The sequence below is a fragment of the Lagenorhynchus albirostris genome, chromosome 2, assembly GCF_949774975.1.
Source record: "Lagenorhynchus albirostris chromosome 2, mLagAlb1.1, whole genome shotgun sequence".
Lineage (NCBI taxonomy): Eukaryota > Metazoa > Chordata > Mammalia > Artiodactyla > Delphinidae > Lagenorhynchus > Lagenorhynchus albirostris.
Window position 1 is genome coordinate 48,874,119 of NC_083096.1, and position 248,249 is coordinate 49,122,367.

General features: G+C 47.9%; 4 protein-coding genes and 1 non-coding gene across 18 annotated transcripts; 1 reads left to right on the forward strand and 4 right to left on the reverse strand.

Moving 5' to 3' along the window:
• Window positions 1-95,758: 95,758 nt before the first annotated feature.
• Window positions 95,759-97,922, reverse strand: IER5 (immediate early response 5). Its single transcript, XM_060142156.1, has one exon. The coding sequence runs from the start codon at window positions 97,695-97,697 to the stop codon at window positions 96,720-96,722; it is 978 nt and encodes a 325-aa protein (XP_059998139.1). The 5' UTR covers window positions 97,698-97,922; the 3' UTR covers window positions 95,759-96,719.
• A 24,904-nt stretch (window positions 97,923-122,826) lies between these two features.
• On the reverse strand, window positions 122,827-134,022 carry LOC132515805 (major histocompatibility complex class I-related gene protein). The gene is given in 4 exon segments (XM_060142157.1): window positions 122,827-122,867; window positions 124,090-124,191; window positions 125,407-125,682; window positions 133,968-134,022. Coding segments are annotated over 4 exon segments (474 nt in total).
• Window positions 134,023-140,995: 6,973 nt separating this feature from the next.
• STX6 (syntaxin 6) lies at window positions 140,996-238,861 on the forward strand. Of its 11 annotated transcripts, none has more exons than XM_060132107.1 (8): window positions 140,996-141,216; window positions 157,845-158,014; window positions 159,180-159,274; window positions 167,566-167,628; window positions 170,789-170,914; window positions 172,140-172,246; window positions 176,188-176,282; window positions 238,699-238,861. In XM_060132107.1, exons 1-8 carry the CDS (start codon window positions 141,182-141,184, stop codon window positions 238,833-238,835), a joined length of 828 nt encoding a protein of 275 aa, XP_059988090.1. In that variant the 5' UTR covers window positions 140,996-141,181; the 3' UTR covers window positions 238,836-238,861. The 11 variants fall into 11 exon arrangements, with proteins under 11 accessions (XP_059988090.1, XP_059988094.1, XP_059988140.1 ...); XM_060132111.1 differs by lacking the exon at window positions 238,699-238,861 and adding an exon at window positions 180,080-180,285; XM_060132157.1 differs by lacking the exon at window positions 238,699-238,861 and adding an exon at window positions 180,149-180,171.
• TRNAE-CUC (transfer RNA glutamic acid (anticodon CUC)) lies at window positions 148,757-148,829 on the reverse strand. Its single transcript has one exon. It is a non-coding gene; the product is annotated as a tRNA-Glu (tRNA).
• KIAA1614 (KIAA1614 ortholog) lies at window positions 193,995-230,484 on the reverse strand. Of its 4 annotated transcripts, XM_060132080.1 has the most exons (11): window positions 230,155-230,173; window positions 229,774-230,039; window positions 227,499-228,445; window positions 226,764-226,827; window positions 216,494-216,637; window positions 207,627-209,137; window positions 205,630-205,786; window positions 203,778-204,039; window positions 200,693-200,820; window positions 199,816-200,000; window positions 193,995-195,198 (listed from the first exon to the last, which is right to left on the reverse strand). In XM_060132080.1, the coding sequence occupies exons 3-11, from the start codon at window positions 228,409-228,411 to the stop codon at window positions 195,005-195,007; spliced, it is 3,558 nt and encodes a 1,185-aa protein (XP_059988063.1). In that variant the 5' UTR covers window positions 228,412-228,445; window positions 229,774-230,039; window positions 230,155-230,173; the 3' UTR covers window positions 193,995-195,004. The 4 variants fall into 4 exon arrangements, with proteins under 4 accessions (XP_059988063.1, XP_059988050.1, XP_059988055.1 ...); XM_060132067.1 differs by lacking the exon at window positions 229,774-230,039 and having other exon boundaries at window positions 230,155-230,484; XM_060132072.1 differs by lacking the exon at window positions 230,155-230,173 and having other exon boundaries at window positions 229,774-230,046.
• Window positions 238,862-248,249: the final 9,388 nt, after the last annotated feature.

Below are 248,249 nucleotides of genomic sequence, written 5' to 3' on the forward strand. Positions count from 1 at the left end.
CAAATAAATAAAATCAGAAATGAAATGGAAGAACTTATGACCAATACCAGAGAAATACAAAGACTCATAAGAGACTACTGTGAAAATTATATGCCAACAAATTGGACAACCCAGACTAAATAAATTCCTAGACATACAATCTTCCAAGACTGAATCAGGAAGAAATAGAAAATCTGAACAGACTTATTACTAGTAGTAAAATTGAATCGGTAATCAAAAACTTCCCAAGAAACCAAAGTTCAGGACCAGATGGCTTCACAGGGGAATTCTACCAAACATTTAAAGAAGACTTAATACCTATTCTTCTCAAAGTATTCTGAAAAATTGAAAGGAAGACACACTTCCAAACTCATCCTATGAGGCCAGCATTACCCTGATACTAAAACCAGACACCTACAAAAAAAGAAAGTTACAGCCCAGTATCCCTGATGAACATAGATGCAAAAGTCCTCAACAAAATATTAGCAAACTGAATTCAATACACATTAAAAGGATCATACACCATGATCAAATGGAATTTATTCCAGGGATGCAAGGATTGTTCAATATCTACAAATCAATCAACATGACACACCACATTAACAAAATGAAGATAGAAAGCATATGATCATCTCAATAGATGCAGAAAAAGCATTTGACAAACTCTCAACATAGTGGGTATAGAGGGCATATCTCACACAATAAAGGCCATGTATGCCAAACCCACAGCTAACCTCATACTCAGTGGTGAAAAGCTGACAGCTTTTCCTCTAAGATCAAAAACAAGACAATGATACCAACTATCACCACTTTTATTCAATACAATATCAAAACTCCTAGCCATAGCAATCAGACAAGCAAAAGAAATAAAAGGCATCCAAATTAGAAGGGAAAAAGTAAAAATGTCACTATCTGCAGTTGACATAATACTGTATAAAGAAAACCCTGAAGACTCCATCAAAAATAATTAGAATAATTCAATAAAATTTCAGGACACTAGGGAATTCCCTGGCAGTCCAGTGGTTAGGACTCCGTGCTTTCACTGCCAAGGGCATGGGTTCAACCCCTGGTCAGGAACTAAGATCCCTCAAGCCATGCAGTGCAGCCAAAAAATAAAAATAAATAAATAAAAAATAAATAAATTTGCAGGATACTAAATTAATATATAGAAATGTACTGCATTTCTATCCACTAATAATGAATTATCAGAAAGAGAAATTAATAAAATAATCCCATTTACAATTGCATCAAAAAGAACAAAATACCTAGGAATAACTCTAACAAGGGAGGTGAAAGACCTATTCTCTGAAAACCATAAGACACTGATAAAATAAATTGAAGACAACACAAATAAATGGAAAAATATACCACGCTCATAGACTGGAAGAATTAATATTGTTAAACTGTCCATACTACACAAAGCCATCTACAGATTCAATGCAATCCTTATGAAAATACCAAAGGTATTTTTCACAGAACAAGAACAAATAATCTTAAAATTTGTACAGAACTACAAAAGGCCCTGAATAGCCAAAGCAATCTTGAGGAAGAAGGAAAAAGCTGGAGGTATCACACTTTTTGGTTTCAAATTACACTACAAAACTACAGTAATCAAAAGAGTATGGTACTGGCACAAAAACAGACATATAGATCAATGGAACAGAATAGGGAGCCCAGAAATAAACTCTTGCTTATATGGTCAGGTAATCTATGACAAAGGAGGCAAGAATATACAATGGGGAAATGACAGTCTCCTCAAAAATGGTGTTAGGAAAACTCAACAGTTACATGCAAAAGAAAGAAACAGACTACTTCCTTGGACTAAAGACTTAAATGTAAGACCTGAAACGATGAAACTCCTAGAAGAAAACAAATGCAGTATGCTCTTTGACATTTGTCTTAGCAACACTTTTTTGGATCTGTCTTTTGAGGCAAGGACAACAAAAGCAAAAATAAATGGGACCTAATCAAACCAAAACTTTTTTGCACAGTGAAGGAAACCATCAATAAAATGAAAAGGCAACCTACTGAATGGGAGGAGATATTTGCAAATCATATATTCAATAAGGGGTTAATATCCAAAATATATAAACAACTCATACATCTCAATATCAAAAATAATATCTGATTTAAAAATGGGCAAAGGGGCTTCCCTGGTGGTGCAGTTGTTGGGAGTCTGCCTGCCGATGCAGGGGACACGAGTTTGTACCCTGGTCCGGGAGGATCCCACATGCCGCAGAGCGGCTGGACACGTGAGCTATGGCCGCTGAGTCTGTGCATCTGGAGCCTGTGCTCCACAACGGGAGAGGCCACAACAGTGAGAGGCCCGCGTACTGCAAAAGAAAAAAATGAATAAATAAATAAAAATGCGCAAAGGACCTGAATAGACATTTCTCCAAAGAAGACATACAAATGGCTAACAGGTATATGAAAAGATGCTCAACATCACTAATAATCAGGGAAGTACAAATCAAAACCACAATGAGATATCACCTGACACCTGTCAGAATGGCTATTACCAAAAAGACAACACGTAACAAGTGTTGGTCAGGATGTGGAGAAACGGGAACCCAGGAAGACACTGGAACTGACCAAAAAAGATACCCCACATACAAAGACAAAGAAGAAGCTACAATAAGATGGTAGGAGGGGCACAATCACAATAAAATCAAATCCTATAACCACTGGGTGGGTGACTCACAAACTGGAGAACAATTATACCACAGAAGTCCACCCACTGGAGGAAGGTTCTGAGCCCCACATCAGGCTTCCCAACCTGGGGGTCCGGCAACAGGAGGAGGAATTCCCAGAGAATCAGACTTTGAAGGCTAGCAGGATTTGATTGCAGGACTTCAACAGGACTGGGGGAAACAGAGACTCCACTCTTGGAGGGCACACACAAAGTAGTGTGCGCATCAGGACCCAGAGGGAAGAAGCAGACCCCATAGGAGACTGAACCAGACCTACCTGCTATTGTTGGAGGGTCTCCTGCAGAGGCGGGGGGTGGTTGTGTCTTACTGCGGGGACAAGGACACTAGCAGCAGAAGTTCTGGGAAGTACTCCTTGGGATGAGCCCTCCCAGAGTCTGCCTTTAGCCCCACCAAAGACCCTCTAGCCTCCAGTGCTGAGTCCCCTCAGGCCAAACAACCAACAGGGAGGGAACTCAGTCCCACCCATCAGCAGACAAGCAGATTAAAGTTTTACTGAGCTCTTCCCACCAGATCAACACCCAGCTCTACCCACCACGAGTTCCTCCCATCAGGAAGCTTGCACAAGCCTCTTAGATAGCCTCATCCACAAGAGGGCAGACAGCAGAAGCAAGAAGAACTACAATCCTGCAGCCTGAGGAACAAAAAACACATTTACAGAAAGATAGACAAGATGAAAAGGCAGAGGGCTATGTACCAGATGAAGGAACAAGATAAAATCCCAGAAAAATAACTAAATGAAGTGGAGATAGGCACCCTTCCAGAAAAAGAATTCAGAATAATGATAGTGAAGATGATCCAGGACCTTGGAAAAAAGAATGGAGGCAAAGATCAAGAAGATGAAAGAAATGTTTAACAAAGACCTAGAAGAATTAAAGAACAAACAAACAGAGAATGAACAATACAATAAGTGAAATGAAGAATATACTAGAAGGAATCACTGGACATTTACCCCAGAGAAATGAAAACTTATTTTCACACAGAAACTTGTACACAAATGTTCACTGCAGCTTTATTTGTAATAGCACAGAAACTTGTACACAAATATTCACTGCAGCTTTATTTGTAATAGCCCATAGCTAGAAACCACTTCAATGTCCTTCAATGAGTGAATGGGTAAATAAACTGTGGCTCATCTAGATCATAGAATACTACTCAGCAGTGAAAAGAAAAAAGTAGAAACAACCCAAGTGTCCATCAACTGATGATTAGATAAACAAAATATGATATTACCCATACAATGGTATATTATTTGCCAATAAAAAGAAATGAAGTGTTAAAAAAAAATACACTAGAAGGAATCAATAGCAGAATAACTGAGGCAGAAGAACAGATAAGTGACCTGGAAAACAGAATGGTAGAAATCACTGCTGTGGAGCAGAAAAAAGAAAAAGAATGAAAAGAAATGAAGAGAGCCTAAGACACCACTGGGACAACATTCAACACATCAACATTTGCGTTATAGGGGTCTCAGAAGGAGAAGAGAGAGAGAAAGGACCTGAGAAAATATTTGAAGAGATTATAGTCGAAAACTTCCCTAACATGGGAAAGGAAATAGCCACCCAAGTCCAGGAAGCGCAGAGAGTCCCAGGCAGGATAAACCCAAGGAGAAACATGCCAAGACACATAGTAATCAAACTGACAAAAATTAAGACAAAGCAAAATTATTAAAAGCAACAAGGGAAAAACGACAAATAACATACAAGGGAACCCCATAAGGTTAACAGCTGAGTTCTCAGCAGAAACTCTATAAGCCAGAACGGAGTGGCTCGATATATTGAAAGTGATGAAAAGGAAGAAACTACAACCAAGATTACTCTACCCAGCAAGGATCTCATTCAGATTTGATGGAGAAATCAAAAGCTTTACAGACAAGCAAAAGCTAAGAGAATTCAGCACCACCAAACCAGCTCTACAACAAATGCTAAAGGAACTTCTCTAAGTGGGAAACACAAGAGGAGAAAAGGACCTACAAAAACAAACCCAAAACAATTAAGAAAATGTTAATAGGAACATACGTATCGAATATTACCTTAAATGTGAATGGATTCAATGTTCCAACCAAAAGACACAGGCTGATTGAATGGATACAAAAACAAAACCCATCTATATGCTGTCTACAAGAGACCCACTTCAGACCTAGGGACACAACAGACTGAAAGTGTGGGGTTGGAAAAAGATATTCCATGCAAATGGAAATCAAAAGAAAGCTGGAGTAGCAATACTCATAACAGTTAAAATAGACTTTAAAATAAAGAATGTTACAAGAGACAAGAAAGGACACTACATAATGATCAAGGGATCAATCCAAATATAAGATATAACAATTATAAATATATATGTACCCAACATAGGAGCACCTCAATACATTAGGCAAATGCTAACAGCTATAAAAGAGGAAATCGACAGTAACACAATAATAGTGGGTGATTTTAACACCTCACTTACACCAATGGACAGATCATCCAGACAGAAAACTAATGAGGAAACACAAGCGTTAAATGACACAACAGACCAGATAGATTTAATGGATATCTATAGGACATTCCATCCAAAAACAGCAGACTACACTTTCTTCTCAAGTGCACACAGAACATTCTCCAGGATAGATCACATCTTGGGTCACAAATCAAGCCTTGGTAAATTTAAGAAAATTGAAATCATATCAAGCATTTTTTCCAACCACAATGCTATAAGATTAGAAATAAATTACAGGGAAAAAACATAAAACATACAAACACATGGAGGCTAAATAATACATCACTAAATAACCAAGAGATCACTGAAGAAATCAAACAAGAAATCAGAACATACCTAGAGACAAATGACAACGAAAACACAACAATCCAAAACCTATGGGATGCAGCAAAAGCAGTTCTAAGAGGGAAGTTTATAGCAATATGATCCTTCCTCAAGAAACAAGAAAAATCTCAAACAATCTAACCTTACAACTAAAGGAACTCAAGAAAGAAGAACAAACAAAACCCAAAGTTAGTAGAAGGAAAGAAATCATAAAGATCAGAGCAGAAATAAATGAAATAGAAACAAAGAAAACAATAGCAAAGATCAATAAAACTAAAAGCTGGTTCTTTGAGAAGATAAACAAAATTGATAAGCCTTTAGCCAGACTCATCAAGAGAAAGAGGGAGGGCTTCCCTGGTGGCGCAGTGGTTGAGAGTCCACCTGCTGAAGCAGGGGACACGGGTTCGTGCCCCGGTCTGGGAAGATCCCACATGCTGTGGAGCGGCTGGGCCCATGAGCCATGGCTGCTGAGCCTGCATGTCCAGAGCCTGTGCTCTGCAACAGGAGAGGCCACAACAGTGAGAGGCCCACGTACAGCAAAAAAAAAGAAAAAAAGAAAGAAAAAGAGGGAGAGGACTCAAATCAGTAAAATTAGAAATGAAAAAGGAGAAGTTACAATGGACACCGCACAAATACAAAGCATCGTAAGAGACTACTACAGGCAACTCTAGGCCAATAAAATGGACAACCTGGAAGAAATGGAAAAATTCTTAGGAAGGTGTAACCTTCCAAGACTGAACCAGGAAGAAACAGAAAATATGAATAGACCAATCACAAGTAATGAAATTGAAACTGAGAGTTAAACTCTTCCAGCAAACAGAAGTCCAGGACCAGATAGCTTCACAGGTAAATTCTATCAAATATTTAGAGAAGAGTTAACAGCCATCCTTCTCAAACTTTTGCAAAAAATTGCAGAGGAAGGAACACTCCCAAACTCATTCTACGACGCCACAATCACCCTGATACCAAAACCAGACAAAGATACTACACAAAAAGAAAATTACAGACCAATATCACTGATGAATATAGATGCAAAAATCCTCAACAAAATACTAGCAAACAGAATTCAACAGCACATTAAAAGGATCATACACCGTGATCAAGTGGGATTTATCCCAGGGATGCAAGGATCCTTCAATATACACAAATCAATCAATGTGATATACCATATTAACAAATTGAAGAATAAAACCCATATGATCAACTCAATAGATGCAGAAAAAGCTTTTGACAAAATTCAATACCCATTTATGATAAAAAAAAAACTCTCCAGAATGTGGGCATAGAGGGAACCTACCTCAACATAATAAACTGCATATATGACAAACCCACAGCAAACATCATTCCCAATGCTTAAAAACTGAAAGTATTTCCTCTAAGATCAGGAACAGGACAAGGATGTCCACTCTCACCACTATTATTCAACATAGTTTTGGAAGTCCTAGCCATGGCAATCAGAGAAGAAAAAGAAATAAAAGGAATCCAAGTTGGAAAAGAAGAAGTAAGACTGTCACTGTTTGCAGATGACATGATACTATACATAGATAATCCTAAAGATGCCACCAGAAAACTACTAGAGCTAATCAATGAATTTGGTAAAGTTGCAGGATACAAAATTAATGCACAGAAATCTCTTGCATTCTTATACACTAACAACGAAAGATCAGAAAGAGAAATTAAGGAAACAATCCCATTCACCCCTGCAACAAAAAGAATGAAAAACCTAGGAATAAACCTACCTAAGGAGGTAAAAGACCTGTACCTGGAAAACTATAAGACACTGATGAAAGAAATCAAAGATTTCTTTGACACAAACAGATGGAGAGATATACCATGTACTTGGGTTGGAAGAATCAACACTGTGAAAATGAGTATACTACTCAAAGCAATCTACAGATTCAGTGCAAGCCCTATCAAATTACCAATGGCAGTTTTTACAGAAGTAGAACCAAAAAATCTTAAAATTTGTATGGAGACACAAAAGACCCCAAATAGCCAAAGCAATCTTGAGGGGAAAAAAATGGAGCTGGAGGAATCAGACTCCCTGACTTCAGACTATACTACAAAGCTACAGTAATCAAGACAATATGGTACTGGCACAAAAACAGAAATACAGATCAATGGAACAAGATAGAAAGCCCAGGGATAAACCCACGCACCTATAGTCAACTAATCTATAACAAAGGAGGCAAGGATATACAATGGGGAAAAGGCAGTCTCTTCAATAAGTGGTGCTGGGAAAACTGGGCAGCTACATGTAAAAGAATGACATTAGAACACTCCCTAACACCATACACAAAAATAAACTCAAAATGGATTAAAGACCTAAATGTAAGACCAGACACTATCAAACTCTTAGAGAAAAACATAGGAAGAACACTCTTTGACATAAATCACAACAAGGTCTTTTATGACCCACCTCCTAGAGCAATGGAAATAAAAGCAAAAATAAACAAATGGGACCTAATGAAACTTAAAAGCTTTGGCACAGCACAGGAAACTATAAACAAGATGAAAAGACAACCCTCAGAATGGGAGAAAATATTTGCAAATGTATCAACGGACAAAGGATCAATCTCTAAAATATATAAACAGCTCATGAACCTCAATGTTAAAAAAATAAACAACCCAATCCAAAAATGGGCCGAAGACCTAAATAGACATTTCTCCAAAGAAAACATACAGATGGCCAAGAGGCACATGAAAAGTTGCTCAACATCACTAATTATTAGAGAAATGCAAATCAAAACTACAGTGAGGTATCATCTCACACCGGTTAGAATGGGCATCATCAGAAAATCTACAAACAACAGATGCTGGAGAGGGTGTGGAGAAAAGGGAACCCTCTTGCACTGTTGGTGGGAACATAAACTGATACAGCCACCATGGAAGACAGTCTGGAGGTTCCTTAAAAAACTAAAAATAGAATTACCATATGACCCAGCAATCCCATTAGTGGGCATATACCCAGAGAAAACCATAATTCAAAAAGACACATGCACCCCAATGTTCATTGCAGCACTATTTACAATAGCCAGGTCATGGAAGCAACCTAAACGCCCATCGACAGACAAATGGATAAAGAAGATGTTGTACATATATGCAATGGAATATTACTCAGCCATAAAAAGGAATGAAATTGGGTCATTTGTAGAGATGTGGATGGACCTAGAGACTGTCATACAGAGTGAATAAGTCAGAAAGAGAAAAACAAATATCATATATTAACGCATATATGTGGAACCTAGAAAAATGGTAAAGATGAACCAGTTTGCAAGGCAGAAATAGAGACACGGATGTAGAGAACAAATGTATGGACACCAAATGGGGAAAGTGATGGGGGGGACGGGGTATGAATTGGGAGGTTGGGATTGACATGTATACACTAATATGTATAAAATAGGTGACTAATAAGAACCTGCTGTATAAAAAAATAAATAAATAAAATTAAAAGAAAATAGAACTACCGTATGGTTCAGCAATTCCACTTCTGGGTATTTTTCCAAGGAAAATGAAAACACTAAATCAAAAAGATGTATGTACCCCAATGTTCACTGCAGCATTATTTACAATAGCCAAGATATGGAAGCAACCTAAGTGTCCATAGATAGGTGAATGGATAAAGACAATGTGGTATATATATATACAGTAGAATATTAATCAGCCATAAAAAAGAATGGAATCTTGCCATTTGCAATAACAAGGGTGGACCTAGAGGGAATTATGTTAAGTGAAATAAGTCAGACAAAGAAAGACAAATACCACGTGATTTCACTTACATGTGGAATCTAAAAAACAAAATAAATGAACAAACATAAAACAGAAACATACTCATGGACACATAGAACAAACAGGTGGCTGCCAGAAGGGAGGGATGGGGGGAGGGGTGGACAAAATAGGTGAAGGGGATTAAGTACAGACTCCCAGTTACAAAATAAATAAGTCACAGGGATGTAAAGTACAGCATAGGGAATATAGTCAATAATATTGTAATAACTTTGTATGATGATAGATGATAACTAGACTTATCATGGTGATTACTTTGTAATGGATAAAAACTATTGACTCACTATGTTGTACACCTGAAACTAATGTAATATTGTAAGTCAGTTATACCTCGATTTTTTTTGAAAGGCAAAAAATAGGACAAAACAACAACTATAATAACAACAACAAAAAAATGAGTGTGACATGGTCCCTACTTTTAAGGAGTTCATAGTCTATTGGAAAAATAGACATGGACCCAAGTAAGTAGAATGAGTAAGGGCATCATAAGGATTCGATGAGATAGGTAGGGATAACTTAATCTACACACCAATACTCTGGGAGAGGTATCGCTAGCCCATTTTACAGATGAGGAAACTGAAGTTACAACGGTTAAAGCACTTGCCCCAGTTCATACAGCTAGTAAGAGACACCACGACCAGTGGGCTGGTGCATGCTCACACAGGCTATGAAAGTCAGTTTTGTGCATCTCTTCCCAATTCCTTATTCAGTGACATCACATTGGTAACTTGAAATCCACCAACAGATGGACCACAGAAATTGGCAAACACTACAAATCAGGTGACAGTCTGGATTCAAACCCAAGTCGGAAACCAAAGACTTTTTCCAGTCTCGCCCAGAATTTTTTCTGGATTAAAGCATCCCTTTCTAAAAAGCCTGGCTCCCCAAGAGAATCACGCCAGGCAATCCTGGATAAGGCCAAACAAGATAATGGATGTGAGCTGCCTTCTAAGTCACAAAGGGCTGTGCAACTAAGTTTAGTCACCATCTGTCCCCTTAGCTCCTGAGCAGACACATAGGGGCTCAGACATGCCCAGCAGGCCTCAGGTAGGGGGCAAGGAGGGGGGCCAGGAGGAAAAAGGAGCCTTCTCTAGAATACTGATCTCCGTAAGTGTCATTGGTATGATTATTTAATTAATCTCTGTCTCCCCGACTAGTTCCACAGGGATAAGGTCTCCACAAGGACAAGGATTGTGGCTGGTTTTGCTGACCACTGTAGCCCCAGTGCCAAGCAGCATGCTTGGCAAACAGGAAGCCCTACATCCACATTGGTTGAAAGAATGAATTAATAAAGCAGGAGGGCATCAGAGCTAAACTATACACAGAGCCCAGGCATGCCTCCTTAGAGTCTGCGAGGAGAAGGGGGTCTGATGCCCACCCCAGCCCTGAGAGGAGACTGCAGGAGAGCCAGACTGCCTGGGTGGGACCCCCGTTATGCCACTTACTAACTGGGGAAGCTGTGCCTCAGTGTCCTCAGCTGCAAAATGAGATGTGGGGTTGTTCTGAGAATTAAAGGCGTTAACATTTGTAAAGCGCCTGGCATATAGTAAGTGTTGTGTGCTTGTTAATAGGTTAAGAAACCCCCCTCCCCAAATCACGTGCATTGCTATTTTCTCCTCTGCTCTTGGAATGCAATTATCTGGCCTATTCTAATCCTGAGAAGGCTTGCCTGGGGAAAAAGAAGTTCCAGCAAGTCCTCCTCTCCCCACCCCTTCCTACCCTACGCTGCCCCACCCCGGGCATCCAGACCCGCCCACTTCTCCTTAAACGACCCTGAGCCTTGTTCAGCTCCACCTGGCCCCAAAGCCTGGTAGCCGCGCCCAGGCTCCGGGTAGGCACCCCCTTCCCTTTGCCTCCTCTCTCCAGCGCCCCTAGGAGCCCGGCTCCCAGCTGGGGTTGGAGGAGATGGAAGGCAGGATGCGCCATCTACAGCCAGAGCCGTGACCCGAGCCCGCACACTGTGGGCGGCTGCGCCACCCAGTGGCGACCTGCGGGATCGGCGGTGGGGAGGCCGGTGGAGTTGAAGGTCCAGAGCGTCGGGGTCTAGCTGTCCTGGGCCTCTGCAGGGACAAAGGGAAGAGAAGGCAAAAGAAAGGGAAGGTTGGTGGGTGGAGAGAATGTCATCAAAAGGACTGGTAGGATCTAGCTCACAGGAAATTAATTCAGTTGGAAAAGCAGGGCTGTCTGCAGGGGCTCTTTTCTCCCTTGTCTGTTCCTACTGGGCTCCTCAGGCTTCTCCTCCCATAAGAGAGTATTTGGCTGGGGGTGGAGGCTCCTGTCCCCGGAAATCCCTGACTACCCTGCACTGCCCTGGGCTGATGAGGAGACAAAGATAGAGGGCGTCTGCAGCCCTGAGGCCAGGAGCAGCCTCCTCGCCTTGTGGGTGGCATCTAGGGAACAGGACCCAGGGAGAGTCCAGATTCCAACCGCAGCTCCGCCCTGGTTCCTTGCGGCCCGGCCCCCATCAGCCAGTGCCTGGAGAGATGATAAAAATAAACACCTACCCAACTTCCCTCACAGAGGGGTGGTGAGACTCAAACAAGATAACACTGGGGAAAGCGTTTGCAAGAACAATAGCCATCGCTATTCGGAGTTCCTGATCCTTCATAACTTTAACGGCCATGTGACGAGGGGCAAATACAAACACACTTGCTTCAAAAGTAAGACCCTCAAGTCCTCACTATTAAAAACTCCTCAAACAAGAGATTTTTATTTGGAGGTGCAGGAAAGGAACATGCAGTTGAGATCCAAAACCACGAAGTTCCATATGGGAAATTTAAATGATCAAGAATGTCTTGTGGATTTTTTCCACATTGAATTTAGAAGGCAGCTTGCTCTTTAGGAAACCTGTGGAATAGACACTATGATCCCCCAAAACATTTGGAGGATGAAGAAGCAGCCAAGAGAGTTATCTAGGATCCTACTCAGAACCACCGCAAAGGCAGAATCACAGAAGCCCTGGCTTCCACCTTGGCCTGGGACACTGCTGGCAGCTGCAGGCACCTCTATTCAGAACGTGAGTGAACACCTCCACTAGGCAGCCGCATCGTCCTCGGAGGAGAACAAATCCGCGTGCTGGTCCCATTCTGATCTCCCTAGATGTGGAGTCCAGGCCCCCCGACCACTGGCCCAGTATCACAAGAATAAGGCTGCCCCCACCTCAGAGTCCAGGACTGGGAACCTCTAGACAGGATGGGAGTTGACAGCAGAGTAAGGGAGAGAAATAAGAGGCAGCCCTGACCCCAAATCCCACCCGCAGTGAAGCAGTGAGCCAACCAGCATCACCCACTGCCTGCACACGATAGGCAGAGCCAGAAGACCCGCTTTAGGAGAGAGGATTGGGGCAAGTTGACCAGAGCCCCAGCACCTGGCAGGGCAGACACGAGTTTGGGATTTCAGTTCCCTGGTTGACGCATCTCTTAAAAGTTCCCTCTGATACAGGGTCCCTATGCAGGTCCCCATGGCCCCTTCCTCCCCTCTGTCCTCTCTCCCTAACCAGAGAGGGTCACATTCACTCTCACAGCCCATGTATTTCCACTGCCCAGGGGTTTTGTCCTGCCTTGTTCTGCTTCTTAGACTTTCCTTAATCTTGGCTCCATGTCGTCATGCAATATCTATTTCCTCTGTGATGGTCTCCCAAAGAGAGCCAGGATCTTTGGGTGTAAACCTTCACATACACCTCTTCTGAATCCTCCTAGCCCAGGGGGCCATGGGCACTTACTGTGCACCACTGTATGGGTACTCGTGGGGAGGCAGGGAGAGGGCTCACTCTGATGTCAGTTCCATCCTGTCTAGAGATTCCAGGTCTGTACCCTGACGGGAGGGCAGGCCCAGACCATCACTCACTCTGGCAGCACTGGTTTCAAATTCAACCAACTGGTCCCTGTTGTTCCCACTCTGTCTCCAGTGCTATGCTGGGTGTTGCGGGGGAGGACTCCAGAGGTAAGAGGAGACATCTCAGGGCTCCCCATCTCTGCATACCTCCCGTCATTCTGTCCCGAGGAGGGAGAACGCTCATCTGATTGGTCAGACTGCAGGTCACCGATTGGCCCATATTTGCAGGTGGATGTGGCCACTGTTCCTGAAACATGGGCTGGGGTGGGGCAGTGACTGGCCCATCCGTCTCCTCTGTTCCTGCAGCAGATCAGTTCACTGGCCCAGGCTGATGCCCTCTCCCTGTCTTTCCATGAAGCTGCCCAGAGCACAGGAGGAGCAGAGATTCGGGGAGAACAAGGCCCACAGGCTCAGCCCAGCTGGCCCCAGTTTGCTGTGTGAGGCGTGGGGACCCAAACCCAGCTGCGTCCAATTTGACTCTTCTTTCGTCTCTGCTCTTCCTCTAACTGTCCCTCTGGGACTTTGTGGGTAGTGGATGCTAGGGTTTGGGATCTCCCTGGGTCCTCTGGCCATCAGGCATGTATTAGCCCCTCACTGCTGCCAACCTTGGTGACGACCCCTCAGGCTCCAGGAGAAGCAGTTCAGCGGGAAGTTTAGAACTGTGCCGTGACACGAGGTAAGAGCTAGACAATCAAGTTTACTGGGGAGCGGCGAAAGGCTTCACGGGGAGAGCGGAGCTGGAGACTGGCCTTGAAAGATGTATAGGATCCCACTGACATTTGGGGACGTGGGGACAGACAGTCCAGGCAGAAGGAACTCAGGCACGTTTGGAGAAGAGTAAAGAGTCCAGTGTGGTGCTGGCCACATGAATGTGGACAATGGAAGAAGATTCTAGAAGGTTAGGTAGACCTACAGGTTGGAGTCCCGGCATGCTTAGTCCAGAAGTTTTCACCTAATTTAGTGGACACCTGCGAGCCACTGAAAGCTACCAAGCAGGGAGGACTGCCATCAGGACTGAGCTCTAGAAAGAATTTGGCGGAACCGTATGGGGGTGGATTGGAGCCAAACAAGACAAGGGCAGAAGGACCAGTTCGGCAGCCTGCACAGTAACCCAGGCAAGCAGAACATAAACGCAGGGCGGTGGGACCAGGACGGAGGCCCCAGGGGGAAGGGCGAGCACAGAACCCAGAGAACAAGAGTCCCAAGGAAGACAGAAGAGGGGCTGTGGAGGGTTGCCGGAAAAGTCTCCAGGAGAACAGAGAGAACAGGTCTTGGGTGCCTCCACAGAAACTGGGGGGTCAGGGCAGGCGGGGCTGATTCGCAGAAAGATGAGCTTGTCCACCTGCCCTGGGCCTGCTACCCTGCCGCCTTCCACTGCCCCAGAATACCATCAGCTGGTGCCCTGCGCTGCTTTGTCAGTGTCTTCTCCTCTCTCCGCTTCCCCTTTCTCCCACTTATTCTTCAGTCCTCAGCTCAAGATCGCCTCCCCCTGCAAGCTGTCCCTGAGCGCCACCCCGGGGACATAGTTAAGTGCCCCCCTCCTGCTCCCCTCCACCCTAACACGTGTGCGGGGTGCACCACAACTGCTGGTTCCCTTCTCGGCTTCCCCCATCAGGTGTTTCATTTATTTGACAGGTAGGAACAAGTGTTTATTGAGCACCTACTACTCTGTGCTAACCCCCCAGGTGCTGAGAACTTCACACCGGGGAGCAAAAGCAGCACCTGCTCTCAAGGAATGCTTGGTCCAGTGGAGGAAGGAGGAGACCAGATCAACAGAGACTAGGGCTTCCCTGGTGGCGCAGTGGTTAAGAATCCTCCTGCCAATGCAGGGGACATGGGTTCAAGCCCTGGTCCGGGAAGATCCCACAGGCCGCGGAGCAATCAAGTCCATGTGCCACAACTACTGAGCCTGTGCTCTAGAGCCCACGAGCCACAACTACTGAGCCCGTGTGCGATAACTACTGAAGCCCGCGAGCCTAGAGCTCTGCTCCGCAATAAGGGAAGCCACTGTAATGAGAAGCCCGTGTGCCGCAACAAAGGATAGCCCCTGCTCACCGCAACTAAAGAAAAGCCCACGCGCAGCAACGAAGACCCAACACAGCCATAAATAAATAAATAAATAACAACCAAAAAACAGAGACTGGCCACTTAATAGGGGGTCATCTCTTCTCTGACTCTTTATCTCCACCCCTAGTGGGCCTGGCATGCAGAAGACTCTAGAAATGATGCTTGAGGGAAGGAAGACACATTGACTTTGAAGTGTGGCAGGACGTCCAGAGAGCAGCTGGGAATGGGGTGTGCGTGGCGGGGGGCTGGAGGTCAGGAGAGATGACCGGAAAAGGGCTATTTTGGGAATTCTGCCCTCTCACCTGTAAGTTACCGTGAGTGTCACTAAACCTGGCATGCAGAGTATGTGGGGTCCAAGCGCTTACCTGGAACATGAAGAGAGTCGGCAGGCTCCGCACTCCTGACGCAGCTTAGATCAACAGGGGGCCTATTCTTGAGCCCAGGCTGCTCCCACTCAGAACTCATCCCGTTTAAGGAATCGGGACATCAAGTCGCCTGCTCCGGAGGGCCAGACAGCCATCAAAGGGAAAACGCTTACACTATGGAATGTTCCTAACTCAGGGAAGCGCTAGTGTCAGTGGGGAGAAGGGAGGCTGCCTCTGCGCAGTGCCCCAGACAGCAAGTCGCGTCTCCAGACTCCAGACCAACCAATGATTAGGTTTTTCCTCATCTGACACAAGACTTCGGCTCCGTCTGAATGCCTGTGGCACTGAGCAAATCAAATGTAGATCCCAAAGTGCTATCAGAAATGGAAAGGGCCTGTTCTGGGCATGGTTCCTGCTGGTCCTAGAAAAGAATTATCCACATTGCCACCCGAGAGCTCCCCTTCTGGCTCCCTGAGGGCAGCCAGCCCCCTAAGGGCTCCTTCCCCCTCCCTCCCTCACCTCTGAAATGCACTGTATCTACCAATGGCTTCTAGCTGTCTGGAAACACTTGCAGGTAAACAAGCCTGTCCCAGTCACACTGTATGACTTAGCTTTGCAGGCTGCTGGACTCCCCGTCCTGAGTTTTTCCCCACCCCACCCCAACTCTGTGGTGCCTGTGACCTCCAGCTGGTCCTCCAGTGAAACATCCGTCATCTAGAATCCAGACGGAAAGCTCCATGTGGGCAGGGCCGTGTCCCTCTGCTCACTAGTGCATCCCCAGGTCTAGGACATTGCCTAGCACACAGCAGGCCCTTAGTTATGTAGATTCAATAAACTTTGGTCAAGCACCTCTCCTGTGTAAGGTACCTGCAGGCCTGTCCTTCTTCTCAGGACACAGAGCAGAAAGGGCGACCAGGGCTCTTCCCACCAAGAGCCCCCTCTGCAGATGAGCTAGCATGTTCCCGAGGGGTCCCGGGGTCAGAGTGAAATGGAGCAGGACCCTGTGGTCCTAGCCCCCATGTCCTCTGCCTGCCTTTTGTCTGCGGAAAAACTTTAGCCAAAGAATAAGTTTAATGAGAGAAGTGAGAAAATGCAGAAGCAAAAGAATCCAACAAGACTAAATAATAGTTTAGCCGTTAAACGAAGTCAAGGACCTTTTAGTTCCTCCTCAAGGGCTACAGATAATATTCTGAGCCATGTGAGCTGTCTTATAGACACTGAAACCCCCGCCAGGTGGAAGATGTTAACTACATGATGACCAGACTGCAGCCATGACATAAGCTGCCACAATTCCAAGAATTGGCCTCAAGGAAATAGGAACAAACCGACCCTGGAACTGAAGATTAACTGTACCTAAAACAATTAAGACGACACTGGTCAGACCACCGCATGACCAATTGCAAGATGACCGTCAGAGCCGACTGTGCTGTTTCTGCACGTAGCCCCCTCCCTCTGTCTATAAAAGCTCTTGCCCACTGATTATCAGTGGGGGGAGGGGGGAGTCAGCCTTTGGACAGGAATCCACCCTCCCCTCCCCGCCCCCGCAGTTGCCAGCAACGAAAATAAAGCAAACTCCTTTCCACCAACCTTGCCTCTTTCATGGCTTTTGAGCGGCGAGCAGCTCGACCCCACTTGAGGTGACGAGAGGACACATGTCCAGCCCCTGTGGCTCCCTCTGCCTGAGCACAGGTCTACATACGCCCCTCGCTTTAAACCTACAGTGAATACGGGCCAGCCTCCCCCCTTCCCACTGTCTTCCTCCCCATCACCCCAGCACTCCTGTTCCCTCCGGGATGTTTCCAGGAACATTCGGCACCATTTCAGAGAAGTTCAAATAGCATGGCTTCCTTAGCAATCTGGGACACTTAAGCCACCCAAATTACTTCTGCCTTTGCTTCGGACAACAGAGTAAGAGAGCTGAATCCTGTCCTCATGAAAAAGGGTCAATGCACATTCCACAGAGATAGACATCGCAGGTAAGAGGCAGGCTTCATAGCCAACATACCTGCGTTCCAATCCCAGCTCTGCCATGGACTTTCCGGTGACAGGGGAATTTCCTTGTCTCAGTTTCCTCACCTGTCAGGTGGGGATGACATTAGTAGTTCCTACCTCATTGGGATATTATGAAGGGTAAATGAGAAAATCCATGTAAAGCACTTAGAAAAGTGAGTCTGCAATAAAAGTTAACTTTTATTTTTATTATCCTTATTATTATTATCTTTAACTACAGTTCAGGAAGGATCCCACTAGAGGGTGTTTACTGCAATTTTTACACATTTTCTCCTAGTTTAGGGTGGCTAATGAAACCTCACCCCTCTGACGCTAGGAGGCTCCTCCCCACCTCCTCATGGAAACACCTCTGCCAAATATCTCTCTCTCAGCCCCAACAAAAGGGATCTTATCACCTACCCTCATGTATGCTCTGTACAAGTCAGCACAGCCTAACCGCTGTAACAAACACCCCCAAAGCCAAGGGCTTGACACAACAAAGGCTTTTCTCACTCGTGATCCAGTATCATCAAGGGTAGGAGATATTCTGCTCCACAAAGTCATTCGGGCACCCAGGCTCCTTCCCATGGGCTCCACTATCTTGCAGGGCCATGGACCCCCACCCTGGGTCCTCTGCATCCACCAGCAGGTGGGAAGAAAGCACATGGAGATCACATGCAGGTTTGGGGACCATACTGGGTGGGGGAGTTTATTCCTTTAGCCACATCCATTAGCCAGAAACTCAGTCCCATGACACCACCTCACTGTAGTAGAAGCTCTGAAACAGTCTTTCCACGTGTTCAAGAGGAAAATAAAATCAATTCAATGATCACATAGTATTTTTTCTGCTACCTACTCCTTCTGAGGCTTCTCTAGGAGGGAACTTGCGTTTCGTGCTTCCCCTCAAATCCTATAGCAGATGATGTCATTCCACCTGGGCAGCAGACATGGGAGAAAGAAGGCGATCTTCAGAATGGGACAGAGCTGGGCCTACATCGCAGCTTTGTCACTCTCTAGGACAGCTCAGCCCTCTGAGTCAGCTTCCTTTTTTACAAAGTAGAAGCGGTAACACAGGGTGGTTACCAATTGGAGACGATACATATAAAGGGCGGCCACGAGCGCAATTTTCTTTGGCCCTCTTCTGTTCTCCCATCCCCCAACCAACACCACACCATCCTCTCCAGGCTAATTAACGTTCCTCCAAGCCAACAAAGTGAGAGTCAGGGCCACAACGGGGGAGGGTGTCCTGGTTTGTTTTTCAACCAGTCAACCTGACTGACTCGGCCCTAACTACTGGATAGAAGACGGAGGTCAGAATGGTCTGTGAATGTAATTAAGTGAACGTAAAATCTGGAAACCCAAATCCCTCTCGGCCCCAACCAATGCCAGTTTGATCCGTTGGTGTTTAGACCCCGCCCCCCATCCACCCGCACACTTTACGCTCTGATCCAGATGGCCTACGGATGCTGGAAGCCAGCCAGCACGGGGAACTGGTTGCTTCATAAGCTCCTACAGACTCTGTCCCTAATTGCAAACCCATTTGGGACATTTTCTGAAACAAGAGGCTCTGCACGAACCACTAGCTCCTAAACAAACATACTAACAAACAAACAAACATCAGGGTTTATGCGTTTCCCCCTCGTTCTCCCACTCACCTGGGTCCTCCTGCACACCTTGCTGTAAAACAATTACTGGGGAAACAAAAGGCACCACCCAGTCCATGCCCCTGGTAGCACCACGGCAGTCAGGAGTCCCTGTTCTCCTAGGAACGCGAACGGCCCCAGCTGTGCGTATTTGCTGCTTGGATTACACGAGCCAGCAGCCGGGGGTGGGCATGTTGCTAGGAGAACCTGAACTTGAGTTTAAATTTGCAACCTTTCTTCACTGTCACAGCTTTTTCTCAGCTGCAAATAGACGCACACACTCAAGAGTAGGACCCACAACCCTGGGCTCCCCTGGGAAATCCCAGCTCAGATAAGCCTGTTGTGGGTCTTTTTTTTCCCTTGATTTTTCAAGCCGAGCCAACAACCACACAAATAAACAAGAATTATAAAGAACTATCCATTGGGCAATACTGACTGAGCCCCTACCACTGCCAGGCACTGTGCTAGGCCCTGGGACACCTCTGTGAAGGAAACAGGCATCTGGGGGAGGGGACGGTAAATAGACAAACAGAACCCATAGGAGATATATATAAGTGTGTGTGTGTGTGTGTGTGTGTGTGTGTGTGTGTGTGTGTGTGTCTACATATGTGTGTGTATAGAAGTAGATATAGAAAGAGATTTATTTCAAGGAATTGATGCATGTGGTTGTGGGGACTGGCAAGTCTGAAGTCTGCAGGGCAGGCAGACAGCCTGGAAACAGACAGGAGGCTGCCGTCTTGAGGCAGAATCTCTTCCTCCACAGGGAAACTTCAGTTCTGTAGTTAAGGCCTTTCCACCGATTAGATGCTATCAAGAGTAAGCTCCTTTCCTAAACGTCAACTGATTGTAGATGTGTACCATATCCTCAGAATACCTTCACAGCAGCATGAAGTTGGTGTGTGATTGAATAATTGGGTACTGTAGCCTGGCCCAGAGGACACAGAAATTAACCACACAGCGGTATATACCTGCCTGAGTAGTGAGAAGTAGGCGCAGTGGAAAAGAAGAAAGCAGGGTGAGGGGATCAGGGAACCCCGTGGAAGGCGGACAACAACAGGAGACCCACCTGTGTGAAATACAGTATGTCATTCAATGCAACCTAAGTGAAAAATAAATGAACATACCTAGGCATTGAGCTCAAAAAGCAAGACAAAAATCCTCACCTAGTTACACACCTGCTTAATCTTGACCGTGTTGCGTGGTAACCGAGACCAGAGGTAAGTCGTCTGAATAACTCTCATTAGTATTACTTGACACAGCCAAAGCCAGGCTGTCCAGTCTCCTCGACCTGTTCATTAGGCAGCCGTGAATCCCTGTGACCGCAGCCTCCTGGCCGCGCCTCTGTGCATGCTCCCTCCCCTGCGCTCCTCTGCCCCGCCCCTCAGGGTTCCCAGGGCTCCTGGTCCACGAGACTCCCTGGGCAGCCTCCTGCCTCTTCTGCCCTGACCTCTTCCCCTGCAGGCCCTCTTCCCGCAGCTCCATCCCGCTAGCCTCTTGCCGGTTCCCCATCACTCCAGCCTGCTTCTGCCTCAGTGTCTTGGTCTTTTCTGCTCCCTCTTCCTGGAAGGGTCCCCTCTCAGCCATCTCCTGGGCTCTCCCCCTCACATACTGCTCAGAAGGGCAAACAGTGAACACCCTGTAAAACAACACCTCCCCGTCACTCTCTGTCCCCTTAGCCTGTCTTGTCTTCACAGCACTTGTGTTAAATGTATACTTCTTTGTTAATTGTCTGTCTCCTCTCACTTGAATGCAGAAGGGCAGGGACTCTGGGTTTTGTGTGTCTGTGTAGTACAATAACATAAAATGTACTGTTTTAAAATGTACAACTCAGTGACATTTAGTGCATTCACAGTGTTGTGCAGCCAGCACCACTACCTAGTTCCAGAACACGTACATCACCCCAAAAGGGAACCCCACACCCGTTATGCAGTTGCTTCCTTTCTTCCCTCCTCCAACCTGTGACCATGGATCTACCTATCCTGAATGTTTCATATAATTGCAATCGTACAATAGGCGGCCTTTTGTGTCTGACTGCTTTCACTTACCATGATGTCTTTGCGGTTCCTCTCACCGCATCGGATAGCTGTCCTTCTTTTTTCTTTTTTCTGGCTGAATGACATTCCATGGTGTGGATATGCTGCGTTTTGCTTGTCCGTTGGTCAGCCGATGGACGTTTGGATTGTTTGTACCTTTTGCTGCCGTGAGTAACGCTGCAGTGAACATTTGCGTACGAGTGTTTGTTTGAAGGGAGCTCTGTTTTGATCACTCTGTATCTCCGGCCCATGAACAGACCTGCACAGGGAAAGGCTCAGTAATTACCAGCTATGGATAGTTTAATCCTCAGACAAATAAATAGTAGTCAAGGTTTGAGCATCTAATGTCCTTGGGCTCCAGGCCCCCTTCATCCGGCCTCTGCAACACTGCAGGACTGAGACCCCCATGTCTTCCTCTTCCCAAACCCACACTCTCAGTGTCCTGGAGCCAAACTCTACCCAGCAGTGGGGCAGCGGTCCAGCTGCCCCACTCCCCAAACATAAGCACCTCCAGGCAGTGGAGAGAAATGGGCCCTTTTGAATTCTCGTGGAGCCCTGGGATTCCCCCCAAAAACAAAGCCTTATTGCCTTCAGGGAAGGTCTGATTGGTAGGCTAATAGAATGCAGAAATCTTCTTTGGAGAGGATAAAATCTTAAATTTCACAATTAGGCATAAGATCCTAAAAAAGATAACACCCCTGTATTGGTTTCCTAGGGGTGCCATGACAAAGTACTACAAACTGGGTGGCTTAAAACAATGGAGACGGAAATTCATTCTCTCACACTTCTGGAGGCTAGAAGTCTGAAATCAAGGTGTTGGCAGGGCCACTCTCCCTCTGAAGTTTCTACGGAAGGATCCTTCCTTGCCTCTTCCTAGCTTTGGGTGGTTTCCAGCAATCTTTGGCAGTCTTCAGCTCACAGCTTCATCCCCCCAATCTCTGCCTCTGTCTTCATTTGACATTCCTTTCTCATATCTTCACATCAGTTTCTTATGACACCAGTCACATTGAACTAAGGGCCCTCCCTGCTCCAGTATGACCTCATCTTAAGTAATCACATCTGCAATGACCTTATTTCCAAATAGCATCGCATTCTGAGGCACTGAAGATGAGGACTTCAACATGTCTTCTGGGGGATACAATTCAATCCACAGCCTTGGAGAAGGTAACGGGATACATATCCTTGATTTCACTAAAGTGTAAATGACTGATAGGGTATTGGGGGGCAGGGAGCTGTTGTGCAAATGAAGAGAGGAGAGGACCATGCATAGGTCAGTGGGTCCACTAATGAGGAGAAATGGGGTAAGGAAGAGGAGGATGGAGCCATGAAGAGTGGTTTCTTTGTCTTTCTAGTGACGTAGCTGAGGGCCAGCCCTTCAGCGGGCCCAGTAGCAGAACAGGGAAAGGAGGTGTCTCGGGTCTCCTAGAGGGACTCTTTTAACACTCACACCAGCTCACTCCTCTGCTAAAAATCCTCCAGGGGCTCCCTTGTCCTGAGGGCCCACACCATCCACCCTCTGCTTCTGCACACACTCCACGTGCTGTCGCTGCCCCACTGTTCACTCTGCCACGCTGGGTTCCTTGCTACCCTTGAAAGTGCCTGGCATGCTCCTGCCCCAGCCTGGGTCCGGCTATTCCCTTCCTTCAGAGAGCTCTGTGACTCAAACTGCATCTTACCAGGCCCCCACTGAGCACCCCATCCCCACTCCACCCAGCACTTTCTATGCCCTCACCTTGTTAGTTTTCCCCACAGTGCTTATCGCCACCTGATACACAAGTACTGGCCTATTTCCTGCCTGTCTTCCTCCGCTAGACTATGAACACCGTGAGGACAGGGATTTTTGTGTTAGTCGCTGCTGTATTCCGGGTCTGCAGAGCAGTCCCTGGCACGCATTAGGCGTTCGATAAGTTTTCATCAGCTATATCCCTTATACGCAGAATCTTAAAAAAGGCTACAAATGAAATTGTCTACAAAACAGAAATCGAGTTACAGATGTAAAACATAAACTTATGGTTACCGGGGGGGTAAGGGTGGAGAGGGATAAATCAGAAGATTGGGATTGACACATACACACTACTATATATAAAAAAGATAACTAATAAGGACCCACTGTATAGCAGAGGGAACTCTACTCAATACTCTGTAATGACCTATATGGGAAAAGGATCTAAAAAGGAGTGGATGTGTGTATATGTATAACGGATTCACTTTGCTGTACGGCAGAAACTATCACAACATTGTAAATCAATTATACCCCAATAAAAATTAAAGAAAATTTTTTTCATCCGATGAACGAAACTTCTGCTACACTACATGCTTGGGGAGGCTTGCAGCTACCGAGAGGACCTCTGTGATTAGCTGGGGCCCACCTGGATGATCCAGGATAATCGCCAAGATCCTTAACTTAATTGCACCTGTGAAGTCTCTTTTGACGTGTAAGGCAGCATTCACAGGTTCAGGGGGCTAGGATGGGGACGTATCTGGAGGCCGTTATTCAGCCTCCCACAGGCAGGCGAGGCAGGCCTGCTTCTTATCTGTTGTCATGACATCCATCGGCTGCCATGTCTGCAGTGCCAGGCCACCCGCCCCACCCACCCTGAGGTGGAGCCCCGCCTCCCAGACTCCTTCCATCAGCCTCTCCCAAGCCCAGCTTCTGGGACCTGTGACCCGATGCCCTCACTCCCACCCCAGGCTTTCACACCGTCCCTGACCAGCTGCAGGCCCCTGGTCATGCCTGCTTTCTCCTGTTAAAGACACAACAAGGCCGGGCAGTCCTGGGAACCAGTGTCATGGAGGCCAGGACAGTGGTACCTTCTTTGAATTGTTTTTTGGGGAGAGAGGGGACAGTTAGGGTGTGTGTGTGTGAGGGGGGGTGTCCCTCTGTCTCTTCTGCACTTTTCTTTCCTTCTGTTCTTTCACCTGCTTCTTCTCTACCCCGGGACACACTCTGACTTTTCTGCCTCTTATTCTCCATCCTTCCTACCTCAGCTGGTGACATCCAGTGGCATCAGGCGCACCTGCCATACTCAGTGCACCCAGGAGAGTTCACTGAGCCTTTGCTGGGTGTCTCTTTCTCAACACAGGGATCGCATTCTGAGTCACCTCCTAAACAACGCTTAATGACCAAAGAGGCAAGGGCATGGACCCTGCCCCGCCTCAGCCCAGTGTGACGACAGGAGCTATGGAGCCAGAAGGGCCTGCCCCCAGTGCCATCCCTGACTGGCTGGGAGACCTGACCCCACTGACACTCAAGGTCCACATCTTCAAAATGGGTATAATAGCCCTCTTGGGATGGCCCCCCATTCGTGGTCCCCAAGATCCTGGCATAGCTTTACAAAATATCCTTGATGTGGAAGAATCTTTGTAACAATTGAACAAGGAAGAAACAGATCATGGCTGCAGGAACCTCAGGAGGTGCACTAGGCACCTGGTGTCAGAGGTCGCGGGGATCCACGGCACCCAGCCAAGCCTTGACCAGAACTGGCTCCAGCTGTCGTGACACCACTACAGGCTGGAACAGTCCCAGGCCTCCCTCCGCCCTCCCCTCCTCGCCCCCGTACAGCCCAGAGGGGCAACAGAAGGGGTCTCTAGAGCAATCTGTCTCATTTCACCACGCACCGGTAAGCCCAGCATCGTCCTTCGAGGAAAACAGCTTCCCCAGGCGGTCCAGTCAGTACCGGCTGGTTCCAATCAAGGCCGTGAAAAGCTGTAGGTATCTGACCTCCTTCGTATGGTTCTGCCTTGAGAAGCTAAGTAAAGACCGGAGAGAGAGGTGAGAAGAGAGCGTCCTTCCTACATTCAGAGTTATCTGATTAGAATGACTGTCCAGCAACGAACCTCAGGTTGGTTATGGGTAGGGGGCTGTCCTGAGGTAATGTGAGGAAAGCACAGAATAAGCCCCTGGTAGCACTAGTCTACCCCCTGCCTCACTACTTTGTGGGGGGACCTCGTGCAGGTCCCCCAAAGTCTCTGAGCCTCAGTCTCGGGTTAAATGAGCTGCCCGCTGGCTTGACTACCTCACAAGACCCGAACACAGTAATGTGTGTGAGGGTCACCTTGAAATGAGTGGAACACACATACAAATACATTACATAAACGAACAATGAGGAATAAAGGAAACAAAACAAAATAATTGGCTAGGTGGTGTATTAGTTTCCTAGGCTGTCATAACAAAGTCCCACAAACCGAGTGACTTAAAACAACAGAAATTTATTGTCTCACCTTCTGAAAGCCAGAAGTCCAAACTCGAGGAGTCAGCAGGGAGGGAACTGTTCCCAGTCTTTCTTCTACCTCCTGTAGCCTCAGGTGTTCTTTGGCTTATAAATACATCACTCCAATCTTCCATCTTCACATGACACTCCCCCTATGTCTTCACACTATTTTCCCTCTGTGTGTGTCTATCTCTGTGTTTTAAAATGTACCTGGTGCTTTGTGACCACCTAGAGGGGTGGGATAGGGAGGGTGGGAGGGAGACGCAAGAGGGAGGGGATATGGGGTTATATGTATACGTATAGCTGATTCACTTTGTTATAAAGCAGAAACTAACACACCATTGTAAAGCAATGATACTCCAATACAGGGGTTAAAAAAAAAAACGCACCTGGGATTTCCATTTTTTTCAGGTGTGGTGAGACCAAGCGCTCAGAAGATGATTGCCATTGAAAAGAGAGTTTGTTCCTCGTAGGCTCAAAAGGAGGGGGCAACCCACATCACACAGGGCACACGGGGAAGCACCAGGATTGGTCAGGAGGCAGAGGAGAGGAGAAAGTGTGGGCAGGGTCCTTATTGTGGTTTTCGAGGGAGGGAATGAGGATGGCATAGTAAGCAAGCTGAATAGGTTTAGGATTGGATGGTTCAAATAATTTCAGCAGGCTCTGGGCTGTGGGGTGGTCCCTAGTTGTCCAGGACGTGGCCCTACGTTGATTAGGAATATTGCCTCCTGAGTGGAAGAGCCAGATAGAGGAGATGCTTTGGAGTGTGGGCTCTGGATTGGTTAGTTTGCGTACGAAAGACATGCTTCTGTGCAGGTCCTTTGCTACTTCTGGGAACCGTTTAGCCCTGGGAGAGACAGTCTCACCCCAGTCACTGAAGCCCCAGATACCAGAGGATCAAGAATACAGAAAATAGGGCTTCCCTGGTGGCGCAGTGGTTGAGAGTCTGCCTGCCAAAGCAGGGAACACGGGTTCGTGCCCTGGTCCGGGAAGATCCCACATGCTGCGGAGCTGCTGGGCCCGTGAGCCATGGCCGCTGAGCCTGCGCGTCTGGAGCCTGTGCTCCACAACGGGAGAGGCCGCAACAGTGAGAGGCCCGCGTACCACAAAAAAAGAATACAGAAAATAAATAACCAACAAGGACCTACGGTATATAGCACAGGGAACTCTGCTCAATATTCTGTAATAACCTAAATGGTAAAATGATTTGAAAAAGAATAGATATAACTGAATCACTTTGCTGTACACCTGAAACTAACACAACATTATTAATCAACTATACTCCAATATAAAATAAAAATTAAAGAATAGAGAAAATAAGAAAATAGAGTTAATAAACTGAGAGTCCAAATTTCCCGTTTATAAGGACAACAGTTATCTTGGATTAGGGCTCACCCTAATACCCTCATTTTAACAACTTGATTACCTATAAAGACCCTATTTCCAAATAAGGCCACATGCTGAAGTACTGTGGGTCAGGACCTCAACATATCTTCTTCACAGGACATAATTCAATCCATTCAGACAAGGAAGAGTAAACTTTTTCAGTAAAAGGCCAGATAGTGAATGTTTTAGACTGTCACGGGAGAGCAGCCACAGACAATAGGTAAATGAGTGAGCATGGCTATGTTCCAATAAAACTTTATTAACAAACTAGGCAGTGGGCCAGACATGGCTCACAGGCCACAGTTTGCCAACCCCTAAGTTAGGAGACAGATTTCCAAAATAAGAAAAAAAAGAAAGGGTTGGTGCAGCCTTTCTGAAAGAGGGAATTCCGCCCAGGAAATAAAAGTCAGGAGCAAATTTTGAGTCCCCAGAAGCGCTAGGGGTAGAGTCAATGCAGGTCTAGCCCAGGGTCTGGGCTCAGAGACTTGGATTCACAATGAGGGACGGCAGAGGGCCGGGGAGGATCCCTCACAGGCCCTGGAGGGGCCCATCTTACAGAAAGACCCAGTGACTTGCCTCACAGCCACTAGAGGTGGGAAGCAAACGCAGTTGTTCTGATTGGAGGCTGAGTTTGTAACCGCACGCCTCCCGGGGGGGCGGGGCCTGGCTACTCTAGATGACAAGGGCCGGAGAGCCTGGAAGGAGCTGGTGGCGAGCCGAAGTGGGCGGGTCATTAGAGTCATGGACGTCAGGCTCACCCCTGAAACGTCTTTAGGGAGGGTCCTTATTAACACCCCACCCACAAAAGCGGCTGAGATGGGACAGCTTTGCTCTGAATTGGCAAAGGCTCTATGAATTCTGTTAAACATACGTTAATAATTAAACATCCAGGGAATCAGTTCACCAGGACCCTAAGGAAATAAAAGCAGAAACAAGGTCAGGAGACTAAGGGCAAGACACTAATTGTGCCTATTTAGCTGCGTCATAGAATTTCACCCTTATTGGTCCGTCATCTTCACACCTCATTGAAAATCCGTTAAACCAATGGCTGGGCCCTTAACCCTGACTTTCAGGCAGAAGTTTCCCTTGGGCACAGTTTTTGACTAGGGTCCCTTCGTTAATACTGGCGTAATTGCTTGTAGCTGGAGGATTGTGATTACATACCACTATTTAAATATGGAGGAGGCGCACTAGAGGCTTAATCTTTGCATCGTTTTAATTTTTTAATACGAATGGACTTACCTCCCTCGGGCAAGATAATATATTAAAACTTGAATTTTTAAAACAGAGGGTGATGACTCAATTTACAAGAGAATTCACTATAGGATTTCTTAAATAGTGAGTTCCCAGAGCAATAAAAATTCTTTGATTTACAAATTTTCAATTTGCCAGCATCTTTTTCATATTATAACTCGAGTGTAGAGGCTGTATTTGAAAAAGAAACACAGTTGCTAATGAGTACCCTAGTGACAGCAGCTGAGCAAGAAAGAAACATTTGCATTTATAAACAGGGTGGCTAGAAGGCATATTTTAAGGACTACTTGCAGATGTCTCAAAGCCTGGGATAGGGCTCTGACCTGCTAGGACACACAAGGCAGACAGGTGAACCAAAGAGGGAACATCAGTCAGAGAAGAGGAGACCCAGAGACCAGACTGCAGTTTGGAGCTACTGCAATTAGAAGCTCTTTATGTGTGTACAGACGATAAAGGCCCAGGTTCCCGGAAAAGGAGCTCTTACCCCTCCATCCCTCAGCCACACTCAGTGAGACAAATTTACCCAGCACCACTTCAGATACTGCCTGTTATAAAGCCTGGGAGAATATTAAAGACCTTTCCCATAAAACAGTGGCTTCTCTTAGCATTTCATTACCTCCATTGCTCTGCATTTAAAACCAGCCATGTGACATTGCAATGCCATCTTCCAGATGCGTGGCAACCAAGTCTGTAGACTCAACTGAGTAGTAATTGTTGCTAATTATTGCTAAGGTCCGGATTTGACTAATGACTTACTCTTTTAGTTGTGGTTTTTAGAGTAAATTCAAGGTCACCCCTATATTCGCATCACGCTCACTCTCTTGCATTTCCTTACGTTTTCGTGAGGCAGAGAGAAAGGTGTAGAGTTGACACGCTGAGAATTGCCCAGTAGCCTCGCCACACAGACGTGTGTCCCATTTGTAACCATCAATTGTCCAAGCTGGGGCAGGGCAGGGTAAGGGGGTGCCTGGCATGTGGTTCCCAGAATTTAATACATCACACACCAGTAAAATGTGCACACCAAGTGTGGGCTCCTGGAGAGAATTGAGAATTTTCATTTACAAAATAGGAACACTTAATCAATAATCTATCATTTGCTATGACCATCACTCCATAAAAGAATAAATACATTAACAGCAACAAAGTCAGAAGGACAAGCTCCAAGCATTCCCTCAAGCAAGATAGGCGATAATCTGACATTGATTTTATATATTAAAAAACATGATTCATATTTGTCTCATTCTGCTGCACATGGGTGGAAATGTTCCTCATGGACGTACAAACATCAGTGCAATAACAAGGACAGACAGTGTGGAAACCACTGCCCCAGACCTTTGCTGTCCAATTCAGTGGCCACTAATCACATGTGGCTATTAAGCACATGCAGTGTGGTTGGTCTGAACTGAGATGTGCTGTAATTGTAAAATTCACACCAAATTTCAGAAACTTGGTACAAGAAAAAAAAAGTATATCTCTTGGTAATTTTTATATTGAATGTCTTAAAATGATAATATTCTGGATATATTAATATATCATTAAAATGAATTTAACAGTTTTTTCACTCTTTGAAAAATGATGCTACTAGGAAATTTTAAATTACTTTGTGACTCACATTGTATTTCTACTGGACAGTGCTGCTTCGATGAGCAGCACCCACCTGAAAATGTTAGATGCCATCGAGGTAGTTTATAGCTTTTGATTCTATTCTTATATATTTTATATACTTGGCATTGAAATACCAAATAAATAGGACTTGAATTTATGTTTCCATGCAGGGCAGGGAAGTTATGACTATGAGAACCTTAATGTGTTTAAGACGAACTGACTGGTCTTGGGGCAACTTAAACTTGCTATTCCAGGGGACTTCCCTGGTGGGGCCGTGGTTGGGAATCTGCCTGTCAATGTAGGGGACACAGGTTCAAGCCCTGGTCCGGGAAGATCCCACATGCCCGGAGCGACTAAGCCCGTGAGCCACAACTACTGAGCCTGCGCTCTAGAGCCTGCAGGCCAAAACCACTGAGCCAACGTGCCACAACTACTGAAGCCCGCGCACTCTAGGGCCCGTGCTCCGCAACAAAGAGAGGCCACCGCAATGAGAAGCTTGCGCACCGCAACGAAGAGTGGCGCCCGCTCTCCACAACTAGAGGGGGCCCGCGCGCAGCAACGAAGACCCAACGCAGCCAAAAATAAATAAATAAATTTATAAAAAAACAACCAAAAAAAATCTTGCTGTTCCGGACTATACAAGTTGATGCCCATTGTGGCCACTAGAGGGCAGTAGCGTATATAAAATGTGAACTTCCGCACAAATATTACCTGAGAAGACGCTGCAGGCAAAGCCATTACAAGGGAGACACTCAGTAATTAGAGCTGATCCTCTTTCCCTTGCTCTTAAGTGCCATATGCCTCTAGAGGAGCGAGAGGCCGCAGAGGACTGGGTAGAGCTTGAGTTGGCCCTTAAACCGTGAGTGAGGTTCAGACAGCATCAAAACAGAAAAGCCATTCTGTATGAGAGAAAGCATGTTCAAGGGCAGGTGTTCCAAGACCCAAGCTGTAGAGTCAGGTTAACCTTCCTGGATCTGCTACTAACAATGTGTGGAGCCCAAAGCAAGGCACTGGGCCTCAGTTTCTTCCTCTGTGAAATGAGGAGGCAGAGAGAGGTGAACTTTTTTTTTTTTTTGCGGTACGCGGGCCTCTCACTGTTGTGGCCTCTCCCGTTGTGGAGCACAGGCTCTGGATGCGCAGGCTCAGCGGCCATGGCTCACGGGCCCAGCCGCTCCGCGGCATGTGGGATCTTCCCGGACTGGGGCACGAACCCGTGTCCCCTGCATGGGCAGGCTGATTCTCAACCACTGCGCCACCAGGGAAGCCCCGAGAGAGGTGAACTGTAAGGCAACCTCCAACCTCAGCATTCATTCCATACTTTCAAGTGTAAACCCTGTGGGCCTGGTGTTATCACAGGCTTGGTGAAAAGAGTAGTAATTATAGGACTTACACACAGGCACAATAGTGCTGTAAATTCATGCTTTAAGGTCCCCTCTGCTCCAAACACTTAACAATAACAGATAAAATACAAAAAATTAAAAGTCAAAGAATTACTCAAGAAGATCAGCATCTCCAAGGGTTACAGCAGAGACAGAGCGCTGTAAACTGGGATGGTGCTTGGGATTGTGGGTCTCCAGGGCGGGGAACAGGCAGAGGTAGTGAGGAGCTTTTCTCCTGTGGTGAGATGGGGAATACCACATGAGGAGAGGTCCCCAACTCAGGGACTGTGTGGGGCTCCCACACCCAACAACCAGGGGTATAAAACACATAACAAACTGCTTCCAGGGCTGAGGCTTATACAAAGCTTCATACCCCCAAATGAGGAGGAACCTGGTCCCTAGCCCAATGACAGGATCAGAAATATCCCCAAATTATGACAGCATGGATACCTGAGCTGATGATAGAAATCTGGTTCTGAACTGGGGGCTATGGAAGCCAAGAGGAAGTAACTTCAAAACCACTAGGTTGGGAAGGGGTGAGCACCAGAGAGATCAAATTACTAATAATAAGTCCCCCCAAGAGAAAGACTAAGAGAAGCAGTCCAAAATTGCAATTAAAAAATGTAATTAATACATGCAATAAAAGAAGATGCGGTACATATATACAACGGAATATTACTCAGCCATAAAAAGAATGAAATAGGGCTTCCCTGGTGGCACAGTGGTTGAGAGTCCGCCTGCCGATGCAGGGGACATGGGTTCGTGCCCCGGTCCGGGAGGATCCCACGTGCCGCGGAGCGGCTGGGCCTGTGAGCCAGGGCCACTGAGCCTGTGCATCCGGAGCCTGTGCTCCGCAACGGGAGAGGCCACAACAGTGAGAGGCCCGCGTACCAGAAAAAAAAAAAAAAAAAAAGAATTCATTATTTATTCAGCAAATATTTTAAGTACCTACAATTCTCAGATATTGTTTTAAGTGTTGAAGATATAATAATATATAATAACTGCCCTCATGGACCACATTCTAATGGAAGAGCCAGGCAGTTTTTCAAAATTGCATAATATGCCAAGCAGTAACAAGTGCTGTGAAGAAATGTTTAGGATCCTCAAAGATCCTATATATAAACATACAACCGTATATAAAAACATAAATTATAAAACAACAAATAAGCAAAATTAAACAAAAGCAAGTTAGGAAAAAGAACCAATAAAATGAAAAATATAGTCATTGAAATACATAAACTCAGTAGTGGTAGATAAATGCTATGAAGTCACAGTGGAAGAGAGACTAATTAGAAGGCAGTACTGAAGAAATCACCCATAAAACAGCACAAAGAGAGAAAATGTATTTTTAAAAACATGAAAGAACAGTTAACAGCCTTGGAAGGTAGACTGACAGGCACCAACATACAGTTAATAGGGATTCTAGAAGAAAAGAACAGAAGGAATGAGAGAAAAGTGATGTCCAAAGAGATAACATCTGAAGTTTTCCAGTATTAGAGTTAGAATTCAGTAAGAACTCTAAATATGGATATACAGGAACTTGTATTTTCACAATGATGTGTCCAAGTGCCCATACGTCATAGTGAAACTGCAACACATGTAAGGATAGAGAAATAAATCATAACCGAAAAAATAAGACTACCTACAAAAAAGAACGAAAAACTGATGGTAGCAACAGATGCCAGAAGACATGGGAGGAGCTCCTGAAAAGTGCTGAGAGAAACTTACTAATTGACATAGAATTCTATACCCAGATTAACTACTGTTCATTCAAGAGTGAGAAGAAAAAATATATATATGTACATTTTCAGGCACACAATAATAATTCTTTCAGTACAGCCCTAGGGCCCATGGGCTGTACTAAAAGAAATTACAACCCATGGGCCCCAGGTAAAAGAAGTACTAAGGAGTGAAATCACAATGGAAATTACAAAAATTGAGAAGTAAGCAACAGGGGCTTCCCTGGTGGCGCAGTGGTTGAGAGTCTGCCTGCCAATGCAGGGGACATGGGTTTGAGCCCTGGTCTGGGAGGATCCCACATGCCGCGGAGCAACTGGGCCCGTGGGCCACAACTACTGAGCCTGCGCGTCTGGAGCCCGTGCTCCACGACAAGAAAGGCCGCGATGGTGAGAGGCCCGTGCACCGCGATGAAGAGTGGCTCCCGCTTGCCACAGCTAGAGAAAGCCCTCGTGCAGAAACGAAGACCCAACACAGCCATAAATAAATAAATTTTTAAAAAAGAAGTAAGCAACAAAAGTACAACATATCTGAACAGTCATAGCAATAACAGCTTTGATATGTTGCTTTCAGCAATAAGCCAGGAATTATATTAGACATTTCATAAGTAGTATATCTCTCAGCCCTCAAGGTCAGGTTAAGACCTAGGCATTGTTAACTCTTTTGTAAGGATGAGAAAACTTTCTGGTAGAACAAGATAATCATGCTGTTATGGACTAAATGTTTATGTCCCCCCAAAATTCACATGGTGAAGGCCTAATCCCCAATGTGATGGTATGAGAGGTGGGCCCTTTGAGGGATAATTAGATTTAGATGAAGTTCTGAGGGTGGAGCCCCCATGATGGGATTAGTGCCTTTATAAGAAGAGGAAGAGCCACCAGAGCCTCCTCTCTCTGCCCTGTGAGATTATAATAAGAAGGTGACCACCTGCAAACCAGGAAGAGGGCTCTCACCAGAACCCCACCATGCTGGCACCCCAATCTCAGATTTCCCAGCCTCCAGAACTGTGAGAAATAAACGTTTGTCATTTAATCCACCCAGTCTTAGTAACCCAAGACAACCAAGACACATGCATGGTAGTCTGGGTCTGTACAAGATAGGGAGCCAATGAAGCAAGGAGGGAGGTGTGGGTGGAGTTTTACTGACCCTTGGGAACAAGAATAGGGGGCCTATGTCAGGTACAAACATCTGTTCGACAGTGAGGAGGTAAATGGCAATCTACTCAGAAGCCGTTCACGCTGGTGATTACCCTTTGCCCTACTCACCTTTCCCCTAGGCCCACGTTGATTTGCCTCAGCGTTCAACACTGTAACATCAGGAACACCTGCCCAGCTTTTAGCCAGACTGGGTTACAAGCTGTAAATAAAGAGGCATTTACAGGAACCACACACAAGGACTGAGGTTCCCAAGCCCAGCGTCACCCAGGAATCCCCCGGGGAGCTTTCAAGCACACAGTTGCCCTTCCCCCAGTCCTATTCGTGTTCAGCTGACTTCAGCTGCTACCGGGCAATAGGATTTTTTAAAGCTCCTGGGGAAATACTGTTGTTCAGTCACAGCTGAGGATCACTGGCCTAGAACAGGGTAAGATGAAGGAATACGTTCTTTCTGCCCCAACCGGCTGAATCTGGGGACGGGGGCCTGGTAGCCCCTCTCAACAGCCAGCACCAGCGCTTGAGCAAACTTCAGAGACAGCTGTTCTGACAGCTTTGGGAACTGGTTCCCCTTTCCCTGAAATCAGAGAAGAGGAAGCATAGTGTGCTTGTCCGCAAAAGTAATGATTCTCCCGGAGCGGAGGAGGGGACATTTCTCTTCCTTTGACGTGGACAAAATCACAGGCCAGCAGCTGAGGCTTATTCTACGGGAATGTGCTGACAGTACTTAGGGTTTTCTGTTCAACAGTTTGCTGCCCCTTTAGGAAAGCGGTTTTCAGAAGGCCAGAGCCTCCTTTCCCAGACGAACCAGAGCAAGTGGGCTGCTGGAATGAGAGGAAAGCCCGCCTGCTTGTCCCATCCTCAGAGAGGGTCATCTATGCTCAGAGCCCCGCGCTGAGCATCACAGGGCATCCCCCGGGAGGGAAGCTGGAAAGAGGCTCCCTCCTCTGGGGCTTAGAGCCAAGGAGACTCTCGCGTCCTCAAAGACCACGCCTGCCCTCGGGAAAGGGGGAGGCAGTGTCCTGAGCCCAACCCAACCTGATCTGAAGGCCCACCTCTCAGCCCAGAGAAGTCACCCAGCCCCCGGACCTCGGCTGCTCTGTGCCCGCCGCCTTCAGCAGCCCCCGGACCTCGGCTGCTCTGTGCCCGCCGCCTTCAGCAGCCCCCGGACCTCGGCTGCTCTGTGCCCGCCGCCTTCAGAGACCTCCGTTTCACGAGGTCCGAGCAGAACACGTGTTGGATCGGGGGCAGCTGATGCTGTGGCTGTGCTGATTGCTGTGGTTACAGCTGGGTTGGTTGTGGAGTTTGTGGTCGTTGCGGTCGCGTGGTTGTTGTGGGCATGAGGTGGCTACAGTTCCTGCGCTTGCGTTTGCTGTGCTTGTGTGGTGACGGCAGGTATTCTAGCTCCTTCGGCACCACAGCCTGAGGAGCAGGCCAGCCGCCGGGGAGAGGTGGCCTCCCGATCCATGTCCTCTCAGGCGGTGCCCAGGCAAACAGACGAAGGGCAGGCAGAGAGAGGGGGTGTCGCCGGGGCGCAGATGACGGGGCACAAGCTTCCCCAGCCCCACAGCCCTCTCTCTTTGGCTGTCGGGGACCCCCCAGCACAGTCGCGAAGGCCGCTTATCTGGAGCTGGAGCCGGAGCCGCGTCCAAGTGCTTGAAACCCTGAAGGTTCTCCTGCGCGTAGCACAACCTCCGTTTGCAAGCACACCCTCCTGTGCAGAAACCCTTTCACCCAGAATGGACCCTGCCCATCCCGCTGCCCTGAGGTGCTCCAAGCAAGCCAGCTAGACAGTGCTTATAGCCTGGGGGGCAACGAGCAAGCAGGCTTCTACTGGAAGCAGTGGGGGGCGTGATGACAAGACAGATCACAGCAGAGGCCCGAGCAGAGGGCCTGGCCTGACGCCCACCTCCTTGACCCTGGACCCGGAGTCAGCATGAAGCCAGGGGGCTGGGTCAGCCCTCCAATGGGCAAGGCCTGGGCATCTCCTAGCTCACCTCCACCCATCACTCTTACAAGGACCCCATGAGAGGATCAGAGCTGTGGTGAGGCCACGGTTTCCCCAGCATGGTAGGCAGAGACCCTTGGGCCCTGGTACCCGGGATGGAGTTTTACACCTGCCTCGGGGAATCTGCATCCTGTACCATATACCCCTCTCCTGAACCCTGCTCCCAATCAGAAATGTATGTTTGTTCTAAATGTATTAATAGATACTTCACATGGTCCATAATCAAATGTACAAAAGGGAATGCGGTGAAATATGCTCTCCCATACCTTTCCCTTAGCCACCCAGAGATAGTTGATGAATTTGCAAGCAAATACGCATGTGTAAGCAAACAAAGGAACACAGCATGGTGGGAAGAGTACAAACTCTGAGCCAGTCTGTCTGAGCTCAAGACCCAGTACTGCCCCTTTCCAGCCGGGGACTTTGAGCATTTCTCTGTGCCCCGGTTCCTCCCAGCGGCACAATAGGATATAATCACATTACCTACCTCATAGGAGGGGGACGGGGTTAAACAACACATATTAGCGCTCAATGTAATGGATGGTCTTTTCCATCTTATAGAAGTGATATCACACTGTTTCACACATACTGTTCTACATCTAATTTCTTTCTCTTTCAAGTGGATCTCGGAGCTCATTCAGTCTCTTGTAGAGCTGCATGGCATTGCGTTGCCTCAGTGCACCTAATTTATTTAAGCCAGTCTTTTTTAAATAGACATCTTGGTAGTTTCCAGTCTTTTACAAGCAATGCTGCAATGAATAATTTTGTACATACTATATAATTTTTACGCCCCTATCATGTCACATAATTATCTTTTTGGGGATAAGAATGATTAAGATCTAGTCTCTTAGCACCTCTGAAGTTTATAATACGATATTGTTGTCTCTAATTGCTATGCTGTGCATTAGGTCTCCAGGACTTATTTACCGACTGGGTGCAAGTTTGTACCCTTAAATAACATCTCCCCAAATAGATATACTATATTTTGTCCAAAATGATTAGGATAAATTCCTAGAAGTAGCATGCTGGTCAACAGATATGTGTGTTTGTTACTTTTTGCCCTCCAGAGAGGCTGTACAGATTCAGTTCTCCATTGGCAACATGTAAGAGTTTCTGTTCTCCATAGTTTACCAACAGTTTATAAACACATCTTTTATCTTTGTCAGTTTGGTAAGTGAAAAATGGTAAATGCTACCTCTCTGTAGTTTTGTTCTACAATTTCTCTTAGTATGAGTAATGGGAAGCATCTTCGTATGTTTATAAATCATTTGTGTTTCCTGTTTTGTGAACTTGCCATTCATATCTTTTGCCAATTTTATCATAGTCATTTTTCTTCTTGATTCGTAAGAAGTCTCTATGTTTTAAGAATATTACCGTATTTTTCCTGGTTTGATGGTACTCTAGAATTTCCTTTTACTAGTTTTGCCAAACATGATTTTTTTTTTTAATATTTATTTGGCTGCGCCAGGTCTTAGTTACAGCATGTGGGATCTTCATTGCAGCATGCGGGATCTACTGACCAGGGATCGAACCCAGGCCCCGTGCATTGGGACCACGGAGTCCTAACTGCTGGACCACCAGGGAAGTCCCATTGCCCTACATAGTTTTAATGCAATAGAAGTTATTTTTTTCTTCATGGTGTCTGTATCTTGTGTCATCTTTAAAAGTTCTTCCCCTTAAAAAATAGTCGTTAGATTAGTTTTTAATCTCCCATAGTTTCTTGTAGCAATTTTTTTTTTTTTTTTTTTTGCGGTACGCGGGCCTCTCACTGTTGTGGCCTCTCCTGTTGCGGAGCACAGGCTCCGGACGCGCAGGCTCAGCGGCCATGGCTCACGGGCCCAGCCGCTCCGCGGCATGTGGGATCTTCCCGGACCGGGGCACGAACCCGTGTCCCCTGCATCGGCAGGCGGACTCTCAACCACTGCGCCACCAGGGAAGCCCTCTTCTAGCATTTTTAAAATTTTAAATCACTTATTTCTCCTGGTATGTATCTGATATTAAAAAAATGAGGTATGGATACAACTTAATTTTTTTCCAGATAGCGACCCAGTTGTCTCAACACAATTTATTGAATAGTTCATCTTTTTCCCAGTGATCTGCAATGCCATCATTATAAACTAAATTCCCAATAAATTTTGGTCTATTTCTGGACTTCCTATTTTATTCCAGCTACAAGATGTCCTACACTATTTTAATTATTCAAGTTTTATAATATGCATTACATCTTATAGGGCTAGTTACTATTCATTTTTCAGCTTCTTTTTCCATATGAGCTGTTAGTTTTATTGGGATTTCTTTTATAAGTTAACTAAGGCAAGCTGACATTGAATATGATGTTGGGTCAGTTTTGGGTGAACTATATTTTCCCAGAGAAGTATCCAATATATTAGGTTTTGCAAAGTTAGGGGGTTCCCAAGACCATCCTCAGGTTCAAAAATTTGCTAGAAGGACTCACAGAACTCACTAAAAGCTGTTGTATTTGTGGTTACAGTTTATTACAGTGACAGGACATGGATTGGCACCAGCCAAGGAAAGAGGTGCAGAGGGCAGAGTCCAGGGAACGTCCAGGCACAGAGTTTCACTTGTCCTCTCCCAGTGGAGCCATGGACAGTGCTCCTATCCCCCCAGCAATATGCACTGGTACACACAGAGTATTGCCAACCAGGGAAGCTCACCTGAGCTTTAGTGTCCAGAGTTTCTATGGGGGTTCAATCACACAGTCACTGACTGCCCACATGGCTGACTTTTAGTCTCCAGGTGCCCCAGAGATAGAGCAAATACTGTATGGCCCAAAGATCCCATCATAAACCATATTGTTAGACTGTGGGGTGTTGCCCAAGGTAAACAAAGACACTCCTAGGCCTAGAAGTTACCTCCCAGGAGCCAAAGAACAAGGCCAGATCTCTCCTGGGGTAAGGTTAATGTTTTTACTACCTAAATTTTTAAATTTATTTGCATGGAGTTGACCCAATTGTCCCTAAGGATTCTCTTCATTCCCTCCACCTGGGGTTCTTTTCCCCTTGGCATTTCTTATTTGTGCCTCCTTCCTCTTTTCTCTTGACAATTTATCAATTGACAATTTATCAATCTTATTCTATTTTCAAAGAATTAGATTTACTATTTACTTGTAATTTATTAATTATAAAACTTTTCGTTTTACAAGTCGTCCACGTTTGCTTTAACATTTATTCATTCCTTCCTCCTGCTTTTCTTATGTTTATTACCTTTTTCTAACTACTTTAGTTGGATGCTTAGTTCATTTGTCATTCCTGTGTAATTTTTTATTAGCTCATTATAAGACTATCTATATTAGTCAGGGTTCTCCAGAGAAGCAGAATCAATAGGCTATAAAAAGAAATTTATTATAAGGAAATGGCACACATGATTATGGAGGCTGAGAGGTCCCAAGATCTGCAGACAGCAGGCTGGAGACCCAGGAGAGTCAAAGGTGTAAGTTCTAGTCTGAGTCCAAGTCCAAAGGCAGAAGAAGACCAATGTCCCAGCTCAAAGACAGAGAGAAAGAATTCTTTCCTACGCAGATTTTGTCCTAGGCAGGCCTTCAACAGATTGGATGAGGCCCACCCACACTGGGAGGGCAATCTGCTTTACCCAGTCTGTCAATCCAAATGTTAATCCCATCCAGAAACACCTTCACAGACACACCCAGAATAATGTTTGACCAAGTATCTGGGCGCCCCGTGGCCCAGTCCAACTGACACATAAAATCTCACTATACTATTTTCTCTGGGCACTGCTTTAAGTGTACCTCCTAAGTTTTGATAAGTTTTGTTACTTTAGAGGTAATCATTCCTTCTAGAAAGCGCTTTGTGGCTTACAGAAGGAATGTTTTGCTACTAAATTTTGACCAGGCAATAAGTACAACCAGTTGCCTTTTCACATAAGGTTGATCTGATTCTCTTGAGGCCAACACGAAGGTGAACCAGGACCTCCTCAGGGCCCAGAAGTTGCTTCGAAAGGATTCTCTCAGAACCTCACATTTAAGTACCAATGGAGCACGCACCTACTTACCTAGACGAACTTCTTAACAACCAACATCAAGAGTTCCCCTGTTAAATCTCAAATCCAAGAGGGAAAAAAGGAGCTACCATCCCTCTCCCATCCAAATCATCATAAATAATAATATTATTAACAAAATTATAACAGCTACCATAATACGGCTTCAGTGCTTTATATATGTCATCTTTTGTAATTTTTACGTGAGTTCTGAGATAGCATTCTTTACATCTTAAAGATGAGAAAACTAAGCCTCATAGGGGTTACGTAACTTGCTAAGATCACACCTCTTTTTAAGTGGAGGGGCTAGGACTTCACAGTGGCTCTTTCTGACTTAAGCCTTTGTATGTTTTCAGGATGCCTCTCTTGTCTCTCCTCTGCCCTGACTTGCAGCAATAAGGTGGGTCTGCCTCCCTCGGCAAAACTTCTTTTCCGGGCGGAGAGAATACATCTGCTACAGTCCACTGTCGATTAAGGAGGAGTCCAGCCCACAATTCCGGAACTGAGACGCAGCAGGCCACCAGCCAGGGAAGGCCTTTGCCTGCTGAAGCCATATGGAATGAAGACTCTGAGCCAGGCGCTCAGAAAGAGAAAGGGGAGGGAAGTCGGGGTGGGGGCTGAGAGAGTAGGGGGCAGGCAGCGCCGCTTCAGGAGGGGAACACGGACCGCAGCGCCTGCACGCGCCAGACACACCCATCACCCGTGCCAGGCCCGTCAGGTTTGCCTCAGCTGTCTGGCAACTGCCCTCTCATGAAATGAGCCAACGATTTCCTATAGGGAAGGTTTCAGTGTCATTGGCCAGGTCTCAGTGGGAACAAGAGAAGACGACCCCAAGGGGGCTGGAGGCCCTGGTAGCAACAGCCAGAGCCCGCTGGTACATCTCCGAGCGCCTGCCAACCGGGCACATGATCAGAACCCTGCTGCAAAGAGATAAGGAGTGGCCTGGTCCAGCTCCTAGAAGGGCAGGGCTTTATATAGCAGCCTGAGTAGGCTGCAAGGGAATGTCCTGGCTGAAGGCCCTGCTCTAGCCCAGGCAGAGAGGGGAGTGGGTGGGTGGGAAGGAGGGAGCTTATAAATAACCCCCTGTGTACTGATCTGCTCAGCAGCCTTGTCTTAGCAAGGCCTGGGATCTCAGGAGGGGGGTCATTTATAGATAATTTTAATTTTTTTATACTTCTATTTTCCAAGTTTTCTACAGTGAACTTGAACTCCTTTTATAGTCAGTAAATATGAATACAGTTTTAAAGAAAGTAAAAAAGAGAGGCACAGAAGGAAATCCTTCCGTTGGGAATCCTTCCCCTGCTCACGGGTCCCCCAATCATGGACCAGTCCCCTCCCCTCTTCTCTGGTCTCTCTTGGAGGAGCCCTCCCCTGTGCTTGCCTTTGCCTACGGTGCACGGTGCACGAAAGGACCAGTTTTCCCAGCTCCTGCGTTCCTCATACTCTCCCCGCCCCCATCAATTCAAGTGTCACAGTTCTTGGGTTTGATGTCTTTAGATAAAGCACCCAGGCCCCTCTTCTCTGCTGGGGTGCAGAAGGGTCACTTTGGTACGTCTGTCCTGTGCACTTCCCAGCCCCTAACGGTAGCTTAGTAATGGAAAAAGGAGCAGTGGAGCCCCTTATAGAGAGTGTGTTTTGCACTCTTTGAGCCTCAGGCTCCTTGTCTGTAAAATGGGGATAATAATAGCACCTGCCTCATAGAGATGATATTAAGATGAAAATAAGACAGTGAGTGTAAAGTGCCTGACACACTGGAAATGCCCAGTTAAATATTTACTAACCATCATGCCTCCTGCTCCACAGCCACCTGCCCCCTGAAGGACCACACCTACCAAATTTGGCCAAAATGACTTTCGCTGTGTCCAAAAACAGCTCCTCCCAGGTGTGAGGATTCGCCACCCAACTCAAAGCAGCAATTCCACAAATGCTTTGAGAGGCGATAGGCTCCTTGGAATCCTTGAGAGGGCCCCCTTACAAGGCACTGCCCTCATTTGGATGTGTGTCAATGTAGGGCAGCTGGATACATAGATAAATGAATAAACATATTTCTTTGTAGTAATGACCTTACGTAGGCTGAGTTCAGCTTATGACTCTGGAGCAATTTTTAGGAGATGAAAGTAGGGAACATATCAACTGATCTCTGTTTTCTGAGCAAGTGCTAGGTGCAAAAAGGCACTGTGCTAAGATTCCAAAATGGAACATTAAAAAAGATGAAAGCCTCAGCTCTCAAAGAGATTACAGTCTAGTTGAGCAAGTAAACTGCAGATACAGAAATAGAAAGCTCGCTCAGCAAAGCAGGATAGGGCCCATGCAGGTGATAGGGTAGAGAGTTTGGAAGAGAGTTTCCTCTGGGTTCTGGAGGTCAGAGCAGGCCTCGTGGAGGAAATAAATATAATTGGTAAGTGGGCACCAGTCCTGGTAGTATCCAATGCAATCAGGATAGCCTGAGAAAGGGTCTCAGGCGTTCATGTCAACAAGACAAGGTGTGGGTTCGTACAGGTGGAAGAACACCATCTTTTTTGATCCTGACCACAGCATTGTGTGGTGTCATCATTCCTGTTTTACAGGTAAGAAAACACTGGCTCAGAGAAGCTCAGAGAGGTTAAGTTATATGCCTAAAGTCACACAGCAGAGGCAGAATTCAAACCAAGTTCTACCTGCTCCAGAGTCCACATTCTCGCTTCTATCACCTGGCACTGCTAAGATCTCCCTTATATCTGGCTCCCAGAACAGACCTAGGCTGTCTGTGACTAGTAACGGGGCTCTCATTCCATGGCTGCGGCCCTCCAGTAGAGAGGGTGCCTCCCAGAGTGGCTGGCAAATTCTTTGGAGATATATAGACCTTATATTGCCTGCCAGTATCATGGGATAAGGTGCGATGACTTCTAAAGCCTAGATCAAAGTAAGAATTTTGACTACATCTTGTAGTTTTAAATATTTAAGCCCCTCCTTCTACTCTGTAGTATTTCCCCCAGTTCAGCAATGTGTGCTGCTGGCATATGGCAGGCCTAAACCAGCTATTTGTCCAGGCCAGACACCTGCCCATCATCCTTTACTCCTCCCATCCCTCAACGCCCTTATCCAGTCAGCCACCAGGTCCTGACCTTCTACCCTGGACGCATCTAAAACCCCTCTACTTCCTTCCATTCCCTCTGCCATTTCCATGTTCTTTTCTTGGATTTCTGCAGCAACGACCAAATGGGTTTCCCTGCTTCCAGACTTGCTCTCATTCAGTGTAATTGCCAGACCACAGAGCATAGTAAGAAACTTGGCCTCACGCAGGGCGAGATCTGGCCTTTGTGTGGGCTCCTGGGGTAACCTCTAAACTCTTGCAATTTCTGCATTGAGAGGAGTACCTTTGCTATTCAAGGTGGGCCCTTCACGTATGCTAATGAGATGATTCAGGCTAGGGGCTGCCATGCCAAAAGACCAACACGACACATATGACTGGGGTTGGGGCTTTGGGCCATGACATCAGCCTGACCCACCAGGGAGGGGAGGGGCCTGGAGATGAATTCAAACGTGTGGGCAGCTATTCCATCAGTTGTGCCTGGGTAAGGAAGCTTCAGTAAAAACTCTGGACCCTGAAGCTTGGATGAACTTCCCTGGTTGCAAGACTCGTGTGTATTGTCACATAGAGATGCTGGGGAGGAAATGCAGCCTAAGGATACAGAAGCTTCCTGCTAGGAACCTTCTCAGGTTCCACCCTACGATTCTAGTTTATACCATTTATATATTTTTATTATAATAAAACTCTACTCCTAAGTATAACACTTTCCTGAATTCCATGGGTTGTTCTAGCAAATTACCAAGTCTGAGGGTAGTCTTGGGAACCCCTGAATTTATAGCCAGCTGCTCTGAAGAGACGGTGATTCTGGGGACCCCCAAACTGGGGGCTGGTGTCTGAAGTGAGGGCAGCCTTGTGGATACTGTGCCCTGAACCTCGACTTTGGCTAACTCACTATACACAGCAAGAGGGGTTTTCTAAAATGGGACTGTGATCATATCACACATCTGCCTAAAACACTCTCCCTAGGATGAAGTCCACATGACTAAATATGGCATCCAAGACCTGGAATGATCCAGACCCTGCAGAGGTCTCCAGTCTCATATCCTCCCAGGCCCCTTCAGATTTGCCATTCCAACCACACTGAGCCGCTTGCCACTCCCTGAGCGCTCCAGGCGCTCTCATATTTCCAGACCTTGGAACATGTGGCCACTCATTCTATAGTATTCTCTCCTCTCTACCTTTCTCCCATGCCTCGTCTCTTGGCTAACTCCCACTGGTCCTTGAGGCCTCAGCTTAGATGTCACCTCTTCTGGGAATCCTTGCCATGCACACTACGTCAGGTCAGGGCCGGGCACTCGCTCCTCTCGAAGGCACTTGGCATGTGTATTGAAACGGCCTGGTCGCCGGTCCGTCCCTCCAACCAGACTACAAACTTTCTGAATATGAGGACGGTGTTTTCTCCCCCATTATATCCCTCCAGTGCTTAGAAGACTAACACATAATTTCAAAGCGAGAAATGATAACTTTGCTGGGGAAAAACCTGGCAGGCACCAACATGACTAGGGTTGAATGAATGAATGACTGTGTAGATAGGTTTTGGAAGGCTCACCAGTCGCCTTGATGGAAATTTGGAAAGCACCCTGGTTGTATCCGGTAGCCAATTACAAGTCATCTTTCAAGATGGTTCCACCCACAAATGGTTAATCTCATTCATTTGAGGCTGATTTGGTTGGCTTCAACTTCAGAGGATGGATTTTTGGTAACTTTGCGAAGTTCTGAGACGTGTCCCTATTGTGAGGCATGTATCAACTGTGACTTGTCCTTTGGACATTTCTGTGACCCTATCACTGCTATTTTATATTTCCCACCCTACCCCTTATGGCATTTGCGAAGAGAGGGACTTCAACAATGCATTATATTTTAAACATAAGTAACTGGATAATTTATTAAAACAATATTAATTACCAATTCATACCTGTGTGTGCCTATATCTATACTTTCTTATTAATTAATACTTGATTAGCACTTACTGGTTAGGTGAAATGGCATCTCCTTTTCCTTCCTTTTAGCTTTTAGTTAAAACAGTCTGCACAGCCTTCTTCTTTCTTTTTTTCCTCTTCCCTTTCTTTCTTCTTTCTTTCCCTTCCCTTCCCGGCATGGAAGAGTGGGCATCAGGCGCCCATGGGGTACTGACACAGAGAGAAGGCTGCCATGTGGAAGTGCTTTGGTGGTGCACCAGTTGGCGTCCAGGTACACAGGGCGCCGGAGGGTGGGAACAGGGAGTGGAGGTAAAAGGCACAGCTGGGGCTTCTCTGTTGGCGCAGTGGTTGAGAGTCCGCCTGCCGATGCAGGGGACACGGGTTCGTGCCCCGGTCCGGAAAGATCCCACATGCCGCGGAGCGGCTGGGCCCGTGAGCCATGGCCGCTGGGCCTGCGCGTCCGGAGCCTGTGCTCCGCAACGGGAGAGGCCACAACAGTGAGACGCCCGCGTACCGCAAAAAAAAAAAAAAAAAAAAAAAAAAAAAAGGCATAGCTGGTGTGATCGGGAGAGTGGAATTGGTTACGTTAAACAAATAAGTAAACATATTGAGCAAATTGGTACATATATTGAGGATAATGAGAGTCAGGTTGGAGAAGGGAGTTACATATATGGAGAGGAAGAGAGTTATAATGAGCCTTGAAGGAGGATTGGGGGTATAGGACCAATTTATGTTTTTTTTAATATATAGACACAGGTAGATATAGAAATAGTTATAGATTTAAGTGTGTGTATATGCAGGTGTGTGTATATATATATTTCCTAAATCTCTCCAATGAAAGGGCCTAGAACTCCAGCAACAATAAACACACTAAGTGCCCAGATCTTGATTTCTAAATACCATCCTCCACTGAAAAAATAGCAGGGCTCCTTGGAGAAAGGGCTAATTCCAAGCTGGGGCAGAAAAGGTATAAGGTGAAACTGGGACAAATTGTGGTGCCAGAAAGTAAGAAAGGGTTGAGAATGAAGGGGACATGTCAGAAGGATGCAGGGACTACCTGAAGGAACCACTTAAATATATAAACAAACGCAGAAAATGGGAAAGCTCGCTATTTCAGTAGCCTTTCAACTAATAAAAGAAGAAGGAATGATGAAAACAGAAAACAATCATTTGGCAACTGTCAGAGCGGTGGTTGTTTCCAGTGGGAGACTTCAATGGAGACCAAGATTGATGGATGGGAGGTTGATAAAGAACAGGAATATCTCCCCTCAAATGCCAATCAGTATAAAAGGGGGAAATGGTAGCTTTATATGGGAGCAACCTGACAGACACCAACATGACTAGTAATCAAGATTAATATCACCAAATGGGTGAAGGTGGTCAAAGTACCAAAAAAAAGAGATAAATATCACCAGTTGTAGGATAGGCTGACATCATATGTTTCCCCCAGCCCACCCCCATATAATCCACTGAGAAAACACAATTCTGTGGTATTCTTATCAAGAAAGCATGACCCAAGTCTGGTCATGAGAAGACACCAGACAGACCCAGGGACATCCTACAGAATGAAAGGTCTGTACTCTTTAATTAAAAAGAACTGAGAACACGAAAGACAAGGAAAGACTAAGGAACCCTTCCAGGTTGAAGAAGACTGAAGAAGCATGAGAACGATGCAACATGTATTCCTGGATATAATCTTGGACCAGAAAGGAAAAAGAGACATTGTTGGGATGTCTTGAAAATGTTAAAGGGGGGTGGAGGGTCTGTGAACTGGGCAGTAATGATGTGTCAAAGTTCATTCCCTAATTTGGAGGGGTGTATGGAGGGTATATAAACCCTTGTTTGGTGGAAATACACACTGGAGTATGTATAAATGGTAGGGGATCGTATCAACAGCTTGTTCTTAAAAGGTTCAGAAAGAGATAAATGGTTCAGACATATATATACATGTACATATATGTGTAGGCGCACACAGAGAAACTGAGAGAGAGAGGTTAATAGGGTAAATTCGGTGAAGCATTGAATTGGGAAATTTGGGTGTGGGATATGGGAATTCATTATACTGTTCTTGCAACTTTTCCAAAAGTTTCAAATTATTTCAAAATAAATTATTAAAAGTTTTATATATATATGTAAATATATAAATATAAATATATATAATAAAGCCACACATCTCTCCCTTTTATGGCTGGCCAGGGCATCCTTTCAGACATGTGGCTCTTTCTACAGCAGTGAGCCGTTCTGGCTTCCTGAAGTTTCTATTCCTAACATCTTCAGCCAAAACCTGCTACCACCTCTTCTCCTAATCCGTGTCTCTGTCTTCCGCTGACAGAGTTATTGAGGAAGTGTGCTGTACTGGTTTACCAGGGCCGTCACAGCAAAATGCCACAGGCTGGGAGGCTTCAACAACAGACATCTATTTTCGCATAGTTCTGGGGGCTGGAAGTCCCAGATCAAGGTGTCAGAAGGGTTGGCTTCTCCTGAGGCCTCTCTCCTTGACTTGCAGATGGTACCGTCTCACTGAGTCCTCATAGGGTCTCTCCTCTGTGCATGCACATCCCTGATGTCTCTCGTGTGTCCAAATTTCCTCTTTTTATAAGGACTCCAGTAAAGTTGGATGAGGGCCCATCCTAACGGCCTCCTTTTAACTTAACCACCTCTTAAAAGGCCTGTCTGGGAATTCCCTGGCAATCCTGTGGTTAGTACTCTCACTGCCAGGGGCCCAGGTTCGATCCCTGGTGGGGAAACTGGGAGACACGACTCAGCTCCTAATATGCTCTATGCCAGACACCACACTGGGTGTCGAGGTTTAAAGATGGTGAGACAAGGGCGCTGTCCTCACGTGGGTCACAGTCCAGCCATGGCCGACATGAGAACAAGCAGGATCGATTGATGTACCGAGCAGAGGGAAGAGGAAATTGTTATCCCTGTGTTGAGAGTCGCGAAAGACTTCATTCACTCGGTGCTGCCATTTGAACTGGCCCTTGAAAGGACAGGTTTTCAGCAGGCAGGGAAGGTCATTCTCTACAGATCAGAATTGGAAGACCTTAGTTCTAGTTCTGCAATAAATGATGAACACGTTGCTAAGGTCCAAGGGTCCAGTTTCCTCCAGCCCTGAACATTCCTTTTGATATTCCATCACTTCACACAACAGGATTCCCTCCTCACATTCTTTAAGGTGATGATATATTTGAAACATCTTCATCCACTGCTTATTTTCTGATAATATCCAACATCATGTCAGGGCTCCAGCAACCTCTTTCTCCTTTTGTCTTTCAGTCCATCGCTAAGAATTTATCTTCTTCCTGACCTGCTACTTCCTGTTTTCCTAACTTCAAGGGTTTTTTGTTCATCGGGGGTGCAAGGTTTTATTCTGCCTTGAAGCACTCTTCCTATTAGCTAGGGGATTTTTTGACAAGCAGGGTGTGTCTAAGCCCTTTTTCTGTAAAATCTGTCACTGCCTAAGTGGTACCCTGCTGCTTGACTCCTCATTCGTCTCCATGGCAACATTCTGAAACTATTCTGCTTGTGCAAGTAAGTTCAAGGCCCATCAAATTATTTATCACAACAGAGCCAGCATACCCCACCAATGCGCACACATACACATTCGGCGCATCACAGCACCATTTGTAAATGCAGCCACGGTTTGGTCTGCATTCATTTCAAAAAACAGCAGCACATCCTGTGAAACAGATAGCCCACTCATCAGCTGACTTCATTTACTCATCCTTCATTCATTCATTTACGCACCCAGGCTTAGTGGGGGAGACAGAGACTTAAATTTTTACCTCCTCCTTGGAGGATGGAGATGGGAATCAGGAATGGCTTCACCGAGGAGTAGCCAACTGACCACCAAAGGGAAGGGCTTTTCTGACAAAACCAACACATGGGCAAAGGCATGGAGATGTGAAGGAACATTCGAGATAACAAAGGAAAAGTGTCTGCCAGTCAGGCTGGGAATAGGATGGAGGAGGGTGATGGAGGGAGGCACAGAGGGAGACAGAGTTGGAGCTAGAGAGAGGGGTAGCAATGAGGTCCTGAGGGACCTGTAATAAAATCCTAAGGAGTCTGCACTCCTGGAGCAATGAGGAGGATCTTAAGAGGAAATGCAGCATTATCTCGTTTACATTCTAGAAAGTCTTCTGCTGCTGCTGCCCTGGGGTTTGATTGAACAGTGAAGGCCCAGAGCTAGAAAGAAGCTGGCTCATGAGGACCTGAGAGGACCAGAGGCCAGAGGTGTGCATGGGAAAGATTCAAGCACCACTTTAGAGGCAGGCCAGGTGAGACTTCATGACCAATTAGCTGGAGGAGTGAAGGAGAACCTGAAGATTTCTGGTCCTGTTTGATGTCCAAGAAAGAGCAGTGTGGGGGAGAAGATGAAGCATTTAGTTTGGGACAGTTTCAGTCTGGGGAGTCTCTGGACATCCAGGAAAACAATCAGAGGCACCCCAGTCCACCACTTTCCCCACATCCTTAATTCTCCGCCACAGGGATGAAGCAATACAACAAGCTCATCCCCACTGAGGTAGAATTACGATGTAAGGGTAAACATGTGACTTCCCCTTAGGAATCGTATTTCTAGTTAGCATGAGAGTACCACCTAGCCAATGTTAATCAAGGGAATGGCTTTCCTATAGTGAAATTCCAAGCAATGGGATGGGCAACTTGGGGGCATATTTCCAGGTAGGGAGATCTTCCCAGCATCCCTAAAATCACATCACAGAGGCTACAGCTAAAACTCTCAGTGAAGAGAATGCTGTTGAAAAGTCACCTTCATTCCACAGAACACTGTTCACACCATAGATAAAGGGATCTTCCTCTTGGGCAGGATTCTGTTCTCTTAGCACGGGGTGATGGACAGCAGATGTCACGAAGCTCTGGGGTCACTGAGTTCAAGTCCTGGCTCCAGCATTTACTGGATATATAACCTTGGGCACATCATTTAACCTTTCTAAGACTGGTTCTGTCATTCATTAGACAGGGACTCAGAACACCTGCCTCTCCTCTGGGGTGTTGGTGAGCTTGGATTTAAATGAGATGGCTGCCGTAGACACGACACCATCCATCATTCGCATTACCTCCACCATTTATCTCAGTGTCTTTCAACACCCAATTCACTTAGAGAAGCCTATTTTTCTCCATGTTCATGGGCTATTAGCTGCTCTGACAACTTTAGGTGATGAAAAGCTACCTTTCCGGCGGCACAGGCTCAGAGCCTGCAAACCCGGTGGTGAGGGGCTGTGCCCCCTAACCGCCTGCAGGGGGCAGCATCGGGCAGCGTACGGCCACGCCGGGGCCTCCCTTGTCAAACGCTGGGAAAGGACCGCGGAGACGGCTTTGAATTCAGACTCCGGCTGACAAAGGACCCGTGTTATTCCACGTGGGTCTGACGTGCGGCCTCCCGGAAAGTCGAGTCTTTGGTGAACAAGGGATCAGGCAGCGCTTTTCTGAAAGCATCCCCGGCCCCGCGACAAATCCAGCCGGGTTTTTCCCAAGCCCACACCAGGACTGAGTACAGTTACCTTTCAATTTAGCGCTGGTCTGACCTCGGAGAAGCAAGACGTGGGCCTCTTACCTACCCATAGGGGCCCTGCTGCGGATGCCTCCAACCCCCATGAGGTAAAAGGAGGGAGCGCCTGACAAGGGCAACATGGGGTGCTTACCACCCCTCCCCCGCCAAGCGTTTTTTTAGTTCCCCACACCTTCAGCCCCTTGGGGGAGTCCGGAGAAGACAAAAGAAGTAAAGGGACACAGCTCAGACTCTTTGGAGCTATTAATATTGTTGAAAAGACATGCAGATGTGAAACCAGAGAAAGACACAAGGATACCCAGGATCCCGCGTTCTGGTTGTGATCCAGCCTGGTGGCTCCTGTTCCCAAAGCCCCAGGAGGCATGCGCAGACCTAGGATGATTTTTCTATGATTTGTGAATGTGTTTACGTGGGAAAACAAAGAGGCAGAATGTTTAAAATCAATCCAGACTGCCCCGAACATGGGATCACTGTAGGGACAGATGATCCAAGCTGTGGGAATTTGGAGAAGGGAGCTACCGATGGAGGCAGCGTGAAGTGGCCCGCAAGGGGACATGGTCACTCCTAAGAGCGCCTCAGGCCTTGGTGCCCAGGAGACACACTCGTCCCTCACTCTCCTATTGCCTTTGCTGGGGAGGGAACCGCTATGTCACCATGACATCACCTCCTTCCAGGAATCGCTGACTCAGCTTGGGGCCTCAGGAAGGACCACTCACTTCCTCCAACCAGGCAGAGGGGGAGCAGTCCCCCACCCCAGGCGAAGCTGGGCCTGTTCCTTCATCACCGTCCACCGGGACTCAAGAGGAGGTCAGCTTTGCAAGAAGACACCGCCTGGTGCCAGCTGTGCCTACTCCCGCCGGTACTCCTGTGCCGTGGAAGAGGGGCCCCCAGTGGAACGCCACACCTGGCTTAGAGCTGAAATGCAGCATCCCTGGGAGAGGTAGCATGTTTCGCTTTGTCGGTCACTTACAGCTCCTTGTGAAGGAGAAACATTGTGACAGAGGAATCAGGACGGATTAAGTAAGAGGGAGTTGGGGCTAGCTGAGGTGGGAGGGTTAAAAGAAACCCTGTGCCCCGTCACAGCTGAAGGTTGCCGCAGATGGTGCTACACCACAGACAGTCAGGGGGGTCTTGTCCAAGACCACTCCTTTTTCAAAAGAGAGTGGGTACCCACACAGGCAGACTCATCCGTGGCCAGAAAGCCAGGAACAGGGCCAGAGGGTGTCTGTCTGTAGCCCTCAGAGGATGACTTTCTCTTGCCCCTCCCCCAGTGCAGTCTCAGCCCTGCCCTCTTCCCCTTGGCCGACCCTTCCCTTCCCCGTTAAGAGGATTCAAGCCAGAATCTGTCCACACCACGTCAGAGTCTCTTTCGTCTTGGCATTAAACCTGATGCTCTGTAAGCTGGTCTTATGAAGAAGAAAATTAACCAGTAGGCAGTAATGCAATTTACAGCACTGCAAAGGTCCTATAGTCGCCCTGCTCCCACTAATACACACACACACACGCACGCACGCACGTACACACACAGTCTGCTTTGATTTTTTTTTTTCATCTTTTACTATATTGTTTCACTTAAGGCCAACAAAACCCTGCCAGGTAAGTATCGCCATCTTATAGATGAAAAAACTGAGATTGAGAAAGGTGAAGGAAGTCCTCCAGGGTCACACAGCTAGTGAGTGACGCTGCCAGTCTTGGAAACCAGATCTGTCTGACGCCAAGACGCCAACTGATGACCCAAAGTAAGCGCCTCTTCTGAGCCAGAAATTATCAAATTAGAATTTCATTCAGCAATCCACAAAATCTTAAGGTTGGGAGACATTTTGAAGGTTGTCCAGGCCTATGACCCAGACAGACGTCTGAATCTCCTGCATGATGTCTTGGCTTTGGCTTAGATACACCAGCTCCAGGAAAGGCATTATGTCCTGAGTCAGGCCATGCCAGCTGAGAATCACTGGACAGTTGTTTTAGGTTTAGGGCTGGAATCTCTCTCCCTGTAATGTCCACACATCAAGGCTGCCCTTGGGACCACAGAGGAACTAAGCAGTGAGTCACCCCTGAATTGTCTGTCTCCCGACTACACTTTTTTTTTTCTTTTTTTTTTTTTTTTGCGGTACGTGTGCCTCTCACTGTTGTGGCCTCTCCCGCTGCGGAGCACAGGCTCCGGACGCGCAGGCTCAGCGGCCATGGCTCACGGGCCCAGCCGCTCCGCGGCATGTGGGATCTTCCCGGACCGGGGCACGAACCCGTGTCCCCTGCATCGGCAGGCGGACTCTCAACCCCTGCGCCACCAGGGAAGCCCCCGACTACACATTCTTGATTCCTTTCAACCTACTCTCACATGGCAGTCTCTCACCACTCTCCTGGGAATGCGGTCTGCTTTGTCTCTTCAGTTTCAAGGTGGGACACCAGGGTGACTACGGTGCTCCATAAGTGAGCTGACCAGCCGGAGAAGAATGAGACCAGACTATATAACCCCTTCATTTTTTTCCGTGAGTCTTAATATTTCACACTGGGAACTCACTTTGATTTTATCATGAATGAAAACCCCTAAGTGCTTTCCCCATGAGCTGTCCCAAAGCCACATCCTCTCCTGCCCCTTGTCTGGCTGGGTTTGGGATGCTCATGTCCTATCCTCTCCAGGAGGCTAGACCTAACAAGTACCCAGGCAGTGTGGCCCTCCTCCTGCTGCGTGGACCCCCACTCTGTGCTCCCTGGCACCACTGACCCACTAGGGCTCAACCACATCCTCCCTCTGGTCCCAGCTCCGGCTGTCCACACCAAGACTCTCCACGGGTCCCACTGACCCAGTCACTTGGGTGAGGCTCTCAATTCCCAGGCATGCTGGCTCTTAATTCCCAGCTTCCTGATGTATCTCTAGGGGTCATCTGGGAGGTTCTGGACACATCCTCATGCAGGGCTCGTGGAAGCAAGGGCCACTGTCTCAGGCCCTCCCTCTGCTGAAACACAACACAACAGTATTTCTACCGTACTGTGACTGCCCTACCCAGACATCTGCAAGGGATTCTCCTCCCAGTGATCCAAAAGTGAAGTGGACATAAGCCCCTCTCCTCCCCACTTCCTGTCACCCAATCTGGGCTGATTCTACCGTCTTGCCCACTCCACCCTGAATCTGTGGGTAGTGGGAGGGCACACAGCATCTTACCCTATGTCCTCATCCCTCTGAGTCTCACTCCAAGCTTCTCCCAACACCAGATAGGTTTTTCATCCATCCTGCGAGGCCAGAGCTTCCTTTGTGTTGAGCCCTCTGTTCTCTGCACCCCGGCTTAACACATCACTCTGTGCTTAGAGTCCCACACGGTGCTCTAGTTACAGAAAAGCCATCTTCTTGGAAAGTAGAAAACTGTCTCCCTTTCAACAACCAGGCTTTTTTTTCTTTTGGCTGTGCCTCGTGGCTTGTGGGATCTTAGTTCCCCGACCAGGGATTGAACCTGGGCCCTCAGCAGTGAAAGTGTGGTGTCCTAACCACTGGACTGCCAGGGAATTCCTGAGGCTTTCAAGATTATTGATTATTGGCCTCCTATGGACTTGTAATATTCTAATTAGAAATGTAAAGCTGAGTAAGACGTCTTTGTCCTAGGATGTGTGAGTCTCCCCTGAAGCCACAAACCCATTGATTTAGTGGATAGGAGCATCTTGATTACTGAACCTGACAATCCATTATTCTAATATCTCAAAACTAATATCTCACTTCTCTCTCATGGCCCAAGACCAATATCTAAAAGAACTCACTTCTTTTGCCTCCTCTATTCATACATTCAGCTCTCCTCACCACCAAATTCTTCACACATCCCCAATTCTCTTCTCCCAGATCTGGACTTGACTCGTCATAAATACATCCCGAAGTTATCTCTGCAGTGTCTGCCTCACTCATCAGTCATCCCACTGTGTGGCATAAAGGTCACACCCCCAAAGGTGTGCTCACATCACTGTGTTTCCAACACAGGTATTAGCCTACTTAAAACCAATTAAACTGCGATTATTTTCACCCCAGCCTCATCACTCTCAATCTACTTAATATGGATGGGAGGATGGGGCTTGGAACCACATATCCCAATTCGTTATAAGCATAGATGCAACAAGGTCCTGACCAGCGGCTACTATACGCCCTCCCCACATGACCCTCCTGGAAGCATCAGTCCCTACACCACTCCAGTCCGGGACTGACCCCAGGTCTGTGCTTCTCAGCCTCATCCTCACCAACCCAGCAGATGCCCTCCAACCACTGAGGCCTCACACAACTCCGCCTTGACCTCGACTTTGAGCCAGTCCCCAAGCAGCAGGATTCTGTGGGTTTACACAGCGACCACCTTCCAAAATCCCTTCTGTAAAATTTCCCTGTTGTGGGAACATTTTTTCATTTGCCCTCTCTAAAGCACTCTAGATTCATTCATTCATTCATTCATCAAACATTTAGGAACACCTTCACTGTCAGGCACTGTTCTAGGTGCCGCAGCGACGGTGATCAAAAGGCTGGACAGAGCTGGGCTTTCAAAACGACATTCTGGTTGAGGAGACACGCAGTATACAAGAACACACATAAACAAATGAGCACAGCAGATTGTGACTGCCTTCTTCGAAGGAAAGAAAGAGAATCAAGCAAGAGAGCACAGGAGAAGGAAGCCCTTTAGAAAGGGAGATCAAGGAAGGCTTCTCCGAGCAGGGGGGCTAATATTTCTGTGGACACCTGCCAGATGAGAAGAGGCAGGGGGAGGAAAAGCGTTCCAGACTGAGGGGAAAGCAAGAGCAAAAGCCCAGAGCCTAGGGGCAAGCCTGGTGTCTGCCCGCAATCGGGTGGGCGGGGGTGGCTGAGAAAACAGAAAGGAGGTGAGAGGCAGGGAGGCCACGGCAGGCCTGCCAGGGTCAGGGTAGGAGGTGGATTTCACTCAATGTGCTGCGAGGTGACATGAACTGATGACAGTTTTCAAAGATCGCTCTCGCTGCTGTGTGGAAAATGGAAGCGGGGATTGGGGCAGGGGAGGCAGTGGGAAGTAAAGAAGCCAGCTGGGCCATCGCCCTTGTCTCCCTGAGAAACGACGACCAGGGTGTTGGTAATGAGGATGGAGCCAACAGAAGGATGGAGGTACGATCTGGAGGGAGCTCTGTGTTGGAGGCGGGACTGACCTTTGTCACATGGTTGTCGGCAGACTTTAGGAAAGTGCATGAGGAAGCATCTCACACCGGGAGTCGGAGACACAGGCTGTGGTGAGGCCGGACACACGTGCATCATTGGCCGGGGCGTGAGAGGCAGCCCGCTACCTGTGTGAGTGCGCATGGGCGCACAGGCACACACCTGCAAATGATTTGGGAGAGAACTGAAAGCCTTCTAGAAAGATGCAGTGGGGTGGGGGTAGGAAGAAGCGGAGGCGCACCGAGTACTAACAACCTGAAAATTGAAAGAAGCTGTGCTTCTGGCCATGACATCATCGCTTCCCTCGTAAAGTATCCGACGGCATATTTACCGGTCATAACACAGGAATGGTGAAAATCAACTGCACATCCAAGCCGAATTGCTTTCTCCTGTTGTCCCGTCAGAAGAAGGAGGTGTCGAGTCACAGGTGGGCCTTTCTAAACTAGCTTCAGAACTTCGCCTCCATGCATAACGGTTGTTCTGCGAGGGAAGCGGTTCCCAGTTCCTAAAAGTGACCTATAAATAGATCCCTGGAGCCCAGTTCACGAGGAAGTTGCCCCACTGAGGGAGGGTAACACACATCACACTGCCACAAATCAGGTTTTTCTCACCAATCAGTATCTCTGCTGCTTACTCATGCTCAGTTTGTGGCCAACTGTGACACTCCAGGATTTATTTTCTTCTGTAGTTTTGCCCAGAAGGGTTTAAGCTGTTAGTTCTTGTGCCAATTCATAGTAAAATGGCCCAGAGGAGTCATAGCAGGAAGCATTTTTAAGAGTCTTTTAAAGACAGCCATTCCTCCTTATGAGCAAAGGCTAGAGAAAGTATATTATTTTAGAGTCAAGGGTGAAAATAATTCCGCTTTTGAAAACCTATAAATGTAACCGAAGATGGCCCAGACCCTGCCAGTCGGAGACACAAGAACAAGAGGAACCCATATTGGGCTGGTTCTGAGCCACACCTGCTCTAGGCTCCCCTGCAGCCCCCCACCCAGTATTTCTGAAGGGCTCCAGGGAGGGCAGTACTCAGGAGCTCAGACAGACGGGGGCTCCACTGGTGGCCGGAGGTTTGAGCCTTGGTGTTCCCATCTGTAAACTGCAAAATGTAAAATCTGAAAGTGGGAGTAACTCTAGCCTCAAGGTAATTTGTAAGGAGAAAATGAACTAATACCTATAAAGGACTAAAGCACGGCACCCAGCATCTAAGCAGTGCTGAGAAAATGACACCCACCTCCATCGACCACCATCATCACATCATCATCATCAATATCCGTCTCTCCGCCCCCCCAGAGGGGATCTCCCCTCCCCTCCCCTCCCCTCCCCTGACTAAGGCTTTCTTTCCAGGCCTGGTTTAACCATGCCTCAGAGTCCAGTCGAGGTTCCCAAGGATGTCTGCAGTCTTCACGCAATCGGGCTCTCGGCCAGCCTGCCCCACCAGACATGCCCAGGCATGTCTGCCTCCCCCACAGCCTCAGGCTGAGCTGCCGCCACACAAACTCAGAGGTCCAGGTACACACGGGCAGAGACACACCACTAGCAACCCTGCTCCTGCCAGGCCCCGGCTGCCCCCCCCCCCCCGCAAGGAGTGCCAGCCCCAGGCTCCCAGGCCAGGGAGACCAAGGCTCTGAAGAAACTGGTTCCTGGCAGGGATGCAAATAAAACGAGAGCTTTCCAGAGAGTGTCTGAAATTGGCAGTGGGCCCTCGGAGCCATCAGTGGTGAAAGCCAAAGATAAATCATCTCTGATAAAATCAGGCAAATGGGAGAAAATAGCTGGGGGCACAAGGACACTTGGAGGAGCAGAGGAAAGGCAGGGATGACACAGCAGCGTCCCCAGTTCCTCCCCCACGAAAGCCCAGCATTGTCAACGCAAAGCCAGAGAAACACTGACGTAGCATTTCCCCAACTGAGGGTTAAATGCCAGCTCTGTCAGATGTTGAGTGACCTTTGACAAGATTCACATCTCTTGGGGGAACCACAACTTCCTCATTTAAAACTAGGAGAGCCACCTAAATTGCATGCCCACCTGCAGCGAGGCCACTGCCATCACCTTTACCTGGTCCATGCTCAGTGGGCTCACCTTCGTCTTCTCTCAGCACCTGCTGTGTGCTGGGGGCCACTAGGCCTGGGGTAGCAGAATACACCACCCCCAAATATGCCACTTCAGCATAAGGACTATTTTGAGCTGAAGGCAACTGAGAAGAACATACAAGAAAAGCTCTCTGCCCGCCCCCTCTTTACCTAAAAGCAGAACATAAATTTGTAAAGATGCTCCCCCTCCCCTCTCTACCAGGAAGGTCAGGAGTTAATCACCAGAGACAACTCTAGACCCTTATCAGCCCAGAGAAGACACCAGAGCAATCTCCATCAGAAACTCCACTAACCAGCCCTTATCTTCCATTGGTTTCCCCGTAGAGTTACATTCCCACAGTTTGACATCTTGGGAAGCCTACAACCCCTTCCCTCTGTCTTGTCACTTTTCTACGAAGGCATTGTTCTTTTGTTAAAATGCTATGTAAGTCCGAGGTCTAACCACCCTTTGAGTTACTCAACACTGAGTGTTCCCTGTGTCTGCATGAGGCCTAATGAACTTCCGTTTGTTTTTGTCTAGTTAATCTGTCTTTGTCAGTCAAATATGCAGGGTTCAAGTCAACAGCACCTAAGGCAGGTAGAGGAAAAAGAAGAGTGTTTCCTCTCCTACAGGAGCAAAGGCCTGTGGTTGCAGGAGGTGTCCTCATTCCCACACTGCTCTGCAAACAAACCAGTTGGTGGGTCAGTGGCCTTCAGCCCTGACTTTGAGTTAGAATCACCTGGGAAGGTTTTAAAATGCCAGTGCCCGAGCCAACCTCCAGACCCACAAAATTAGAAACTCTGGGGGTCCTCCTGCTCTTCCCGTTTCAGAGAACAGGTTCCCTTCTCCCTTTACGGGACAGTTTCCTGCTTACCTCCGTCTTAGATGAAACGTTCTTTCTCTGTGAGGACATCTTGATTCCCCTGAATCTGGGTTATGGGTCCCACCTGTGCTGTCCTTGCCCATTTGTGTGTCTATACCCCCAACTCTCAGCTCCTCAGTAGTGGGGCCTTTAATTTATCTATCCTTTATTTGACTCGGAGTAGACGCTAGATACATACTTATTGGATGAAAAAAAAATGAACGAATGGATCTTATTTACATTATAATTTGCTCTTCACAGAGCTCTACCTTCTCACTAAGAATTGGAATTAACCCAAATCCAAAATTTGAGTTCAGAAGGTTTTTTGCCCCCCTCACAGGTGGAGTGTCTGAGAGGAGGCCAAGAATTGGTGAAATGAGGGAAAAGGAGTCGTTGACAGCCAGGATGGCGGCTCTTTTCCCGCTCCTGCAGAGGTAAAGCCAGCAGAAGGAAGCCGTCTCCTCCCTCCTCATCCAGGCAGGGTCGTTGCCCTGGAGCCAAAGTGCCGTCCCCTGCCACGCTGCCAGGCTCCGTGCTCCCGCAGAAGAGGTGGGCAAGGTCTTCCCTGGAAAAAACAGAGGGACTAGGCCTTGCAGGAACACCCCTCTAGGGAAATTCTTCATCTGTAACTTCCCTGAAGGTCTGAGGGGTCACAGCCAGGGCAGGAACTGCAGAGCTTTGACCCTAAGCAGCAGCTGGTGACTGGGCCGCACAGTTCCTAGGGCATCAATGGTTTGGTGCCCCCGGGAGGGCACGAAATGTAAAGCCAATCTGTGAGCTCGGCACCTCCGGGGAGAATGAAGAAGCTAAATGTTCCAGATGAGGTTTTAGGGTTGATTATCTGGGAGCCCCCTGCTGTTCACGGTGGCCACCTGGAGGTCCAGCCAACCACTGACCTCACCGGGTTCAAGATGATCTCCTTTCAGTCCGCTCCCCCAACCCCCAAAGCGCCTTCTCTCTGTGACTTCCCCATTTCTATAAATAACCCCACCATCCTCCTGGCCGACATTTTGGTCATTTTTTATTCCTCCCAGGCCCACAACTCTCTGGCCCACACATCTCCCCTCCCCTCACCCAGCCTCCCTGTAGACGCAACCTCCCCACCGCCAACACAGAGGCCTCCTACGTTGGCCCCTGCCGCTCTCCCTTCCCCTGTTACCCCCCTTAGACCACTGCCAGGACAACCCTGCCCCTGTGACGCCCCCCATCAAAACTCTCACGGGACCCCACCCTCTACTGAAGAAAACACACCCTCCACGGTGGCATTAAGACTCCACAGCATGGCCCCAACTTGCCTCCCTGGCCAGATGTCCTTCCAAATGCCCCCCCATAGTCTGCACTCTGCCCAAATCTCCCAATACACTTCTGCGTGCTTCTGCGTCTGCTACTTCCTCCATTTAGAAGAAGCATCACCCTTCCAAACGTCCCAGTCCTGCTCATTCTTTGGGGCCATTTCAAAAGCCTTCTCCGCGAAGCCCCTCCTCCCCCTGGGAGGGGGGGCAGGGGGGTGAGGGGGCGGTGGGGAGGGTGGGTCCTTGGCCTCTGCTGTCCCCTGGCCACAGCTTGAACAGTGGCTTTGCCCTGTACTAGCTGAGTGAGAGTGGGAGAGACCCTTAGCCTCTCTGAGCCGAGGACAGCACAGCATAATTGTGCAGCGCATCATAAGCGCTCAGGAAATAGCGGTGGATACAAATTCGCTTCTATTCTTTCTTCAGGGGGCTCAGCTGAGCCAGCGGGAGGGAGCCCGCCTGCAGATACACGTGAACGGGCATCTCCCGTCGAACTCTGCTGGCTTCAGCTGTCCATCGGCGGCGTCCGGTGACTTCCTGGCCGGGGGCTTCCTCGAGGGGCACCAGCGTCTCTGGCTTGAGCACTCCCTCCCTGTTCCTCACAGCCCCTCACAGAGCCCGTCGGAGCCCAGCAGGGCCAGCTCTATGACACACACATCCACTCGGGGTACCCCCCCCCCCAGAGCTGCAAAGTGCTTCCAGAGCCGCCAACGGGTGATCTTCAAGTGACTTTAGCGAGGAGAAAAAAACCATGACACGTTGGTGGATGCTAAATGGACCTCTTTGCACTAAATCAATCTCACTTAGCTAATATGGTCTCCTGGTGCCTCAGTCACGAATTAGCTCCGTGCAGATTTCCCGCTTCAAGGAGGTAATGGTGATTAGTTCCACTTTCCAGGTGGGACAGGAAGACAGCTGCTGATAAGGCCTTATGCAGAAATCTGACAGAACAGATTTCTGGGAGAGCAAGTGGGGGGATGCACATCTCAGGGTCCAGAGAAGGGGGCAGCGTTGCCTGGAAGAAGCCCGGGAGGGGACGCAAGCTGAATTCTGACAGGGCTCCCGGAACGGAGTGTGACAGGAGAAGTGCCAGGGGGAGAGACGCTTCCAACCCAAGGCCAGCTTGTATCGTCCCCAGCAGAGCAAACAGACCATTCTCTGTGTCCTTCGTGACTTCACCGAGCGCAGAATATGAGTCCAAAGGAACACCAGAGAAACGCAAAGCCGCACGCTCATCATTGTTATTTCTGTCTGCTCCACGTACGCCCTGCGGCCTGGGGGCCTGCATGGAGGAGGAGGGATATTCTGCCACCTGACAGCGGACGGTTCCATCAAAGCCACTATAAATTCCCCAATGTGAGATTCTTTGAGTTCACTTCCATGATGGCTCCAGGAATGCACACTTGTGCTCCCCAGGCGCACCACGTCAAAGCACATATTTGTCAACACAACTTTTCTCCCCAGCTCTAGAGACCAACCATCACACTTCTTTCCAAAAGTCTGCGGTCGGTGGCGGTTCAGACAGGGACCCAACCTTCACAGCTGCTGGGCAGGGATGGGCTGGACCCCAGATTGCTGTGACCGGAAACCCAGCCTGCTCTCTCAGCCACCCCCTCCCTTCAGCTACGGCCCCCACACCCTCACTTCCTCTTTCCTAGAACAGAAATACGGCGACAGCTTCACACATTGAGATATTCTGTACACCTTTGCCTGCTCCCGGCTTTCATTCTTTTCTGCATACTTTCATTCCCACTTCCATACCACTCGGGTCTTCCTCTCCACAGTTTTCTGTCTCCTCCTCTCTCCTCCCGTTTTAGCTTTCCTACCAAGACCCTGAGAGCACCCATTCCTTCCGCACTTCTTCCCTCCTCCCCCCACCCCCTTTCAGGCCTCTGTCTCCCTCTGTCCTCTTCTTCCCCTTCTTCCACCTCCACTCCACGCCAGCTCATGTCTCCCCAGTTCTGAAGAAAGCTGACCAGAGAAATCTGTCTCCTCCCCTTTGCCTCCCTCCCTGGCCCCCAGGCACACAAAAGGAAACAGAGGCACCAGATGGCCTGGTGCTAGCAGAGGGGCTCGGGGAAGCTGCTGCCCCACAGAGGTCCCCGCTGGGCCTGCGAGCTAGTCCAAGCTGCCACCCGGCCCAGCCGCCCAGCTGGCAGAGGAGCAGGGCACAGGGCCAGCCTCCTCCTGCCAGCTCCCTCTGCCCAGCCTGCCCCCGGGCCAGCCGTGAAGGGGGGCAGGCTCACCAGCTGAAAAGCAGAGAGTGTCCCCACGTTTCTGAGCCTCAATACCAGGGCCCAGGGCCCAATGGCCTGTGGGGACACTGGGGTTTCCCAGGAGGGAGGAAGAGAGCCTGGCAGTCTGCTCTTTCTGTGGAACAGGCTTGTGCCAAGGAGGGGCCTCAGCGATGGCTGAGTGGGCTGCAGAGGAGCTAACTGTCCCCCAACTCACTGCCCCCCCAAAAATGCTTTGATGATGCAGTGAATAGTGTTAATGGCTACCATTCATTCAATGGTTAGTTGAGCCAGGCATTAAGCTAAGTCATTACTGCAATATCCCCAATCCTTCAGTAGTCCTGCAAGGTTAAGTATTTGGATCCCCATTTTACAGACAAAGAAACTGAGGCTCAGAGAAGTTCAGTAACTCCTCCCAAGCAGAGCCAGAAAGCCAGTTAACACCACTTAGTTTCTTTCCCAGTTGAGAGTCTGTAAGTCTTGCTAAGGTGATATTCCAAACATGGGTACCTACTCTTTCTCTTTGCTCCATTTGCCCCACTAAGGCCTTCAGGAAAGCCACGGGGTGGAGGGCGGAAGTTTCCAATCCTGGCTGGCCATGGCAAGTGCCCAAGGGACTTTTTTTTAAAAAATCAAGATCCCAGGACCCCTCCAGAGGGGGCCCAGCCTCTCCGGGAGACACTTGTGCAGGACCAGGAGCTGTGGAATAAGCAGCCTCGGTCTCCTGTTACCGGTCATGTGACTTTGGGAAAAGATGCTTTTCTCTCTCCGAGCCTCAGTTTCCTGGTGTGAAAAACATGGAGATAATGTTTACTTCACCAACACTTCGTGAGTAGCGTATGGTGCCTGGCATCCCGTAGATGAACAGTTGCCGGCAGCTCCCTTTCACTTCCCTCCAGAAACCTGAGGTTCCAGAGTCCAGACTTCAGAAGGCTCAGGAGAAAGGGTCGAAGCCCATGAGTATTGCTCATGTGACCCTGACCTTTGATTTGTGCCTTAATAAAGGTCCGTGCCCCCTGCTCCCGGGTCAGCCAGCTCCCGCAGGGCCGCAGGCGGTCTTGACAACAAGCCAGTGTGGGATAGGTGATTTCCAAGGGTGGGATCTCTGCTCTCAGGACTTACGCGGAAAGGGCTCAAAACTGACCTACTCCACCCGCGAAAGGTCAAAACCCAGCCTTGCTGAGAGTTTCTGTCAGACCATCAAAGTGTTCCCTGGCCTTCCTTCTCTCACCGACCAAAGCACGTACGGCCAGAGCCACCGTCACTGGCTGCCCCCCTCTGGAGAGTGACAGGCTCGCCCCAGGTCCCGCCCTCCCACACTGTCCAGCCACCATCAGCCCCTCAGGCTACTCTCTCCTGCCAGCCCGGGGCTCCTCCTAGCCCCTGCCTAGACCCACTTTCCCCCTTTGAAAGGCGACGATCCCCAAATATTCCCTTCACTGTCGACACTGAGCTAGCTGTGACTTACCTTGAGGGTGGGCCTACTGCCAGCAGCCTGGGTAAGAATATGTCCTTTTCACCCTTTTAACAGGGAAGAACTCCCAGGAATACTGAGCTACCTCTCTAGAGTATACTCAACCCAACATTCAGCATCGCAAGCCACGTGGAGGAGCCCTGTCCCACAGGTGGCACGCCGGGTGCATTCATCTTCTCCTCCTCCCACCCGAGAAGTGAGGGAGGCAGCTGCCTTTCTCCTCATTGTATAGACGAAGGTCATTCACGTGAGCTCTCACCGTTCGTGGGTAGTGAGCTCAGGATTCAATTCCAGGATTTCTGAGTCCCAGATCAGAGCATCTTCTACTCCACTGTGGGCTACCTCTCTGCAACCTGTCTTGAATCTATTGATTTTTCTCCCCCTTTGCTGCCCTCAACTGAACCCACCATCCCAGCTCACCTGGGTCACGATAACAGCCTCCAACTTGGTCTCCTCGTGCCCATTCTTGGTCCCTAAAATCTGCTTTCCACAACAGCCAGAGTAGAGTGGTCCTTTTCAAAAAGTGATCGTGTTGGGGCTTCCCTGGTGGTGCAGTGGTTGAGGGTCCGCCTGCCGATGCAGGGGACACGGGTTCGTGCCCCGGTCCAGGAAGATCCCACATGCCGCGGAGCGGCTGGGCCCGTGAGCCATGGCCGCTGAGCCTGCGCGTCCGGAGCCTGTGCTCCGCAACGGGAGAGGCCACAACAGTGAGAGGCCCGCGTACCGCAAAAACAAAAACAAAAAGTGATCGTGTTACTCCCCCACCACGTGTGAAAGAAAATCTACCTCCTCACTGTGGCACGTGGGGCCCTCGGTGACCTCAGCCCTGCCCCCCTGCCCCCAGCTCATGTGCTCCCCCTTCCCCTCAGACTCTGCATTCCAGCCACACTGGCCTCCTTTCCGGTCCTCAAGCTTTTGCCAAGGCCTGGGGGCTTTGCCCTTGCTGTTTCTTCTCCTCTCCTCTTGTCACTCTATCTATTACCCTATTTTAGTTTCTTCATAGCACTTATAACTATTTGAAAGTATATTATTTATTTACTTCATGGGGGGTTTTTGTTCTGTTTTCAATCCACCTCTACTGCCCAACCCTCCCCAACAATGTAAGCTTCGAAAGGGTTGCCACAGCATCCCCTCTGCTGGAACAGCGCCTGAACAGCAGTAGGTCCTCATCGGTAAGTCTCCACTGTTGAGTAGGTGAACGCTAAGGAGGCCGCAGAGATGACCGGCAGCGGGGCAGGCCATCAGAGGGGAGGAGGCTGGGGCCGTTTCCTCCACAGTATAGAAATGGCCCTATACAGAGCCTCGCCGTCGGCCATGCAAGAAGCACATCAGGTCCGAAACGTAAAGAAGGCAGCCAACTGTTAGGCCAAGGAGGGAGAACTCTTTGGAAATTGGGAGGGTAAAGAAAGGAGAACTGGGGCTTCCCTGGTGGCGCAGTGGTTGAGAGTCCGCCTGCCGATGCAGGGGACACGGGTTCGTCCCCCGGTCCGGGAAGATCCCACATGCTGCGGAGCGGCTGGGCCCGTGAGCCATGGCCGCTGAGCCTGCGCGTCCGGAGCCTGTGCTCCACAACGGGAGAGGCCACAACAGTGAGAGGCCCGCGTACCGCAAAAAAGAAAGGAGAACTGAAATGCTGGGTTTGTGCTGGTAGCTGTGATTTTTTTTTAAGGCCATGCAAGGGGGTTCCTGCAGTGGTTCACCATGAGCAAAGACAAAAACCTCTAGAAAAGAAAGGAACTGGGAGAATGGTGAGAACTAAGTGCTGCGGACTAAGATGGAAGAGGCTCCCCAGAGCTTGTGCTCACGTGTGTGGGTTCACGTGACCTTCAGGGAGGCCTCCTCCAGAAGAGAAGAAAAAAGAAGAAGAGGAAGGAGCAGGAGGAGGAGAGGAGGAGGAGGGGGGAGAGGAGGAGGAGGGGGGAGAGGAGGGGGGAGAGGTGAGGAGGAACAGGAGGAAGAGCAGTTGTAAACAAGGTAGCCCAGTGACCACAAGGAGTGAATAACTAGGTCCCAGATGACCTTGGCAGTGAGGATCACGTGGGGAAGTCCAAGGGTGCGCCCTGACTTCAGACAGTGAGAGGTGGAGGGAGGGAAGCAGTGCAGCGCTGCTGGGAAATGCTCAAGTTCCTCCTTGTCCAGCTCCTCTAACCGGGCCAAGCGCTTCCTGCTCTGAAACTTGTGCTGGCTGTACCTCTCCCACTACAGACTGTCCCTGGGGATACTCAGTGCTTTGGGATAAATGTGGCACATCTCTCTGGAGCATTGATTTTACTCGATTATTTGGTGGGAGGCATTGCTTGATTAAACACATAGGGATTTTATTTTGCAATAGGTACAAGATGTATGTGAATTTTTAAGATAACATGGGAGTCTTTCAAAAATGTCATACCTGTAGCTGTCTTTATAAACAGCCCACGGGGTCTCTACTCTCTCCCGTTGTTCAGAGGCATCACTAGGAAGGGTAGAACAGTCAGTGGCTCAATGCACAGGCTCTAGCACCAGACTGCCTGAGTTCACATCCAGGTACTGCCTGTATGACCTTGAACAAGTTACTCAACCGCTCTGTGCCTCAGTTTCCCCATCTGTGGAACTGGGCTGAGAGTAATGGTACCTACTTCATAGGACATGTGCGTGAAGTGCACAGGGTAAGCACTAGGTACATGTCAGCTGTTTCACTGCCCAGGACACTTGATTCCATGCCACCTCGAACTACCTTCTCTCCCCAGCAAGAGCATTGGCCACATTGGGAGTGGGATAGTGGTCTGGCTCTTGGGCATGACCCGTGAGCTGCAGGCACCAGCAACTTTCCCCCCATACCCTGCCCCCTCCAGAGAGGATCTTGGGAGGCCCTCACCTCAGGGCTCCGCCCCTTGCTGCCTGATTCCCTTACTTGAAAGGTGCTTTATTCACAGTCACTATCTTCCCTTTCCTACTAACTCCTCAGGGCTGGGGCTGGAACTAAAATAAGACAAAGCAGAGGCTTAGATGGGAATAAAGACACAGACCTACTAGAGACTGGACTTGAGGCTATGGGGAGGGGGAAGGGTAAGCTGGGACAAAGTGAGAGAGTGGCATGGACATATATACACTACCAAACGTAAGGTAGATAGCTAGTGGGAAGCAGCCGCATAGCACAGGGAGATCAGCTCAGTGCTTTGTGACCACCTAGAGGGGTGGGATAGGGAGGGTGGGAGGGAGGGAGACACAAGAGAGAGGAGATATGGGGATGTATGTATATGTATAACTGATTCACTTTGTTATAAAGCAGAAACTAACACACCATTGTAAAGCACTTATACTCCAGTAAAGATGCTTAAAAAAAGTAGAGCTTAGCGTACAAAATTTAAGGAGACTCGCTCTCGGAGTTGTGCAAGTGTTCCTGGCTCAGTTCAGATAGCACGTCCCCCAAGAAGCCCTGCCTGAACACCCTCATCCAAGTCTTCTTGGATGTCCCTCACTGCCCTCCCCTCTCATCAGACTCCATTGCAACTGCCTGTTGACCAGCAGGCTCCCGCGCCGGCCTGCGCTCCAAAAGGTCGGGCACGTAGCATCATCCTTTCTACTCCGGCAGAGCCTCACACTTGCTGAGCAAGGGAAGGAACACCGTGAATGTCTGGTGGATCGAGGTTGAAGGAATCGTTCTAGAGGAGACCCTGAAGCCTGGCAAAGGTAAAGTAATATGCTAATCGCCCAGGTCGGGTAGTGAGACTAGAAAAGAGAAGTGAGGGAGGAGGAGGGGAGAAGGGGAGAGCAGAGGGAGCTTTGGGATGGCTTATGGCAGAAATGCCCCCAGCTGAGGGGCAGACGCCCAGGAAAGAGGGAAAATACCTTCTCCTACCTGACAAACGTGGAACTCACTCCATCATTCCTTCATTCATGCACAGGGTGCTGACACCAGGCTCTCTTCTCGAGAGTGAAGAGACAGAGGTGGGCAGCAGGCCCCTCCCCCAGGGCTCCCGGAGGCCCTCCCCCCCCACCCCCCACCATGGGCTCTGCTCTGTTTCTCCCTCTTCCCGTGCTGATTATGCACCACTCAGGCCTGTGCCCCACGTGCCTGATGCTGACATATAAGTCACAGCAACCTCAGTCTTCAGGGCCACCTGTGACAATCCCACTGTAGGAACTGTGCTTCTGGGGAGACTCGGTGAGGTGCGATGAATACACACGAGAAAAATCAGAAGGTTGAGTGCTGGGGCCTCAGGCACTGCTGATCCTCTCACCCCTGGTCCCTTATCCCTATCGCCTCCCTTGCGACAGTCCTGATAGGCCCACGAATGGCCAAAAGACAATCCCCACGCTGGAAAACCTGCCTCCAAAAAGGAGGGGCCACAGGAGGCCGTGGAAGGAGCAGAGTATTTGCCCACAGGTTTGGCAGGGAACCGCTGAGTGACGGTGCTGTACCATCTAGGCTGTCTGTGCCCCATCCCAGCCCTGCTGATTCGATGACATGACATGTGCAAAGGCCCGGCACCACCCACAGGGGGCTTCAACACATGCTAACGCTGTTCCTTTGAATAATGAACTCCACGATTTATCCAGATAGTTTTATAAAACTTCTTTGTGTAATTGGTATGTTGCAGGGTCTCCCCCACTGAAAACATTATTTTCTAAGGCTGTTCATTCGTCAGATACCCACTACAGTGGTCAAGCACCAGATGGTTCTGCTTCTGGGCGGCAGAGACCCGAGCTCCATTCTGGGGACAGGTAGCACAAGGGAGGGGCAACCATCTCCACCCCGGGCATCTGGAAACGCTAACCAAAACGGGGGAAGCTCAGGTTAGGACAGAAGACATAAATGGGAGGTGGGGCGGTGACTGGAGTTGGCTGAGAACGAAGGGCAGTCCGGGGAGAAAGGCCAGCTTGAGAAAACCTGCGGACAGGGGAGCGTGTTGCACACGAGGGAACTGCAAACGGGTCCCAGGCCTGGGGACCTGGAGAGGAGACGTGGCACCACAGGTGGTCAAGGTCCAGTCCGAAAAGGCCTTTTATTCAAAATAATGGGTTTGCCTTTATCCTGAAAGCTACAGAGAGGTACACTTCAGCAGAAGGTTGGACGGGAAAGGGTGGGAATGGCTCGAGGCAGAGGCCAATGTGATGAATTATCTGATGAATTATCAGAGCCTGGATTAGCACAGTGGACCCAGGAACGGAAAAGAGGAAGTGGAGTCAAGAGCTGTTTAGATGGTAAGAAAAACAAATACAGACATTAGGGATGAGAGAAAGGGAGTTATCTAGGCTAACCTCCGTATTCCAGGCAGCTAGACCAGTGGCGATTTACTTAGGCAGGGAACCCAGGAGGAGACGATAATAGTGAACTGGGTTTTGGATAAAATGAGTTTGAAATATTTGAAGGACATCTAGGTGGTGTCCTATAGCACTTGTAAGCAACACTGTTCACTGAGTCTGGTGAGTACTCTTAGGCCTCCCAGGTCCTGTGTTCTCATCTGTAAAATGGGGTTGATACCTACTTCCTAGAATTATTGAGAGAATGTTCACTAAATAAGATAGCCATGGGAAAGCGCCAAGTCCTCTAGCTGGTACACAGTGGGAATTCCTTGAATAGTCACTGAACCTGAAGGTGATGGTGACCATAGATGTTTCTTTGTTTGAATACCTTTACTGCAGGTGTTCATCATGGTCTCCTCAGGGCAGTTCTGGCTATGTGGAGAGGACCGTGTTCAGGGTTGCCAGGAGACCAGCCGCTGAGAGAGGAGCTCTTTGCGTCCACCTCATCAGCTCCCACGTCAGGGATGTACCTCGCCTCTTCTTGCGCCCTGACAGCCTCCCTGCCCCAACGAGATTCCAGAGACAGGGAGGTGCTCCTGTCTGACTCAGGTAAACTGACATGCAGGGGCCCTGAGGCACATCTTGCCCTGCGAAGACAAACAGGTTTTTATTACCTCCACCTTAGGACAAAGCCCCAACCTCTCGCTGCTAGGAGGTTTCATTCCCAGGAAGAAAAAATCACCTCTAGTTGCAGTCTGCATGGGGCACCTCCCTGGCTAGACTGTGAGCTCCTTGAGGGGAAGGAGCTGGCTCCCTCAGGTCCCCATTTCCTCCTGGTACTCAGCACCATTCGCATCTGAGCACGTGGTCAAGGAAGGTTTGTTGAATTTTCATTCCTTTGTGATTTGTTTCTGCTTCTGAGCCAGGGGCTCCCTCCAGGTAAGCAGAGTTAAACGCACTCCGCAGAATTCTACAGGAAAATGTCATACACACTGGGTCAAGGTTATGGGGGCTCGGAGCCAATAGTCCCTGCTGCTTCTTCCCCTCCTTCCCCGCTCTGCACCTGTCTCAGCCTATGATGCTGAGGGTCTCGGAGGTGGATTCCTAAGTCATGCCAAAGACAATGCATTAGGTCCTTTAACAGAGAAAATTCAGTTTGCTGGCCACCAAATGATATCACCTTTAGCAAGAAATTGAGGCAACTCCAAGAGCTTTCTCCTCCCCTATGATCTCAAACTCTGGTCTATGGAGGGAATTCCCTGACAGTCCAGTGACTAAGACTCTGTGCTTCCACTGCAAGGGGCTCGGGTTCGATCCCTGGTCAGGGAACTAAGATCCCACATGCTGTGAGGCATGGACAAAAAACAAACAAACAAACAACTCTGTTCTATGGAGCACTGGAATGGAGCAAAAGACGCTAGGGCCTACTACCTAACACACCCACGGGGACTTGCCCCTAAAACAAGCCGACTGACACGAACCCACCTTCCTCCCCATCTTTATCTTCTCCTCTGCTGGGTCACCTCTTAGACCTCTCTGGCCAGCCAGTACCAGGCAGCCACCGCAGAGCTGCTTCTCATCCCAACTAGCTACAGCAGTAGCACACGTGAACTCAGCCCCATGCCCGGCACAGCAGCTATGGCATTTCAGCAGAAGGGTGGCTCCCAGACCAGCCTCCTTTCCCCCATGTTACCCCCGGGGCTGGCTGGGTCTCTTATTCAGTGACAGCCTCTGACGTCCTCCCCCCAGCCAGGTGAGCAGTCATTCATCCAAGGTCTCCACTTGGAGAACAACTGATTTAGATTTCAGAGATTCAGGAGGCCTGGGGAGACTTTCCTAAATGAGATTCCCCCCTGTTCCAGCCCAGACTCCCAGTTGCCTAGCAACCGTAGGAAGAGATCTGGGAAATCCAGAGCTTCCTCTACAGCCCCGGATGCTGTGATGAGCTTGGTGTGGCCGAAGAGGAGGAAATGCGCTGCAGCTGATAATTATCAGGGGTGGCAATCATACTCCCAAACCTGCTATTACTGTGTTTACTGAGGAGCAATTGCCACAGAAGCTCACACCACTGGCCTTTCCCAGGCCCTCACCCTTCCCGCCTAGTGCTGACTAAGGGAGTAGAAACGGCCTCAGGCTCCTCCCAGGAGTAGAAGCTATAGCCTCAGAGAGCCCCAGGGCGCTCTGACACCAGTCCTGCCACTTACGCTGCTCCCCAAAGTTGTGAGTGGCCCCCAGAGAAGAAGGAGGAAGGTGGGAAGTGAGGCTCAGGGCACACCCCCTTGGCCTGGGTCGGGGCGGGGAGCATCTGTGGCCGAGAGAACCAGAGGTGATGTTTGGGTTGCAGGGGCGCTGGTCTTGCTAAGGGGTTGCTGGGCTCTCTTTTTCTTTCCTGAAGCCAGTGGCCTGCTCTCTGCCCTCTTTTCTGAGTGGCCCGCTCAAGGCCAGGCTGAAGATGAGGAACAGTTGTAGAGTTGAGGATGCTAAGCCCCACCCCCTACCCCCCACCCTTCCCCCTTCTGGTCTCCACGTCTCAACTTTGTCAACTGTGGTAAGGAAGAGTAAAAGAAAATTCCACCCCGTGTCAAGAAGCCTTGTTTATGAGCTGCCGACTTAGGCTTCATGGGTGAAAAGAAAACACCCAGGCTTTCACCAAATTGTCTCTCTGAGAGTGACATGTCACCCTTCCAGAAAGCTTTCCACTCTGCCTTCCTCCACGCCCTGGGTCCAAAATCCTGGCGCTAGCAATGACATCCTGATGTGGCCCACCTCTTTTCTTTGGTGTTTCTCCCTCCATGAGGCAAAGGCCAGAACCTCATGGTGCCCACCTGGGAATCCAGACCATGGGGACTAACTAGTCAAAGTCATGGGCTCTTAGACTGTTAAATTTTGGCATGACATTAGAGATAAGCTAATCTAATATCCCCATTTTACAGATGGGGAAACTGAGGCCCAGAGAGAGAAAGTGACTGACCCACAATCACACAGCTGGTTAATGGCAAAATTGAAACTGGAGCCCAAGCTTCCTGACAATTGTTCTTTCCAGCACACCAAACTACCCCTTGATTCTGCTTGTACTCTGGGTTCAGATCACAGAAATAGAGATTTTTTTAAACCTAGCATTGTGGGATTTGATACTAAACACTCTGAACTTTTTCCAAAAAAAATTTTACAAGGGTCTTTCTTAGCCTTTCCTCAAAGCATTGTTTTCAGGTAAATGAAAGTTGATAATACTACTCTTGCTGTCTAGGTTGGGAAACTGAAGCCAGAAAGAGTTACCCTGAGTTACAACAAGGATGTATCTAAAGTGGGAAGAAGGGCTCATGTTTCCTGTCTCTTCATCCAGTGCTCCTTCCACTATACTCTCCGCCTCCATAAATCAGGCATTGCCACCCAACTAACCAAACTTGCCAAACACTACTATCACAGGTGCCCCTTCCAGAGACAGTCAGAACTGCCACAGTAGTTTACTTCTGAGCTCACATGCTGCCTCACTCAAGTCACTGTCCTCTGAACGTCATCCTCGTCATCCTCGAGGAGAAGCCGCCTCCCCTTGCTCCTTTCACGGCCCCTCTCCCAGCTTCCTCAGGCCCTTGGGGGAAGAGCGCTTCTCCTTCTCTGTTGGTTCCCACTCCCAGCGGGAGAGCTGTCAGGGAGAAGTGCCTGCTCAGGATCCCTGAATGCCTCTGGGGTTGTTGTCAGTGGGTGGGGGCCTCCAGTACTTTCTGAGAGCTGTAGGGTGTTCACCAGGAAGCCTGGCTTGTGAGAGCAGTTAGCAGCTGCTGCCCCGGCCTCCCGGCTCTGGACAAGGGTTTCTCTGCTTGGACTCTTGCAGACATTGTGATCACCATTGTGATCAGTGGTTCTCAAACCTCAGAATCTCTTGGGGGGCGATAAATTCAGATCACTGAGCCCCATCCCTTATTCAGTTCCTTATTCAGTAGGTCTGGGGTGAGCCTGGGAATTTGCATTTCAAGTTCCCAAGCAAGGCCAATGCTGTCGGTCCACACTTTGAGAACTGCCGTGAAAAAGGCCATGACTGGGCTTCCCTGGCGGCACAGTGGTAAAGAATCTGCCTGCCAATGCAGGGGACACAGGTTCGAGCCCTGGTCCGGGAAGATTCCACATGCCGCGGAGCAACTAAGCCCGTGCGCCACAACTACTGAGCCTGCGCTCTAGAGTCCGCGAGCCACAGCTACTGAAGCCCGTGTGCTTAGAGCCCATGCTCTACAAGAGAAGGCACCACAATGAGAACCCTGCGCACCACAACGAAGAGTAGCCCCTGCTTGCTGCAGCTAGAGAAAGCTGCGCACAGCAACAAAGACCCAACGCAGCCGAAAAAAAGGAAATTAAATTAAAAAAAAAAAAAAAAAGGCCATGACCCACACAATCTGGTCAGCTACGAGGGCCTGGAGTATGGAGAGGATTGGAGAACACGGAAAGGAGGGTTGGGGCTGGGAAGGAGTTAGACAGAGGACCAGCCACCTACATTGGAAGTTTGCACATACAAGTGGTGTACACAGGTGTGACGATATAGATGCTCATGCCAGGGTTAGTGTAGTAGTTCAGGAATCGGGAGCCTAGGGGTGAAAGGCCCTGGCAACTTAGTTGCCAATTCTCTCTCTGTTACTACTCTCCCTCTCCTCTCCATTCTCAGTGGCTTCCCTCCAGAGAAATTTCCCTGAGCTTTGGCTCCCTGGTGACTCATAGGTGGGGAGAGGTGGCGAAAGGGGGAGGCAGAGGAAGCTGAGCCACTGGTCTCTCCGGGCACAGGCTGGGCGCAGTAAGCAGCTCAGAGGGCAGGACTCACTGGCCGGGTGGGAGTGGGCTCCAAATGCGGGACAGGCAGGAGGCAGGGGCAGGGCAGCCCCAGTCAGCCCTGTCTTCTGCTGGCAACCGGCCCTCCCTGTCCTGGGCTCCTCCAGGGGGCCGCATGTGCGCCAGATTTCTGGAAGAGCGGGAATCCAGTCCCCTGGGAGGCGGTGGGGGGTGGCTCTGGGGGAAGGGGCCCCCTCTGTGGTGGGGTGGCCTCCAGACACTCACCCTGGTCCAGCCTCCCTCCCGCATGGTCCCTTAGGGCCAGGAGGCCTGGGAGGAGGGAGACAATCTCTCTGCACATCAGTGCGCATGGCTGCTCGGAGCACAAGAGCGCCAGGGAGGATGGGAAGCAGAGGCCTTGTGGCTCAAAAAGGTAACGACTAAATGCCAAGAAGGCTGACCCAGTCCTCCTGAGTCATTTCCCAACAGGCTTCCCAGTAGCCAATGGGCTTACTGTGCCCAGGACCTGCCTCACCTGTAGGCCGAAAGGGCATATAGTGTATAATTTAAGGGGCAGCCACGCAGATTTCCGGTCTCCCAAACTGACTCCCATCACCTATGGTAGGGCCAGAAATGAGTTTTCATTGCTTTGGGACTCAAGCTCTTTTGGAGGGAAAACATGGGATGGGGGGCAGAGAGGAAGCATGAAAAATACTGGGATTCTTCTCTGCAGCAGAAGGATGTCATCCGGGAGAGGGCGAGGGGGTTGATAGGAAGGCAAATGGGGAACAGAAAGAGAACTTGAGAAGTCACTACCCCGCACATGGGGCCTCCCGCTTGTGCCAGGGGAGCGTCTCAGATGCACCACCTCTGGCCCTGTGAGCAACAGGCTGGGCCCCTCCCTGCCTCCACACCCTGGCCTCTTCCCACCTCGCACCTGTCAGGAATGTTGCAAGACTCCACTGACCAATGTTTACAGAATGCGCCAGAGAAGAATGGTCCCGTTGCCAAATGCCTGAGTCATCCGGTCTCATCACCCTTTGCTCCCACTGGAGCAGGGATCACGCTTAGCCCCATTTCTTCACAAAGAGGCCTTTTTACAAACACAGGCAGGAGGACAAGAAAGGGACCTGTAGTGAGTGCCTAACATATGCAGGGACTGAAGGAGACACTCTTGCATATATTACATTATCCAATATCACAAACCTTGGGTGACATCACGACACCCATCTTCAGCTGAGGCAACAGAAGCAGAGAGGTTCAGTGGTTCGACCCAAAGACAAAGTTAGTAAGTAGCAGAGCCAGGAGTGGAACCTGTCTTCACCTGGGCTCCCCAAAAGCAGAGCATGATTATACATGAGTAGTATATTTGAGAACGTGATCCAAGGAGGCAGAAACAGGGCAGGAGAGAGAGCCAATACAGACAGTACACTGTGAAGCCATCCATAAGGGTCAACTGGTTGACCAGTCCTATGGGACCATCTAAGGACACTTTGAAATGTATCTCAAAATCATCCACCAGTGTAGAGAACAGACTTATGGTTGCCGGGGGGAAAGGGGGGAGGGATAAATTGGGATACTGGGATTGATATATACACACTACTATACATAAACTAGGTAACTAATAAGGATCTACTGTATAGCACAGGGGACTCTACTCAATACTCTGTAATGATCTATATGGGAAAAGAATCTAAAAAAGAGTGGATATATATATATATATATATCTGATTCACTTTGCTGTACACCTGAAACTAACACAACATTGTAAATCAGCTATACTCCAACAAAAATTGTTAAAAAAAAAAATCATCCACCGGAAGAAAGGGGGAACTCATTTATCCACTGGCTATGGTTCCCCACTGGCCAGGAGTTGTCCCACAGAGTATTAATTCCTCTATATTTCTGAGCTGCATATGCACAAGGCTGGGAATTCTGCACAGAACTGGCCACAGCAGCAAAGGCTGGAATGAGGTCCCAGGCACTGAAGGCTTGAAGTGGTGCCTAAGGGCAGTGCTCTGGTCCACCACACATCCCACCACACCACCCTAGATACACTGAGTAACTTACACGCGATCTCCAGGGCACTCAGGGGAAGAGCCAAAATGTGAATCACAGTCTCTGACTCCAATCCATTCATTCAACAAATATTTATCTCAGGCCTACTGTGTGCTAGACACAGGGGCTTAACAGTGAACAAGGAAAGCAAGATCCTTGCTCTTATGGAGCTTAAATTCTAGTGGGGGGAGGGAGGGGGCACAGGGGACACAGGCAGTTAGCCACTGAACGAATACACAAGTGCTGATTGTATATCAGGCACTGTGCTGAGCACTGGGAAACCCCAGAAGAAACTGTTTTCTTGTCACTGAGACACAGGAGCAAAGCACCACAATCTAATGTGGTAACTGCTGTGACTAGGGTTAGGGTTAGGGTTATGCACACCCTCTGGAGCACACAGAAGGGGCATCTTACTCCAGACTGAGAAGGGGTGGGGGGCATCAGGAAAGGCTCTCCGGAAAAAGATGAGATGCAAGTTCTTTGGAAGGCCAGGCATCTCTGGAGTTGGGGAAGGGAAGGGTGTGCTCCAGGGGGAGGGAACAGCATGGGCAAAGACAGAGAGGAATGAGAGGGTGATATGCTCTGCAAATAATTCAGTGTGACTAGATGGTGCTATATATGCAGGATAGTGTCAAAAGATGAGACAGAAAAGATAGGCAGGGGGTGAACCACAAAGACCTGAGTACCTAATACTGAAGCATTTGGATTTAATTCTGAAAGTGAAGGCAAACTTCTTTTAGTCCTCTAAGCCCAATTAGCTCTCGAACATCTCAGCCAAAAAGGGAGATAAAACCAATCAGTCAACACAGAAATAGACCCCAGCGACCTTGGAGAACCCGAGGATGGCTGATCTGCATTGCCTGGGTTACATGTCAACAACTCAGCTCTCAACACTTGAAGAGGCATGGTGGCAGAGGGCTCTCTCTTGGTCACTCTGTCCAGTGCACCAACCTCAAGGTCAGTTCCTCTGGGGCTGAAGAGTCCATCCTCTACCCCATCTCTTTCAGCTGCCAACTCAGCCCCTCCCCTCCTCAGCCTTGCCCATTGCAGGCAGAAATCCAAGGGCTGCCGTCCAGAGGTCTGTGACATTGAGGACTTTGAGCTCAGGTGTGGTGCCTCTGGCCCTCCTTTGGTTTGCATGAAATACTTACCAGGGCTTTCCAGCAGAACCCTACCACCAAAGGCTAAAACCAGAAAAGCAACCAGCATCTGGCTGCCTCCTTTGCAGAGGCCCATCCCATCCATCATCTGGGCAGGAGAAGAGCTTCCTGCAGCCCACAACGGCATCCAGCAATTTCCCTGCTGAGTCCTTGTCAAACTGAGCCCCTGGTTTCCGTTCATTCTTCAAAGCAAAGAACACTGTGATGATCTGCATGCAGACGAGAGCAAAACTCCCAGCAGCACCCTTCCTGTTCTCAAATTCAGAGCGGAATGAAATTCCATGCCAGCATCCTCCTATCCCGTGAGGTTCTGAGATGACCTAGGCCACCGTCGAGGGCCCACCTGGAGTTCAGAGGTGGTTGAACACCTTGAGCCTGCAGCCAGGACCTGGGGTCAACTTCAGAGTCCTTCCACTCACAGGGATGGAGTGAAGACCTCAAAAACAGTTCCTAATCCTAGCGCTGGTTTTGGGGATTTTTTTTTTTTCTCCCTTGACTTGTCCCTACCCCCAGCAAAATTCCCTGGTCCTAGATCCCATTCCTGCAAGTTCCTGGTCTGTGCTGGGTGGCCCTCCCATGCTTGCCAGTCTGCTCTTTGCAGCAGATGGTGATCCAGGGCGACATCATTCCCACAGAGGCATCACTGGCATTTCAGTGAGAACTGAAGCTTGTGCTTCAACGTAGACCAATATTCCAACAGAAGCTGCAGGCTAGTAGGAGTCATGGTTAAGGGCATGAGACTGCCCCCCTTCCCCCAGGAAAGACCCTTGTAATCACACACCCAGGTGCTTCTGGAGCTATAAGACATGACCCCCTAAAGGACATTCTGGGCATAAGATTCTGAGAGTATCCAGGGCAGTGGTGGAGGGAGGCTACTTAGGACACGCACAAATGTAAACCAACAAAGCAGAGGTTTCCATCCCCAAGGATGCCAAGGACTCTAATTAACCTGACTCCCAGTTGCTCCCCTGAATAGAGAAGCAAAGCAGAATCTTTGCGAGGGACGCTTCCCCTTCCCCAGACATTCACCCTCCTGCAGTGGTCCCCTCCACCACCACCCCACCACTCTCCCTGGCTTACAGGTGCCTGGACTCCTCCTGAGGAGGCTGCCTGGGGAGAGGGAGGATGGGGTGCTGAGCACCGGCCAGGGAAGGAGCTCTTGGGGCTTAGCAGGACTCCTCTTGCCAAGGAAGGGAAAAGAGAGCTGGACCCCAGAGCTGGTTTCAGGCTGCCCAAGTGCTGGGATATCATCATCTTTCTCAGCAGCCATAGCAAGCCCCCACCTGCTCCATCCCCAGGCTCCTGGTAGGAGCCAACGAAACAGATGTCTTCATAAATCCAGGCCCTCTCACTGACACATCTCATCTTTTAAAAAGACCGAGAGAGATGAAACCTCCCAGTCTCTTCTTGGATCTCAGTGACAGATTTTTCTGATTCACCTCATTACCTCCTCCTACGGGGGCCCATTCATTTCCACCTCATTTTCTTCCCAGTTCTCATTCCTGTCCCCATCCCAGCATATCCTGACTGGGGGGCAGGGGGTGTTGTCTGTCTTCACCCAGCGTTCACCCTTCCAGACATGGCCTCACCCCCTTGGCACTTGTCTCTGGATTAAGACGGGGTCTCTTTTCTGCCCCTCTCCTCCAGATCAAAAGCCCTGGAAATCTTTCCATCCCGCATCTCAGGAAGAAACAAATCACAAGGTAATGGTGTAAGAGGATGCTGTCCTCTGGGCTTTGATTAAGAAGTAATGGGGGGGCTTCCCTGGTGGTGCAGTGGTTGAGAGTCCGCCTGCCAATGCAGGGGACACGGGTTCATGCCCCGGTCCGGGAAGATCCCACATGCCGCTGAGCAGCTGGGCCCGTGAGCCATGGCCACTGAGCCTGCGCGTCCGGAGCCTGTGCTCTGCGACGGGAGAGGCCACAACAGTGAGAGGCCTGCGTACCGCCAAAAAAAAAAAAAAAAAAAAGAAGTAATGGGGGACAGGACCTCTCACCCTGGCCTGGAACCCTTCCTGCCTCAGTTTGCTCTGAGTGTTAGTGGCCTTTGCAAAGATCTTAAACCCCACCATTCACATCTCTGAATCACACACGGCATCTAGCAGAGCAGCAGCACAAAGTACACACTCAATAAATAATTGATGAATGGAATCCCTATAAAGTTCGAGTCATTCATTGAACGCTGCCTAGGATCATTAATATATTTCAAAATGGCAGGCTCTTGGAGTTAGAAGGGACCCATAGGGGTCATCCGTTCACCCTCCACCCAGCACAGGAATATGTACTGCAGGATTTCTGACAGGTGGACATCTAGCCTAGACTCCTTGACCATCTCCATGACCATGAATACCTAAGGCAGCCCAGCCCCTGTCATAGTTGAGATGTCTAGTTATGAGAAAAATCTTTACTATTTACCAGAAATCTCCCCTCCCCACTGCTGAGTCCCACACCCCTCCACACATGAACTGTTTGCAGAGCTTGTGTTTTCTGCAAGAGTGTAAGTTCCCTGAGGCAGTGCTCAGGGCAGATTGGCTTGCAGATTGGTTTGCTAATTGAAGGTGGTAGTAAATTCTCTCTAGAGCACGGTAAGTAAGACAGAAGAAAAGGAAGCCAAGACCCATGGCTCTGCCCATACGTGTCCCAACTCCATAGAGCCAGGCCGCCACCCCTCTTCATAGCTTCCTTCGCCAAGGAGACAGCAACTTAAAACCGGAAGAAACACAAATGGATCCTAGGTTGTTAGGCTCTGTGCCTGACCCTCAGCCCCATCCCAGGCCATCGAAATGTTATCCATAACACTTTCCCCTCAGAAGGATATGCTTAACAGAGAGAGCAAGGACGGGCTTTCTCAGACTGAGAAAAACAAAACCCTACTCCCTCTGCCTTCTGCTCAGTGTGCAGGACACTGTTCACTAATCCAGAAGATGGGAAGAAAACAGCAGGATAGCTTTGTATTAGGTTTCAGACAAGCTCTTCCAAAACACAAATCAATTGTTTTCACTCTGAGGCTTTCAAAGAACAAGATGCCTGTAGAGCCAAAGAACTGGCTGGCAGTTTTCTAGGCATCTGGATGTTAAGCGAATGGAGATGCAAAGACACACTATGCAAATAAGAGTCACATGACAAACCTCTTTTAGTTGATAACTGTTACTGCACCACAGGCCTAAAATGGACCAAGCCTCTTCCTTACCTGTGTTCCTGGGGCCTGCAATTTGGGCCTTGGCCAGATAAAGAGAGGAGGGGATATTAGGGAGCAATACTGATGAATATTTATTCCCTGAAAGGCTGAGTTATAAAGTTAGTGGGTGCAAGGGACCAAGTAGGGGTAATAATAATGGTTGAGGTGAGGTAGAGTTAAGTGGCAGAACTTTATAAACTATAGAGCCCCAGGTATAGTAAACGTGAAGTAGTACAGACTATAGGAGCAGATTCCCAGGCAGAAGATCCTCAGAAAATGTTAGATACGTTCTTCTCACCTGAGGCATAGTTCTACCCTGGGCCTTTTTATGGGACAAAAAGCAAAATAAAAGCTGACTTTGTTGGACAGAAAACAAACAAAAGGAGATGGATACACAAAAAATGTGAGTGCTTAGAATCTGCAGCATACATTGAACTCTGCCCACCTGCCTTTAATATGCTCCCCAAAGCTTCTGATGGTCCCCTTCAGGTTCAGGCAGGCAGTCCCAGCTAGGGTTCTGGGAGATGGCAGCAGAACCTTGATTCTGGGATGACCTTGGGCTTGACTTTGCAGAGCTAAAAAGGAAAGGAGTTAAAACAATGCAAAGCCCTCCCACCGGATTCCACCTTCTTCTGTTGGCCACTTCCTTCCTTCCCTCCTTTTTCCTTCCCTTCCTGCAGGAGCTACTCTGCCCCACCTTCCTTCCTGGGGAGGAGGACCTGCCCTTTCCTCTTCTAGGGCTGGTGCCAAAAGGATGAACAATGCTATGTTGAGGGGGGCGGGGGCGTGGACAGGGTGAAGGGAGTCTAGAGGTGGGAAGAGGCAGTTGATGTATGACCTGAAGCAAAGAGTGACCAAGCAGAGACGTTTACTTCTCAAGTTGCATTTCAAGGGTCTTTGGCCAGTTCCCAGAAGTTTCCTTTACTTAAGCTTACAATCAAAGAGACAGGTAATTGCGGCGGCAGCAGCAGAACTCCCACACTCCCACCAGAGCGTCACCCATGGTACCCAAGTAATGCGATTTCAGGTCGCAGAAAAAAGGGTGGTGTCAGCGAGATACAAAGGGGGCTCAATCTAGGTAGCCATTTGCAATCTCCCTTCCACTGTCCACAGTCCTCTTGAGAGAAAGAGGCAGAAAGGAAACTGGGAAAGAAGCAGAGATGTCAAGAGGGTTTCTGGAAATCTTGAAAAGGCTGAGGACAGAAAGTAAACTGTGTTAGGTAAGGGAGCCAGCGGACAACAGAAAAGGTAAGACAGAGCAGTCGCCCTCATAACAAAAGCATTAAGTTAGCAAAGGAGATGACAGAGTGCGGGAGGAGCAAGGTCAAATGGAGTCTTTTTTAAGGCAAAGCTCTGAAGTGAGGGCCAAACTTGAGCTGGTGAGCACAAAAGAGAAGGCACTCCAGGAGGCAGCTGTGAGGGGTGGGACGAGTGAGGGATGAAGACGAGAGTGGGAGGAAATCAAAGGGTCCATCGAGTGAAGGGGGGCGCCAAGGAAATTCTCCCAGGAGGGCCCCGCTTTGTCTGGCAAGGGCGGCGGCGGGGTCAGCACGTGCAGCCGGGAGCGCCGGGGCCGGGCTCCCCGCCGAGGAGCGCCGGGGAGGAGGCGCGACGCGCGAGGGCGGGCCCCGCGCTACAGAAGGGGCGCATTGTCAAGTCCCAGGCCGCAGCAGATTGCCGCTGTCCTGCAATACCCTCGCACCCTGGCACCGCGCCACTGGCACCACCCGCGGGTTGGAAATAGCTGCGCCGTTCCCTTGGCGACCAGGCAGCGACTCCCGCCCCCGCCGCCCGCCCCAGGCCCTCCCCGCCCCGCCCCGCCCCGCCCGCTGCGCAGGTCCGCCGGCCAGCGCCCAGGCAGACTCCCTCCCACCTGGGCGCCCCCCCGTAACCTTGGCAACAGCGGCCGCGACGCACGGTGGGAGGGAAGGGGGGAGGGAGGGGAGGAGGAGGGGAGGGAGGGGGAGGGGAGGGGGAGGGGGAGGGAGGGGGAGGGGGAGGGAGGGGGAGGGGCGGGGGAGGGGAGGGCGGGGGAGGGGCGGGGGAGGGGAGGGAGGAGGCGGGGCGCAACGCCTAACGCCGCTCGGCCGGCCCCTTCCCTCCGGCCAGCGGCGCCGCGCGCTAGGCCCGGGCTCTCGCAGACGCCCCGGCCCCGGCCCAGGCCTGGCCAGCTCTCGGGCGGGGCCGCCGAGGGGCCCGCCACGGGAGCCGGCGCAGGAAACCTCGTCTCCCCGCCGCCTGCCCTCCTGGAAAGGGGGGAGCAGGGGAGGAAGCTCCGCGGCGACTGAGGCTGCGGGAGCACCGCGCTGACCGTGTTGTCGCCTCGGAGCCTCCTCCGGCCCCGCCTGACCTCCTGCCCCTCGAAATCCTCCCCGAATCTCCCCACCCTTCCTCCGGCAATGGGTGGAGGCCTTGGCGGAGGGTCTCTGGCCTGCGCAGCCCCGTGGAAGGGGGGCCGGAAAAATAAAGCTCTCTCCCGCCCGACGGCCGGGGGCCGGGAAAAACCGGGAAGTGTGGGCCGAGGGGGCACTGGGCTGGAGGGGGAATCGCCCTCGGGCGCCGGGGTCGTGCGTTACAGGGAGCCCCTCCCTAAGTGCACTGCACGCTGTGAAAGTCCTTGTAGCTCCTCGGTGGGGTTGACGCTCCCACCCCTCCCTTCCCAGAGGAAGATTTCCACTGTACGTGACCCTCGCGCTTTGGTTTGCTGGTGTGGTGTGCAGGGAGTGTTGCGGGTCCCAGCTTCCAGGGTGATTGGGTCAGTACTGAGACTTTGACCGACCAAATGGGGGGAGGGAGGGGTGGAGGAAAGAAAGGGGCAGACTAGAGAGTTTCACTTCCACCATCCCTTTTCAGGGGCAGAGTCTACCCCTGACTTCTTGGAAGGTGAGTTCCTGCAGGGTAGAGCCCCTGGCACATAAAAGGTTCTGAACTAAATTAACGTTTATGAAGGGATATGATTAAAACCAGATACAGCAGTGCCTCCGTCATTCAGTTGTCCCGGGTGGGCAGGGCATCCCAAGGAAATACACTTAAGAAAGTGTTCAGGGTCCCTTGAAATTTGGCCCCAAATCAAAGGAACCTAATAAAATAATTAATACTCTGCATTTGTAAAGTCTTTTCCTCTAAGAATGTTACCTCATTCCAAACATATTTTTTACTTCAAGTTGGATAAAATTCCAAAGCAGAAGAAAGGATTCATATGGGGCAAATAAGTTTCCAGCTATCCATGGTCAGAGTGGAGGAGCACAAAGAGTTAGCTTCGTTGATTCTTAAAGCCCTGTGCTTTCTTTGAAGTGGTATGGTGGGGTTACATTGGTATGATCGAAAGAGTTAGGGGATGTACAGTCAGAGGACCTAGGCATGAGACTTGCTGGGCCATTTAGGCCTAAATTTCCTCGTCTGAGAAATGATTACTGTGACGATGAGATAATATGAAGTATTCTTCGTAAGCCATAGGATATGCCACATAAATGCTTTAGTTACTGGGACTGGTATACAAGTCATGATTCATATACTGTAGCTGCAAAATACTTTCCCAAGACCTTACTGGTTATTTCTCCAGATATACTAGTAAGACACAGACAACCTCTTTCCAGTCACCTCTGAATCGGGGAAGAAATTCAGTTGTTTTTCCAGGGCCACTCCTGTATCCTTGGCTCAGTTTGGCATCAAAACGCCTGATGACTTCCTTTTTACATCTTAGCCTATAAGATAGCTTCAACTACTACACACTCCAAGCGTAGGCATCAAAACCCAAGCCCAGAAGACAAAGGAGTTATAAAAGAATAAATGTTGACCCAGGACCAGAAAGACAATCTGTTGTCCAGAGAACAAGACAAGAGGGTGCACGGACTCAGGTGCCAGATGTGCAAGCGGGGGTGGGGGGGATGGGGGGGCAGGACTGAAGGGCTCTATGTGCTGTTGAATCTCCTTTAATATTACTATGGACTGAATTGCGCTCCCAGCCCCTGCATTCATATGTTGAAGCCCTAACTCCCAACGTGCATCTGGAGATAGGGTCTTTAGGAGGTAATTAAAATTGAGTTCATAAGGATTGTAGCCTTATATGAAGAAGGAAAAGAGAGATCTCCCCATCACCATCACCAGAGTGTGTATATAATGAGAAGGCAGCCGTCTGCAAGCCAGGAAGAGAGCCCTCACTGGAACCCAACCATGCTGGCACACTAATCTCAGACTTCCATCCTCCAAAACTATGAGAAAATAAATTTCTGTTGTTTAAGCCACCTAGTCCGCAGCATTTTGTTATGGCAGCATGAGCAGACTAAGACAAATATGTCTTTGCTTGGAGCTGAACACCCTTCCTGCCACCTCTGCCACCTGGCATTTTGTTCAGCACTTCCACAGTTGTCTCATTTTTAATTCCTAACTGTGTGAGTTGGAATTGGCAGGATTTATTTTTAAATGAAAGAGCTAAAACTTAGAATGATTAAGTGACTTGCTGAAAGTCACACAGATTGTGAATGGGCCAAACCAACACTTGAGTCTCCCCAGACAACATCTAGTCAACTAATGCTAAGTACTTACCATGTGCTAGGTTCTGATCTGGATTATGGAACTAGAAAGATGAATGTGATTTAGAGATGGGAAGGGCACAGTCTGGTCAGGAAGAGGAAGATGTAAACAAATCATTACAGCAAAGAAAAGTGTCTACAAGGATAATTGGCCCAGCAGGTTTTTGGGGAAAGTGTTGCAGGCAGAGGAATCCTGGGAAAACATGGCTTTTCAGGGAACCACAAGTACAGCTTAGAGCAGAGTATAGTGAAGGGAAGGAAGAGGCAGAGATGCTCCACAGGCCATTGAAGATACTGTTCCTCTTCCTCCTGCCCAAGGACTCTGATTGCCTCCCCGGGGCCCTGGCCAAAAGAGAGAACTGAACTTGAACAGAGATCAAGGCAGTCCTTAAGGGACCTAATATCCCTAAGGAGATGCAGCAGTGAACTCTTCAATTAGGTTCATATTGACATTCTATAGTAAATTATCTTTGATTGTTTGAGCTGGGGGGGGGGGGTCTCCTAAGGGTTAGTTTATTACAGCCCTAACCCCTTGTAAATAAGTGATAATGTGCTTTAATTAAGAGAAGATATGAATTGCATACCTATGCGTTTTACTAGCAATTGTCAGTGTTTATATAGAATGGCTGGTTTCCAGAGGCACAGAGTCTTACTTAAACTAATACAGGATCATCCCTCACAATAGAAATGCAGAAAAGGATCGTAGTTAATGAAAGGACTAACATCTGTCTGCTCTGTTTTGGGAGCATTAGTCCAAGTTCTTACCAGTTGGATACGAGGATTCACTTACCTTCTACTGTTTTCTTTACAAGTTGCATACTTGTGTTTATAACTTGTGATATCTGACTTTCAGGGACTTATTAAATCGCAGCACACAAATGCCCTCTCTTGGGGAGAGACTGCAGGTTGGGGAAGAAATGAACCCAGAAGGGCTATATGCACTCCCAGCCCCTCTCCCGGATACTGGGTTCCGCAGGTCTGCCCACCTCCCCAGGGTGCTCATTCTGCACACCAGGCCAACAGCCAATTTAAGGGCTGGTTCTGGGATTTCAACATCTCTCTGCCTGCGACGAAATGAAGACTATCACCTCTGCCTCACTGGAGATCTCATTAGAACTTGAACTCTGGTCTTTGTTCTTTCCCAGCGGGTTCAGTACAGTGGAGAAGGTGAGGGGAGAAGGGGGGTCGGTAAAACCACAACTCCCAGAGCATCAAGGGTCCGACGGGCCTCTGAGATCTGGAGGTGAGTTAGCAAGCAATTACCTACAAGACAGCCTGGTAACCAGAGAAGCGGCCGAAAGAATTTGATTCTGCTCGCTCTGTGAGAGGATGTCTGCCTTCCCTCAAGCACCCCACCCCTCCCCAGCTTCTCAAGGCTAATTTCACCACCCTCTGCCTACTTTCCAAGTGATATTCCACCCTCAGTGGAAGCAAGGTCCCAGGGCTCAGAGGCAGAGGGCTCTGTTCTGGCTACATTCTGCTTGGTTTGGCCATTGTCAACATCACTGCTCTTTGTCTATATTGGGAGAAGGGGAAAGAATCAGAGGGTGCTGCTACCCTCCCTACTCCAATACCCCTACAGCCTTCAAACCCTTTGGGGGAAGAGAATTTAGGAAGAAAGAGGTGACTCAGAATTTTCTCAGAAACCAGAGTGGGAGCCCAGCTGGGCTGCAGGAAGTGTGGGGTCTGAGTGAAAGAAACCTCACATTCCTTTCTCTGTTTGGCTGTGAGCTTCCCCCTGCCTACTGTTGCTGGGCTAGTTCCCCCCCCTTTTTTTTTTTTTTCACTTTCTCTGGTTCAGCTGATATCAATTCAGATCCTGGTACTGAAAGGCCTCTACATAGATAAGATTAAGGTCCTGCACTTATCTTCAAAGAATTTACCAGAAGGAAAGAATTTCAGGAGGTTAAAAAAAAATGTACCTAAATAACAATACAAGGCAATAACATGTGCCTAGGAGACGGGCCACTGCAGCTAATAGTCCCGTCATTTCTCACCTGAATTACTGAATGGCCCTGTAACTGGCCCTGCCTCACCCTGCCTCCAGGCTTTCCTCTTCTTCCACTCCCCATCTAGTCTCCACACAATAGCCGGTGATGGATCTAAACGCAAATCCGATTGGGTCCCACCCCTACTTAAAAGCCATCCTTGTTGGCTCCCCCACATCTTCCAAGATGAAACCAAAGCTCCTAACATGGTACCCTAGCCTTTTGTAGTCTGACCTCTTCTAATCCACGAAGCCATTCCCACTCCAACACTCACGCTCCAACAGGAGTGAAGCATTTTTGATGTCCAGATACTACCGGCTCTCTGGCCTCAGGGCCTTTGCACAGGCAGCTCTATCTGCCTGGAATGCTTTTCCTCTTACTGGCCACTTGGCTAACTCCAATTTGCCTTTGGGGATTCAGCACAGAAATAACTTCCACCTCCCAGGAACCCTTCCCTGATACTGAGTTAAGCACCCCTCATCAATATCCCCTTATCACCACAGTATGAAGTCTGAATTATAATGAGGTTTCCATCCCTCTCCCTTGTAAACATCAAGTTCCTTACTCATCTTTGTACCTAGAGCCCGGCACAGAGTAGACACTAAATGACAGTTGGATGAAAGGCTGCCCAGCAGGCAGAGGAGCTCACAGAGAATATGGGAAGTCATTAGAGGCTTTTGAGTCAGAGGCTGATAATATCCGAAAACTATATTGTAAGCTGAGTAATCCATTAGTTATTCAGTAGTGCTGGGAGGAGGGAGGTTGAGGGAGCCGGGAGAACGACTGAAGTAGTAAGGGCTGGAAGTTGAGAATGACAAAGACTACAGTGGGGACTGGAAAGGGGATGGAAATGAGCTTCACGGTGGAGGTAGGGCTAGAAGCTTGAGCAAGACGTTTGGATGTGTTTAAGAGGGGGATGCGGGATGAGGTGAGGCCAAGGTCTGCAGCCCTGGTGCCGGAGAAGGAACTCGAATAGAGGAAGCAGACCAAAGTCATGAGAAAGCACTGGATGCAGGTAGCAGTGGGAAGAGGGCTGCGCGGGAATCTGATAGAGGAGATGATCTGTTTGTTTTTAGAAATAGCTTCAGCTAATTAGGACAGAAAGCAAACCGACTGGAGGACTTTTGAGCTCTGCGATGCTTTTGTCTCTTGGTGGTCTAGGCATGGAAAGCCTAACAAGCTATAGGGCCTTATCTTGTCCTTTTTTTTTTTTTTTTTTGGCCATGCTGAGCAGCTTGTGGGATCTTAGTTCCCTAACCTGGGATTGAACCCTGGGCCCTCAGCAGTGATAGCGCGGAGTCCTAACCACTGGACCTCCAGGGAATTACATTTTTTTTTTTTCTTTTTGTCCTTTCAAAAACTGTGATGAAGGCTCAGGAATGGTGCTGCTGGGTAAATCTCTCCTCCAGCTTCAGCACAAAATGATCCCACGCCAAGTAGAGCTATTAATTCTTTTGCATTTCCCCCATGCTCCAGAGGACTTTGCTGGGGGGTAATGCTGTTTCTCCATCTGGAGGGCACTATGTTTTATCAAATACACAGTTCTCAGTTCATTACCTTTTTTCCCCTTCTCACATTCTTCCTGTTTTCTGACTCTGAGTTTATTTTAGTCTTGTGTTTCTCTTGAAATTATCACAGACATCTGTCGCTCCTGCCTCCACCATCCGTCCACCCCTCTCTCCTCTCCCACTCCTACCCTCATCTCCTTAACCTCTCATCAGTTGCTTTACGAGACCTAAAACTGCTCAGCTTCCCTCCCTCTTCTCAGCATCCAGGGCCTCTTTGTTGGGCACGTCTCAACCTGTTCTCAGTCTCAGACTAACCCTCCGTAACACCGAGAATGACAGATGAGGTCAGACTTGCTTGGGAGGGAAGGAAAGGCGAGTTTCTTACCCAGGAAACCATGCTCATTCATAACTGGCTTTCCAAATGAGAACAGACTACGTGTGTGTGTGTGTGTGTGTGTGTGTGTGTGCGCGCGCGCGCGCGCGTGTGTGTGTGTGTGTGTGTGTGTGTGTGTTTTCTGCTGACAAAACCCCCAAGCCTGCTTTCCTCAGAGCACATGCCTGCATTCTGATGTTTTAAACTCCGAAAATATAAAGAGGACGAAGCATTAGAAATATACATCTTTAGACTAGTAGCTGGCAGGTGCTGGGGTTTGGGGGAGTGAGCCTTTATCCTCCAGGATCCTCCTGCACATTGTTACCTTGCCATCTGGTAGGCTGGGGTTGAAGCTGCAAGAGTCTTCTTGGGCTGAGAGCGAGGCAGAAAATGCAGGCGACTGATCCTAACAAGGTCCCTGGAGTGATTTATTAGCGACTCCAGTCTCCTTTTATTTGACAGGAGAAGGAAAAGAAAGTTGTTTATTCCTTCTGATAAGAGACACTTACTTAGTAGTTTATATATTCAAACCCCATTCACCTCAACAGGCCCTTTCAATTGACGCCGCATCCTCTCTAGCTATCATCCTGGTGCTCTTTCGCCTCTTACGCCAAATTTCGGTGGGGGGGGAAGCTACAGCCGGAGCCTCCACATCCTTCCTTCCACTCCCTTTATGATCAAGTTTTCTCTCCCATCTTCTACCTGAATCTCTCTCAAAATTCACCAGTGACCATGTCTAGTTCAATGTTCCCGTTTTCCGTGACTTGTATGTTGCCCATCTCCCTGTGTAGAAGCCTGATTCCCACCTTTCCACAAACTGTGATCCTGCTGACAGAGCCTTCTTCCTACTCCAGCCCCTAACTTCATGTTTCCCCTTCACGAGGTCCTTAGCTTCTGCCCTTCTCTCTTGCCTGCAGAGTTTCTTTATGCTGTCAGCTTTAAGGATCATCCCTAAACTCGGCTATGCTCCCCCTGGAGAGCAGCATATGAAAAGGCGCAGAAGCCTGCAGCTAGTCCCACGTGGCAGGAGGCAGTGTATGAGGAAAGGAACGGCCAGAGGGAGCCAGGCTTGAGTGACCTCAAGGTGAGAAGTTCAAGCTGGACACCACCTGACCCCCTGCCACCACCACCCCCATCAGTGGAAATAAGTGCTTTTTACTTGATGTGTCATGCAGATCACCTGGGGATCTTGTTAAATGCAGATCCAGGAGGGCTGGGGTGGGGCCTGAGATTTTGCATTTCTGGCAGACTCCCAAATGACCCATGCTGCGGGTCCAAGGACCATACTTTGAGGAGCAAGGGGCTAGATCACACTCACCTACGGTCAGATTTTCTGGGGGGTTCTGTGTTGTTTATGCATCTCATCTGGAATGTAACCCAACTTGAGGGCCAGGATCCAGTCGTTTGCATCTTTGTATTCCCTACTGATGAGTTCCTTCTGGGTGTTCCTGTAAATACTTTATTGATGGAACCCAGGGCTGAGTTGTTTATATCTTCCGGCTTTGCTTTACAAACACTAATTTATCTTCAAATCACAATCGTGAGGCAAGTGGATACTTTTTTTTTTTTTTAACTACAGATAGAAACCAGGAAAGATGAATGACTCTCCAAGTAGTGAGTCACATTTTCAGATCCTGGCCTACAAGTCCCTGGCTCAGAGGGATCCCAGTCCAGGGGGAATTCCAACACTGCCTCTGCTTGGGTTCTCACCTGCCCGGGCAAGATGCCCCACTCACTCTCTGGACCTTGTTTCCTCTTTCCTGACTGATCCGTAGGAGACCCTCCCCTCCTCACAGAGGAGCTCAGGAGCCTTAAGGAGTGGCAAACTCCACGTTAGGAGGCCAGATACCTCATGCTGAAGTGACTAAAAGGTTGAGAAGCAGACAGCTGCGCCGGCCCACGCGCTGGAATCGTCCACACACTGCATCTTTACAGCTGCTCTCAGCAGTGCAGACTAGGAGCACCTTTTAAAAGACATTTTGAAGAGGGAGTGAGTGAAGTGTAGGGAGAAAACCACAGAAATCACAGAGTAATAACGACCTCAGCATAGCGGCCCATGTACTCTAAGTTCAGCTTCTGAAACTGAATCTTTGGGTTCAGGGATTTCTCCCATGGCCATAAAAATAAAAGCAACTCCAGTCTCTAAAGTAGGTCACGCAATTAGAGAGAGAGAGAGAGAGAGAGAGAGAGAGAGAGAGAGAGAGAGAGAGAGAGAAAGGCTCGTGCTGATAAGTGCAGATGTCAAGGTGCTTTCACCCTTTTCCAAACCAAAAATAAAAACTTGGAAATTGTCTGAAGAAAACAGGAGGTTGTGGTGCAGCTTGAGAAAAGCCAGGGGGAAGAAAGTGGGAGGGGCGCTCCTGCCCTGGAGAACGTGACTCCACGGCGATTGCCCCCCCATCCATGACTGTTCCCACCCCACAGTCTCTCTTCACGATCTCCAGCTCACTTGCTGCCCATCACCTCTGTTGCATGATACCAGTGGGTTGTAACTATTCCCCACTCCCACTTCTGTTAACTCACTGTAAAAAGTTTCTATTAATCAATCAAAGCCTAGAGAGGAAAGACAAAGCAAAGAAGCACTTTGGGACTTCTCCATCAGAGGAGGCCTGGGGATCCATTTTCTGTTCTAGAAGGCAGCACTGGGAGCTCCAGCAAAGGCAAGGGGGATCTGTGTAGCCCACATTTGGGCTACGCTGACTTTGCCTCTCCTTTCCCCCATCTGGTCCAAGCCAAGCCAGCTTTCAGTGGCTGCTCCTGTTTCTAAGATGGATACTCCCATACCCACCCCCTGCTATTACGCTGGAATCTGGGGTCTGGTGAGGCACCAGGGTTGGACCACCAGCAATCACAGCTGTGGCTTGATCCCTGGGGGGCAGAGTCTCTGGAGACCGCAAGTCTCAAGTTCAAGAAATCCAACTCTGCTCCTTCGTAGCTGGTGGTAGCATTCCCAATCCCAGCTCTTCCCTGTGTCTCAGACCCTTCCCCAGGCAAACGATAAATGTGAGTGCCCTCGGAAGAGGATGGAGGGAGGGGGATCTTAGAAAGACCCAGCAGAGACAGAACAACAACACAACTCCAGCACTGAAGAAAGGATCTGTGCCACAAAGGGCAGGATGATGCTGTGACTGGCTAGAAGGAAAGAGCCATGCACTTGTGGATCAATTTGGAGAAAGACTCTTACTGGGTGGTGTCCTGGATTCAGGAAAGGCATCAAGTGTGGGGAGTAGCCTAAGGAAATCCTGCCCTCAGAGACAACTTCAGTGCTTTGAGCAGAGGGAACAGAATGGTTTTTTACCTCAGAGAAAGCAAGTTGCCAGCAGCTGCCCTGCCCCAAGACTTGAGAGGTCAAATGAGTTGAAGAACAAGCAGGTGGGAGCACATAGTTTTGGCACAGCTCTGAGTGCTAGAAAAACTGAAAGGAGCCTTGCCTTGGCATCCAGGGGAATGATTGGGCTGGAGCAGCCTGACAGAAGCCCAGTCCTCAAAGCCCGGGGAGAAAGCAGAGGGCTGGGATCAGGGCTGACTTGGTGCCTAGAAGGGGCGAAAAAGGGACGCTGCATCTCACCTTCATCCTGTAAGTTAGGGATGTGGCTTAGGACACAGAGACGTCGTGTGACCAGGTCCCAGAAAACTTGATTATATAAAATAAGATCTACCAACAAATATCAACAGGCCTATTTTATAGCAATCTCCTAAGAGAACTGCTACTGGAGAGGCTCGGTGGTGATGACCGGGACCAGCCCTTCTTTCTGCAGCTCCCCAAAGCTGACAGCCAAGACTCTTTCTCACCTGCCCTAAAGCGGGCAGCACCCAGCAGTGGAAACTGCTTCTGATCAGCAGAGTGGGGAGAGGGAGAGGCCCTGTCAGGAATCCAGTCCCTGGAGGCTTCTCCCTCCCTGCTCGTAGAATTCCAAACGTCTGAGATAAACCGCAGGATACAGTCCAGCAACATCCCAACCGGGCTATATTCCTCTGGGAATGAGCAATAGCTAGACAGAGATTTTATTTTTAAAACCCTCATTCCCACTTGGGGCAGGGGGTGGTGGTAGGCATTGGGAAAACTGTGCTTGGATCAGGAAGGGGGCATTCTGCTAGATGTGCGTATCCTCTTACACTTTTTGTTCTTACATATTCTCTTCTCTAGTGTACCCTCAAGGATTGTTACTGAAAAACTCCTAGGGCCATGAGTTAAGATCACAATGATTCCTAGCATCAACTCTGCTTCTACTCTATTTTTCCTCCCAAGGCTTTCCACTGGGTAGAATTTTAAATTTGAACAATGGTTCAAAGGCTGAGAGACAAACTGCTCATTACTGGAAAGAGTGCCAGGAATCCTGGGAAGCAGACCTCACTCCCCACCAGAGTTCTGTACCTAATCGGAAAGGCTTCTTTCATAGTCATGGGAGGGTTAGATTAGTGTTTCTTTGCATTCTCGTCTTCTTTCAGGAACTGCTGGGATAAAAGCAAGCCTAGGAGAATAAAAAAATTCACAAATAGGACAAGAATAAAATATTTAGGGCAAGAGATCAGAAGTTCTTTGGTTATTCAGTGAACTGAACTAACTCTACTTCAAAAAAGTATAAGGAAGTAAACGTCCATCAGACTGCATGTCACAGTGGGTATTAGCCTTTCGACCCCATCTCACAGGCTCTAAGCTGAGTTGTTATGCCTAGCAAGTTGAACTGATAAAATAGAGTTTTGTCATCATGAAGTCTGTTCCCGATATTTACTCTATCTTTATTCTGAGATGCATTCTACCAAAGTTGTTAGATGGCCCATTCCCTTCCACTTCTCATCCCAAAATCTAATCAGCAGTGAATGGTAGGAACGCAAGAGTTATTATTACTCCGTTAGGTGCCTTAAAGCAAAGCCAGTCACTCCGAAGGGGCAGTTCAAGCTTTCCAGCTTTCTATCATTAGTTCCTTTCCCCAAATACAATCAGTGGTTTCTGAGAAGGAAGACAGGCTTAAAGAGATACAGTTGAGAAGTATTGTACTAAAACTTATCACCTTTATTCACTATTGATGTGATCTTCCTGTAGTACTTGTCAAAAAGCACTTTAAACATCTGGAAGAAACTTTTTTCCTGGACCAGACCTAAGGTTAAATTGATCAAAAAACTCCCGCCCAGAGTTGTCAAGAAGTGGTTAGGTACTAAAACTACGGTTCGTTTCTAGTCACACTGAATCTGATAACCCCATCCTGGCACCAGGAAGGCTCTTTTCCAGGACCTATCAATTAACAGGCTTAAGAAACATTCTATGCTCAAGTAATTCAGGCTAAAAATAACTCTGTGGGCTATTTTTTTCTCTACTCATCCACAGAAAGCATTTGTGTGTCAACAAGATCTTTGTTCCTTGAGAGTTTTCACTCCAGCTTACTCCTCCCTGAAAATAGTTGTTTGAGACAATCAGGAAAGTCACAGGGTTGGTGTGAGGCATAGAGAACAGCAAAACTATTCTAAGCTTTGTGCACTGCCAAGTGTCCAGAGGAAAACAAGAATAAAAGAACCCAGAATTCACAGATAGGATTAATTTAAAAACAGACTCTCCTCTCCCCTCCTTTCTTACAAATATACCCAGTTCTTTGACCATAATAGATCTGAGTTATACATAGAACTTCTACATTAACAACTAACAATTGCATGCTTACTATACTATGTATGAGGTACTTTTCTAAAAACGTTAGGGGCATTAACATTAATTTTCACAACTCTATGAGTTAGGCACAATTATCTCAACTTCATATCCAAAAAAACTGAGGCACAGAGAGATGAAATAAGTTGTCCAGGGTCCCTCAGCTAATAAGGGGCAGAGCCAAGATACGAACCCAGGAAGTCTGGCTCCAGGTCCCAGCTCTAACCATGACACATACTGCTTCTACAATCAAACAGATAATGATCTTTACTGATTTCCTACAAAGCTGTATTTCCCTAACTATCAGATATGTCCATTTACCTTCTCTAAATTAAGCAGACACATGGTCCCATGGTTCATCTTAATGTGAAAACAAGGATCAATGGGGATTTTCATCTCAACCAAAACACATCAACTCAAACACACCGAATGTTACCCTCTTTCAAATATAAAAATGCACTGAGACAGCTGTTCAAGCGTAATCATTACTTTCTAGCAACAGGAAATGTTTGCAGAATTAAGGCCCTGGACATCTTCAGTTTACGCAGCCAGCACGCAACAGATCTCTTGTGGCTGTAACAGAACTTAACTAACCTCTGAAAGAAAAACAAACTAATTTTAACAAGACCCTGATTAGGGAATGTTTAATTCTATGAATATGTTACTTATGGTGATGAAGCATAACGTAGAAAGTTCCTTAGGCTTAATGAATCACTAATAAATTTGCAAAAATGTCAAAACACGGGCCTACTCGGCTATGACAGAAGTTCATACCATCAGGACTTTAGGGAGGGCAAAGCACCATTCATATGCTCCTTCTGCCCAAAGGAAATTACCCTTTCTTAAAGCTTTGTCTAATGTTTCCTCAATTTCTCCCATCTCATAAACACCCAATTTATTCATGTTTTAGAACAATTCCATCTTTTAAAGTGCTATCAACCATATTTTAAGACACCATTCTCTGATTTGTTTCTGAAATAGATAATTGAATACCTTTCAAAATACTGAACATTTTGCCTTAGACAAAAAGCTCTTAAATGCAGTAATTGTATTAAAAAAAATCAGTAGATGACTTGGCTGTCATCATCGAAGTGTTTGCTATGGCCCAAACACTGATGTCACCATTTGGGTGACAAAAGCAAATCAGGTTTTGCTAAATAAACTTGTCTAGCCCTCCTTGGCCTACTGTCCTTATCTAGCTTGACACAAGCTATTTCCTTTCACTGATGCATTTACTTTCTACAAATATAATTTAAAAAAAATTTTTTAAAGCACTGAAAATTCCATCCTGACATCCACTGGAATGCAGAGGTAGCCCTGATCAGCTGGGCATGTCAGTCTCATCAGCTTCCTTCAAATGTCAGGTTTTTTTTCAGTAACAAAGTTGAAAGATGACCCATATGACCTAACAGGAAACTAAAAATTTTAAGTGAAAAACACTTCCGTGGATGGGAAGGGCTTCAAAAGTTGGCACTTAAGTTATTTAATATTAGACACTGTAAGACTGGGCTGTAAAAACTCAAATTGCCTAGACTTCAGAAAAGGCAGTTGCAGCGGCAGGTTTCAAGAAACTGGCATACCACTGATATTAGTATCTAAGAGCACTCCTCTTGATGTGGAGGAGAAATTAAACGTGTCTCTCTCGATACTTAGTGAAGCCAGCAAACAATGTCCCCAGTCTGTGAACCACTGATATTAAGAACCACACCTTCAATTTTCCACGTGGACCATAGTTCCCCTCCTCCCACTTTCCTCCCTCCCAACCCAGACAGGTGATTACAGACAAGGAGGCGGTGAAGTTGCTTCAAAATATTTAATACGTGTTAGACACGTAGTTACATTTTTATACAAAAATCAAAACAACGAAGGAGAAAATACTGTACAAAAACCTTGTCAGCTCCCCCAACCTTTATACAACAAAGACTGGAGTCACTATCTACAAACCCATAAGGTCTTTCCACTTAGGGCTTCTGTCTGTAAACTTTGTTTCCTTAAACAGTTTTTAAAAGCACTGTGTAGTAGGTCTGATCTAGAGCTTTTAAAAAATAAATCTTTTCTCTATAAACTCCGTATTTCCAAGCTTGAACTCTGCCGTGAAGTTCATCAAGCATTTTCCCTGTGGGGAAGACAAGAGCCGCTAACGCTCCCCTTTCCCAGAGTGATCACAGGGTATAAACGTTTCTTCAGGGAGAGAGAAAGGTGGGGAGGGAGAGAAACACCACAAGCCCCTAGTCCAGACGAAATCCCTCTAGTCTGAGGAAATTCTGTGAGGAAACGCCGCTCCTGGCCCCGGTGCGGTTCTAGCTTCACGTGAGGGGTCTGTGTAAAGTCCCTTCCTCCCCCGACAGCGAACGGGGAACTCCCCGGGCCCGGCCTTTCTCGCCGCTTCCTTCTCGGTGCTGCCGGCGGCGGAAAGTCCCTGTCTGCCCCCAACCTCCCAAGCCCAGGGGAAGCGGGGATGCACTCCAGAGAGACAAAATAGTCTTCATTCAACGAGACAAACTAACAGACACAAACACAAAAGTCCACGATCGTGCTCCTCCGACACACCTCACACTGCCCAGTCTCAAGAGGAGACCCGAGAGGCTCCGCACAGCCGGCCGCCAAGCCCGAGGGCAGTCGGTGCCGCCCGGCGGCACCCGGTCTCCTCCTCGCGCTCGGCGCCGACGGCCTCTGGGGCGTCCTCGCAGCCGGAGGGGCCCGGCCCTCACGTCGGGACGCCCGCTGCTCAATCTCCTTCCCGCTCGGAGACCCGAGGGCTCAGAAGGCCACGATGGCAGTGCTCCAAGGGTTGATGTCTCTCAGCACCGGCTTATCGCAGCAGATCTGCCCGGGCTCGGCGGCTTCCGGACCGCTCTCCTCTCCCTCCGCTTCCTCCCGGCCGCCCCCGGGGCTTTTCCGTAAGAGTCCCGAGAAGCTGGAACCGAAGATGCTAATGAGGTTAGCCACGTTACCGGTCTCCATCTCCTCCTCCTCCTGCGCGGCCGCCGCCGCCGCCCCGCCTGACTGCTCTTCTGAGTTCCGGCGGGGTTTCTTGAGCGGGGTCGAGCCGGGCGCCGGGCGGTCCGCGGGGCCGCCGCCCACGCCCTCCGCGCCGCGCTTCCTGGGGCAGACGGCGGGCGGCACGGGGGGCTCGGGCCCGGCGGGGCTAGGCGCGCGGCAGCCGTCCACGCGCGGAGATACGCTCATCTTGTCCTCGCCCCCCGGGGGGCAGCCCCAGGGACGGCGCGCTACCCCAGGCCCCTGGGGGAAGACGTCTGAGCCTCCGGCGGGAACCCCGGCTCCTCCGACCGCCGTCTCTCGCGGTCCCTCCACGCGGCGCCAGGCAGCTTCCGCCGCCTCCGCCTCTCCACCCTGAAAAGTGTCCCCGGCGCCCGTCACCGGGGCTGCGGGCTCCGCGTCACCCGCCCGTGGCACTTCTAGGACGGCAGGAAGCGCCAGCTGGGGCTCGGGCTCCGGCCAGGCGGCACAGGCGGCCGGCGGAGGTGGCTCCCCCCAGCACGCGGGTGGCCCGGACACTGACTCCCCAGGCTGCTGCGGCAGCGCAGGGGCCCCCGGGTGGCCGGCCAGGTAGAGTCCGGGGCACGGGTCGCTCAGGTAGACCTGGCGGGCGCTGCGGAGCACCAACGAGACCAGGAGGTTCTTGTGCAGCTTGATACCGCCGCGCTGGGCCCGCGAGTTGTAGATCTTGCCCAGGGAGATGCTGACGATGCGGTGAGCCTCCAGTTTGAACTCCATCCTGCCTCGCCTTCCCAGGGCTGGCGCGGAGGTGAGGGAGTGAGCCCCAACCCACCTTCCGAAGCTGAGACGGGAACGATAGGCGTCAACGAGTCCGCCCCGGGAGTGGAACCTGGATCTCTGAAGACTCCGAATAGAAACGGCTCCGGCGACGCGCTCGCAGGCTTGCGCCCTCCCCACCCAAGCTTGGCAGCCAGGTTGGGGTCGGGTCGCTAACTGAGGGCAGTCCGGCCTCCGGGCGCCTTATAAAGGCCTCCCGACAGCCAATAGCGAAGGGCCGCCAACCGTTCCGGGGCCGATCGGCGCGCCCTCGTGCGCCTCGCGCGGCCAATCGGAGACCGAGGAGGGGCACCAGGGCCATTCGAACGTTGGTCCCGCGGAGCAGGCTCTTAAAGGGGGCGACGCGCGCGACCGCTGACCGGCGGGTCGGGGCCAGTGCTCCGAGCGGGGGGGGCCTGGATGGCCACGGTGTTGTTTGTACTTAAACTTGCTGGCCTGTGCGCTACTTGCCGGAACCAAAGCGAACTAAACCATTCGAACTTTCATCCGAGTATGGTGGTGGACTTTGCTCTGCAATAAAGTCCTGATCCTTCCCTGATCAACACTCCTCCCTCCCCCGCCACCGTTTGCAAGGCGTCACACACCCGTAAGCTCCGGGGCAACCCGATAGAAATGGAGATGATGGCAAAACGTGGCACAGGATACCCTTGGATAACAAATAGTGTTACTACAAGATATTTAGCAGATATTAATTTTGGATAAATCCCTTGCCTTCTAGAGTCACATACACTCGTTAGCACCTGTCAGTTTTAACACCGAAGAAAGAAAAAGAGGGTTCTAAAAGTTCCAAAGTTTCTGACTGCTTATCAAGGCTTTGTGTCTACGTACAAACTTTTTGGTTCTCCACTAAAGCTAGCATCTATCACTTTGTTCTCTAGATTCTAGAACCAACACAGTTGTCACATCAGTTACAATGAAAGGTGGTACACGTTCTCCACAATGATTTTTCTTCAACACGAGGACTGACCAGTCCACCCTTGGAAAAATCTAACAAGTTCTAAAAATACAAATAGAGAAGTCCTGTATTCCCATCATGATGTCATAATTTTATTTTGTGTCAAGGTAAAAATATAGGGGAAGAGTGTTGCGGAATTTTCTGGTCAATCAACAACTTAGTCTATTTACTGATCCTTACAGCACAGGGTTGTCCAGGGTCCTAGACTGGGTTCCTGGAGAGTCAGTTTGAGATAGTCCAACCTAAGCTCCACCACAAACCTGCCGATGACTCTGGTAAATAACCTTAGGATGCTTTAATTTATCCAACTCTAAAAAGGAGAAATCACATACACATCTGCTCTATTATGCAGCATCTTCTGATGAATGACAACTCTCAGCAACAATCTGAGTTATAAAACTAAACACAGGGGCTTCGCTGGTGGCGCAGTGGTTGGGAGTCCTCCTGCCGATGCAGGGGACACGGGTTCGTGCCCCGGTCCGGGAGGATCCCACGTGCCGTGGAGCGGCTGGGCCCGTGAGCCATGGCCACTGAGCCTGCGCGTCCGGAGCCTGTGCTCCGCAACGCGAGAGGCCGCAGCTGTGAGAGGCCCGTGTATCGCATTAAAAAAAAAACAAAACTAAACACAGTTTTCTTGGAGTCCACGTGGAACACTGGCCTGATCTTGCATCAGGGTTTGGCCAAGTAGTGTATTTAGTTAGGAAAACTATTAGTGAAAGGTGGGCTTGATTATGGCTAATTCATAATCAGGAGGCCCCCAAAGGATGTGATGGCTCAGTAATTATCTATTCCCACAACTTAATGACGATAACAGACACCAGTTCATGAGACCCAGAATCTCTCCCCTCTAGGAATTTTCAGCTCGCGTAAAGAAGGAGATAAAATAACAACACAAGTAATTACAAAGGCAAGCCATGTGTTTTGAGTAATAACATGAGAAATTTTTTCTTCTGTTTTCTCTTTCTTTGAGAGCTGGCCGTCACTATAAAACACTAAAAGCTCAGGCTCTGAAGACAAGCTTCCTGAGTTGGAATCCCAGCTCTACTTTTTACTTGCTGTGTGACCTTTGGAAAATTACTTCACTTGTCTTGGACTGTTTTTATCTTAAAATAGAGATAATAATAGTGTCTACCTCTTAGAGCTTTTGTGAGCAGAAAACAAGGTAACACATTCAAAGCTCTTAGAAGAGCCTGACATATAATAAACTAGCAATGGTTGCCGGCTATTAGAACACATCACTCCTCACATGACTTGGGGTGGAAAAAGAGGCTGGGGAAGGAAGGAACATAGATGGGAGAAAGTAGTTGTATTTGAGGTGGGTGTTGAAAAACCCTGAGGTGGGCTCCACAAGTTCCAACCAGCAGGAGCAACAGAGTCCATTGTAGGGAACACCTCATTTGGCAGAGATACCAGGCACCTATAGTAAGTGGAAAAGACTGGAAGTAGAAGCTGGGGTTACATGGTAGTGGGTTGTGGATGCCTCAATGAGGAGATGGGGCTTCCTACAGGGAGCTACTAAAAGTTGTTGAGTAAGAGAACCTCAGAATGCATTCTAGAAAGGTCAGTACACTTAATTACCACTTAATTATAAAGGGGACCACTTAATTATAAAGCTCTTGCTGGAGTTCAGGCAAAGAGTAATAAAGGTCTGAACCAGGTGGAGGTAGCAAGAATGAAAAAGCCTAGAGACAAAAGGAACTTTAGTGATGATCTGGGATGCCTTCACCCACCCAAACAGGTCACTGATAGAGCAAGCCTCGGGGGAAGCCTTCCAGACCCACCTGAGCTGGGCATTGCTCCATCCTCCACAGTGGAAGCAGACTCCTTCATCACTGTCTTCATTACTTTCTCCTGTCATGCCCAGGGCCCCTCCCAAACTGTGCTCTCATGAAAGGCAGGAGCCCATCTCATTTGTAGCCAGGAGATATCGTGAAAATATTTAACAACTGTAGGATACAGGCACTGACCATCAGGACAGAGTCCTGGAGGCCCTTACGGTGCTGGGGGTTATGGGCAGGCTCCTACAGGAGGGGCTGCCTGGCCTGGAAGGAGGGCACTCAAGAGATTCTGCCAACTGGCATGGAAGAATTTCAAGGTTTTAACACTTGGGATGGCCATACCAGGTGCATACTGAGTGATTATGCACTTGAACTAATGAATCCCTAACAATGATATTGTCTACCAGGCACTGAGCTAATCACATATAGGCATTATGTATCATCCTTATAAAGTTCTGAAAGTCCATGTCATTATCTCCATCTACAGGTGATGAAACTAGGACTCTGAAAGGTTAAGTAATTTACAGCTGTAGGTGGAGAGGGTGGGCTTCAACTCCGAACCTATTTAACTCTAAAGCTCGAGTGTGGGGTTCTGGGGCTAGATTACCTTGTTCCACTTCTTACCTGTTGTGTGACCTTTGGAAAGTTATTTCACATCTAGGTGAAATAAGAAAATTATGCTTTGTAACACGGGCAAGTTATTTCATCTTTCTGTGCCTCAGTCACCTATTGTGTAAAATGGGAATTATAAGAATACCTACAGTGTTTAGTATAGTTCCTAGTGCCATTAAAACATTTATTTATCGTGATTGTTACTACTATACCAGTGCGTAGCTCAGGACTAAGCACATAGTAGGTGTGCTGTTAGCACTTGTTGAATTTTGAATGCTTTTTCTACTATACCAAGTAATAGATGGTCAATAAATGTTTGCTGACTTGAAATTGAGCCTGATCGCTCTTATTATCAGGAGTTCCTCTAATCCTGAGAACAAAACAGAACCTTGAGAACTCATCTCTGGAGGACCTGGGCTCTCATGATTAGCAAGCTTCACCTCCACTTATGGGGAAAAAAAAGGGAAAGTATAGAACGTACTCTTCTAAGCTTTAGAAAGCAGAGTTAGAATTTGCCGTCATCAATCTTTAGGATTCTCTCAGTTAAAAAAATGTTGGTAGCACCATGGGACACACTGGGGGTATCAGAAGGACAGAGGAAGCAACTGCGCTGGAAGAAGCGGCGAGAGGATGTCTATCAAGTCTGTCCTGCCCTTCCACCCCCCACCTTCTCCACTGGGGCACAAGCAGATTAGCGGCTGAGTGCTGTGGTCACAGCTGTCCCCACTCAGGCACTGTTTAGGCTCTGGCCCGAGGATTCCTTTGAACACAGCGCCTGTCTGCCCACTGCTGTTGACTTTCTCGTTTGCATGACAAATTGAAGACTAAGTATTATTATCAGATGATTACAGAGCTTATATTGCCTTAAATGGTGTCTAGTTTGTGTAAGAAGAATGCCAACCCACTATGGATCACGCAAACAATAGCTCTGTGAGAAGTAACCATGGGTGAGTGAAATAACGTTATGTCCTACCTTTCAATGTGAGGACACTTGGAAATGTTTTTGGGTCAAAGTTGCTTATGTAAGTGAATAATCATTTGTATGGCATCCCGAGGCCTTCAGGAGGAGAGCTCCACAGAAATATATTATAAGCACTTTTTTGTAAACAATACTCCTCTTGCTCTTCTGAGAACAGGCACATCCACTTTTCAACGTTTTCTCTCTTGCTATTCTGGCCTATTTTACATCTTTTTTTTTCTCTTGGCAGCTTGACAGCTATAGAATTTCTTTATCATCAAAGAGCATTCGGGGTTTCCCTGGTGGTGCAGTGGTTAAGAATCCACCTACCAGTGCAGGGGACATGGGTACGAGCCCTGGTCTGGGAAGATCCCACATGCCGCGGAGCAACTAAGCCAGCGAGCCACAACTCCTGAGCCCACGGGCCATAACTACCGAAGCCCGTGCACCTAGAGCCCTTGCTCCACAAGAGAAGCCAACACAGTGAGAAGCCCGCACAGAAGCCCCTGCTCACCGCAACTAGAGAAAGCCCGCGTGCAGCAGCGAAAGCAGCCAAAAATAAAAAAATAAAATAAATTAAAAAAGAAATAGTGTTCAACCAGGGGTGGGCACCAAAACCGGCCTGTCTTTTTTTTTCTCCTCCCGGTTTCCCTTCCAAAACTGTTACAGCCCCATCCTCTGTCTTGTCCTAAATCTTGTATGTTGGTTCAGAGAAACTTAGGATGTTTTTATGATCATCTTTGTCGTACCTCACCTCCTTTAATACTCCAAAGAAAAACAAATTCCCTCAATAAGTAGAGCATTCAAACTCATTAAAATGAGCGTGGCACCCTCTCAAGCCACAGAATGAGAAAACACCACTATAGAAGACCCTAGACCTGCACTGTTCAATACTGTAGCCCCTAGGCCAATGTGGCTAGGGCAACCGATGAACTGAATTTTACATTTTATTTCATTCAAATCTAAAAACTGAAATAACATAAAATCCTTTTACTGAAACCCAACTCGATTGTGTCATATTTTTGAGGTTTGAGTGGTTAGCATCCAAACTGATGCTGTAGTTGTAAAACACATAGCAGATTTCAAAGACTTAGTATCAAAAAGAGAACGTAAAATATCTCATTAATGTTTTTAAGAATGGTTACATGTTGAAATGATAAAATTTTGAATATATTGGGTTAAATAAAATTATTAAAATTAATTTAACCTGTTTCTTTTTACATATGTGGCTCTAATTATATTTATATTGGACAACACTGCCCTAGGGATAATAAAGGGATAGGGAGGTGTGGACATATAAATATGTATGAGCATATTGTGAGCAATTAACAAATGTCCTTGATTGTTGAAGAGGGAGAGCAAAGGAAAGATAAAGTGAAAGGGAAGTGAAACATGAAACACTTAGATGGTTGTAAAGGTGAGGAGAAAATCAAAGAAAAATGTAAAAAACAGAGCTAATTGGCCAGAAGAAAGTCCTTTCTAGAACTGAGAAGTAGCCACAAAGTTAGAGAAGCCCAATTCTACGTATCTGAATGTGACAACACATAAATTATCACAATATTATTTTAAAATACAAACAGGCACACAAATGTCAGAGAGAAAGCCTACTCACTTGGACAGCCTCATTCTCAGGAGTTCTTAGCGTGCATTGATTCTTTTCAATTCTGAAGTCCACCTGGAATTGCAGGACCATTTGTTTTCAATGTGCCATTTTCCTGCACAAAAACCTTCAGCGGTTCCCCATGACCTTTATGGCAAAAATCCAACCCTCTGGCCTGGTCTTCAGAGTACTACATACATTGTTAAAGGCAAACAGCCTGGAATGGGGGAACAGAGCCTGGCTTCTTACCAGCTGTGCATGGGTAGATTTGCAGGTGATCCTTGTTTTGTAAAATTGGGCAGTTGGACTAAATCAGTGGTCCTCAGAAGATGGCTGCATATTAGAATCACCTGGGGAGCCTTAAATATCCAGTCGCCCAGACCTCACCCCAGATGACTCAAATCAGAATCGCTGGGGTGAGACCCAGGCAGTGGATTTTTTAAAGCTCTGTAGGTGATTACCATGTGCAGCCACGTTTCAGAACCAGTGGCCTAGCTGATTGTTTTAGGATCATTTCAGGTACAGAATTCTATGGTTCAATGAATCTAGGCAAGTCTTTTGAACCTTTCTACTACCCTGAGCAACATAAATGCCCCACCTCTTCATCAGCTGGACAGGTCTAATCAAAAGTATATGTCTCATCTGCTGCTTCCTCAACAGAATGCACTCTCCCCTCCTGCCCAAACGCTGCACCGCCATTTCCTCCAGGAAGCCTTCCGCGGCCACTGGTATTTACAATGTGTTCCCTTGGGCACACACACTCTCATAACCTAACATTCATTTGTTACTTGAAACCACAATACCACTTGTTATCTTATGATACCCTTATGTTTTAGTTTTGTATTTTATTTACTCATATATTAGTTATTTAACTTTGATGTGGACGTATTTATTTCCCCATAACAATATAAAGTGCTGAGAGATGCTCCATTACACTTTTTTGCATCCTGTTTCCACTACACCCAGAACGCTGAGTATCGCTATGTACATATCAAGGGATCAATAACTATTTGATAAACCAATTAATGGGTTCCCAAAATTTGAGGCTAACATATTCGAACACAGCTAACTAGAAGGGGGAGAAAAGAGTACTTGACAAATTATTCTAATGGCAACAACCCTGGCTCATAATTATTCATGACCCTAAGCTCTACCATTTCCCTATAAAAGCTGTTTTTCACATAAAATAAGGGGTTTTTGTTTTTGATAGACGGTTTGCTTTTGTTGCCATGCTATTTACAAATAGGTGATATATTACTGAGAGAGTAGTTGCTTGCCTACTCTGTTCTAATTAAACATTACTGGTTATGATGTACTGAAAACCCTACTGGCTATCAGCACCTCATTTAGGGGCACGCTATATCTCTTTCAGCCAATAAGAAAGTCTTGCTTCATCTCCCCACTCCCCCTTCTAATTGCTGTAGCTAATGGAACGAATTCTAATTCATCAGTCAAGTCCATTTTAGATCAACACATCTGATCTAAATTTCAACACGAATGCTCATTCGGTTTGAAAACCCCAAATCACTAACCCATCTCATGCTCATTTTTTTTTTTTTTTTCTGGTACGCGGGCCTCTCACTGCTGTGGCCCCTCCCGTTGCGGAGCACGGGCTCCGTAAGCGCAGGCTCAGCGGCCATGGCTCACGGGCCTAGCCGCTCCGCGGCACGTGGGATCTTCCCGGACCGGGGCACGAACCCGTGTCCCCTGCATCGGCAGGCGGACTCTCAACCACTGCGCCACCAGGGAAGCCCTCATGCTCATTTTGACTAAGCAAATTCTGAGTAAGTATTTATACAGACACCTCCTCCAGTGTAAAAGGAAGTTTCAGATCTGCTGTCTAACCAGGAGCTAGTGTGTGGATTAGCAAATTTATGTTTATAAGGCAGTCTGAGCTCTTTTGAGGAAAAATGATTGTAAAATAGGCAGCACGCTCATATCCATCCCCTGAACCATTATCACTTATAAATTTCTCTGAGTTCAGCTCCTTTCTTACTGAGATAATTCCTTTTGGCATTCCCGGAAAATACCAAAAAGATCATTGTGAAAAAAACAAGTGTTCTTGAAAAGTCAAGTAAGTTTAGACATCGTTCCTTAGGAGAATTGGTCAAGGAAGAAAAAATAGTTATAAAATGTTTTTGTGGCATTGCCCTTTTAAGAAGCGTAACATTTTTTGTTCCCAGTCTTTTCGTCCCCTTTCCTAGTAGGCTGATGCAATGCTTAGGAAGTTTCAGAGTCACGTGGGCGACCCTGCCTGAGGTCAGAGTCCTGAGCAGCCCTTTCTCAGTGTGGGTCATTTTCTGTTTGATTTTGAATTTGTCCACGCTGTGATGGAGTAAGTGCGTGTCGCCGTGGGTGTTCTGATTAGTGTGCCTGGGTAGAATTGTTTTCTAGTGTGTCAGTGGGTGCCGGCCCAGGGCTGGGGGATCTGCTTAGTCATTTTGGCCTCAGTGGTTTGAATAAATGCTGTGGTCCCACTGGATGGCAGAACCCCTATGTCTCTTTTGTTGTGATGGGATTTATGTTTGTTTGGGTTTTTTTTGCTTGTTTGTTTGGTTTTGTTTGTTTGTTTTGAGGTTTGTACATGATTTTAAAACTACTTTGGTTCTTGGGCCAATATTATGTTTATGTGTTTCCAGTTGGCTAGAAGAATTAGTTTTTTTTAAACATTAGTTTGTGTGTTTGTGCTTGAGGAGGAAAGGAAGCCAGTTATTCCCCCCCAGCCCCCACCCCCCCTCCGGCCCTACCCGCACTCCCCCCCCCCCCCCCCCCCCCCCCCCCCCCCCCCCCGCTTTGGGAGAGTAACATAGAATGAAGGAAAGGGTATGGCTTTGTTCTTTTTTTTTTTTTTTCTTCAGTGAGATCTAACTAGACTGGAAGGGTTTGACAAACAATTAACAATCCTTCCCACTCAGCTGCTGTTACCCAAAATAGCATCTCCTTGGCTGCCAGGGTAGATGGGAGCCTTCAGGGGAGGAAGACACAAAGGTGCCCTCTTTAGGAAGCCTGAATCTCTGTGAGATCTTGAAGGCAGAGGGGGAAGCCCAGGGGATTAAATTAGCAGGCAGCCCAGGCTCCACCTGGAAGGGAAATAGATAATAGGCTTTAAAGACAGGAAACAGCTTGTGCTCCAAAATAATAATTTTCGAAAGCAACACATGATGGATGCTGGGAAGGTTTTTCTCCCCACCGCACACCCCCAGTTCATAATTTTGAAACAAAATCTCCGTTTAAGATGCGACTCAGTCAAGTCTTCTGGTATTCCTGTAATTCTGCTCCCACCTCGCCTCCGTGTTGGGAAAGACCATTCCAGCCAGGTTTTTTCTAAACCTGACTCTCAGTTACAGAAATTGCTCAACAGCAGGTCTGGAGAGATCTGATTAGGGCTGGTGTTGCTGTTTTTTTCTTTTTTCTTCTCTGCCTTGTCCTCTTTCTTTTTTCTCTTTTCCTTTTTCTCCTCTCTCAGCCTGCCATTTTTACCTCTTCCTCTGGCTTTTTTTCTGAAAGACGGCATCTCACACTCCCACATGTCAATTTGTTCTGCCAGCCAGGGCTCTCTGGGGTCCTGAAATGTCTCCTGTCATGAGAGGGGATGTGGATGGGAAGAGAAAGCACACGATGCATTAAACAAAGGGAACAGACCAGCGACCTGACTTCGAGAAGGTCGGGAGCCTGAAGGCAAAGGAGGGAGGTGGAGAAACAGAAGGACCAAATATGCCCCCAAAGGATTAAAAGATTATACACATCAAATTGGATTCTAGGTTTTGCTGTTTTTAAATTTCCTTGAAAATATACCCAAAGGGAATTAAAGCAGCTATCAAAAACAGAAACCTGTTCCATGAATTAACTCACAGTGAACCTCAGCTGCTAGAAACCATGGGCTTGGTTCCTTTTGCATTGAGTACATGCTTCCACTCTAACAACATTCTGGCTCATGGCCTGATCATACAACCATGTCCCTCTGGACTGGGACTTCCCTGAGGGCAGCAGCCAGGTGTACATCCTTAGTGCCTAGCACAGCACTTAGTCCAAAGGAGACAACAATGTTGGAAGTGTTGGGGTGAGTGGATAGATGGATAGATGGATGGGAGAATACATAGAGGAAGACACTTAGAATACTCATAAATTATCTCTTTTTCTCCTGATATTTTAGAAAAGGGAATATACGATTGGCAAACTCTTCTAACAGATAAAATAGAGAAGTGATATGATTAACTTTGACGTTCCAACAAGAGTTGTTCCTCATATATCGTCTTCAGCACCTAGCACTGTACATGGCATGCACAGGGTTACACTCAGCACGTTTGTTGAATTAATGATTTAGAAAGGAGAAAAACGGTTATCCTCCCTTGAGGGAAAGGTTTCCCGGAAAGAGAATGGAGGAGCAGTATATAGTGCCACAAATGTAAAGTGTTTTATGACATTATCTTTCCCAACTTTGACTTTGTGAAACATCTTAAAGAAGAAAAATACCTCATGAAGAGAATGGTATTCTGGAGACCAGGGAAGGGCTTTCAGAGTAAAGAGAGTAATGGGGGTGTGTATGTGCTGCACTATTTCCAAAGGACCCTCCCACAAAGTCATCTGTGGCTGACTCAAATGTTAGACGTTAGGACCCAGAGATGCTTTCATTCTTTTTATTTTGTCAAGGACTCTGCATGGTAGAGGGATGCTAGAGAGTAAGGTTGGTGGTAGAATAGCAGTCAGAATACTTGCAGCCCCGAGAGCATGACTTCTGCCCTGACCCAAATTGGGGTGGGAGAAAGGCTGTGTGAATCCATGAAGGACCGCTATGATGCTAAACAAGTACATGATTATGCTGATATATAACCAATATTTGGAAAAACAATGAGGTAACTCAACCTGGGATTTATCACTCATCTAGCTTTAGGTCATTCATTTTCAATTCCTCTCCCACTCCCCAAGTCCTGCACAAAACAACAAAAAGCATAGGAGAGCTGAGATTTACATAGGCCAGGAGCTTTATCCAGCTCTGAACACAGAACATGCCTGGGAGGTTTTAGAAAGGGCAGTTAATTGGTTGGCTCCCGAAAGTGTTAACCCTGAGCAAAGCTGTGTTCCTACCTCATTATCAGATGAATTCTACTGACTATTCTCTGCAGTCCTGTATCACTTAATATCCTGGGCATTTCTGGAAGTGGTTTTACAACATCAAGTTGTATTCACTAGAATTTCAAACTAAGACTATGGGCTCGAAAGCCCTCGTTTATGAACACTAGATTAAGAAAAGATAAGGGAGTAAGTATGTGCCTGAAATACTGAGCCTGGTTCTTTCTTCTCTGCTCAGAAAACCTGTGGTAGGCCTGGGCATCGTCATGGTTCCTGGCCTCTCCTGTGAGCACACAGTGAGCGGTGAGCAGCGTTCCAACCCACCAGCTGTGTGGGAAATGGTCCTTGGGACCAGTGAAGGATTTGACGTCCCCGCCTCCATATCCACACACCCACCACCACTCTCTCTATGGAGCAGAGTGGGCACACTTAAGATATCACATTCGCCCCAGCGTCTTCTCCAGTCCTTCAAGTTGAAGTTCATTCCCGCATGGATTTTTCATGTCACTTATTTTTTGGATGTATTTTCTAGAATTTTCCACATACATGTCTTTCTTTCTACTTGATTATAAAATGGTTCAAGATAGGGACCTTTTTTCAACCTCTGTCTCTCCAGTAGAAACCAGCCTACTGTCCTGTATGTAATAGGTACCCCATAAACATCTGTTGCTTTGAATTTTTGAGAGAGAGCAGGGGATGGTGGAGAGAACACTGGATGAGGAATTAGATTCTCCCAGGGTTCTGCCACTAGCCAGCCAGTCCCTGAGCAAGCTGTGGGACTTCACGGTTCACAAGATCCTAATCTGTGAAATGATGAGGTTCATCTAAGGTCCCTTTGAGCTCCAACACACTAGAAAAAGAGGAACGAAAAAGACTTTGCATAGCCCAATTTTATTTGCCACGTTAGTGGCAGTGGAGAAATATTTTAAGGAAAAAGGAGCTGAGATGTTTCCTAAATGTTTTCAGGGTTTATTAAAATCTCTGCAGTTTGGGCTCTAAACCCACAAAATATAAGAGGACAGAAACAGCCATCACAACATTCTAGTTAACTCTTGGAAAAAAACCTATTTGATGTCATTTATCCAATGAAGATGCTCTGTCCACTTGTACTGGGCCCCAGACGGGGCCCTGGGAACACCTGGATGAGTTTGGCCCCATCCAGACCCAACATCACAGAATATACTTTCTTTGTTGAAATCTCCTTCCTTGGCTTCTGGGATGTCACCGTGTAGCATTCTCAGCTGATCAAAAAAGTCGTTAGGGATAAAGTGAACAGAGGATGTGTTTAATGTATTCTTTTTATTTGTTCATTCAACAGCTCTTTTTTGAACACTACGACGTGCCAGCTACTGTCCTGGGTGCTAGAGATACCTCAGTGAACAACACAGACACATGCGGTGCCCTAGCACACTCTGGGGGCAGATGCTGCTTCATTAAGGGTTGGATGATAGCTGGAGCTCTTCCACTCACTCCCATCTTTCTGTACCTTATCCTCTTCTGCAACTAGTAGAAGAAAAAGTAGCTCAAGCCTCTTTCTCTGACACCGTGAGCTTTGGTCCTCAGTGCTCCCCTTGCCCCCCCTGCCCTTCATCACAGAAGAATTACCTTTGCCCTCTTGGATCCCACCTTTGTTCTTGCACGTAGTCCTGTTGTAGGACTGATCACGATGAACTTCTATTGTATTCTTACCTGTCTGTCTTCCCTACAAGGAGGTGAGCTGCATCACATGCGGATCAATTCCATGAGGAACTGCCCCTAAGGAACTATGCAGTTAACTGAAGTTCAATCATTAGGTTGACCAGTACAGTCATAACGGAAAGCATTAGTCACACCCCTTAGGTCACTAAGAGCCCCAGAAAACAGGTGACGCACCAGACTCAAGGTACAGCTGTGAACAAGTAGAAAACAGCCGCTGCAAGGGAACCAGCTTGATAACCCGACAATCCAAATAGCTGAAGTATAATCAGTCTTAAGAGGTAGCCCTCCTGCCTCTGCAGAAAGAGGCTTAACATCCAAATCATCTTGAGGTGCTCACCACCAAGTGATGGGCGTTTTTGGTCACATAGGTCGATGATGCTTACCTTAACTTAGGTGGGACACCTTCAAATTGTAAAAGACGGTAGCAGGATCCTGGCACCAAATACGTTATGCTTTTTCTTCTACAGGGTTTTAAAACAGTGGAAATGCTCCCAACACTCCCCAAACAAATTATTTTAATATTATAATCTGAAATTACCAAACTCTAATAAGACAGCCTTTTCAGATTATTCCATTGTTAACGGGTCCCCTTAAATATCTTAGTTTACAATCTGATTGCAAATGAAATGGGATTTTTCTAAAAAGGAGTTTGAGGGTAGCTGTGGTAACAGGCACAGATCACTTTAACAAGCTAGAGCTATCAGACTGTTCTATTATTTGGCCAGTCTCTACGTGGAGCTAGTCTCATATAAGCCATATAATTACAAGTATCATAAAAGAAATGAGTTGCTGCATTGTCCTTCAGTTAAAAGAAATATGTTATTTGTAAATAATTAGAGATTCACAGGAAAGTGCAAAGATAGTACAGAGAGGTCCCAGGTACCCTTCACCAAGTTTCTTCCATGGTTACAGTTTACATAATTATGGTACAATATCAAAACCAAGAAACTGACACTGATACAATATGTGCCTATTGTTCTATGCAACTTTTTTTTAGTCCCCTAATATATATATATAGATATACTTTTAAATTTTATTTTATTTATTTACTTTTTATACAGCAGGTTCTTATTAGTTACCTATTTTATACATATTAGTGTAAATATGTCAATCCCAATCTCCCAATTCATCCCACCACCCCCACCCCGCCGCTGCTTCCCCCCTTGGTGTCCATACATTAGTTCTCTACATCTGTGTCTCTCTTTCTGCCCTGCAAACCGGTTCATCTGTACCATTTTTCTAAATTCCACATATACGTGTTAATATACGATATTTGTTTTTCTCTTTCTGACTTCACTGTGTATGACAGTCTCTAGGTCCATCCACGTCTCTACAAATGACCCAATTTTGTTCCTTTTTATGGCTGAGTAATATTCCATTGTATATATGTACCACATCTTCTTTAACCATTCGGCTGTCAGTGGGCATTTAGCTTGCTTCCATGACCTGGCTATTGTGAATAGTGCTGCAATGAACATTAGGGTGCATGTGTCTTTTTGAATTATTGTTTTCTCTGGGTATATGCTCAGTAGTGGGATTGCTGGGTCATATGGTAATTCTATTTTTAGTTTTTTAAGGAACCTCCATACTGTTCTCCATAGTGGCTGTATCAATTTACATTCCCACCAACAGTGCAAGAGGGTTCTCTTTTCCCCACACCCTCTCCAGCATTTGTTGTTTGTAGATTTTCTGATGATGCCCATTCTAACTGGTGTGAGGTGATACCTTATTGTAGTTTTGGTTTGCATTTCTCTAATGATTAGTGATGTTGAGCAGCTTTTCATGTGCCTCTTGGCCATCTGTATGTCTTCTTTGGAGAGATGGCTATTTAGGTCTTCTGTCCATTTTTTGATTGGTTTGTTTGTTTTTTTAATATTGAGCTGCATGAGTTCTATGTCATTTTATCACATGTGTAGATTTGTGTGACCACCACTGCAATCAGGACACAGGTCTATCATCTCTCACATGCTACCCCTTTATAATCACACCCAGCCTTTTCTCCGCAACCATCCCTAACCTTGGCAACTACTAATCTGTTTTCCATCTCTCAAAATTTTGTCATTTTGAGAGTGTTATAGAAATGGAATTATGTAGTATGTGACCTTTTGAAATTGGCTTTTTTCAACCAGCCTAATGACCTTGAGATTCATCCCAATTGTTGCATGTGTAGTTTATTCTCTTTTATTGCTGAGTAATATTCCATAGCATGGGTGTACCGTTGTTTTATGGAAGGACATTTTGGCTGTTTTCCATTTCTAGCTATTACAAATAAAGCTGCTATGAGCAATGTGTACAGATTTTTATGTAGACATAAGTTGTCATTTCTCTGGAGTAAATTATCAGGAGTATAATTTCTGGATAACTGTATACTTAGTTTTTCCAGAATGCTTTTAGCATTCTGTGTTCCTGCAAACAATGGATGAGTGATCTAGTTTCTCTGTATCCTTGCCAGCATTTGGTGTTGTCACTACTTTTTATTTTAGCTGTTCTTATAGGTATGTAGTGATATCTGTGGTCTTAATTTGCATTTCCCTAATGACTAGTGACGTTATGTTATAAAGATATGAAGTTTGTAATTAGTTTTAGATTTTCCTTTGGCAAATCATTTTCCTCTCTCCAAGCCTCAATCTTCTCATCTGTAAAATGAGAGAATTTAACTATATAACCCCTAAGTGACCTCCCAGTTTGAAAAGTCTGTGTATCACTGGATCTACCTTGGGTGAGTTTGTTTGCAAGGTGAGGAGCTTTTAAAATTTTCCCTTTGTGCCTCAGCTATTGCCATCTGCCAACAATTGCCCAAGAATGAATCTTATCCATGGGCTTCACTGACATTTCCATGAAATGTGTGACAGTTCCCTATGTGTTTCATTTGGCCCTATTCAACATTTAGTCACATCCTCAAAGCCTGAGCAAAAAAATCCAGCCTTTCACAATTTATAAGGGACTTTATTAGTTTCTGATTCATTGTAAAGTTGTTTTTATTCATTTGTTCCTGAGGTTCACTATGGAACATAGTTTAGTGTAGATGATACCTTATAATTTCCATCAAGCATCGACTGAGCGCCTACTGTGTGCAGATAGGGTGATGTACTGGAAAGAGCACAGCTGTATATGGAGAAGGACTTGGGTTTGAATCATGCCTCTGCCATTTATGAACTGTGACCGTATCAAGAGATAGAACTTATCTGAACTTCAGTGAAATGGGAATGCCTGCTGCTGAAGTTATGAGGAATTAGAGAGAATACACGTGAAGTGCCCAGTTCATAGTAAGCACTTCGTAAATGGTAGCTATGACTATGCAGGACATGGGGAGTAGTCCCTGGAGAAAACCTAGAGGAAGAGACACAGCACATGGCACGCCCTGCGCCATGTGCTTTCACACTTTCACATCTCCTTTAACTCACACGTCAGCACTGGGAAACAGGTACTTACCTGTTTTTATAAAACGGAGGCTAAGAAGTTAAATAACTTAAGATCACCCTGATACCAAGCGAAGGAGGTAGAGTTCAAATTGTGTCCCTCAGCGGTGTCCAGTCTAGCCAGACAGATATGCTGTGTGGAAACAGATAAATTCCAGCACGGAGTAGCCGGTGTCCATTGTGGGGCAGAGCCAAAGAGCACTGAGGGGTTGAGAGACGGAGTTAATTCTGAGGACTGGCCAGCTGGGGAACGCAAAAGGAAACGAGAGGATTAGAGCTTACTCTGTCTCACTGGACGTCTCTGAGTTCCTAGATGTCACCATCACAACTGCCTGTTGGCCCTGGAAGCCCAGCCCAGCTGCTGCGGGGAGTGGGGCAGCCCTGGGTTTTTCCAGTCCTCCCCTTTCTCCCTCCTCTCCTTCATTAATGCAATATTTATATGCAGACTTTCCTGTCTCCATTAGACTCGAAAGTTTTATCCAACTTGTGCTGTTCAGCATTATCACACAAGGTCACTGTCAGAATTGTATTTCCTCTATTAACATGAAGCCCAGGGTCTATTGTACAGAAATACATTCCAGATTACCTTCCCTAGAATCATTCTGTATTATGTGAGCTTGACTTGCTTACAAGCACAGGTCTGGGCCATCTCTGCACCTGCTAATTTTCAAAATGTCATTGGGCACTATTGCCTGTATAGTCTGGCTTGTGGTAGGTATTACAGAAATTCATTTAGTCAATATGCACATGTATTGAGTGCCTGCTATGTGCTAGGCACTGGAGTCTCAGGCCTCATGGAACATACATTCTATGAATGGCTGATTAACTAATGAAAGACGTAAGAATGTAACTTGAATATCACCGTCTGTGGCAGATTATTAGTGAGAAACTGGAGTAAATAAACTCTGTGGCTTTAATGAAAGTATAGTGTCTACAGTACCACACAGAGAAGCGACTGATTCGTGTGGCAGAGGCCAATCCTTGAAAATGTCATCATTGGGCCTATAAACATGTCATCTTGTAGACTGATCGCGGGTCTGTGAATCTGGGCAATTTACAAATCTTTGAAATTTGATCGCAGTTTCAGTTGCAAAGGCCTAAATTGGGTTAGAGCAGCTTGCCTTTGGTCCTCAACCCTCCTTGATCCTCAGGGATCAATGACTAATTCAGGTTTTTTTTTTTTTTTTTACATCTTTATTGGAGTATAATTGCTTTACAATGGTGTGTTAGTTTCTGCTTCATAACAAAGTGAATGAGTTATACATATACATATGTTCCCATATCTCTTCCCTCTTGGGTCTCCCTCCCTCCCACCCTACCTATCCCACCCCTCCAGGCGGTCACAAAGCACCGAGCTGATCTCCCTGTGCTATGCGGCTGCTTCCCACTAGCTATCTACCTTACGTTTGGTAGTGTCTATATGTCCATGCCTCTCTCTTGCTTTGTCACAGCTTACCCTTCCCAATCGCTATATCCTCAAGTCCATTTTCCAGTAGGTCTGTGTCCTTATTCCTGCCTTACCCCTAGGTTCTTCATGACTTTTTTTTTTTTTTCTAATTCAGTTTTTTTAAAGTCAGGTGGCAGGCAGCCCAAGTTCTCAGCCTCTGAGGGTGACATCTGGTTTGGCGACTTCCTGTGGTAGATCACACAGGGCCCATGTGTCTGTAGCTGTTATGTAATATGCAGAGTATATGCGTTGGGATCTTTTAAGTACATCAAGGTGTTGTATTTCAGCAGATGATGGGACTCCAAATGTTTTGCTTTTTATTATTCCAGATTTTCCTGGAATTGTCACCTTTTAGAGTTTTGTGTCTTTTCCGGGTATTCCCAGAATTCTCTATTTAGGCTACTGTCATGTTGCTTTAAAAAAATAGAGAGCTTTTACTCAGTTCAGCTAACAAATTCACCTTAGAATCCACACTGATTCTTCAAAAAGGGAAAAAGGCAAAGACTGCTCTAGCTTGGGGTTAAATATCTCATTTTTCCCTTGGTTTCACTTCCTTTTCTGTTCTAGTGGCTTCCCATTTCATTCGGAGCCTCCTGTTCTCTGAATTTCTTTTCCATTTAAGAAGCTATTTTCTCAGAAAACAAATATCGTACATTAATGCATATATGTGGAATCTAGAAAAATGGTACAGATGAATCGGTTTGCAAGGCAGAAATAAAGACACAGTTGTAGAGAACTACCGTGTGGATACCAAGGGGGGAAAGCAGCGGGGGTGGGGTGATGGTAGTGGGATGAATTGGGAGATTGGGATTGACATATATACACTAATATGTGTAAAATAGATAACTAATAAGAACCTGCTGTATAAGAAAATTAAATTAAATTAAAAAAAAAAAGAAGCTATTTTCTCAGAAGTTGTTTTTCTCCTTAGTTGTTGCCACTCTCTGGCCCCTGTTTTGCTTCTTCGCAGGTCTGGCTGCTGCCACGGCACTTGCCTCAGCCCCGGCCTCGGCTTGCCAGGGCTCCAGGCCAACCCAGCCTTCCAGCTGCCCCTCAGCTGCTCACTCCAACTGTCCAGCTCCAACCGACTCAGAACCTTCTGGTCCCAAACATTCTCTCACACCCAACCCACACCAAGGAACAAGTGCAGAAGCTTCTGCTGGGTTCAACTAACACTGAATGGGAGGAAGGGGGAAAGGAGAACAAATACATGATCAATTCTCCTTAGAACAAGCACTTTCCTATCCTTCATAGGTCATGGGTAAGAACTGATAGAATTTGTATTTCAAGAACTCTCTCTCTCTCTTTTTTGGCTGTGACACGTGGCTTGTGGGATCTTATTTCCCCGACCAGGGATCAAACCCGAGCCTTCTGCGGTGGAAGTACCGAGTACTAACCACTAGACTGCCAGGGAATTCCCAAGAACTTTCATTAACTAAATACCCAAGTGATGATAGAAAAGAAAATTCAGATTATATAACAGCTCTACTGGCCTTGAGAATAAAAAGATATATATTAAGTATCAGATATTTGGGCCCGCAAGATGGTTGAGAACTCATTTCTCAGTGCCTCTTCTCAAAGCCTTCCAGAAAAAGGTGCCTCATGTAAGAACCTCTGAAATCTGTCCTTGTCCCTAATATGTGTGTCAGGGAGGAGGAGTGTGGTTAGAATGTTTGGGATCCCAAAGCTCACAGGCAAGGCAATAAACAAGGTAAAGTATCAAATAAAGAATGTTAACGCTGATGACACCTCTGAAGAATTCAGATGAATCCTTGGAGTGTTCATCCTGGGCCCCTCGAATGTCATCCAATCCTGAGTGAGATATTTCCCCTCTATGACTTCAGCTGTAAGATGACACTGTTCTTTTGCACCAGTACATGAGGACTAGCTAATTAAAATACTGTACTGGTTCATTCAAGAAGTATTTACTGAGTTCCTACTACATACAAGGCATTGTGCAAACAGACTGTCTAATATGACATAGAAATTTAAAAATAGATCGCCATAAATAAATTCGATGATAGGATTATGTAAAACCTTTCAGATAATTTTAGCTGTTTGTGTCCACATACAGGGTTTCTAATTCTACCATTTTGAATGACTTGACCTGTATTTTTCCATCATTACCCCTCTCTTCCAAACTAATTCATTCAGCTTAGTCTACAGCCAATTTCCACCCATTTTCTAATGGTAGGACCAGCGCTGTCATGTAAAGTTGTGCTCTGTACAAGGACACCCCACCAAGGGGGCAGACAGGGTAGAAATCCTCTCTATGTTCTGCTGGCCTTAGTCAGCGTCCACCCAGAGGAAGGGAACGATTTTCTAATTTGCACAGATGTCCCTTATGGGTTAGCTGCGGTCCTAACCCACAGAAATAGAACAAATGCACAGAGTTTAGTGTTGCCATCAAACAAGATTTACAACAAAGATACATTTAACGGCAGATATGGTGTCTCTCTAGCTACATGGTAAGTCACTCATGTATGTGGCGGTACTTGGTGTTCTTTTTACTCAGACAAGCCAACTATGGGGAAGCAAGAGAGCAGGAGAAGGACGCCTCAGTGAAAGCTTGGTGAGTTCCTCTGGAGTCACAGTTTGGGGTTCTTCCTCAGCAGGGGGTGCCCACGGTCTGAGTGTTTCCAGAAATCTTATGTCCGGGGGTCTGAATGCGTATTTAACCTACTGAAAGACGCAAGCATCCCCCCTCTGGCAGAATGTGACCTTCTTATGAGAATCAAAGACGCAAGCATCAGAAGCCTCAGGCTCTAGAGGAGAAGCTGTTGGGCAAGTAGATCAATGAGCAACTGTCTTCACCATCTGGGATAAGAGTTGGAGGTCGAGAATACCTTTCCTCGTCCTGCAGAGGTTGGGAGATGAGCCTTATACATGGAAGAAAACCGAGTGGTGTGATTTAAAGAAAGGATGGCTGTCCCCCCAATTCCCCCAGAACCATCGAAAATTCTGCCAGATTCATTTGACCTAACTCTTCTCATGGAGAGTTAAGGTAAGGTGGACTGATTACTAGTCAATCTCACTATAGGGAGAATTCATTTAATTAGTTTGATTTCCTAAGTGCTAGCTGATTCCCTGGAGCAAAAGGAGCTTTTGCTGGACTGAGGGGAGCCTGCAGAGGTTTGGAACAGGTGTGCTATGGGTTGAATTGTGTACACCCCCAATTTAAGTCCTAACCCCAGTATATAAGAATGTGACCTTATTTGGAAATAGAGTAGTTGCAGATGTAGTCAGTTAAGATGAGGTCCTACTGGAGTAGCATGGACCCCTAATCCAGTATGACTGGCGTCCTTATAAAAAGGGAAATTGGACACAGAGACACACACACAGGAGAACACCATCTGAAGACTGGAGTTATATAGCCACGAACCAAGGAACTACCAGAAGCTAGGAGAGAAGCCTGGGACAGATATTTCCCTAGAGCCTTCAGAGGGAGCACAGCTCTGCCAACACCTTGATTTTGGACTTCTGGTCTCCAGAACAGTGAGACGAAAACTTTTTGTTGTTCTAGAAGCCACCCAGTTTGCAGTACGTTGTTACAGCAGCCCTAGGACACTAATACAAGGTGGAATGGGGAGCAGATGGTGGGGCATGGCACTTGTGACAGGTTCTATCTTTCCAAAAATGGCCGCAACAATACCTCCCACCCGCATGTTCTTCTCACAACGTGACTTTGACAATCTTCCCATTGAGTGTTGGGATCTCTGTACCCGCCCCTTGAACCTGAACAGGATTTTGTGATTTCTTTGACTACTTAGAGTAGGGCAAAGGTGACATTATGTGACTTCCAAGGCTAGGTCAGAGGAATGCTATGCACTTCTGCCCTGATCTCTTGGGATACTTGCTCTGAGGGAAGCTAGCTGCCATGTAAGCGGTCTTGCTGCGCTGAGGCCACCATGCTGTGAGGAAGCCCAATCTAACCCACACAAAGAGACCACATGGAGAGCCCCCAAGTCTCCACACAGAGAGAGATGCCTGACCACCCCCCACCCCTAGCTCCTCCAGTACTGCACTGTTTTAATTCCAGCCACTATTTGACTTGAAACCCCAAGCCAGAACTGCCTAACCAAGCCCTACCCAAATCCCCAACCCACAGAAACTACGAAAGATAATAAAGTGATTGTTGTTGTTTTATACCACCAGGGTTTGAGATTTGTTACACAGCCTGCAGGGTTTGGGACAACCAGAAGATAAAAGGACTTTGGAGAGAGGGAGCCCAGAGTGAAAGAGAGATGTAGAGATGTTACAGCGAGATCAAAGGCTAAAAGATGGCAAATGTCCAAAGGAAGAGAGGTGGTGAAGACATTTCAGGAAGGGCAGTGGAGACTCTTCCTCTGAGAACGGCAGTGCAGTCCAGTGGAAAACACCTGGGCTGGGACACAAGCGACCCTGAACCCCTCCAGCACTGCTGCCCACTCTCCCTGGAGAATGTTCTGTGAATGAATAGTGTGTGAAAGAACAGCTAATCCTGGAAAGGGGGAGCTAAAGAGCAAGAATTGTCCCACACCGCCACCCCAACCCATGCACCAGTTGTGGAACCACCACACACAGCTCTGCCTCTGATTAGTTGTTCTCACGTAGACTCTGCTGCTGGAAGATGTGCTGACCAGCTGAGACAAATATCTGACCCACTTGGCAATTGTGTTTCTCACAGTAAATGAATACATTGGCACTCCTATGCACCCGTGGGGATGCTTGACCTGCACATGTTAAGGCAAAGACTCCAGACATGGGCAATCAAAATAAGGTGTGGCCTCTCAGAGGGACCCTGCCAGAAAATGATCAACTGGCTTCCCTAGTGGACGACTATTCCTCATGGCCACAACTGCGAGAACAATCTCCTCTTAGGTCAAAAGTAGATAGAAGGGCTTCCCTGGTGGCGCAGTGATTAAGAATCCGCCTGCCAGTGCAGGGGACGCGGGTTTGAGCCCTGGTCCGGGAAGATCCCACATGCCGCAGAGCAACTAAGCCCGTGCACCGCAACTACTGAGCCTGCGAGGCACAACTACTGAGCCCATGTGCCACAACTACTGAAGCCCGCACACCTAGAGCCTGTGCTCCACAACAAGAGAAGCCACCGCAATGAGAAGCCCGTGCACCGCAATGAAGAGTAGCCGCTGTTTGCGGCAAAAAAGACCCAACGCAGCCAAAAATAAATAAATAAATTTATTTAAAAAAAAAAAAAGTAGAAGAGGAAAAACCAAGTACATGGTTCCTCAGAAATAAGGAACGGCCCAGAAGAACTTGAAAATAGTGGAAGAGGCAGAGCAGGCCAGCCCTCCGATGGGACAGCTCACCCCTACAACAGAGGAGCCTGGTCCAGGAAAACTTTGCCTGACTTTCACCCTGCTCTTCAAACTGCTTTTCTTCGCTCCCTGTTATACTGCCATTTAAATAGACTATAGTTTGGTCTGTATGTGCTTAAAAAGAAAATAGACAATAGAGTTAAAAAAAAATATGATGAAGAAGAGAGTTGAACAGATTTCTCATCCAGTGTTCTTAATCCAAATATTAAGTAAAGACAATGCAAAGTCAAAACATGATTGTGGTGATAGCGCAGTCCTTTGTTTTTAATGTTTAGATTACATTATCAAATCTTTCATAGGTTCCAATTACCAAGCATCTGTAAGCAACAAACACAAGTTCATGAAGCAATAAGTCTAAAATTATTAAGAAATAATGTAATCTTGAGCTACTTGTAAAATGAAGGTGCAAAATTGTTCATATTATTGAAAAATCATCCCTTTATATTATATTTATATGATAACTCTCTTTATATTATAAAATCCCCAAGGGAGAAACAGAGACGCTGCAATTGCACTACAGAAGGTCTCATCACCACATCCTTGCCCTTGCCTCTGCCTCCTCCTCTTCATCCATGTGGACATTTTTATTACATGTTAAGTGTAGGGCAAGGCCCTGGGAGCACAAAAAGGCTTTGACCATTCATGTGTTTGATGAGAGTACCAGGCAGTTGGAGAAGACATTTATATAGATACAGCATCTGAATCACTGTAAGTGTCCATCCAAAAATATTTTAAGTCCTAACTATTCTAATTGTAAGAAGAAACCATTCCAGAAATAAAGCTGCTCTCTTCACAGTGCAATGCTGCTTAAAAGATGGTATGGCAATTGCCCATGGCAACCCTAAAAGCAAAATAAACAAACACAGTTGTTCTCTTATGCAACTCAGCGGGCACCAGCAAAGAGACACGGGGTGGGAGGGGTAGGAGCTTCAACCATGGAAGAAGGTGGGGACAGTGGAGCAAGGAATAGCCCTAGCACGCTGAGAGTGTCTGTACCTGTGGCTGTGATGATTAAAGCCAGAGGGCAAATGCATTGGTCAAGGGAAAGCAAAGGTCAAGTCTGACATACATATTCAAAGTCAGTTGTCAAAGTTGGGGCCACTGAAGCGAGTATCAGAGCCGACGTGTGCGGTCAGACAGTCAGTGAAGTGGGACCGATGGATGTATAACTGATGGTCAACCCAAGGACCGGTGGCTACAGAGGGCAGGACAAGAGGTAAATGATGGTGAGGATTTTAGGCGGTTGGGAAGAGTAAGGAGGATCAAGGGGATGTTAATTCTCACAGTGGGGCTTTTATTTATTCCCAGGGCAGATGTACAGAGAAAAAGCACATGTATAAAGATGAGTCGGGCCCATCTACAATAAGCCAGTAGAGGAAGGACAGAAATTAGAACTGGATGCTCTTCTGAGACACACTATCATTTTTACATTAAAAGATAGCAATTGGGTTCAAGTCTCTGTATTTCTACTAAAGGTGATAATGTCCGATACTTATTTTTCTTACTTTCTTACAAAAGACAGAATGAAATCACCTCCACAAATCTGACCAGGTATATTTCCAAGATGCCAAGCTACCAGGCAGAGCTGCCTGGCAAAAGAACAGGGCACTTTTGCTCTCTCTCAGGCCAGGGAAGGTGTAAACTGATCCCACCAGTGCACAGGCCATTGTGGAGACTGGCTGACTGCTCTCATGGGGTGGTCCAACCTGTCTGTAGGGTCACAGTCGTGGCACCCACCGCTTTTGCCTAGTCAACACTCTCATGAAAGAAGAGAAAGGCCTTTTGTGACGTAGTGAGGTGACGTTCACTGGTGGAATTCAAGTGGAGGCTAGATGCTCAAGGCAAAGGCATTGGAGAAGACATTTCCGGCCCTGGATTGAAGTTTTCTCCCAGCCCTGAGATTCTCTACCCTACCCGCAAACCATTGTTGACAAATGGGACGTAAAGAAGTGTTGTGCCATGAGAGCAGCCACATTTAGAGGAAATGTAGTGAAGGAGTCCATCCAAAGAGCCTGATAGCTGACAGTCTGTTTCGAGCCAAAGAACAAATAGCATTTTGTAGCTCCTATCTGTCTGCCATAAATAATTAATCCTATAATGTCCATATCTGTTGTGGGTGTGGTCAAGAGCTTTGAGCTCTGGACTTGAGTCCATATGGGACACAGGAGACCATGGTTCCTAGAGGAAAGACAGCTGGAAAATAGCCATCTCCCATCAGTGATCTGGTGTAGGAAGGTAGACAACTCCATTTTGCTCTGAAAGGAAAAGTTTTTAGTCAGATATGTGCATTTTTCCTTACAGCTCAAAAATAAATTATGCAATGTTCAGCAAAGACTGAGAAGCTGGCGTTGACATTTTTAGTCTACTTGGTCAAGATTCTCTTAGTACTTGACAAACTTTAACTCAGATTCACAAACTCCGCAAGATAAAAAGCAGGAACTCACGGTGCGTATCATTCTTGAGAGAGATGTGTCACTGTATAAAAAGAAAAAAAAATTTTTTTTTGCTTCAGCAGCGATCACTTGCTGGATTGGGATTAGTGTTATACTTTCTAAAGAAAACACAATGGCCCATTAACTCTGAGTTAATTTTCTAGTAGAGGGTTGGTTTTACTTTGAACTAATAACATGCTTTGCATGGTATCACCTGAATCGAGGTTTAAGTCTGTGGCTATGAAACAAAGCCAAATTCCTGGCCCACACTGGCTTCAAACCCATTATCCAGGACTCATCAATATTATGCTGTGATCAACTTGAGCACCTAGTGAGGCCAGAGGTGGGGAATGACCTTACAAAACTAGACTGTAAGCTCTCTAACAGGCATCATGTCTGTCTTTTGCATTGCTATATCCCAGCATTTAATACAGTGCTTAGAACAGAGTAGGCATTTAAGACATGTTTACTGAATGAATGAAGTTTTTTCCCCAAGGTACTAAGAGCCTATATCTCTCCCATTTCTCCTTCCCCTTTTTCTTACCCTGAATTCCATTTTCCAAAGGTATCTCTTCCACGTTTCATGGGTTGAAAGATGAATTTAGAAGAAAAGTGACTTCCATATGATTGAAGCAGAATAATGTTTGTCAAAATGGGAAAACTTACTGAAGTTTTGAAACCAAGGACAAAATTCCCTCAAAAGTTGATAGTAATTAATCATAACAATATCACTTGGAAAAAGACAAACCAATGTCGCTGTATCTTCTCTGACCCAACTTCTAGGAGGACTGTCCACCTGGACAGGAACTGTACTACTTTGTCGATGTCAGGCACCACCTATGGAACAGACCACTCTCCTTACAAGCATCATCCGTGGTGTGTGTTCCCTATATGGTGAGAGGGGTGTTCTAGGTCCTGTGATTGCAAAGTGAGACCCAACCCATTTCTAAATGGAGCTTAGAGTGGCAGGTGCAGAAAATAAAACTCATTGGAGCTGTGGAGAGACAGTCTGTCAACTCCTAGGATCCTTCCACAGGCCTCTCACCTCAGGGCTTCCTTTGCCAGGCTACGACACCAACTCCAGACAGGACAGTGGCGGGGACAATGAACCCAACCGCTTTCATCGCCAGAAGCATAGTTTCTGATTCTAAAAGCAAAGCAAATGAGGGCAAATCCACAAGTGCTCCTCCTCTTCTATGTTAACGTTTGGGAACTTTTGTACCTGCAATCATCAGGAAGCCCGACACTATTTTTCATACTGTCACTTCTTACTTCACAGCTCCGTGGAGAATTGTCTAAAACAGAGGAACAGCAGCTCCTAAAGTATGGTCCGAATGCCCCAAGGGTCCTCAAGACCCAATCAAGGTGTCCATGAGATCTAATTCATGATCTCCCCACCACTTTTTTTAAACCTCCATCTCTCACATGGGCACGGTGGAGTTTTCTAGAGGCCACATGATATGAAATGACATCATCACTCTGATAGCAAATGGAATATGTGCTTGTGTTTTCTAGTGCTTAATTTTTTAAAAATTTTTAGTTTGTAATACAGTAGATAGAAACAGATATAACCTAAATAAACAAAAGCTCTTTGGGTTACTCAATAATTTTTTCAAGAGTATAAAGGAGGCTTGAGACCGAAAAGTGAGAGAACCTCTGATTGAACAGACCCATTCTAAAGCACGCAGTGATCCATGCTTCCTGCTCACCCCCTGTCCTCAGTCTCACTCCCCAGACAGCCACAACCCCGTCTCTACCCTGGGAACCCTGAAGAAGCACGTGGACATACTCTGACGAGTGGGGGCTCTAGGAAGAAGAAGTTCAAGTTAAACAGAAGTATCTTATGTACTGAGTACACAGTATTAGAACTCAGCAACTGCATTTCCCAATTAATTTTCTTCTTTGCAGGAAACATCTAAAACCAAGAATGACCCAGAACCCTGGTTTGCCAACAACAACAAATTCTTTGTGCTAAAGCCAGTTTGAGTAGTTTTCTGTTACCTGCAACCATTAAAATTAAGATGGTTGGGGCTTATCTGGTGGTGCAGTGGTTAAGAATCCACCTGCCAGTGCAGGGGACACAGGTTCGAGCCCTGATCCAGGAAGATCCCACATGCAGTAGAGCAACTAAGCCCATGTGCCATAACTACTGAGCCTGCGCTCTAGAGCCCACAAGAACTGCTGAATGTCGTCAAAATGCCGATAAAAAGTAACTAGGGAAAGTTTTCATGGAGAGTTACAGACCATGATAGTAACAAAATGGATTTCAGAATAGGGTCGCTATAACTTAGACGAGAGGAAGTTACGTATAAAACCATGGGTTCTGAGGATATGAGGACAAGGTGTTCTCCCTCCTCTTTACCTGTCCTTTGTAGGGTACCTTTCCCATACTCCAGAAATCTCTTTAACCAGGCAATACATTCTTCTTCCAGCTAATTCTTTTGATATTGTAGCTCATGCTGATTGGCCTCCCATGCCCGCTTGGTGATGTGAGCCACATTGTCCATAGCTATCCAGGAGAGGGTATCTTTACTGAAGATAATGAAATCCTGTCCGTCATATGCATATTGGAGAAACCCCGTGGTGTTTCCATCCTCCAGTAACTCACAGCCAATCATTCTCTGGTAAGTGTGGAAACCCGGGAATACACATGCAGGCAGGAAGGGAGGGGTTGACGTGGGGATGCGGAGGTGGGTGCCCAGGTGACGTGACAGGGGGCATGACTGGAAACATCTTCTACCCCAGAATACATCACTGCACAGGCCTGCCATGGCATCACTGAGTCGCCAGGAGTTTCCTGTGATGTAAGCCCATTGATCTACAGATATCTGCAGAGTACCTACTGCATACAAAAGGAGTATGATAATTCCCTCCTTGGGAGTTATCCTATATTGGGAACAACTAACTGATAAAGTTTTTAGTGCAGTGGAGAAGGAAGAGATATGTGGGAGCCAGAAATATCCTGGGATATCACCCCAGGGTTCAGAGCAGGCACCCCTGCCCCGTGGGCCCTCCCTGGAGGTTGTATCCTGCATGTCAGCTGCGGTGCTGGGCAAGATGGAGGCTGGTCTCCCCCAGGCCTGCTCTCCCCCAGGGCAGAGCATAAGGGTCCCAGTGCCCCTCTGCACTGCGTTGACCTTTTATATCCCACCCCTTTCCCTTCCTGTGTGGGTAGGGAGGCAGCACAGAGGAAACCTCTGAGGTTGGACATAAGATAATCACAGAAGTCTTGGTTCTTATGAAGACAAGAGCCAGGGTAAAGCAGAAGCACAAATGCTATCCCCAGAACGACAGCTGCCATATTCTGCCTTCTATTCTCTTTGTCTTTGTTCACCTCCTACCCTCTTCTCAATCCTAAGGTACTTAAGAACTGGGACAGGACTTCCCTGGTGGTTCAGTGGTTAAGAATCCGCCTTCCAATGCAGGGGACACAGGTTCCATCCCTGGTTGGGGAACTAAGATCCCACATACCGCAGGGCAACTAAGCCTGCACACCGCAACTACTGAGCCCACGCACCACAACTAGAGAGAAGCCTGTGTGCCGCAACAAAAAGATCCCGCCCCACGTGCCACAACTAAGACCCGATGCAGCCAAAAATAAATAAATAAATACAAAAAAAAAAAAGCTTTAAAAAAGAAAAAAGAACTGGGACTTACTTTCTTCCCTCTGTATTTCCTACAAGGCCTAGCATAGGGAGCCTAGCCCATGGTAGGTGCTTCGTAAATATTTGTGAATTAAATTGTTGGCAAGACACTTTATTTCTCTGCTTCAAAACAATTAAGTATGCTGGAATGAGTATGAATCTATTTAACTTGAACTTATACTTAATTTAAAAAAATTATTTTGGCCTCACCACACGGCTTGTGGGATCTTAGTTCCCCGACCAAGGATCCAACCTGGGGCCCCAGCAGTGAGAGCACCGAGTCCTAACCACTGGACCACCAGGGAATTCCCAGGAGCTTATACTTTAAAAAATACTTTTCATAAAGGGAGCAGAGCTGAAATCTAATTTACATCCAGCCTGGAGTCTGCAAAAGGTGTAATATGGTTGAATCTGCAACCGATTTTGCAAACGGTTCTATTTCTCCACCTCTAGAAAGGTTTTGCAGATGTACAACTGTTTTAAGGTGGAGGCTAAAGGAAGAGCAAGTCAGGAACATTAGTTCTCACACTTTTTTAGTCTCCATCTGAGTAGTCAACAAACATGTGAGTACCGCCTCTGTGCCAGGCGCTGTTCCAGGCCCTGAGCACACCACAGACAAAACAGATAAAAATGTCTGCCCTTCTGGAGCCTACATCCTAACGGGAGGAGAGGAGGAAGGCAGACAATATAAAATAAATACATATAACATGTTGTTTAAAAAGTGCAATGGATCTAGAGACTGTCATACAGAGTGAAGTAAGTCAGAAAGAGAAAGACAAATATTGTATATTAACGCATATACGTGGAACCTAGAAAAATAGCACAGATGAACTGGTTTACAGGGCAGAAATAGAGACACAGATGTAGAGAACAAATGTATGGACACCAAGGGGGGAAAGCGGCGGGGTGGGGGTGGTGGTGGTGTGATGAATTGGGAGATTGGGATTGACATATATACACTAATGGGTATAAAATGGATAACTAATAAGAACCTGCTGTATAAAAAAATAAAATAAAATTCAAAAAAAATGTGCAATGGAGAAAAATTTGCAAAGAGGACTAAGCAATATAGTTCTAAACATCAATACTTAGGGAAGACCGCTCCGAGAAGGAGACTTCTGAACAAGTACCTGCAGGGAGTGAGGGAGCCAGGCAGACACGTGGGGACCGCAGTGCAGGCAGGGGGGCCTGTACAAAGGCCCTGAGGAGAGGTCAAGCTGGTACACTCCAGCAGCAATAAGGCCTGCGGCTGGAGCTGAAGGGATGAGGGGCAAAGACACAGCTAGGAATGGCTTCCACAGTTACTGATAGCAAAAACCTCGTAGAAATCAAATTCCAGGCAAAGAATGGGAGAGAGCAAGGAAGAAGGGATTTAAGAAGAGACTGTGTTATTGACGTGTAGAACTTCCCTTGGAATCTGTATTTCGTTTTATGACATCTGGGGTCTACATGCCTAGTAGATGCCAACAAGCAAAAAAAAAAAAAAAAAGTATTACCAACTTGGGGCATTACTGCTCAATGAATGGGAGGATTTATTCTAAATGAGTATCACGGACATTATCTCCATACATAATATTTACAATTCATGTAATTTCACTTTCTTATAAAAATGTAACTTCATAAAGATTTGCATTATCCAGAGTTTATAAGAGGTAAATAGAGAGGCACATGGTCTGTTGCCAATACTAATGCCCTTTTCTCCAACCTCAATCTCAGTCTTATTCCTGGTTTTGGAGCAGTTTTTCTCCACTAGCCAGCCCTGACTTCAAAGGCTGCTCTGCCCCGAAAGGCTGGCCTCCATCTGCCGGTCATCTGCCCGTCCAGCCTCATGCAGCCGTGGCTCTGCTCCAGAACATCACAGCCCTCTCCCCTTCGTTTGCCATGGATACAATTACCCATCTGGTGCGTCCACAGGTATGAGTCACACTTGCTCCTCAGGTGGGCTTCCAAAATGCTACCTCAGCTGTGATGGGAAGTTGGTTGACAGATGTTGAGTCACAGAAAAAATAGGGGAAAGTCCATGGTACCCTTTCTCTCATGTCGCATTAGACCTTGTCATAAGTTATAGCCTATGGATATGTTGCCTGGATGATTCGATTTCTACAAGAACTGTGAAGGTTGTATCATTTGAAAAGACCTGTACTTGGCCATTTTTGATCTACCAACATGGCAATTTCATATGATTCAATCTAACCTTCTGATTCTTCTTGCTGCAATAATTATGAAATTAGGTTTCTCTCTCCCTTTCCATGAACATCAATCCACTCATTGAACTGAACTCTACAATTTTGAATTTGGTCTTCTGTCCAGGCCAGTCAAGTTGCTTCTCAAAGAGCGTTCGCTGCTCTGTCCCAATAGCCTGTGATAGGCATTGCTGAAAATCCTGAACAACACAACCGAACAGTAATTAGACCAAATGCAGTGGTGACTTTACATCCTATATTATGTTCCCTTTAACCTGTAGATTAACTAGTTGGACCGTTTTGACAAAAGGCTGTGAAACACTGGATTATAAAATAATTGATAAAGTGTTTTCAGGTATTCCTCCATGGGGGCAAACACATGGCAGCAGGCAGTTAAGTGCCACAAAAGAGGTACCAATGGGGTGTTCCAGCAGCTAGGAGAGAGATCCTGCTCTCACACAAAGGGATCCACAAGGAGGAGGTAGAAAACCTGCTGTGAAGTTAGGCCTTCTGCGAGCCATGGAGGGCAGCAAAATCCGAATCATAACCCTCAGAACCGCACTTACTTCTTGAGCACATGCCGCCATGTGTTAGTTACCATGCTAAGCCTCTGGTAAGCATGAGTTACATTTATTCCTCACTGCAACCTCTTGAGTCTTAAAGGTCTTAAAATTCCCATTTTACAGGTGGACCATGGGTGCAGAGAGTTGAAGAAAATTGCCCAAGATCATCCTTAGAATCCATAAGTGGAGGACCCAGGAATTACACTCTGACCTCTCAGGCTAGAAGCCCCTTTGTCTTAGACTGCCCAGCTGATCCAAAGCAGAGGCACTTCCCCATCCCAGGCTGTTTCAGGGTTCTCACCCAGATCACCGTTGCTCTCTCCCGCCCCCTTGTGTCAAGGATGACTCACTGTCCTGGATTTCCCAGTCCCTGGGGACCCCGGCTCCAGACCTTCCTACAATTGGCTGTGGGTCCCAACTGAATATCCAGTTCGACAAAGTCCCAAATATCTGTTGACCCTCCCAAGTAGCCCGATGCCTTAATGCAGTCAAAATGATTATGATTCCTGGGAACTACTCTCTGGAATTTCAGGCATCGTGGGAATGAGGGGGAGAAGTGGAGGGTGATATTTTTAGTTAAGAGGGCCTTTGGACACTTCTCAAACTATGCAGTGATATAGGTAGTTCTATACGCATCAAGTACTGCCAGTCCCTCTCCTAACAACTCCTCTCACTACAGGAAGTCATCGAGGGCCCGGAAGTGCTGAATGTGACAGTTTGACTCTTTAGCTACTCTTTTGAGGCTACCCTTTGGAGGTTACCAATGTCTCTTTTAAGTTTTATCCTTTTCTGAACTTCCAGTAGGCACAGTCCTAGCTGCTAGGGATACGGCAATGAACACATCAAATCCCAGCCCTCTGAGCTCCTTTCTAGAAGGAAGACCTGCAGTAGGTGAAGATATAATACAGGATCAGCTGCTGATAAGAGTTGTGAAGAGTAATAAAGCGGGGAAAGGAAATAAACACACACACACAAATAATAATAAAGTAAAAGGGAAAAAAAGAAAAAAGTTCAAAAAGAGAAAAACAAATTTAAAAAAGAAAAAGGGAAAAAAGCAAGGAAAGGAGGTAGAGTGTGAAGAGGGCTGACCTTTTAGGTAGAGGGACCAGGAAAGGCCTTCCGAGCAGGTGGCATCTGAGCAGAGATGTGAATGAAGTGAGGAAGTGAGTCATAGGAGAAGAACCTTTCAGACGGAACAACAAGCTGGAGTCCTCAAGGAAGTTGCCTGTTCCATGTATTTGAGGAATAGCAAGGAGATCACTGTGGGCCATGTAGAGCTCTGGAGAATGAATGAATGTACCCTGGTGGGTTTTTTTCCCCCAGTAGTCTCTGTATACAATGACGACCATATGTTCTCCTATTTCCCAGAAGAATTACATTTTTATGAATTTTATTCTTTTTAAATGATTCATTGAAGTTGTAACAAAATGTGATTTGGTACTTATACTCTTGAAGGGTTTTCCATAATAAATATAAATTTGGCTGTCAGAAAGAATGTCCTCTGTCATCTGTCTCAATTTGGGTTTCAAGTGTTTAAAGAGCCACTTGTTTGATCTTTAACCTAGGCCCCTTCCTTCGAGTCCTTGGCAATCCTGGGGTAACAGGATGACTGAGGTCAATGCGTTTTAGTGAGAATAGACAAATATTGCAACTAGTCAGAAGAAAATCTACAAATTAGTTGCATTTCTCAGATTTAGATAGATTCAATGTCAACCAAGAAGGCCTTAAGGGAGTAAAACAGTATCTTGGAGAAATTTCTACTGCATGTGCCTTGGCAACAGCTCCATGGAAACAGATTGAAGTCTAATAATGTCTATAGCAAATGCCCATATTTTCTCATGTTAACTCTTGGAACTCAAGGTCATTTCTAGGCGGATAATTTGCAAATCTGTCTTCTAATGCTAGCCCAGTTGACAGTTCAGGGGACTTATCCATCATTACTCCTTGTCTGTGAAGGACTTCATCATTCATGAAGCAGATTGATATAGCAGATTAAAATATCCATAGAGTTATGAGTAATATCAAGAGACTGACCTTGGCTTTTTCAGGATGAAACACACAAACCACATATGCCTCTGCAAGAGAGATCCCACGCATGCCCCCGCCCTGATGACACCCACCCACGTCACCAGCTCACCGTCTCCCACAGGCTGAAATGAAGAACAGGAGGAGCTGTAAAGCATGAAACACCTTTCTTTTTCGTACAAATTCTGCAACTAGAATAAACCACAGTTGTGAATTTAGTCATTATTGCTGACCAAGTTCTCTATGGCACACGGCCAGATCACTTCAATTTCTTAGGGACGTCACCTTGGAACATAAATTCCAGGAGGCATTTATTAGGTGCCTATTGGTCACTAGGAAGTACGAGGAAAATAAAGAAGAGAAAAATGAGAAGATCTCTCTTCCTGCCTTTGAGGAGAGGCTTGAAGGAAAGATTTTGGTAAATAGAAAGTTATAGAGCTGTGAGCAGGAGCTATGGAAGTACAAAGGAAAGCACAGTCTACTGCAGGCCATGGAGTCAATGAAATCAACACACTGGAAGTGATGTTGGAGAGATCTTGTCATTGAGCTGTGAACCCCATACACTCTGGTATCTCCTCCCTGCGTTTCCATGCCTAGAAGCTCCTACTCAGGGCTAGCATTAGGCCCAAATATCAAGTAGACCAAGACCTTTTTCATAACCCTGTTTCCCTTCCCTGTCAGCATCCCTCAATGCTCAGAACACTCAGTCAGGATCGTGGCAGGTAACAACCTTCATCCCAGATGAGTCACATGAAGAAACGTTAATGAAGGGACTTCACGCAGAGGTATGAGCAAAGTTACAGGAATAGATGAGGGATAATAGGGCACCCATAAGCTAACAACTATAGGAAGCCATTACCACCCTTAGGGCTGTAGAGACTGGAGGAGCAAATAGTGCTCCTGAGGCCTCATGGGAGCTAGAACCATGAAGAAAGGGCTGTTCAGAGAAAACTGTATTGCAGAGGGACACAGCTACTGCCAGAAACATTAAACAAAGTGGGGAAAGAGGAAGAAGGAAATACCCCAACCTCTCTTTCCTCTGTGACTGCTCTCCTTTCAGCATCTCCCATTGGGTGAACCCGAACAGAAATCAGCCTGCAAGAGAGACTGGGTGATGCCTTCTGTAGCAGTCAGCCTCCCAGGGCACAAGACAGGCCAGAGAAGGATGGAGTGGAAGGAGTCAAAAGGAGAATAGCCAGTACAAAGCGACCTTCCCTGCCCTTTATATATGACTGGTTCTATTTCTCATTCCACCTATTATCGAAGTGCCAAGCGTCCACATCCAGAGGTGCTGTGATATTGTGGAAAAGCCCCGGACTGTAGGCTAAAAGACCTGCATGTACTTCAGACTCTGCTCGTTATGTGAGCTGAGTCCACCTCTCTAGGCCTGGGTCTCCTCATCTGGAAATGGGAATATTTTCTTAGCCTGCCACAAGTGTCAGTTAGACCATTACATGAAAGATTATGTTTAGGGGATACTGTGGTCATATTATTAGAGAGTTCTTTGAGGATTAAATACAGGTAATATATAGGCTTTTTACATTCTAGAAATATCACTCTTTTCCTCTTTTTATCCTCTGTCTCTTACCCTCACCCTCAATCTTTCCCATTTCTGACTTGAACGGTAGGACTTTTTCTGGATTAAGTTTCTATAGAAGCAGGACCTTTGTCTGTCTTGTTCATGGTCATGTCCCCAAAAGTGCTGTCACACAGTAGGTCATCAACCAACATTTGTATAATTAACACACAGATGATTTGAAAGAGCTCCTTCCTGTCATGCTCGTGAATCACTGCCTATGGTGGTGGCCCAGACTGAGATGGAGACATTGTCCGGCAGCCATCTGGGAGTGCTGGCCCCTCGCTGGGAAAGCAGTTGCTTAGGGCAGAGAAGCCTGGTGCTTCCAGCCCACAGGTCTTTTGGTGTATTGCAGGCAACAGAAAGCAACTGCTTCCCCAGTAACATAGGCTCCCTAAACAATGAAAAACTTCTACTCAGTTGATGTCTCTTACACCTAGTAAACAAGTCCAGAACCATGGTTTTATCTTTCTGGGATCTTGTGTTACAGGTTGGGATTGTGGTGAAGAGGAAAAACAAGTAAACCTGAACAATGGATCTGCTCAACTGTTTAATGGCCCTGAAACTCTGACCACATCCTCATGAGACTTACCAAGCTAGTAGAGAGGAAAAACAAAAGTAAAAGAAAAGACATGAACAGAAAAGAAAGGGAGCAATGCTCAGAAGGGAAGTAGGAAGTGAGGAAGTTACCCAGAGGGTCTTTCCGGAATGGCTTCCAACCCCTCAGAAGGCAGGTGACATCAAAATCCTACACACGTGAACTGGAAAACTGTACAGCTAGTCCAACCCTCTGACAAGTCCTGGGTTTAATAAACACAATTTTCTGCCCCTGGCTTCTTAATCATCTCACCAGAAGTTTTAGGAAGACAAGCTCTTTCCCTGAGGCTGCCTCGGCTGAGGAGTTCAGAGCAAAGAGAACCTGGGGTGCTCACGAGCATCACTGTGCATCACTGCTAATGCAATGATGAGAGGTAACAGGAGCACCATCAGCCCCTCTAGAATCCTTCTCTTTCCGATTCTTTTAACCAAAACACTGACAGGTCCCTGCTGATCTTTCAAGAACCTATACTCTACCAGCTCTTGAGTGATTCAGCAACTGAGTGACACTCAGCGTTCTCTCCCAGTAAAAACGGGGGAAATAGTTAGTGTCATCAGATGCTAGGTAGAATAGAGAGAGAGAGGGAAAACAAAAGCACTGCCTGCTTTCGGCAGTGGCCTTTAAACCTTTGTTGGTCTCAGACACTGCTTGCTTTTTGCTGTTCCTGTCTTGACCCTGTTCCCAACTTTCGAATATTTATGGAACACAATTATGGGAAAGACACAAGGAACACAAAGAGTAATCATATCTGGTCCCCCAGGAGGCTCAAAATAAAAAGAAGTCTTTGCTTATTCCCTGGAGCTTAGAGTTCTCCCAAGGTCCATGAGAAAGAGTCACACAAAGTTCCCAGGACTTGCCCTGGCTTCCTATAATGCTTCAGTCCTTATGTCTGATATAATATGTATCATGTAGACTGTCCTGACATTTTTAGCTTAGGCCTATCTTCCCTGCTGCTCTAGCACCCAGCCCAATAGCTCAAAAAAATGCTCGTTGAATAAAGGAGAGGTAGAAAAAAGCCTAAAAGAAGATTCTGAGGGGCAGCTAGCTTGGCTTGCTTGATTAGCAAACCTCAGCGCCAAGCCACGGCTGCATTGTCATCACGAGAGCACGGAGGATTTGGGAAACAGAAGCTTAAGCTTGTTCAGGGAGTTGGAGGACAGGCCCAGACAAGAAAGAGGAAGTAGGGGTAAGTGGGAGAGATGAGTGGAGGCAAGGCCACCAGGCAGGCTGGCTTCAGCTCCGGCTCAGGGACCGGGGCTCGCATCTCGGCTACTGGACCTTGCGCAGAATCCCAAATTGTGCTGAGGCTCAGTTTCCTCAACGTTAGAAACAAATCCTGGCATATATTTCACAAGACTTGTTGAAGAATTAGATGAGGCTCTGTTTACAATGTACCAGATAGGTAGGAGAACATACTAGTTTCCTTCTGCAGCAGGCTGAATAATGCCCCCATCCTCACCCCAAAGATCTCCACATCCTAATCTCCAGAACGTGTGAATATCTTACCTTACGTGGCAAAAGGGACTTAGCAGATAAGATTAAATTAAAAATCATGAGATGCGGAGATTATCCAGGCTTATCTGGTGGGTCCAATCACAAGGATCTTATAAGAGGGAGGTAAACAGTGTCTAGAACTGGAAACAGAAGGAACAGATTCTCCACTAGAGCCTCCAGAAGAAATGCAACCCTGCCATCACTTTATTTATTTATTTTAACATCTTTATTGGAGTATAATTGCTTTACAGTGGTGTATTAGTTTCTGCTTTATAACAAATTGAATCAGCTATACGTATACATATATCCCCATATCCCCTCCCTCTTACGTCTCCCTCCCACCCTGCCTATCCCACCTCTCTAGGTGGTCACAAAGCACCGAGCTGATCTCCCTGTGCTATCCTGCCATCACGTTAATTTTAGCCCATGAGACCCACTTTTGGACTTCTGACCCCCAGAATTATAAGAGAATAAATTTATGATGTTTTAGGGCACTTAGTTTGTAGTAATTTTGTTATAGCAGCAACAGGAAACTATACATCTTCCATTTCCCAAAAGAAAAAAAGAAGACAATAATGAAATTAATATTTGACACCTTCTCAGCATCTCCTAGCACCTTCTCTTCTCAGATCTTTGTATTTCTTTCTTCCTTTCTTTCCTCTTTCACTTCTTTGTTCTTCCCTTAACTCTTGTGCCACTCCCAGAGACCCCAATAGTCCCAGAGATCTCTCACTAGCACTGGAGTTCCATGGCAGTGTATTTATTTGTTCCTTTGAATTTCTGTTCGTATCTTGTTCCAAAACTGCATACTGTACTGCAGTCTGCAGCATTTACATTAAAAAGTGGGCATGATGACCACACTTTTTAAAGTTATATTATCTTTTTTTTTTTAAGTCATATTATCTTAAGTGCAAATTAGCAAAAACCATCCAGAAGGGAATTCCCTGGCAGTCCAGTGGTTAGGACTCAGCCCTTTCACTCCTGAGGCCCCGGTTCAATCCCTGGTTTGGGAAGTATGATCTCACAAGCTGGGCTGAGTGGCCAAAAATAAATAAATAAAATAATAATAATAATAAATAAGAAACAAACAAACAAAATCCAGAAAACTTCAAAATACACCAAAAACTCAGAGTACTAAGATAAAAATCACTCCTCAGAGAAAGCCACTGTTAACATTTTAGTATGTGTCTTTTCAGTGCTTTTGCTATGACTATATATGTACGTATACAAACACACTTTGGGAGGTTCATTTTACCAAAACAAGGTTTCACATCCTAACATTATTTGGTAATTTATTTTTCACTTAACAATTTCCCAATACCAACGTGCAATTTTTTTTTTTTTTTTTTTTTTTTTTTGGTACGCGGGCCTCTCACTGTTGGGGCCTCTCCCGTTGCAGAGCACAGGCTCCGGACGCGCAGGCTCAGCGGCCATGGCTCACGGGCCCAGCCGCTCCGCGGCACGTGGGATCTTCCCGGACGGGGGCACGAACCCGTGTCCCCTGCATCGGCAGGCGGACTCTCAACAACTGCGCCACCAGGGAAGCCCCAACATGCATTTTTTATGGTATAGCTTTAATAGTCCTTAAGTTTTTAAATAAATAGATTTGATAACAGTCAAGATCTTAAAGGACAAGTGAAGACTGCTCGACTAAGCTGGGAAGCATTGAAGTGGGGAGCATCCTGTGCACGCTCCTTGGGAACTAGCTCTACCTCTGAGCAGCTGACTATCCTTGAATCTCAAGTTGTATTTTTCAGAGTGGCTTGTGTTTATCTTGTTTACTACGGATCCCTCTAATTATGTCTTTGGCTTTTTAATACCTGCTTTATTATATATATCTTAAGGCCCTTCTGAAGAATCTGACCCATTTGCAAATGGAACAAGTCATCCTCAAAAACCAAAAGACAAATTATTAAGTTAGCAAAAGGGTCTTATTTGTTAAATATATTGTTTTCAATATACCGTAATTTTTTTTATCATGTTCAATAAGTAGTTTCCTCTGGGCTGTTTTAAAAAATTCAGTAGGGTGTGTGTGTGTGTGTGTGTGTGTGTGTGTGTGTGTGTGTGTGTGTGTGTGTGTGTGTGTGTGTGTGTGTGTGTGTGTGCGCGCGCGCGCTTATGTGCACATGCATGTCTGTGAAATCTGATTTGAGCCACTTTCTGTGCTTAGGTAAAATCCATTCACCAGGGCTTCCTGGAGCCTGTGCTCCACGATGGGAGAGGCCACAACAGTGAGAGGCCCACGTACCGCAAAAAAAAAAAAAAATCCATTCACCAATTTTGGGGCAAGGCTAGCCCTTATACAAATCGGCAGGAGAGTACTGTAACAAAGAACATGGGTTTAGGAGTCAGACAAACTTATTTTCAAATAGGGCTCTCACTGCCTGCCTATGAGACCTTGGGCAAATTATTAACCTCTCTAAGCCTCAGATTTCTTGTGGAAAATGGGGATAAGAAGCAGAGCTGTTGTGAGGATTCAATGAAATCAGCAGTGGTGGAACCAAGAGGTGACTTTTCACTTGGGACTTTAGAGCACCACTATCATGCACATATAATCATGGTCCCAAATAAACCCCAAATTTAAGAAAATACAGTGGGTCTGCCATGCAACCTCAGTTCAAGCCTCCTAGCCCTGTTGTCCAAACAAGTTACATTCTAAAACCTGCCCCATGTAGAAATTTTGGAGCCACTTCTGAAGAGTATGCATGTATGTTACTTAGCATAGTGTATATTACTTAGCACAGTGTATATTGCTTAGCACAAACTTACATAGTAAGTAAATGCTAGCAATTGCTATTACTATTATCGTTATTCACTAGTTTACCAAGAGAAACTGTGATTTTTCCTCCCCTGTGCACTAACAAATTCATAGAGGAGGGTAAAGTCATACCTGCCCTTCTACAATGGTTCAAATTCACTGTTATGTCAAGAAGTTCACTGAATTCCAATAGAGTATTTTAACTTTTAGTACTCACTAATATCCATTCATTCATACACTTCTAACTTGGGTTATTCTAAAAAGGATTTAAAATTGCTAACCTTTGATGTACTTTTGCATATGTAGTCACTTGGCTTTCTCACTTATCTTTCTTCAATTTTTCTTTTCTTTTTTACTTTTTATATTTCTGATTATCCAAGTAAATAGTCCATTGTAGAAAAGTGCCAAACTTTAAGTACATTTTCTTTTTCCTACTATAAAAATTTCTATGCATAAAACTGTTTCTATATATAAAAATGAACAGAATTGAAATCATATATATACAATATTGTCTTGCTACTTTCAATACACGTCATTACACACTTTTAAACATTTTTAGTGACCATCAGATGAATGTCCCATAAATTTTTAGTCACTTCCTTGTGTTGGATATATAGATTGACTAAAATTGGTTTATTTTAATCCAGTGTGTAGATAAGGGTGGAGGTGATGGTAACAACTAAGGCAAAGAGAGAAAACATGGCCAGTATGTGGATATTTCCTGTGGCTGGTGCTGGGAAATGTAGACAGCCATGGCCAAGTCAATGGATGCCAACAAGAGCAAGTGTCTTCTGGAGTGTTCCAGGAAAGAACATGTATCTCAGGGCTTTTAAAAGATTGGGATAATAATTCATCATGTCCCCAGATTTTGCCTCTAAAGTATTTCTCAAATGTATCCCTCCTTTCTGTCCTCCAATGAGCTTATTTCAGGACACCCTCATCCCTCCTCTGGATGATGACCTCCTAGCTGACCTTTCAGCCATTGCTGCACCTGTGTCAAATGCCAGTATTATCCTGTCAATTCCCTCAGCTGCCATGATCTATAGTACAGTGTCCACAGTTCTTAACAGCACAATCAAGGGCCCCCCAATAAACTGGCCCTGCCCTTTTCCAGCCTTAGTTCCTGTGGCCACAGTCCCATTCCTTCCATTCCGGCAATGCCCCCTGCTGTGGCTCGCCCCCCCCCCCCCCCCCCCCCCCGCAGGCTGCCCTGCTGTCTCCAGGCTGGGTTGTTTCTGTGGCAACATTGTGTAACTGGCTTGGCTCTCCCACCAGTCTGAGAGCTCCTTGAAGTCAAGGACCAAGCCTGTATATCTCTGTGTCCTCAGTGCCTAGCACACAGTAAGAATACAAGTGCCAGCACTGTTCTAAGCACTTCTCAGACACTGATTCATTTAATCCTGATGAAACTCTCTATGAGGAAGGTGTTATTATAGTATCCATTTCATAGTTGAGGACAATGAGAGACTAAGCTTGCCCAAGACACAACAGTCAGGAAGTAGCAGAATTAGGATTTGAACTCAGGTAATCTGTCTGCAACTATGGCTCTTAATCACAACTCTCATCTTCTCGATTTCTGTGTGTTTATTGAATGAATGAAAGATGATCCCTTTTCAGTTCCCCAACTCAATATGTTCAGAACCAAAACAGTTCTCTTCCAACAGCTTCTTTGTTCCCCCATACCTGACCTCCATTGCTCCTCCAGGGTCTCAGAGAAGACTGGAGTCTTTGGCTTTCACCTCTCTCCTCCTTAACCCTATTCAATCTTTCGTCATGTCTAGGTGTTTTGTTTTTCCTTGGAAACATTTATCAGATTCTCCCCACAATTGCTGTCATCCTAGTCTGGTTTTCACCCCTTCAGACTAGATGACCACAGTAGCTTCTGGACTGGTTTCCCTGACTTCACTGCCTCACTCCGCTGGGGCTTTGGGGTTTCCATGCATTTCAATTTAACCTTCACAACAGTCCATGAGCTAAATATTATGATCCATGTTTTATATATGAGGAACTGAATAATAGAACTCAGGTTCAAACAGGGTTTGTCTGACTTTGAGCACTCTCGCATCTCCAAAAAGACTGGTGACTTTAAGCAAGTCGCTTAACATTCCAAGAGCCTCAGACTTCTCACTCGTAAAATGGGGATAACAACAGTAATTACCTCATTGTGAGTGCAACGGAGATAACTTAGCACAGTGCTTGACATACAGGAAGTGCTCAATGATAATCAGCAATTAAAGTTCAAAAACCCCACAGCATATCTAGCATATACGTTTGATAACTGTTCTGACCAAAATGCTTTCTGGAATCGCTTTTGAACCATTTAGCCTGGAGGAAGTTGCTATACCTGGCCCTTTCTTTGTCCCTCAAAAAAGTTCTCTCTCTTGGGAAGCACCGTATGCTGTATGAAAAGAACGCACAGCAAAAGAAAACACACCCCAGTCTGGTAGACAGTGCACAGATTCTCTGGCTCTGCCCTGTCCAGGTTGTGTGAGCACAGGAAATCTTGAAACCTCTCTGAAATTCTCCCATCTACTAAATGGGAATAGTAATACCGCCCCCCCACCAAGAATATTGAGATAATGCACATATAGCCTTCAGCGCATTGCTGGATATAGTAAGACCTTCATAAAGGAGTTGTTCAATATTATCATAGTCAGATAATGTATACGAGCACGCTTTATTGTAAGTCGAGGACGAGATGGATTTCTAAATCAACATGTTATCAAAAATCAAGTATCAAAAGTAGAGGAAAGGTGAAAGGATTGTGCAAAGCAGGTACTACGGCGTATCTAGGAAACCCGACAGCCTTTCCCGCAAGGGAACAAGCAGCTCCTCCCCCTTGAATCCTGAGGGGCGAGGCGAGAGAAGACCCGCCCTCCCCCACCACCCCCAGAGCCCTGTCTCCAGGGTCTTGTGACAAGGTGCCCGTGCCCCGCCGACAAGGGGCGGGGCCGGGTCTGGTCACGTGAGCATGGGTGCGGAAGTGGTGCGGCGGACGGCGTTCGTGACTGGCGGAGGCTGAGCAACCCGGGGGCGGAGCCAGGAGGCCGGACGCGCTGGGAGGAGCCGGGGGAGGGGGCGGCCGCGGGGCCGGGCAACAGAGTCAGGGATTCGGTCTGCGGTGCCGACGAAGTGCTGGACCCGCGGCGGGCCAGTGCACCCCGGCCTGCGCGCGCAGAGGCTCCGGGTCCCTCAGGCCGAGGCGCCGGCGGCCGCGCGAGGCGGGTGGGGTGGGCAGCGTTCGCCGGGCGCGCTGTGCGCGGAGCAAGCGTGAGGCGGCCGGGGGCCGGGACGCCATGTCCATGGAGGACCCCTTCTTTGTGGTGAAAGGGTGAGTGTCGCCGAGGGCTCCACTGGAGGAGGAGGTGGTCGTGCTGCCTGCCCGCACCTCCCCGCTCTCCTCGCTGTAGGGGGATGGGAGACAGGTAGAGGCTGGCGAGGGGACAGTGGGGACGACTTAGCCTTGAGGGCCATGATCAAGCGTCCAGACATCCCCTCCCCGTCCTGCCTGGACTTTGAAACCCGTGACCCCAATTAAGCCCCTGGGTAGGGGGTCCCCGTTGGCCTGTGCGCTGCCCTACAACTTATTTGGAGGGGTGGAGGGGTTCAGCAGCTCTGCAGGTGGGAAGGGAGACAGGCGTCCCAGACCAAACTACAGCTGTAGTGGAGAACGGGGCCCTGCTTCGAAGGGGGAAAAACAGCATCTGGGCAGGAAAAGGGAAATGGCCCTCCTGAGCTTTGTAGTTGGCGTGCACGGGGGTGAGCTCCCATTGTCCATTGAGTTCGGAGCGCTGGCCCGCGGACTGGTGAGACCACAACATACCCAGAGGCGTCTGAGCACGTTTGCAGGCTGGGAGGCGGGGGCGCGAGGCTCCGGAAGACAACTCAATTCAGTGGGGGAGTTTTTACCGAGTAATGGGAGGGGAGGAAAGCAGCCGTTCAAACTCAGTGATGATGTTGGAAGGAAAACAAAATGAAATCAGCTAAACCAAACTTTCCTTAGCTTTCTGTTAGCACCGGGATTTTCCCACAGTGCTAAAGGAAATGAGTGCTTTCTTTTTAACTCCCTGATTTCATCCAGGCTATTTGACAGGTTTCCCCCGTTTCTTCTGCCTTTCAGACTAGAACAGCCTTAACTTATTTTTCCCTATGAGCTGTCGTGACTCCATCTTTGATTGCTCAGTCGTTTGGAGATAGAAACTTTATTTGCACCGTTACATAGGCTTTATAGCCATTAAACAAATTCAGGAGAGATCGATTCTGTTGTTGTTATAACTTGTCAGCTTTTTTAAAAAATGTCAAACAAACGTTAAAATTCTGAGAACTGCAAAGTTCCGGAAAGATCAGTGCTGATAACCATATAAGTGTCCCTTTGCTTTAAACTAGTTGCTGCTAGCTTCCTATTTTTGTAGGGATAAAAGCTGACCAGTTGCTTGAGTGTGTGTGTGTGTGTTTTAAGGGTTCCTCTCAGAAAATTTAAGTGGTACTTTAGGTGAAATACTTTATTATCAATGATACAGTAAGATATATATTTTTTAACATTTCCCTAAAAAGATTTTCCTTCACCTGACTTTAATTTAGATAGGAAAATGCTGAGTTTAGATTATTAGTAATCTGTGGCTCTCTATCTGGAAAATGTGTTGCTTATTAGAAGGATTGATTTTTAGGGGTTGTTTTTTTTTTGCGGTACGCGGGCCACTGTTGTGGCCTCTCCCGTTGCGGAGCACAGGCTCCGGACGCGCAGGCCCAGCGGCCATGGCTCACGGGCCCAGCCGCTCCGCGGCATGTGGGATTTTCCCGGACCGGGGCACGAACCCATGTCCCCTGCATCGGCAGGCAGACTCTCAACCATTGTGCCACCAGGGAAGCCCTAGGGGTTGATTTTTAAGTGTGAAAGCTGTGTGTTTTTTCCCTTGAATGAATGTTCTTAATGCTTAGGTTGCAAAGGTTATCTCTGGCAGTGGAGGCCATAGATAATCAGAATTTTGGGGTTGATTTTTAATGGAATTTGTGAAAATGCTAAATTGCTCTGCCATCTTGACTTTTTTTTTCCTGCTAGTATCCAATACAGTTTGCCAAGGCTTGCTCACTGATTAGATATCACTGCTTTATTGGAACATTGGCCTGGAGTGTTGGTTGACTTTTACATGGTTTTAGCTCATGTTGTTAAGATGTCAAAACCTTCTGCTGAGGACAAGTAAAATTAGCTATACGAGTATCTCCAGATTATGTGACGGAATATATGGGGAGCCATTCATGTAGTTCTGTTTATTAAAAGTTCTGAAGAAACGAAATTGAGCTATTTGTAATGAGGTGGATAGACCTAGAGTCTGTCATACAGAGTGAAGTAAGTCAGAAAGAAAGACAAATACCGTATGCTAAAACATATATATGGAATTTAAGAAAAAAAAATGTTATGAAGAGCCTAGGGGTAAGATGGGAATAAAGACACAGACCTACTAGAGAATGGACTTGAGGATATGGGGAGCGGGAAGGGTAAGCTGTGACAAAGCGAGAGAGAGGCATGGACATATATACACTACCAAACGTAAGGTAGATAGCTAGTGAGAAGCAGCCGCATAGCACACAGAGATCAGCTCGGTGCTCGCCTGGAGGGGTGGGAGGGAGGGAGACGCAAGAGGGAAGGGATATGGGAACATATGTATATGTATAACTGATTCACTTTGTTATGAAGCAGAAACTAACACACCATTGTAAAGCAATTATGCTCCAATAAAGAAGTAAAAAAAAAGTTTTGAAAGTGCACTGCACAGTGTGGAAAAATTAAAGATGCCTAAATTGTGGCACTTAGCCTAGGAGCTGATAGTCTAATCTGAGAAACAGCTCACCCCAGAATTAAGTAGAAATGACAGGTGGAAATGATTTAAGTGCCGAAGTGAATCCTACAGATGATTAACTCCCCCAGTAGTTCAGAGAAAGGCATCTCATTAGGAACAGTTACGACTGGAACAGCTTTGGAGGTAGTAGTAGGTCTTGAATTAAGTTTCGAAGGTGGGGAGCATTTAGATAATTCAGGCCTGTGTCTCTTCTGGACTCATCAAGAAGAGTCTCTTATTGGTCTTCCTGCTTCCAGTCTCTTTCGTCTTGCATCTGCCTTGGTTCTGTTGGATGAGTGCTCTCCAGAATGCAGCGTGCGCCACACATTCCATTTTACATTTCCTAGTAGACACAGTAAAAAGTAAAAAACAGGTGAAGTTAATTTTAATGTCATCGTTAACCTAGTATAGTGAAAATATTTCAACGTGTGATTAATCTAAAGATTATTAAATAAGATTTTACCCTTTTTGTACTGTCTTCAAAATCTGGTGTGTATTTTTCACTTACAGCACATCTCAATTTGGATGCTAAATTTTCATCAGGAACACTTTTTTTTTTTTTTTTTTTTGGCGGTACACGGGCTTCTCACTGTTGTGGCCTCTCCCGTTGCGGAGCACAGGCTCCGGACGCGCAGGCTCAGCGGCCATGACTCACGGGCCCAGCTGCTCCGCGGCATGTGGGATCTTCCCGGACTGGGGCACGAACCCGTGTCCCCTGCATCGGCAGGCGGACTCTCAACCACCGCGCCACCAGCGAAGCCCCATCAGGAACACTTGATCTGTATTTAGAGTTCATTAAACTTACAGTTGAAAAAGTATTCAATAGATTCACATACCCAAATTGTTCCAAATATACTTCAAAAATTTTCGGTAACTGAATTGCGTATCAGTTTTTAAATTTAAATTAATTAAAATTTAGTTCCACAGTCACACTAGCACGGTTCAGTAGTCACATGTGGCATCCATATTGGGCAGCACAGGTGTAGCTTTTCTAGAACCCAAGCAGGAGTTCCCTACTTAACATCACTGAGTGGCTGCCTGTTGCCTACAGAATAAAATCTCAGCACTTCCTGACCTCCTTGACATAGTCTTCCTCTACCCTCCGCTCACTCTGCCTGCCCTTAGCACAGAGCTCCGGCTTCACCAGACTCAGTACAGTGACGGTGGCCGCAGGACTGGATGCTCTTACTCTACATGCATCCACTCTGCCTGATGCACCCACTTAGCTTTCAGGACTCAGTGTCAGCATCTCCACTGCCTCCAGGAAGTGCTTCCTGTGGCACCTGGAACACATTATTGCACCTCTTCCTCTGGCTGTCTTTCATTACTTGATTGTGAGCTCTGAAGGTTGGAGGACTGTTTGTTTTTCCTGTATTTCCAGCCCAGCACCTTGAATATATAGCATAAATGTTGAATAAATTCTCTTCGGTGGTTGTGGTTAAGGAGTGGTGGTTCGTGGGTGGGAACCCTACCAGCAAAGGCGGGCATTGTGTGTTTAGAAATCATCAAGGAGAGCATCCCAGGTGCAGTAGGAAGTTTATTTGGAAAAGTAATAATAATAATAGCTAACATTTAAAGGATGCAACTCCTATGTCAGGCGTCACGTGCTAAGTAAGCACTTTATAAGAATTTTCACTTTATAAGAACAGTTTTGTGGTGTGGGTATTAGCCCCATTTTACACATGAGGAGCTGAGGGAGCGCAGAGGGGTTGAATTACTTCCCCAGGCTCACCCAGCTAATAGGTAATGGACCCAGGATTCAAAATTCAGCTGCCTAGTTCTACTCACACTGTTAACACTTCTACAGGTACATCCACAGGTACAGGTAGAATAGGGTCAAGAAGAGTCTCTAAGAGGCCATTGGAGATTTTTAAAGCAGGGAAATGACATGAAATTAGGGTTTCGGGAATATTGATTTGGTAATAGTGTTGGATGCATCAGTGTGTAGAAAGATTAAAAAGGAGACCAGGGCTTTCCTGGTGGTACAGTGGTTAAGAATCCGCCTTCCAATGTAGGGGACACAGGTTCGAGCCCTGGTCCGGGAAGATCCCACGTGCCTCGGAGCAGCTAAGCCTGTGCGCCACAACTGCTGAGGCTGCGTTCTGGAGCGTGCGAGCCACAACTACTGAAGCCCGTGGGCTTAGAGCCTGGGCTCCGCAGCAAGAGAATCCACTGCAATGAGAAGCCCACGCACTGCAATGAAGACCCAACGCGGCCAAAAATAAATAAATAAAAATTAAAAATTAAAAAGGAGACCAGTTCGAAAGCTGTTTTAATTTAAATATGCAGTGATTAGTGCCTGAGTGTTTGAAGCTCGTCTTGTGAGGTTTTGACACTCTCGATGTCTTCTTGTTCAGAGCAGAATCCCAGAACACTGGAGAAAACTACCACAGTTGGGCAGATGTGGCCCTACCTGGCACAGACATTCACAGTGGTATTTTCACTACCAGAACCCCTAGCTCTACTGAATCAACTCAGGCCTGCCCCTAAGTTGTAGTTTGTCTAGTTGACCCTCTCCTGTGTGTTCTCACTGGGTGAGCTTGATTATTCCCATTGTGTCAGGTGGTCCCTGTTTATCTGTGCACGTCCTGCACCCCCGTCACTCTGACCCAACTCTCTCCTGTGTGTTTTTCTGTGTTTTCTACTAATTGTTTGACCTCCCCCATGCTATGGGGTGGATATCTTCCCCTTTTTTTCTTTTCCTTCACCCTCCTTAAAAATGCCTGCCTCTTCTTAGCCCTCTTTACTCCTGTCTCCTCACAGCCCTTCGGTCCCATGTCCACTTGGTCACCGGGGCCCATCAGTGCATCCCCTGGATCTCTCTGGAATCCTCTCTTCCTCTCTGGTTTTGGTTCCTCCACCCTAGTTCATGTCCTTGTTCTCTCGCACCTGAACTCTTCTAAGCAGCTTCTTCACCAAGCTTCATTTGCACTGCTGCCAGACGTGACCTCGGAGACACGTTCAGGTCACAGCTCTATTCGGAATCCTTCCTTCTGAAATACTTACCGAGTGTCTGTTTTCTGTGTGCCAGGGGCTGAGGGGACAGCAATGAACAAATGACATCCCTGTCCTTACGAAGCTTATATTCTAGAGACAGACAGTAAACAAATGAACGAATATATGGTATGTCAGGTGGTGATAACTTCTGTAAGAAGAACAAAGCTGGGCGTAAGGGGAAAGGAAATGCATGTTCCGGGTGTAATTTTTCTTTTTATTTGACTTCCGGAGGCAGTGAGGTTTGGTGAAAGAACTGAGCTTTGTTAATCAAGCTGACCCAAGGTTGGGATCTCACTTCTGTCAATTACTTGGTGTAAGTTTTGGCACATTAGTTATCCTCTCTGAACCTGTTTCTTTATGTACAAAATTGGCTTAACAATGCCTGCTTTATCAGTTATGAGGATTAAATGAGTTAATGCATGTAAGTTGCCTCAGCACAGTTCGGAGTATGTATCAGGTGCTCAGTAAACATTCTCTTTTAACTGTCTATATATGTCTCCATCCAAACAGGCTGCCCTTTCTGAGAGGAAAGACCATGTCTTACTGGGTTTTTTTTTTTTGGAGTAACATTTAAAGTGATATATGCTCATTTTAGAAAACTTAGGAAGTAAAAATATAAAAAAGGATTAAAAATTCATTGAAATACCACCATCCAGAAATAGTTACAATTTTGGTGTTTTTTAAATCTGTTTCTATTAACAGTTTTATGTAATACTATCCATCAGTTTTTGATCTCTTTTTTTTTTGATATAAATATATCAGTCACTGTCCTGAGAACATGACAGGGATTGTCTTTTTAATCCTTATGAAGTAGGTACTAGTATTATTATCATCTTACAAATGGAGAAAATGAAACTTAGAGAGTAAAAAAAAAACAAACTTACAATTCATAAGCCTGTAATTGGAAAGGCCAGGATTTATATAAATGGGTATTATTGTTGTTATTAATCATTAAGAAATTGTGATCATACTGTCTTAAATCTTTTCATCTGTATTTTTTTATATCCTTAAAATGCTTTTGGTGGGGAGGCTTTTTAATCACTGTATTGTATTTTGTTATATAAATGTGATATAACATCACCCAGGACAAGGTTTATGATGTACCTAAATTTTTCACTGTTACAGTTAATATAGTGGCAAGCCTGCTTGTCACAGGTCTTCGTTGCTGCTCCTGATTATTTCCATAGCCTGTAGTCCTGTAGCAGGTTTGCTGATTTAGAGGGGGTGCACATTTTCAGAGCTTCTGATGCATGTTGCCAAATTGCCCTCTAGGATACACCCCTAACTCCACTCGACTCACTACCCCAACCCCCAAAAGTTTGATGGGCCCATTTCCCTTGACCCCTTGCCTGTACTGAGTCTCCTTTTAAGAAATCTTAATTAATTTGCTAGGTGAAACATACCATATTTGAATCATGTTGTTTTCATCATTATGTTCAGTAGGTGTTACATAGTATTTGTTTGATGAGTGAGCCCATATTGAGTTTTGGGTTCTGTAGTTTTTTACCCTCTCTTGTTTGCAACTTCTAATCAGAATAAGCCACTAAGAAATTGAGTGGTGGAATATGAGAGTACGTTGGTACCAAGTGAGCCTCTCCTATAGGTAAAAGGCATGAATGTTGTGGTTCTTTAATATTTTGCTGATTTGGAGGCGTTGTGTGCCCGAACAAGGACAGTTTTATTTCCAGAGTCTTAGCTGTGGATCTGTGTTGAAATAAAGGCGTGAGTAAGCAGATGAGCAAGATAGTGTATGTTACATTGTATTATTCTCTAACCATCTCTGGTCTGTGTGTACAGCCTTTTAAACACTAGATTATGAGCTCCTTGAAGGCAAGCATTGTGCATTTTAGTCACACTGTTGAAAAAACTGTTTATTGGTATAGTCACTGTGAAAAAATTATCCTTATTTAGCGAGTAATTTTATCCAGTAAAATTGAATGTAAGTCAGGTCTCATTTTCTACTTTTTAAAAATCAACCAGATGTTTCTTTCTTTTTTTTTTTTTTTTGGCTGTGCTGTGTGGCTCATGGGATCTTAGTTCCCTGACCAGGAATCGAACCCGGGTCCTCAGCAGTGAGAGCGCGGAGTCCTGACCACTGTACCATCAGGGAATTCCCCAATCAGATGTTTCACTGTAAAAAACACTTTGCAGACATTTGTTATATTGAATTAGGCATTTATTGAATGCCTAATAACTCTATTTGGCTTCTGAAATTATAGTCTGGTTTGGAGAACACTGTGCAGATATGTGAAACAGTGTAGGTGAAAGACAATATGCTTTGCGTGTAAGAGTTTGGAATAGAGCTGAGATACTGTGGAGACTGAAAAAACTTGGAAAGACCCCCAGGGGGAATGTTGGTCAGTGACACTTTAGTGAAGCAAGTCGGGCCTCAATCTGGGCCTTGAAGGAAATGTCTGCTTTTCATTTGCAGAGCTGTAAGGACTCTTCCAGCTGGGGAAGCAGTGAGTGAAAGTAGAGCCAGGAATGAGGAAAGGGAGGATGAGAAGAAGACCTGCCAAGTGAAACAGATTTTGTTTCAGTGAGAAATCAGGTTGGAGATTAAAATCGGCCAGTTTTGGGGTGGAGGAGGCGTGGAATACCCAGCTGAGAAGTTTAAAGTTAATGTTTCCTATCGTAAATTCTTAATCAGGAGGTGGTTTTAACTAGCAGTTACTATGCACTTGCCTATGGTCAAACAACTTCTGAGGGCTCAAACCCAGGTCTTCTGATTCCACAAAGAAAATAGATTTGTCTGGAGCCTTTGCAGAGATGGGATTGAATAGGTACCGGAAGACCCCTCATGCTCTGGGTCAGCAGAACTAGAGGCCAGAAGACAAGAAGTCTGAGCCCCCGTTCTCTTATTTGTTTAATGAGTGCAGACTAGTTATCGTGAAAGTTCCTTCTAGATCTAAAATCCAGTGATGCAACTTAAGTAGAGGTTGTGCAAGGTGAGAAGTAAGAGGAAGAGTCAAAGATGATGCTTGTCTAGACAAGTATCAAATCTTGGAAAATAGTGTCCCTGTTGACTAAAATGAGGAAGTTAGAGAAGGAAGCTTTTTTTTTTCTGTTTCATTTTGTTGTATGAATATTTACTGTTTTGTAGGGAGGCTACGATTGCTTTGGTTTTAGGCAAATGGAATGATCCTGTAGGCAGCTAAAAATTTAGGAATTAGTCCTGGGTGAGAGGTTAGGGTTGGAAATGCAGTGGGGAGTCCTCAGCTTCAAGGAATCTTTTGAACCTGCTAGTATTGGTGAGCACCTAGAAGCTATAAAAATAGTGCTGAGAAATACTGGGACCAAGTGGAGGAAGAGGAAAGAGAAAATTAGTAGAAGCTATAAGAGCACAATGTCACAAAAACAAGGAAGTGAGAGTTTCAAGAAAATAGGCTGTGGTGTCAAGTACACTGGAAATGAGGACGAGTTCAAGTCACCCATGACTTTGACCTGCAGTGTCATTGGTGGCAGTAGTGGTATCCCAGGGGCATTGTGGAAGCGGCAGCAAGTTGAGGTCAAAATTATATATAACTGTAGGAAACTAAGTGAAGACTCTTTTTTTTCCCTCCAGGAGAATTATTGCGAAAGATATTATCACAGTGAAGTTGAATTTGGAAATGGCAGTAAGGTCAAGTGCAGGGTATGTGTGTTTTTCCCCTTAAATACAAACGATGTGAGTGTGGAAGTCAAGCAGTAAAAAGAGCTTCTCACCTAGCCCAAGGGGTTGGTGGTAGAACAGGTTGGTGGGATATGGGGTAGAAGGGTGACAGGGTTGCAGAGGTTTGCCCAGCCTAGATTTTTCAGGTTTCATTAGTAGAGTGGAAACAATCTGCCTTCACTAGCCTCTCAGGGTGTTGATGAAACAGGGACCCCACTGTAAAGAGACATGCAGGATGGGTGCTGCCCCAGGTATAGGTGTTGTGGCTTATTGTGTTTTTCCAAAGGTGGCCACCCCAATATACATCCTGTCCTATTTGCTTTTCTTAACTTGTGAAGCTGGCATTCTTCTATCAAGCTGGGGTCCTTATTCCTTTTCTTTGAACCCAGGCAGACCTTTGTAACTGCCTCGACTGACAGAGTGAGGCAGAAATGACACTGCTTGACTCCTGAAGCTTTCGTCACAAAAGACAACCAACCAATTCAGCTTTCACCTGCATCTTTCTGACTTGGGACACAAGTCCAGCTCTACTGAAGCCACTCTGCTGGAGCACGCACGTGGAGAGACTACGCAGACACAGAGATGCTACCGAGGAGCACCTGCTTCTGCGGCCCCAGCCTGGCAGTCTTTCAGCTGAGGCCCCAGACATTGTGGAGCGGGGCAAGCCGTCTCTTCTGCGTTCGGCATGAATTCCTGACCCACAGACTCCCCATAAGAAATGGTCATTTGATGCCATTAAGTTTTAGGGTAACTGTTATACAACCACAGTAACTGGAACGGATGCCAGTTCAGAGCCTATTAGCAGGGTCAGAGAAGAAAGGAGAAATCAAAAGGCTGATGGAGGCTGCAGCTATGGTTATCCTGCAATTCGTTGGCCCAATTGAATGACAGATTCCGGGAAACAAAAGCTCCCTAATGGCTAAAATACTTCTTCCTCCCATCTTACCAACAAATTTAGTGAGATCCAGATAAGAAATTATTTTATGGACACCTGGATGTATTGCCTGAAGCCCTAAGGGTTGGTTGGGATGGTGAGCCTTTTACCATGGTGGAACAGACTGGAATGTTATATGGCAGGGGCTCAACTAGCAGTGACCAGGGGTTAGTGCTGGGCTGGCTTCAAAAACAAACTGGGGGGGCTTCCCTGGTGAAGTGGTTGAGAGTCCACCTGCCGATGCACGGGACACGGGTTCATGCCCTGGTCTGGGAGGATCCCACATGCTGCGGAGCGGCTGGGCCCGTGAGTCATGGCCGCTGAGCCTGCGCGTCCGGAGCCTGTGCTCCGCAACGGGAGAGGCCACAACAGTGAGAGGCCTGCGTACCGCAAAAAAAAAACAAACAAACTGGGGGACTTCCGTGGTGGTCCAGTGGTTAAGATTTCGTGCTTCCAATGCAGGGGATGCGGGTTCGATTCCTGGTCGGGGAACTAAGATCTCACATGCCACATGGCGTGGCAAAAAACAAAACTGGATTGGTTAGTTCTGCCAGTGTCAACTCTTTATTTATAAGGAATGGAAGAATCTGGTTTTGAAAGCTTAGATGAAAGCTTTATTTTTGCCTGAAAGATACATTCTTCAAAGATGTGGACTGTGTTTTCATTTTTGACAGTTGCTTACTGGGAAAGAAGCTCTGTGTTACAGGTGGTCCCATGGGCACTGGCATGGCTTGCAGTGAAGGACCTTCATTCTGGTGGTCATAAGGAGTTCATATCCATGAGGATATGATGGATCCCATCATTTTGATGGGCCGTTTGGTGGACAGCAAGGGAAAGAGGCTCATCTGTAGTATTTCCAATGCTGTGACTCTTGTTACTCATGAAACGTGTAAGACAAAACTGACTTTGGAAGCATCTGCAACAGATATAGGAGCAGAACATCTGCTTGACTGTTGTAGGAGATAGCCATCTCTCTCCTTCAGTGGACTGAAAGATTTCTCTGGGTCAGGAGCTAAACCTGTAATTCCGAGGAAAGCAGTTAGCAAGTTTTTGGTGAAATGGTGTCAGACATGATACCCAAAGCTGTCTGTGAGCAGATTATTATTTACCAAGAAGATTGCTAAACTGAAGAGCTCCAAAAATTCGAGGTATACATGACCCCTCATAGAAAGTTGTGAGTGTCAGACTTTAATCATTCCCATTACGCACTTGGAAGAAAAACCTGAAAAGAGCTGCACCTAACTCTACAGGAAACAGAGGCAATATCTTGTGATTTTGACCTTTCTGGAGAGCACAGATGAAAGTGGATCACTGTTGACTAAGGAGTCGGCAGCTGCAGCGCTGCCCACAGCATGCTCACATGGGCTCACTGTGTGGTGAGCACTAACTATGGAGTAGGTGATGCTGGGCATGCCTGTGTGGGAAGTGCCTAACTAGCCAATTCATGCAGAAACAACTCCCTTACCTTTCCTGGGAAAGTAGGTGAAGAAAATTCCACCAGCTCTTCTCTGCTGAAACCCTCACAAATATCAAACAGCTGTCGTGGTTATATACTCCTCTGTCCTATTCATCTGTTTCCTTGGAATGACAGGTGATTCTAAATATTTAGTCCCAGATATTTACAAATAGTTCTGAATTGAGCAGGTTATCTCACTAGGTAGGGTCTGGTACATTATTACATTGTGTCTTGTATTTCTTGAAACTATTCAGAAATTCTAAGTTCTTTGGTATATTCTGATTACCATTAATATTTGGCTTAAAAATAGGTTTTGTCTGTGACACACGTTTTCTCTTCATTCATGCCTTCTTTTTCAGGGTAATGCTATGCTGAGTTGATATTGGAAGAAGAAAAATTGGGAGATGTTTTAAACTTTGAGGGACCCCGTTAGTTGCTTTTAAGATAGATTCCTTGACACACTGCGTGTTCTGGCTTTTCAAGATCTGAACCATTCCTGACAGTTCCCACCTTTGTGATCCCTTAAAACGTGTCTTAGAAATGTAAACTAAGACTACTTTGATTTTCTCATGTCTGTGCTATTCCATGAAAACTAAAAATGAAACCTCTTTTAAAAATAAGAGATTGAGAGTGGAATAAGCCAGGTCACTGGCCAGGCCTGTTGGGTTTTGAATGTCGTCCTGGGAATGCTTTGCAGCATTTTTCTAATTCCTGCCATTTCTTTCATTTCTTCTTTAGGACATGCACAAGTTCTTGCATGCTTAAGGACTCCTTGATTTCACTCTGTGCTGCAAGAATTGAGTCTACCCACCTGCCCCTCCTCCCCCTCAAGTCTGAAAGTGTGGCCCTTGGATCCCAAGGGGGTCTCAATATCCTTTCATAGAAGAGCCCCTCAGCTTAAACTGCTTTTCATGATACTACTCAGATGTTATTTGCTTTTTTTCATCATGTTGACAATAACACTGATGGTGCAAACTGCTGGTGCCTTAGCCTAAATCAAGGCAGTGGCACCAAACTGTACTAGTAGTCATTGTATTCCTCCCTCACAGTGGAAAAGAAAAATAAGAATCATATTCCTTCAAGAATGTTCTTCATGAAACAGTTAAAAAAAAATTTATCAAATCTTGAGTCCCAAGAACACCTTTCCTCATTTTTTTAAAAGTTATAATTTACCTACAGTAAAATTGACCCTTTTTAGTGTATACTTCTGTGAAATTTGACAAATGTGTATGGTCAGTAGCGACCACCTCCACAAATAAATTTCAGGACAGATCCATCACCCCTAAAAGTTTCTGTGTCCCCCTTCCCCCATGCCCAGCATCTGGCAACTACTGATCTATTTTCTGTCCCTATAGTTCTGCCTTCTCCAGAATGTTACAGAAATGAAATCATACATTGTGTGGCCTTCTAACTTCTCACATTTTGCATAATGCATTTGAGATTTGTCCATATTGTTGCGTGTATTTGTGGTTTGTTTCTTTTTATTGCTGAGTAGTATTCCATTGTTCAGATGTACCACAGTTTTCCATTCCTTAGTTGAAGGACATTCGGGTTGTTTTCAATTTTTGGCTGTTACGACTAAAGCTACTATAAGAATTTGCAGGTTGTTGTATGAACCTGTGTGTTTTTGTATCACCTTGAACTGGGGTTGTTGGGTCATAATGGTAAGTGTACGTTTTGTATGTTTTTTTTGTTTTTGTTTTCTATAAATTTATTTTATTTTTGGCTGCATTGGGTCTTCGTTGCTGTGCGCGGGCCTTCTCCAGTAGCTGCAAGCAGGGGCTACTCTTTGTTGCTGTGTGTGGGCTTCTTACCGCGGTGGCTTCTCTTGTTGTGGAGCACAGGCTCTAGGTGTGTGGGCTTCAGTAGTTGTGGCTCACGGGCTCTAGAGCACAGGCTCAGTAGTTGTGGCGCACGGGCTTAGTTGCTCCACGGCACGTGGGATCTTCCCGGACCAGGGCTTGAACCTGTGTGCCCTGCACTGGCAGGAGGATTCTTAACCACTGCACCACCAGGGAAGCCCCTGTATGTTTAATTTTAAGAAACAGCCACACTGTTTTCCAAAGTAGCTGTACAGTTTTGCATTTCCACCAGTAATGAATGAGAGTTCCAGTTACTTCACCACCTGGTCAGCACTTGGCATTGTCAATTGGTTGGTTAGTTGTGTGAAGCCATTCTGAGTTTGTAGTGGTATCTCATTGTGGATTTACTTTGCATTTTTCTGATGACTAATGATATTAGGCATCTTTTCATGTGCTAGTTGTCATTTGTATGTCGTCTCTAGTGAAGTGACTGTTCAGATCTTTTGTCCATTTTTAAATTGAGTTTTCTTAAGTTTTGAGAGTTTTTTAAAAAAATATATATTGTAGATACAAGTCATTAATCAGACATGTAATGCACAAATGTTTTCTCCCAGCCTTAGTACACATTTTAATACTGTGGGACGAAATGAGAGAGTGCATGAAACACTTTGGCTGTATTGTGAGCTAAGATGGTGACTCCAGGGAAAGCACTTCTGTGATCCAGCTGTGAGCTGAAATAGCTCGTTTTTTCCTCCGTAGAATCTTATTTTTTCTTAAAAGAATGACTCGCAAACTGGTTATTGAGATTTGCATATGTTCACAAATCTCAAAATGATCTTGAGATTTTCTCAAAAATGAATGAGGTGAACCTGTCACTTCTCAGAAAACAACTGACAGTATTTTTGTGGATGATGAAATTAGAGCCTTTTTTAAAAAAACAGAATTTTGGAAAGCTCGTATCAACTGCTATCATCTTACAGATTCCCAGTAGTTAAGTTTTTCTGATGGAATTGGTGGTGATATTATTATATGATTTTGGATATTGTATAATGAAATGAGTCAGCATTTGGAAGATCTTTGATGCTCAGTAAACTAATACTTTACAAATGACCAGTACGTGATGCTGTAAAATCATATGTGGGTAGAACATCCCTTCACAATACAAGATGGAGCAGTGGGTTGTAATGTATGAGAATATACAGCGTCTTTGGTACAGTTTCAGCTTCCACGTTGCAGCTAACCTTTAAGAAACTGCCACTTGTTGAGTTTTTGTATTGTGTCAAGAAAGAATATCCACAATTATCTGAAAAGACTGTTAAAATACTCCTCCCTTTTCCAACTACCTATCTGTATGAGGCTGGATTTCCATCATATACTTCAACCAAAACGTGTGTCAACAGACTGAATGTAGAAGCAGATGTGAGAATCCACCTGTCTACTGTTAAACCAGATATTAAAGAGATTTGCAAAAATGTGAATCAGTGCCACTCTTCTTACTAAATATTGTTGTTTTAGAAATTTTTGGCGAAAACATTAACATATCATAATTTCATCATTATGTTTGATTAATTGGTAAATATTTTTAAATATCTGTTTGAATTTCTAATACAGTGAGTGGCAATAGATAGAGTCCACATTAATCTGAGTTCTTTGGAGTCTTCAGTAATTTTGAAAAGTGCAAAAGAGTCCTGAGACCAAAAAAGTTTATGGATCACTGCTTAAGAGTTCAATTCCGGCATCCTAGTTGTCTACTGGTGTGGAGAACGTGGTATACCCTAGCCCGAGGCTTCTAGTTCTCGAAAAGGAATTCAGATTTCCTTTACAGAACTGATAATTTTCATATTCTTTAGAATGAGATATCATTTTAGATACCTTTTTAACTCTGTCTTCTGTTGTCATAGAGGACATTCAACACTTACAAATAAACCAAGTACTTCATATTATGGCAAAATGTATACCTCTTTCTTTACCAAATCAGCCAGAAACCTCAGTATAGAGTAAAAATAGCAGATTGACATCTCACTTACTTAGTCCTTCTTCTTTTTGTCTCAATAGAGTTTCTCTTTGGCGCTAAAAGCATAAGACTGATGTGAGAGGAAAAATGAGGGGACTTGCCTAACCCGTGAACTGGTTATGAACATAACCTTGGTAGATTCATTGTTGGCTGCGTAGCTCAGTGATTTATTCAGCTAGTCCCAATGGCTGTATTCTCTATTTAACATTCAGCTTTTTAGCTCTCATCAGTATTCACAGTTCAAGATTTTGTAAGTCACCTTTCTTCATGTTGTTAGTGCTGTCTCCTCTGGTACTTGAAATGTCAGAGGGAATAGGATGTGTGCAATTTCTGTTTTAAAGCAATAGGTAACGAACACACTGATTGAACACCCAGAAGAACTGGTTAAGAAATCATAGAAGGATCAAAACAGATCTCTTAGTTTAGGAGCATGAAGGTTATAATCTTTGTACACAAGAGACCATGATTATAAAATGAGTCCTTTATGGCTTTTATATGTGGTAGTGTTAGATTATAATATTTAAATGGTGGATACTGGCCCAATGGCAGGGGCAGGCGAGGAGTTTTTAAGACCTTGTGACTGTATCTAATCTAAAAGCAAAATAGGCCGTCGCTCTTAATGGCCTAGTCTCATTCCCTAAACATGAAGCACACGAATCTGCTGTACAGAGTTGCTTAATCCAGGAAAGTAGATAAATTTAAAGCTAATAATGTTTAGGAATCTTCTAATGAGATGTTGGATTTTAAAATGTCTCAGATTAAAATACTTGCCTTCTAAAAGACTAGCTGTGTAAGAGTAACCCTTCCTTCTATCCTTTTTTACCCCTCTTCCACACGAACTTCCCCAAGAAAAGGAAAGTTGTTTTAGAACCTTTTCTTCTGAATATAAATTACTTCACTCCAACTGGCAACATGTGTGAATGTTAACGGCCCTTTAGTTAATTTATATTATAGCTGCTTAGACTACTTTTAAGGACAGTCTGTTAGAAAAATTAAATTTTGTCCTTCACAAACTTGGTAATTATAGCTGCTTAAGTAGAGGCTGTTTTATTTTGAAATGAGCTGAGAACATAATACTCAGCCTATTATTTTAAAGTTTTGAACTTTGATATTTGTCCATGAAGAGCCTTCTGTAACGACTTAAAAACACTTTGGGGAATGGTGGTTGCTGAGGATGGTGTCTGATCGTAAAGGTTCACCTAAGTCTTATAAGTTGCTCGTGGAACATGCTGTCTCATATCTCTCCTTTCCCTTCACCTGAATACAGAGAGGTACAGAAAGCAGTCAACACTGCACAGGGATTGTTTCAGAGATGGACAGAGCTCCTCCAGGACCCATCCACAGCCACGAGGGAAGAAATCGACTGGACCACCAACGAGCTGAGAAACAACCTCCGGAGCATAGAGTGGGATTTAGAGGACCTTGACGAAACCATCAATATCCTTTTCTGCAGTGTCTGTGCCACGTGAGGCAAGCAGACAGATGGACAAGTTTCATCTAGATGTCTCAAGTACATAGATTAGATATTGCCTTTTATCGTTGATTGATGTTGCCCTTATTCGTACCATGACACACTTAAATCGTTGACCAGTAATCTAAGGTAGAGTAGTCAAATCCTGCAACGTGAAGGTGGCATAGTGCAGTGATTTTGAGCTTGGACCCTGGAGTCAGACTGGATGTGGAGTCCATAATTTCTATTAATCACAATGACCCCGGGGCACCTTTTAAATTATTAAAAGACAAATGTGTTCTCTAAAACTAGTGGAACAAAATATGTGAGGGAGTGGGATCAAAAACACAGTTACAGGGAGATATGTCTTCCCTCGAGGTAGGAGGGATGAGAAAAAGATTGGGGGAGAAAGAGAAATTGTGAGATAAGAGGACAAAAGTTTTAATAGATATTCGTCATTCAGCAATAGTTATCGAGTGTGCTATGTGCTGGACATTTTGTTAGTTACTGAGATTGGATTGATAAGCAAAACTATACCAGCCCTTGTAGAATTTACCGTGGGAGTATAGAGGGACTTGGGGGCGGGAGAAACAGACATTAGTCAAATATTGGCACAAGTGTATACTTGCAGATGATAAGAGATAAGTACAAAAAAAAAAAAGAGATAAGTACAGAGAGCATGTGAGTGACACGGGGCAGGAGAACCAAGCTGGGGGTGAGGAGAGCAGGAAAGCTTCACAAAAGAAGCCTCGATCTCTAGGTTAAGAAGCAGAGTTAGCTTCTTGACAGAAGTGGAATGAGTTGGAATGGCAAATGAAAACAGCTTGCTGTTTCCCAGGACAAAAGCTGTCCTGGGAAAGGTGATCTGGAGTCAAAAAACGTGCTGGCAGGCATCTGGAAGAGCCCAGCTCAGCTGTGGTCAGACACCCATGGGTTTGCAGTGAACCCAGGCAGGTCATCTCTGCCTCAGGGCACAAGGATCCTCATCTAGCTGTGGGCAGAGAAAGTTTGAGAATGATTAGTGCCAAGTTGACTATGTGTTCAGAAACGCTGGGCCAGATTTTATTGCTGTGAGAGATTCTGTGGTTTCACGTGATGTTGGTTGTTAGGTTTTCGATGATGAAATTGCTTTACCTTGACTTTTTGACCCACGCATAGTCGAAGCAAATCCTAGGAAATTCAACCTCGATGCAACCGAATTGAGTATAAGAAAAGCTTTCATCACAAGTACTCGGCAAGTCGTCAGGGTAAGGGATGTGATCTTACTGTGTAATTTGTGCAAGAAATAGCCAGACTTCTCTGAACTCTTCCCTTTAATTTAAACTAATAGGTCAACTCTGAAACTCCTTTTTAATATGAATTAAATGCCAGTTTTCTACATATTTCTCTGATTGAAAAGAAATCTGTTTTTAGTATCGGTCAGCCTTTTTTCTCAGAGCAAAAATGAGAGAGTAGGCTGCTGGCTTTGGGAAGGTTACTGTAATCTTCCTGTCCATACCTCTCATTCCTCCAAAGCAGTTATCTTTTTTCCTCTTTACTTCTTAGTATACTGTATTTCTAGACAAAAAGAAGAACTGCTATTGTAGAAACCATTTGCTTTCCTGATTGATTGGTAATCCCTTTGCATTGTGAAGGGCGGCCTCTTCCACCATCTGAATTGCTTCTGGAACTCTTGAAACCCATTTACTGACATTTCCATATACAACGGCTTGACAGCCTTTCGGGAGTTATCCAGAGCAAGCATCTATCAGCGTGTAAAAAATCAATCCAAGGGAACAAATCTTCAGTCTCAAATTATTTAGATAATAACCTATTATTAAAAAAACCTAAGAGAAAATAGCATTTAAGTGAAATCTTGTATCGTTAAGATATGTTTGTATTTTGAAACTATATGGCTAAGCCAGTTGATTAGCATAACTAGATGTAGGAGAACCACCTGTCTTTAACATATGTACTAGAAAGCAGCTTCCTTGAATAAAAAGACTTGGGATCATACCAGTGCTAACATATGGCTTTTTAAGAGTCATCTTAGGCGGGAACCTTGGTGTGTGCTTGCCAAAGACTCCATGTCATGTGATTTCCTTTTGAAATTATTTCAGATGGTAGGTTATCACTGCACTTTAAATATTCTTGTTCCTTTACTCATTAGTTGCCTTTCTGTATCCATGTACCTAACTTGTTTAGAAATAAACGCACATTGTAATGGGGGCAGTAACCTTTTTAGACCTAGGTGCCCCAGCTATACGATGAACATTTGGATTAGACGCTCCTAGTCTCTAGCCAGTTCAGAGGCTCTTCTGATAAGGAAGCCCTGTTGTTGGGTGATGTATTTTTTTGGTAAGGTAAATAATTTCCCAACTCCTTATTTTATAAATGTAGTATGTGCTTTTTAAATTTTTTGTGATAGATTTTTCTGAAAATGACTTCTGTAGATGTTGGTGTTTAAATGGTGCCTTGCAGTGAAGCGTATATTCTTGACTTTAACCATTATATTTGTTTTTCTGCAAGATAGTACTTGTAAATTCTGCAAATTGAAATTCAGAGGTCAACATAGTAAAAGTTAAGTGAGTTGGTATAATTGGAAGTATAATCCAAAGTTCATTTTATAATAATTGAAAAGCTTTTTAAAGTATGTTCTTTGAAAGAAGTATTCTAAATCAAGTCCATACTTCATAATGTTGCAGTCCTTTTATAGTTGAGATCTAAACTGTACTCAACTGTGTGACCCAACTGAATGTTTTAGAGTTTTTAATCATTCTTCTAATTTATGACTCCTTTTTGAAAGCTGTTACTATTTGCTGGTGATGGGTTAATAGTACCTGAGTTTTTGCTCATCTGATTTTAATAAATTCTAATTGAGGTTTTGTAGAAGAGAAGTGGTAATTGATGCTAACTTGATTTTTTTTAAAAAAAGCATTGTGTTGATTCAATATTATTGCATTCAGCTGAACAGTATTTGTATCCAGAACTCTCTGGGTTCCACTTGGAGGACACTGATATTGTGGGATCAGAGAGTTAGCAATTTGGGGAAATGAAACACAAGACCAAGCCCAGATTAGGAATTTGTACATCACAAGTTTATGTAAGCTCCTGTTACTATTATCAGTGGGTTTTCATTTAGTTGCTTAAGGGAATACCTTTTGATCCACAGTGTATGCCAATTGTGCTTTCTCCTTCTTAGGGCATTATGCATCTGTTGTTGCTGTTCTATCTGAAGAACTAAATCTTTCTCTTGTGTTTGTTCTCCATTAACCTCCACTGTTTTTGCTTTTTAATAAGTTATTTTTGTTTATCTTCTCAATGTCCACTGTGTTTTAATAAGTCATTTTTGTTTAAAAAGTTTTGTATATGTTTTTCAAAACGTCTTTTAAGTTCGTACAGTTTTTATTAAGTTTTGCTGGCAGTTTTTACTAAAGAAAGCAAAACATTCTTGTTTTTGTTTATATAACCTTGGTATTTTTGAGGTCATCATTTTTACATTTGTGGAGTCACGTATACATCAGAGTTTTCGCTTGTGAGATGTTCGTGTTATAGAAATCTATTGCAGAAGTGACGTGGGGTTAATTTAGTAGTGAAAGGTTTTGCAGTGAATGGCAGAACGGTGAGAGAGGTGAGGAGACCTGAGTTCTAGGCTCAGCTGAGACCTTAATACATTTTCAGCGTGGCAAGTCATTTAGCCTCTCCGGATCTCAGTTTTATCAATTAAATGATCCTCACTAACATTCTCCAACTTTGTTTAAACTTTCAAAGGCAGTCAGAACTATAGCACCGCCTTCCCAAAATCCAACCTCTTAAAACCCAAGAATTGTTGGTAGTCAGTTATAAGTCAAGATAGAAATGGCTTTGGTTAATCAAAAAGGGTGAGTCATACTCTGTGGTTACAAATGACACTGGGATGTGACTCCTCTGAGTGGGAAGCACTGGGATTTACAGTGTGCCGTTCACTCAGCTTGGAAGATGGCATAAAATGGGAACCAGGAGCATAAACAACCGGGACCGTTGTTTTTCTTTTGGCAGGTGAACCATTTTTTATCGATGCTAACTGCTGTCTTGACTGCTTGTTCTAAACTTCTTGTATTAGAAAGAAGATGAGGAAATTCCCTGGCGGTCCAGTGGTTAGGACTCCACGCTGTCACTGCCAAGGGCCTGGGTTCAATCCCTGGTCGGGGAACTACCCACAAGCTGCACAGCGTGGCCAAAACAACAACAAATAACTGTTTTTTTTTAAAAAAGATGAGTAATTATGTTTTTGGCATGACAGGTGGTTAAAAAATGCTCAAAACTGTTTAGTGACATAGTTTAAAATTCCATATCCTAATAAGAAGGTAATCTGTGGTATGGTATCTGGCAACTTTTACACTACATAAAAAAAGTACCATCCTGAAAGTGAAGGCCATAGCTCTTTACTATCTGCCATGGCCCCAAACAGGATGCGCACCACACAGCTGTTGAGTTCACTGACCATCAGAGCTAACATATACCCTCACACACATATTTTATTAAACAGAAAAATTTTAAACTGGAACTTTAAACCATGTATTTCATTAAAGTAACGCGTGCTCATTTCAAAGAGAATTAGAAAAATTTTACAAGAGGAAAAAATAGAAAAACCTAAACTCAAAATAAGAAACGTAAACACAAAACTTTGTTGTGTTTTTTACGTAGTTGTGATCATACTGTTATGCAGTCATAAGCATTTTTTATTTTAATTTTTAAAATTAAAAGTAATTCATACTATTTTTAAAATGCAGATAATTTTGATTAAGAAAGGTGAAATGTCCCTCCATTCTGTAATTCCACTCCCTAAAAAAAAATCACAATTTTAAGTATTTTTTCTAGCCATTTTGTAGACATTGAAGTACACTTTTAAAAGAAATGACATTAGTCTGTAATTTTTTTCTATGAAAAAATATTGTGGACATAGTCTTATATCAGTACAGATATATCTAGACCAGTGCTGTCCAATAGAAATACTAAAATACAAGCTATCTTTAATTTTCTAGTAGTCATATTTTAAAAGTAAAAAGAAACAGTGAATTTAATGTATTTTTAAACTTAGTATATCCAGATTATTATTTAAACATATAATCAATATAAAAGTAATAGAGATTTTTTGTTAAATTTTTAAAACTTTTTTTTACTAAAACTTCTAAGTCTGGCATATAGTTTACGCTTAAGGATATCTCAATTCAGAAGTGAACTTTTCATTGGGGATACTTCATCGCATTTAGAGTTTATAATACAGTTGAAAAGGTTGATTTGCACACCATGTATTTTCCAGACATGTGAAAGTTTTCCAGTAATTGAATTTAAATCTAAATTAATTAAAATTAAATAAAATTAAAAATTTAATTCCTCAGTTGCACTGACTTCATTTCATGATCTCAATACGTAACCGTAATTGGCTAACAGCTATTGGATAGAGTAGATTTAGATTATCCTTTTTAATGGTTGCATACTTTATCAGTCCCCCCAATGACCCTGTAAAATATTATACAGAAGAATCAGGCACTTAGAAAAATTGAGTAATTTGCACAACTTTGCATAGTTACTAAAAAGCGTAACTAAGCTTGAACCCAGGTCTTTGACATGAAAGACTATGCTCTTAACCTCTTCTCTAACCTGGTTCTATTATGATCTGTTTGATCATTGACCCTATTGGTAGATATTAGGTGGTTGTTAATTTTTGGCAATTGTAAATCATACTTCAGGAACCATCTTTGTGAGCATATCCTGAATATTTAAGTACTAAAAAGTTCAATGAAAATGCACATTTAAAACATTGGTTAATATTTTCAAAGTATCTTGCAAAGAGACCTTATCAATGATATTTCTAAAAGCAGAGTGCAGATTCCGTGTTCCTTAATACCTATATCAACACTAAGTAGTGTTCATCTTTTTCATCTTTCCCAATCTAACTGGGAAAAATATCTCTTAACTTGCACTTCTTTGATTATTAATGGGTTAGTGCATCTTTTCATGTTTGATCATTTGTGTTTTTCTGTGAATTGTCTGTTCACCGAACTCTTTCTAAGTGTAATGTCTAGTGCACGATATTACATTGTGTATAGGTTTACTGTAAGTTACTATTCCCTTGTTTGGATATGATGCTTATTTCTACTTTTCTTTCATATTGTAAATAACACTGCAGTTTACATCTTTGCATATCTGTTTCAGTTTATATTTTCTAGCATTTCCTTAAAATAAGTCCTATTAGAATTACTGGGTCAAGGCAGTGGATATTTGTTACAAATATCAAAGCTCTTAATGCAAAATGCCAAATTTATTTTCAAAGGGTTGGTCTAGTTTACCTTCCAGCCATTGTTCAAGAGCAGTAGTTTTCTTTTAAACATTTTTATTAAGTTATAATAGTACAGAAAAGTGCATGCACCCCAAATATACAGTTTAAAGAGTTTATAAACTGATCACAACCATGGAAGCCAACCCAGAAGCATTCCAGAGCATTCCCAGCACCCCCCAGAAGCCCCCTTGTGTGCTTTTACAGTCATTACTGCCCCCCTCACTGTCCTACCTTCTAACAGCAAAAACACATTCTACAGACAGTGATCAAAGTTCAACTGGAACTTCAAAGTCACTTTTTCCATACATGTGGGCTGATATTTTTATTATGCAGGTAATGTTCATTATTTTTTAAAAGGCTACTGTAAAATGTATTAAATGCATTTAAAAAAAGCATATATTATCCCACCAGTGAACAATTCAGATATTTGCTTTGTGTAGTTATTAATATATATTAAATAAATGGGATTGTACTATTCATATTGTTTGAATATCAGAATATCATCTTAAACTCCAATTTAATTGATAATTAGAAAAGGAATCCTGCAGTCCAGGAGATAACAGCATAATGGTCTCCTTTGAAGGCTTCTAGAATTTGTGGGGATCGAAGCTTCTCGAACAGCTTCTCACCTGGGAGACTTGTTAAACTGTTCCTTAGAGTCTGACTTAGTAGGGCTGGGTGGGGTCCAGGGACCTGCATTTTTAACAGCACCTCAGGTGACTGACTCAGGTAGATCTCAAACATTTAAGAAACATGGCTTATATCACTAAGTTTCCCTTGTTTTAAATGTACCAATACCTCCATTTTTATGGTGAATACTTTTTTTACTAAGTAAATTTTTCTCAGTTTCTGTGGGTGGCTTTCTTATATATATATATATATATATATATATATATATATATATATATATATATATATATAATTTTTTTTTTCTTTTGAGGTTTGTGAACAGATAAAATTTAGAATTTATGGGTCAGCTGGACCCCAGGTAGAGCACCCTCAGAAATCCAGTGGGTGAACGACACGCTACTTGCCCAGTGTCATTTCCAAGGGCTCACATACCCTCTTGTTGAAGGCCTCCAACATCAGGGTACTTGTTCCTAGAGGCACCTTTCCCATCGTGGGCAGCACTTTAATGTGTGGCAGTAAGATGATCTCTTTACTTCTGCTTTGCTTAATTGCCAACATTTTTCCCACAGAATAACCAAAGCGATCTTTTAAAACATGAACCAGAATACTCCATGGCCCTGCTCAAAATATTTTAAGGGCTTTCCATTGCCTTAGAGCAGGGGCCTGCAGTCTCTGGCCTATGAGATCTAAGAATGGTTTTACCTTTTTTAAAGGGTGGTTAAAAAAAAAATCTGACAAAGGCTGAATATTTAATATCTACTCCTTTACAGAAGAAGTTTGCCAACCACTGCCTCGGAATAAAATCTAAGCAGCCTGAAGGCCCTGCGTGTTTGGCCAGACGTGTCTTACATCCTCCCTCCGACACCCAGCACACAGTGGCTCCTTCAGACAATCGGGCCTTCCTTCTCAAAAGCTAAAGCATTGAGCCTTTCCTGCCTCCAGGCTTTTGTGCTTGCTGTTTCCTCTGCCTGGAATTCTCTGCCCTTGCCCTTTCTGTGGTGGGCTCATTCTCGGCCCTCAGGTCTCGATCAAGTGTCACCCCCATCTTTCTGAAGTGGCGTTCACCCACTGGATTTCAGCCCCGTTGACTCCCTTCCTTCCCCAAATGCACGTCATCCTGTTGAAGCGTGTGTGTGACTGCTGTTTGCCTCTTGTCCACCAGGATGTGAACTCCGTCAGGCAAGGACACTGTCTGTATCGTCACTGCTGTGCTCTGGCACACGCTGGGCGTCAGTCGGTATTTGCTGAGCGAGGGATCAGGCAGTTTGAAGGTTGCAGCAAGGTGGTTGTCATTCAGACTTCTCATAGTAGGAATCCGGAAAGCTGTGGCACTGTCTCATCTACCATTCACTTGTCCTGGGTCTTGGAAGAAGTTTTTTAAAGCCTAATACTTCAACATTTGCACCTCTAAAATAGCCTACTTGCCAACAGGAAATTATAAAGTATTTTGGCATCCTTTTTATTTTTCAAGAAAAATTGTATTATAATAATCATGTACTCAGCTGAAATTATTTTAAAGTATATTGGGTTGTAGTTAAATATGATGCAAATGGCTCATATTTAATAAAGTGTTTTATTTTTATTTTTAAAATTTTTGGCTGCATTGGGTCTTTGTTGCTGCACGCGGGCTTTCTCTAGTCGCAGTGAGCGGGGACTACTCTTTGTTGTGGTGCGCGGGCTTCTCATTGTGGTGGCTTCTCTTGTGGAGCATGGGCTCTAGGCACACAGCTTCAGTAGTTGTGGCACACAGCTTCAGTAGTTGTGGCACATGGGCTCAGTAGTTGTGGCTCACGGGTTCTAGAGCACAGGCTCAGTAGTTGTGGCACTCAGGCTTAGTTGCTCCGTGGCATGTGGGATCTTCCTGGACCAGGGCTCGAACCTGTGTCCCCTGTATTGGCAGGTGGATTCTTAACCACTGCACCACCAGGGAATCCCCAAGTGTTTTTAAATTAAGTAATTCATTTTTCTTTGCATACAAAATTATTTTTGATACCACTCTGGAAAATACTGGTGTTAGAAATAGTCTATACTTCACATGAACGCAACTCAAATAAAATAATGTTACCTGTTTATCACTATTTGAAAATATTCTCTGGCATGTAATGGTAAATATACTTTATCATAAAGTGCATGGTTTTTTTACATGTATTATGCTTAAAGATGCTAGCCCTTGAACACAGCTTTTGTTTGTATACCTCAGGGTTGCCATTTACTGGCTATGTGACCTTGAGAAAGTATCTTAGTCTTTCTAGATCTTAGTGTCCTCAACTGTAAAATGAAGGTAATACCAGCTTCACAGGGGCATTGTGGAAAGTCAGTGATCATATGTGTACATGTTTAACAGTGTTTCCGGCCTATGGTAGGTACCCAGGAAGTACTTTCTCTTTCCTCATACTTAAATTTAGTATCCAGGTTACTTCTTTTTAAGGGCATGTCCTTCTCTTTATTTCCTTTATTTTTGAGACTGAAAATAGAAGTCAAAGAATGCTGTATTTTTGTTTAAAAATTAATAATAAATTATGCATATTTTGCTAGTGTGCAAAATATTAACCATGATTTTGTTTAAGGATGTTCATTTGTTTTCTGGTGTTCTATTTATCTCATTAGGACATGAAGGATCAGATGTCAACTTCATCTGTGCAGGCATTAGCTGAAAGGAAAAATAGACAGGTGGGTAAATGTCAGAATATACAGTATCAATCAAAGAAAATACAGAGATATTTGGAATTTAAAAATTCTGACTTCGTGTATCATGTATTCAGGCAGAAGACCTTGTGCGCTGAGCCCGTAGTGACGCTGGCAGGCAGCCTGGCCTCCGCTCCCCTCCCTCACACCCTCTGGTTTCCTCCTCTGGGCTCCGGTTGCACCCTCTGCGTACCTTAGAGCCTTTGCTCCAGGCCATTTATTCTGCACCTGTTGCGCGTATTCCGTGTACCAGGCGCTCTGTTAAGAGCTGTAATTGCTTACTTTCTCTGCTGGACCTCAAGCTCCTTCGTGAGTTAGGAGGGATGGTGTCATGGTCTTTTTTCTTTTTTTTTATTCTTTTTATTTCTAGCTGCTATTACATTGCCTATGCATAGAACTCACTAGACATTTAATGATTGAAATTTTATGTAAAGCATTTGAGGAAACTTAAATGTGTGTTAATTTAATGTGTGTTAAATCTTTCACCATTTTAAGTATCTTTTGTTTTTTTGATGTAAGGTCCAGTTTTTATAAGTTATTACAAATAAATTTTGAAACCTAATTTCAGAAACCAAAGCCCAGATATTGACACATCAAAAATAAAAGCTACAAGAGACCCAGTCCTTGAATTTATTAGACTGTTAACTCAAGAAATCAGCTCGGCATTTTTTTTTTTCGGTACACGGGCCTCTTACTGCTGTGGCCTCTCCCGTTGCAGAGCACAGGCTCCAGATGCGCAGGCTCAGCGGCCATGGCTCATGGGCCTAGCCGCTCCGTGGCATGTGGGATCTTCCCGGACCGGGGCACGAACCCGTGTCCCCTGCATCGGCAGGCGGACTCTCAACCACTGCGCCACCAGGGAAGCCCAGCTCGGCATTTTTAACTAACTAGGAATCAGTAGTTTATGATGTAAATGCTCACTTTATACCTGTAGGTGTTTCTTGACCCACTTAATTTTGAAAACAAGTATTATAAAAGCTTGAAAAGGGGAGAGGACTCTCTAAATACCACCTAACTTAATCCTGTTTCCTTTCCCTGCATCTCATTTTCCAAGTCATTGTTTTTTCCTTCCCATTTACCCTCCTTGCTCTTCTCAGTGCAGCTAGGAAAGCCATTAGCTAGCCATCCCGTCTGGCACTAACTCTTAAGAGAAGCTAGTGAACGGCCGCAGGCTGGCCAAGTTTTGGAGTCCCCTTTTCGTTTCTGCTTCAGCTTACAGAAGTTGAGTGACAGTTACCTGAAGTATCAGTAGTTTCGACAGTGAATAGTAACACCTATCCTCTATTACTTCTATTTGTATTTTTATTCTCTAGATAGTATATTTAAACTAACAAATAAGTAAAATGTGTGTTTATACGTAGCCTTTCCAAGTATGGCTGGGAATTTTGTTTTGGGCGGTGAGTAAAATGTCTCCGAGTCACAGGGTTTCAAGGAAAAGCGGGGCCAGGGTTCTCTAAGCACTCACACAGGCACAGTCCACCTCGATTCTTCATCGAGCACCAGGTGCTCCTGGCTTAGCCAGGACCTCCTCCTCTGGCACCTGCACACAGGCTGGTCCTTGGTGCTCCGGGCCCTCTATCTTCTTTCCCACTAACCAGACTCCTGGAGGTCAGACTGAGGAAATCTAAACTGCCTCACAATAAAGCACAGATGACTCTTAGCAGCATGACGTATGTCCACCCAAGAGTGGACCATAGGTAAGCTAGAAAAAATAGCCCTGACTGTGACCCCGGGAGCTCCAGTTCTCTGCCCATAGCCTAATGATGCACTGTAGCCTTTCTCTGACCTTGAAAAAATTATCACTAGGCCCCAGTATCCTCCATAGAGTCCTTAGAGCCTTCGCATCAGAACGAGCAGGACCTTTGAAATCTTGACAGCCCTGCAACCAGTTTGGAGCAGAGCCATCCCCAAAAAGCCTTGGGTCTGCCTTATACCAGAGACAGTTACCATCCAGACTCTTGACTGAGACCCTGAGCTGCTGGAAGCTCTCAGGCCTCCGGATTTTCTTCTCATAACTGCCTCAGAACCATCCTGAGCTTCCTTGAACTTAGCCTCAGGTGTGGCCATTTGACTGAATTCACATCTGAAAGTCAGGTGAGGCTAATGTCAACATTGAGGGGCTATGGGAGGGCTTTTCAGACAGAACTAAGTAGTCAGGTAGGCTTTTAACAGTTCCAGAGCTAAAAAGTACCTGGAGAGAAGATCTGACAGCTCTTCAAGGAAGAAGAATCCTATTCGCCAGCGTCTTCCGATTCTTTGTGCAGGGCTGGTTTGAGCAGTACTTTGGCCAAGTCAGAAAGGCTTGTGGGCATTCCAGGCAGGGCCAGCTCACATTGCTGGCTGGCCTCTTCAAGGAAGGAAGACATTCCCAAACTTATCCTTTTCTGGCTACAAACTTCCTCAAATTCACACTGAGAAACCTGACCCTGGCATCTGGGGGCCCAGGTCGAGAACTGACTTCAGGGCCAACGCTTGCCTGGGTCATCAGGGTCACGCACCCGCTGTGACTGTGCTGCCTGGTGAAGCAACCCCCAGTTCTGTCTGGGAAACCTGCAGCCTTTTAGTTCACCTTAAGGGCATTGGGATTTATCTGTGGGTTACATTGAATACACATTGATGGTTCTTGCGCCCTCTGTGTGTGAGGGGCTGTGACTTAGCTGCTTGTCATTTTAGGGAACGCTTTCCTCCCCCCTCCCAAAAACCAAAACTTCCCTGGGTCATACTTAAATAGAAAGGACTCTAGCTGTCTGGAATCAGTTAGACTAGAACCTACAACAGGTCTCTGGTGAACTTCCAAGTGTGCTAGGAAGAGCTGGCCCACAGAAACCAAGTGCCTTTAGATCCACAAAGCAGTACACAGATGGGTGTTTGTTGATTTCAAGTTGACACTTATTGGCATTTTAATGGGACAGAGCCCATTTGTGAGTCCCGTTGGGAGAGCTTGGAAATAGAGAGTACCCTTCCCGGCATTCCTTAAATTGTACCCCACAGGCACTACCCTACACCACTACATAAAAGGCTGACCCCAGGGAGGCCAGCTTATGAGCACTGGGAGAAATCTTTGTATCATGGTGATGGGGTATTTGTTCAGAGATAGTAATGGTTTGTTTCTTCTGCCCTGCTGCCCCCTGCCCCACTCTCGCAGGCCCTGCTAGGAGACAGTGGCGGACAGAACTGGAGCACTGGAACGATGGATAAATATGGGCGCCTTGACCGGGAGCTCCAGTTGGCCAATTCCCATTTCATCGAGGAGCAACAGGCACAGCAGCAGGTACCTGAGAACCACCAGCCAAGCACAGGGAGGTGGGAGGCCAGGTACCTCCCTCCCCGCTCCTCTGCCACCCCGGGGGGCTTGACAGGCAGGATGGACCAGAGCTCGCCCTGCAGCTGCCTGAGTCTACCTGTGTGATGATTGCATATAGAAAGGCTGTTTAAAACGTCCTTCAGAGCATGACAGTTTCCAGAGAACCAATCTTGATTAGATTTCTTAGGACAAGCAGACCAAACACCCGAAACTGACAGAGGAGGCCATTGATTTAAAAACACAGCAGCCTCTTCCCCAGCCTCCACTTCTGTGCTGGGCTTTTTGTTCATTTCAACAAAGGCACTTCGAGAAAAATTCAGTCCTTGTTTTTTCATTGAAATTTTTGGTTCCATTATATATAAAAATGATTGCTTTGGTGGAGGTTAAGGGGTAGAAGGAAAGTGAGGTTGATTACACTTGTATTGTTGCTTTTGATATGTAGTTGTATTAATAAAAGGAAGCTAATAAGTATCTGGGGATTTGAGGATTATCTATCCATCAAAACGACTGGTTCTTGAATACTGTGTTTTATATATTCAATGTAGGTTATGTGTTCTTTTGTTCTTCTATTAGCATGTCTGTTTAACCATTTGTCTACTTACATTGCTATTAACCAAGCACACTTTTTTTTTTTTAATAAAAAGGCGACTACAACACAGTTAAAAGTAACTATGGCTCTGAAGTTGTCTGCTTGCTGTCACAGAGCCTCCTCTAGTTGTCCTTGAGGAGGGAGCAAAGGACTCTGTGTGCGTAGTTTTTCCACATCTAGAGATCTGCCAGACTTTCTCTTGTAGTTAAGCTGTGGCCGGCTGTTGCCGATTGAGACCTTGACCCTGGCAGCGGGCTTCCTCTTCCCAAGCGTCCCCATGTGTCTGTGGTCACTGCACAGGTGCTTTCGGCCATTGTCTGTCCCTTGCTGGACTTCAGCCAACCAGGGTAAATCTCTCTGGGTGGTTTCAAGCCCCGCTGACTGCTCACAAGCTGGATCAGCAGGGGAGATCAGTAGCTTTACAACCCAGCCTTTTGAGCAGCGTGTTCTCCGAGGCAACGGTCTGGTCCTTTGATTTCTGGGCTTTGCTTCTGAATGTGAATTGTCCCGAGTTGGCAAGGAAGCTAGCAGCTGCTAGAGTGCTGGGCTTGGAACCAGGTAAGATGGATTTTAATTGCTGATTTCCCATTTCTCTGGCACCAGCTGATCGTGGAACAGCAGGATGAGCAGTTGGAGCTGGTCTCTGGCAGCATCGGGGTGCTGAAGAACATGTCCCAGCGCATCGGAGGGGAGCTGGAGGAGCAGGCAGTGTGAGTACCGAGATGCCCCTCTTGCCGCAGAGAAATGGCGGGAAAAGCCGTCTTAAGGACCCGTAAAGAGCCTGACAGTTTGTTACATGGCTAGTAAAACCAAAAGCTATTTTGCTTATAGCTGCATCTTTATTCTGTTTCACAGAATGGCCTCTCCAAAAGAAGCGAATCTGTCAGATACAATTTTCAACAGGGTTTAGGCAAAGTTATTAACATTTTTAAACACCTGCAAAAACAGGAACAAATTCCTCCAAACAGGTATTTGAAGTATTGTTGTGAATGGGAATGTGAAACTGATACGGCTGTGTAAGCTCTGTGGAGATTTTTGTCCCAAACAGGATAGGACATGGGCTAACTTAACATCCCATGCCTCTCCCACTACATTCAACTGGACTTTCTGCTCTGTATCTTTAATTTTAATTTTATGGGGAAAAAAGTATCAATTTAATTCCAACTGATAAAAAATTCTTCCCCCACAAAAAGAAAAAGAAGAAAACGCAAGAAAATATAACTGGACTTGTTTTTCCTTAAGAACAATCTCTTTGTGTACTCCTGAAGTATGACACCAAAAACAGCATTCTTAAATGCTACCATATATATGTAATACCTTTACCATTTCACAAATACCTTTTCTGAAAAAAATAATCGTTCCACTAGGATATTTCAGAAACTCTCCTACCTCGATTTTGTGTTCAACGTTATGGATTCATTCATTACAAATTCAAATTGGGCATCTTGTTCTACTGGAAGGCCCCTGGGTATCCACAGAGGAGCCCAGAGAATAGACAGTGTCCCTGCCATCAGAGTTTACTGGTCACTGGATGGAACAGATGTTGCATAAATGGTGCAAGTTGTTAAGTGATGACAGAAGTGGAGGGCTAGGCTACCGCGGTAGGGGATGCGTGGTGCCTTGAGGGCCCTAATAGCCTGAACTGCAGACCTGACTCAGTCTAAAGTCCCTGAGAAGAGAAGAGAGGTTTAACTGGGACCAGAAGGATGAGTAGAAGGTAGCCAGGTGGGGTGAGACTGGGTGGGAGAAGCGGGGGAGAGGGGAGGGCCTACCGGAAGGAAGAAAGAGCCCTGTGATGATTTCAGGGTGAAAAAGTGCACAGAACAGAGAGGTTTAGTGTGTCTAGAGCATGGGGATTGAGAGGGAGGTTGCAGAAGTGAAGTCAGGGAGGCAGAGAACAGATCAGGGAAGGCCCTAGAAGCCATGTTAAGGAGTTCGGACTTTTTATTCAAAGGGCAGTGGGAAACACAGCCCCAGCGAAGGTTGTGTTAGTAATGCCGTGGTCAGGTTTATGTTTTGGGGGAAGCCCATCGTTCTGTGGTTTAGATGATGAACCACGGTGGAAAAGACTGGAAGCAGGGAGACCAGGTCGGAAGCTGGCGGAATAAGAATCTAGGCATGCAGTTTAATTTGTCTAAAATGCATTCTTACCCTCAAATGTATTGTGGGGATGGGAAAGGACGAATTACTTGAGCAGTTTCCCTGGTTGGGTAGAGGTAGAGCCTGGCAGACTTCTGGTTACAGATGGTGAACTGAACACAACCTCTTATCTCTGCTTTTTCTCTAAAGTCCACTAGAACAGGAACAGAGGGAATTTTTTTTTTTTTGGCGCACACGGGCCTCTCGCTGCTGTGGCCTCTCCCGTTGCGGAGCACAGGCTCCGGACGCGCAGGCTCAGTGGCCATGGCTCACGGGCCCAGCCGCTCCGTGGCGTGTGGGATCCTCCCAGACCGGGGCACAAACCCGTGCAGACTCTCAACCACTGAGCCACCAGGGAAGCCCAGGAATTTTTTTTTAACGGCATAAAATCTATGGGGACATAGAGCTTGGAATAAGAAGCAATGACCTTTACATTTTAGATACTGCAAAACAGATGAATGGTTACTGACTCAACAGACCTGAGAAAGCCCAATCTTCGGCTAGCCAGAGGGGAGAGCCAAGGAGCGGTGTGATTCATGCCCCAAACCCCCGAGCTGGGAGAGGAGCGTTTCCTCACTTATGATAATGTAAACCCTGAATGTTGACCTTATCAAACTGTGACCCAGTTATATTGGAAGGAAGGAAGGGGCAAGAGAAGTGGGAAGGATGCTGATGTGGGGTATGGAATGGGAGGAGGGCCAAGCCCTAGCTTTTCATTGTGCGGAGTCAGCAGGGTCGGGATACTGAGGTGCCAGCGTGTAGCTTCAAAAACTGGAGAAAAAGCACCGAGAGAACAGTGCGAGGGGCTGAAAGCAGTGGCCCTCGGGGATGCGAGACAGCTGTGTGTTTTTATAAGAGGCCTTGTAGGTCTGTTTAGCTCTACAAACCGTGTATGTGTATAACTCTAATAAAAATAGTAAGTAAATTAAAAGGAAAAAACATGGGTCTTGGACTTAGACCTCTGCTGTCCAGTACAATAGCCACCAGCCATCAAGTACTTGAAATGTGGCCAGTCTGAACTGAGAAGGGCCTGAGCGTAAATGCATACCAGATTCTGAAGACTTAGAATGAATAAAATGTAAAATTACATGTCAAAATGATAATTTTTAGGTATATTGGGCTAAATAGGTCGTTAAAATTAATTCCCCCCCCTTTTAATGTGGCTACTAAAAAATATTAAGCGGCATATGTGACTCACATTGTATTTCTTTTGGACAGCGCTGAGTTAGTTGGAGCTGGGCTAGAAACTTGGTTAGTGGGTGGTTAGTGGGTGTACTTGGGCTGGAGGTTGGATGACTTACCCGTTTTTGTCTTCAGTAAGAAAAGTAGCTCAGCATTTGGCCCTGCCCGGATAGGTCTGCCAGCTGCAGGGCCCAGATGCTACCAGGATCTAAAATGAGCTACAAATGTTTTAATTTGAAAATTCAGGTAAGGGACAAAGGCTTGTTTATTTAGTTGTCAACATGGAGTTTATTTAATGACTGACTTAATGAGGAGTTGGTTGCCGGAATCCTGCAGGGCTGTCAGGTGCCTCGTGTGGGCACAGACCAAGACCAGTAGTTCTAGCTGCCCTTGATGCTGCCAGGGGAATAAAGCGTGGTTAATACGCCCGCCGGTGCTAATTGGTGTGTCACGTTCCAGCCTCAGGATAATCACATATTAATCTTAAGTTGAAAAGTCTGGAATGCTTAGTAATTTATGAAATTAAACACCGTTGGTATAAGTATTTTGGTGTCTTCTTTCCCACCTGCACCTTGGACAGCAACCAGTGTGAGCTTGTCCTCTGTGGGTGTAGATGAGGTGCACACACTGTCAGGAACTCAGCCCTGAGGCCGCCAGCTTTATGCTAAAGCACAGGGTGCCTTAAAGGAGGTGCTTATTTGATCAAAGTGTATTTCTTAACTCACACTGCTGTAAAGTGCTTTGTGTATGACAGGAACCCTGGCAGGGAAGCTGCGCTGATAGGATTGCCCCATTTTACAGATAAGCAAACAGGGTCCCTTGTCCAAGGAAGCAAGTGGCAAAGCCTGGTTGTCTGGCTTCACACCGCGTTCTTTCTGCTACACTGCACTGCTGCTGAGTTTGTATTATTGTATGGTCAGGTCCACACTGGCCTTGTCTGCAATTCTGAAATCTAGAAAGCTCTAAAAAATTCAAAATTAAAAAAAATTTTTCAGCAAACTCATGTTACAGAAAAACCTAACCTGAACTGACTGCAGCTATGACTCCTCATAGTTTTCTTTGCAGAAATAGTAACTTGTGTGTTTGATTATGGGGACTGTCCCAGACCCTGCTGGGGTCTTGGCTAATACACAGTGTATGTAACTTACTACTTCTTTAAATTTCCAAAGTTCTGAAATCAAAAACATACCTTGTCCTAAGGATAAAAGACTGGGGGCTTGACCCCAACGTTGCCTGTTGGATGTTTGCTAAAACTGAGGCCCGGATCCATGGCCAGTGTATCTGGAGACTGTGCTGACCAGCTGCCTCCTGCGTCTGCTTGTCTTTCTAGTATGTTGGATGATTTCTCTCACGAGTTGGAGAGCACTCAGTCTCGGCTGGACAATGTGATGAAGAAACTTGCAAAAGTATCTCACATGACCAGTGGTATGTATGCGCTTTTAAGCTCGAGAATTCTTACTAAATTCTAGAGACACAGTCTAGGGGGTCTCTCACAGGTGTGCCCATTCAGATCCCTTTCCTCTGGCGCATTTTTCTCATGCTTTGGGGTCAGAGAGTAGAAGACCAGCACGCACGGGCTTTGTCTCCTGCTCGTGGCCTTCACCTGGGAAGTGCCTTTGTGGTCCGCACCGTGCAAGGCTGATGGTGTCGGATGACGTTCCTTCTGGTGGAGTAACTTTCTTTACAATTACAAAATCCTTCTTTTTCTTTTTTTTTCCTATTTCCTTGCCAAAATAGGGAATTCATTTTAAAACAGTAATTAAGAGCCAGTTACTGTTTCTCCTGGACTGACTTTTCACCGAAAGAAAAACCTCTACCATTTCAGAATAAGATGGCCTTGCAGATCTCATTTAAACTGTTTTTATTTAAATTTGTAGTAAACTATTCCAGCAAATTCGCACCAGGCTGGAGATAAAGAAGCAACATTTTTCAAATTAGTTACTGTGTAGGAAGATGTTTTCCAGTGACTATTTTTTTTGTTACTACAACCCATCTTCCCTATTATATGAGAAATAATACCTTTTTAAGTCAAAAGAAAATCCAGTATCTTTTTTTCCCTTTATTTGTGGGAGTCTCCGGGTGAAGGGAGGAACTGAGACATTCTTCAAGGTCATTGTGAGGATTAAATGAAATAATAATTAGTGTATAAGCGTTTAATGGTGTCTCTCACGTATTAGTACATAGTAAATATTTGTTTGAAAAAAAATAAAGGATAAGACAGGTGGAAGATGGCCCTGGGGGCAAAGGACCTGTTATATTCAAGACAAAGGGAAGCTCCTAGCTTCCCGGTTTCCTTCATTCTCTCCAGGGGCAAATATCTTCATGCTTCTAGCAGGCTCTTCATTGCCTGCGGCAGGCACCAGCTTAGTTCATCTTCCACACACCTAGAGGGAGGTTTGCAAAGTCCTCTCCTGCTTCCCTCTGTTCTCTCCTCTTCCACCCAACCCCTCTTTAAAAAAAAAAAAGCGTTTTACTGAAGTATTATATAACCAATTTCAACCAGATCTCTCACTAGTTTATGTATTAGTCGCAAAGTCAAGTAGCTACTTCAGCACCAGTTTTGTTTGGAGAAGAGCAGCGGAACAAAGATGCACTGTGTCCTTGTCCCCAGCATTCTGGGTATGAATAATTTAGAAAAGTACTTGCATTGTGATAAGTGTTTCAGTGTGTATAAATAGCACTAGGCCTGCTTATGCCTTCTCCTACTTGCTCCCAGAAGAAAAGTTTGGGGAGCAAAGTAAGAACTTCAGTTATGTTTGTCTAAGAAAGAGAGCCAGGAAACAGAGCCTTTAGCCTGAAAGGCCCTTAGGTTTGGACAGCTTGCCTGTGGGGCTCATTTTAATCTCTGTTTGCTCCCCAGAGAATTGCTCGGGGCCTCCTACTTGGCGGTGTTGGCTGCAATTTGACAGCGAGGCAATTTGTGTTTGTCTTTGTTTTCCTCCATAACTTTTAGGAAAGTTCACTGCTTTTCAACCAAGCCTGTGCATAAAGAGTGTCAAGACACACTGAAGTTTGATTAGGCAGTAACTGAATGCCCATGCTCCACAGCCCTGCAGAGGCGAGACACCCGCCCCGCCCGGTGCTGGCTGCTTCCTGGGCAGAAATCACCCAAGACGCCATGCTTACTATTTTGAATGACCCAAGAGAGACTAGTCTTGTCAATCTCCTACCCTCAAAAAGTATATTCTTTTGTGTGGATACCAAGGTTTTCTTCCCCTCACTTTCCCAAATTCTGTTGTTCATCTTTTCTCTTTAGGGGAAGAGACTATATTGGGAGGGGGAAAAACCTGTGGAGTCCCCTTTTTCCCCCTGACTTTTTGAGGCAGGTCCTGAGCTTGCAAAAAGCTGGTTTTGTGACTTGAGGTCACAAAAGCCCTTGTGGTTAGTACCCGCCCCTTCTGGGGGTAAGTCTGCTAGGGTAACAGCTCGGGGTTGCCCAGTTCATGCTTCCTAGAAGCAACTTAACACTTCAGAGCAAAGTGCATTTAAAAGAGCATTCCTGGGTTGTGCTAGCTTGTGTGATGGCTGTCCTCCTTGATGAAAACCCCTATTTAGTTCAGTTGCAGAAGAGAAAGTGAGTGGAGGTGGGAGGAGGGTTGGGTAGAGGCTGACGGGAAGCTGGTTCAGTATTGGAAATCCAGGTCTGAGATGGCAGGATGCCTTGTTAGGAAGCATTTACCTTGACTGTATCATCCTAGAATATAGACTAATCATTTTAATGAGAGGGCTTTTAAATTGTCATAAACATTTTAAAATAGATGAAAGAATGCTAGGTACTTGAGTTTTCTGGACCACTGAAGTGATAGTTAAACAGATTAATACTATTATCTATTAATACCATAATCTATTATCTATTACTCTTACAGGCCAGCTCTGCTTCCCCACACCTTTTGGACTAGTCTTGTTTCAGGAAAGGAACAGATGGACTTGAGGTCTTGACCCTAATCCCCAGTTACTAAGTGAGTTTCTAGCATGTGTGATGGAGAGCAGGATGAGCCACTAGGAAGGTACTTGCTTTACTCACTACTGTTTGGTAGCAGTTCTCTTGGCCGGTTCTAAGACTTTGCCGTCCGTGGCATTTAAGTAACTTAAGTACATGTTTTGTGGACTTGGCGCATTGCTTTGTGGAGAGTTCTGCAGTGTATTTTCTTAGATTCAGACCTTTTTATAATGTGATTCTCAATAGCTCTGGTGTGCTAAAATCTGCAGGCTTTCAAATAAACTTTCGGTGAATCAGTGTATGTACCTTTATATTTCTACTTAAATGGAACTCTTACTTCCAGCAGTTGAGCTGCATTGTCAGGCTTTATGTCAGCCTGACCCTTTGTGCAAAACAGCAGGGCTCCTCTGTGGAGCGAGGCTTGCTCTTCCTACATCTGCCCAAGTGAAGGGTGCATCCTGACGACAGACAGCATCCTGTGCCCCGACTGTGGGCCCGCAGAGGGTGCAAGGGTATTCGTGTTGTGTAGTTTTCCCAGCAGCCCTGAGAGTTAGGGGGACGCAGTCAGGATTGTGGGCGGGAGCCTGTGTGGGCCCTTCTGTCCCTCGGGGCCTCCTTGCTCTAGGCCATTTAGATGGATTCTGGCTACTCTGTTTACTGCACCTCTTCTAAATTGTGAGTAGGGCAGAAAGCTTCAGAAAAGACATTCCACTTTTATTTATAGATAAGCTGTGTCAGTTACTTTAACACAGTTACTGGTTAAGTGATATTTCTTGCCCAGGGGTGGTGTGAAGTTCATCACCCCGTGATCACTGCAGCTTGCTTTTTCAGCTCATTGTTTCCTGAAGTGACCAGCAGTAGCTTTCATCTCCTTTCTATCCTTCCATTGTGCTCATTAAGAAAAGAACATGATTACTGTTTAAATGATTTGATTTTGGTGGGAGATTAAAGCTGACGAGCTCTGATCTGTAATACCAACGCCAACATCTTTTCCAGGGATGTGGTAACGGCCAGAAGAGAACTGTGATCCATAGATTTTAATTAGAGACTTGAGACACAAAGCAGGTACTTGTTACAAGGCTGGCTTTCAGGGGACGGGCAGGGTTGTGAATGCACGTGCAGTGCAGGCCAGGAAGAGCAGCGGTAAGAGTCCAGGTGCCCGGGCAGGTTCAGGGCCTCTGCCCATTCTGTCTGCATCCAGGTGTTGCCTTAAGTTTCCTGTCACTGTATCTTGGGGGACGTCAAGTCCCGGGAGAGCTGACCCTCGTGTCCTGCCTTCCAGATCGGCGCCAGTGGTGTGCCATCGCTGTCCTCTTCGTGGTCCTCCTGGTCGTGCTCATCCTCTTCTTAGTGCTGTGACAGCGGGGCCCCCGGCTCGCTTCCTCCTGCACAGGAACCTGAGGGGAGAGGGAGAAGCAGCGCACGGTGTGCCCGCCCCTCGCGTCCCTCGCCTGGAAACACAGCCTGCGCTGACTTTTCTCTCTGTGACCCCACCATGGAGACAGGTCCTTCAGCCCAGCTTGGGGAGGGCCGGCGGGAAGAGGAAGTCGACGACTGCACACTCCTGGTGCCCCCCTGGCCTGGATCCGAGGACAGCGGGCCCTGCTTTGCCCCCCTGGACCTCGCTCCCCCTGGAGGGCCTTCGAGGAATCCAGAAAAATTCGCAGACTCGGCTCGTGTTGCCTGTTGCTCATTCCATCTGTCTTGGCAGCTCCTCCTGCCCCCCACCCCCGGCTCAGACCCTTCCCCCGCCAGACAGCACGCGCTGGCCCATCCAGGGGCATCCATCGGGGGTGCGGGCCCCTGGGGTGGGTCTCACATCCTGTCGCGGCAGCGTCCCTTTGCCCCCGAAAGCTGGCGGTTAGTGGGGACAGAGGGCTCGGAAGTACTTTGTGACAGAAGATGCAGTGACTGGTTTTTCAGGGATAAGTGCTAGGGTGAAAGTGCTTCCCCGAGCACAGTTTTTTGTGGTAGGAATAACCAATGGAAAAGAATGAAGAGCACTGGGCTTTGGGGGTGCTGGCAACTTGTGGCTTGAATTCATGCCGCTATCCTACAGCCTCCTCCCTAGAGGTGCAAGTTGCATTTCTAGAGTGACCCTTAGATGAGCAGCTCACGTGAGTGGACTGAGATCCCGAGGTGGTGTCATCGGCAGTTATTTTATTCCTGCAGCACTCTGCCTTGGGGGCTGGGGGGGGGGCGGGGGCAGCACGTTGATTACATTTACTCAGAAACTATAATGTCAAAAAGGCTAGTTCTGGACCAGATTTTTCTTACCCTGTGAGTGATTGCAAGGATGGGTAGGTGAACTTGGTTCCTTTTTCCCTGAGATGACAGTTCAATTTTATCATCCATTCAAATAACTGAGCCAATCGAAATTTAAATGACAGACACTTCAGTTGGGTTTTAGTAGCTGAAACTGCTGAGACACTGTACCCTTCAAGCTTCTGATGACTTTTAAAATGCCTCCAGTGTACACGTGTATATAGGATATTTTTATAACCTCCCTGATGAAAACCTAATATTGAAGTAGCAGCTGCACCCAGAGCCAGCACTTGGCAGTGGAGGCTGCAGGTCGCTCCTCACTATCTTTTTTGCACTTGGGAAGCACAGCAACATCTGGGTAGAGTTCTAGCTTTGACTTCCAGCTCCCCATCTCTTGGGGCCCACTCCTCAGCACGCTTTTTTTCCTTGTTTTGTTTGTATCTTGTTTGTTTGTGTTGGGCTTTTGTTTTCTGTGTGTGTGTGTGTGTGTGTGTGTGTGTGGGGTTTGTAATGATGTACTTGCCTAGCTAACCTTTGAATTGCACTTTTTACTAAATATTTGTAACAGTTTTTTAAAGAAGGGTATTATATCATGGTAGGTAAGGAAATCTGCCTGTTGATGAAAGCTAAAAGCAGGTTTATAAAACTAAAAGGGTGATTGACATCCACGTTTACACTCAACTCTATGTGACATATAAGTTATTTCTTTTCAAATTAGGAAAAAAAAGTGATTATTACAAAGGGCTTCAGGTGTAGGATACTAGATTGTTTTACAGAGTTTTGAGACTTTGTTAAGATAGTCTTCTACAAACCAAGGACAGGGCTGGTCCTTAGATTTGCATTAAAATGTACACGTCTTTTTAAATATCCATGTGGACCTTGTCTCAGTACTGTAATCCCCACTTTCCACGTGACACGAAGCAGCCGGCTTCTTGATGAATTACAGGGTTGCCCTGTTTAAACGCCATGCCATTATCTGGGCGTTACCAGATTTACTGTGCCCCTCGAAACTGACGTGTGTCAGCAGGGCCTGTTGGGAACACGCTGGTCATTAGTGAGTAAGCTTCTCCCCAGGCTTCAGGGACCAAGTTCCGTGACGCCGAGGCTTAACCACTAAATGTGTGGGGCTATTTAGAGTCGGCAGGCTCGCTGATTTAAGGTGTTTGCTAAACAGTGGCTGTTGTAGACCACACTGGGCTAAAGCCGAAGAGGAATCTGTTTAGAAAGAAAAATTGCCTAAAATCCCGTCACTGCGGCATTCTCCCTGTAGGGCCACTGCTCTTTCTGGCCTCGGAGGAGCCGTTCTCCGATAGGCCGCCTCTTCATGTGTTTGTCAGAGCCGCTTGGCCCGAGATGTAACCTCCGGCCTACGTGACCTGATCCTGGGACCCACCCTGTTGTACCAGGACTGAGCAGTCACTACAGACCAGTGTTCACTTGAAGACCATGCCCACCGCCCAGTCAGACTCCAGACTGGCAGAGAGCATGCCAGGGGCTTAGGTTTCCTCATCAGTGATCCTGATGCTTTGGGGTCCTTGCAAGTGGTCCCCTGACCCTGAGTGGTGGACTGGGGGGGGGGCCGGAGTGGATGCCCGCAACACCCCTACTAGGCTTAGAGGCACTTCCTGTAGCCGTGGGGCTTTCTCTCTCCTTCAGCCTCTGTACTTCGTGCTGTACTTGTCATTGCTAAAAAACTGGCAGAATATGACAGATAACAAACAGAAAGAGCTCGACTTCTGTCTCTTGGAAGAGCATTTCTCCTCCACTGGTTTGGTGAGGTGGGGTGTAGAATGGGGTAATGAACCATGGAGAGCATTTGCCAGGGTGGGACTCCAGCTGGAAAAGCGAAATACCTTTAGTTTTTCGTCCTGATTTTTGATCTTGTCTTTGTGAGAACTGTGAAGAATCACAATGCGCTCTGTGTGCCGCTACCGTGTGGCAACTGGAAGTCGCAGCATGTATGTTACATGAGGATCTTCACGCCAGAGTCGGGGGAGAAACTTGGTAACTTGCCCATTATTCTCTGCTTTTAGCCAGAGTTAAACAGACTGATGGGTCTGGTAGCCAACAACTTGGCAACTTCCACTCCTTCTCACCTCGTGAGATTAAGGGCTGCGAAGAAAAATGTAGTCTTAACTCCAGCAGAAATCTGTCTCCGCTAAGTGTTTTACCTTCTGTAAGTGAAGGTGGCAGAGCCAAGATCTTCCTTTTGGTAATTTCCCTGTCAAGTGAGACCATTACCACCTTTCTAGAGCACGCATAGCATTTGAAGATCTCAAACCAACTGATAAATAGGAGTTGTTTTCCCACTCTGGAATTTCGACCATTTGGCGTTACCTTGTACACAGGACAAATCTGTAAACAAAACAAAATTCGGACTGTCTGAAAAGCTGAAGTTCTAAAACACGGAACGCGCTACCGTCAGTGCTCCCTCTTCGTCTAACTCTCGTTGGCATTTCTTCCACTCCCAGGTTTTTTAAGATTTTTTTTTTCTTTTTGAAGACTGTTCTTTGTCCATCAAGAGCAGAGAGAAGGTGAAGCCAAAGGGTCCTCAGCCCTGCAGTCAGGTGGTGCTGTCCCCGACCACAGTCGGGACACGAGGACAGGGCCCCGAGGGGCCGTCAGGCGCAGCGGCCTCTTCCTCCAGGGCCCTGCTCGAGGGGTAGCTCAGCCCCTGGGCTGCCCTGGCAGGAGGAGGTAAGACTGTCCTGCCCAGCTCCCATCCTTCACAGAATATGCTTGTGCTGAAAACAAGGAGCTCCTGTCTTGCAAGGCCCGTGTCGGTCTGTTGTCTATAAAACATGGGTGCCGTCCCACCATGGCTGCCTGATAACGCTCACAGAGAGGCTGCTGTCGAGTCCAGAACCCCAGGAGAGTTCTTAGTAGAGAGGACAGCCCTTCAGAGCCTAGGACGGCACTGTTGTGGACCTGGAGACCGAAGCCAGGTGCCGCGTCCCCCAGGCTGGGGCCGAAGCTCCAAGCTAGCGGACTTCTGGGGTGTTAGCATCCCTGACGGTAGCCTCAGAAGGACTTATGGTCACTTAGCTCAGTAGTCCTCGTTTCAGAGTTGAAACTCAGCTCCCGCAGCAGACATGGGAGTCACTGGGTGGGTTGCAGTCCAGACTTGGCACCGGGGAGCCTGCACCCCATCTGGACCAAGCTGACCTCAGTGACATGACGTAGTCTGGTAGTGGCTTGTCACGCTCCCGCCTCAGCCCAGCCACTTGATGGCTTTTGCTTTTGGACAACCACTGGCGCTCTGGTCACGTTGCTGCGATCTCCATGCGCTGAAAGTTCTTTGTTATATGATATTATAAGTCTCTTTACTAGGACAGAAGCTTGGGGAGGTGAGGATAAAAGAAAAAGAACTTGGTTTCCCTCGGACATAAGCTAATGTGTTGGCGCTGTCTTCCTTCTGATGTGACCTTTGTCCAGAAATGCCCTTCCCCGAGGCCGTGCAGATGGGAGCTGTGCTTAGACTGGGATTGTCCGATCACCTGCCCTACTGCCGGGGTTTCACATGAACATTTCATGGTCCTGGTTTGCCAGCTGCAGCCAGACGCTTTGTGAGAAAGTATATTTTACCTTTTTTATTTTTTTAAAGGTTATGAGTTATCAAACCCGGAAGCCACTTGATTATCCAGGGGTGTTAGAAATAAGACCACCTGGCTTTGCTGTCTGCTGACCGGAGCTCTTGAGCCTGTTCCCTGGCGGCAGCCCAGCACTCCACTCCAGCCCGGCTTTCCGTCAGCCCCGGGGTGGGACCGAGTTCAGGACGGTTCTTTCCTGCTCCGCAGAAAGTAGGTTCTGGCTGAGACCCTGCTACTGAATGGGAATTGTGACGCCACAGTTAGTCGGTTCCGGGAGAGACAGCCGTCCTAATCCTCAGGTAGATAGGGCGTCTGTGCCCTGTTGTCTGTGCGAGGTGAGGAAAGGCCAGGCAGGTGTCCCACTAATAAGTTACTGGAACTGCTCTAAGTGCCATGCTGTGACGTCCTGGCTGACACAGGCTGGGAGAACGCGCAGGGTCGGGGGGTGGCCTGGAAACCCGGAAAGGGCCAAAGAAAGCAAGCTGTAAATGATGATGGATTTGGTTTTTGTAAGTGGAAGTAAGCTTTCACCGGCTCATTTGTAATAAAAAATTAATGTAATTAAAAACAGAGTGTGTAATACGTGGCAGTGCTCAGCAGGACTAAACGATTGTTTTTTCCTTTCAAGGATAAATAACCTTACGGCGTTTTATTTTTAATTAACTAGAAGGTACAAACAAAAGAAGTGAGATCAAGGATTAGAAATGCAAAACGCCGCGGTGATTTCCAGATGGTGCTCTCCCCGCACCCAACACGAGAACAGTGCCAGAGCCCTGGTGCCAGGCGTTCACAGCCCCGCTGTGGGTAGAGCTTGCTTCCTGTATGCAGTGGGTCTCCAAGTGTGGTGTGGGACTGTCAGCGGCGGCGGCATCCCCTGGTAACTTGCTAGAAATGCAGATTCGCGAGCCCCGCCCCAGACTCACAGACTGGGGTGGGGTGAGTGGGCTGTTTAACAAGCCCTCCAGGGGATTTGATGCACAGTCAAGTGTGCGAACCACTGCTTCTGCATCGTGGAATTTAGGCTACGGTAAACCACCCCTGTAAAATGAAACAGCTTCATGGCCTTCATTGTAATCCTGACATTAAACAAATGTTGATGACACTATAAACTTGAAAACTTAAAAAACAAAAACTTGTGTTTAAAAAAGCCTCAACTAGCTATCCTTAAAAGTGATATTTTTACACCCTTAAGTTTATCAGTAATGTTTCTTACTTCTACTCTTGAAATCATGTTACAACTGTATAAAGACTGTATAAAGTCTTATACAACTGTATAAAGACTACTGTTCAGTATTAAAGAGAAATGGAGAGACCATGAACTTTGTCCTGGTTTTTGATTTGGTTGGTTTTTATTTTTAGTTCTTTTCATACCGAAACAGAGCTCCCTCCCCTCCTTCCATCCCTACTAGTAAACATGGATACGTGCGTATGTCTGGGGTGGGAAAAGTTTGTGCTTGGTGGAAGATGTGAATTCTAAACTCTTTTCTCTGGCTGAGCACGTTATATGAATTCTTAAACCCCCAAGCAGCCATACTGTTCCTTTCCAATATCATACGACACAGTTTCAGTTGGAATGAGGCACCTGAGGGAGCAGAGAGACTAGAACACAAAGGAACTGAGTCCCGTATTTCCCTCTTGCTGAAGTGTTAACCAACAAGGATAGTGCCCATCCCAGCTGGTAGCTCTGCGGGACAAGGCGACCGGGCTACGTGAGCTCCTTAAGGGCAGGGATCTTCCTCATTCCTCTTGCCATCATCACCCTTGCTCAGCCTGACTGAGCACCTTCTGTGTGCCAGGCACTGTTCTAAGTACTTGCTGTTAACACATATAGCACTGGAAATGGCTGTGTGAACCAGAGAGGTTTCTTCATCTAATATTATTATCTCAGATCTGCACATGGGGAAATTGGAAAACAAGTAGTTTCTCAAGGTCCATCCACTGGACCACATACTGTGCCCCTGCTGCCTCACATAGAAATTGGCCCAGCAGTGCTTCCCGAGTCCTCAGCCTGACGTCCCCCTAATCGCCAGAAGGGGCAGAGGCGAATCAACATACCAACCAGCCTCGACAGAGGAGTGAGTGCTTATTTTGAGAGGTAACGGTGACTATTTCAGGAGGAGGAAGTGGTTCCATGTATCTCCTGATAAAAGCCGATCACCTCCCTGTACCCCAGGGGCCAACGTGGACCACGTGGCGTGGACAAGGGGAGAAGCGCATGCCCACGGCTCAGCAAGAGTGCTGTTGTTCCCAAGGTCCCACTGGCTGCGAGTCTTACACAGAACTCTTGTTGGAAGTGCTAAAAGACGAGGCCGAGGCCCGAGGCAAAAACGGAACTCACAGGACGGGAAGACCCATGCGTGCCATCACAATGTTTTCACTGTCCAAGAGGACACGTTCCAAGTCAGTGCGCCCCCATCCCTGGAACATCGGGGTGTCAGTTGTCTGGGAACAGGGCCCCCACTCCAGGATGCCGACAGCCAGAACGCAGCGGTGGCTCCTGTTTGGTGCAGGCAGAGCCTAAGCACAGACGTCCGCGCCACTACCTCTCAGGGAGGGAGCGATGGGCTCCAGAAGCCGCCTTGGACTTGGACATGTACTCGCAAGGCCAGCCTCCCTGACCTCTGCACTGCCGCTTCCTCCCTCCCATTCTCCGTCCTCCCTCAGGGACACCGTTAAATACTTCATGTCCATTCACAAAAGCTCACGGGACTGGCCGGCCTTTGGGAGGGTCCTCAACTCTTCCAGGAGCAAATTTCTCAATCTTTGTATCTCATTAGTAGCTAATACTTCTGGCCAATACTTGATGAGAATCTGATGTGCCAGCAGGTCTTTGGCCAAGGCCTTAGGGACACGTTGAGGAAGTTAAAACACTTTTTTGTTTATTCTCACAACTCCAGAGGGAAACACTCTTTTTTGGGGTTTGGATTTTATAAGTTTACTTATTTATTTTTGGCTGCCTTGGGTCTTCGTTGCTGTGCGCGCGGGCTTTCTCTAGTTGCGGCGAGCAGGGGCTTCTCATTGCAGTGGCTTCTCTTGGTTGCAGAGCATGGGCTGTAGGCGCGTAGGGCGTCAGCAGTTGTGGCACATGGGCTCAGTTGTGGCTCGCAGGCCCTAGAGCGCAGGCTCAGTGGTTGTGGCACATGGGCTTCGTCGCTCTGCGGGCATGTGGGATCTTCCCAGACCAGGGCTCGAACCCGTGTCCCCTGCATTGGCAGGCGGATTCTTAACCCCAGCGCCACCAGGGAAGTCCCAAGGGAAATACTGTTGAGGCCCATTTTGTACCTGAAAACTAGGGCATGGAGCAATTCAGGAATTTGCCCACGGTTACAATCAGTGAATGGTAGAGTCAGAATGGGAACCCAGGTCTGACTGGACCATTATGCAGCCTCCCTGAAAAGTCACCATCCAGGTTTCAGGGGTGGCAAGCAGATATTTCTTTCAGCAAGCCATTGTTCTAACCAGAGAAACGGTAGAGTAAAGCCGAGGAGAGGAAGAGGGATCAAATAACCTGCAGTACAAGTTAGCAGCGGATGAAAGCATTGAACTAGAAGTGCCGAAGATGATGATGGACACCAGCCACCTTGGACTAGACCATAACTCGAACCCTACAAGCCTACTGCAGAGTTCAAGAAATCTGATCAAGGACCTCAATCAAGCGGTTCAGCCTTGCTGATGAAATTTTCTGGAGCTCTTGTTTATTTGGCTGGAAATGTGCAAAAAATAAGTGAGGCAAACATTATATAAACTCAGAAAAGCCTGGAGACAGTCTGGGGAGCACAGGATGAGAAAGTTGTGGCATCTGAAGGCTGCTGTGAGCTCCCGTGGCTGCCAGCATTCCTTGTTCCTGAGATAACACCGAGCTGGAGGGAGGCTAGTGAGCCTGGGGCTGGCTCTCCTGGGAAGCCTTTCTGCTCACCAGGTGCAATGGGGCCTCCTGCCTGGGGCTCCCATTGTAGCCCTTGGCACACGGGTTTGTCTCTGCACAGCTGTAGCTGCCTCCACCCTGGGTATATGGGCATCGCAAGGGCAGGGCAGGCCTCTCCCCAGTACCCGGCATCTGGCCAGACCCATAAGGGCAGCTTCACACTGTGAGTTGGGGCCTGAGTCCAGATTGCAGAAGGACAAGACAAAGGCGGGCCCAGCAGGCAGCCCAGCATCCACAGGAGAGCCCGGATACCCTCCAGGCCTGGCAGGACAGCTGTTAAACCCTGGCGCCGTGGGCAGAGTGTCAGAGCCAGTCCCAGCAGCCCCTTCCTCGGGGCCCAGCACTCCGACCTAGCCAAACCCGCAGCCTAAGAGAGCTGGGCAGAGCTGCCTGCCAAGGAAGGCTGTTGCCATTTCTAAGCAGGTGCTCTGGCTCTATAGGAAAAGGAAAACTCAGAGAGGATGATGGGGAGGGAGGGAAGGAAGGGGACCAGGTGACAGCCCAGCCTTTGCAATAGCCCTGGAGGCAGCCTGGAGACTTGGGGTGGGAAATAGGTTGGGCAGATTAGCCAGGGAAGTCCAATTGTTGCCAGCTAAGTTTGGTAGAGGATAAACAAGCAGTTCTATGGGAAAAGAACCACAATGAAGAGCCCTTGGTACCAGATTCTACGGGAGCTAAGGGGAGGGGGCCACAGCATGCAGGTGTTGAAACTGAGCAGGACCCTGTGGGGCTCCTGGGCACAGAAGCCTTTCTGTCCCCCATTTCTTGTTTGTAGGGAACAGACTCCAGCCTCCATGACCTTCCCTTGAGTTCCAAAGGGCAGATTCGAACAGCTGCTAATCAGAGAGGGGAGGGGATGCAGAGACAAGGGAGGAACGGCCAAGAAACAATAGTGCAGCCTTGGGGCAGGTCCTGGTTCTGCCTCAGGGGATACACATAACAATATCTTTGAGTTCTTTACAGAACTAAAAGCCTAACAAATGGAAGATGTTGGCATTCTTCATTCCAGGGAAGACGCCCTGAGGCCAAATTAAAGGAACCAGGAGATTACCTGAGACCAGATTAAAGGGGTGCAGGCCCTGCACACACCCTAATCTTATCAGCAACCCCACCCTTGAACCACTGCTATAAAACTCCTCACCAAATCCTCCCGGATTGGGACACACAGTTTTCAAGGCACGAGCCTGCCGTGTCCCCCTTTGCCTGGCAAAGCAATAAAGCTGTTCTTTTCTACTTCACTCAAAACTCTGTCTCCGAGATTCCATTCGGCACTGGTGCACACGTTTTCAGCATCAGTGTCAGGGAATGCTTCCCAGGGCAGGCACCTCTGACATTTTTGAAGGCTGTCTGGGGTCGGTGGGTAGACAAGGGGAAGATAGCTCCAACAAAGGCACACAAATAAGCTAAATGAATGTGTGGATGAATGAATGCATGCGTGGAGTTGGGGTGTGGTGGAACCAAGAAACCAACAACTGAAGCTCAAACCAATAAATGTTCACGTGGGACTTCTGCTGCCAGAGGCCAGCTTGGAGGACCAGGAAGTCCAGTCCAGTCACTGCATTCCACCCCCAGGGCAGAGGCCTCCTCTAGATGACAGGGATGTAGGAGCAAGGAGGCCTCTTCCCTCCCCCCCCCCCCCCACGCAGGGGCCAGGTGCATTCACGCCAGCCGCCAGGCCAGGTTTCATCAGCTTCCAAGTTGGGCAGCGCTGGGCCCTGAGGACAGAATGGAGGGGCCAGCCTCCCGGCCTCAGCCCCAGGGCCTGTTCTATGCCACCCTCAGAGCATGGCCAGAACACACTTCAGATTACAACAGAGGACACACGTCTGAAAGAAGCGCTTCCCACACAAAACCTACCCTTGCCTTGTGCAAGGAAGCTGTTATTTTTTAATGTTGGTCTTTCTTTAAAAGATAGATTTTGTGACCCACTAGTGGTTGTGCCTGCAGTTAAGGAAACACTTCTGTAAAATGATTTGCCCGCCCTACTCCTCTCCCCCCGCGGGGAGGTGGGAGTGCCAGCTCCATTTCCCTGAAGCAAAACCCGAGCCAAGCCCCCCACACCGTCATGGTGAAGGTCACTGCGGAGCCGGGCCTCGCGAGCTGCTCACCGACGGAGGTGAGCCCCACAGGGTCCCAGGAAGGTTAATGGACGCAGGCGGGGAGTTGCAGAGGGCCGGGTTCAAATCCTCCCTCCGCTAATTACTTGCTGTGTGACCTTGGATCACACCTTGGATGAGTAATTTAACCCCGGAGTTTCGGACTCCTAGTTCGTAACACGGAGATAAGTAGTCCCTCCCTCGCAGCGTCGCCGTAAGCATTCAGGATTGTGACCATTATGTCCCCAGCAGAGCTCTGGAATACTTGAGCAGGCAGAGCAGGGTGGGAGACGGCACAGCGCCTGCGCGTCCCTGAATTCCCAGGTTCAACTTGATTTCCAAAATTCGAGCGGTGCCTGCTGTTCCTCCACGCGACGGCCCTCGGGGCACTGCGCGCACCAGGTCCCCATTACTGCACCCCGCCACGCGTGCCCGCCCCTGCGTCGCCTCACTGCCCCTCCCGCCGGCTCCAGCTCGTCCCCCAGGCCGCGCTCGGCGCGCCGCCACCACCGCCTTCTTAGAGCCGGGCGCGCGCTCCGTGCAACTCCAGGCTGCCCTCTCTCCCCCGCCCCCGCCCCCAACGGTGCGTTCCTCGAGGCTAAACTGAGGGTCGTCTTCCCCCCGGCCCCGGGCGCCGAGCCAAGTGTCCTGGGTGTGCGGGGTGTGGGGCGCGTAAAACCCCCAACAACCCGGCCCCGTCAAACTCCAGGCTCCAACCCTCCTGCGGCTGTGAGCGCGCCTGCGCCCGGCTGGACGTCCCCAACGGGGCAGCGTCCGGGCGCATCCCTGGCCCCAAGACGAGCGGCCGGAGGCGCGGAGACGCGGACCGAGGCAGGCGGCCTGGAGCGCAGACCCGCCCCAGCCTCCTGCCGGCGCGGTGGGGGCCTCCGGGTCAGCGGAGGGGCGGGAAGGGTGCGGCCGGCGCAGAGCCCCACCCGGCCGACCCGACTTGCCCGCGACACCCGAGGAACAAAGTAGCCTCGCGGGGAGGGCGCGGTGGGCGCCGGGTAGTAGCCCGCACAGTCGCCCCCTGGTCGCTGTCCCGCGACACACCTCGGTCCCCACGCCGGGGGCACCCGGCCGCACCCTGCCAAGGAGACGCGCTCTCGCCTCCCACCTGCCCCTCCGCCACCGAGAAGAGGCGCCCCTGAAAACAAACAAACAAAAAACAGAAAACCAATCAGCGTCGGGGCGCCCTGGCCTCCCAGGCCTGCCTGGCGAGCACCGGGCCCGCGGTTTCGGCTGGAGGCTTCGGAACTTGCCATCCCACCCCACCCCACCCCGCTCCCGTCATCCTAAGGATTTGACGTCACGCCTGAGGTTAAAGTTGGTGCCACTTTCTGTACCGTGTTGTTGCAGTGTCAGGTGCCTACCTGTGCGAAGCGAGGTCTGGACACGTAGCGTACCATTACACTGCCACCGGAGGGGCAGAGAGCCGACAAGGGAGAAGTCCATACCTTTACACATGCTGTTTATTTTCCGTGTCTGGGCGTCCTTCCCCTTACCTTCCTGTGAGTTCCTCCTCGTTTTACAAAACCCAGCGTGGACGCACTTCCTCCCACTGCGTAAGCCTGCCTTCCCCCGCCCCCCCACGTCTCCCGCCCCGCCCCTCTCCGCTAACCACTTAGGCTCGCCACCGGGGCTAACTCGGTGCTTCCTCTCACTTCCCACCAGGCCAGGTGGGAATGCTTGATCTGCCCCTAGCCTCTGGCCTGGTAAGGTAGAGCCCGTCTTTCTCATCTCTGAGCTCCTGCCTGGCATGTGGCCTGGCACCTAGTTAACACGAGGCTCTAAGTAAGAGCGTTCTGATGGTCCTGTGGGAGGCGCGGATGACGCAGGGCTGGACACAGCTTTCTAGGTCAGTAGTTCCCCAGGCAGAGCAGATGGGGAAGGTCACACAGGAGGCTGGAGAACCCAAAGCCCCCTCCCACCCGCACAAGTCGGGGCCCAGCATCTTACCCCAGGAAGGAGGGCCTTCTGCCTCTGTGGAATTAGAGCAAGGAAGGTCTACTTCACACACAGCTCAGAGTGCCTCCCTCCCTCCCCCCCATCCAGCCTTTTCTGGCATGGGGGGAGCGAGCTGCATCCAGCCTTTGCTGGCATGGGGGGAGCGAGCTGCAGTAGGAAGAGTGGGCGCTGAGTCAGAGTGCGGGTCTGAATGGCCTCTGTTGCTGCTAAACTTGGTTCTCCATCTGTGTAAATGAAGACAATAAATGGGACATCCCAGGCTGGACTATTTTAAGGACAAAATAAGATGTGTCAAGAGCCTGACCCCCCACCTGGGATGTAACAGATGCAGCTGCTCAGTACCCCCTAGAGACCTTTCCCTGCCCAGTCCCAGCCCTAGCACCCCACCCCCGCTTCCATTTCTTCTCAGCTGAGGCAGGGTATCGGTATCGTCATCCTCACCAGACAGAGAAAACAGAGGTGATTTTTGCCCCAGAAGCATTTTTCAACATGAAATTTCCCCAAAGTTTTATGACCACAAGGCCACAAGCTGGGGTACGGGAGCCACTAGGGTTTCCCCACTCCTGTAGTTTCTGCTGTGGGACTATTTCTATGCTTTGGGGGCCCCAGGCTGCTCTCTGAGGTGTCCCAGCACCCTCTTCACATCCTGAAGGCCCAAGCACTTGTTCCATTGGTCCCCCTGCTCACCTGCTAGAGCCTCCCCAACCCCCCTTCATCCCACCCCAGGCCAGCCCAGCCTCCCCGTCCTGCAGTGCTGGGGGGCTCTGGGAGCCATGCTTTCCCCCCACCCTCCAGGGACAGTAAAGAGGGGTTTTAACTGGCTCCTGCTGATAAGGCCCGAGGAGGGGAGAACACTCACTGCACACACACTCCACAGGATTGCCTGACCCCTTCCCCCATCCTCTTTCTCTCAGGCCACGTGTCTCCTTCAGCGACCTTGCCTGCTGAGAGGTGCAGCAACACTCACTCTAACCTGATTCTGTTGTGTTTTCAGCACAGCCTGCACCCAGCCAGTTGTAAAAAAGCCCTGGGCTGCCCACTCCAAGCCCCCCCCATCCCCACTGCTCCTATCCGAGGCCCCTTAGCTCCATTCTGTCTCCTGCTCCGAAATGCACCTTGCCCAAGGCTCCTCCACCAGCCAAAGGATGGTCTCTGCAGGCTTCCGCCTTAACCCTGGCGTCACCCCAACCCCAGGGGCCTCCCCAGCCCTCCCCCTCTGGCATGCCAACACTGCTCACTGCTGTGCTTGTTTCCTCCCTCCCCCTCCCCTCCCCCTCCTCCACCCCAGGCCCCTGCCAGGCTAGTGAAGGTCAAGTGAGCATCCAGCCCAGAATTTAGCAATTCAGAGTAGGGTAAGTTTCAGCGTTGTTCTTTAATAATTTAAGACTGACACACAGCCACCTACTCCCAGAGAGTCCCAACCCTTTGGGCAGTGGACGCGCCCAGGCAGGACAGCCCATCCCGCTGCTCGTGCCCTGCCATCTCCCTGCCAGCGGCCCACCTACAGCTGCCCTCAGGGAGTCTGGGCAGAGAGCTTGTGGCTGGGGACAGCTTGGCACCAGCTGCAGCCCGTGTCCAAGGTCACAGGAGAAGGAAGACAGAGGTCCTCATGGCCAGGCTGTGGTGGGGGGCAGGGCTGGTCTGGCCGGTCCCACTGGCCACAGCTGCACTTCCCTGAAATTGGTCTCGGTTTCATTTTGTTCCTTCAACCTTATATCACAAAGATTTCCCAGAACTTCCTAATATTCTGACTACCAGATAACATCTCCCAGATGTTCTCCCACCAGACCACATGTGCTAATTTTGGGTTTGGAATATATGGTCAATGGCTATAAGGCTGTTACTCCAGGACACTTTGTCCATTTCTGGAAAAAAAAGCAAAGGTGTCGAATGGGAGCTGGGAGAAATGAGACTGAAAAAGGCGGGCTCAAGGCCAATATGGCCTAGTACTTTCTTTGGCTCTGGAGTGGGAGGGGCTGGGGGAGCCCTTGACAGTGTGGGATGGGACCTGGGGGTAAGGCGATGCTCAGGGACCAACCGAAGGACCCACTGAATCTCTCTCCTCCCCCTGCCAACAAAGGTGCAGGAAGACGTTGACAACACCTCAGGCCTGGTCAGGGCGGAAGACCCATATCTTTTTCCCGGTTCTGCATAAATTAACATCCTCAAACAACATACACAAACAGGCTCCTTCCCTCTGCTAAAGTGGTCAGTCACAGAAGGCCTGCCGAGGCCCAAGGGGTTACGAGCCACCATGTTCATTTTCAGTAGACAAAGCAGCTTTATGTAGTGCATTCCCAGCCACCCCTGGGGCGGCTCAGAGTTTCCAAGGGGGTGACGGTGAGGGCAAAGGCACCTCTGGGTCACCGTGGGACAGGCCTCTGCCTCAGCACACGGATCGACAAGCTTTCCGAGTGGGCCAGGAGCTCCCTAATGTGAGCCAAGCCCAGCCCTGCAACCTTGGCCCCGTTCACCTCGAGGATCTCATCCCCCACTCCCAGCAGCCCCGAGTACAGCTTGGCCGTCCTCTCATCAGCCATCTCCTGCACGTAGAGCCCTGCAAAGGAGAACAGGAGAACTGACACAGGCAATCCAAATCAAGGACATGCAGCTCTGTGGAAGGCCCAGGTGGATGCTGTTTGGGGTGGAGGGGAGGCAGGTGCTCATACAGGGCACTACACACACACACGCACACACGCACACACACTCTCCCTCATTGTTCCACTTCACAACCGCAACTGGCCTTATAAATAGATAGTGTGCCCACCTCCATGGTATAACTTCATTTCTCTGTCTCTTCTTTTAAAATCCTCCTAATACAAATGATGCTTTAAGCTGTTATTATTCATGTATACCCCAGTGTGAATGAGCTAATCTTATCTTTTTCTGGGATAAGCTTTGATTGTAAAATAGGGAGGAAAATGTTGAAAAATTGAGACAAAGACCTACTACATGCCTGGCACCCTGCTAGGTGGGATTCACAAATAAGACCCAGCTGCTGCCCTCAAGTAGCTGGGGGGTGGATGGTATCACTGGAGTAGCGAACGTGGCTGAGGTCGAATCCAAACCTGGTTTGCTTCACAGGATTGTCTGGGACTAGCCCTGGCCTCAGTCTTCCTCGGATACGGTTCCTTACTTAGGATTCAGAGGCTTCTGGGCAAAAGCCCAGGAAACATAGAAATTCTGGCCGCGTGTTTAAAGTCATCGTGGCTCACTTTTCCCTTCTTCACACATACTCTCTCCCCTCAGTGACCTCAAGAGGCCCCACCTGGCTGGGACCATTCCCTGGGTCTTTAAGGTAGGGTGAGCCTGGGAAGAACCTGCTTCTCCTTTCCTGGGGTTCAATTCGAGGAACTCAGTGGAGCAGGCTCTGGAAGGTTCTGGAAGCCTCGAGCTGCGCTGGGCTCCCTCGCTACACAGTGCAGGACGGTCCAGCTGAGGGAGCCCCTCTTGCCTCAACTTCTGCTGAAAACCTTACAAACTCTCCGTCAGCTGCTTCCACCTGACAGTAAGGGAGCACAGGCTCTTCCAGGGAAAGTTGGGTGCCCTCCACCCGGACGCACTGAGTGAGCACAGGTGTGCAGAGCTCAGGCCCTTCCGCAGGAGGACTGCAGGGTGGGGACCCTATGCCGCGACAGCCCCTGCAGGACTCACTCAGGTTAGCGTTGCCTTAAGCACCCTCGCTGCTCCCCAGCCTGGACTTGGCTGGCTGATTAGAAACATTAAGCAGCTGCCCATCCCTGACTCCCTGCTTCCTCTTCCTAAAATCAGCTTCCTTAGAAGGGACCTGAAAGAGCATCTCGTCTGGTCCCCCAGTCTCCAGCTGGAAGCCTTTTAAGATGTCTTGGATGAGTGGAAGGTCATCTTCTGGTCCGCTCAGCCCCGCAGGAGATTCTGGCCCCAATAGAAGTCAAGCTTTTCAGAGCCCACCCTCCGCAATTCGGGTTTGAAAGTGCATTGAAACCTCCTCTGAGGCACCTGAAGGTTTGCAGCTCTGGCTGTCGCAAATCCGATCTGTTGACATACTCCCTCTCCCTGGTCTGACCTGCGGAACGGCCTCTCAGTGCTTCTTGGCAGGGCTGAGCCCTTCCAGCAAGGCCGGCTCCCTCCTGACAAGGTCTGTCGGCCATCTTGGCTGCACAGGGCTTTTCTCTCAGCCCGTGCCCTATCCTTTCCCTCTTTTTTCTGGGTTCTTTTAACAGCTTGTCTGCCCTGTGTGCATGTTGGTGGCATGGGGAGAGGCAGGTAAGGAGGGCAGGGGTGGAGCCGGCAGAAACGGCTGCTGTACCGCAGAACATGCCAGTCGGGAGTGATGAGAAAACCCAAAAGAACACAGCTGGAGGCCCAGACACTGCTGTCATGCCTGGGGTAGGTTTCACAACTGAAAGTCACGACACAAATATGACAGAAAGACTGCTATCGTAGGCATTTACCGTCTGCTGGAAATGGCCTTTGTTAAGGATGTATGATCTCTGTGTTGTACTCAATTAGAAGCAGAAGGCGAAGCCTGCTGTTCTCACATGCCTGTACAGAATCAGATGTGATAGCCAGCAAGTAACACCAGCATCTTGATGTTTTAGTGAGGAATGCAAACCCGCCCCAGCTCATGGCCCCTCTGAGGCCCAGGAGAAGTGACCCTTGGCTGCTGGAGCATGGCCTGTGGCAAGGAGGCCCAGCACCAGTCATGTTCCATGTGTGAGGGGAGCTCTGCGTGACATCCAGCAGCCAACTGCAGCGGCAGAAGCAGGGCACCAGCTGGGCAGGACAGGGAAGAGCCTGCACCAACTAGGTGAGGGGCATCCTGGGGAGCGGGCCCGGCCAGAGCCCAGGAAGCTCTTGGTCATTAAAGACCCCTGCCCATCAGCAGTCTATGACAGGGGATGGGGGGAGGGGGTCCCACTGCCTGCAAAGGGGCCTAAAGGGACTTTTGGGGAGGATGGGGGTCATAGTAGAATGGCCAGTTGGGTATGATCTCACATTGACAGATGACGCAGATCATGTCTGCCCCCGTCTGGAGTTCTACTCCCGCAATACACATTCTTTTTCTGAAGAGGGAGGGGAAGAAATGGGCCAGGCACTTTCCCATATACCTCACTGAATGCTCCTTATGACTCTTCCAGGTAGGGTTTCATTAGCTTCATTTTAGAAATTAGAGACCCGAGGCTCAGAGTGGGTAAGTAACCTGCTCAAGGTCACACAGCCAGCGGAGGCGCTGGAGTACAAACCACGCTGTCGTCCAGCTATGCCTGCATGCTGCCTCTCTGGGAGAGCCTGTCTCCCTCACCGAAGGAGAGAGGAAGCTGGAGGAACGGGCAGAGTGGCTAACAGGCCGTGGAGCACTTTGCAATGGTCAACATATGCTCACAACGGCCATCTCCCTGTGAGGAGAGACAGGCGCCCTCCTGAGGGCCAGAGTGGGGAGAAACTCATCCTCCCTTCCTCTCGCACTCATGTAAACTCCATCAGCCAACGGTCAGAACTACCTTCAAGTCAACCAGACCACGGCCACTTCTCACCACCTCCACAGCCACCCCAGTCTAAGCCGCCACCACCATGTCTTCCCTGGACTGTTGAAATAGCCCTAAAACTGGTCTCCCTGGCTCCACCATCACCCCACTAGGGTCTGTTCTCAACACAGCAGCCAGTGAGCCTGTTGAAGTGTTCAATCAGAGCACGTCAGTCCCTGCTCCAAGTGCCTGGTGGCTCCTGTCTCACTGGCAAGAAAGCCCCTTCTGCCCTTAGCTCAGTCTCTCTCCCCCATTTCTGGGCTCAGCTGTCTCCCCACCTTTCTGCCCTCAGCTCAGTCTCTCCCCTTCACCCCTCTGTCCAGCTTGACCTCCTTGCAGTTCCTCCCACAGGCCAAGCTCATTCCCAGCCCTCAGGGCCTCGCACTGGCTGTTCCCTCTGCCTGGAACGCACTTCCCCAGACACCACATCACCCACCCTCACTTCACTCCACTGTCTGTCTGCTCAGGGGTCTCTTCTCAGAAAAGCTGCCCCACCGGTACTCCCATACTCACTGCCCTTGGGCCTTATCCTGCTTTATTTGTGTTTGTTTCTTAGTACTCTTCGCCATCTGACATACATATAACACATTATATGTATATATAAAATATATAAAAATATAAATAAACGTGTGTGTGTGTGTGTGTGTGTGTATATATATATATATATATATATATATTTGTAGATACAGTCTAGCTCCCTCATGAGAACATGCACTCCTGAGGATGAGGATTTTGTCTGTTCCATTTACTGCTCTATCCCCAGTATCTACAACCACCTAGGAGGTGCTCACGTATATTGTTGAAAAAGAACTGGTGGAACATAAGCAAGAACTCGCTGTGTCCTGCAAGTCTGGCAGCAGCAGATTTCAGCCAGCTAAATCATCTTGACCTCGGAGATCAAAGCAGAGGACTAAACCCTCCGCGGCACAGCCCAGCCAGGGCAGCTTTGCGCGTGTCTTTCTGCGTCTGTCTCTCCCTTTCTTCCTCTTCACTCTCCTCTCCTTCCCACTCCTGCACGTCTGTCTTCCTTCCTTCCTCATCTCATCTGAGAAACATATGTCAAGATCCCTTGCCCTGTGATGGATTCTGACCCACAGACCTTGGGGAAAGGCCTGGGGAAGTCACTTTGCCCTGAAAGATTCATGGGGCAGGGCTGAGAGCTGGCCAGAGTGCAGAAGGATGTTCAGAGCCCCTCCCTGGTCCTGCCAGTAATGAATCAAGACCTAGCAGGCCGCCCAGCCAGGGGCCTGGAGCCAGCCCTGAGGGAGGGGCCTGGACGCACAGACAGGCAGGCACGGTCCTCGGTCCACGTGCCCAGACATACTCCACAGCTAGAGGAAGGGAACCAGTTAAACACACCAGCCACACCCAAGGGATCCGGAGAAGCAGCCAGCACGAACCACCTCCCTCAGGCTCTCCAGTGACAAGATGGCATTAAGATTCTGATTTCAGGATGGACAGAGGGACAGCGGAGCAAGCCTGCCATCTCTACCCCCTTGAGGGGAGAATTCCAGTCCTTTCTCTGAGAGGCTCTCTGAGTCCAGAGCTCACTCATTGTTCAGCCAAAGACAGGAGACGAAAACGACCACAGCCAGAAGGCACTGCAGTGGTTTGCCAAGGCCCCAGGGCTGTGGAGCCAGAAAAGGGGGGGGGCGGGGCGGGCCTACCTGAGTCCCGGCGTCCATTCCCAGAGGCCACACAGAAGCCGAAAGTGCCCTCCGGGGAGCGCTGTAGCTGCAGCTGGCTCGTGCCGTCCGGGAACACCTCCACCATGCGGCCCACAGCGCGAGCCAGGCCCGGGGCACTCACGTCCTCCACGCTGAGGGAGGGCCGGGGCAGTGCCTTGGCTGGCCTATGAGGGGCCGGAGGCGAGTGAGGGCAAAGAGAGCCAGCACTGGGGCCCAGCCCCTCCCTGGCTGAAAGATGGTGGATGCCACGAGCCAGGGCTGAGCCTGGCGGGTTCCCACAGCCGTCTGAGGCTCCGCAGAGCCCGCTGCAGACCCAGAAGCCCCTCCCCCAAGAGCAGTGGTTGTTAACCTTTTTAGGTGCAGAGATCGCTCTTGAGAATCTGCTGAAAGCTTTAATTTTACATAAAACTTCCAGGAGTTAATGGACCCCCTGAAGTTCCTCCATGGAGCCCCGGGTGAGAGCAGCTAGCCTAGCAGGTCTTATCAGAGAGGGTGGATTTCTCTAGGCAGGGTCACAGGGCGAGGGCCTCTTTGGGGGCCATGTCTCTGGATCTTCAGTAAGATCTTTAGCTGGGCTAAGGAAGCTCCCTGAACATTCTGATTTCAAAATGTAGAGGGACGGAGGAATCAAACCTTCCAACTCTACAGAAACCCCAACTCCTGTCCAGTTGCACAGGACAAGGGCACTGAGGAATGGGCTCCAAGACCCCTGAGGCAACTGAGGCACAGGTAGTCAGCCTCACTTTCTCTTTTAAAGGGACCCCCCCCCCCTCGGGCCGTGCTGCTAAGGCAGGAAGCATATAACTCCACTGTCCATGCCCTGGGTTTACGCTCTAAACCACTTGCCCACTCTTACCTGTCAGCTGCATTGTGATGCCCTGGCTCCCCTACCAGGTAGAGGTTGGACCGGTCCACCTTGCCACTCAGCAGAGAATGGAGGTTCTGAAAAGAGGCAGCTTTCCAACGTTGGCGAGAGGGTGACACCTAGTGGGAAAGGCCCAATATTGCAGGTGAGAAAAGCCACCTGGCAAGGGCTTGACAGAGAGGGGACCCCAACCATGAACCTGAGAGCCTGCTAAGAAAGTAATGGCATAAGCTTTTGTCATTACTTCAAAGTGCTTAACAGGAATAACCATAACTTACTTAAGGAGATGGGCCTATGTAGGCGTTTTGAAGCTTCAAAGTAAAAAAAATTGGGGGCTGAAATAAAAACTGAATAGGGTAATGCTAATTATCTCACTTATTAAGAAAATCTAATTTTTTCCTTGATTATGAAAAAAGGGTGAAATCAATCACAGAATAATAAACACAATTGTAGAATTAAAATCTTAGTTTGTGATTCTTTAGTATCCCTTTTATGATTGCTGATGTTAAAAATTTTATCAAGTATGCACCTTAAAACGCTGTGCATTAGAAAGATGGACAAGACGAAAGTCCCTCAAGGAGTTCACACCATGGTGGGGGTGAGGTGAGCATGGACAGGTCAAAAGCCCTAAATGCACGTTGTAAGTGTGAGGCTAGAAGCACAGACAACGCTGTGCAGGCAAGCAGAGACAGACTCAGCTCAGGAGGCTCCAGGGCACTGGAGGAGCTGATGCCTGGGCGGGGCCTGAAGCATGAGCTCTCCAGGTGAAGACGGAGGTGGGGTGTTCCAGGCAGAAGAAATAGAAGATGCAGAGAGAGATGGGAGAAAGCACGGATGTTCTGGAACATACTCATGGTCTAGGTGGCTGGGCTGCAGAGGTGATGGGAGATAGGCTGGAGCCAAGCGGCCACACCCGGAAGGACCTTATTTGACCTGGTGAGGAGCCACTGAGTGATGTTAATCAGAAGTGTTACAAGGTCAGATCTGTGTTCTAGAAACTGACCCAGTGAGGAGGCTATTCCAAGGGTGGGGGTGGGAGGCAGGAAGAGGCCGACTTTTAAACAAATACCGCACACATTATTTATCACACTGGAAATCCGTGCTCTCAGGAAGATGTATTATCAAGAAGCTTAAGAGGGGGCCCTGACCTTGCCTCAGGGCTCCGGAGGGCCTTCTGGGAGAAGTCAACTCAGAATGGAAAGATAAGCAGGCATTCCCCAGGGAAACGGGGGAGGGGAGAAGGGAGGAGCCTTCCAGATGCAGGTGCAAAGGTCAAAGAGCCATAGCCACTAGAGGATGTGGGAGCAGCCCACGTGGCGAAGGTGCTCACTGCCCACTCAGAAGGGCAAAAGGAAAACCAAGCCAGGGCAGCAGCCATCCACCCTCTCACCACACACACCTGTCAATACAACAGTCTAACAGGAAGGTGTTCACCCTGAGATGTGTCATGAATATACCAGGCTGAGATGGAGTCTTCTTTCATGTTCTTTTTTCAGTTCTTGAACAATTCTTTCTGCTGCGCAGTCCTCCTGGCACTTGCTCCCACTCTTTCTTGGCCAGCTTACTTCCTGACTTTGCCCACTTGGCTTACATTGCCCATAACCCCTCTCCTACACTAATGGGCTGTCATTTCCCTTGGGCTTACAGAGATTGAAGCTTTGATGGCCATACATCCTGGCACCACGGCTCAGACACACTGGGGACAAATCTAACTTCATGAGAAAAGCAGCAAATTCCTGGAGCACAATGCCACTCTAGGCTTTTGTCCCCAGCTTGAGATGGCTTTGCTTTTGTTTGTCTTCCATTCATTCATCCAGCAAATATTTATTCTGTACGGGGTGCAAGACAACCAATGGAATTTTCATTCAGCCTGCGTTCTCTTCCCTGCTTCAGCCTGAAAAATGAAAGGCTCCAGTGCCCCAAACTGCAATCGCCTGCTTCGTTCTGCCCAGGGGAGGGAGCAGCAAAGAGAAGAATAGACATAATACCTGGAAACACCTGGATTAGAACAGCACTTCCAGAGACATAGCTGAGAGTTAGGTGCTACTGTTGGTTTGCTGTTGGTTTATCCTCTAGCACGTGGGAGGGGGGACTTTAGCAGGCTGCCCCGCATTCACTCACTCACTCACTCATTCATTCACTGTGTATTGAGTATGTCTACCATACTAATCATCATACTAAATATTTGGAATACAAAGATCAAGTAGTGTCTCCGCAGGGAATCACATTCCACTGAGGGGACACAGACAAAAGTTAAAATACTATGTGACAAGTCCCGTGAAGGAGGGAAGCACAGGATGAGAAGGGAAGACAGAGCAGAGGTGCCCAGCTCAGCCCAAGGAGGGACTGGAAGTGGCTTCCTGGAGAAGGCAGTGCCTTCAGTGTTGATGGAGGAGCAGACATTAGCAGGTAGAGAAAAGCATTTCCGGTGAAGGGTCAAAGTCAGACTGTGTGGCCTGATTACAGAACTGCAAAGTCAAGGATAAATGGGGTCAAGTGTTAGAAGAGTGATGAGATGAACGCAGTCAGATCACAGAAACCCTTTGGCAATGTCGAGTGACCTGAACTTTATCCTGGGGGTGATAAGGGACCAACAGCAGGTGTTCAACGAGGGGGTGGCAAGGCCAGATTTGCACACTAGAAGGACCGCTCTGAAAACCACATGGAGAAAGACGGGGCAGGGATGCTCGCCAGGAGGCCGCTGAGGTGATCCAGGTGGGAAGTGATCTGTGCTAGACTAAAGAGTGGCTGTGGCCATGGAAAAGGTTCCAAAACGATCAGGCAGTCGACACCAGGACGGGGCAGAGGTGGCAGAGTGAGGGCGGGGGTCTAGGGTGAGCCCAGGCTCGGGCAGTGGGGTGGAAGGACAGAAGCTTGGGTGCTGCCCACTCCCACTGTGTCCAGGGAATCCATGGCTCACGGATGGACTGTGGGAACGCCAGTAGCTTCCCCTTCTCTACCTGGGACTCCTTGGGCAGCACCCGCAGCACTTCTTTCCTCCTTCCACCTTTCATTCCAATGGTGGCTACACCCCCACTGGCCTCACACACCCCTCGGCTGGGCCCTTGGGACTCACCGGATGCAGGGATTGTAACGATGGGGCTCTCTTCATTTTGGGGGCGCTGGTGTGTGAAGCCGGGCTGGGCGCAGGGGGCTGCAGCTGCTCCACACTGTAGCTGCGGGACTTGCCCAGCTTGGGCCTTGTGCCCGGACTTGTCAGGGCCAAGAAGAACTTTTTCAGCCCCAGGGTGGAGGAGATGCTGCCGCTGCTTTTCTTGTTCTTGTCAGAAGGGGCAGCTGAGGGCAGGCTGGGTCCCACACTGACCCCTGGCAATGCTCTGAAACGCAAAGATGGACATGAGGTGGGTGGGAGAGGGCCGGAGGAGGCAAGGGCCCATCCTGTGTGCCCCAGATGGGCCCACACCACTGCCTCACTGACGAAGTGACAGCCCGGCTGCAGAAAGGAAGGCCGCGCGGTTTTCTGAAGGATGCTCTGCTTGGGTAGACTTTAGGGAGAAGCTCAGACAAGACCCCTGGTGTCACACTCAACTGTGGGTTCACTCAATCGTCCGTCCATCCAGTATTTCTTCAGAACCTCTTCTAGGCCTCTTCTTGGCAGATCACTGGGGTATGTGATAAACATGACAGGCAAGACCCTTACTCTCGGGAGCTTACAAACAACAGAGTAGTAAACAGAGGAGAAAACCCACCAGCAACCGATCAACAGGGTGAAGCGGAGAGTGACACGGTGGCCGGGGAAGGCCTCTCTGAGAAGATGACATTTAAACCGAGGGCTGAACGGCAGCAAGGAGCCAGTCCTGTCGAGCCCGGAGGTGAGAATTCCAGGGCAAGGGAACAGCTGGAATCACAGCTCTGGGCAGGAAGAGGCTCTGTGTGGTGGGTTCAAGGACATAATGGGGCCAGGTCCACAGGACTTCCAACATAATGAGCAAGGGGGGAAAGAGGGGTCAGATGGGGTCAGACAGGTGGGCCGAGGCCGGATTACACTGAGTGCTATTAGCCAAGGTAAGGGGTTTGAATTCTACTCCAAATGAGAGGAAAAACCATTGGGGGGTTTCAGCAGGAGAAATGACACTATTTAATTAAGGTTTTAAAAAGATACCTTGGACTGCGGTATGGAGAAGGAACTGCAGGGGCGAGAGGGAAGGCAGAGAGCAGGTAGGGACCATTAGATTTGTACAGGAAGAAGGAATGCACCGAGACCAGGAGAAATGCCGTCCAGGTGGCTGCAGGAGCTACCTGTGTGGATGGCCATGTGCTGTGTGTTTGCCGGGAGGAGGACCCGGGGAAGCAGCTTTTGTCGAGAGTGATTGAGACTTCCACTAGGCCTTTCAGGCATCCCAGCGGAGATGTCGGGGGAGCTGGATACACGACTCTGGAGTTCTGGGGAGCACACGGGGCTGGAGATCTGGCTTCAGTGACATGTGAAGCCTTGGGCTACATGTCACCAGGAATGGTGCGTAGTGGAGAAGAGAAGGCCCGGCCAGAGGACCAGCTCACCAAGGCTCTGAGGCCCCAGAGCAAGGACTCAGACCCTCAGTGCTGGAGGAGAGCATGGAAACATGAGTGCCGGGCTGTTTCCCAGCCCAGAGTCAGGAGCAAGTCCTCTCAGACGGAGAGCCCATCCTGGGTGCACCTCGAGGGCTGGGACTGTCTGCACAGCTGTGCCTAGCACAGTGCCTGGAGCTTCAGAGCATTCAATGAAAGTACGAGCGAATAACCACATACACTAGACTGAACGGGGCTGGCAAAGGAGTGCTGGGGTGCCACGCTTGCACCTAGTCTAGGAGTCCCCCGAGGATGGGGAGTAGTCAGCTTATCACGCTGCCACTCCAGGGGGTCTCCTTCCCCACCCAGCGCCCCAATCCCCCACCTCCTGCATCAGGGCTGTTGCTCCTGTCACTCACCGGGATGACACATGCCCTACAGAACTTGGCTCTGTCCTCTGCAGGCCGCCCTCTGGTTCCTGGCCGGACTCTGTCTCCTCTGAGGCCGGGGAGAAGGTGATGCCCATGGAGCTGATGGTGCCAACAGCTGCTGAGGCGAGACAGCCCTGGAGTCCTCCTGCAACAGCCACAGCATCCCTCCTGTGTCACTGATCCATCCCCATGGGTCATGGGCAGGGGGCAGGGGGCAGACGTTCCCAACCCAATGACAAAGGCAGGAGAGCCAGAGGAAGATGGAGAGAAGTGGGAGCCCCACGAGAGCAGTGGAGGCAGTGGTGAGACACATGCCAAGCAGGGAGGGGTATTATTTCCTGCTGAACCTCATCACCCCCAGCACAGCACCTCGTGCACAGCAGATGAGAAATAAACATCTGTGAAATGAAGGGCTGCTTGTGATAAGCCGTGTCCCTCCTGTATCAAGAGATAGTTGGGGTGGGGAGGCGGATTTTGTATTCCTGGGACAAAAGCCGCAACCTTGCTGGCTGTGACATCTAACAGCTAAACGATAGCCACCGTTTTTGGAGCACGTGTGAAGTTCTAGACAATGAGTTAAATGCCCTACAGAGACTATTTCATGGGTTCCTAGATGGGTCCTATCATTCTTCTCAGGTTACAGAGGAGGAGCCCAGGACCTCCTGGCTAATGAGAGGAGGAGCCTCACCTGGCCCTCTGCTCCAGGTCTCGAGCAGGTGAAGGCCAGGCTGCCCAGAAAGGTCTGCATCTCTCAGAATAAACGCCCCGTAGGAAGTGGGTAGGGGCAGCCAGCAGCCAGCCTAGAGCCCGCCCGACAGAAGAAAACCACACCTCAGCACAGGGCAGGCGGGAGCTCAGGGTGGGGCCTGCTTCCTCAAGGTTCGTGTGAGCAAGGGAGGGAGAGGGAGAGTGTTTGCTCCCCGCATGTAGCGGAGCGTGTGGCCGGCACACCGGGGCAGGGCAGGGGGGCGCTTGGCATCCACATGCGCAATAAGGTCAGTGAGGCCTGTCGCCTCTCTGCCCTCTTCTCCTCCACTCTGTTTCCAAGCCCTGGTTCCCCCCCTACCCCCCGAGCCATCACAGCCCCAGGGCTGCCAGAGGCGCGGGCACGGGAAGGCAAGGCTGTGTACGTCGGGCCTGTTATCTCTGCCTAAGAGTGAGCGGCTGAGCTGCTCACCACAGATCACAACATCGGGGATCACAGCCCAAGGGCCGCCAATGCTCAGGATTTGCCCATGATATGAGGACCCCTTCCAAGGGCAGAGGCGATACCCTCTATCTTTCAGCAGCCTTTGCTGCTGAAACCTAACAGCTTGCCCAGCAGGCTCGGGGATCTAGGAGGGCTCGGGCACCAGAGAACGACCCCAGCACTGTTTGTAGGAGCTCTGCCCACTGGGCACCCAGACGGCCCGTCTGCTTCGCCACATGGAGGAGGCCTCGAGGGCTGGATTCCTGCTGAATTACTTCATTTATGCATCCCCCACAGGGCCTAGGATGGCACCTGGCCTGTAGCAGGTGTTCAGTCAATACTGAATGAATGAGTGAATGAATGAAAGGACGACCTTCAAGCAGAAGGACCTTAGCCGTGTGATTATTTGGCGTTTGCTGCTCTTAGTAAATCCTGGAGCTGCTGCTTCTTCCTGCTCTGTTGGTAGCAAAATTCCCTTAAAGCCCAGGCCTCTGGCAGCCACAGAGCTTGGAGCTCCTGTACACACCTCAGGGCTCCCACTACCGCCGACCCCAGGGTGAGCTGGCTAATCCGCCTCCAGGCTGATGTGGAATCCTGTACCAGCCCACGGACCCCGCCAGCTTCCCCAACATTCACCGCGGCTCTGGGGGCTCCTCGGGGCTGCTATAGGAACGGTGCCTGGGTGTGTCATCTATGAAGATGAACAGTAAGTGAAGACTCGGAGTGCCTGGTGGGCCACAGACCCAGCCTGTGGCCTCTGGTCTAGGGCCGCCCTAGCCCCAGGGGAATCCCTTACCATCTCTGTGGTCCTCCGGCGGTATTGCAGGCTTCTGGCTGTAGGTGCCCTTCTCCCCACTGCCCGCGAGGATGGCTCCTCCCCAGGGCTCCTGCAGCCCCTGGGGCGTGCTGTTGTTGCAGTGACCGGTGGACGGGGCCCGCAGGGGGTGCGTGACACAGGGGCTGCGGGGCTGGGGCTGCGGCCGGGTGAGCTCACAGGCCCTGGGAACTACGCTTCTGGAAGAAGGCACGGAGGTGTCCATAGGCTCTCCCTGGTCACCCGGCCTGCGAAGTCCAGCCAGGGCTGCCTTCCTGTGAGACACAGGGGAGGTGGTTTTCTTTGAAGAGGGAGGGGTCGGCACCCAGCCTTCGGGGGAGAGGGAAGCGGTTGGCTGCTGGGCCTGGTGGGGGGCAGAGGGCTCTGTGTGGCTCTGATTCGGGGAGTCAGTTCCCAGAGACTCTTGGCTGTCCACAACCTGGGCTTGTCTGCCTGGCCCCGAGGAGCCCACCTTCACGGAAGAGGCGATGGCATAGGCTGTCCGGGAATCCACGGGCTGAGCCCAGTGATTTTCCAGCCCTGGTCCAGGCTGGGACCCCAGGGAAACCCTCTTAGAGTCCTGGACAAGAGGCTTAGAGAAAGCATCTTCTCTGGGGAGCAAAGTCCCCTCAGGCGTCTGTCCCATGCCTTCTGTCACCTCATCCAACACCTCCACTAGCTCCAGCCCAGGCAGGTAGTGCGGGGCCTGGGGGCTCCGGAGCGGCCCCATTTCAGCCTTTTGGAACCACCTGTGGCCTCCCCGAGGCCTGGAGGCCCGCAGACGGGGGCTGCTGCCGCGGACCCTACTGGGCTGGGAGGTCCCGGCCTCCTCACTGTCGGTCCTGCAGCTGTCGGAGGTGTCCGTGCTGTCCAGGGCCGAGTCTACCTCCTCGGGGCGCGCGTGGCTCCCGATGTGCGTCTCCCGGATCCACTCGGTGTGGAGTCTGGGCTCGGCAGGGAAGAGCCGGAGGGGGCCGCCCAGGCCCCGAGGGCTGCGGGGCTGCACCAACGCTCCCTCCACCCCGCAGGCGGCTTCGCGCTCCCGGAGGACCCTCGGGTCGGGGGCGATGCTGTGGCCGCAGGCTCGGCACCTCCTTTCGCTGCCCTGAGCAGGCGGCGGCGCGGGAAGGCCCCGGGGCTCCAGCCCGCCCAGCAGCGGGTGGAGAGACCCTGCGCCCGCGTCCTGGCGCCGGCTGCCCCCGTGGACGTAGTCGGCGAGGTCGGGCTTGGAGCGCAGGGGGCCCTGGTCCGCCGGCTGCAGCGTGGTGCTCAGCACCTGGCGCTGACGCTGCTGCAGCCGCTCGAGGTAGCGGGACTCGGCGTCGCGGGCTGATTCATCCTCAAAGCGGACGTGGGACGGCGAGGCGGCCCGCTTCGGCCACTGCCCGCTGCTGGACTCCCCGCTGGAGGAGTCACTCGTGTTCCCGTTCTGGAGGTTGTCTCTGCAGGCAAGGGTCATCCTTGGGTCCAAGGCTGGGCTTTTCCACCCATCTCTGATGGGGAGGCGGGAGGAGACAGGTCACGGGCAGAAAGAGGGGAGGAAGGTACAGACTCCCCGCTGGGCACCCACCAGCCCCGCTCCACCCTGGGGTACAGTCTCCCACTGTGCTCAGTGGAACCACAACCCAAAGTTGCCCCCAGTCAGGCTCCTCCGGAGTCGGGCAGCAAAGCAGAGCAGCTTACAGGTGCATCCTGCTCCTGAACACAGCGCTAAGCAAAGTGAACACAACCGTCTGCACGTTTGGCTCTCCCTCTGCTGCCTGGCTCAGCCTGAGTTAAGATGAAACACTGTTAAACTCAGGATTGTACAGAAGGATGATACCGAAGTCCTCGTGCGTGTGTGTGTGTGTGTGTGTGTGTGTGTGTGTGTGTGTGTGTGTGTTAGGAGAAGTGAGCCTGGCCATCATGGGCATCTGGTGAATTGTGATGAATTGTGGCAATGCTGTATTTTTTATAAAGGTTTAATGGGAAGAGCATACTTCAAGTCTCCATGGAGACTGTGTAGGACCTGCAGTCAGTGTTCCTAAACATTCCTGCTCTCAAAAGTATCTACTCAGGGATCCTAATCATCTTGCTTGGACAAAATTTAGACAGAGTGACACTGGTGTTTCTTCTTGGTCTCTCCATCTTGTCTGTTCCAACACCCCCTCCTGTACCTGCCCCTCCCCAGGCCCTCACATACACGCTTGCCCCGAAAAGCTGTGATGACAATTACTGTGCTAAGAAGAGACCTCAACCTTTGGTCTGGGAGACACTGTGGCTGGTGGTCAAGTCCTGCTCAGCTCAAGAAAATACTTGCACAAATCTCACACTGGGCCTCTTAGAGCCAGGCAACCTGAGGTTCAGACCCCTGTGCAAAAGGACCCAGGCCTACAGGTCATTTCCCATCAGAGACCACCTAAGTAGAGACAAGGCTCCTCCCTTCCTTTCGCAGCAGCACCTCCCCACCCATCTACTGCTGAGTGGCTGGGATTCACATCATTTCTGACATTTCTCACTTCTTTGTCACTCACGTTGGACCCCTGCAGTGGCCTCTTATTCATTGGTCCTCCTGGAGCAAAGCTTCATCACACCATCTCTCAAGGGGGACACAGGATCAAGTTCACAGTCTTCAGGGTAAAAATACAGGCCCTCCACATTCCTCTCTGCCTTCCTCTCCAGCTCTGTCCCCCACCACCCACCTGTAAGGCCTCCACCCCATCTACCTCATGCAACCCTCCTGCCCCTGTCTCCTGGAATGTTTCTTCTTAACCTGACTGCATTTGGTTCCTAGGTATTAAATCTTACCTGTGTACAGAGACCATGTGTGGTGGTTAATTTGATGTGTCAGCTGGGCTGGGCCATGGTCAAACATTATTATACTTGATCAAACACTATTCTTGATGTTTTTGTGAAGATTTTTTTTGGATAAGATTAATATTTAAACTGGTGGACTTCAAATAACGCTGATCACCCTCCATGGTTTGATGGGCCTCATCCAATCAGTTGAAGGTCTTAATAGAACAAAGACTGATCTCCTCTGAGCAAGAAGGAATTCTGCCAGCTGACTGCCTTTGGATTTGAGCTGCAACTCTTGCCTGGGTCTCAAGCCTGACAGCCTACCCCACCGACTTTGGACTTTAAAGCTTCCATGATACCATGAGCCAATTTTTTTAAATAAATTTTTCTCTCCATATATAAACACACATCGTGCTGATTCTTTCTCTGGAGAACCCTGACTAATATACATCTTGATGGTGTCTCCTCCTCTGAATACCCATGCCATTCGTCATCAGAGACTCGGACGATGTCAGGGCTGGAAGGGACTGCCATGACCACGTGACCCCTCCTCGTTTCTATAAAGGAGAGGCCACACAAGACCAGTTCCTGGGCTGACCAGCACCTGAACAGCTGGGAAAGGCAAGGTGCAGGAATTTTTTCTCCCTCACGGAGCCACGAAAATAGAACTAGACATTGACCATGCTAATGGTCAAGTGCTGTCTGGAGACAGGGGCCTGGATTTTAGAGACCTGCTACTTCTTTCCAATTACCGAGAAGAGCACCCATGTAGACAGTTATCTATGCCGGCATACTTTATGTGTTACGTTACTGCTTTCAGTCCTCAGAGCGCCTACAAAGGCTTCCCTAACTATACCCTGTTCCTAGCACATTTTGTTCAAGCCTGTCTTGACACTCCAACTTCTTATAAACGAAATGTATGTGAGTGATTGGTTGATTTACTAATCCTTCCTCTAATTGGATGCTTCTGGAGGAAGGATGCCAATGCTCTCAAAAAGGCTGCTTTAATGTGAGTTCCTTCCTCACCAAATTCACAGCTGCAACAGAAAGACAGATGTGGTATGCAATTAAAAGGAAAAGTGTTCAGACACTAGCAGGACGAAAACATCCGTGTTTAACAACTACTGTTAAAACATGCCAACCAGTGGGGAGAGCAGCCACTGAACTGGTTGATTTCTCTAACTATACATGGCATTGACTGGACTGGACAGTGTGTTCTTCCAGGCTGTGCTTTCTGTATGGATAAATGGTCTTGCCTGTCTGACTCAGGTGAACATGTGTTCGCCTGGGCTCTGAGGGTGTCACTGGCCATTCCTAATCATCCCCCTCCCTGGCTGCCGCGATAGCCAAGCCACTGACTAGTCTCATAGCCCTGATGGGTTGGAATGATCTGGATCGCAGATGGCATGGACTATGATGTATAGCGGCTACCCTTGGGGGTCACGGGATAGAATGAGAGGTCAGAGTTAAATTGTCCAAGACTGATTCCCTGCAAAGCTCCGTGGCAACCAGCTAGGGCTGAGAGCTTAAGGCACTCACTCACCTGTGCCATGTCAGATCACTACAACCTCAAATCTTGAACCCCAGGCCTCTGGTCACACCAGGAGAGGGGCTGGTGCTCACCCAACCGTGATTGCTGAGCCGGTGGAATAAAGCTAGAGCCAAGGTCCTGCTGTGTCATACTGCATTGTACCCTAGGTCCCGATTCACACCAAGGAGTGGGGTGAGTACTTCTTAAGTCAGGCAGCTGAAGAGTGCCACAGTGCAAGCTCTGGGGGCCTTCCTGGAGCCTGACACTAGGTGTTCACTAGGTGTTTACCCTGCCCTGGGATGCAGTGGGCAGTGGGGGACTGCACACCTGCCACCACTCCTGACTCCAGCATTTCCCAATGGGTGCTCCTCCAGGAGAATTTTTTTTAAAAGAACTACTGCGAAGCAAGTGGGTCTGCCTGCTTTGAGATCTGAGCAGATGCTATGCTTGAAAGGGCTGCTCTGAGGAATACTGAGGCATTGTCAGTCATCCTGTTTTCTGGAACCCATATGCACACAAGGCCATCTTATCACTAGGCCCAAGAGCCGCAGTACGTGGGAGCCACGATTCTTCCAGGGCCCACGAAAACGTGTTAGGTTCTTTTAATGTCAAAAGAGAATAAATAAATGCACTTTTAAATCAAAGAAAACATTCTCAGATGTAATATTAATATATTCACCTTTAAGCCAGCATGGTCATAAAATATAATTTTTAACTTTGTTTGTGGAGGAAGGAGCCCACAAAGGCAAGAGTGCCTAGGGCTCCCAAAAGTCATACCGTGGGCTTGCATTTGGAGAGGGATTTGTGGCTGAGATGTACAGCTCCTGAGTAGGTTCACCCCTGGTGAGGAGGGTACAGCGTCTCTCTGCTTGTCTCAGCATGGCTGGGGAAGTCCCTCTGATCCCCCTGCTTGTGACAATTCTCTTTAAGTGACTGTGAAGCACTGCAGTGCCCTTGCCACCTAGGACCCCATCTGCACCTGCATCTCTTGAGCCTGTCAGGATCTCAGAAGGGGCTGTGAGATAATCACTCTGGTGGGCTCACTGTCCGTGTGGGGTTCCTGGGTCAGCTCTCCAGAGCATTTTTGCCCAGTAAAGGAAGGCTCTAGGCAGAGAAACAGCATCACCTCACCCCCCAGAAACAAGAGGAGCCCCACTGAGCAGAGGCTCTGCCCCTGCTGCACAGGCAGGATGCCCTGGTCAGCCAGGCCCAGCCGGTGGAGGAAAGGCCCACTGGGAGATTCAGTACACGGGCTTAGACACAGCAACCCCCTCCAAGCCCCAGAGGGCGATGCCCTGCTCTGCTGACAGGATGTGGGCTATACTTTCTGAGGAGGGAAAACTAAAGCTCAGCTTTCGAGGCAGTACATTCCTAATCTAATGAGGAAGTCCAGGTCCTGTCAGCCACATTACCAACCTTAACTTTTACATTCAAGCTGGAGAATCGAGCCATCCTGGAATTCATGCCAAAGGTACAAACAGTATTTTTGTTCTAAAAGAAGAAATGGAGAGATGCAGGAGAGCTTAATCACATAAGCTCCCTTCAAGTCAGTGACTGCATCCCAGAGGCCTCCACCAGTGGTGCTGGGACCGGTGCATAAACGTACGGTGAAGATTCTGGAGACAAGTACCGAGCGAATAAGGTGCTAGAGCAGCAAGCAAACACCATACCTGCCGAGCTTCTCAATATTAGGCACAGCAGACGCCTCAACCATCCCTCTCGGAGAGGATTCTGTCTGCGCAGACTCTGGGGCTGAACGGCCTCCTTGGGAAGGTCGTTTGCTACGACAATGCTGTCCTAACCACACAAGCTCCGTGCGGTCCTACGTGGCCACTACCTGACATAGGACAACAGCACTTACGGTGTCACCTTCCCAGGCCCTGCCTCTTGCTCACGTGTTCCGCCCTCCTGGGATTAGGAACACCAACATAGGTGTTCCCGTCCCCCAAATGGCAAGAGGTTGTGCTTCCAAGAGCTGCTCAATTTCTACACTGATTTGCTTCCAGAAAATGCGGCTGCTGCTTTCTACCTCTTCACCTCCTGGAAAAGCCTGTCTGTTCAGGATTGCCCCAGCTACCTCCAGCTAGACCCGAGATAAAGAAGACCTTCTGGAGACTGCTCTGCCTGCCCCACTCTTCCATCATTTTTCATCAGCCTGCTCTTTGGAAGGAGTGATGCCTCTGGGCTCGGGGGGTGCACGAGGGGCTCCTGCATCTAATGAGGCCCCAGGCCTGTGTGGCACCTCCAAGTTAGCTCAGCATGTCTCTCCAGGGCGATCTGACAAGCGTACCCTCTAGAAGCATTTGCAGCAAGCCATCTGGCATTGATTTTTCAGCTATACCCTCTGAGGATTCACCAGTGCTGCCAAGTCAAAGTAATTCTTTTCTGGACACAGCAGCTGCTAAAGTGGGTCACCTTGCATTTCAGTAGCATTTCTGCTGCTGGAGAAGAGCCTGGTGAAAGGGAACCTACTTTAAGCTTAGTGACTGGGGTTGTCGTGAGGTGCGGACGTGATGTGGGGAAGAGGAAGTGTCCAAAGTACATTTACACCATCCAGTCCGTTTTGCAGATAGTCTTGCCTGTTTTGAGGCTCCCCAACTCCACCTAAGTACCTAAAGAAAGTGGAACCAGAGGTTTCCATGGAAGTCTAAGGCTCTGGGCCTCATATACATGCAGAGTAGAACAGTTAGGATGCTTCAGAGGAGCCACTCCCATTCCTAACTAGTGTCCTCCAGCCAGAGGGAGACAAGGTACAAAATGTGGAGATAAAGAGTAGCCTGTTTGGTACATCTTGCCAGGATTTAGGGTCTCCTGAGCCCCTCTCCCAGGGGTCACAGTGACACTGAACACAGAGGCAGGCTGCAGCCTCCTGCTCCTGCTGGAGTCATCTCAAAGGTGCCAGGAAGGTACTCAGCCTTTAACGAGAGGGTTCAGCATCCCCTCAAAGAGCACGCGATCCAGTTCCGCTGAGAATCCTCGCTGCCTCTAGTGCCCCCTGTGCCGTGGTCCTGCTGGGGCCTGGGGCACTTTGGCACAGGCTGGCGGCCTCATCGCAGGCCAGCTGTACCAGCAAATGCCACATGTAAGTGATTGCTTGGGATGCACTGTACACGGAACAGGCACAATGACGGGGATGGGATGTCACGCAAGGAGTAGCCACATATGTGGAATGCTGGTCTGAACGTCCTTGAACTTGTACTTTTCCCATCTCTTCATCCCTGATGAGCTCAGCCTCCCTCATAGCTCCAGCATCGTGAAATCAGGGTAATGCCCAAATCCGCAGTTCTGACTTCTCTTCTCCTCTACGGCTCCTGTATCCAACTGCCTGATAAGCATCTCCAGTGGGTGTTCTATGGGCAACCCCTCCAAAGCCTGACCCTGCACCTAGGCTTCACCTCTCGGCTAAGGACCCACCAAACCTCCAGACACCAAGTCAGAACCCTGGGCTGCATCCTGGACGCCTCCCCTTCTCATGCTCCCCTCATCCAGTTGATTAAATGATTAACAGTCAGAGGTAACACTCGTATCGTACTCACTATATGCTGGGTGCTGTTCTAAACACTTTACATATGTTAACTCACATAACCCTCACAACAACCCTGTTAAGATAGGCACTCGTATGATTCCCATTTTGAAGATGAGGAAACTGAGGCACACAGACTTCCCTAAGAGCACACAGCTAGTAAGTGGCAGAGCCGGAATTCAGTGGTCTGGTTCCAGAGTCTTAACCGCTTCTCTGCTGCCTCATTAAGCCTGCTTGCTCTGTGTCCTGGCAATCTCTCACCTCCACACCCTGCCCCCATCACTGCTCACCAGGATCACGGTGCAGCCTCCTCACTGCCCCTGAGTCCCCAGATCCAACCCATGCCTGCAGTCAGACCAGCTTTCCTGAAATGCAAATGTGATGGTGCTACCCACCTGCCTCAGATCCTTTGGTGGCTCCTAGCTATTACAGGAGGCATCCAAATTGTTCAGCAGGCCTGGAGGCCTCCATGACTGGCCTCCACCGAGCCTTCTGGCCTTCACACCGTGCACCCCCCAGCATGTCCTCAGGCTCCAGCCTGGCCAAACTCCTGAGCATGGTGCTTCTGCTCAGTTTTTGACCCCGGGATGCTCACCCCTGCCTCCCTCATCTGCCCTCATCTGAATATATACGTCTCCTTCAAGCCCCAACTTACAAGCCACACCCTCCAGAGCCTACTCTGTCCTTTCCAGCGGAGTTACAGTAAGCTTCCTGCCCTGCACATGCATCTTTCCTCTCCTACACCACCGCCCACGGAACCGTATTGATCCGTGTGCCCGTCTTTTTCCCTGGAGACTGTGACCTCTGTCCTCCAGGGAGCTCGGATTATGTTCCATAACAGAACATGGGCAGGCCCTCAATGAAGGTGTGCTGACTGACTAGAATGAAAGCAATGCCTGACACAGGAAAAACTCACACACAGACAGGAGGGAGGAGCGAGCAGCGGCATTATGGCTGGATCCCATCTCTTCTTCTGCCACAGCCCTCCCAGGCCAGTCTGAGCCGGGCCCCACTCACCGGCTGCCCTGGGCAAGGGTGGGCACAATATCGTGGCTGGCACGGACGGGCCGGGTCCTGGCCTTCATGCGGGCTCGCTGAAGCAGATGCTTGGCTTCCTCATGCCTGGGGCTCAGCACGGGCTCCGGCTTGGGACTAAAGGACCTGCAGGGTGGCACGTGGGCCAGAGCAGGTTGGGGAGGGATTAGAAGAAAATAACACGGATTAGGAGGGCTTTAACAGTGTCGAGCGTGGCTATGCCAGAAACAGCCCTGCGTGTGCAGCCTTCCTTGTCCAGCTCCCACAAGGAGGGCACCTAGCCTGGGGCCTGGCCCTGAGAGACTCTGGATGGGACCAGAGAGCTGGCCCACCTTGGACATCTGCTCAGAGACCGGAGGCAGAGAGCCCAGGAGGATCTAGAAAAGGGTAGGGGAGTCTGCAGATTATTCTATTGTTCCTTCCCTGGGCAGACAAGAGGGAGTTATCTTGGAGGAGGGGGAGAAAAGGGCCTGGGGTTGTCGGGCTGGGCTCGTGCCCAGCCAGCCAGATGGTCTTCACACGTGTCCCCTCCCTCTCTCCTTCTGTCTCTCTCTGCACCCACACGTACCCACTGGAGCTCCCACCGCACCATCCTGAGCTCCCACTGCAGACACAAGGAATCAGCACTCTGCCCGTCACTGTGCTGCTCCTCTGAGGGAATGACATTTTCATAAGGCCTCAGTCCCAATCCCGACAGGCATCAGTCCCGGGCTGAGAGACATGAAGCTGGACCCACATTAAGTCAGCAGTGGCTCGGGTTCATAATAATAAAGGTCCTCTAGCAGTCCTCTCCGCCTCCCGCGTGTGCTGCCTCCTCCCCAGCCAGTCCAGAGCTGCAGAAAATGATAGCAGCTCTTTTTCAAAGCCACCTCCCAGACAATGACATGCGGCCAGCGCTGGACTCCCCCTGACCGGAGCCCAGCCTCCCCAGGCTGGCTGGGGACAGGTGCGCTCTCCACTTGACAGATGAGGGCTCCGGAGCACAGAGGAGCACCTGGTGCGTCGTCGCTCAAGGTCGGACATCGAGTGAAGCAGAGCAGGCGTCAGCCAGCCCCAGTGTCTCCACATCCCCCGTCCCCTCGCCGCCCCTGGTCGCAGAGCAGGCCGAGGCGGAGTGGCTTCCGCAGCCCCGTGGCTGCTCCTGTCCTCACTGCACATATGCTGGGCTGTCCTCACTAGGGGGGTCCGTAGAAAGAGGACCTGGGCAGGTAGAGGCTCAGCCCGGCCTGCATCTCAGACTGCAGCCCGCCAAATCCCGTGCCTTACCCACCCCATGGGTCACCTGGAGAAAGGGGCCTTGTCTTGACAAGGGGAAGGTACCAAGTAGTTTCCTAGGTGACAGATGACAGAGATGTGAGTGGGAAATGGCACAACCCTGAGGTCTCCTTGGGACAACCTTACACAAGCTCTGGGCAGACCATAATTTTTTTTTCCTTCTTTTTTCTTTTTTTCTCATTATTTGCACCTAATCCTGCAATTGGGACCAAGATAAAAAATAAGAACTGCCAGAACAAAGGCACCATCTGTGCCTATGAACCCTGGCAGGGCCCAGGCGCAGTGCGGGAACCAGGAGGGCTTACGGCAGAGAATGAAAGTGAGTCTCCAGGCCTGCTGCCCTGTGAGGAGAGGCCTCCCTTTGCACAGCTTCCCGGGCAGGCAGGGCCTCCAACGCACGGCTGAAGAGCAGCTGTGCTCCCCGAGGCTCCGGCTCCGCCAGCAGAGATAATGAGGTTACCAGCCCGGGGAGAGACGCATCTGCAGCCGCAGGCCTCTGGCTGCCAGCCCGCACGCTCGGAGCCTTCCGGTGACAGCTGTGGTTCCCTGGCTGTCGGAGGGCATTTGTCACAAGACCTGGTGGGCAGGCAGGAGGGCTCCAGGCAGCTGGCCAGATGCTGCCAAGATCGGCCTTCCCCCCAGGTTTTTAAACCATTTTCCAGCTTGGCTGTTTCCTTTCTGCTCCCTCTACTTGGAGCTGTTAATTTTTTTTCTTTTTCCATCAGCTGCCCTGCTTTGGTTCCTGGCAGACAAAGCTGGTTTCTCCACTGATTAGAAAAGCAGGGTTTTTTAGGCGCCTGGAGGCATCCATGCAGTAACAAACTGAGCAGGGAGGGGAGCAGCAGCTACCTTCACAGATGGCAGCCAGGGTCAGCGGGGCAGGCAGCTCCCGGTCACGGTGCACCCTGGAGAGGGCAGGCCCTGACAGCCCTGTGGCAGGAAGGGGGTCTTTCTCCCAAGTGGCAGGGGGCAGACAGGTGCAGCGCTGTGAGCCTGTCCCAGTCTAACTGCCCAGCCCCCATCACTGCATTGTCTTGGTCCACCCGAGGGGCAACAACCCTGCCCGGCAGACAGGTTCTGACTCCTGAGGAGAAGGGAGACTCTCCACTCTAATCCGACCACAGCCCTGGAGCCAACCCCTTCCCATCACGGACTATAACCCACCGTCCCAGCTGTCACAGTTCCATTAGAGATTTCCTGGAAGGACTGGGGTGGTCCCTGTGTGGCTTGGCAAAGACAACTCCATCTGAGCACAGAGAGCTTTTGTCATGGCCATGAAAGCTCGCACATGGAGGGCTCGTGAGCTCAGCGGGTGAGGCACAGGGAGAAAGTGGCTGAGTGCTTCCCCCAGGCCTGTTTCCCCATCGGTAGACAGCGGGAGTTACACAGGGGACAGAACTCACATTGCCACCCTGTAAGCCAGGGCCTTTGGCCAGGTAGCCTGCCGTACCACAGGGTGGGGTGGGGGACCCTGACGTCCTCTGCGGGGGGTTCACAGATGTTTGGCCCTCAAGAAGCAGCAACGCCTAAAAGGGCTACTGGCTGGGGACCACGGGACTTCCACGTGCGTATTCTGGCCCTTCCATCTGCCCCTCCAACCACCAGCATCCTAAGCTGCTCCCCAGGACAAAGGGCGGCATGCAGCCCCCTCCTGCTCTGGTCTCTCCACCTAAGCCCGTTTCCTAGCAGAGAGACAGGCTTAGCTCTGACTGCAGCTCCCCTCCCACCCAGGCACAGCCAAGTCAGGCTCTCCAGTCAGGACAACCACCATTGTCCCCCAGTCAGAGAGGTCGGGGGGACAGAGTGTCCTCCTTCTGCAGCCATCATAATCCTAGATTAAAATAACAAGCTCTAGCAAGTCCGGCTTTAACTCTTTCATCCCAGGAATATGAATTAGGGAAACAATTTGGAATGTAAAGAGATCTGACATTTCCCAGATTCCAGGATGCAGCAAGTAGAGGGAAAATATAGTATACAGAACACATATAAGCCTTTCTGCCCGGCATTTGTGCCATTTTTGTATATTAGAAAGCTTTTTGATGACCAAGGATAGAGCGCTCCTGCTGTCACACTGTGTGCGGTTCCCCGAGTGAGGGGAATAGGAAAGGTGGGCCCGGAACTGATTCTGGAACACGTGCTCCATGAAGGCAGGGGCCTGTCTGGGCTCATTACCACAGACACCTTCTTCCCAGGGCTGCGGGACACAGACAGGACAGAGCTGAGAGTGGTGGTTAGAAGCGTGGCTCTGGGGCAGCCTGCCCCGGTTCTAATTCTGGGCTGCCACTTACCAGCTGTGTCACCCTGGCAGGTCACTTAGGGGTTAAGGCTCAGCTTCCTCCTCTCCTAAATAGGGGCTCAGTTGTTAAGTGAGACTGATCCCCTTATAAGAGCTGAGCACAGAGCCAGGAACTTGGTGAGATTCCATCGATATTAGCATTTATTATTACTGCTTTTACTATTTGCACCATTATTTTGTTAAGTTACTCTCACCCCCTTACTGAGCAAAGGATGGAATCCCTGAACACGAACTAAAATCACCTGCCGAAGAGATCCCCTTTTTGTCTGCCAGAAAGGTGTGTTTAGAAGAGACAGGCCATCTTAAAGCTAGAGAGGGTTTGGTGGGTTTTGTTCTAGACCTTCAGAGCCCTTAGCAGGGCTCCACAGAAAAGGCAGTTTCCATAGAATGGGGAATGGGAGGAGGCTGTTTGGTAGCGGAGGGACACTGCTGCCCAGATAATAAATAGGCGCTTCTCTCAACAGAGAAGGAAGAGCTGTTTAAGAATGGCATATACCTGGACAAAACTCTAATTCAAAAAGATACACGCACCCCTATGTTCACAGCAGCGCTATGCACAACAGCCAAGACATGGAAACAAGCTAAGTGTCCATCGACAGACAAATGGCTAAAGAAGATGTGGTGCATATATACAATGGAATACTACTCAGCCATAAAAAAGAATGAAACAATGCCATTTGCAGCAACGTGGATGCAACCAGAGATTATCATACCAAATGAAGTAAGTCAGAAAGAGAAAGACAAATACCATATGATATCACTTATATGTGGAATCTAAAATATGACACAAATGAACTTATCTACAAAACAGAAATAGACTTACAGACATAGAGAACAGACTTGTGGTTGCCAAGGGGGAAGGGGGGTGGGGGAGGAAAGGATTGGGAGTTTTGGATTAGCAGATGCAAACTATCGATATTATATACAGAATGGATAAACAACAAGATCCAACTATATAGCACAGGGAACTATATTCAATATCCTGTGATAAACCATAATGGAAAAGAATATGAAAAAGAATATGTATAACTGAATCACTTTGCTGTACAGCAGAAATTAACACAACATTATAAATCAACTATACTTCAATAAAATAAATTTTTTAAAAAAAGAATGGCTGCTGTGGGATACGCCTCATTGAACACCTTTGAAAAGATCTGGGTGGAGGTGTGCAGAGCTTCCCTAGGACGTCGACTCCTTACAGAGAGAGCAAAAAGGCTCTGTCCTTGCCTTCCTGAAGAAGGAGGACAAAAAAATCCTTGTGGGCTGTCGCTCTGCTAGCACTGCATGTGTGGAGGCAGGTGACCAAGACACCCCCATCTAGGGGGACAGTGGCCTGCTCCACTCTGGAGGCCATGGAGGAGGGCTTCCTCTTCTTGAATTTCAGCCCAACTCCTCAAAGATGAATGGTCTTGAGCAAATTAACTTTCTTGAGCCTCTTTATTCACAAAGATCAGTACCATAATGCATAATACATAATTTTCCTGTGTGGGGTGTATGTGAGTGTGACAATGACATACATGCATGGCGATTGCAGGCAGCACTAGCTGTGAGGTAGGACTTGAAGTGCTAGCATCCTTCCTTCTCCACCAGGACTTAGAACCCTAGATACTTCAGGAGCACGGTACGTAGTTGAAAACACTGGTGAGTGGTTAAACGAAACTTTTTTCTTTTTAGTTGTAGTCTTGGCAGGTTTGGGAGTGGCGAGGGGTTCCCTCTAGTTTCCCTTTGCGTCTGTATATCTGAGTTGGTGGGCAGGATGGGGAGTGGCGGGGGGTATGCAGGACGGACAGGGGCTTGGCTAGTCTTCATTACACCCTTGCCCGGGGGAGTCCTCAGTTACAGCCCTGCAAATCCTGGGGAGATGCAGGAGAGTTTCTTCTCCCAAGCTCACCCCCAGGGCTCCTCATGACCCCCTGAGACTAGGACCAGAAGATCCAGAACCCAACCAGGGAGCCAGAATGATCCCCAGATCCCCTCACCAGGCTACCCGTGTACCAGGCCACGGCACACAGCAACGTCCCAGCACTGCCAGAAGACAGGGTCATCCTACTGGAGGGAGTGGATGTGGCAGGAGGGAGACAGCGAACGTCCCTCCATTTCCTACTGCCTTACCTAAAACCTAAATTCCAAGGCTCTCCATCAGTGGCCTCAGCCCACATTTCCACCCTGTGTCCTGACAGCATCTTCCACGCAACCCACCTCACACCTCTCCCATGCACTTCTGCAAGCCTTACCCATCTGGAATGTCGTCTCCTGGCTCCACCCAGATCCTGTCAAGCTCACAGGGGCGTCCAGCCCTTGGTGAGCCCTCACTTACACCCATGCATGCATGCTTCTGCCGAACGTTTTCTGAGTGCCTGTTCCGTGCTGATACTCGGCAGGTACGGGGTCCCAGAGATAAGAACAGCATGGTCTTTGGCCCTAAGGAGCTCCAGAAGGAGATCCACCAGCAACAGCTATGGCCAAAGCTGATGTAAGCAGAGTGGGCAGTGAGGGCAAAATGGGAATTCCTTCTGAAATTACACACAGTAGTAGGGCCACAGGAGAGTCTTCCAAAATGCTAGGTAATAAATTAAGTTTTAAAAGCCCAAGATTTTCTCACAGCTGTGGGCCTGACCACTTGAGCCACAGGCCAGGCCTCTGAGATTCTTGAGGGTTCCCTGTCTGCCCCTTCTTTAAACTGGAGTCTGCAAACAGCTTTGGAGCAGGGAGTTTTGACCACTAGCCATCTCAACAGGGGCCTGAAAATTGGGACCCACCAAAGTCTGAGTTGCTGCCGGCTGGCACCCTGTTCCTTCTTTTCTTGTGACAAGGTTGTACACAGAGACTGGGCTCCCTGTTATGAGCCTCAGTTTCTGTATCTGTTGATAGAAATGGGCACGATTCCACCATGGGGATGGGGGGAAATCAACAACCTAGGAAATCCTCTGAGCTTCCTTCATCATTACAGCACAACTGAAACAACCCCAGAGACCCTCGCCATTTATCCCACAGCGGAGCAGTAGTTAAAGTCCCTGCAGACACACTTCAGGATCTGGGCCCCCCAAGATCACACACATGGAAGGCCCTGATTTGAAGCAGAGTGGGCCTGGGTCACATAGCACGGCCTCTCCAATGAGACTGCCAAGGAAGGCCCTGGGCCTCAGGATGCATGCAGCAGCCCAAGGCTGAGTGCCTTTTTGTAAAAAGCTGACTCCCTTTTGGTGCGGGGCCTGGGGCGAGCATTGTACTGACTGCTGCTGCTCCTCTGGTTCCACGTACTTTTTGCACAAGCGGGGCAATCTGTAATCCTGATACGCCCTCTCAGAGCCTCAAGACAGGGGAGAGGCCAAGTGGATCCTGGCCATTTTACAGACAGCAGGGACGGGACACCATGGGCTGCTAAGAACGGATGAGGGCAGAGCCAGTCCTGAGCAGAGGATCCTTCACTTCCCCCCCACCCCCCATCTCTAATAAGTCCAGTGCCCAGACACGGCCATGAGCAAGGTCGCTGACAGCACTGACCCCGCTGGCCACCTCTGAAGTGCTTACGTCTCACCTCATCCTCTCCCCACCCCCAGTCAATCCCATTTCCTGAATCATGTCAACAGTGACTTAGGAGAGAAACGAGCTTATCCCATGGAACCTGCCATTCACCTTTCTTTGTCTATACTTGAGAATACCAGGTTGGGGGAGGCCGAGGATCCCCGGATCCCTAACCCAAGGCATGGCCTGTGGGGACAGCTTGTGGCAGTGCTGCTTCATGGTTAGGGCACAGCGCTTGGCACGGAGCAGCTTTGACTGTGGACCCTGACTCCAAAACTTAACAGCTGTATGACTGGGCAAGTCATTTAGCCTCCCCCCAGAGGGGTCTCTGTCAGTGAAACAGGAACAATCAATAGGGTTCGCTATCAGGATAAAGTGAGGATGTGGTGCAGCACAAGGTCTGGGAATTGAGTGTCAGCATGGTCTTCTGGAGGGAAGGACCACCAGGTTGCTCCGGTCCTCTGGGACGGAGTCTCCTCTTGCCCCTCAGTAGAGGGGACAACCATTTGGTCCTGGGGCATTTCTGGTGTTCCCTCGGCATCTCAGGGGTCTCGTCTCCACGGTCGACTCTCCCTGTGACCATCGCAATGAGCTGGGCCAGCTCCCCAGTCAGACAGTGACTACTGTCTTGGTCTCTGCTGTCACCATCATTTCAGGGCTTCTTGTCTTATCACCATGCAGAGCAGTAACAATTGAGGACATAATTAAATACGTGTTGGGTTAACTTGGTCACGGGGGTTATCTGGTTGCAACACTGAACTACACTGATGCTAAGTTTGACTGGGTGTGAAACTGGACCTTTTATGTCTCAAACACTGAGAAGATCTGAGGGGCTCACTGCCCGAGCACGTCCTGACTGATGTCCTGGCCCCTTCAGGATGGCCATCATGATGGTGACCACAGTCTCAGAGTCTACACTGCCCAGTGTCTTCAGCCCCTCAGTACACAAAGCCCCAGGACCCTGGTCCCATGTGGCCAGGGGTAAGGAGCTGAGGGAAGTGTGCCTTATTCCAAAGGTCTCTCGGGGAGTTCAGCTATACAGAAGGAGCATCAATAAATCCATCCTGCTTAGGGGAGAGATGGAGCTTGCAGTGTCTTAGGGACCACTTTAGTATCTGACCAAGAGACTCAGGAATAGAACCAAATGAGGAGCCCTGTCCCAGAAGGGCTCTACACATGGCTGACCTTTCTCCCATCCTTGAACTAGGATGTGTAGAGCCCTCCTGGGACAGGGCTCCTCATTTGGCTCTAGAGGTATGCTCTTTGGCCCTTCAGCCTGGGTATCTACTCAGCAGGGGCCTGAGTATAGATCACCAATAAAGGTCCGTGGGGCACTGTGAATGAATGACCTTCCAAACAAGCCAGAAGACAGTTTTTCCCATGCCAACTCCATGCCCGGATATACGCTGGGCACCAACCTCATTCCACACACACATTCTCTCCCTTCATACATAGACATGTGAGATCATCATACATTACACATAAGCACACACCTACACATCCTACGCTGACACCCACATACCTTATCCAAACCCTAACCTGCTGCAGATGGTCTGGAAGGTGAAACAATAGTCCAGAAATCCCTACCCTGAGGATTCTACACAAATGCCATCTCCTCGCAGGACTGGGGGAAAGTCCCTCCCAACCCCATGGTTGAGGTTCTTTTCCTTTAAGATGCGTGTTTTTATTATTTGTTATCCAACATGTGAGTCAGGAGCTTTGGCTTCTCCTTTCAATAGTGACCTCTGGACAAATCCCCCATGGCCATCTTGCAGCTGAGACTTCCTCCCCCCGCCCCCCGCCCCCCCGCCCCCCGCCCCCCCACCCCCCCCACCCCCCACCCCCCCCCCCCCCCCGCCGGCCCAGGTAAGAAAGGGTGGGAGTGGTGGGGGAGGAGCAGCGGCAGAAGAAGAGGCCCCACCTCCTCTGGGCACAAGGTCTGTGGGCCCAGGCTGCATCCTTTACGGCCCCCCAGGGAAGGACGAGGGGACAGGGCGTGGGCCAGGGTGTCGCTGAGGACCACAGTCACACCCCTCCACATCGCGGCCGGGCTAGGAGGGGATATGAGGAGAGGCCGACTGTGGCGGCCGTGGAGGCGGGAAGAGACCCCTGGCAGGAAGGGGGCAGGCACGACTCCAAATTATAAATAACGAGGGAGGAAGGAGACAGAGAGCCCCCTCTCCGCCAGGCCCTCAGCTGACGCCACTGAGAAGGCCAGTGGCCAGGCAGAGGCTGAACCCCTTGAACCTGGGCAGCCCTCGCTTTGTGAAAGCAGGACTGGGGGGCCCTGTCCACATGTTCTGAAGGGGAGGGAGGTCAATAAGTGGAATTTATCAGGCAGGGAGGGGCCTGATAATGGAGAAGTGACACTGCTGACCTTTGCCCTCAGCAGAAACCACGAGACCCTCAGGAGGGTGACGTCACTGCACGGCTGAGGAAATGGGGCCGCTCCCAGCTCCGGGACCTCTCTCAGCTTCACGTGCCAGGTGCGCAGCAAAGACTGAGGAGGAGGCCGAGGCCTGGGCATCCACCAGCTCAGGCCCACAGATGGCTCCTCACCCCGCCCGGAGGGTAGTCTTCTCACCTGCCTGGTCGCGACACTGCCCCAGCCCCATCCCAGGCCCAGCTTCCCAGAGACATTCGTGGAGGGGCTAGAGCAAAGTCAGGGAGGCTGGGGGCAGTGAAGGCCTTTACACAACCCAACACACCCCTTGATTGGGAAAGGAACTGGCGGAGTAAAAGCCTTGCATTCGGATATTTTCCCTAAGGATTTTCACGTCCATTATCTTGTGTTCAGCCTCACAACAGTCCTGAGAAGTATCAATACATCACACAAGTATTATCTGGGCCACTTTAAATATAAAGAGACAGAGGCTGGGGCAGGGAAATGAGTCCCAAGTCGCAGAGCAGGTCGTTTGCAAAGTACTCTTCACTGTGCTCCGTGCCCCATGGTTTTGCACAAGTAGCAGCGGCACAGCCTGGGCCACAGGGGTGGCTGGTGCCTTCTAAGAGGTTTCCGGGAGGAGCCATGGCCACCTGTGCTGCAGGGTTTGCCTGCCCTCTCGCTGCTCTCCTGATGCTGTGTAAATGAAGGTACAGGGACAACTGCCGGGAGGGAGGGAGGGACAGAAGATGTGCGCTCTGAGATCTTACCTGCTCTGGTCAGCGTCCTGCAGGGAGATGCCGGAGTCCCAGTCCACGTCCCCTGCTAGTCGCTCTAGGACCCAGAACAGAAGCAGAGATCAGGGCAGAGCCAGAAACTGGGCTCTTAGCTGCCACTTGAGAAACATGGAGGAGAAAGTTTTCTCCAGAAGCTATTTACTCCCCAGATGACTCCGACCCCCGAGGAGGAGGCATAGACTGTCGTGGTGACTGCTGGTGGGCACTGTCATGCATGAGCTGAGGGGTGCCCCAGGGTCCCCTCAGGTGCTGGGTGAGGGAAGAAGGAAGGGAAAAAGCTGCCTCCGAGGGCTGAACGCTGAGCTCAGACTGACAGTACGCTAACCCTGTTTGTGGAGAATGGCTCCTACCAAGAGGACAGTGAGGTCTACTGTGGGGTGAGGATGTGTCATCTGAGGGAGGTACAAAAAGCTACTCTAGAAAGAGCTACAAGCCACAGGGAAGAAATTGTGGTAGCCTCCACCCCAAGGATAGAGGATGGCCTCCCATCGGTCTGGGGGATCTGGGGGGACTTTAGCAGATGGGGCTGAGGTGGTAATGAATCTCTGTCAAAGCCAAGACTAAGCGGACATCCTGATGAATTTGGTGACTGCCAGCCGTGCTCTCCCCCTTTCCCGCCCCACCCTTCCGCAGTAACCCCCTTCCCCCTTTCCTTCTCCTGGACTCCCTCCTGTGCCTCCACCACCACACCCACAGAGTGGGCCTTACCTGGCACAGCTCTGTCCCGGGATGAAGTCCAGGCTGGGCTTCCCACCTTGGAGGGGCCCTGCCCCCCAACACTTAGCATCTCCTGCAGCAGAAGGCGGTTCCTCTCCACGCGGTCAGACAGGGACAAGGTGCTGCCCCCGGTGCCCAGGGTCCCCAGGTCTCCAGCTCTCCAGAGCTCCCCCAGCAGGGCTGGCCTGGGGACGAAGTCCTCCTCGGACGTCAGAGACAAGCTGTCCAGGTCTTCCTGTGTGATGAGACCATCCTGCAGGGGGTATGACCTTCCTTTCCTCAGGCTGGGCCTGTGGGTGGTTTTGTTACAAGGACCAGAGCCCTCAGGCTGGCTTGGAGTGACTCTGTGCATGGAGCTCTCTTGCAAAGAGCTGGGCCCTGGCGGCACAGCCCTGTCGTGGTCAGGCAGTGTCCGTACTGCTTCTGGAGGCCACGGGCTCCTCCTGTTCCACCTCTGGAGCCCAGAGGCAGGCGACCTGGGAGGCCCGGGGGCCCCGTTCCTGGCAGACTCCTCCTCAGTGACGCTGCTGTCCAGCAGCCCATCGTTTGGGTTCTGAGCATGATGGACCACCACGGCATCAGGTAGGGAAGACCCCTCTGATGGAGTCCTGGTTCCACCCACCTTGACTCGTCTGCATTTGGGTTTCTTGAGGGATGGCCGCTCGTGAGAAGTGAGGCAAGGGCTTGCCCCCTGTTTGCCTGCTGTCATCTTCTCCTTCAAGGCCCTCACCTTGGACTCCAGCACAGAGGGGCCTTGGACCTGTATCCCCTGTGCCCCAGGAGGCTGGGGGGCCATCAGGCTGGGTGTTCTGTCTTCTCGAGGACAGGGCCAGTGTCTTGGGAAGTGTCCATTCTCCGGCTGTGGCTCAGGGCCACTTCTCTCCACAGCTGAGGTCACCTCCATGGAGCTGGCTGTTCCGCTCCCTATTTTGGGTCCTCTGGAGGAGAAAATAGACAGAGTTCCTTAGACCCAGCACCTGGCTAGCTCCAACAACCTCCTGGGTCCCCAAAGTGCCTTGGGATAGAGCCCTGTCCAGAGAAAAATAACTTGGGGTCAGAGCAGGGGATGCCCCCTAGACAATGTGAAAGCACCTCGAAGAGTACAAATCATTGGACGGTACACATAAGTTATTACTGAGTTTTTTCTTCCAAGTCTAAGTAGTGTTCTCATTTTTCTACCCCCATTTTACATGTGGGGCACAGTGGAGAGTCAAACAACAACCAATCTTCTGCCCAATGTGGACCAGAGTGAAAATGGGGGCCAGATTTCCCAGTCCCTGGCCTCTTGCTTTCCTGATAGGTGTCAGGCCTCAGAGGAGGATGGCAACACCTGCTAAGGGCCAACAAGCTCTTCCCTTTCCAAGGGGAGCCAATGCAGAGGATGGACTTCAGGAAGATACCACCCAGGATCTGACCCTCTGGCAGAAGGGGCCCCCTGTGCTCAAACCACAGGAGCGCAGCATGGGGCTGTGCCCACAGGGCAGCCAGGATCAGGTAGCAATGCCTATCAGCATCTGCTCTGTGTCAGGCAGGCCTGCAAGCACTTTCAGACATGCTCTCGCAAATAATCCTCACGCAGTTCTGCCAGAACAGGATTATTATCCTCATTCTTACAGACAGAGAAACTGAGGCACAGAGAGATTAGGTGACACGGGAGCTAAGGGAGGCCCAGTTGGGAACGCAAAGCTTCTCCTCCCAAGGCCAGGGCTCTTCCAAAGCACTCAGTGGCCGTGTACCCCCATTCCCCTACTCCTATGAGGATATTGGTCTAGACAGGTTAAGTGACTTGCCCAAATTACACAGCTCCTTGGTGGCACGGTTGATGTCAATGTCTTCAGAGGGAACAAAAGTGAGCACGAGATTTTACTCACCAAGTTGTTCTGTGCACACATACATGCCACAATGTCTTAATATTTATCCTGCTCTCTGAGAACATGCTCCGTCTCCATCATACATCTAGATATGTCCCACTTGAAGTAAACTGCATGTATTTACATAAATACATGCATCCATATTGACACAAATTACAAACAAGAAGTTATTCACCTCATATATTGACCAACGATTCACCACAGAATTCTCTTAAATGCAAGTCCCTCTATAGTCACTTACTACAATTCAATTTTTCCATTTCAGGAATATACATATTTCACCAAGCAAAATACACACACAGTGTGTATGTTACCTCAGTTTTAAGCCTGTGAAGTTTAAGGCCTATCTTTGGGAGGAAGAGATCATTTACTACACCAGTTAATCTAGAAGTTACCAGCTTTGTCTTGGCAGCCCGGCCACCCGTTCCTCTCTTCTAAGGTTCAATCCAGAAAGCAGGGGACGTGAAGGTAATGGGAGCAATTTCAGTCACATTACAATAACTTTCTTTCGGGTAAATTCGAACAGCATTCCAGAGATCATCCATCTCCGGAGACCTGGAAGGATGCGACCTTCCCCTGGGGAACAGTGGGTATCGGCTTGTGCGGCTCGTCACCGCCGAAGTCTACGGCCCAAGTGCTGTACTTCTCTAAGCCGGAGACGCTGAAATGAAGACGGACGTGACGGACGGGCCTCCCCTGCGACCCTCCCTTCCCGCTCCCCACTGGCGGTCCCGCCACCCCCGGCCCGCCCGTCGCCTCGCCTCCTCCGTACTCACTGAAGGCTGCCGCCGGCAGGTCGGGCCGCCACCTCCATCCCTTCCATCCCCGGCGAGGCCGGGGCCTCCTCTCCCCCCCCTCCCTCCCGGGCCCGCTTCGGGGACCGGGGGCGTGCGGGCTCGGCCGGGGCTCCGAGAGTGCGGCCCGCAGGCCTCGGCCCTCGGGGCGCTCCCGGCTGGTCTCCCGGCTCTGCGGGCCGCCCCGGGGCTCCGAGTGGGGTCGGGCCGGAGCAGCCGACCCGCGGGCCGCGGCCTCCCTCCGGGTCCGGGGAGGGGACGCGGGGTTGGGCGGGGAGGAAGCGGCATGGGCTGTTAGCTCATGGTTCGGCCACGAAGGGGAGAGAGGCCAAGCCCGGCGCCTTCCCGGCCGGGACGGGAAGAGGGAGCGGGAGAGCAGAAAGGAGGGGCGGCGGAAGGGGCTAGAGGAGCGGCCCTGGCCCCCACCCCGCCCCGCCGCCCTCCGCGCTCGCCGCGGTCCCGGTCCCGGCCGCCCGCGCCCTGCGGAGCTGCCCCTCCCGGCGGCGGCGAGCGATGCCCTCCAGACGTCTAAGCGGCAAGCACGCCCGCGAGTTTGGGGACTCGGACGGGGCGGGGGCTGCCTTCCGGGCCGCCGGACCTAACCTCTCCCGGCCCGGGTAGCCCAGTCCGCCCGGCGAGCGCCCGCAGCCGAGGCTTCTGGGAGAGCGCGGCCGTGGGACGCGGCTCCACGCGAGCCAAAGCTGCGGAAACACCACTTTCTCCCAGAGCTTCGCGGGAAGGAGTGTAACCCTACACCCGGGGCGTGGGGAGGAGGCTCGGCTGTGGGCTGTCTGGGTGGAAGCTGAGGAATGCCCTTTGTTTAGACAACTTTTCCGGAGGAGTCGCCCTCTCCGAGGGGCCGTCTCCTTGGAGGTCAAGGTCATTTGTTTCCGCTTTCCAGCGGCGCGAGGGGACCCGTAGTGGACGAGAGTTCCCTCATCCTGTCCTGCTTAGGGGAGAGCCAGGTGCCTGCACTGGCAGTCGCCTTGAATGGGGACCGATTCTCGGGGGTACTGGGCACTCCTGAAGATCCCTTGTCACTTTTTCCAGACCTGGGATGAAGTAGCTGCAAAGGACTTTACCAGCAGCTGTGGCCCCAACCAATTGGGCTTGCTTTCTCTTTCCGCCCAGAGGGAGGGGACAGGTCCCCAACTATATCCAAACCTATTTTTCCACAACAAACGGGAAACAGTAAGAGAATTAGGACCCAGGAGGTTCCGGAAATCTCTACAAAGGAAAAGTGCTGATCGTTTCCTTCTGCCAACAAGTTTCTCTCTCAAGCGCGGTTGCTATTTGCACTGAGGCACTACAGTCACCATCTAGATGACAGACCTGCAACAGTAAGGACCACACAGTGCGCTAACTGCTGCGCAGAGCCAGGAAGGGTGGCAGGGAAGGATGGTAAGGAGGCCTGCCCTTAAGTGAGTAGGAGTTACCCTGCAGAAGAGGGGGAAGGGGGCATCTGGGCAGGGCAAAAGCATACAGGTCTGAGAGCAGCTGTTTGGGGAGCTGTGGGTGGACTAACCTTGGGCTAATTTAGGAACCGGGGAGATTATCTAGGGCAAACCCCCTGTGTTACAGAACAGGCCCAAGGTCACACAGCTCTGGGACAGGTGGTCTCCAGAGTCGTGGGTAGTGCTCTTGCAGTTAACATATTCCCAGAGGAAGCGGTTCTTCCAACAGGGCATTTACCATTCTGTGCTTGTTAGTACCGATCACTTCATAATACAGTAACTGGTACCATTTATGGAGGGCGCCCTGTGCACCTGGCATTGGGTTAAGCGCCTTACATTCCTTGTCTCAAACTGCAGCCTTAAGAGATGGGTACTGTTTACTGTCTCCTTTCTACAAATGAGGAAACTGAGTTAGGTGATCTGCCCAAGGTCACAGAGCTAATAAGTCCAAGACCCTCACATTAACCCCACAGTACAGTGCTGTTGCCAGCATTCTGCGTGTTCAACATGGAAAGATTCCGTTTAAAGAAGTAAAACTAATTGTGAAGTGCTGTGATAGTCAAATTATGTTGCCATGATGGTCTGGCCCTTACATTTCTGGATCCTTTCTGCCTTCCTATTCTGCCAGCCCAGGTAAAATCCTGTAAACCTCAAAAGACTCCTTCTTCCCCTCCATATGCCATGTCAACCCTACCAACAACGATACTATTACTATTATTGGGGACCTCCTATGAGGGAAGGCATTCTAGGTAGGACCTTTTAGATCTTTACAACAACCCTGCAAAGTAGGTATGGTGTATCCCCACTTTAGGAATATGGAAATCGGGGTACAGGGAGGTTAAGGGACTTGCCCAAGGCCACACAGCTAGTATAGCCAGTCTGAACCCAGTTCTGTCTGGGTCCAAGACCTTCTGCCTTGCTTCCTCCTTTCATAGACGCAACTTTGGAGCTCAGCCTCTTAGAGGTTCCAGCTCCAGGACTCCGGCTCCCACCCCTCCCCCAGACGTTAATGATCTGTAAGGCAAGTTTCTGAAAGTTCTAGCAAGGGCTTAATATTTAAAGGAGACCTGCCCTCCACCTTTTAAGATGCAAATAATCACCTTCAATTTACTCATTAAGTTTGTTATTTTGCACTTAACAGGGGGATGGGGTGTCATAGCTATACAGAGGCACCCGTCCTAAAAACACCAATAAGCAAATCCTTAGAATGCTCTTAAATTATCATGGCATTCACATGTCTGAGGGCACTTCTCATTCATCTGGTTTCTATTTGGTTCAGCAAATATCTCTTGAGCTCCTACTATGTGCCAGGCACTGGGGAGACAAAATGTAGTACCACAGACCCTGCCCTTGAGGAATGTCCGGTCAAGGTGGAGTGGGGGAGGGGCAGGTGCTTAAACTTACTGTGTAAGTGGTCCCATCAAGGTTAGCATAGCGAAGAGGTGTGGGTCGTTCACAGGAATAGCAAGATTGAGATGTGTGTTGGGTGGGACGGGAGGTATCACGGAGAGCTGGGTCTTGCAGCATGAGCAGGAATTAGCCAGACAGAGGGGGAGGGGTGGGAGAGGCACGTCAGAGGGGGGGATTAGCATAAACACAGGCACTGAGGTGTGAAACTGCCTGGTTTAAGCTAAGTGTAAAAGTTAATCTGGGAAAGTCTGGGGCTGGGGTGAGGCTGCAGCGCAGGGCTTGCGCTGGCCCCTGGTTGAGGGCCTCTAGGCCTGGGGTGAGGAGTTTGGACCCCGTCCTTTGAGGTGGGAGTCCCTAGAGGGTGGTCTGCATCAGGCCTTAGCCTTGAGCATGGCGCGTTTCTGGGCTGGGGAACTGCCTTATTTCCTTGTGTATCAGACACTTTCATTACCAACCTTTGGAGAGAAATCTAGGAGGAACATGAATATATAGTAAATAGCAATCATGTAGTCCCCTTCCTCCATTTGAATCACCTAGGGAAACCCACCATCCCAGGAAGCCTCCTTCCCCTTAGCCTGGATGAAAAAACAAGCCTCACTCCTCCTCTCCACCCTCCCCCAGTGTGCTCTGAACACTCAGCTTGAATAAGGAGCCTTGTGGGATGTGGAAATAGGGTTTCACTTAGGATGGAGGGAAAGGATGAAACAGTCCTTTGAGGTCAGTGCGTTAGAGCAGGTCGGGTGGGAATGGATGGGAGGGATGCCTCTGCCATCCCTCCACTGTACTGCCTGAAGGACCTTGTCCAGCTGGAAAGCAGAATTTCCTGGTCGCTCCTGTCCTGGTCATGGGGCGCGTGGTCGGAGGAGCACTCAGGCAACTGATCCTGGCAGCGACTCCTGGGGACACTGTTCACTGCCCAGGGCCTCCCCTCAGGCCCTCATAATTTCCTTCCAGCAGAGGCTCAAGAGAGTGTCGGGACTGGTCTCCCATGTGCCTGCCTCTCCCCTGCTTGGAACCCTCCCACTATTTCCCAAGGTTTACTCTGACCGGTGTCTGTGTAGACTCTCCTGGGACTCTGCTCGAAAGGCTGTTGCTCAGGTCTCACCCTTGAAGATTCTGATTCCTTAGCTGGAGTTAGGCCAGGACTCTGTTTCCTAATAAGCTTCCCAGGTGATTTTGAGGCCCAGTTTCAAGAAGCCCAAGTCGTCAGGTTAAAAGTCAAACTCCTTCTTATGGCACAGGGGTCCCTCCAGCCTCGCTCTCACTACCCCGACAGCCTGTCCTGCACACCCACCATATTGAATTGCTTCTAGTTTCCCCGACTGGCCACAATGGTTCACATCTCCTCACCTTTGCCCATCTTTCCTTCAGCCTGACACACACTGCTTCACTCCACACACATATACATCCCATCCCAATTTGGATGTCTCCTCCTAGACCTTCCACACTCAGCTCAAATGTCGCCCCTTCAGGGACACCTTCCCAGCATCCTCTGCAGTCCTCCCAACCTGGGTTAGGGCATCCTGGGCCCGCTTCTGCCAAAGCACTTATCACATTGAGTTGTCAACATCTGACACGTCACAGAGTGCTTCCTGATCCACCTGCGCATTCCTGGCCCCAACATGTGTCCGGCACATAAAAGCTATTGACTAGATGCCACGTGGTTAAATGAAAGAAAAAATCCCTATCAGGTAAGGATGCCTAAGAGGAGAAGAGGGGGCCACTGCTGCTAAGAGCATCAAGATCATTTCAAAGGATTTGGTTCATTCCCTCAGTATGGCCCATCCTGCCCCAGGGCCTGTGAGAAAGTCGGTCACTGGCAGGGCGAGGACCGGCACCTGGGCTTCCTGATGACTGCCATTTACGCCTGATGCTCAGGCCTCCTTGCACCTGCCCCTCCTCTCTTTCCCCAAAGTGGCCATTGATCACAGACAGTGGCGTGGACCTTACACTTCAATTCTGAATGAGCCTGGAAACTTGGAGATAAAATAGCTCTCAGAAGAAGAAATAGATGGGGAAGGGGAGAGGAGAAAATAACAAGAGAGAAGCATGCAAAAATATGTTGAGAGAAGACAGACATAACAGTCAGGCAACACAACAACTGGGCACCTCCAGAGAGCAGCCACTCAGTTTTCTAGTCATGCCGCTCTGCACATGCCAACACACAAGTGTGAATACACGTATGCCATGCTGTCCTTTGCCACACGTGCCTGAATTGACTAAGACCCAAGAAAGTCAAAGGCGTGGTTCCTACCTGGTCAGGGTCAGCCTGCACTGCTCCCCCAGGCGGGCAGGCAGGGAGCTGCTGGGATGGGACAGGACCTTCCCTGGAGAGACGGACTCCAGACTTCACTGCCCTTGAGGGCCACTCTGAGTCTGCTGGGCGTCTGTTCCCGTGTGAGCCCGAACTGTAGCTTTTCATTTCATAATCCTAATCATAAGGAAATGACTGGGCTTAGGCAAATATTTTAAAACTCTCCCTCCCACTCTCCCATGCCTGGCCTGTGGGAGGCCGTCATCAGTATAAGGAGAGGACACCTAGCTTTCACCTGTCTGTCAATAACCACGGTCATCTTGGCCAAGTCAATTTTCTCATTAACTAAATGAGAGCAGATGCAGGGAGAAAGGTATTGGAGGTTGACTGAGAGCTGGAGTCATGTTTGTGACAGTTTTTGATCTTGAGAAAAGACAGAAAATGCTCAGTACTATTCAATAACTGGATTAAGACATAGGAGAGTCTATGAAAGCCTCGGGGAGCCCTTTCTAGCCCCAGGCTGTGCAACACCTCGTCCTGCAGGGGTTCTTGCCTCGCCATTCCCTCCTGCCCCCACGAGCCTGGCAGGTTTTGCTCCAGACGCAAACGAGCCTAAGAAGCAGCCTCTCTCTGAGCAAATTCCCTCCACTTCCGGGGGCCATTGGAAAGTTTGTTTTCCTGGGTTAAATATGTGGTGGGCGAGGTATAGAGGAAAAGACCCCAATTTGAAAAGTTCAGGATTAGTCTCTGGCAACCTGGGTTCAGCTCTGGCGGGACCACGTCTACTTGTGGGTCCAAGGACTGGTCACTCCGAGGAGTTCAGTTTCTTCATCTGGAAATGCTGGGCTGGACTAACAGGTCCCAAACTAAGCTTCTCAGAACCCCAGGGCCCTGTGGGGTATGAGTAGGTCTCCTGTGAAAAAGAGATTTCAAGTCCAATAAATTTGGGCGATAATACATGCCATCTCATCCTCCTGGCAGGTCATTAGGCCCAGAGGCATTTCAAAGGCTTAGCCAAGTCCTGAAGTGAAAACAAAACAAAACTAAACCAGTTTACCTTTGCTTAACTTCGCCTTTCTCAAAAGTAATGGACCATGGAAACTGTTTCCCCCCAAATAGCAATTAACATCTTAAGGAACACACTTTGGGACAACCTGGACCAGACAATCTCTCAGGTTCTTTCCTGTCAGGGTGGTCTAGGTCTCTTGACACAGAGGGGAGGAGCAGGCAGCTGCTGTGCAGCAAATTCTAGGATCCCATAGAGAGGGCCAGGCTGCAAGCAGAAAAGACTCCCTTGGGGGCAAGTGGCAGCCCATCCCAGCTAAATTTTATTTTATTTTTTAAGAAAATCTAATGCTAAGAGGAGTTAGAGACCAAAAAAGGTGAGACTGAAAAAAAAATCTCAATTTCCATTCTGATTCTTTGTCAATTTGACTAAGTCAGTTCACCTTAAAACTAACAGCCTCACTTTGCCCATCTGAGAAAAGGGAGAGCAAGGGAGACTTGGTTGCAGTCACTCAACATTAATCCTCAGAGCGGGGTTTCCCAACCTGGGGTCCCTAGACACCTGATGGGGAGGGGAGCATAAGCTATATCCCATATTTAAAGAAGTCTAAAGGAAATTATACATTTACCATGAGAAGTGTCTTTGCTTTTGACTGGTATTGTATCAACTCAGTATGACAACGTGGGTTGTCATGGGGACAAGGATTATCATGCAATAAATATGGTTGGCTTGTTGGACAAAACCTTTACAGACTTAAGGGCCATAGAAGTAATAAAAGAATCAGCTGGTAACAAAAAGGTAAGAAGAGGTTGGGTCCAAAACAAGTTTTAAGAGCTATGGTGGAGAGCGAAGGGGTGGATGGGGTCTGGAGGAGGTTAGGGTGTTCAAAGAGAAGATACCGCCCCAAGGAGAATCTGGGGTTGCCTGCAGAGGTATGTTTAGTGTGTAGAGGGCTGTGACACGGTGGCCCTTTTCAGAGCTTGCTGGGGAAGGGTGTGAGGTGCTACCTTTACTGAGCTGAGGAGAGAGGAGTCCCCATAGGGCCAGTGGGCTCAGGGATCAGGCTAAAGTGGATTCTCTATAACTTCTTAGAAAGCATTCTGGGAGTGCCAGTGTCTGAGGGTTTGCCATCCCTTGAAAGCTCTGATTTTGTACGTGCAAAGTCCTGCCCCATTGAGCCCCACATAACCCCTTCATAAGCAGCCACGTTTGGAAAGGTTCTCTGCATGGTCCATGGCTATTCTTTTTCCCCCAAGATGCTGTTCACCCAGAATCACCTCTCTACTCTCCTCCTCCCCTTTCTCTCTCTTGGGCCTCTTCACCAACATCTTCCCAGCAACGTCTGGCTCCATTTCTGCAGCAGTCTTAGGAGCTGGGCCCTGGGGACTTGTTTCTGCCCCCAGGAGAGCAGCAGTGAAAATCATAGTTGGTACATCCCTCTAAGTCACCAAAAAGGTGCTTAGCTTTTAAAACTTCTTCAGTATGGAGCATCTAAGACAAAAACAATCTTTCTCTTGCTAATGTTGATACTGCTAATAACATCTCTTACTGAGTTTGGGCCATTTCTGTGAAGATTTAGACGACATAAGAGGAGAACTGAGGTGGATTCCATCTGCCCCAGGACCTGAGCCAGGCTTCTGGCTTTAGCTAACTGGCGAAAGCTGAAAAGGATTTTTCTCTAGGGTGTTGAGAACAAAACATTTCGGGGTGTGTGTGTGTGTGTTTAATCATGTCAAATGACCTGAAAAATAACTGCATAATTTGGGCTGGAGGAGTTAAAGTATAGGGGAAAATGCAAAAAGCTTTGAAATGGTCCAAAAAGCATTATTGGATGCACTGTCTACTGCATCCTTTCAGGTTATCTGAGTTATTTTACAATTCTATAAATTGTAGAAAAACTGACAGTAATGCACATTATTTTCGTCCATACGAATGCCAATTATAGTTGGTGGAATTGACCCATGAATATTGACGAGTTTTGCTGATTTTGCATTTATTTGTAAATTTTTCTCACCATTCCAGATGTCTATATATTTGCCTGCGTTTCAGATTCTCTTCTGAACAGGTTGTAACACTGTATGGGTTCTCTTATTAATTAATGACAAATAAAATCTATAATTCTATGAAAGGCATGACTATATCCTCTTTTAAAATTACCTTTTGAGGGGCTTCCCTGGTGGCGCAATGGTTGGGAGTCTGTCTGCCGATGCAGGGGACGCGGGTTCGTGCCCCGGTCCGGGAGGATCCCACATGCCGCGGAGCGTCTGGGCCCGTAGGCCATGCCCGCTGAGCCTGTGCGTCCAGAGCCTGTGCTCTGCAACGGGAGGGGCCACGGCAGTGAGAGGCCCACGTACCGCAAAAAAAAAAAAAAAAATTAAAATTACCTTTTGATGTGTCCACAGAGAAGGGGCCACGTGAGGACAGCGAGAAGGCAGCCGTCTGCAAGCCAAGCAGTTACGCTTCCAGAGAAACCAAATCTGCTAACATCTTGATCTCTACCTACCAGCCTTCAGGACGAGAAATAATTTCTGTTATTTAAGCTACCCAGTGTGTGGTATTTTGTTATGGTAGCCCTAGCAGACCAAGATAATTTACCCAATTTGTTTATCCATTTACCTGTTGATGGACATTTGGTTGTTTCCAGTTTTTTTGCATTGTGAATAAAGCTGCTATTAACATTCATATACACAAATTACCTTTGGCCAAATTTATTCAACTCATGTTTTCAATTACGCTGATATTTCTTAGCGTAAACCAGGCATTATGGTTGGACACTGAGGAGAGAAAATTAGATAGCACCCTTGTCCTCAAGAACAGTCTAGAATGGGGGGGGAAATTTGGGGTGGTGGGTAGAGACTGACAAATGACCAGACTTGATAGAGATAAGGAGTGCTCTAAAGGGGGTACTGGTGGAGTGTAAGAACAGGGGCATGTTAGTTTTTCTGAAGGAAAGTGAAAGTGCTTGCTGGCTTTTCCTGGGCAGGTGAAGGGCAGGAGGAGAAATTCCCTGGAGAATCAGCCTCACGCATGGAGGCAGGGAGACAGGCTTTCCTGAAGCTTCCATTCCAAGGATGGGTAGAAATGAATACGGACTAGCAGAAGGAGGTTGGATTCTTAAGAGCCTCGTGTCCTACAATATATAGGACAGATTGTAGGTAGCATTTAAAATTTCAGAAGAGTAAAATTTTTGGCTTCTCGTATCTCCTGGCATGTCTAAGGGAACAAATACCGTGGTCTGAGAAGTCACTGATGATTTTGAGTCACTGATGAAATGACATGGTTGGATGTGTGTTTACAAAAACAAAACAAAGTTCCGGATTGCAGAGAGAAGATGGATTAGAAGCAAGGGGTCTAGTGCCCCAGGGTAGGTTCTCCAGTAGAAGGTGCTGAGAGGAAGCATGGGGTATACAATATTTGTTAGAGAGCTACACCTGTGAAATTAAAGGGAGAAGCGGGATGGGTGGAGGAAGAAGTTGAACCACAGAGAGGGGCCGACAAACACTTGGCCAATCCAGCATGAGGCCCTGGGGTGAATATTGCCCCTCAGAGTTGTCATGTGTTGGGACAAGATGGCTGAGCATTTATATGCCCGGCATAAAGAACAGTCACTCCATGTGGATTCGTGTAGTCACTGGATGTTGATTGCCCCAGAAAGGGCATGGTTTGTAGTGAGGTAGCTGTCTGCCACTGAGGCAGACCCTGGAGGAGCTGTCAACCAGAGACACTGCTCACAGCAGCCCCCTTACCTGTGCCCCCACACCTGTGAAGCAAGTCCTTCCTTGGACAGAGATCTGGGCGGGGCACTTCTGTGTCCACCTTAATTCACCCTTTGTGTCATTCGGCTCACTTTTCCACACATGTCCAGACAGCAGTTCTTCCAGGACTGTGGTGAGATTTTCTTCCCGAGGGAGGTTAGTAGGACAAGCCAGCCCCCCACTGATGCAGTGGGTCTCTGGGCCACAGTCGATGCTCCTTCACTCTAGATGCCTCTCCTCGTCAGTTACCAGCTCTCCCAGCTTCAGAGGCTAGTCTGATGATATGACCCAGACCTTACCCCCAAGGGGCCTGGGCCCTGGTCACTGTGTCCTTGGGCTGAGGTTTCTGTATCTCTCCGTTTACAGGCACAATTGGGAGTATCAAGGGAGTTATCAAGGGTGCCCAGGTCACCTGTGTTAAAAAATAATTTTCTTTCCAGAAAAAAAGACAAAAGCATGACTCTTCAACAGATACAAAGATGAATGAGATGTGTATATATACAAAAGCTCAGGGAAGCCAAAAAGCACAGACGTTTATGGCATAAATGAAAGTTGGGATGAATTGCAGGTAGAGACAAAGTTTTTCTCTACAGTGGGAAGAGAGTCCATTAAAATCACTACTGGACAAGACAGAAGTTACATTTCCTACAACTTAACAAAGAGTTGCAAAACAGCTTGAGTTGAGGAATAAGACTAGAATCCGATAATCCTGAAGGATTATAAATGATATATTATAAATTATAAATGATATACGTGTTCTTTGAAACATCTGTTTTCTACACCTGGGTGCCAAACATACTCCTCCCGTCCCCGCTGCTCATAATAGCAGCCCTCCTCTTCCTGATGATTGGGATCAATTACTCTACCAAACCATGACTCCTCTGTTTGCCTGCTGGTGCCTGGACAGAGGAAGCCCAAAGTACCCTAGCTCATAATTCAGTGGGACCAGGACTTCCAGTCCTGCAGAGCTCAGAGTCAGGGGACAGAAAGCAGAAAGTGGATTAATGAGCTTGATGCTAAGTGGAGCTATTCCTGCTTCCACACCTTGGTACTCAGACTCTGTGTCCTTCCCTTTGGGGGCCCAGTACCATATACAGGGTTTTGATTCAATGCATGTATGGAATCCTGGAGTGTGACACCCATACTCACAGAGTACTGCCTCTGCTTGGCCCTTATCTATGCTTTCAGTATACCATTCCACAGCTCTTTCAGGCTGGCAGCTTCTAGGTGGTGAATTCCATGGTCATGAGCTGACTCTCACACCCCCCATGCTATAGTTAGCCCTCTGGTCTGAGGTGATATTATATGGAATCCCATACCAGTGGATAAAGTACTCTGAAAGGCTTCAGATGGTGGTGCTGGTTGAGACCCTCTGTGGTCAGGAAAAGGCAAACCCATAACCTGAATATGTATCTATTCCTCTGAGGGTAAAGAACAAACTTCTGGACCTTCCAGGATGGAAAGGGCCTAATGTAGTCAACTTGTTACCAGCTGGCTGGTTTTGTCTCTTGAGGAAGAGCAACTAGTATGGTGCCATAATGGGCACTCCGTTTTGGTCTCTGTTGCAGGCAGGATGACTCTGGTGGCAGCAGAAGCCAAATTACCTTTGGTAAGTGATAGTCTACATTTGTGGCCCATGAATAGCCTCCATCTTTGCCCCCTCAGCCACTTTGTTCATGTTTCCATCATGCCAACACGGGAGCGGCTGATGACAGAGGCTGGCTGAGGTCAGTGGGATGAGTCATCTGTCTGCTTGGTCGTTTAGTTCTTCATCAATGGTGGATGCTCTCTGAGAATGTTAACGTGTGATTCAAAGATTTTCCCACTTCACCCCCATTTCCATAAGTCCATCCACAGACCTTTACCCCAGACCCCTTATCCCTGATCTTCCTGTTTTTCCTAATCAGCTAGCCAGGCCATTTGCCACGATATAGTCTAACCTTGGGTCACTTCTCCTTTCTGCACCAAGTGGATGACCAGTACACTGCTCAAAGCTCTGACAATTGGATTTTCCTTCATTACTGTCTTTCAAGGTTACCCCTGTGTGAGGCTGCAGTGCACCTACTGTCCAATTGCAGCTTGCACCCACATATGGAGCTGACCCATCCATGAAACGAGCTCAGGCTTTTTTCTCCTCTTTCATTTGGTTTTACAGGGTGTCCCATACAGCCATAGGTGTGCCCTGAGGGAGGAGCTCTCAGGCAATCATGGTAGGTGAGAGGGGGGTCTGGGTTACTTGTTCATGCAGCCTGCTTGTGCCCTCTGACCCGCCTAATGCTCAGTCCTGGAGGTACCACTTCCACCCAATCTGACTCATTGGGTCTGAAAGGACCCAGCATTTGATGGGCAGTTCTAGCCACAAGGTTGGTTGGTGACCCATGGTTAGACATTCTTTCTCTATCAGGGACCACTAGCAGGTTAGAACTTGTTATTCAAAGGCATATAATTCTTCACTGCAGAAGGCATGGTCTTACTCCAGAGCCTGGGGGCTCGCATTGGAGTTTGCCACAAACTCCACATGGTATCTTTCCCCACCACTGATATCTCTAACAACACCATAGGGTCTGTCAGGTCATAAGGCCCAAGCAGCAGGATTGCTCACATGGCATCCTGGGCTGGCTGCAGAGTCCTTTGCTGCTCCGGGACTCATTCAAAGTTCGCAGCCTTTCACATCACCTGGTACATGAGTCAGAGCAGTACCTCTGGGTGTAGAATATGCTGACTCAAGAACTTGAAGAGGTTTACCTGGAATGTTTCCTTCTTTATGGTAGGAGGTACAAGATGCAATAATTTGTCTTTCACTTTGGAGAAGAGGTCCTGGTTACTGGACCTGATGACTGGACTTCTAAAAATGTTACAGATGTGGCAGGCTCCTGAATCTTCTCAGGGTTTAACTCCGACCCTCTGGAACACACGTCTTATAAAGGTCTCCAGTGTGCTAGCCACCTCTTGCTCATCTGACCCAATCAATATAATGCAATCAATGCAGTGGATCAATGTGATGTACTGTGGATGTCCAGCAGATCTGGATCTCTTTGGACTTAATATGGCCTTGGAACAAAACTGTTAATGTATACTGTCATTTTCTCAGAAATGTGAATTGCTTTTGATCCTCTGTTTTTATTGGAAGAGCAAAGAAGCCTTCACCAAGTCACTAGCTATAGACCATATACTTGAGGTGGTATTGAGTTGATCTAATGAAGATACCACATCTGGCACTGTGCCTGTGTCTGTCGTTATATTTGATTGAGCTTGTGGTGGTCTACAATGACCCTTCCTAGTTCATCCAGTTTCTTCAGGGACCAGCTTGGTCAAACAAGGATGGAGAGGAGGAGCAGAGGGATAGAATGTGGCAATAATCTCCATTCTCCTGTCTCCCACAATATGACTTTACATTTATCTATTTATTTATGCCTGGGGAGAGGGTTAATTTGAGACTTCATTTGGCCTTTCCCCGTATGATACTTCTTATTCTGCAGACCAACCATGCAATGTGGGTGTTGGCCCAGCTGCTAACTAGGTCACCCCAATTATATGTTTGAGGACTGGGTAACGGACCACTGGGTGGGCCCAGAGATGCTGTGGATCTCTGTAAGCTGGACATCGGTCAGGACTACAGTTATTATCTGGCCCCCGCCCATAGGACCCACGCTAACGTGGGGGCCATGATGAATCAGGCCTTTGCGCATCAGTGATAACTCAGGTCCTATGTCCAACAGTCTTCAGAATGTCTGGGTATTATTCCCTTTTCCCTAGTGCACAGTCACCTGAGCAAATAGCCATAGGTGCCTGTGCGGAAGACCTAGGGGAATCAGTGCTCTATTATGTGCCATGATATTGCAGTGTTTTTCCTCCTGTGGACCCAGCCACTTCCGTCAATAGTTCTGGGTTTGAAAACTGGCTCAGGTTCAGAAATTGGGCAAGCGATGTGCCTTTTTATCGGGCAACTGCCCTCAGCTTCCCGGTCGTCCATCTTTCATTTCTTCCGCTAGTAAGCTGGGTAGTACAATTTGGGTAACTGCCCGTCTATTTCGTCTCTAGGGACACTATTCTAGTAACCATTCTTATAACTCTCCGTGGTGCTGACCTTCTTGGCTGCCACTCCGTCTGATCTTGCCAGTCATTACAGTAATCATGACCGGCTTTGGATGGTTTTGTGCTGCTGCCACCTGGCCTCTGTTGTTTCTGAGTCCCATCATCCCTATTGCTATCAGTCTACACAGCTCTGTAATGGTGTCTGCATAGCAGAGAGTCGCCTTGAACTTTTAGTGAGGCTGGTGTAGCTCTGACCAGTACATTCTTTATGACCTTTGTCCATGGTATGTCCTCTTGGCCTTCCAGCCATTGTGTATCCAGCATGCCCACTTCCCTGAGCCTTGTAGCCACTGCCTTCACTGTCCACTGTAGCAATTCTGGAATTTTAACTTTGCTCAACATGGACTATCACTTTTTCCATGTTTCTAGGAGCCATGCTAGTAGCAAGTTTGTACTGACTCCTGGAATTCTTGCTAGGGAATTAAATTCTGCATCTTGGGGAGCACTTCCAAGTCAAAAATTCTTCTCTATTCAATCTTACATTTGGTCCCTTTCTTCCAGCACCCTCAGGATCTCCTCCAGCTCCTATGGAATCATGGAATGGGGATGGGGAGGGCTAGTGAGGATTATGGGGAGGTATGTCTATAGGCTCAGACTGTTCTCAGGGGTTTGAGGAGTCAAAATAACCAGATATTGCATCTGATGTGTCAGGTTTTCCCAATAGTGGTCCTGACCTAGCATAACAGACCTGCCTTTGTTGGGTGTTTAACTGTCTTTGAAGGTCTGCTACTCTATTAAGTCCTGGGCTTGGACCTTCCTCCCCCTCTTATTGTAGGAGATGAGAGCTTCTTTGTATGCAAACAAAGAGGCCCTCTGGTTCCACATCTGACTTTCAATTGCCTGGTACTTGTCCTCAGCTGTTCATGATCCTTCTGTAGACATCAACGGCACTTAGCAATAGCCATCCAATCTCGTTGCGCTATAGCTACTCTCTCTACATCTCCAATGCCCGATACATTGCAAGTTCATGCCTTCCCCAGTATACCATCCCAATTCACCATGGATAAAACTTTTAAAAATTGGAGGGAAGGGAAGGGAGGGAAGGAAGGTGGCTGGCTCAAGGGAGAGGACTCCTGTGAAAAGCAGTCGATTAGGGAGCTCATTTGTTGTTACTGTTTAGTTAAAAAACAGTCCCAAGAGTTGTCGTCCCTGGAGGGGCGGAAGACAAATTCTCAGCAACAATCAGGGGAACCCAGCTTGTTGAAGAACCTATAGTTGTGTGCATGTGTGTGTTTTGTGGGAGGGAGGAGAGTGTTCTCTGATTTTCTTTAAAATGGTTATGTTGTGATCTGATCAGGCATAGCTTTGGAAAGAAGCAGTAATTCACAAGCCACTTCCTAGCTCCTGCCAAGCAGGAAAATTTTTTTTCTTCTTTCTTTTCCTCTGAGAAACAGAGAGAATGTGGGCTATCAAGCCAGTCATATCAGAGACCTAATCCCAGGTTCAGTAATTACTGCAGTGTCCACAGCCAGTCACTGAACACCTTCTCCTCTATAAATGGTGCCAACACTACTCGATGTACACTGATGTGAGATGGGCCTTGCCTGTGGTGGGAAATGAGGGTCAGCAGTGACTACTCTGCCCTTGAGGGACCTGGTCTGTTCTCTGTGGGGTGGAATAGAAAGGCCACAGGATGAAGAAGCATCTGCTAATTATCAGTGAGGGAGCATCGGGAACAAGTTTTCACACAACTTCTCAGCACAGGATCAAAGTGAGAACACTGACCAGTTTGCCAGTAAGCAAGCATTCCTAAGAGGCACAGCCTCTGTAGCAGTCGATTAAAAAAAAGCCAGTTACCTCCTAAATGTACTCAGTAGCTTATCTACTAATAGGCTCTAGAAGTTACCTTTCAGTTTTTGGTGTGTTTTTTTTTTTAAATTTTTTTTTTATACAGCAGGTTCTTATTAGTCATCAATTTTATACACATCAGTGTATATATGTCAATCCCAATCTCCCAATTCATCACACACATACACCCCCGCCGCTTTCCCCCTTGGTGTCCATACGTTTGTTCTCTACATCTGTGTCTCTATTTCTGCCCTGCAAACCGGTTCATCTGTACCATTTTTCTAGATTCCACATATATGTGTTAATATACGATATTTGTTTTTTTCTTTCTGACTTACTTCACTCTGTATGACAGTCTCTAGATCCATCCGTGTCTCTACAAATGACCCAATTTCGTTCCTTTTTGTGGCTGAGTAATATTCCATTGTATATATGTACCACATCTTCTTTATCCATTCGTCTGTCGATGGGCATTTAGGGTGCTTCCATGACCTGGCTACTGTAAATTAGTGCTGCAATGAACATTGGGGTGTATGTGTCTTTTTGAATTACGGTTTTCTCTGGGTATATGGCCAGTAGTGGGATTGCTGGGTCATATGGTAATTCTATTTTTAGTTTTTTAAGGAACCTCCATACTGTTCTCCAAAGTGGCTGTATCAATTTACATTCCCACCAACAGTGCAAGAGGGTTCCCTTTTCTCCACACCCTCTCCAGCATTTGTTTGTAGATTTTCTGATGATGCCCATTCTAACTGGTGGGAGGTGACACCTCATTGTAGTTTTGATTTGCATTTCTCTAATAATTAGTGATGTTGAGCAGCTTTTCATGTGCCTCTTGGCCATCTGTATGTCTTCTTTGGAGAAATGTCTATTTAGGTCTTCTGCCCATTTTTGGATTGGGTTGTTTGTTTTTTTAATATTGAGCTGCATGAGCTGTTTATATATTTTGGAGATAAATCCTTTGTCAGTTGCTTCGTTTGCAAATATTTTCTCCCATTCTGAGGGTTGTCTTTTCGTCTTGTTTATAATTTCCTTTGCTGTGCAAAAGCTTTTAATTTTCATTAGGTCCCACTTGTTTTTGTTTTTATTTCCATTACTCTAGGAGGTGGGTCAAAAAAGATTTTGCCATGATTTATGTCAAACAGTGTTCTTCCTATGTTTTCTTCTAAGAGTTTGATAGTGTCTGGTCTTGCATTTAGGTCTTTAATCCATTCTGAGTTTATTTTTGTGTATGCTGTTAGGGAGTGTTCTAATTTCATTCTTTTACATGTAGCTGCCCAGTTTTCCCAGCACCACTTATTGAAGAGACTGTCTTTTCTCCATTGTATATCCTTGCCTCTTTTGTTATAGATCAGTTGACTATAGGTGTGTGTGTTTATCTCTGGGCTTTCTATCCTGTTCCATGGATAAATATTTCTGTTTTTGTGCCAGTACCACATTGTCTTGATCACTGTAGTCTGAAGTCAGGGAACCTGATACCTCCAGCTCTGTTTTTTTCCCCTCAAGATTGCTTTGGCTATTCAGGGTCTTTTGTGTCTCCATACAAATTTTAAGATTTTTTGTTCTAGTTCTGTAAAAAAATGCCATTGGTGATTTGATAGGGATTGCACTGAATCTGTAGATTGCTTTGGGTAGTATAGCTATTTTCACAATATTGATTTTTCCAATCCAAGAACATGGTATATCTCTCCATCTGTTTTTGTCATCTCTGATTTCTTTCATCACTGTCTTAATAGTTTTCTGAATACAGGTCTTTTACCTCCTTAGGTAGGTTTATTCCTAGGTATTTTATTCTTTGTTGCAATGGTGAATGGGATTGTTTCCTTAATTTCTCTTTCTGGTCTTTCATTGTTAGTGTATAGGAATGCCAGAGATTTCTGTGCATTAATTTTGTAACCTGCAACTTTACCAAATTCATTAATTAGCTCTAGTAGTTTTCTGGTGGCATCTTTAGGATAATCTATGTATAGTTTCATGTCATCTGCAAACAGTGACAGTCTTACTTCTTCTTTTCCAATTCGTATTCCTTTTCTTTTTCTTCTCTGATTGCCATGGCTAGGACTTCCAAAACTATGTTGAATAATAGTGGCGAGAGTGGACATCCTTGTCTTGTTCCTGATCTTAGAGGAAATGCTTTCAGTTTTTCACCATTGAGAATGATGTTTGCTGTGGGCTTGTTGTATATGGCCTTTATTATGTTGAGGTAGGTTCCCTCTATGCCCACTTTCTGGAGAGTTTTTATCATAAATGGGTGTTGAATTTTGTCAAAAGCTTTTTCTGCATCTATTGAGATGATCGTATGGTTTTTCTTCTTC

Coding starts and splice junctions, on each gene's coding strand:
- IER5 (XM_060142156.1), bottom strand. CDS start 97,697: ATGGAGTTCAAACTGGAGGCTCACCGCATCGTCAGCATCTCCCTGGGC.
- STX6 (XM_060132103.1), top strand. CDS start 141,182: ATGTCCATGGAGGACCCCTTCTTTGTGGTGAAAGG. Junction 141,217..157,844: donor CCCTTCTTTGTGGTGAAAGG/GTGAGTGTCGCC, acceptor ACCTGAATACAG/AGAGGTACAGAAAGCAGTCA. Junction 158,015..159,179: donor GGACCTTGACGAAACCATCA/ATATCCTTTTCT, acceptor TTTTTGACCCAC/GCATAGTCGAAGCAAATCCT.
- KIAA1614 (XM_060132067.1), bottom strand. CDS start 230,201: ATGGAAGGGATGGAGGTGGCGGCCCGACCTGCCGGCGGCAGCCTTCA. Junction 226,828..227,498: donor CCGGGACAGAGCTGTGCCAG/GTAAGGCCCACT, acceptor TCTGGGTCCTAG/AGCGACTAGCAGGGGACGTG. Junction 200,821..203,777: donor CGTTACAATCCCTGCATCCG/GTGAGTCCCAAG, acceptor CTTTCCCACTAG/GTGTCACCCTCTCGCCAACG.